This window comes from Pleurodeles waltl, chromosome 3_1 (assembly GCF_031143425.1).
Source record: "Pleurodeles waltl isolate 20211129_DDA chromosome 3_1, aPleWal1.hap1.20221129, whole genome shotgun sequence".
Lineage (NCBI taxonomy): Eukaryota > Metazoa > Chordata > Amphibia > Caudata > Salamandridae > Pleurodeles > Pleurodeles waltl.
In genome coordinates this window covers 70,784,111-71,072,468 of record NC_090440.1, presented here as the reverse complement: position 1 = coordinate 71,072,468, position 288,358 = coordinate 70,784,111, and the positions used below count along the sequence as shown (strand labels likewise).

The 288,358-nt window shown below is 44.4% G+C and overlaps 3 protein-coding genes across 3 annotated transcripts; 2 read left to right on the top strand and 1 right to left on the bottom strand.

Annotated features, from left to right (window-relative positions):
- Positions 1–20,351: 20,351 nt before the first annotated feature.
- RAG1 (recombination activating 1) lies at positions 20,352–33,461 on the top strand. The gene is made up of 2 exons (XM_069221819.1): positions 20,352–20,438; positions 26,792–33,461. Exon 2 carries the CDS (start codon positions 26,812–26,814, stop codon positions 30,049–30,051), a length of 3,240 nt encoding a protein of 1,079 aa, XP_069077920.1. The 5' UTR covers positions 20,352–20,438; positions 26,792–26,811; the 3' UTR covers positions 30,052–33,461.
- Positions 33,462–106,708: 73,247 nt separating this feature from the next.
- Positions 106,709–113,928, bottom strand: RAG2 (recombination activating 2). The gene has a single exon (XM_069221817.1). The coding sequence runs from the start codon at positions 113,913–113,915 to the stop codon at positions 112,356–112,358; it is 1,560 nt and encodes a 519-aa protein (XP_069077918.1). The 5' UTR covers positions 113,916–113,928; the 3' UTR covers positions 106,709–112,355.
- Positions 113,929–125,822: 11,894 nt separating this feature from the next.
- Positions 125,823–281,199, top strand: IFTAP (intraflagellar transport associated protein). The gene is made up of 7 exons (XM_069221818.1): positions 125,823–125,919; positions 168,787–168,931; positions 190,313–190,470; positions 193,664–193,735; positions 200,457–200,517; positions 224,660–224,787; positions 275,156–281,199. The coding sequence occupies exons 1-7, from the start codon at positions 125,911–125,913 to the stop codon at positions 275,282–275,284; spliced, it is 702 nt and encodes a 233-aa protein (XP_069077919.1). The 5' UTR covers positions 125,823–125,910; the 3' UTR covers positions 275,285–281,199.
- The last annotated feature ends 7,159 nt before the right edge of the window (positions 281,200–288,358 follow it).

Below are 288,358 nucleotides of genomic sequence, written 5' to 3'. Positions count from 1 at the left end.
TGATAAACGTGTGGGCTGACTCATGTTCACCTTATACCATAATTGACAAAGCAACGTGGAAAGCAGTGGAGGGTGGCGAATTGGCTAAAGCGGAAGTGGATTTGGTGGGTTGTGGAGGCAACAAAATTTCTGTGTTGGGATATTTTCAAGGGGAGGTGTTATTTAATCAAAGACAGGCAATATGTGATGTGTATGTGGTTGAAAATGGTCGATGTTTGTTAGGATGGAATGAACAAAGAACTCTGAAGATTGTGTTAGATCCAAATAGTGAAAGACAGGTTTTGTCAGTAGGGGAAGAGAGTTCAGAAAAATGGAGTAAGAAGTTTCCAAATCTTTTCAATAGCGAGTTAGGTTGTTTGCAGAAGTTCCAACATCACATTGTGCTGAAAAGTGGGGCTGTTCCCAGTGTACATAAGGTCAGGAGTGTGCCGGTTGTTCTGAGAGATGCATTAAAAATTGAATTATCTAGATTATTGAGTTTGGGTGTGATTGAGAGAATTGAAGCGTCGGAATGGTTGAGTCCAGTGGTTTTGGCCCGCAAACCTAATGGCAAGATTAGAATGTGTGTAGATTTGAGGGACCTTAACAGTAATATTTGGGTAGACAGACATCCTATTCCTAATATTAATGAACTATTGAGTGGTATTCAAGGGGGAAAGGTGTACTCAACCCTAGATTTATCCAGTGCGTACCACCAAATAATGTTGCACCCAGAGTCCAGGCATCTCACGTCGTTTATAACGCCTGAGGGAGCTTTCAGATTTGTGCGCATGCCGTTTGGGCTTGCGTCTGCCTCAGCTGTTTTCCAAAGGGTTATGCAAAATCTACTGGGTGGTGTAAAGGGTGTGAGGTTTTTTCAGGATGATGTGCTAGTATGGGCAAAGGATTTACAAGAGCATGATACCATTCTGGAGAAAGTATGCCATATTCTTGAGAATGCAGGTTTGACTGTTGAGGCTAGCAAATGTAAATTTGCATGTCACAGTGTTGAGTATTTGGGCCATACTATTTCATGGAAGGGTATAACGCCCAAGGTTAATCTTATGGAAGCAATTGAGCGGGCACCTAGTCCAGTTAACAAAGATCAACTGAGATCATTCCTTGGATTAGCGGAATATTATGCTAAGTTTGTGAGGAATTTTGCTGACATAGCATATCCTTTAAGAGTGTTAATGAAAAAAAATCAAAAATATATCTGGTCGGATGAGTGCCAACAAGCGTTTGATAAATTGAAGAAAAACATTATAGAAGCAGTTGAATTAAACCCTTTTGTGGCTCATTATCACACTATAATAACAACGGATGCAAGCATGTACGGGTTGGGTGCGGTACTAATGCAAGTGCATAATGGAAAGGAACGTGTGGTAGCGTTCGCTTCACGTACATTGAAGGGAGCGGAAACAACATACTCTGCTGTAGAAAAAGAAGCTCTTGCTTGTTGGTGGGGCATCACGTACTTTAAAAACTATGTGTGGGGTAGAAGTTTTGAATTACGTACAGACCACAAACCGCTTGTGGACATTTTCACTACTGCAGGTGCAAGTCGTGCTTCTTCTAGGATTGCCAAGTGGTTATATAGGTTACAGCAGGAATACACTTTCACAGTAAAATACTTGCCTGGTATAATGAATGTAAATGCGGACTGTTTGTCGAGGTTGCCATTAGAAAATGTATGTGGAGAAGAAGAGGAAGAATGGGTTGTGGCTGACCTGCAAGACATCAAGACAAAGGCTATCAGTGAGGAAGTTTGGAAGGCGGCGGTTCAGATACTGAACTTCAGGCAATAATAAGGAATTTGCATAAGTGTTGGTCTGAATTGGGTGATGAAACCAGTATGTTTTCAAATTTCAAAAGTGTGTGGTCTGAGTTGTCATTACAGAGTAATTTACTTAGGAGAGGTGATAGGTTGGTAGTGCCACATAAGTTGAGGCAGACTGTTTTAGAGATTCTACATGAGGGACATGGTGGTATGTCGGGTATGAAGAGGAAAGCCAGGGAAGATTTTTGGTGGCCAGGCATGGACAAAGAGGTTGAAAGATTTGTTAGGAATTGTGTAAGCTGTGCTTGTAGTGACAAAACACACGTGTGTGAGAGGACACCTGTCATTCCTGTACCTTTTCCTGTTAAACCATGGCAAAAGATAGCAATAGATGTGTGTGGCCCGTTTGATTTTGGTGATGGTGGAAAGTTTTATGCCATGGTTATGGTAGATTACCACTCCAAATGGCCAGAAGTTAGTATCGTCAAAGACACTAAAGCTGGAGTGGTGATTGAATTTTGTGAGGAAATTTGGAAAAGGGAAGGTTATCCCGAGGAGGTGGTGACTGACAATGGGACACAATTTACTTCGTTTGAGTTTGAGGACTATTTAACATTGTGTGGAGTAAACCATGTGAGGACAGCTGTGGCACATCCAAGAGAGAATGGGTTAGTAGAAAGGTTTAACAGAGTGTTGTGTGACAATATTCAACTGTCAATTCAGACTGGTTTGTGTTGGAGGACTGAAGTGAAAAACATGCTATGGAATTATCGGACGACTCCGCATTCGACGACGCGAGAAACCCCATTTGTTTTGTTGAAGGGAAGGAAACCGTGTACCAAAGCTGTTCCTGGTTGGATGGGGAAAGCTGGTAAAAAACGTGTAAGTGTAAGGAATCTTGCAGTTAGAGTGGAGGGGGTGCAAGAGAAGTATGACGAAAGTGTATTGGGAAAACCGAAGGAATGTGTGGTTGCAGTTGGGGACTGGGTGCGAACCAGAGTATGGCATGGTGGCAGGAAGGGTTTGTCAAAGTGGTCAGAACCAAAAATGGTTGGGGGAGTGAAGTGTTATAGTGTGGTTTTAAGCGACGGTAAAAGATGGAATATGGCTGATGTTGTCAGATGCAGTAAAATGGAAGTAGCTGAGTGGAAGAAGCAGGTTGGGTGTGGCCGTGGTGTCGAGGAGTCAAGAGGGGTGAGAAGATCACAGAGAGTATTCAAGAAACCAGAATATATGAAAGATTATTATACAGAGTAGTTGTGTTTATGTGTTTTCTTGTGTTAGTTTATGTTATTTATTGTTTTTTTCTTGTTGTTTTTAGATCATTTTGTTATTGTAAGAAGGGAGATATGTTGTATTCTATTCAAAGGAATCTTAGTGGGCTGCTTAGCAACTGGGAGGAAACTGGAATGTTATGATTAGATTGTAAGGCAGGCAGTTGTTGATAAGACCTGCCAGGGTTGGATGTGTATTTCTTATCTGAAGAATAAAGAAGAAAAAGAAGCATCTGTGGTGCAGCGATTTCTTTACAGTTTTGAAGCGCTGGTAAAGGCTGATTTTATTAATCCACTCAACTATCCACATAAAATACAGATGTTTCTGCAGCAGATGTATTAAGACTCTCACTTTATGGTGAGTCACAACTGCAACTAGAAAAAACTCTGATCTCTCTCCCTCTGTAGCAGGAGCATTAATCGCAAGAGTTATCTTGACATTTTTGTTGCTGCCTGAAAGCTGGACGCACAAGGAACTCTGCACAGGTGCTTCTAAATTGTAAGTTATTGATCAACAGAGCGCCCCCTCTCTGAGGTCAGTGCCCCCCTTCCAGGTCAGCGGCCAGTGCAGTTGCACTGGTCACACTGCCCTAAAACCGGACCTGCGTGGAGTGCACGGCAGATCCATTTCTACTTGTCCAGTCGAGACAGAGTAGGTTGAGGAGAATGTTCTTCCAGGCACCCCCTTTGTCAGTTTCTGGTACACGACTATGAGCCTGCATTGACCAAGTACCCAGCTGGTCAGCCACCCAGATAAAACCTTGCAGCTGTGGTGAGCCCTAGTGATTGGGACTTGCACATATTTAGCCAGACTGCACAAGTTTCAGTACTATAAACCATCCTGTCTCGTTCCATGAAACACGTACCCAAACCTTGTAAGAGTATCCTTTGTTGCTATCACAAATACTGTTGTCAATTAGCCATTGTTTGCTTCCTCAAATGTGTTGGCAGCTCACGCAAACTATTGTTTTGAACCTTAAATGCAACCAGTGCTTAATTTGTAAATAAAAACATGTCGGTGCCCACAGCTCTCTTTTGAAACACGCGGCTGCTGCAATTAAATGTGCAGCATGGAATATTGAGGCAGCGTAATCCTAAAGCCATCTCGGGCCTCTTTAATAATTTTACAGCCACTCCCTGCCCCTTCAGCTCACTGTTGCAGCTTTCTGCTTTCTCGCTTTGCGACGCTTTTCCATATTTATTTTCCTCCGTATTTCCCATGTGTCTCTTTTGCTCGTAGTAAATGCTTGGGAAGGAAAAATAAGAGCCGTTCCTCAAAAATAAGTGCTGGTGCCCCGCACCGGAACCCACCAGCTCAAATTAAGCACTGAACGCAACTGAAGTAACAAAGTAATGCATTTTGGCAGGTCAATTGCATCCTCTCCTTTTGTTACGGTATGCTTTGTGTTCCAATCATTGATTGAAAACAGCCTTTTGTGAACACTGTCGCATCATTATTATTCCATTTTCATATTGCATTGCACTGGTTCTGTGCAGGTCTTTTTATTCTGTATTTATTTGCAGTTCTATATCACGAGAACCAGGGCCACCAGGGTATCAGAGAGCTTTAAAGAACTTAATCAAAGGTATAATAGAATCATCATTTATCTCATTGCAGGTGTGACCCAGACTTTCTGAACATTATATAGAATATATAGTCATGGACCTTGGTTTCATTGATATGGTGCTTTTTTGCTGCACTTGTTGAGGATTGGATTTTATTTATACATTGTGAGTTATAAAATTGTTGCATGGTGTAATAACTCTGGCTGGACATTCATTTCCTATTCGTTACTGTAGCTGTGATAGATGGCTTGCACTATACCTAGGCTCACCCTACAGCACTTTAAGCTAGGCCTTCACAGCTCATCCACGTCTCAAGGAGACTTAGTGAGTCCACTTTTCCATTGACAAGAATAGTACCTGGCTCACTGGCTGCTAAGAACCCCCTTTTGTAGAGTTTGGTGGAACATGCAACATGTGTGCCCTCATATGGAGCAGGACAATGAGGCACATTGAGGGAACTCTTTGTAGAATAAGCTAGGAAGGCATCAAATCCCAGAATTAACTTGCTCTGCAGTGGTCACTTGCATAACCCCAATAACTCGTCATTGTTTTTTGCAATCACCATACAATTTTAACTCAATTAAAATCATCCAATAAACTATTAGAATGTGTGCCTCAAGATGCACCAGATGTCACACTTTTTAAAGAAAATTATTTGAAGGGGGGGAAAGATTATCATTTACCAAGTATGTTGCCTCCCTTCCGCTCGCCTCACCCCTCCCCCGCTGCTCAAACAAACTTATTAACCCCTCCTTAAAGCAGTGAGTCAATTCATGTATGTAATGCCTGTGGCAGGCTCGCAGGACTGGCCTTTAAAGATGGTCTCTGCCACCCAGAGATAGATTTGTACCTCGTTTCTGTAGAGCAGTTTTGTTTACAGAAACGGTTCTCTTCCAGCCCTCCGACTTTAAAGTTAGGGGCATATTTATCAGATTGTGATGCAGTGCAGGAATGCAAGTAACCTTGCTGCGCTGTGTGACGGAAAGGGTATATGTCGCATTTTTTACTTTCTCCCCTGCGGTGGCACACAATGGGCTGCCTAGCTCCAACGCAGGCAACCTGGCACCATGGTGCAAGAGTACCTGCGTTGCATGCAGGATTGTTACTGGGCAGGAGGGGACACCTTCCTGCCCAAAAACAATCCTGGGAGGGAAAATACAGATACTTCTCCTTGTCACGCCTCCCCTGGGGAGGCGTAATATTTTGGTGCATCCCTAGGTTTACAGGTTCTTGGGGATGCGTCAAAAACCATGGGAGGAGAGTGGGAACGCCCATGCAGCATCTATGGAACGCCTTCCCAGGGCAGAGTAAGGCAAAGCAGCGAATTGCGCTGTGTTGCCTTACTCCAGATTTTTTTAAGCCACTCCGAACAACGCAAAGTGGCTTTGCATGGCTTCAAAAATCTGACTTAAGGTTTGCGTCGCTGTTGCGTCACGTTGCATGGCCCAGGAGCAACTCAAATTGGGTCATAAATCTGGCCCTTAAATCTGGCCCTTACCCTTTAAGGATGCACAGAAGCCCAGCAAACCACAGTGTCTGCATCCCACCCCAAACACACCACGTGAATCACAGATTGTGTGTATGTGCCACCTAAAAGTGTCAGGCTTGTTATTGGAAGAAGGTGTTTGGCAGAGTGCCAGCTTTCCATGAAAACAAGGCCCGCCTGGGTCAGGTGCTGGCTTCTGATATCCAAGCAGTGAGAAGACAACGCTCTGCCCTCCTCACTCTCCATTACTGTTCACCCAGCGGCACATAAACAAAATTTTACACAATAACACGGCCACGGGTGAGGACACCCAGGCAGCGATCCGGAAAAAGAACTGTCAGTTTACATGGCAGAAAACTGTGTTAATTCCACAGCGTTTTTTAAATACACAATTGTGGCATCATTAATTAGGAAACTCTGCAGTCTTAAGGGGCATGATTATAAATAACGCATTTAAGGAAACCAGAGCATGATATGTGATAATAAAGTACATAAAACTGACCCACTTTTAAGACATCCTCCAGCAGCCTGTGCACTGTTGCTGTCCGGAGATGCACCCCACAGTATGAAACATTATTCGAACAATGACCCATTCGCCATTGTATTCTGTCAGGCCCATATTGGAAAAAGACATTGGGCACTTGTTAATTTAGGAATGCAAAGAAACACACAATTCATGCACTCTATGGAAAATAACCAGGTAAACCACAATGTCTCTGGCTTTACCAGGACTTTAGGGAGAGAAGAAAGGCAGGGGGGCTTGATGGGAGGTGGGAATGAGCAGGAATGAGATGAACAGAACAGCATCCATGTTAATGGCAATGGTGACTTCGTGAAAATGTGGCACAAATAATTTACACATTAATAAACACATTTCTAAATGTCATTTTAAACTTGTTTCAAGTGTAATGGTATTAATTCAGCATTTGCATCTAGTATTCTTAAGAAATGTTTTATTAATATCCAAAGTTAATTGCCAATCAAAATTGGGCTTTTAAAAACAACTTCTACAATGGTATGTTTGTACTGTCTTTATTTATAACGTGGTGACATGCTCAAAATCATTTTGATTTTTTTTTTTTTCTTTTGTAGTTATTTATTATTTCCCAAACATAAGTATTTACCCCTCCATCATACAGTAATGCAAGATCGCTACATAAAGTAATGCAAGATGCGTACATGAATTAACACAAGGTGGTTCAGATAGTAATGCAAGATGGGTACATACAGTAATGCAAGATCAGTGCATAAAGTAATGCAAGATGGGTACATAAAGTAACACAAGATTGGTTCAGATAGTAATGCAAGATGGGTAAATAATGTAATGCAATATGGGTACATAAAGTAATGCAAGATCGCTACATAAAGTAATGCAAGATGGGTACATAATGTAATGCAAGATGGGTACATGAAGTAAAGTAAGATCAGTGCATAAAGTAAAACAAGATGGATACATACAGTGATTCAAGATCGGTGCATAAAGAAAAACAAGATGGCCACATAAAGAAACACAAGATGGGTACATAAAGTAATACAAGATCAGTACATAGAGTAAAGTAAGATTGGTGCATAAAGTAAAGCAAAATCAGTACATACAGTAATGCAAGGTTTGTGCAAAAAGTAAAGCCAGATGAGTACATCAAGTAACATAGAATTGGTACTTTAAGTATCACAAGATTGGTATATAAAGTAATGCAAGACCAGTACATAAAGTAATGCAAGATCGGTACATATTGTAATGTAAGATTGGTGCATAAAGTAAAGCAAGATGGGTACATAAAGTAACACAAGATCGGTTCCTTTACCTAATGCAAGATCAAAACATAAAGTATGCAAGATCAATACATAAAGTAAAGCAAGATCAATAAAAAAAGTAATGCAAGATCGGTACATAAAGTAATGCAAGATCGGTACATAAAGTAATGCAAGATCGGTACATAATGTAATGCAAGATTGGTACATAAAGTAATGCAAGATCAATACATAAAGTAAAGCAAGATCAATAAAAAAAGTAATGCAAGATCGGTACATAAAGTAATGCAAGATCGGTACATAATGTAATGCAAGATTGGTACATAAAGTCATGGAAGATCAGTACATAAAATAAAGCAAGACTGATATATAAAGTAAATTAAGGTCAGTGCACAAAGTAATGCAAGATGGGTACATAACGTAACACAAGATCCGTACATAAAGTACTGGAAGAGCAGTGCATAAAGTAAAGAAGGAGCAGACCATAAAGGAATACAAGAGCTGTACATAAAGTGACCTATATGTGTAAGATGAACATAGCATTTCAGGTGAGGTGCAAGTCAGGTGAGATGGGCAGAGTACTTGGCATGTGAGAGAGGGGCATAGAGCACACGCCATGTCAGATAGGTATCCACAGTTCATTTGAGATGGAATAACTATATATCATAAAAGGCATACACATGCAGTACCTGGAATCTATGTAATGCGTATATGTGATATGTGCACATATGTACATACAGTACATACAGTGTATGGGAGGTCAGATAGGCATGTACAACATAAGACATATGCAATAGGTAGGTGTAGCGCATATCAAGTCAGATCTCTATATACAGTTCATGACAATAGATAGGTATCCAGCAAAGCAATGTGTCATAGATACATAGAGTAGATGGTATGTGGGATACATACTGTACCGTGTAAGGCTGATGGGGAAAGTACCACATTTTATTGCATGGGCAAATAGATATGTAGAATGATAGTTAGATACTACAGAGTGTGTGGCAGGTAAATATATACTGTACTATATATACGATGTATACAAATAGTACATAGTACATGTATACTGAGTAATACATAGAATGTGAGTGAGTAATATGCAATACATGAGTTTTGAAATAGTTCCATACAATATATGGCATTTTGATCGGTGCAGACAGTGCAATGCATTTAAGATGGGCACATACAGAACATGGCACGAGCGATGGATGATTCGGGTACAAGGCATGTCAGATATGTATTCGCAGTAAATTGCATATGTAATAGAATCACACAGTACAAGGCATGTGGAAAGGTTACATGCAGTATCTGCATTGTCACATAGTTGCACACAGTATATAGTATGCTTCATAGGGCCATATGTATGAACACATTTTCCCATAGACACAGAATGGGCAAAACTGTTTGGTACATCTGGCCCATAGTTACATACATAGTTACATGTTGATTTTTCACAAAGTACCTGGTTAGCATCACTAAACCTCAGATAAGTATTTGAATGGCATGTGAAGTAGTTAATGTGTACACACAGCAAGCCAGATCTCCTCATACAGTCTATGGCATGAGATAGAGTCACACAATACAAAACAGAGTACATTGTATACCAAATATGCACATGCACAACATGACAGGTGAGATAGATACGAACAGTACACACCATGTCAGATCGGACCATATAGTAAATAAGATGTCTGAGCGAAACATGCAGAACACGTGGTTTGAAACAGGTCTGTGACATATGATGGCTGTGTCATAGGTATAGACAGTACATGATTAATGGGAAAGACACTGCACAGTGTAGGGCGGTGTGGAGTTGTTTTCTGGTCGAAACAGGCTAATAAAATGTTGGAAAGTAATCTGATTTCACCACAGGGGAAAGTGGAAAATACTGTTTTTCTCTGTTTTCACAGGTTTTGTCAAAAGCATGAACAAAGGCACACTTTTTACCATTTCCAATTTACAATAGACATGTATGTGTTAGGGCAGTGGTTCCCAAACTTTTGATGACTGTGGACCCCTACTTTATCATTACCGGAACCCAGGACCCCCACTGAATCATAATCCGAATCCTGGGACCCCCCACTGGGGCATTGCTGAAAGCTGGGGACCTAATCTGTTAATATTATTTAATTTTCTAATCAGTCGTGGACCCCCTGAGGAGGCTTCGCAGACCCCCAGGGGTCCCCAGACCACAGGTAGGGAACCACTGTGTTAGGGAATTCAAAGGCTAAGAAAACTGCATGTGCCATGTATCTGGATAAGAACTCAGATACTGAATGCTACTTGACATGGGTAGATGGGTCTGCTTTGCCATCAGCCCACCTGCACAGCTGATGACTTGACTTTTGCGGTGGGTGTGAGGTGGTAAATCCAATCCATCAAAATCTGAGCTTCTTGGTGGTCAGTTTGAGGATGCAACAGGACAAATCCATCCTTGTGGGAGAGGTGGGGACATTTCTATCTACACCTTCCAGGCTTTGCTCAATGAAGTTTTAAAACCTCCTGAATAAAAACACTTTCAGTGGGAACAAAGACCAACCTCTGCCGGCTGCGGTCCTCAGTGGGCCAGCCACATATGACCAGCGCATGGTCAATCATATAGAGGACACATTGATTTTTCTCAACATGTTTTTGTATTTATCGTAGGAATGAACACTTCTCTATCAGTCGATTTTATTTTCCTGAATAACTGCTGAGCCCTGTAGCCTATGTTGTTATTTTTTGTGACTTTTTTCATATTACATTAGTCCTTTAATTTTGTTGGGTTGAACTTTTAAAGTTGATTTTTTTAAGTATTGTTTTGCTGCTTGGGCTAGTCTACCAAGGGTGAGCCGGTGGCTGCTCAAAGAATCCAGAGAATACTTTTGAGGCTCACATTTTTCTGGTTCAGCAGGAGCTCAGTCACAGATCACTACTTTATTTGAGAACAGTACCTACAATCAAACAGTGAGAGCAGACACAAATGGTTTAATACACCTTAGGGTGACTCTGCTCCACTAATATAAAATTACTAAGGATAAATAGGGCATCACTTGTTAACTTACACAAAAGTATACTATGCTGTTGAGGGTTTGTGTTTGCTTTTTTTTAGGTCAAGCGCACAAGCGCTCTGACGTGTTGGAATCTATCTGTGGGCTTTTAACGACGCCCGCCACACGCCCATCACTATCACTCATTCATGGGCTTGCCTTTCAAAAATTCTTTGTTATCATTGGTAAATGCTTTATGTTTGTCCCTCCTTGGGGCGGATTTGTTACCGCCTTGGCCATCGACCCTGTTATATGGATAATTGCACATTTGTAATATGTTTGACTGCGAGCAAACTTCTTTTTCCTTTCATGTCTCTCCTTCACACTCACGGTGACTGTGGTGCTTTGAATTGGCTCTCTTATGTCAACTGTTTTACTTTTCATTTTCAATTTATGTGGCAAGAAAAGTCCAGTTAGGAATTAACAACGCTAATAGCTCTAACACAAGCAAACTAGAGACCTATTGCATTGCAAATGCTTATTTATATTTGTTGCCACATGTGCTTCAGTGTAGAGTTCTTCAAATCTGCGCAGCTTTAAGAAAACCTTAATTAGTTCACTGACATGGGAAATGTAGAAGGACAGGTTACTTCAATTGGGGCATGTTAGAAATGGGGTCTTTAGTTGGCAGTCAGGTTACCCCATGTCCAAGCAAGGACCCTCACTCTAGTCAGGTTAAAGGAGAATCACACTCAGTTAACCCCCGCCTACCACCTTGGTAGCTTGACACGAGCAGGCAAGCTTAACTTCAGAAGCAATGTGTAAAGTATTAGTACCAACAGACACAGTAATACAGTGAAAACACTACAAAATGGCCACCACACCAGTTTAGAAAAATAGGTAATATTTATCTAAATCAAACAAGACCAAAACGACAAAAATCCAACATACACAAGTCAAAATATGAATTTTCAAATGAATACAAGTCTTGCTGCATAGAAAACAATGGAAATGTTGATTTTTCACAAAGTACCTGGTTAGCATAAAAAATAAAGCCACACAGGCGAGCGTGCGTCGGAAAAGTTGACGATGTGTCGATTCCTTACTCGCAAGTGAGACCATGCGTTGGATCCTTCTCCGGTCAGGTCGGCGATGCGTCGTTTTTCTCCCTCGCCAGAGAGCGATGCATCGATTTCCGGAGGGCGCACCTAAGATCTGAGCAGGTTCACAATGACTTTGACGCCCAGGGACGATGCATGAGAAATCCGATCACACGGTGTTCGAAAACCGCGCTGCACAGGGTTTGCGTCATATTCAGCAGCCACAAGCAGGAGTTGCGCGTCGTTTCTCCGACCACAATGCATCGATCTCCCAACCGAGATGCAGGTGGAGTGTCGATTTGTTTGTAGATTTCAACTCTTGTTCTGCCAGCTTCACCTTTCAAGGGCCCAGGAACTATATAGGGCACCACTTGGCAGGGCGGGAGTCTCAGCAGAGTCCAGGTTGCTGGCAGAGGAAGTCTTTGATGGCCCTGAGACTTCAAAACAGGAGGCAAGCTCAGTTGAAGCCCTTTGAGATTCTTCTCAAGCAGGAATGCACAACAAAGTCCAGTCTTTGTCCCCTTTCACAGGCAGAAGCAGCAACTGCAGGATAGCCCAACAAAGCACAGTCACAGGCAGGGGCAGCACTTCTTCTCAGCTCTTCGGCTCTTCTCCTTGGCAGAGGTTCCTCCTGGTTCCAGAAGTGATCTAAAGTCTGGGGTTTTGGGTCCACTACTTATACCCCTTTCTGCCTTTGAAGTAGGCAAACTTCAAAGGAAAGTCTCTGTTGTTTACAAGATCCTGCCTTGCCCAGGCCCCAGACACACAGCAGGGGGTTGGAGACTGCATTGTGTGAGGGCAGGCACAGCCCTTTCAGGAGTAAGTGACCACTCCTCCCTCCACTCTAGCACACATGGCTTATCAAGATATGCAGGCTACACCTCAACTCCCTTTGTGTTGCTGTCTAGAAGTGAGGTGCAAACAGCCTAACTGTCAAAATGACCCAGACAGGGAATCCACAAACAGGCAGAGTCACAGAATGGTTTAAGTAAGAAAATGCCTACTCTCTAATAGTGACATTCTCAAACTAACAATCTAAAAACCAAATGCACTAACAGATTTCTTTTAAATTGTGAGTTCAGAGACACCAAACTCCATATGTCTGTCTGCTCTCAAAGGGAATATGCACTTTAATAACATTTAAAGGCAGCCCCCATGTTAACCAATGAGAGAGATAGGCCTTGCATGGTGAAAACCGAATTTGGCAATATTTCAGTTAGGACATGTAAAACACATCAGTACATGTCCCACCTTTAACATACACTGCACCCTGCCCATGGGGCTACCTACGGCCTACCTAAAAAGGGATGGTTTAGGCCTGGCAAGTGAGTACACTTGCCAAGTCAAATTGGCAGTTTGAAACTGCACACACAGACACTGCAGTGGCAGGTCTGGGCCATGTTTACAGGGCTAATAATGTGGGTGGCACAACCAGTGCTGCAGGCCCACTAGTAGCATTTGATTTACAGGCCCTGTGCAGCTGAAGAGCACTTTACTAGGGACTTTCTAGTACATCAAATATGCCAATCATGGAAAAGTCAATTACACACACATTTTACACAGGAGCACTTGCACTTTAGCACTGGTTAGCAGTGGTAAAGGGCCCAGAGTATCAAAAACAGCAAAAACAGAGTCCAGCACACATCAACAACCTGGAAAGCAGAGGCAAAACGTTAGGGGAGACCACACCAAGGATGCCAAGTCTAACATAGCCACTATGTTCACATTTACTCCTAGATAGGAAAAACTATAAGGAACCTGGATGTTGGGATGTACCTAGTGAACCTGGCACAGAGTCATAAAAATGCCCCATGTGTGATCAAGCAGTTATTGTCCTGTGAGGCTGAACTGGGGTTGCGGGAGTGCAATGGATGACTGGAGCCTGACTGTCCCACTTATCCATCATATAGAACACAAGAAAGAGCTTTTCACTTGGCAGTTGTTTTGAGAATGTTTGCAAACTGTCTTTCGTATCCAATTTGAATTTAAAATTAAGAATGTAAAGTAACCAGGAACCCCTGGCCTTGGCTTTCAATCTCCGGAGGACTTTGTTGTAGAAAAGAATAAAGAATTTGGGCCAAACCTCGATGGATAATAATCATCGCTGGGGGGGGGGGTTGTGTTTGGATCTCGATTTTGCCCTTTCAAAGCTTTGCACAGATGTTTCACCACATCTGGTTCTATTGTCTGAGCCAACATTAAGAGGAGTTGAAGAGCCCATGAGAATTGAATGCTTCTCGCTAAAAGCGCTATGTTCGACCCCCCATTATAACGAGCAATGACAAATCAATGACAAATGATGCCTCTTTTTTAATAAGAAACGCAAAATCCAATTTACTCAAAGCAACTAAAAATGATGTATGCACCCCAGGAAATACCCAAAGTCACTTATTCAGGCAGAATCTAAGTAAGGATAAGATAATAGCTGGGAGGCTTAGTGATATCTCAGTGATAGGCTTAGCCTATCCCTTAGTGATAAAAAGACAAAATACAGAAACTATTGCAGTAAATCATGACTAATGATATGCAGTCCCAGAGCAGTTTAACAGAAAATAATATTGGTGAGAATTTGGACCTCCTCTATAGGATCTCTCTCTATAGACAGGGGAACGGTGAACATTTAAGCTGACAACCCCATTGCCAGAGAAAAGAATGTTCCCTTTTGAACTTATTTATGAGATGTGGGCCCTCTGGGCACTGAGACATGGCAGAAACAATGTGCGCCCCACGTCATGAAGACTGTGCTATATGACATGGGGCTAGGGTTTCCTCATTGTGGCTACGGGCCAATCGGCTCTGTACCTCTAGGAAAAGAGAATGCTGTGCCATGGGCAACTATCACCCTAGTTCCTTGACATAACCCATGGGCAATTATCATCCTATTTCCTTAGGATAGCCATTGGTCAATTACCACCCTATCCCCTTAGGATAGCCATTGGGCTATTATCATCTTAGTATCCTTAGGATAGTCCATGGGCTATTATCATCCTATTTCCTTAGAATAACCATTTGACAATGATCACCCTAGTTCTCTAGGCTAGCCCATGGGCAATTATCACCCTGTTCCCTTAGGATAGCCATTATCATTTGTCATCTTGATCCCTTAGGATAGCCCATGGCCAATTATCACCCTATTTCATTAGGATAGGTGATGGGCAATTAACACCCTGTTTCCTTAGGATAGCCATTAGGCAATTATCACCTTGTTCCCTTAGGATACCCCATGGACAATTAGCACCCTGTTTCCTTAGGATAGCCCATGGGCAACTATCACCCTATTTCCTTAGACTAGTCATTAGACAATTATTACCCTATTTCCTTAGGACAGCCTTTGGCCAATTATCACCCTATTTCCTTAGAATAGCCATTGGACAAATATCACCCTATTTCCTTGGGATAGTCCTTGGACAATGATCACCCTATTTCCTTGGGATAGCCATTGGGCAATTATTACCCTATTCCCTTAGGATAGCCCATGGACAATTACGATCCTATTTCCTTAGGGTAGCCCTTGGACAATTATTACCCTGTTTCCTTAGAATAACCAATGGACAATTATCACCCTATTCCCTTAGGCTAGCCCTTGGGCAATTATCATCCTATTTCCTTAGGATAGCCCATGGGCAATCATCACCCTATTTCCCTAAGCTATTGAATGACATCAACATCCTATTAATCACTGCTATTTCATACTGCTCATGGGTAGGGGAAAAAAGTACTATCCCATTTGCAAGCCTATTTTGGGAACGGTCGAGAGACAGTCATGCACTTGTACTAAATAATTTTCAAGCATACGCCGCAGAGGAATGGATCATTGCGGATAGCTTTTGCCAATCTCAATATGGCCTCTGATGACGTTGGCTGACAAAATGATGTGCAACACTGAGGCGTCTGCCACTTGATCACGGACTCCTTTGGGCTGCTGCGGGTATGTGCGCTAGTAACTGTGCCAATGTTAGGTTTGGGTTCAGTGCTGAAAGTACAGAAACTGTTTTTGAGTTCTCCAGATTTGGGTTATGGCTTCTACCCTTTACCACTGGTCTGCTACCCTGCCAGGTCACATCTACGTCAAGATAACTCATGGCATAGTCCCTCCTTTGCATCTCTCTTGTGGTGGCAGTAGGGGTCACCAGAGCCCTCTAAGCCCTTGGCATGTAACACATATGTAACCTCAAGCATATTTCTACTTTGAATCCTGAGGCAATAAGATCTCTGTAGCTACTTGGATTAATGTGCTGCCCCAGACCTCAGCATGTATGATCTTTGTAACAAGAGAGATAGTATTGTTGTTCTGGCCAAACACTGATCCTGTAAGGTGTTTGTAAATAGAGAGATATCCTTGTTGTCTTAAACCCAAGCTGGAGACAACTCTGCAGCTTGAAGAGTATTCTGCTCTTTGATGTTGAGGCTGAAAGATCTGATAATCAAGGGAATTGTTTGGGACCAGATCCCACTGCAACTCCCAGCCTGTGCCAGAAAGTCTTTGTAGCCTGGCGCAGAGCTTGGGTGTTTGAGGCAGACCTCAGATGTCTGAGGAAGAGCTTGGATGTCTGAGGCAGAGATGGGATGTCTGAGACAGACCTCAGATGTCTGAGGCAGAGCTTGGATGTCTGAGGCAGAGTTCGGATGTCTGAGGCAGACCTTGGATGTATGAGGCAGAGTTTAGATGTCTGAGGAAGAACTTGGATGTCTGAAACAGAGCTCGGATCTCTGAGGCAGAGTTCGGATGTCTGAGGCAGGGCTCGGATGTCTGAGGCAGGGCTCGGATGTGGGAGGCACAGCTTGGATGTGTAAGGCAGAGTTTGGATGTCTGAGGAAGACCTCGGATGTTTGGACAGAGCTCGGATGTCTGAGGCAGGGCTCGGATGTCTGAGGCACAGCTTGGATGTGTGAGGCAGTTTGGATGTCTGATGAAGACTTCGGATATTTGGACAGAGCTCGGATGTCTGAGGCAGAGATCGGATGTCTGAGGTAGAGATCGGATGTCTGAGACAGAGCTCTGTTGTCTGAGGCATGAATGACCCTGCAACATCTTTTAAACAAAGGGCTGTTTTCTGAAGTCCTTCCCTGTGAGAGTCCTGTAGTCTGAGGGATGGCTCTGAGCTAGGATCATTTCTGTACCTTGTGTAGAGTCCTGCAGCTTGAGCCCATAATATCGCTGTAATTTGAGGAATTGACGGAATTGGGCATGCCAGATAAGTGGCATGAGAGGTGCATCTCTGCTGCACGGTATTCGTGCAGTGCACTTCTACAGTTTGTATGTCTCATTTACAACCTACTTCGTGGTTATTGACTGCAACATTGCATGGGTTTTACAAAAAACACCCCATCCTACGCGCTCTTCAAACAGCCCAGCTTTTCTGTTCGTCAGCTAATTTGTGGTGCTTGCTTCATCCCTACGTAGGACAGGCTGGTGGCCCCAGAGCCCCTGGTGCAAAGGCAGAGGTGAGGTCTAGGAGTTTGCAGCAGACAAGGTAACAGGGAGTGCAGAGCTGTCTGTTAGCCTCATCAATCAATCAATCAATCAAACATTTATATAGCGCTGCAAATCACCCGTGAGGGTCTCGAGGCGCTGACATGGGACCACTGATATCTAGCTTTACCACTATATGTAATGTAATCGTAGGATGAGCGTAGGCTGCACCAATCGGCTTGCAGATGGCTGACTGGGTGGGCCCAGTGGTCCATATATAAGTGTAATTGTAATATCAGGATCGCGAGACATTGCGCGTCTTCCTATAAGGTTTACGGTGGCATTGTGTGTACGTAACAGTAAATTTATAATGCTCTGGAGGTTTTAACATACTGTGCGCATCTTTCACATGTCCTTGTGCTTGTCCTTGTGCTTGTCCTATGTGCTTGTGATAGAGGATGTGAGTATCATTCGAGGTAATGATCTGCGAGAATCTCAAGAGCAGAAGACCTTTAGTGAGTACTGAAGGGTGGTTGGTTGACCAACATAACTTCAGGTGCTGTTAAAAAACCCTTTATTTTAAATACACAGAATAGTGTGTTTCTTAGGACTCACTTTGACAGTAACTTGTCCATTTGTGGGGATAGTCATAGGCAACAACAATTAATTTGGCACATAAGTGTAAGGAATTTATCAAAATTACTTTAATAAAAAAAAACATTTTCTCTCTTTTTTTATTCAACATCTGAAATCAGGCCATGAAACATGACCAGCGGAGCTTAAATTAATTCTTTGAGCCCAAAGTACCAGCTCGCGAGCCTAAAGTTAATGAAGCATAGAAGATACCATCAATGCACTGGGGATAACCTAAAGCTGGAGTACTATTGCCCTCACACTCTGCTCCCTGCATTCCTAATTACTAAAACAGGAGCTTTGATATGAGTTCATCTTTTGATCAAGTAGCACGTCCATCTAGGGCATCGGTGTCAATGTTTCGGCACTTCTACTGATTAGGAGAGGCCTTCAACAGGACACATTTGAATTCACCAAGCCCACTATTACTTCTTAAAGCTTTGATAATATATTGTATGCTTAGTTGAAATTTGTTGTCCTCTATCTAATCAATAAACAGAGAAAAATATTTTTTTAATACAGTAATGATGATGAATTTGTTAGGCTTTTGTAGGTCGCAAACGAATTGTTGCTGCCTATAAGCATCCACAGAGACAGAGATGCTGTTATCAACGTTAGTGAGAGAAAACATAATATGCTGTGTCATTCAGAAGAGGGCCAGAAAACACTCTTGTCTTTGACATTGACAAGCAATAGAAATATTATCCATTGTATTCTTTTTTTATAAGTTTTTAACTAATATATGTTATGAAGAACTGTGATGTGTGAGGCTACTGCCTATTGATGTTTTACAACTTTGAAGAAAATTATTGTTTCAAATGCAATGTGCCATAAGCATATGTGTATAAATTTATTGTACAGATATTAAAATCCATTACAATTCAAAAATCCAAGAGCAATCAAATTGTACAAATACAAAAAAGACACCCACGTCTTGGCACATACGCAAATTGAAATCCCCATGTTGCCAATAAAACACAATGCTAATATCAAACACTATAATCACAGTAAAATACTCAATTAATTTATATACATTAACATCAAAATGAGAACATTCCAATAATAGCAGGAGATCCAACTGTGCCATAAGTAGGGTGAGTATCTAAACAGCAATAAATAATGTTTAATTTTTTAGATGATACAGTAAGTTTGGATGTGAATGTGTGTTCTGTGATCAGTCAGGCTGTTTTCATACCAGAGCATTTCCATGGAGGACAAGCCCCCCCAACACTCCCCCCTACCCCTAAAAACAACTTTGAACTAAGATAATTATCTCTCTTTAATTGTATGAGTTTTGACTGACTGACTCCCCCAAACCCTCTATCATTTCCAGAAGCACCAGCCTGGCATGTAACTGAGTCACCTCCAACTCTGGTAGCTTTTCCGAGACTCGTGCATCGCATGTGACTGAGTGCCCAAGACTTACTGGCTTTTCAGGAGCATTGGCCTGATATGTGACTGACTCTTTCAGTGACTGGCTCTGTTGCTGCAGCTCTAACACTCTTTCAGGGCCACAGGTCTGGTAAGTGACTGACTCGTCCTCAGTTATAAAAGCTTTTCAGAGAGACCGCCTGACATTCTCTGCCCCAGCCCTACTGACTTGACAAAGGTGCCAGTCTGTTAGGAAATCTACCACGGCACGTCCAGATTTTCCGGGCGCCTATACCCGTGGAGCTATCTTTCTGTCTTAAGAAATTCATTCAAACAATACACCTCCTCCTAGAGTTCAAAGTGTAAACTGCCCCCTCTCCGACTAACGTGGTGGTTGGCTTCTCATTTCAGCCTCTATTCTCTCCACCTCGGGCACGTTTTAATCTTTAACCAGACAGCCACATGTGGAATAACCCAGACCCACGGGCAAAGCCGCATATTGCAGAATTCTGTTCAGTGCGCTGGTCACCGGCTTGAGTGCCAGGGAGTCCAGCTCCACCTTTCATCCGTGTAAAGTCGATAAGATGAGTACCGCGCACAAGCGTATGAGGCTTCAAGAAGCAGGTTCAGAATAAGTTATTCAGCAAATTGTTGTTATGCGCAAACAGGGCGCAGGTGAGGAGTGGGGAGCTGAGGGGAACTGAGAGGGGGCATTGGGGGGTTGTTGTGGTCTGCGGTTACCCTGCGATAACTTGTTGTGTTGGAGTCGCTGGTGCAGCGCGCAGCCAGTTGTGGTCATGGCGGTTGTGCATGCCCCAAAGGGCAGCAGTTACTGGGCACCGTAAACAACAACAAGAGCGGGGCCTTTGCAAGAGCAGGTGCAGTTGAGAAGGGGCTGGGGTGAGAAGGGGTGATATTCAGGGCTCCTGATTGGCTGCTGGCAATGGGGGCGCTGGCAGGAGAGGCTTCCAGGGCCAGGGAAGCTTGGATAAAAAGACACCCCGCAGCACCCCCTCAACACATGAGCGAGAAGGGCGACTGAGTTTTATCACTAACACTTGCTGGCCTCTCACTGGGAAGCGCCTTGAGTGCAGCAGGGACAGCGTGGGGACAAGGTGAGTGGATGGAAACTTTCACCTGCTCTGGGGGTCATGTGGGGGCTGCTATGGGCTCATGATGAAGTGTCCGTGCAACTAAGATTTAATCCCAACTAGGTCTGTAGCCAAAATGTGTGATCCTGGGCAAATTAGTGTATCCGGTATCTCAATTCATTTATAAGAGAAACTGAGAGCAAAGAGAAACGGGCAAATCTACAGATTAAGAAAAAAATATTTTTCTCTACATAGATTCCCTATATTATTCCCCACAGTTATTGTTAGTTATGCTCTGAAACATGATTTATGTTTTGCAAATATTATTATTATGCATATGCCTTCCAACTGTAAACTCTTTTCGGATAATATTGCAAGTAGGCAAATACTTAACTCAACCTGTACTTGAATCCAGCCTTCAGATGCATTGTTCAGCGCTCTTGAACCTGGATGGGTGGGAATCTTGCACAAAACAAATCTAGAATGACATATTAAAACGTGGACATTGGGACCCAGGGTTGTAATGTATGGAGCCAATGTCCTACAGATGCAAAAGCACACCTTAGGTATTGAGAGTAATCTGGGAAAGGTAAGTCTTACTTTCCAGATTATAAAGCAAGAGTGGGATGGTACTTGTCAAATAAAGACTTCAGGCGCTTGAATGTATTCAGTACTTTCTCGAAAATAGAGCATCATACACAAACTCTCTCTATATATGTTTATGTAAATAACATATATACATAAACATATGGATGTGTATATGTGTGCAGAGAGAGTTGCACAAGCCTCTTTACACACATTGTTAGTGTTATAACTGCATACTTGTACTTCATATATTAATTTCATTTAAACAAATCAAAGTGGTCCTGTTTGAACCTTGTGACCTGCTTCCTGCAGATAGTTTACAGCCCCTCAGCCAACTGAGCTGTAAAATTAAACCTCAAGTCCAGAGAGTTCTGTTACTAATAAGGGTGAGTTATCCATACAGGGAAATTGCACTCGCTTTTCAGAAATCCTAATCTTATTCACTTAACTGAATCAGTAAATGAGGATTGTTACACTCAAAAGAGAGGGAGAGTATTTATAAAAACACTCTGCGCTGGTGCAAATGTAGAAAAAGTTATTGACTTTCCTTAGTGGCCATATAGTAGACTGAAATATGTCGATACTGATGAGGGTGTAAGGGCATTACATCCTACCAACACCCATTGCACTGCTTTTATTGATACCAGCGACACCTGTTATTAAAGGGATATCTGGGTGTGCTCTAGGTATTTTTGAGACCCCAGTAGGACATTACCACAAATGCTCCCTTGATTATGGTGTTTAGGAACCAAGATGAGACTTGATGATGACGCATGCCACTAATAGAGCGGGTGTCAACAACAAGGAATGTTGCCTGGAGGTTACCTGCCCGTGATGATAATAGGCTGTAGGATACCCTTTGTTTTGTGTGAATGGCTGACAAAGAGAGCCAGATGAGTTCCATCAGTGTGAGGGTGGTGTGATCATCTCTCTTCCAGATGTGAGAGTACAAGTGCTTTAATTAAGTTCTAAAGATGCTTTCTGGGAGGATGGCTTCCCATTCTTCAGTAAAGAGCGCTAGTATCAGGCTTTCTTGGCTTTCTTCACAATGTGTGCATTCAGGAGGACTTTGGTGTCCAGGGTGAATCCAAGCAATTCAGCAGTTGGTGAAAGGTAGGGTTCACCTATGTCCAGTTTTGTATCATTGAGAAAGGTCTGGACAAGATGTTATTTGTTGCTCTGGGTTAGTAGTAGAAAGTCTGTCCTAGAGGGGTTAAGCTTAAGGTAGGTGGTAGATATTGAGGTCTACATAAGTGGAGACAGTGCTTGAAGAGCTGAACGTCTGGGGGGATGGTCTTTCAAGTAGACTTGTGTATTATCAGCATATTTGTTTATTTAAGAAGTTTTATAAAGTGCTTGCTTGTCTCCACATGGCTACTTCAAAGTACTTTGTGAAAGTAAGCAAATAAAAGGGGAGAACAAATACATTTAAGGATTGTGAGTGGTGATAAGATGTGATATCATGATGATAGGTGCAAAGGGAATGATTATATAATTCATTTGATGCTGTTGTTGGTGAGTAAAGTCTCAAGGGGCTTCATGTGGTGGTTGAATACGTGGTGATAAGAGATGGATCCCTTGGTGCTCCACGCATGACAGGGATCATCTGGGTTCTGGCGGTGACCAGACTGCGCAAGTTAGTGTTTTTTTTAGATGTGTTGTTTGTGTATTTATCATCTGTGGATATCCTCAGAATCTGACCTGGATCTGATCCTCCTGGATCTAAGTTGGACTCTACAGCACCGTCTAGTAAGGAGGTCTTTATCCATGCTAAAGGAGCCATTGCAGCTTCACCCAAGCCCTCCAAATGTCATAGGGTTGTGGAGGGAGCTCCAGGTGAGTGGTGGCCCTTGGTGAGACTCCAGTAAACTCAATGAGAAAGCAAGTGAGGGGAAGAGAGGGAGAGAAGAATAGAAAGAGACATAGCGGGAGAGGGGTGGCTGGAGAGGGAGAGGAACGGGTGGCTCTAAAGCTGTGTATGTGGGGAGGATGTATCGAAGGCAAGAGGACATGAAGGAGACATTTCCAGAGATGGAGGTACAGAAGTTGAGATGAGAGGACATCAGATGGAGGGCAGGAAAGGGGTACATCTGGTAAGAAGCTAGATACAGTGACAGATTGGGAATGATGATGTATTTCTTTATTTTCTTTCTTTTGCTTAGCACCAAAGGGCACCATCCAGCCAATCTGGAGGCACTCTCATGCCGCAGACTGCATCTAGAAGTAGAATAATAACATTGAGATCCCACACACAGTGGTAGCAGACAGGGTGACCACTGTGCACCTGGGGAGGGAGTGGCATTAGTGTTCAAGTAAGGACCATGCCTTACACTGTGCTCAGATTCACTCCTAATTTGCACCTGTGGCTGAAAATGTTCTGTCTGCTCAACTTCTGTCCTTTTGATGCATCAGAAAGGAAATACTTTCAGACTCCAGCTTTGCGAGTCTGACCCTAGTGGACTAGGGCCTGATTTAGATTTCTGCGGACGGGTTATTCATCACAAATGTGAGGGTTAGCCCGTCTGCCAAAATATAAATCCCATTATATCCTATGGGATTTATATTTCGGCGGTCGTGCTGTCCGTCACCCTTGTGACGGGGTAACCCTTAGTTTCTCCTCCTTTGCTGATCAATAGCTCCCACAGTACAAATATCTGTTTCAAGAGCATCAGTGTTCTGCATTGGAGCTTCTTCAGAGAGCTTTGGGACTCAGTGAACACACAGGTGGCTTCGGAGTTCCAGGTACTGTAAGTACATACAGATGCAACCAGATGCAGGACTCAAGGAAACACAAGCAGGGCACCAGGCAGAGGTGGAGAGTCATGGGGCGTTGGTTGAAGCAGTATGTCGGTGTCCATTATAAATCCAGACCTTTATTCACTGTCTCAAGTTCTCTCTGCAGAAGCATTGTATTTTGTTGTAGCATTTCTGTAGCTCTAACTACCCCTATCTGGGCACTCAAGTGCTTCTCCACATCAGTAGGGCACTACACAGTGTGGGTGTGGGTTGGAAGTGTGTTGTCTTGGCTTTGAGCCTATGCAGGAAGTGTTTCCATGCCATGCCCGATGACCACTGAGGCGCGTGTGGTGTTATGGGTGCCCAGCGGTTGTCAGTGTGATGGATAGCACCTTGACAGGTAGATGGATATTCTCTATAGCTTGTGGTATACTGCCAGCTTTGCCTCCAATCCAGTTGCCTCCATGGCTGTGTCAGGCGGGGGTCCACTCTGAGATCTTACGGGCCTGGAGAAGTAACAGGTGAAGTGGAGGGGTGAGAAGGAATTATTCCCTTGGACCCCGCCACCCTTTGTGTTACACCTCAGGCCATCTTTGAATATAAATCACACTTTACCCTTGCATCTTGTATCTCTCATTAAGGAGAATTCCTTTCTCAGATATCCAGGCATAAGCTAAGGCAGGAAGCAGGGGTGTTCAAACTGGGAGGTGCTCCCCCCCCCTCGCCCGGGGAGCCTCAAGGTACCGCAGGGGGAGCGCCAAGCTCTGCCCAAAAAAAGCATTATGCAGATAACAGTGCTTTGTTTTAAGCAGAAAACAATTTATTGCATTTTAAAAAAGGTAACAGAATTTAACTGCAATGTTTGAATAAGTCTAAACATTTTTAAACATTGTCAACTTAACAGAATTATTGTGAAAAATTCTAGGGGGGGCGATGATTTTTTTTTCCCACTGAGGGGCGCGGCATTAAAAAGTTTGAAAACCACTGAGCTAAGAAGAATTATAATTCATTTCAAACGCAAATATTGGCCAGCACAGTAGCGCACAGAAGCGAGGACCGGGGTCTCGTGGACACAGGGTGCGCGTTGCTTTGGCTTATTTACCTTACGTCCTCCTGCTCCTGCTGGCACCCCTGGATGTCACTTTGTCTCCCTCTAGCGGAGAACCCCCTCCAGCTCACCCCCCGCTGCCCAGGCCAGTAGTTTTGTAGAGTTTCTGACAGACCCCCCATTTTCTCCTCCCCCACTTTCCATGTCTTTATCTTTTTCTCTCCCTGCACCTTCTCTCTCTCACGCCCCATATCTTCCTGCCTCTCCTTTTTCACTCCTTTAGCTGCGCTTCAATTTCTCTTCTTTGCTTCTCTGGATCTCTCCCCTGCCTCCTGCTCTTTCATCCTTTATCTTTTCCTCTCTCTTTATGTCTCTCTCCTCTTTCTCTCTCCATCTCTCTCACTCACTTTCTTTCCCTTTCTGTCATTTGCTGCTTCTCTTTGATTTCGCTAACTCTATCTTTTCTTTCTTTAAAACTCACTTTCTCCCACCGCTCACTCTCTCTTCCTTCTCCGTCTGTTTCTCTCTCTCCTTTGTTCATCTCTTTTCTTTCACCCCCTCTTTATCAATTTATTTTTCCGTCTTTCCTCCCTTTTTCACTCCATCTCCCCCCTACTATTACCATCTTCCTTACATCTCTCTCTCTCCCTCCGTTTCCCTCCCCTGCTCTCCCTCTTCGTCTCTATCTCATTCTTCACACTCTCTTTTCCTGCCCTCACTCACTCGGTTCCCTTCTCGTTTCTTCAGAGTTCGCCCTCTCCCATCTTCCTCTCGCCTCTCGCTGTACAATATCATTACATTGTATCTCTCTATTTCTCTTTCACTCCGTGCCCTGCTCCCTTGATTCACTCTTTTCCGTCTTTCTCTGGCTCCTCATGTCCTTCACTCACATTTGCTCTCTCACCCATCTGTCGCTCTCTCCTTCTCTCCCTTTTCCCCTCTTTCTCGTCCTTTCCCTGTTTCTCCTCATGCATTGTGTCTTTTTTTGTCTCCTTTCTTCTCTCTCCAGTTCTCTCTCCCCATTTCTGTCTCCCCATTTCTCTCTCTTCCCACTTTTCTCCCTCCTGTTCCTTCGCCCTCTCCTTAGTTCCCGCGGGTGTTCCTTCTCCGTGTCGTTGGTGAGCACTGCTAGTTGTTAGCTCTGTGGTTAATGCACCTGCGGGCGGCTGCACAAGTCGTGTATGTTTCCTGCCGGTAACAGATTCCAATCTGGACACCGCTGGCTCAGCTTTTTTTTTCTAGGCTTCGACAATTAAAAAAAAAACCACACACCTCAGTTGGCTGATAACAATGTCTTGCTGTTAACGAGGTTCAGAGACGTAGCTCGGGGTGGGGGGCGGGGGAACGAGGGGTTTATGGGGTGTTATCCCCAGTGCTTAATTTGTGAATAAAAACGTGCCGGTGCCCATAGCTCTCCTCTAAAACGCGCGGCTGCTACAACTAAATGTGCGAGCACAGAATAGTGAGGCGGTGTCACCCTGAAGGCAACTCTGGCCTCTTTAATCCCTTTACAGCCACTCCCTGCCCCCCCCCAGCTCACTCTTGCAGTTTTCTGCTTTCTCCCTTCGTGCCCCTGTTTTGTTTTTCTCTTCCTCTGTCTTTCCCATATGTGTCTTTTGCTCGCAGTAATTGCTTGAGGCAGAAAAATAAGTGAATAAGTGCTGGCCCTCAAAAATAAGTGCCTGTGCCCCCCTCCCCCAGCACGGGAAACCACCGGCTCAAATTAAGCACCGGTTACATCCCCCTAATAAATGTATTTTGTAGTATGGAGTTGGGTACAAATGCTTTCAGTCAAGTAATAATGGGAACTGTCTGTCGGATTTCACCCGGATTTTTACAACATACTGACAAAAACACACTATGTTTGGAAGGCTTTATAAATGTTGATTAGTTTGAAAAATGTTGAAGAACTTTATTACAATCGCTCTATCACTGAATCCTAAAACATACGCAGATTCCCTACATTTTTGTGAATACAATAGTTAATAAATATTCTTTTTACTTTCAGGAAAGCGGGCTCCAGAGAAGATGGAGGTCTCTCTTTCCAGCGTTCCTCGGCAGACCATACCATCTGAGATCCAGCACCCCTACTCCAAATTCTCAGAATGGAAGTTCAAGCTCTTCCGGGTCCGCTCCTTTGAGAAGACGCCGTTGGAAAGCCTTCCTGATTCTGACCAAAGTGAGGCAGGCGACTCCGGAACTCCAGAACAAGAGCAAGTGGAGAAACCTGGCTCTCGGGAACAAGCTGTGGTGGAGCGCCCTGGAGCTCCGGAAGAAGCTGAAATGGAGGATCCAGGCTCTCTGGAACAAGCTCCTCCTCTTGGTTTGCATCTCTCCACAGCACAGGTGGAAGACGCGCAACCACTCACCAACATCAAGGCGGCACTGCAAGAATCCAACATCAACAACCACCGCTCACACCTGAGAGAGATGGAAGTCCACACTGACAAACTTCAGAAACTTTGCCGCATTTGTGGGACATCATTCAAGACCGGCCAAGACCACCGGAGACACCCAGTGCATGGGCCAGTGGACCAGGAGATGCAGGAGCTTCTGCGACGGAAAGAGAAGAAGGTCACATCTTGGCCAGAGCTGATCGCAAAGGTCTTCAAGATTGACGTCAGAGGGGACATGGACACTGTCCACCCCACAAGCTTCTGCCACAACTGCTGGGCCATCATCAAACAGAGGTTCAGCAGCACGCCCTGCGAGGTCTATTTCCCCAGGAACGGTGCAGTAGAATGGCAACCGCATTCGGCTAACTGCGGGGTCTGTCGCTCTGCCAAGCACAGCCTCAAAAGAAAGATGGTGCCGCAATCAAGCCTACAGTTCGCCAAGAGGCTAAAGATGAGCGCAGAACGGACCAGGAAAATAAAAGCCAAGAAGAGGAAACTTATTCAAAAAAATAAAGTCCTGATTCAGAAGATTGCCAACTGCCAGAAGATTCACCTAGGCACAGATCTCCTTGTTGTGGACTATCCGGAAGACTTTATAAAGTCCATTTCATGTGCAGTCTGTCAGCACATCCTGGCGGATCCCGTGCAGACTACCTGCAAGCACCTATTCTGCAGAATCTGCCTTCTCAAGTGCCTGAAGCTCATGGGCAGCTATTGCCCCTCCTGCAAATACCCCTGCTTCCCCACAGATCTTGCCACCCCAGTGAAATCCTTCCAGGCGGTTTTGAATACCCTGGTTTTGAGGTGCACGGTGGACAACTGCAGCGAGGAGGTCACCATGGCCAAGTACAATCAGCACATCTGCAGCCACAAAGAGATCAAAGGGAAAGAGGCCTATGCCCACATCAACAAAGGGGGACGCCCTAGGCAGCACCTGCTAACCCTCACCCGGAGAGCACAGAAACATCGACTCAGGGAGCTGAAGATGCTGGTCAAAGACTTTGCTGACAAGGAGGAGGGCGGCGACGTGAAGTCAGTGTGCCTGACACTGTTCCTTCTCGCCCTGAGAGCCAGAAATGAACACCGTCAGGCAGACGAACTGGAAGCCCTGATGGAGGGCCGGGGGGCAGGCCTTCACCCATCTGTGTGCTTGGCCATCCGAGTGAACACCTTCCTGAGCTGCAGTCAATACCACAAGATGTATCGGACCGTGAAAGCCATCACCGGGCGCCAGATTTTCCAGCCTCTGCATGCTCTCCGCACAGCCGAGAAAGCCCTCTTGCCAGGCTACCACCCATTTGAATGGCTGCCTCCTCTGAAAAATGTATCTTCTAACACAGAAGTGGGCATCATCAATGGGCTATCCGGTCTGGTGCAGTCTGTCGACGAATACCCTGTAGACACCATCTCAAAACGGTTTAGGTATGATGTTGCGCTAGTCTCCACTCTGAAGGACATGGAGGAGGACATTCTGGAAGGCCTGAAAGCTCATGAACTGGACGACTACTTGAGTGGTCCATTCACGGTGGTCGTCAAGGAGTCCTGTGACGGGATGGGTGATGTCAGTGAGAAGCATGGCTGTGGACCAGTGGTTCCGGAAAAGGCAGTTCGTTTCTCGTTCACAATCATGACCATTGGCGTCCATCACAACAAAGACAATGTGAGGATTTTTGAAGAAAGCAAGCCAAACTCAGAGCTGTGCTGCAAGCCCCTGTGCCTCATGCTCGCTGATGAATCTGACCATGAGACACTAACCGCCATCTTGAGCCCACTGATAGCAGAAAGAGAGGCCATGAAAGGCAGTGAACTGATGCTTGAACTTGGTGGCATCCTCAGAACATTTAAGTTTGTGTTCAGGGGTACAGGATATGATGAGAAGCTTGTGAGAGAGGTTGAAGGCCTCGAGGCCTCAGGCTCAGTCTATATCTGTACCCTTTGTGACTCGACGCGCCTTGAAGCCTCCCAGAACATTGTACTCCACTCCATCACTCGAAGTCACAAGGAGAACCTTGAGCGGTACGAGATGTGGCGGTCCAACCGACACCATGAGTCAGCCGACGAACTGCGGGACAGAGTGAAGGGGGTTTCAGCCAAGCCCTTCATCGAGACCCTCCCTTCCATCGACGCTTTGCACTGTGACATTGGAAATGCCGCTGAGTTTTACAAGATATTCCAGCTCGAAATAGGGGAGGTATTCAAGAACCCCAACGCCTCAAAAGAGGAGCGAAAAAGGTGGCAGTCGACTCTGGACAAGCATCTGAGGAAGAAGATGAACTTGAAGCCCATAATGAGAATGAACGGTAATTTCGCAAGGAAACTGATGTCCCAGGAGACTGTCGACGCGGTCTGTGAGCTGATCCACTCAGAGGAACGGCGGGTGGCTGTACGCGAACTCATGGACATGTACCTAAAAATGAAGCCAGTATGGCGGTCCTCTTGCCCAAGCAAGGAGTGCCCAGAACTCCTCTGCCAGTACAGCTACAACTCTCAACGCTTCGCTGAGCTTCTCTCAACCAAGTTCAAGTACCGGTATGAGGGCAAAATCACAAACTACTTCCACAAGACGCTGGCCCACGTGCCTGAGATAATTGAGCGAGACGGGTCTATCGGCGCCTGGGCAAGTGAAGGGAACGAATCAGGCAACAAGCTCTTCAGACGATTCAGGAAAATGAACGCCAGGCAGTCTAAGTTTTATGAAATGGAGGATGTCCTAAAGCACCACTGGCTCTACACCTCTAAGCACCTCCAGAAGTTCATGAATGCACACCTTGCACTGAAGAGCCAGGGGTTCACAATCGACCCAGAAGCCCTTTTGGATGATTCAGTGGGTGGGGATAATTCAGAGGAACTATTAGATTCAATAGAGTTCTGATCGTGGCGGCCATCTTAAGTTGGTTTTCTTGCCAATCAATGTACGGAACAGGGAACTGCAAGGTGAGCTCCTTGTAACAACCACCTGCAAGGCTTCCAGAAACAGGAGTTTGTGACACAGAGGAATCTAGATGGGCACTCCAAGAGTCTAGTTCAGGAGCAGTGTGATTTAAGCGCAGTTGAGAAAAAGGGGGAAACCCATTTTGTGGACAGACGTCTCAGAGTTTGTTTGGCAATGGACTCTGTGATTCACAAATCAAAAAGGCATGTAGGTGTCTAAAAGTATTTAAGTGATCCACTCACCTTTGAACGGCTAGCTGCCGAAGGGGGTCATGGAAACCCAGACTTCGAAGATTGAGGCTGTGTGCGACGCTTTGCCGCAAATTCTTCAATAGCAAAGACCCTGATTCGCCTCAGACTGTTGCCATGAAAGTGGGTACAACAAAAAAAGGACATTCTCGACAATTCTTGGCCTTTCAGTTTTAGCATTATTGAAATAGGTGACCAGCAGTGAGATCCAATGTTTGCCTTTTGCCAAGAAGGGAGTTCGAGATGGGACTTTGACAGATCAACAATGCAAAGACTGACCTAGGCCTATAGTGAACCTGGGCCTGGGTATCTCTTGAGAATCTTTACAAAGCCATAAGTTGGACGTTGTTTTCTATTATTTTGAAGAGTAATACTACTTTTGATGAACTATTGTAAAATACTAGCTCGAAGTTGTGTACATTTTACATCTAAGTCATAATGAAGATTGCAAAATATGAAGAGTTGCACACAATACGAAGTAATCATGAAGAATATGTATATTATAACGCGCCAATCAGAAATTAGAAATCAAAAGTACTCAATTTCAGTTTTCCCAATGTTTGATGAATTTTCTTGATTTTCCCATGCCTCCAGTTTTCTTCTCGTTTTAGTGAATTAACACAGCATGCCAGGCTAGATGGCATAACAGTGATGTCCTCCTATCTTGCATGTTACTCAAGATTATTTCCAGCACTTCGGTTTATCAAGTTGCCGTTATGCAAATTCATGCAGTGAGCAAATATGGTTTGTGTGATGCAAACTGTGATTTGCAAGTGTGAAGTAACAGAGTGCAGCCATTTTCAGGCTTGAGTGCAATGTACATTGAGGTAGAGCTCCTTCAGTTTATAAGAAGGAACATGCCATGTTGTTCTACACGTAGATATTTAACAATATATGCACACCATGTGATAGTCCTCTATCAAGAGTTTTCGGCACAGATGCAGGGTGCGAGCAGAAGACGTGAATATGCAAATCTACCCACAATCCTACTGCGCAGTCGGTGCATGAAGAAGGTATTCACTAACATTCCCACGTAGCTGCCAATAAACTTTTTAATCTCTGGCACCATCAGCTAGCCCTAACTGTTGCCCGATAAACACATTGCATGCTGGTTTTTTTTTGCCCCTAAGTATAACGGGGAAAAGTAAAGGTTAAGGGAATACAAATGCAATTGTCTAAATAGTTAGCTCTTATTGAAAGGTGTTGCATATGACTTGGAGCTATTGAGAAGCTGTGATATCCATATGCTGCGTTGAGTTCACACATGCCTTAAATGCAAAACTCACAGTCATCCAAGAAAGGATTTGAACCATTTATTCAAACATTCACACTAATCAATGAGTGTTTTTGCCCGGTATACACCTGAAAGTGGAAATCATCTGTGATTGTATTGTCACTACAACCTGGGACAGCACATCTTCTCACTGAGTGATCGGGAATCAGCGGGTGATTGCATTGGCCAATTTAAAGTATGCAAGTGTTTTTGTGGATTTTATAAGCGGAGACAAATTTTCCATAGATGATGGAGGTGACAAGTACCCCCTTTATTGTCATATTCAAGCATTGGGTTAGTGAATTCTTAAGGGTGCAGGCATTTTATATTGGTTGAAAACCACAGCTAAGCTGATCACTTTGATAGTCAGCCATATCGTAGCCAGGCCCTTGTGTTAAATAATTCATGGATTGCTATGGGTGCGTTACACTGTAAGAGGACATCATTTATTGGCCGAGAGTCACCTGGCAGGGTGGCCATATTATTTTTTGATTTGTCTTTCTTTGATGATTACTGTATTCATAGATTCAGGCCTTTTACACTGACTGACTCAAATAGTTGAGACTTAATTTTATTGTTCCTTCAGGTCAGTTTGAGATCTATGAGAAATAAGACATCTTTCATCATTTCTGTACACCAGAAAAAAATGCATTTGTATCTTAACCAGCAGTTTCTTAACTCTAAACACAATATATTTTTGAGTACAGTCTTTATTCTGCTAAGAATAATAAAAAACATACCTCTGGGATTTTGTGCATCAATTTTTAAGGTTTTAACTTGGGACTATCAAAGAACTAGCATATATAACTGTCCTAAAACACTGTTGGAAACTCTCACTTTTGCTTCAGCACATCTCATTTTATGCTAGTGATGTGATTTTATGGTGACAGATAGTCAGAAGTACTCTAAGGCTTCATTGTCATGCGAGTTTTGTAGATCATCATCTTGGAATAAATTCCAATTTCTTCTGCCGCCTTTCTGTGCAGAAGGCTGTGGTGCTTCGGTGCCAAAACATGTCACTGTCAGCTAACCAATTCTATATGTCCTGCATCATTAGCTTATCTTTGTCAGCTACCATGGGAGGTGAGCAAAGTGAAGCCTTTGGAAGTATCTCTCACGCATGTGTGCACGCGTACACACACACACACACACTCACATAAAAACACACACACCCAAACACACATACACACACACTCACACACTCACACAAAAACACACACACACACACACTCACATAAAAATACACACACCCAAATACACATACACACACACTTACACACACACACAAAAACACACACACACACACACAAACACACACACACACACTCACATAAAAACACACACACCCATACACACATACACACACACTCACACAAAAACACACACACACAAACACACACACTCACACAAAAATACACACAAACACACACACACACACACACACACACACACACACTCACATAAAAATACACACACCCAAACACACACACACACACACTTACACACACACACAAAAACACACACACACACACAAACACACACACTCACACACTCACACAAAAACACACCCACACACAAACACACCCACACACACTCACACAAAAAACACAAACACACACACACACACATACACAGGGCCATATTTATACTTTTTGACGCAAAACTGCGCTAACGCAGTTTTGCGCCAAACAAATTAGCGCCGGCTAACGCCATTCTGAAGCGCCATGCGGGCGCCGTATTTATTCAATGACGTTAGCCGGCGTTAGCCGGCTGCGCTGTCTGGTGTGCGTTGAAAAAAACGACGTACACCAGGCAGCGCCGGCGTAGGGGGAAAATGGCGTATGGGCGTCCACAAATGGTGCAAGTCAGGCTGAGGCAAAAAAATCGCCACAACCCGATTTGCGCCATTTTTTTATGACGCCCATCCCCCATTGAAATGACTCCTGTCTTAGCAAAGACAGGAGTCATGCCCCCTTGCCCAATGGCCATGCCCAGGGGACTTCTGTCCCCTAGGCATGGTCATTGGGCATAGTGGCATGTAGGGGGGCACAAATCAGGCCCCCCTATGCCACAAAAAAAAAAAAAAAAAAAATACTTACCTGGACTTACCTTAATGTCCCTGGGGTGGGTCCCTTCATCCTTGGGTGTCCTCCTGGGGTGGGCAAGGGTGGCAGGGGGTGTCCCTGGGGGCAGGGGAGGGCACCTCTGGGCTCATTCTGAGCCCACAGGTCCCTTAACGCCTGCCCTGACCCAGGCGCTAAAATCCGGCGCTAATGCGGGTTTTTTAGACCCGCCCACTCCCGGGCGTCATTTTTGCCTGGGAGAATAAATACGACGCATATGCATCGGAGTCATTTTTTAAGACGGGAACGCCTACCTTGCATATCATTAACGCAAGGAAGGTGTTCACGCAAAAAAATGACGCTAACTCCATGAACTTTGGCGCTAGACGCGTCTAACGCCAAAGTATAAATATGGAGTTAGTTTTGCGTCAAATTTGCGTCGAAAAAAACGAAGCAAATTCGCCGCAAACGGAGTATAAATATGCCCCACAGTCTCTCTGTTTGGCACTTCGCAACTGTCTTGTATTTGTTTCAACCCTCACATTTTCTTCCGTCCTTGTTAAAGTTTACACTACCCACCACATACCTCAAATCCTCACACAATAGGAATACTGTGTGTTGTTTTTCTGTTGTAGCATGGTTTTGTGATGAAAACCTTCCTTGAGCACTTTTAAAGTTTATTACCCCCCTCTAACGTTTATGTCATCACCTCCTGTGTGGGCTGCCTGACGAGGTGCATTCACAGCAGTCTCTGCATCTGAAAATGTTCTGGTTTTGTGGGGAGGCAGGGAGCCTTTTGTTCAGCATTGTTTAAATGGACTAGAATTTATATTTTACTTAATAAAAACTTGATAACATTTCTGCTTCCATTGTTATTTTTTGAAAATATGAGAAACTTTCTTCAGCAGCAGAAAGGCAATAATTTTCTTTCTCCTGTCATCCTTGGGAGAGGAAATTCAGTTACTTTTCCCAGCCCCTAGGGACACAGTCTTAGAAGCTTTTGGTAATTAAATTCTGGGCTGTGAAACTATAAGTAGTTAAAACTCTGCAGGTACAGAGACAAGGTATTAATGGAGCCACAGCTGATACCCAGGGTAGCTAAAAGTGAACCATTAGCAAAAAGAGTGGAACCAACGCCATAGCTATCGGTTCCCAAAATACTGGGGCTAACAGAAGGGGCCTCATTCACCCCATGCCCCCCCATCAATGGCCTCCTATTTTCTTCTCAGGGGCTAGGATAAGTGCAAGTAATAAAACCATAGAAATGAAAGAGTGCTTATAAATTCCTGTTTAATCCATGTTCCCAGTGCTTTATTTGTAAGATAGTGAGTGCCAGGGCCTAAGGTATTACTCAGGACGCCACTGCGGCTTGAACCACTCACTAGCCCCGCCAGCACTACCAAACGCCAGTAGCAACGCAACCTTTACTCCTACAAGTCGAACGGTTTGGACCCCCAAATCTGTCAGAATAGCCTAGACGCACTGGTAATATTCATATTTGGAGTTTATTTGTTAAACACTCTGCTGAAATGCTGACCTCAAAAGTAGGCAAACAGTGCCACCATATGGTGGACTGTCATAAGTGCTGCTTTTGAGAATTAAAAGCCAGTTCTGAGCACCAGCAAACACTGGCTCAAAAGAAGCACTGCCTGTTCCTTCCACTGTCTTCTTAAGCCCTAAGACTATGGGCAGAATAGGCAGTACCATCAAAAGCAAATGGCATGCTAGTTTTAACATCCCTAGTAATTACTTGCCTTCAACCGGCCAGAACAGACCTTGGACATGGACATCCTTGAGACGCAGCAGAAAATATATTTCCTTCTTCCACCTGCCCACCTCACTCCCATCACTCAGCGCGCATGCTGCAAAGGAGGCCACCCAATCTTAGCACTGACAACACCTCTCCACAAACCAGATTAGACCCTGATCTGTGATGGAAACATCATAAGTAGAAGCATTTTCAGAAACTCACCCCAGGTGTCTGAAAACCACTGCAATGCCATACTAACAGCAGACTGTGTGTAGCACAAACCTCAAAACACTAAAAATAACAGGAGGGAGAACATTTAGTCCTGTCTCCAGCTAAAGAAGTCAGCATAGTGTTTCAAACCGGAGCCAGTTTAAAGGTCAGTGGTGTAGCAAAGGCCCCCATAGTCCCTGCGGTGCGGGGGGCACCGAGCTCCAGGGGGCCCCCTCAGCACAGCACCCTGGCCTGAGAGCTTGTGAGTGAGACCAAAGGGGGGGTCCCTCCATGCACTTTGCAGCCCCCCCATGTTAGCTACGCCACTGTTAAAGGCACGTACTTTCCACAGCTGTATGTCAAAATAACTTTGGCAAAAATATTGTTTAAAAATGATGCCCAATTGGATGTGAGTTTTATATTATAACACTCCAATGGAATAATATTTTAGTTACACGTTTTTGTCTGGTGATATTTAGTTCACCATATTCTGGTATTACGCCCATTTCACACCAATGTATCCATTGCCCTGCACCCTTGACACTCTGATGGAGTTCACAATTATATTTACACTTCTTTTTACAATATTTTCTGAAGCTCAAACCTGCCTTAGAGGGCACCCTAGCACTGCCCAATACCGAAAAGTAAAATCAGATATTGACCTCCACATTAGAAACCTGCACATTTTAAAATAGCATTATCGACCTACCTGGTACAGACAGAACCACGATATTATTTCGTAAAGAGCAAGCTTTGTGAGAGAACTGGAGAAGAAACGGAAGACATTAATAATCTACAAACACGATGGAGCAGCCAGACCCAAACCTCTTTCCTTGTCACTTTGCTGCCAATCACAGTAGCGTAACAAAGACCCCTGCAGCCCCGGCGGTGTGGGGGCCCCCGAGCTCCAGGGGACCCCCTCGGCACAGTGCCCTGGCCTCGGAGCTCTTGAGTGAATCTGGAGAGGGGCCCTCCATGTACTTTGCAGGGGGGGAGGGCTCAAGATTAGAATAGCCCTGATAAAGCCAGTAGGTCTGGACACTTTCTAAGTTTGAAGTAGTGCGTGGTAGGTGTGTGCGTGGTTCTCTGGAGGGGTCAGTGCATGGAGGTATGCCTGACTACCTGAATGCATGCATGGGTGAATGCAACAGCAAGTGAATGGGTGGATGCAGACAGGTTGCAACAATATTGCAGGCTGAGGTCCCAGATACCAGCAATGATAAGTTATAAAAATACTTTAAATTAACAATATTATTCCAGTTGAAGTATTTCTCTTTGGCTAGGCACTGTCGCGGCAAAAAAATGCCCACCCTACATTATACAAAGAATTACCACCTTTGTGCCAGCATAAACATTAAACGGGGGCGGGCACCATCGTGGCTCGACACCATTCGAGACCACTTGTGTTCACTTCCTAATCTCTGCTAATCAAGATGAAGGTATCCATGCAGAACTCTAAGTTCCAGGCCAGGTCTATATTTTAAGATTTTAAGGTTACTGAGTGTGATGGAAATGTAAGTAAACAGTCCTATTTAGTTTCAACAATGAATCCCACAGGAGTTGCTTCAGAAACGAAACAACCAGTTTTTGGGAACTGTGCTCTGTGCAAGTGACATCAAGTAGGGTAAGGATGTTGCACGTTATGTGATAGAGAAGCTTCAGCTCCTCCGGCCAATCATTAATCACCTTAGGGTCCTTTTCACTCTCTCCCTCTTTCACTCCTACAGTAGTTGTACCATCATCATTGTGACTCCCCCAAACCTCTGTACACAGAGGCCCACTTCCAAGCCTTCACCCTTCTCCTCCAGCAGCCCTTAAACTCTCCGTTGGCATCACTGCCACGTTTCCCTACACTAGATGTGCACATTTTTTCTTTGAATTCTGGGGCTTGTAGTCTCATTTAGTTCATTATAAAACGGGGACTACAAGTCCCAGAATTCAGACATCCAAGGAAAAAAACTTGGAGTAGAGCAACTCTTCACGCATGGATCTGGGAAACTTGACAGCTATGCTGTGGGATGAATTAGGAGGCTGCCATTCAGGAAAGTTATAAAGTTTAATAAAATTCGGTGTCTGAGCTCAGAATCTACAGAAATACTGGATTGTGACGAGACTTGTTGGTGGGACGGGCGGCTAGTTTGGTTGGGGACAGATAGAAACACAAGGTAGAGGCATAGCTGCCAAGTTTCTCAGGTCTATGCGTGACTCGTTAGTCCAGTCCTGGGTTTTTTCTTAGAATTCTGGGACTTGTAGTTTTATTTACCTCAGTATAAAACCAGGACTGCAAGTCCTAGAATTCTGAGGACAAAACAGGATTGACCTAACTAATCAAGCATAGACCTGTGAACCTTGGCACCTATGTAGAGGTTGAAATGCATAAAAAGCAGTATGGGGACTGTGATCCTGGGTGCAACAGGGGTGTGAGTTAGTGAGTGTGGGGGCAGGGACATGGCTGAACAGAACAAATTATTCTATAACCGTTTTGTGGGTCTTTCACTGAAAGGTAACCCCATATAAAATAAAATTAACACAACTTAAATGAAAAATAAATGCAAGCTAAACGTATCTGTGGGAAATGCATTGTTCTGGTAGGAAAGCTCAGTGGGTTAATGCAGTCACTTCTGTGGGTCTAACCCAAGGGTTACTGATTTGAATCCTGGTTGGTACACTGAGTAATAGTGGCATGTGTATTTATAGAAATATGAGGTCCCAGACTGACAGAAAACACTGTGAATTTGTAACTCATTAGTTTAAAAATGTATTACACACAGAACACGACAGGGTATCACGGTTTAGAAAAGTCATTACACACATTGAAAAAGGCTTCTCACCTTATAAGATAGGCTGCTGTAAAATGTGTAAAAGGATTGAGCGGTTAAGTGTATGTAGAGCTTTCGAAAGCTATACTTTTAGCAGTACATAATCAGACTATAACTAATGCATTTCTATGGGGTTCAGGGGCGCCTCTTTTGAGGGGGATGTTTGGGGTGTTACACCCCCCAAATAAATATAGTTTTGGATAAATAGTTGGGGGCAGGTGGTTTCAGTCAGGTAAGGTGCCTGACAGATTTACCCAGAGAGTTTTATATGTAAACAGACAAAAATCACACCTGTTTTGAATGTGTTAAAAAATGTTGGTTATTTTTACAAAATCATGTGTTGTCCCTAATTTAGTAATCCGACCAGTCTCATTCCAGTGCCCTTTAAGCCTCTCTCATGCGTCTTCCTTGTTGTATAACATATTTTAACATTAAATGCCAGCGTTGATTTTCCTCCAGGTTGCGCGCCTCCTTTAAATACAGGAGAGTTTCCATTTCTGCCCAACTCTAAATCAGCTCCTAAACCTTCATCTAACCAATCATAGTATTTATGTTTCCTTTATCCCTAGCTCTTCCCTCTGTGGATGGTCCAAGTCTACAGGTAGGCCTAGCTACTGGCATGCAGTTGACTTTGACTCTGGAATCTGTTTTGACTTTAATACTTGTCTCTTTTACCGCTCCTTCCAGAAGTCTCCTAATCTGGCGATGATATCTGTTCCACCAGCTTCTTTCCATGCTGGCTTAGGTTCTCAGTGTCCCATCATTCCAAAGCTGGTGAAGAAGGTCATTTGTACTTTCATAATTCCTGCAGACTCATTAGTTTGTCTAAACATCTTTGATATCTATAGTCGCTTGGTGCACACCTGCCCAAGACCACCCGCCGGTAACCCCACTATCAAGCCATACCTGACCACTGAGAAAGTTGTGCCCGAGAAGAGTTTTGCCTCTATTTTCTCTCACTACCATGTCCCCTTCCTTCCAGTATTACCTCCTGCTCTGTGTATTGACCATAGTACAGGCAGCATCCTGTTGCGTGGGGACTGTCACCAGAGTCTGACAGTTAATACTTGCAAATCCTGATACTGCATTTGTGCACCTGCAAGACACATGGACCCTCCCGTAAAATCCACCCCCAAAGTTGAGACAAAACTCAAGATGGTCTCTCAACCCAAAAGTGACGAAACCCTTTCTTAAGCTTTTTTCTGCCCCCTGCATGGCTAAGGCTACATGTGTGAAACTCGTCCTGCCTGGCAAGACTTAGGAACTGTATTTTTTCTAATTTCCATATCCTTAGACACAAAGGGGCATATTTATACTCCGTTTGCGCCAAATTAGCGTCGTTTTTTTCGACGCAAATTCGGCGCAAAACTAACGCCATATTTATACTTTGGCGTTAGACGCGTCTAGCGCCAAAGTATGAGGAAAGAGCGTCGTTTTTTTGCGTGAACGCCTTCCTTGCGTTAATGAGATGCAAGGTAGGCGTTCCAGTCCAAAAAAATGACTGCGACACAAATGCGTCGTATTTATACTCCCGGGCAAAAATCACGCCCGGGAGTAGGCGGGGCAAAACCCCCCGCATTTGCGACTCTTTTTAACGCCTGGGTCAGGGCAGGCGTTAAGGGACCTGTGGGCTCAAAATGAGCCCACAGCTGCCCTCCCATGCCCCCAGGGACCCCCCCTGCCACCCTTGCCCACCCCAGGAGGACACCCAAGGATGGAGGCACCCATCCCAGGGACATTCAGGTAAGTTCAGGTAAGTATAATTATTATTATTTTTTATATTTTTTTTTGCCATGGGGGGCCTGATTTGTGCCCCCCTACATGCCTCAATGCCCAATGACCATGCCCAGGGGACATAAGTCCCCTGGGCATGGCCATTGGGCAAGGGGGCATGACTCCTGTCTTTACTAAGACAGGAGTCATGTAAATGGCGTCTGGGCGTCGTTAAAAATGGCGCAAATCGGGTGGAGGCGATTTTTTAGCGTCAACCTGACTTGCACCATTTTTAAGACGCCCTAACGCCATTTTCCCCAATGCCGGCGCTGCCTGGTGTACGTGGTTTTTTTCCACGCACACCAGGCAGCGCCGGTCTGCTAGCGCCGGCTAACGCCATTCAATAAATACGGCGCCCGAATGGCGCTTCAGAATGGCGTTAGCCGGCGCTAAACTTTTTGACGCTAAACTGCGTTAGCGCAGTTTAGCGTCAAAAAGTATAAATACGGGCCAAAGGCCCATATTTATACTTTGTTAGCGCCGCATTTGCGTCATTTTTTGACGCAAAAGCGGCGCAAACTTGCAAAATACAATTGTAGTTTGTAAATTTGCGCCGTTTTGCTTCAAAAAGCGGCGCATATGCAGCACTAACAAAGTATAAATATGGGCCTAATTGTCTCTAACACTTATTTCCTCAAAGCGTCCATCTTGTTGGTTTGCGGTTATCTTGATACTGTAGCCTCAGAATCAACACTTCTCCAAGAGCAGCTAGTCTGGGCACAATCTTTCTTCCTTCTGGTGTCAATCAGACATTCACTCAAAATGTTTTATAATGATCTCATACTCACATGGGCTATCTGCCATAGCCAATAGAAGACCTGGACCAGGAACTGGTGCTTTTGCTCTGACCTGAAATACTTCAAGCAAGGACTTGGCTTAAAAGGATAGCACTGCCTTTAAAAAACAAAAAATACTTATACAGCCATTGGGTCATTGTAAACATTGTCAAAGCTTCACCTTAAAAGAGCCACTCCCAAAACATTCAAATATAAAGCAACCAATCAATCAACACAAAATGATAATAAATGCATCCGTTGCAATCAATGGAACAAAATGTTCACAGTATAAATGACTTCAACTCCTTCTGATTTATTTCTCTTTATGTCTTTTAAAAATAAGCTAACTGCAAGCCAATATTTTCAGCAGGAAATAAAACATAGTCAAATCTCCATTAACCGTCCAGATGCCATCTTTTTTTTAACAGGGGCTTTAATTGTCTTTTCCTTTCTGCTAAGGCAACTGGACATGACAGGATTATTTAAAATAAATTATTCAGTGCACTCTGTGGGCAATTAAATGTAGTCAAAACAAAACCTAATTACCAGTCTGGACCTCAAGTGAAAACCAACGAGGAAATAACGCTTCCACCACTTGGATATGGTGCAGTGAATAAGTGTTATGCAGGGTCAGTTCTTCCTTCTTTTTCGTTTTAAAACATTTTCATTTAATTTAATATTAAAATTATTAAAAAAGACTGATTGCTGAATATCTGCCACAAATTTGTTGTCAGTCGCCATCTATTTTAACTGGGAAAGATAAGTCAGCCACAAACTTTTATGAATGGTTCTTAAAGAATTAAAACAACCTAACAAACAAGAAACCAGAGTATGTCTTGAAATCAAATGATTGCTTTAAAGCCAAAGGGAATTAAAGGACCAGGGGCCATATTTATACTTTTTGACGCAAAACTGCGCTAACGCAGTTTTGCATCAAAAAAATTAGCGCCGGCTAACTCCATTCTGAAGCGCCATGCGGGTGCCGTATTTATTCACTGACGTTAGCCGGCGTTAGCCGCCGGCGCTGCCTGGTGTGCGTGTAAAAAAACGACGTACACCAGGCAGCGCCGGCGTAGGGGGATATGGAGCTTGGGTGCCAAAAAATGGGGCAAGTCAGGCTGAGGCAAATTTTTCGCCTCAACCCGATTTGCGCCATTTTTTTCGACTCCCAACCCCCATTGAAATTACTCCTGTCTTAGCAAAGACAGGAGTCATGCCCCCTTGCCCAATGGCCATGCCCAGGGGACTTCTGTCCCCTGGGCATGGTCATTGGGCATAGTGGCATGTAGGGGGGCACAAATCAGGCCCCCCTATGCCACAAAAAAATAAAAAATAAAAACTTACCTGCACTTACCTTAATGTCCCTGGGATGGGTCCCTCCAGCCTTGGGTGTCCTCCTGGGGTGGGCAAGGGTGGCAGGGGGTGTCCCTGGGGGCATGGGAGGGCACCTCTGGGCTCCTTCCGAGCCCACAAGTCCCTTAACGCCTGCCCTGACCAGGCGCTAAAAAACGGCGCAAAAGCGGCCGGCCGTCATTTTTTTTGACCCGCCCGCTCCCGGGCGTGAATTTTGCCCGGGAGTGTAAATACGGCGCACATGCCTCGGAGTAAATTTTTTAGACGGGAACGCCTACCTTGCATATCATTAACGCAAAGTAGGTGTCCACGCTAAAAAATGACGCAAACTCCATGGACTTTGGCGCTAGTCGCGTCTAACGCCAAAGTATAAATATGGAGTTAGTTTTGCGTCGGAATTGCGTAAAAAAAAACGACGCAATTCTGGCGCAAACAGAGTATAAATATGCCCCCAGGTTTACAAAAGATTCGCTCTTAAAGGGTTTTTCTAAAGCAGTCAATCTGATACTGTGACCATTTACCAGCTGCGGTTTTACAGGACCTCTTAATTCCAACAGGGCAGTAACAGCAATTAATGGCCCTATTAGAATACGTTTTTACTTTCACACAAAAATTGTGGCTGCTGAAAATAGATGATTAGATGGAATCCCTGTATGAAAGTCTGGGGGGAAATTAGTGGTTGCCAGGGATACAGAACTCGGAATTATTGATTCCCCTTGTAATTCCTCACTTTTTGCTGGATCCTTGGGCCCAGCTCGTGATAGGCCAGATTTTCCCCACCCCAATTGCCAAACTGTGAACCATAGATTTGTTTTCACCAGCATAATTTTAGGAAATAATCTTTCAGCATTTGGACTAGTGATATGAACCATAAAAACCACAGCTGTCTTCGAGTGTCCTTCTCTGTATAAAGCAGAGAGCAGAAAAAGTTAAAGTGCTTGTGAGAAGCAGGAGCTGAGGAAAGGGATGATGTGAGCAGTGTGATGTGTGAGAAACGAAGATTTGAAAGGAGGAATGGAGTGTGTGCATGTGTCAGCATTTCATTGAGATGAGGGTGTGTGAGTATGTGAAAAGACGATTGTAAGAGGATTGTGTGGTACAGAAAAGAGAGTTTGAGAGAAAAGCGTGAGAAGGTGAAACTAGAAAACATGTGAAAGGAAGATGTGAAGGAGTGCATGAGATATAATGGTGAGATGCCTGCCAGGAAGAGTAGGATGTGTGGTGAAGAAAGTGAGAAGGATGGAGAGGAGACTATCTTAGAGGATTGCAAGAACAGATGATGGACGGAATGCAGAACAAATGCAAACATTCACCCCCAGTCACAGATCTGGGTTTAATCCATCAGTTTTTTTGCTCACCACGCCACCCCAGTTTGGACCCAGCCATATGCAAATCAGTCTTGACCCTGCTGCCCATGGGAATAGTCCAGCCCAGACTGCCAGGCCAGGTCCTCCCTGGACCGTAAACTAGCATCCTGGGACCGGTTTTGGGGTATCGCCCCTCTTCAGCCAGGCAGTTTGAATCTGGTGGCATAGAGAGAGGATGGGCAGAGAGGGCTGTGTGAATGAAAGGTGCAAAGTGTAAGAGAGGACAGTATGTGAGATAGAGCAAGAGAGACTAAAGGCTGGGAAGAAAAAATCTGAAGCTTGCGCATATAATAAAAGGAAAGGAATGGGCGATAAAGAAGCTGTTAAAAAAAGTAGCTGTGAGAGTATATAACAACGACACACGTGAGAGCAGGAGCAATATTTGGGCCAAAGAGTAGTAGATGGATGCCTGGGCTGCCACCATCAAAGGTGTAATTTTGCAGCCCAAACACCAAATGTGGCACAATTGCTAGAGTGGGAGGGACAGAAAAATGTACCTTGAGCTAGGGAAGGCAAAACTCCTTGTCCTAGCCATAGGTGGTGCAGATGGAGATAGAAGGAGCAGAGAGGAGTAAGAAAGAGAAGGAATATGTGAGAAACAGAGCAAGTCAGTAAGTGCGAAAAATTTGAAGAGTGGGACGGAGGCATGCATAATAGAATAAATTGGGACGGAAAAGGGCAAGAGAGGGCCTGGTGTGAATGAAGAGTGTGAGGGCACTGAGGGCAAGAGAAAAGGTGAAAAGACAAATGAAGGTGAAGCAAGAGAAAATGGGAAGAGACTGAGAAGACAGAAATGTAAGTGTAAGCGCGTCTGACCTTATTTGATCTTTTATAGTTTAATTGATAAGGGGACACGTGGAAGGTTTGATGGACCTTTTGACTATGCTTAGAGTGATTCCACCATAAGGCATAACTTCAACAACAATACAACAACACAATCAATAAACACCATCCATGCTTTTGGAGTCAATAATCTTTACGCACCATGACCCGTTTAGCCACGAATAACCACACCTTTTAGTAAAGTTAAAATGTTTATTTCCCTAGGTTAACAACGCTAATATCACGTAGATTAGTCTCAAAACCAAGTGATAATAGTTTATAAACAACACAGGCTGACCAAAGTGTCTAAAGAATCTCAATTTAGCTAAAGCATTTATAATTAAACACTCTAGAGTTACAGTACAAATCAATCACAGTAATAACCGGAAAACAGAGATAGTATACATCTACACTCGACAGATGAACAGAATCAATTCTTTGTTAATGACAATGGTCAACAGTTGAGCATCTTAACTAACCTTCCAATTAGAATAGCATGTTTGGACTTAATGCAAAAACAATTTAGTCAAAGTTAATTTGGAAAACATCTAACTAAGGTCCTATCAAAATAGCAGTTGGAGACCTAAAACAAAACACAAATACAGCACTATAAAATAGCATTTTGCTACACCTCTCCCCAATGAGTCAGCAAGAGGCGGTTTCTGCATCAAGTGGACATCCGTCTGGTCAGCATCAGCAATGGGCAGTGGAAGGGGATGGCTCAGCCACAGTTGGGCTATAAGTTAACTGAACCAGTTAGGGACATTCAGCTAAAGAATCAGTATTAACACAAATTAACAAAATACATGATGGAACTGCAGTGCTCCACGAACAAGACTCTAGCGAGGATAGAAAGAATGGGTCGAAAGATTATCAGAATAATGGACTCTTCTTTCTAAGTGCAAGCAGGCTAAGTCAAACTCCTAAAATGCTCTTCTCATGCCGTCATTGGTCAGGAAATCGTACGTTTACAATACGACCAATAAGCTATAATCTAGAAATCTAAAATATAACTCAGCAGTCTTTCACATGTCGATGATTGGCTCCTCTTCTCCTGTTCCCATCGTCAGGTTCGCCAGGTAACTGTTTTGTTGCAATCTTAGCTGTAGTCAGTGCATCCATTGTTGGCTTCCTGGGAATATCACTGTCACATGCATCAAGGATACTTTTGTAACATTTTCTAGTGCAAGACATTCTAACAGGCAGTTCTCATGAGACAGTTTAAGACATGTACAAATCGCTTGGTCAGCGTCATGTGAACAATAGACAATATTAATTCGCAGCTTTCACAAAACAAGTATATTTATTTAATTATTTCTGCCGTGCAGCTTAGCGTGAGGCTTGTCGACTAGGCCCAGACTACATGACTAATCAATGCCTGATATAAAATTTAAGCAAATACATAGCACTAATACGCTAATGCGTAACATTTGTCATCTGAAATGTGCTCTCCTTTTTCCTTTCCTTGTTTTATAAGCAGCAGGACGTTATTGGGGTACTTTGCTATAATTTCTGCAGGTTCTGGAGGGCGTTTTGGGGATTCAACCCACACCTTAGCACTCAGGTTTTTATCTGCTGCACCACAGCTTTCCTTTCCTTGCACTGCCAGAAGGGCTGGGGCAGACTCCTTCCTTACCAAACCTCATTCACTGCACTTATGACAAGTTGGGCAATTCTGTCTCTAATCTGTATGACTAAATCAGCATCTTTACTAGTTATCAGAATTACTTTGATTTCTCCTTGGTAATCTGACTCAATTTGCCAAATCTGTCATTGTAACATTCCTCTCCCCAATTGATCTTTGACTGTTTGTGGGACAGATCTCTGTTGTGTGTGCTGACAAATAGGACATTGCAAAATCACAGTTTTTATCAAATCTAGGGGACTGTGCATCTCTCTAATCTCTGCCCACCTGTAAGTGGCTTTTTCTCCCAGATGTCGACATTTCTGGTGCGCCCACTTAGGCATCCCCACCAAGTCAGAATTCTGGGTTGACACTTCTGTCTTTGCACTTTTGTCTGCAAGGGAATTGAACCAGCGTTCTAATGAGTCAATGGGACAATAAGCATCTGTGACTTTACTCTGTTTTAACATTTCCTAAACTTCCTGCCGCAACACTTTGCTACACATCTCCTTTGAAAAACTGAACCAGTTATGTACAAGCCATGTGGAAAACCAAACGGCTACTCCATTGGCAGTGAACCAAGAATCAGTGTAAAAATGACACGTCTCAAGCAGCTCTTGCTTTAAAGTCTGACACACATTGTACAACTCTGTATATTGGCTACTTTTTCCTTCTCCTGTGGTAGACAACAACTTTTCAGTAACTGCATTGTATGACACTGCTTTCCATTGTCTTTTAGTAGCCACGTATTTCAATGAATGATTAGTAAAACAAACACGCTTTCTTTCCTCAGGGGACAAGAATTCAAATGGTGCACTCAATTTCACTAGCGACTCTTTTACCTGTGGCACTCCCTGCACCCTCTCCTCATCCTGTAAAGGGGCTTGTGACACCTGTTCATGTAGGGCTGCAGTGACTCAAGCCCTGTTTTGTATGTACCAGATCCAGTGTATGATACTAGTCTCTTGTGCATGTCCTATACGGGGAGATTTAGGTGAATTCATCACCCACTGCATGATTGGTAGTTCAGGTTTCAGAATTACATTATCCTTTAGTGTGATTTGCTCAATATTCACTAGAGCCCAATAATAAGTCGAAAGCTGCTTTTCAAAAGGAGTACAGCGTTCCACAAAATCAGATAGTTTTCTAATCGAAAGCCCCAGGGGTGCCCTTGTCCTCCCCTGTCTCTGCCACATACTCAAGTTGGCATATTGTCCTCGATTTACATGTAAATCAGTGTTTCCCTCTTGCACTGCGCACAAATCTAAAGTCTGTTGAATTATTTCATTTGCCAAATCAAAAGCACACAGCAGCTCCTCACTCCATTCAAACTCATGTTTTTTCCTAGTTATTTTGTACCAAAGTGTTAAGATTTTGCTCGGATGAGGGCTATACTGTTTCCAAAAATCAAACAATCTTATGAAACTCTGTGTCTCTTGCTTAGTGCAAATAGTAAGAAACTCTAAAATCTTTTGTTTTACTGTAACAACATCTGTCTATGTTCTGGATTTCACTACATTCCCAGAAACTGCACATTTTGCGACAGTACCTCTGTCTTATCTGAATTAATTTTACACATCATACTCTGCAAAAGTGGTCTGAATATACCGGTAACATCGTCAACTTCTTGCTTTTCCGAGACTTCAGTCAGGAGTGGACGTCAACTTCCTGACCTCCCGTGAGGGTGTAAAAACTCTTTCTCGCAGTTGAACAGGGGTCATCAACTTCCTGGCATGAGAAAGATGGAGAGCAGTGATAGGCCCTACAGTGATGAATTTTGACTTTATTCTTTGCTTGGCAGTACTGCTATAATATAATCACATATATTTGCTGTGTACATTGCAGTTGAAAATCACATTGATATATTTTCCTTTCATTGCTGTGACTATTTTTAAACGTGTGCCTCCAACCTACTAATCTCCTCTCTCAGGAACCTCATGGTAAAGTAATAATAAATGTCTTCTTTAAACTAAGAAGTGCATTCCAGAGATTTTTGTCAGCTCGGTTATGAGTGAAAGCAAAACACCACATCAGTGGGCACATTTCCATGACACACAGTTTTCTCTATGCTATTCTAATTCATGTGAATTCTTAACAGTTAATCATTACAAATTTATTAGTAATTAATTCAGCTTTCACAATTCCTCCTCTGATGACTAAATGTGTCATCACACTTTACTTCATACATCACACATTTTTAGAAAAGTTTGTTTTGCTATAAGGTCTCACATTTCTTTTTCTTTTCAATTTCTCATTAAAGTAGTTAGACATCTTCAGCTCTAATTTAGTTTCTTCCCTTCTCTCATCATTTTTCAATTTTTTTTCTTTTGATCACCAAATACAATTTACAAGTTCCCCATATGCTAATGATACAAATTACAAAAATTAACATTATCTGAATTATTTTCACTATTATACCTTTCCCTAGGTTGCCCAGGCAATCCCACAGAAGCAAAACTTTTGCCAACTTTATCCCAAACTCCAGGTTCTTCCAAAACCTTTAAATCAGAGTTAACGTTAGTCAGATTGTTAATAAAGCTTCTATTCTCTTTACTATTGTTAGGGATAGATGTGCAACAATGTTGAGGTTTCAGCAATTTACAGACTCTGCCCTCCTTTGCTAAAAGGATGTCTAATGCAAGGCGATTCTGAAGAGTCATAGATCTTACCGCAGACATTTCAGTGTCCATCAGGACCATGGCTCCTGAAAAACTAGTCAGATGTTATCCACAATAGTAGATAACTTTCAAATCTTCAGGGAATTTAGAATAACCACTACTGAGGGAATTATAGCCCTGAATATATCCCCAAGTATGCCAGAATAAGACTCGCTCTATGGTCTAGCAAGGTGAAAGTCACTCAGTTTGGGTGTCTCATTTAAGTTTTCAAGTTGATAGATCTTTGGGAAGACTATCCCCAAATAACATGTGCCATACAATCCTCCTGGAAGACGGTAGTAAGCATTTTGTCCACATATGTAATAAACCCCTGGAATTGCTGGGCCTTGTCCATTTAACATGAACGTCCATTTACTCTGGAAAAGAAACACGTGTCTGCATTCACTCGTTTGCACAAACAATATATCTGTTCTAGATTGCAGTCTATATATATAAAGCTTCCCTATGTATTGTGCATCTAAAGATAACTTCCCTTGTGTCCTTTTCGCGATAAATGCATGATCATTCCTAAATGTCCTTTTCTCTAAGCCCTTTTCCAATTTCTCCTTTAATACCTTTCTCCTGTCATCAGTTTGATCTAAAAAGCTCTTTTCTATCGGTATAAGCAAACATGTTGGATTATTTCTACTTGTGTAAGCTGTGCCAAATGTCAATGTAGGTTCAAAGAAACATCTCACTAATTCAATATTATTTTTCTTAGCTAATCTACTCAGGTATTTGATTATAGGCTCAAACGAAAACAGCAAATCATGATTTGAGTAAAAATACTGGATGTATTCTTGGTTATATACTCTTGTTAGTAGAAGACTGCAACTTATTCCACGTGTCAGTGGCAAACTATGGTAAGTAATTCCTTCCTCTACTGATGAAGGAATTTGTGTGCAAACATAACAATCTTGCGCATTCATCGTCTCCACGTATTCCCGCAATAAGCGGTAGAAAACGTAAAAGGAAAGATCTTCTTGTGAACTATCTATGTGTAAATATTTATCATCTCCTCTAAACTTGTCTAACTCTGTTAGAGTGTAGTAGTAGTTTCCAAAGCAGCAGTATGGTTTGCTATGACCTTATCAAGAAAAGTCATACTCGCAATCAATATCAAGCATACTATCAAGCACAAAATTGCCAAACCAATACCTATGTATTTATAGCACCTATTCTTTTTAACCTGTTGGTTGTGGTAACTCGTGATCTGTAAAGTATCGGAAAGTAGAAGGAAAATATAACTATTCAGCAAAATGAGCAAAAACTAAAATCTTCAGTCTTCTAGGCAGTTATTTACAGCTTTCAGTCTCCTTTCCAGAACTTTTGTCAAAATCGTCAATTTGTCAAAATTGGTTTAGCAGTTTGCTAAATCAGGTTATTTCAAAAAGTCTCTTTCGGTTACTTTAAATGTCTCTTTTCTCTCTCAGTTGCTCAGAATCATTCTCAAAGTTCAGTTCATTGACCTATTTCATGTGCCAAAGTATTGACCTGGACTCTCTCGATCAAAACAAAAAGACAAGAGCTCTCTTTGCCAATTACTAGTTGTCACATATGCTCATTCAGGACCGGCGTACCTTCGATTTGCAATTCGCCTTCTCTTTAATCTTTGATCTCCACTTAATTTTCCATCACTCAAGCCTTCCTTTCTTGTGGTGTCTACTTCTTCTTCGATTATTGATAACATGCTTGAGTCTTTTCCCTTCTTTCGTGATTTAGGCCACTTGCCTCCTTTCCGTGTTCCTTTAGACAGTGCTCTTTTCTGTGCTGGACTTGTAATTTCTCCTTGTTCTGCAGGATTTTGACTTGATATACCTGCAACTGGCTCAGAAGGAGTCAGATTGTTTTGACTCTGATCTAACTCAACTCCTTGGTCAGTGGGATGTTCTTCTTGATTCTCAAGATCATCTGCTTCTGGGAGAGCCCTCCTCTAACTAGACTCTCCTGCTGTCTCAGTCGAGACTTGTCCACTGTTGACCTCCTGTATTTCCTCTGTTTCGTCTCTTACAGGGGTATCTGGATTTTCATCTGTCTGCTCAGAGTCTGTGTCTGAGTCTCCAGTTTCCCTTTCTGCTTCTGGAGTTTCCACCACCGAGGAAACCACCCGCGTCATGAACTCGATCCACTCGGGATCACCCTCCGACCCCTGTCCTCACCACATTTACAACAAGGCCGACAACATCATCGCACCCCACCTCCGAGACGTCATCAACGCCTCCCTCACCACTGCTACCTTCCCTGAAAGCTGGAAACATGCAGAACTCAACGCCCTCTTAAAGAAACCTACAGCAGACCCCACCGAACTCAAAAACTTCCGGCCTATCTCCCTCCTACCGTTCCCCGCCAAAGTGATTGAGAAAATCGTCAACGCTCAACTCACCGCCGCCCTGGACACCTCCGACTCCCTCGACTCCACTCAGTTCGGATTCAGGGCCAACCACAGCACCGAAACCGCCCTCATCGCAGCCACGGACGACATCCGAGCCCTGACCGACAAGGGTGAAACCGTGGCCCTCATTCTCCTGGATCTCTCTGCAGCCTTCGACACGGTCTGCCACCGCACCCTGATAGACCGCCTCTGCAGCGCCGGCATCAGAGGCAAGGCCCTGGAATGGGTCATCTCCTTCCTCTCCGGAAGGACCCAGAGAGTCCGCCTCCCCCCCTTCAGATCCGCAGCCACGGAGATCATCTGCGGCGTACCCCAAGGATCCTCCCTCAGCCCCACCCTATTCAACGTCTACATGACCCCCCTGGCAAACATCGCACGCAAACACGGACTCGACATCATATCCTACGCCGACGACACCCAGCTCATCTTATCCCTCACCAACAACCCCACATCAGCAAGGACCAGACTGCACGACGGCATGAAGGAAGTAGCGACCTGGATGACAGACAGCCGACTGAAACTGAACACAGATAAAACGGAGGTCCTCATCCTCGGCCCTACCCCCTCCGCATGGGACGACTCCTGGTGGCCCCCCGCCCTAGGCAGCACTCCCCAACCGACCAACCACGCACGCAACCTCGGCTTCATCCTGGACTCCTCCCTCTCGATGACCAGACAGGTCAACTCGGTGACCTCAGCGTGCTTCAACACCCTCCGCATGCTCCGCAAGATCTTCCGCTGGATCCCCATCGACACCAGGAAGACCGTCACCCACGCCCTCGTCACCAGCCGCCTGGACTACGGGAACACTCTGTACGCCGGCATCACCACCAAGCTGCAGAGGAAACTTCAACGGATCCAGAACGCCGCAGCACGACTCATCCTGGACATACCTCGCCACCACCACATCTCCGGACACCTGAGAAAACTCCACTGGCTCCCGGTCAACAAGAGGATCACCTTCAGACTCCTCACCCACGCACACAAAGCCCTCTACAACCTCGGACCCAAACTCATCAACTCCCGCGTCTCCTTCTACACCCCTCCGCGCACTCTGCGCTCCACCGGTCAGGCCTTGGCAGCCGTTCCCCGCATCCGCAAAACCACCGCCGGAGGAAAATCCTTCTCTTTTCTGGCAGCGAAGACCTGGAACTCCCTGCCCAGTCACCTTCGCGCCATACCCGAACACCTCCCCTTCAGAAGGCAGCTCAAGACCTGGCTCTTCGAGCACTGACCCCCTCCCCCCCCAGCGCCTTGAGACCCTTATGGGTGAGTAGCGCGCTTTATAAATGTGATTGATTGATTGATTGATTGAGTTTGTCTGGACGTTGTTGGTAGTCTCAACAACTCTTCTTCATTGTCCAACAGACAGAGTAACCTTTGAGTATGGCTGGCGTGAATCCAGTTCAGAACTCCAGCACACTTCACAGCTTTAGTAGTAACTAGTATTACTTGGTGGGGACCTTTCCACCTGGGTTCCAGACAAGTCTCCCTCACGTGTTTTCTGATCACAACCCAATCTCCAGCTCTCAGGTTCTGACTCTGATCTTGGGATGGCTGCACAGTGGTGGCCTCCACCTGATGAGAGAAAGAGCGAACCACATCAGACAGACCCTTGCAGTAATCCAACACCATATCATCTGTTATGTTCACAACAGCACTGGCAGGAACCGCGGGCAACCTCATCGCTCTGTCCACTCAGATTTCATGTGGCAACAGTCCAGTCTTCCTGTCTGGGGTGTTTCTCATACTCATCAGAACTAACGGTAGTGCGACTGGCCATTTCAGATTTGTGGACGCACACATCTTTGCAAGTCTTGACTTCAAGGAACCATTCATTTGCTTTACAAGTCCTGAGGCTTCAGGGTGGTAAGTACAGTGCAACTTCTGCTCAATGTATAAGGCTGAACATAGTAATTTAATTACTTCATTGTTGAAGTAACTTCCTCTATCTGATTCTAAAGAAAGCAGAAAACCAAAACGAGGTATCAGTTCTCTAAGCAATACCTTTTCTACTGTAAGGCTGTCATTTCTTCATGTGGGGTAGGCTTCAATCCAGTGGCTAAAAATGCAAACAATCACCAGCACATAATTCAATCCTCCACACACAGGCATCTCAATGAAATCCATCCGCATTCTGCTAAATGGACCTCCCGCTCTTCCGATGTGGCTCATATTAACCACAGTCCTTTTACCCATGTTCATCTGTTTGCAGATGATGCAACAATGGCAAATTGCTTCGGCAACATGTCTAAATTTAGGATTAAACCATGTCTGCTGGAAAGTGCGAATCAGGTCATCCCTTCCAACATGTGCTTGTCCAAGGTAGTATCTAGCCATTTGAGTTAGCAGGCAGTTTGGGAGAACTACTTGTCCTTCCCCGGACACCCAAACCTCATCCTTCCTCTGTCCACATTTCAGTTTAAGCCACTCTTTCTTTTCGTCTTTGTTAACACGTTCCTGTAAAACCTTCAATTCATCCCAAGTATCTATGACATGTAGCTCAAAATTTGTGCACATTTCTTCTTCAGGTAATAGTTCCCATTTGTCTTTGAAAGATATACAGTTCAATGCGCAAAACCTTGCAACTTCATCTGCATATCCATTTCCCATTGAAAAAAAATCTTGTAAACTCCGGTGTGCACTGCATTTGACCACAACAATCTTTTCGGCATTTGTAAAGCTTGTAACAAATCATGAATTTTGTCACCATTTCTAACTGGTGAACCAGAAGAGGTCAGGAAACCTCTCTGTGACCGTAACTGGCCAAAGTCATGGTCTATTCCATATCCATACTGGCTGTCTGTATAAATGGTAACTTTAAGCTGTGCAGAGACATGGCATGCTCTAGTAAGTACAACCAACTAAGCCACTTGTGCAGAATATACTCCCCAAAGCCAAGAAGTTTTAAGTATGCCAGAAATTGTGCACACTGCATATCCTGCTTTCAATGTTCACATGTTATCTTTTACACAGGAACCATCAACAAAAATAATTTGGTCATTTTCTTTAAATCAGGTATCAAGAATGTCAGTTCTAGGTTTTGTGCACAAATCAGTAACTTCAAGACAGTCATGTTCGACATCCTTCAATTTGTCAACTTCAATATTTTCTTTTGGAAGCAAAGTTGCTGGGTTAAGCACTGTACACCTTTTCAGAGGAACATTTGGCAAACCCATAATAATAGTTTCAGTCAGTCTTGCATTGATTAAGTGTTGGGTCTTGGTTCTAGTAAGCAAAACCTCAAAGGAGTGAGGGACCAAAACAGTTAAGGTATGTCCCATCACAATGCTTTCACTCTGAATGAGGCTCAAACCAACCGCTGCCACAGTTCACAAACAGCCAGGAAAAGCTGCTGCAACTGGGTCCAAAATAGCTGAAAAATATGCAACTGGGTGGTTTACACCACCATGTACCTGAGTCAAAATGAACAAGGAACATGCATCACGCTCATGACAAAACAACATAAAAGGTTTTGTGTAGTCAGGCATTCCCAAAGCCGGAGCTTTGCACAAACTTTCTCTCAGTTCAGTAAATGCTTTCATGCAGGCTTGATCTAACTCAAGGGGATCAGTAACTTTTTTGTGTGTCAACTTTTGTAGTGGTTTTGAAATGATTGAAACATTTTGAATGCACTGTCGACAATAGATCACCATTCCTAGAAACATTCTGACATCTCTTTGTGTAGCTGGGGGATTCATCTGTAATATGGCAGTGACCCTTTCTCTGGAAATATTTCTAGCTCCTTTTTCAATTAGGTGTCCCAAATATTTCATCTCTGTCTGACAACACCTACAATTGTACTGGGGACACTTTGTGTCCATTCCTTCCCAAATGATTTAATAAGGCAATAGCATCTTGCCTGCACTCTTCCTTTGTTTTTGAAGCAACCAACAAATCATCAATGTATTGGACTAACGTCGATTGGAAAGACATTTCCAATGACTCCAGGTTCTTTTTCAGTATCTGATTAAAAATGGACAGTGATTCTGAAAACCCTTGAGGAATTCTGCACCAACAATAGACTTGATGAATGAACTTAAAGCAAAAGAGAAATTGGCTATCCTCGTGAAGATGTACAGAAAAGATTGCTTGTGATAGGTACACTACGGTGAACCATTCAGCATCACATGGGATCTGAAACAATATCACTGCTGGATATGGTACCACAGGACAACATTTAATCATAATATCATTGTTTTTTGTCAAATCCTGAACTATCTGGAATTTCCTACGTGGCTTTTGCAATCCCATTATAGTTGAGTTACATGGGCTGCTCAATACTTCTTTTAAAACGCATTGCCTTACAAACTCTGCAATTATAGAGGCAATCTCTTCAATAGTATCCTGTGTCATGTGATACTGTGGAATCTGGGGGAAGATTGCACTTGGCTTGACTAGGACTTTAACTGGCTCAACTCCTTTGAATAGACAAATGTATTTTCCTGAAAAATCCCAAACCTTCATCTTAACCATTTCCTGTAAGTCAGAAGGAAGATCTCGTACTGTGAAAACAGGAAAGAGACTTATCAAGGGGTACTCTTCATTCACTAGGTTTCAGTCTGTTGTCTCAAGCTGGATAGCTTCATCATCACGATTTGTCTGAATGGCAATCCCATCATTTGAACAAGTAATATAACATCTTGTTTTGCTAGTCAGGAAACCAGACTTGAGTCACAAATTACAAATCTGTGTAGTCCTCTGAAAGTTCCAGTTTTAACTGAAAGTGGTTCTGTAATTGGGTTTGTCAAATATTGATTTGCAACTTCGACAATCTGTACTGTTTTTCCTGAAAGGGGTAAGTTGGGGGCTTTTGCACTTCTCACAGTAGAGCATGTAGCTCCTGTGTCAACTAGGATTGAAAGTTTGTGACCCATTACCTTTCCCTTCAAATAAGGACCCTTCTGATCAACTTCTAATGAAGCTGCCAACACACATTCTTCTTCATCTGAACTCTCACTAACCCAGTCATCATTCGCTGCTGTCTCACTGTGTAATGGGAATTGGTGTACTGTGTCATTACTGAAGTTAAACCTTTGACCTGTGCCCTGCTGAGGAAGCAACATTTGTTGCTGATCCACTGGGGCTTGAGGTGTCTGTATTTGTTGCCTAGGTACCATTTGAACTTGGGGTTGCACTTGCTGTGACTGTGGCATCTGCAAGTGTGGCAGTGGCATTTGTTACATGGGCTGAGGACCTTGCACCTGATTCACATTGTTTTGAAAAACCAAAATTGTGACCTCTCACTCTTGGTCCTCTCATGTTTGGGAAAGAATTGATTTCATTCATCTGCGGGGCAAGACCTTCTCGTACGAACGTCAGTCACTCCCGCTTCCAATGTCCGAGGTCTCTGCAAGCGTGACAAGGTAACAATCTTTTCATTCCCTGTTCGTCAATCTAATTGACTACAGTATTCAAATCGGGACCACAATTCATATTTCCATTTCCACTTCCACCACGACCTCTACATCTGGCCTGATTCTGAAACACCATTTTTCTCTGCTGTGGCTGCTGCAGAAAACTCCCTTGCATTCCTGATTGTGCCGCTTTAATCTCCATCACCATTGCTTTCTCTTTCAACGTTCTCTGTTTCAATTCAATATTGTCACTACAGTACTTAGCATACTGCAATACTTCATGAATCAGCTTTGCTTGCCAACAAATCAAATGACTCTTAATCATCTGGCCAATTTCAGGTCTCAATCCTTCAACAAATCTGAACACAAAATGAATCACGTTTTTTGGCTCAATTGTTTCTGTGCCACTGTAATGTTTAGATGCGTGCAACAATCTCTCATAGTATGCATGTACTTCCTGAGCTGTCCTGTCTATTATCTGCCAATCAATATTTTGGGAGAAATCATTTTTTTCAAGAATTCAATCACTTTGTAATAGTACTTCATTACGTCAGGAAATGGTGCACCTGTTGAATAGTCTCATTGGGGTACTCTTACTGCCCAATTTATACTTCTTTTGCATTCCACCCACAGATCTGCTGGAACCACTATTTGCAATCGTGTATTTAAATCTTCTCACAGTCATTTTGCAAGCTTCACAAACCTATCTGTTTGCTGGTACCATTCCACTGGTCACTCTCTCAATCTGGGGTAGTCATTTGCAAAGGACAAAATGTCACTTCTGCTCCAAGGGACATGGACAAAATCCCCTCCAGAAATTTCTCTCATTGGTAATATTTTTACTGGATCATCAGTCTGCTGCACGTTAACAGTTAGGTTCGCAGATTCCCTTTTCCTTTTGTCTTGTTTCTTTACCCATCTACCTTCCCATTTGTCTAATGCGCCACATGTTTGAATGTTCTGTACTAATTCCCTAATGTGAATTTTCATTCCCGAGATTCTCATGTTCTCAAAATCCTTTGAATCAAATTCTAGCCTGAAACTTTTCTCTGATGTTTTGTTTTCTAGATTTCTATGTCGCATTTATCATCTAAGTCTGCTAGTCTCTGATGTACCAATCCTGCTTTGTTTTTAATTAGTTTGCACAAAAAGCGCAACTCATCTTCTTGGTATGAGTCAAGTCCATACAAGCCAATGGTTTCCTCAATGAATTCGTCTATTTCTAATTTGAGTCTGGTCAAATTACACAAACTTCCTCCACTGGAATCTCCTTGTGAGCTACTCAACTTTCGTAGCCATTCAGTTAATTGCTGGGCTGTCAGACCTTGTAAAGAGACATTATCATTATATACACTGGGTATCTGCTGCACCGTTAAACATGGAGTCTCTGGTGTCATTGTAAATGGGTTCAGGACCTATTTCTGGTCACCCTGATTATTCGGTGGAGTCTGGGGTAACTCAAATTAATTAACGGACCTGTCCTTTCAAATGTCGAGTTTCATCGGAGTTATCATTCTTGTATGTTCATTAAACCTTTTGATTTCTACACTTGGACTGGAATTTTCTGCACACTGCTCTTATTGTTTCCCTGGGCAAATAAGGGTATGACTGGACCAATAGTAGCAGGTACTGACACAGCATCTGGACTTGGTCGGATGTTTTGATCTCTAGGGTACATTACTCCTGTATTCTGGCTTGCTAATGCAACCATCTCGGTTGGGACGGGGAACCTTCTAGGTGTACCCGAGAAATGCCGCCTTTGGAGTAAGTGTGACTACAAGGGGCAACTGCCCACCCTGTGTTCCCAGACCTGAGGCAAATTGCCTCTGCACCACAGGGCTTCCCACAGACACTTCAAACAGGTAGGCCCCGTGTGCATTTCAATGCATGTGCTCACAATCTAGCTTAGTTAGCTAAACCCATATACAGGAGGGATCCTAGGCCCTGACGAATGCCCCAGACCAGTTTGGCTATAGGAGAGGGCAGAAACATGTTGGCCATAGAATTCTGTAGGAGACCTTGAACCATTATGTTCAAGATTGTCTCACATTGTTTTTAATCTTACCAACAAATCCCACCATTAAAATATTGAACCAAATCAGTGGTTTGTGAGGTCATTTTAGTATTTATTTCCCTTCTACTGGATCCCTGCTTTATCAAGAAAGATACAATTTCAGCAATCCCTCAGAGTTCATTTAACAATGAGGTTGAGTCCACCCAGGTGGTACCATCTTACCTGGGTGGGGCTAGGTAAGAATGATGAAGCATGACACAATAATGTGTGTAAGACCACCTAGTCCGTGAAGGGAATTCCCCCACCCGTCCCTGAACACTCGAACGTCATTACCAAGTTACATGCCTACTATTTAAATCACTTAGCCGGTGACCTGCTCCCCTATGGAACAGGCCACAGGGGCCCGCTCCTGGCATTCCCCATACAAGGTGTGTTATAGTTTTATGTATAAGGGAGATTGAATGGGGTTGATACACTCCCAGTACTCTCTTTTCGTGTAATAGTATCTCAGTCTGTGACCCTGCTATGGGTATGTATCTGGGGATTGTCTGTGTTTGCATGTGAGACATTAAATCAGGGGTAGACTCCATCTGGATCAGAGTCAGCTTCTGATAAACCTTGTCCTGTAGGCACCATTAAGTTTGTTACAGTATCTGCAATAGGTACATCTGGGTAAATTCTTGATATCTCCATATGCGGTATGGGATTCTGAAATGTGGAAGTGCTAGAGACAATGTAGCTAACCTGTACTTGCCTTTGTGTAGTTTCAGTTGGTACCAGAGCTGTAGGGTCTGCACGAGTACTTGGACATGTCTCATGGGTGGCACATGGTGGGGGACGACTTCTCAGTAATTGCAAAATAAACACATCATCTGAGTCTTCATCATAAGTCAAAGATTTTCTAGACTGTCGATTTCTCTTCTCTGTCATGTGAAGGATACGAATCCCTCTTTTTGGTACTCTTTCTAGCCTTGTTCTTGTTTTCTTGTGTAATTGCGTGAAATATCCCAATTCCCTTTAGAACCTCCGCTCTCCATATTTTCTGCTCTCTCTCCCACCTCGCTTCAGCTAATGTCTTCTCAGCTTTTCTTATTCTCCTCTCAAATTTCTGTTGCTGTTGCTTTCAATCCACTAACTCCCAAATACCTAATGCTTCAAACTGTGCAGGTCTTGGAGGAAGTTTTGAATCATACAGTACTCTCCTTGAATCCTCTAGCATATTGAAATTAAATGTTCCATGGGTAGGAAATGCTAATCTCCCTTCTTTCTCTGTCTCTTTGCACAGTTGTTTTAACCAAAGACATGGAGCTGCACCTTGTTCCTCAAATACAATAAATGCGGGGTTACCTTCTGGCAGTGCAATTTCTCCTACTCTAACTGAAATGAACACATCTCCCCTTAGAGCACTTTTAAATGCTTTGAAAATTTAAATTTCTGTGTTTAAGCTACGCTTTCAATCGAATCAGGAAGTAAATTTCAATCCCAAAATACTTTTTGTCTACCTTCTCAACCAATTACGTTTCACAGTTGTCCACCAATCCATTTGCGGCTTTTCTCACTAACCGACCTATCCGACCGCAGACCTAGTGATGTCACATTCACACATACAGAGGCTGACAAAGCCTTCCGACTTGTCTTCCTTAACTCAGATTCACGCAAAACTAATGCGAATATTGCGAGCAATAAATAAAATCAATACACAAGCTAGTATGTTTACTACAGGTAGGTAACACAATCGCTTCAGAAACCTTACTGATTTTTCACTGCGGCTTTTAGCTCTGACAGATACTTCTTCTATCCCAGTTTACCTGTCTCGCAAGCAAAACTCGACCAGCAAATTTTACCCTCAACTGATCATTGGGTCCTCCTGGTGCACATATGATTCACCAAATCTGTTGAAAACTATCACTTACTTTAACCATGCACTCTGAGTTTGTCAACCACGCCCAATTGACCTATTAAACAGACAAATTACAACATCAAACCAAGTGTCTCATACACGTGTACAATACTCCGGAGGCTTAGACCACGCAGGGTCCGAATACCAAAAACCATGTGGGCAATTTTTTAGCACAAAGCGCCACAAAGATGTGAAGTTTGATGACTTCCCTAATCTCACACTTTGGAGTACTCAAACTCCTTGAACAACTTAATTGGAGTATGCAAACTCCTTAAACAACTTCATAGGAATATGCAAACTATTCACTCTCGACCATCACAATTCACCTGCGATTTGCGTAAGCTGTGCAAGCGTAAAATCTATTTCTCTCACAACCACACTAGGAACGCTGATAACATCTTCAAACAAGATTTGGCAAACTCCAAGTTTCTGGGAAAGTCATGGTAGACTCTTCAGGAGACATAACCTTTTGTTTGTACTACGGAATCTAGAAAATTATGGCTGTTATATCTGGGAAATCATAGTGGTCTCTTAAGGAGATGCATCACACTATTACTGTTACCAAAATCTGAGAAAACCTTATGGTGGCCTCTTAAGGAGACATACGATCCGTATATACTGCTAAATCTGAAAAATTAGAGTGGCCTCTTAAAGAGGCGTAACCATCCGACTCTGCTACCAAAACCTGTGAGCGCTTCTGACCTTATTTGATCTTTTATAGTTTAATAGATAAGGGGAGGCGTTAGAGGCTTGATGGACCTTTTGACTACATTTAGAGTGACTCTACCAAAGCCATAAATTGAACAACACAATAAATAACCACCATCAATGCTTTTGTAGTCAATAATCTTTATGCACCATGACCCATTTGGTCATGAACAACCACACCTTTTAGTAAAGTTAAAATGTTTATTTCCCTAGATTAACAAAGCCAACATCACATAGATTAGTATAAAAAACAAATGATAAACATATACAAACAAGACAGGCTGACCAAAGCGTCTAAAGAATCTCAATTTAGCTAAAGCATTTATAATTAAACACTCTAGGGCAGGGGTCTTCAAACTAGGGGGCAAGCCCCCCATAGGGGGGCCTCAAGTGATCCCAGGGGGGGCGCCAGGCTCTGGCCAAAATAAGCATTTCACAGATAACAGTGTTCTGTTTTAAGCAGAAACATGTTATTGGATTTTTAAAATGGCAACAGTACTTAACTGCAATGTTTAAATATATCTAGACATATTTAAACATCCCCATCTTTATAAAATATTTGTGAAAAATTCTGAAGGGGGGCCCAATGATTTTTATTTTTGAACTGGGGGGGGCGCAGCATTAAAACGTTTGGAGACCACTGCTCTAGGGGTACAGTGCAAATCAATAACAGAACTAACTGGAAAACAGAGATAGTATACATTTAGACTCGACAGATGAGCAGAATGAATTCTTTGTTAAAGATAATGGTCAACATTGGGCATCCTAACTAACCTTCCAATTAGAATAGCATTTGGACTTCTTGCAAAAACAATTTAGTCAAAGTTAATTTGGAAAACGTCTAAGGTCCTATCAAAATAGCGGTTGGAGACCTAAAAGAAAACACAAATACAGCACTATTAAGTAGCACTTCATTATACCTCTCATTAATGAGTCAGCAAGAGGCGGTTTCTTTGTCAGGTGGACATCCGTCTGGTCAGCATCAGCAATGGGCAGTGGAAGGGGATGGCTCAGCCACGGTTGGGCTCTAAGATAACTGAACCAGTTATGGACATTCAGCTAAAGAATCAGTGTTCACATAAATTAACAAAATACATGGATCTGCAGTGCTCCACCAACAAGACTCTAGCAAGGGTAGAAAGAATAGGTCGAAAGGAGATCAGAATAATGGGCTCCTCTTTCAAGTGCAAGCATGCTATGTCAAACTCCTAAAAGTCTCTTCTCACGCCGTCATTGGTCAGGAAATTATACGTTTACAGTAGGATCAAAAAGCTATAAACTATACATCTAAAATATAACTACACAGCCTTTCACATGTCGATGATTGGCTCCTCTTCGGCTGTTCCCATCGTCAGGTTCGTCAGGAAACTGTTTTGTTGCAATCTAAGCTGTAGTCAGTGCATCCATTGTTGGCTTCCCGGGAACATCGCTTTCACATGCATCAAGGATACTTTTGTAACATTTTCTAGTGCAAGACATTGTAACAGGCAGTTATCAGGAGAAAGTTTAAGACATTTACAAATTGCTTGGTCAGCGCCATGTGAACAATAGATAATATTAATTCTCGGCTTTCACAAAACATGTATATTTATTTAATTATTTCTGCTCTACAACTTAGCATGAGGCTTGTTGAGTAGGCCCCAACTACATGTCTGATCAATGCCTAATCTAAAATTTAAACAAATACATAGCACTTGCTGCTTTCTGTAAGAGAGGGAAGCTTGCTTTGTTACTGCCATGTCATACCTGTTCTTTCAGCAAGAAAAACTTCCACTGCTCCTGCCTGATATGAACGTGCTCTGTGATGGGGAAAGTTTGCACTGCTGCTCTAGCTGTACCTGTCCTCTGACGGATGGAAGCTTACCCTACGTCTGCCCAAGATGTGACTGTTCTATGAAAAGGGGTTGTTTCCATTGCTGTTACCTCATCTTATGAAGAAACAAAGGATACATTGAATGAACTTGTTTCACAATATTTGATGTGAGATACCAAGACCTGTAGCACTAAAGGAGCACTGCCCCATAAGGGCATTATTCAAATGTCGAAACATGGTGTTGGGAAAAAGAAGGTTCTGTTGCTCAACACTCTTCAATAAAAATATTCTTAGCCCACCCACGCACAATTAAGTATGACAGCTTGTGTGTTTATGTTTGTACAGTGAGAGCATACAACAGTCCTTTAACTCCTCCCACTCCCTCTTATTTGTGTTAACTTAATGCTCTGTATCTGTTTTGTATGTGTGAGATAGCCGTATGATGTTCCTCCTGCCTCTGAAACCTGCCTCCCACTTAGGGACATAACCTAGCGCCCCCTTGCTCTACCCTAGTGTCATTTCTTTACGCTAAGGCGGCGTTAAGGTGGCCTTTCTCCCGCGCCATATTTACAAAGTGGCGCAAAGCATGCATTGCGCCACTTTGTAAACCATTGTACCACATTTTGCCTGCGCCAGGCATAATATATGCAAGGGGATGCAGGAGGCCCGAAAACATGGAGCAGTGAAAGTTACATTTCACTGTGCCATTTTTTCCGTCATTTTTAACGCCTGCTCAGAGCAGGCATCAAAATGACGCACCCATTTTAATCAATGGGCCTCCCTGTCCTCTGCTGCACTAGCGTCAACATTTGTGACTCTAGTGCATCACAGCACCCCAATAGCATAAAAAATGTTGACGCTATTGTGCTAACAACCGTCGTGGTGCACTGTATTATAAATATGGGGCAACCATGGTGTTGTTAGGTGGGGCAGGGGAGACACAGGAAAAGTGGCGCGTCTGGACCAATGCACCACTTTCTTGTAAATGTGCCCCTAAATCGGTGTGACTTGTTCGAAGCAGTGCCCTTTTCAGGTACTCCACCTAGATTGCATCTCCCTCTAAGCTGAAGATCAACTCAGGGAGAGGGGTGCTAGCCCACTTTTTTTTCTCACTGTCTCTCCAGACACTTTGGCTGTTGCTACTTGCATTGTTCTGGTAAATATCTACATTAAAGCGAGGCTACGAGGGGGTGAAGCTGGATACAGAGAGGCTGCGGGACCTTGGAGAGAGAATTCAGCTTGCTGTAGGGGTTGAGACCAGAGTACAGGAGAGCAAAGCAATCTCCAGGTTGTTGCTTGCCTTTACTGTGAGATTTGCGAGCTCTGCGTGATGCTCAAGTTGAGGTCCAGGAGGGGCAGGGGCAGTGGTGGAACGCAAACGATAAGGCCCCCATGCAGAATGCAGTGCGATGCCCTGAGGACTCCCATATCTCAGCTTTTCACAGACCAGGGGCGGAATAGGAGGGTCCCTGAATGGAGGGGCCTCTGTACCTCAGGGGATGGCAGTACAACCCTAGGCAAGGGTGTGGAAAACCAGGTGGTCAGAGATCAGGGATACCAGGAGAAAGAGAGCAGAGGGTGTGCTTCTGGCCTTCTGCAGGAAAGTGCTCGAGTTATGCTTGTTGCTCAAGTTGCGGACCATGACGTAAAGATGAGACAGAGACCAAGGGTACCAGCGAGAGGGAGAAATCATAGGACCAGGGTGGACAAGCTAATGAGGAGGTGAACATGAGAATGGGTGTGTGTGGAATTTATTGTAAAGCACTGCCAATGGAAGATACTGTTCCTGCGAGCTGAATGATATAAACTAGAAACACTTCAATGTAGCCTAATTGCCTGCTGCTGAGGGCTATACCGGATGCTAAAGTCCCTGAACCATTGTTATAAGCCTGAGCCGCACATGAGGGCCTATAGCAAGAGAGAGGGTATTTAACATCCCATATAGCCTTAGGCAGAAGTCAGGAGCAGCTCGCGGGGCTCTGTTGGGGCAGGGTGGCGCAGCACAGGGCTGTGCGGGGGACGCGCAAATTAATTACAAAAAAATGTAAATCACTTACCTGCTTCTCCGCTGCCGCCGCAGCCATCTCGCCGCTCCTCTCCTGAACTGCAGGCACAGGCTCCCAGCCTGCCCTGCAGCCAATCCTGACGCTACTCAAAGCAGCATTCAGATTGGCTGGGAGCGCCCAGGGTGCTTCCAGGCAGACTGGGAGCCTGTGCAGGATCTCTCCAGCCCGGCAACTGTGTTGCTGGGCTGAAGAGAGCCTACGGCGCATGTATGTTTGGCCGGCCTGAGATGGCTGGCCAAACATAAATGCGCTCTGAGGGGGAGTGCTGTGCACTCTCCCTCAGTTCTCGTAATCCTTAATGCGCTGCCCCTTTTACTACAAAACGATAATAAACCTAGGGCCAGATGTATCATCACGACCCTTTGCGATTCGGAAATAGCGATTTTTAAGAAATCGCTATTTCCGACTCGCAAAGTGCCATGTGTCCCATTTGCGATTCGGTAATAGCGATTTCTTAAAAATCGCAAATGCTATTACAGAATCGCAAATTGCGATACCGGCCCCATTCGCGAATTTTTTGAATTTCCAAAATTGCGATTTCTGAACCAGAAATCGTAATTTTGGAAATGCAAATGCCTAGGGGGATGGGGGCCTATGGCCCCCTCTGCTGCACCCCAAAAATGTTTTGGGGGACATGTAAGGTGCACACATGCCAAAAGGGCATGTGTGCTTTACATGTTCAATTTAAAAATGCAATTTAAATGCATTTTTAAATTTTGCACCAGGTTACCACCTGGTTTCATTTCATGGTATTTTGCATGTGCAAAATGCCATTCTGCGAAAAATCGCAATTTGCGATTTTTTGCAACATCGCCTTGCGATGTGGATTTTGCGAATCGCAAATTGTGACCCGCAAAAACAGGTCGCAACGCAAGAAATCGCAATTTTTGCGATTTCTTATTTGTGGTCTGCGAATGCCTTTCATGCATCGCAGCCCACTTTTTTGCACTCGCAAACGGCCGAATTTTGCGATTCGCAACGTTTGCGAGTGCAAAAAATGTTCATACATCTGGCCCCTAGTTTATTATTGTTTTGTAGTAAATGTTTTGCAGCTGCTGCTGCTGGTGTGGGGGACGACGCTCCTCCGCCATAGCGGAGGAGCCGTGCCTGGCAGAAATTCTATTAGGCTGTTAGAAGACTCCACCCATTAAGCATAGAATGTTCTCAATTTAAAAGGGAGAAGTAGAAAGACAAACAGTGAAATGTTGGGGCAGAAGGGTTAACCCGGCCATTATTTGCCCCTGAGCCACTCCATTGTCTTCAGGGGAGCTCCCAACATTTTTATGTTCTACTTATTTACATTTCCAGTATGTGTAAGTTACATTGTTCCCACAAAAACACCCACAGTTAAGACTGCCTTTAATGGGTACAACCCCAGACCCCGCCTACTCGCACACACACCCACACCCATGCACATGCGCACGTGCACATCCACACCCATGCACATGCGCGCATACACACCCACACACACCCAAACACACATGTACGTGCACACAGACACACACCCACACACATACCCACATACACATGTGCGCATGCACACATATCTACTGATTGCTTTTGTGTGCCTGGCAGCACAAATCTCATGTTGTCAGTTTAGCCCACAGCAAGCAACGGGGCTCACATGTGCACCCCAGGGGGACAATTTCCATGTAAAGCTACACACACTGGACGGACTCCTATATATATGCAGTTATCAGGTTTTTGAGTGGTGTTAAGACATTTTGTATTCTGTCCTGTCTCATTCGGGTATTTCTGCGCCTTCCCTGGTGCTTTGGAACAGGGGGAGATGGTGCAACATATTTAACTGCTTTAGCCAAAGAGGTGTCCCTTGAAGTAAAATGATTTGCTGCCTTTCCCTCCATATTTCACCCACACAAATCAGCTCAGGAATGCTTTACAAACGATTTTCCTTCAAAGGCCTCTTTGTAAATGTCTTCAGAGAATGAAAGGAGCCCTAGCCAGACAGTTTTTGCATTATAATTTACAGCGCCTCGTCTTCAACATAGCTGGAGGCATTGAATAAACGCAGCTTTCTTCGCTGCGGATGCTCCCCTCTTAACGTTACTTAAAGAGCCTTTTTACATCATTCCCACGAGGCGCTTCACTCGAGGGTCCCAAGGCGCTAGAGATGCGACGGCTCCAGTGAAGGCTGTTCGCCCTACAGTGCGAATGTCCATTTAAATTCAGTGTTCCAAGTGGGGAGACCCACTTCCGTGTCCTATAAACACGTCCCTTGCACCCCTGGTGATGGTGCAAACACTGGAACCCCAAGACATTCATCGTGACTAGCATTTGTTCTGCTTATTTCTAGGCTCATTGTCGTTTGTATTTGTACTTTCTATTTTTTTTTCTGTTTAAAAAGTTTATTGATACATTTTATTTTCACACAAGGCATCATCTGTTATACACAATATTTACATTTTGTATCTTTATCAGGGTGTTCGGGTACGGTGCAAGGGCCTCGCGCTTCCCTCGTGCATAAATTACAGGTGGTGAGTCAGGGCTTTGAGTGGGCTGAACACATTGGGGGGAGAGAGGATCTTTAAACGGGGCATCAGGGGCGTGGCTTACATACCTGAACTAAATTTCTGTGACTCCCAAGGCTACCGCCTAACCAGTACTTTGATTCCTTTCTCATCTTTCTGGTATTGCATCACATACAGACTGACACCGACACCACATCCACACACATATCCACACATATAAACACATCCTTTATAGGGTATTCACACACATCGATGCACACACGCACACATGCCTTTTACACATTATTCACACACACATACACACCCGTTACAGAGTTTCACACTAACTCACACATTTTCCAGAATGATCTCTCACACACACTTTTAACAGATTATTCATACATGTACACCACGCCACACCTTACAGAGCAATCAAACAAAAACACAAGTGCGCACACACCGTTTGCAGAACGTTTTCATCCACATATGCCGGTGCACACATACCCATCATTATTGTCTATTACACACACACCATTTAGAGGGTATTATCTTACATACACACACTTTACAGAATGTTGTCACATGCCAACACAATTTAGAGTATTCCCATATATGCACAAATCTTTTACAGAATATTTTCACATACACACACCTTTCACAGAGCATTCACGTGCATTGACACACACCGTTTACTGGGTATTCTCACAAACACACACAAACAACAGATGTGCCAACTCGCATGGCGCCTCTGTGTGTCGCCTCACCACAGAGTTCGTTTGCAGCTCGTGTGTAGGTTTTCAGATTGTGTGCGACACCTGGTGAGCTAGAAACCCCTTCAAAGGGTTGGTTTCCTGCTTGTGAGTTTTTGGCGGAGGATGGAGTGCTAACCGCCCCGCCAATTCTCCCCTTCCAGTGTGAGATGACTTAAGGCCCCATCAATGTCTTTCTAAGGAAGTTGAGGGTGGGCTTTCAGGCAGTCATCCCTAGGCAGGTCTTCTGGAAAACACACACACACGCACACACCCCCTCACCCTCCCCCAAACCCTCCCATCTCCGTCCTTGTTTACCCCTCGTCCATGTTTACAGAGTGTTCCTAACATAACATAAGCCTCTGCAGCCCTTGCGGTGTAGGGGGCCCGAGCTCCATGGGACCCCATCAGCAAAAGTGGTAGCTGGTGGGCTGGGGAGGTGGGGGGCTCTCCATGTACTTTTGATGACGCAGAAAAAGAAGGACTAACGTATATTCATATATCATGTAACCAAAATCGTATAATGTAGTGTGATTTTAGTAAAGAAATAATGTACGAGGGAAATTGTGCCCTCGGAGTAGTTCGCCAATATTATAAACGGGCTTAATTAATCATGAAGAATTGAAAATTTTAGTAATCCGTCATAATTGCAAATGTGTGCTATGATTTCTTGTTGAAACTGTTGTATGCTTAGCTTAAATTTAGTAGAGGCTTTGGCCTAGTCGCTTGACCTCAAATTCAACTGCATGGTTTTTCACTTTTAAAAGAACATTATTCTGTATTTTTCCAGTAGAGATGACTAATACACTTATCTCCAAGGTTTCGTGCTAGGCCGGTTTCATCCCCTCTGATCCAAGGTTAGTCTGCAGGTGCGGACAATAAGAATACTGATATCGAAATAAATTGGCAAACTTTGTTACAAATTGTGTTCCAAGGCTCCAAGGACAATGTATGCATAAATGAGTACTAGGAGAAAGACACTATTCATTGGTCAAATTGAAGCCACCCTATGAACCCTCCAATGGAAGCCCCTGCTGAATTTGGAATATTCCTTACTTAAACCCACCGGACAAAGAGAAGTCAGCCATTTTCTACGATGCCATTTTGAAGTTTGATCCGAGACGCCATCTTGGACGACATCTTGATGCCCTTTTCTCTATTCCAGAGAAAGAGACTTTAAGAATTCTCACCCTAGAGACTTTAAATTTAATTGGCCCAGTCTTGCCCATGCAGTAACTTTGCCCCTTTCTCCTTGCTGCTGCAAGGAAACTTGCCCTTAATTTTGCCCCTTGAAATCTGCCCCATGCTGATCGAACCGGTACCTGAAGGACGAAGACTTTCTTGAATGCTGATTGTATTTGGTAATTATGAAAGGATAATTGTATTATGCATTGTGTTTTTTTTCCTTTTAGGTACCAACTGCTATTTTTATAGGGCCCAAGCTAGAAGTTTTCCAAATTTGTGTTGACTAAATTCGTTTTGCATGAAGCCCCACATGCCAATGCTAATTAGAGGCTAGTCGAGGTATTCATCAAATGCACCATGCTAAATTGAAATCTTGTTATGCTGACCGATGTATGAAATTAGTCAAATTCAGTTGCTTATATTAGTGATTTGTATTGCCATAACTGAATGCATTATAATTCAGATTTTGCGTAGATTACGTTTCTTCCGCCGCTATGGACAGCTAGTAATGTTCGTATACATATATCATTTGGTTTTGAGACTTATATACATTGTGCTAGCTTTGTTAATATAGGGAAATAAATTCACTAACTTTTAATAAACTGGAGTGGTTATTCATGACTGAAAGGTCATGGTGCGTCGAAATACCAACTGTTATTGATTCCTAATGTGTTATTTTGATCTATTAATTGAGTATTGGATACCGATTACAATAGTTATTGATTATTGATTCAAGTGATCCGACTATTCTAGGATGAGGAGAGCCCAACTCGGCTAAAAGGTTCACCGACCTCTATCCAGGTACAGGTAATTTATAAGGGCTGGACGCGTTATCAGTAGATGGTAGCAGAGATTGATGGTTTCGCCCTTTGGGACCCCATCCGAGCAATAGACGGAGTTAGGTTAGAAATTTTCTTTGATAAAACAAGTTGGAGAGATGATGATGCCCTAAGTCCCCAATGACTTTCCCGGGATCTCGGAGCTTGCGAATGGAGGACATGGAGGTGTGAGAATGTTTTCGGCGTTTCTAGTGACGGTATGAGTGAAGTTAGGGTTTTGCGCTTGCACAGCTTATTGCCGCAAATGAATTGAGAAGTTTGTGAGGAGTTTAGGGGGGGTTACGGACTCCAGTTGAAGTTTTAGAGGAGTGTGACTCCAAAGTGTGAGAGTAGAGAAGTCGTCGAACTTCACGTGTGTGTAGCGCTTTGTGCAGGAAAAATTGCCCACGTGGTTGTTGATGTTGAGACGGGCCCTGCGAGGTCAAGAGACTCCGGAGTATGTTGAAAAGTGTATGAGACACTTGATTGATGTTGTAATCTGTTCGGTTTAATAGGTTGATCGGGCGTGGTCAACGAGTCAGTATGAATATTGAGGAATGAACGAAAATTTTCGACTTTGAGATTTGACGAATTCTAAGGCGCGCTAGAATAGTTCATTGATCCGTTGAGAGTAAAGTTTGCGGGTCAAATTTTACTTGCGAAAGTGGGAGACCGAGAAAGATGGAATAACTGCCGAGGCTAGTGAAAAATCCCTAAGGTTTCTGAAGCGATTGTGTTACCTTTCCTGTAGAAAACCGACAGATTTGTTTTCTTCTTTTTGGTTAGTGCTCGCGAAATATTGCAGAAATTAGTTTTGAGTGAAGCTGAATGGAGGAGGACAAGCTGCAGGACTTTGTCAGCCGCAGTGTGTGGGTGTGACGTCGCTAGGAGCCGCGCTGGGATAGGTTGGTTGGTGAGAAGGGTTGCGCACGGATTGGACGCAGTCCGTGAAGCGCAATTGGTGGGGAAAGACAAGCGAAGAGTATTCCGGGAATTAAAGTCACTTATTGATTACATATTTTACAAAAATAAAAGACGAAAAGATGAAATTTTTCAAAGCATTTAAGAGTGCCATGAGGGGAGATGTATATATTAAAGCAAATGTAGGAGAGGAAACACCGCCTGAGGGTACACCAGCTTACATCGTGATCGAAGAAAAGGGTGTCGCACCATGTCTTTGGTTAAAGCAATGGTGTAAATTAACAGAAAAGCATGGAAGTGTAGCGTTCCCTATCCATGGGTCGTTTAATCTAAGAGTCTTGGAGAATTTAAGATTCGCGCTATACGACATGAAAGTACCTCCAAGGCCAGCACAGTTTGAGGCACTAGCAATTTGGGAGCTAATAGCTAGAAACCAACAACAAAAGAAATTTGAGACAAGAATAAGAATAAGAAAAGTAGAAAAGACACTAGCGGATGCTAGATGGGATAGCACACAAAAGGTTTGGAGATCAGATGTATTGCAGGGAATTAAATTGTTCCCAGCAATTACTGATGAAGCAGAGACGGAAGGAAGGAAAGCTACCTATAAAACAAACAGGAGTCAGTCCAGGGATAGAGAGAACAACAGAAACTCGAAAAGGTCAGACGAGTCAGACGATGAGGAGTTCATTATACAATTGCTGAATGATCGCCCGCCACCATATGTGGAAAGCGAAAAAGGCTCAAGCATTAGTACTGCCCCTCCAGAACCAACACAGGGTAATGTAACACCGAATTTGAGAATATCGCAAAGGCAGAGCGGTTCCGATATGCCTTTTTCACCGCAGATACCACAAATTCAGAGAATATATCCTGACATGCCTAAATTGAAACCTGTCGATAATTATCAGCCGCAGGTTCAAAGGCACTGATGTGATGAGCATAACTTGGGAATGACTTCTGATTTAATGGCCCAGGGAGGACAGAGTTATCAAAGACCAACATTGATTCAAGCCGAATCAACACAATTTTTGATGCCTCAAAAGCAGGCACAAGAAGTGCCGAGGTACACTCGAGTAACAGAAAGCCAGTTAAGCATGCCAGCAATGATGAACCATAATGTGGGGGTTAACATGCCACAGAATTCAGGGAACAGACAGAATCCAGACGCAATATCTCTGCCTATTACTGTAGGTCCGCCAGTACCATTGTATATACAGACAAAACCGAATGTGTGTGACCAAGGGGTAATGACACAAAGTGAGACAGGGAGGAGATGCATAGAAAACACTCCAGAAACGACTCCGATAGCAACACTGCCAAATTGATCTGGGTCCTTCTCGGAATTTAGTCCAATTCCAATTTGTGCTCTGTCAACTGTGGTAAGGTCAAATCCACCACTATTAGTACCATTAACTTCAAAGACTGAAACGTTACAGCAACCATCAGTAGCAGTTGATGTAAGTGCTACACTGATGGGACTGAACGCACAACAGCTAACACAATGGTTCAACAGTCTGAACTCACCACAGAGTACATCCAGCGGGAAGGGAGAAGAATACCTGAATAAAATAAGATTGGGCATGGAAGCAGACGAACTAGTAGAGGGAACAATGGGTCTGAACATGTTAGAATCATACACAGAAGAAGAGCTGAGATACATGTGCCCTAGGATTACAAGAGAAGTGAGCAGCATACATAAGAAGTTACAAGAAATTGCAGACAGAAACAAGATCGATATAAGTAAAACTAAACACTTGAGCAGAAGTTACAGGTTGAGACAAAAGATTTTGAACACATGAGATCGGCAGGGATGAAAACGCACCTTAAGGAGATACTGCAGAGTGCGCAGGTCTGGAGATGTCTAGATAAATGGGAAAGTAGATGGGTTAAGAAAAAGGACAAAAAGAAAGAAAGTACCCCAGATCGGAATGAAAAGGCACAACAGAATGACGACCTGATAACCATGTTGCCAATGAGAGAAACAGAGGGGGAAAACTTGTACATGTACCCTGGCACAGGTGCGATATTCAATCCTTTACGGATGATTTCCCCAAGTTGAGAGAGAAACCGATTGAATGGTATCAACAGACAGATAGATTTGTGAAACTCGCAAAATGTCTCTGGGAAGACCTGAATACCTTATTTGAAATTGTGGTTCCGGCAGATTTATGGGAAGATTGTAAAAGGGCTGTAGGTTGGCCGACAAGTGAACCAGAAAGGGACAGGGACACAGGTGCACCATCACCTACGGTAATGAGCATATACCATAAGGTGATTGAGCATTTGAAAACAAAAGTTGCGTCGAAAAATGTGGATTGGCAGAGGATTGACAGGACAGCACAAGAGGTTAAAGAGTCGATACATGCGTACTATGAGAGATTGCTGAAAGCGTTTAAAAATTACAGTGGTATGGAAACAATTGAGGCAAAGGACATGCTCCATTTTGTGTTCAGATTTGTGGAAGGGTTGAGACCCGAGATCAGTCAGATGATCAAAATGCATTTGATTTATTGGCAGTCAAAATCGATCGACGAAGTGTTGAACTACGCAAAATACTGTAGTGATGAGATCGAGACAAAACAGAAGAGGTTGAAGGAAAAGGTGATGGTGATACAGCTTAGAGCAGCTCAGACAGGTTTGCAAGGTTTGCAAGGTTTTTAACAACAGATGCCGCAGCAGCAACAGCAGGGAAATGCTATGTTTCAGCCACAAATGAGAGGCAGAGGCCGAGGAGGTTTTGTGAATAATGGTCCTGATTTAAATACTGTTATGATTCCGAATGGTATACAGGCAATGAAGAAGGTGATGCCATGTCACACGTGCAGAATCGTCGGTCATTGGAAACGGGAGTGCCCAATGATGGTGCAGGAAGGTGTAGGTCAGCAAAACAATGATGTCAATGCATTTCAGAATATGAGAGGACCGAAATTGAGAGGTCCAAATCCAAATTTTCAGAATAATGTAAATCAGATGCAGGGTTTAAAACCCATACAACCGCAGCAGGTGCAAATGCCCCATGCACAAATGGCGCAGTTGCAGCCAATGCAACAGCAGTTTCCTATGGTACCTAATCAGCAAATGCAAATACCCTTAGCACCAATGAATCAGCAACAGGTGATTCTTCCTCAGCAGGTCATGGGTCAAGGAATGAACCAAATTGACACAGTACACCAATTCCCATTACACAGTGAGAATGGAATAAACGATGTATGGGAGAATGAAAGTTCAGATGAGGAGGGAAATTGAGTGCTTGCAGCATCTTTGGAAGTTGATCAAAAGGGTCCGTATGTGGAAGGAAGAGTTATGGGTCACTGTGTTTCGTTCTTGGTTGATACTGGAGCTACACGCTCTACTGTTAGGAGTATCGAAGTACCAAATTTGCCACTTTCAGGGAGAACAGTTCAAGTAGTGGGAGTAGCAAATAGGTACATGACAAACCCAATCACTGATCCAGTGCAAGGCAGAATTGGTAACTATCAAGGGTCACATAAATTTGTGGTGTGTGACTCGAGCCCGATATCTCTATTAGGGAGAGATTTATTGTGTAAATTGGGATGCTCGATTATGTGTTCAAATGATGGAATCAAAATTCAGACAGTGATGGGGAAGAAGAGGACGGCGCAGAAGGGGACGAAGTGGAAACTGTCGATGAAGAGTATCCTCTGATTACTCTTTATCCAATGCTCACTGAAGCAGATATTCCTGCTGAGTTACAGGAAACAGTTGGAAAGGAGGTGTGTAGGATTGGTCAAAGGAGTAGAACCAGTAAAAGTGACTGTAAAACCCAATGTAACCTTTCCCCAGACCCCACAATACCATATGGCGCAAGACACCCTCATGAAAGTCGCCCAACTCATTGATGAGTTTGTAAAACAAGGAGTACTAAAAGAAGTGTTAAGTACTCCATGTAATTCACCAATTATGGGACTGATAAAACTGAGTGGAAAGGTCCGGATTGTTCAGGATTTGAGGAAAATAAATGACATAATAGTCAAATGTTGTCCCGTGGTACCAAATCCAGCTGTGATAATGTTTCAAGTTCCCTGTGGTGCTGAGTGGTTCTCAGTCGTCGACTTGTCACAAGCATTCTTTTCTGTGCCTCTTCATGAGGACAGCCAATTTCTCTTTTGTTTCAAATTCCTAGGCAGGGTCTACAGTTGGTGTCGAATTCCTCAAGGATTTTCGGAGTCACCATCAATTTTCAATCAGATTCTAAAGAAAGATTTGGAATTGTTGGAATTACCATTTGAATCAACCTTGGTGCAGTACATTGACGATTTGCTAATCGCATCTAAGACAGAAAATGACTGTACAGCTGACACCATTGCCCTATTGAACCATTTGGGAAGGAACGGACACGAAATTACAGTTCTGTCAGAAGAAAGTGAAATATTTGGGTCACCAAATAGAGAAGGGGTCTAGAAGGATCATGAAAGAGAGAATAACAAGCGTACTTCAAATGAGTCCACCGAAGACGAGGAGAGAGGTGAGAACGTTTCTGGGAATGGTGAGCTACTGTCGCCAATGGATTCCCAATTGCTCAACTCTAGCAAAACCAATACTGAAACTGACTCAGAAAGATGCGCTGGATGAAATAGTGCTGAAAAGTGATGAGATGGATGCTTTTGTTGAATTAAAGGAATGCATGTGCAGGGCTCCAGCTTTAGGTATGCCTGATTACACAAAGCCTTTCACATTGTTTTGTCATGAACGTGATGCATGTTCCTTGTCTGTCTTGACTCAAGCCCATGGTGGCGTTAACAGACCAGTAGCATATTTTTCAGCTACTTTGGATCCGGTCGCAGTAGCACTGCCAGGGTGCTTGCGTGCAGTAGCAGCAGTTAGTATCAGCCTAAACCAGAGTGAAGGAATAGTGATGGGACACCCTTTAACAGTCATGGTCCCTCATTCAGTCGAGATACTTTTGACACGTTCCCGAACACAGTACATGACCGGTGCTAGGCTTACAAGGTAAGAGACAATAATTTTGGGTTCACCTAATGTGCAGCTGAAAAGGTGCACTACGCTGAATCCAGCAACCTTGTTTCCCAGTGAAAATGTAGAAATTGAGAACGCTGAAGACATCGAGCACGACTGTCTTCAGGTGACTGAATTTTGTACAAAACCAAGACCTGACATCAAAGACACCCGATTGGAAGACAACGATCAAGTTATTTTTGTTGATGGTTCATGTTTAAGGGATGCACTAGGAATATTGAAAGCAGGATATGCTGTGTGTACAATAACAGGTGTTCTGGAAGCATCTTGGCTTCAAGGAGTTTACTCTGCACAGGTAGCGGAACTGGTAGCCCTTACTAGAGCTTGCCAACTTTCCGCATTGATGAAAGTCACCATTTATACTGACAGTCAGTACGGATTTGGAATAGTGCATGACTTTGGACAGTTGTGGTCACAGAGAGGCTTCATGACCTCTTCAGGATCACCAGTGAAAAATGGTGAAAGAATAAGAGAACTGTTACATGCCATTCAGTTACCAGGAGAAGTTGCGGTGGTAAAATGCAGTGCGCACTCAAAATCACAAGACTATATTTCTTTGGGAAACGGGTATGCAGATCAAGTCACAAGGTTTTGCGCATTGAACTGTATATTGCTCAGGGACGAATGGAACTTGATAAATGAGCCAGAACTTGAACCAAGCGAAGCCTTTGCTCTAAAGGTTGTAGATACAATTAATTAATTGAAGTCTTTACAGAACGATGTTAGTGAGGAAGAATAACTCTCATGGAGCAAATTACAATGTGTAAAGAAACCAGATGATTTGTGGGTTTCAAATGAAGTGAGATTGATTCTGCCAAACAGTCTTTTGACACAGTTAGCCGGACTGTACCGTGGACAAGCCCATCTTGGAAGGGATGCCATGGTTAGACTATTCAAAATCGATTGGTTTAATCCCAAATTCCGTCAAGTTGCTGAAGCAGTTTGGCATTGTTGCGTCATTTGCCAACAAATGAACGCAGGGAAGGGGACAGTAGTAAATTTGAGCCACATTGGGAGAGCCAGAGGTCCCTTCAGCAGGATGCAAATGGATTTTATTGAAATGCCCGTGCATGGAGGTTTGAAGTATGTGTTGGTGATTGTGTGTATTTTTAGTCACTGGATTGAAGCATACCCCACACGTAGAAATGACAGTCTCACAGTCGCCAAACTACTCTTGAGGGAACTAATACCACGTTTCGGATTCCCGATCTCCTTAAAATCAGATAGGGGAAGTCACTTCAATAACGAAGTAATAAAATTACTGTGTGCAGCGCTGAACATTGAGCAAAAGTTGCATTGTAGCTACCGCCCTGAAGCATCAGGTCTAGTGGAGCAAATGAATCGCACATTGAAATCAAGGATGGCGAAAATATGTGCATCAACAAACCTGAAATGGCCTGACGCATTGCCCTTGGTGTTAATGTCAATGAGAAACACCCCTCATAGGAAAACTGGACTGCCCCCGCACAAGATCCTCATGGGTAGAGCCATGAGACTTCCAGCAGTTCCTGCAAATGCTCTTTTGAATATTACAGATGATATGGTATTGGACTACTGCAAAGGTCTAGCTGATGTGGTACGCTCTTTTTCTCACCAGGTGGAGGCAACCACCTTGCCACCGATCCAAGGTCCAGGACACGCCCTGAAAGCAGGTGACTGGGTCGTGATAAAGAAGCACGTGAGGAAGTCGTGCCTAGAACCCCGTTGGAAAGGACCTTTCCAAGTGATTCTGATGACTACTACCGCTGTGAAGTGTGCGGGAGTTCCCAACTGGATTCACGCCAGTCACACGAAAAGGGTGACATGCCCCACAGAAGAGGAAGTTGAAGCGCTGAAATCGCCAGTGACTGACAAGAGAGTACCAGGCACCGAAACAGAGCAACGAGAACCTGGAGGCGAACAAGCAGAGATAGAGGAGGGAGAAATATTCTCTGAAGAAGAAATAGCTGATCCATTTGAGGAGAACGGGGGAGAGACATCAGAAAGTGACGAAGATCCTGAGGGTGACAAAGAGCCTGCGACAGATGAAGAAGCAGGAGAGCCTGATCAGAGGAGGGCTTTTCCAGAAGCAGACGATACAGGAAAAGAAAAAGAGAACCTGATTTTTCTCCTAGGGGAAGAAAAGGAGGCGGGACAGAGTGAAATTGTTCAAACTCTTCCAGAACCGGTTGCAGGTCCCTCAGGTGAAAACAGTGCGAAACGGAGGCAAAGTATATCGCCCGTAAAACTAAGGACTAAAGAAATATCAAATGAAAATGAAGGGCCAAAGTTAAAAGAGAAAAGAAAAGAAGTGTCTGTCACAATAGCAACACCAAGTGAAGAGACAGACCTGGCCAAGGAAGAAAGTACCCGTAAAAGAGAATCAAAGGGAAATGCAAAATTGAAAAGGAAAAGAATACCGAGCATAAGGTATTCTGGTCCGGAGTGGGCATACATAGCCGCTAACGATTGGTCAGACGAATTCCTATCTCTCAGTCTTGAGAACGAAGAGGCAGAACTTCACTTTGGCACTTGAAAAGTGAAGCTCCATGAACTTCACCGGATAAGACATTGAAAACCTGATTGACTTTTAAACCGGCTAAGACATTGCTAAACTTGATTGACTTTGAAACCGATTTTGAGACAAAGCTGCTAAACCGATAAGAGACGAAGCTGCTAAAGAAAACCGTGTGAACATTGAACTCGTTCAGCTTTATATATATCTGCAAATCCGATTTGATAAAGTGTCTTCAACTTTCTGATTCTATATAGATCATGACAGGCTACACTACACAGGGGCATAAAATGAAGTGTTGTAAATACATGTGTATAGGTCTAATAACTGCATGCATACTAATAATTGTAGCAATAGTTCTTGGAATGCATGGGAAGAATGAGAAAGAGACGAATTATGCTTCTACTTCTAAACCTACTACTGAACTAACCCCTTTAAAGAAACTCGAACAAGACGAAAGACATCTGCATGATAAAAAGGAACTTTCGTCCAATGTTTTCTATCGCTTGTTGAGTGAGTATGTTGAGACCATGGATGCGAAAGATTGTTATGTATGCACACAAATACCTACCTCAGTAAAAGAAGGAGTGACATATCATAGCATGCCTCTTACGTATGGAATTTCCTGTAGTTTATTAATGACCAGAGTGTATGGCCAGGAGTATATTCACTACTTTTATTCTAATTATGACGTTACATTTGCATATATCCCCATAATAGAGCTCCTGAGTAAAACAGCAAGAGATTATTATATAAAGTTAGTTAGGGGTTTCTTTGAGCCATTATCACCTTTTCACACAGCTCACGCTCACAGAGAAAACCTTACATGCTTGCTCTCACCGGTAGGGAAAAGTTTCCTAGATCATACTGATGATAGGAGGAAAGAGGAAAAGGAGAGATTAGAAAGGGAATTACACAAGAGGACATCTGTAGATAATTATGCTTTTGCCGCGATAAAGACACAGGGGAAAATAGCTTTAGATACATTACACGTAGGGAGGCTCTGTGTACATAGACATAAATCATATTATGACACTGTTTTTGTGGGAACGAGTGAATGTAAACACACGTTTTTGTTTCAACCTAAATGGACGTTCATGCTGAATGGACAAGACCCAGTTATTCCAGGGATATATTATATTTGTGGACTTAACGCCTATTATCGTCTTCCTAAGGGATGGTATGGGAGATGTTATTTGGGAATAGTATTCCCCAAGGTTTATCAACTGGACGATTTAAAGAAATTCCCAAAGCTGTCTGAATCACATCATGTCCAGAAAAGGGAGACAGCTTCTGGTGTGGTAGGAGATATATATGGAGCCTTGATTCCTTCAGTGGGAGTCATATTGAATTCGATCAAAATACGAAAGTTGTCTACTATTGTGGATAACATGTTGACAAAATTCTCAGGAGCTATAATCCTGATGGATGCTGAACTTGCTGCAGAAAGAGCTATGACTCTTCAACATCGGCTTGCCTTAGACATTCTTTTAGCAAAGGATGGCGGCCTTTGCAAAATGCTTGGTACACGTCACTGTTGTACTTATATACCGGACAGCAGTGGGCAAATTAGAAAGATGCTTACAAACTTAACTAACAAAAGTACAGATTTGAAGGAATTGAAAGAACCAGGAGTATGGGAGAAGGTTGGACAAGGATTTGCTTCGGGGGGAAATTGGCTCAGCAACGTTTGGAACGGATTGCTACTGAAAATAGTAAAAGGAATATTAATAATATTAATTTGTTTATTAGGCATTTGGGGAATATGGAAAGCTATTAAAATATTGAAAACAAGAAACAAAAGGAGAAGAGAAGAGAAAGAACAAACCAAAATGGTAGAAATATACAGGGAAAAATCAAAAGGAATCAAAAGAAAGAGGGGATTGAATGAAGTGCCAAATTACTAAAACAGAATTTTAATGGGATAAAATTTGTGGGTAGATTTGATGTGATGACATAATTAGTCATCAGAGGAGGGACTGATGACGCAGAAAAAGAAGGACTAACATATATTCATATATCATGTAACCAAAATCGTATAATGTAGTGTGATTTTAGTAAAGGAAATAATGTACGAGGGAAATTGTGCCCTCTGAGTAGTTCGCCAATATTATAAACGGGCTTAATTAATCATGAAGAATTGAAAATTGTAGTAATCCGTCATAATTGCAAATGTGTGCTATGATTTCTTGTTGAAACTGTTGTATGCTTAGCTTAAATTTAGTAGAGGCTTTGGCCTAGTCGCTTGACCTCAAATTCAACTGCATGTTTTTTTACTTTTAAAAGAACATTATTCTGTATTTTTCCGGTAGAGATGACTAATACACTTATCTCCAAGGTTTCGTGCTAGGCCGGTTTCATCCCCTCTGATCCAAGGTTAGTCTGCAGGTGAGGACAATAAGAATACTGATATTGAAATAAATTGGCAAACCTTGTTACAACTTGTGTTCCAAGGCTCCAAGGACAATGTATGCATAAATGAGTACTAGGAGAAAGACACTATTCATTGGTCAAATTGAAGCCACCCTATCAACCCTCCAATGGAAGACCCTGCTGAATTTGGAATGTTCCTTACTTAAACCCACCGGACAAAGAGAAGTCAGCCATTTTCTACGATGCCATTTTGAAGTTTGACCCGAGACGCCATCTTGGACGACATCTTGATGCCCTTTTCTCTATTCCAGAGAAAGAGACTTTAAGAATTCTCACCCTAGAGACTTTAAATTTAATTTGCCCCGTCTTGCCCATGCAGTAACTTTGCCCCTTTCTCCTTGCTGCTGCAAGGAAACTTGCCCTTAACTTTGTCCCTTGAAATCTGCCCCATGCTGATCGAACCGGTACCTGAAGGACGAAGACTTTCTTGAATGCTGATTGTATTTGGTAATTATGAAAGGATAATTGTATTATGCATTGTGTTTTTTTTTTTCCTTTTAGGTACCAACTGCTATTTTTATAGGGCCCAAGCTAGAAGTTTTCCAAATTTGTGTTGACTAAAATCGTTTTGCATGAAGCCCCACATGCCAATGCTAATTAGAGGCTAGTCGAGGTATTCATCAAATGCACCATGCTAAATTGAAATCTTGTTATGCTGACCGATGTATGAAATTAGTCAAATTCAGTTGCTTATATTAGTGATTTGTATTGCCATAACTGAATGCATTATAATTCAGATTTTGCGTAGATTACATTTCTTCCGCCGCTATGGACAGCTAGTAATGTTCATATACATATATCATTTGGTTTTGAGACTTATATACATTGTGCTAGCTTTGTTAATATAGGGAAATAAATTCACTAACTTTTAATAAACTGGAGTGGTTATTCATGACTGAAAGGTCATGGTGCATTGAAATAACAACTGTTATTGATTCCTAATGTGTTATTTTGATCTATTAATTGAGTATTGGGTACCGATTACAATAGTTATTGATTATTGATTCAAGTGATCCGACTATTCTAGGATGAGGAGAGCCCAACTCGGCTAAAAGGTTCACCGACATCCAACGTGTGCAGGTACAGGTAATTTATAAGGGCTGGACGCGTTATCACTTTGCAGGATGATCCCCTCAAATTTTGTTCTGCCACTGAAATTACTATTTTGTCTTCTCAGGTCTACTTTCCAGCTTCTCTGATTCCCTGATTCGGTTCCACTTGGCCAAGCTGTCTGTACAGGTTGTACGACGGAACACCGATTTCCTAAACAACTAGTGCCTTAACAACGAGGTCGGAACACCGACCTCGTTGCTACTACTAATGATTTTACCACGAATGCCTTAACAACGATTTTCGTTTTAAAGGCATTCCTGATAAAAGCATTACTAATAGGCACCATTGACCCTACATCCCTCACCCCACCCTCCACCCCCTCCCCAAAACCAAAAACGCCCCACCCCCCAACCCCGCCCCAAAGCCTAAAACCCCCTGACCCCCCACCCCCTCCCCAAAACCAAAAACGCCCCACCCCCCAACCCCACCCCAAAACCTAAAACCCCCTGACCCCCCACCCCCTCCCCAAAACCAAAAACGCCCCACCACCCCAACCACACCCCAAAACCTAAAACCCCCTGACCCCCCACCCCTCCCCAAAACCCAAAACGCCCCACCCCCCAACCCCGCCCCAAAACCTAAAACCCCCTGACCCCCCACCCCTCCCCAAAACCAAAAACGGCCTACCCCCCAACCCCACCCCAAAACCTAAAACCCCCTGACCCCCCACCCCCACACCCTCCCCAAAACCTAAAACCCCCCACTTACCTTAGTCGACCCCTTGTAACCTGCGTCCTCCTCCTTCGCCAACTCCCTTCTTTGTACCTTAACCACGCATGTTCGTAGTTCAGAACATACGTAGTTAAGGCACAAAATAACAGAGTCGTGGTTAAAAAAAGCGTTGTGGCGCTTTCGTTAACCACGACTTCGTTAAAAAGACTTCGTAATAAAGGATGTTTCCCGTCTGTACACATTATCTTCACTTCCTTGGACGTTTGCTGTCCCCTCCTTCTTGCCCTGTTAGTGACAAGAAGGAGCCAGCTTCCCACGAACAATACTACCTCTTTGTTTTGCACCTATGATTTTCCTCTTGTGCCTTGTGTCTAAAATCCAGGTGCCTGCTAGAAACAGCCTGTAGGAGGCTGGACTGGCTTGTAGTGAGTACCTAGGGGTACTTACACCTTGCACCAGGCCCAGTTATCCCTTATTAGTGTATAGGGTGTCTAGCAGCATAGGCTGATAGATAATGGTAGCTTAGCAGAGCAGCTTAGGCTGAACTAGGAGACGAGTGAAGCTCCTACAGTACCACTAATGTCATATGCACAATATCATAAGAAAACACAATACACAGATATACTAAAAATAAAGGTGCTTTATTTTATGACAATATGCCAAAAGTATCTCAGTGAGTACCCTCAGTATGAGGATAGCAAATATACACAAGATATATGTACACAATACCAAAATATGCAGTAATAGTATTAGAAAACAGTGCAAACAATGTATAGTTACAATAGGATGCAATGGGGACACATAGGGATAGGGGCAACACAAACCATATACTCCAAAAGTGGAATGCGAACCACGAATGGACCCCAAACCTATGTGACCTTGTAGAGGGTCGCTGGGACTATTAGAAAATAGTAAGGGTTAGAAAAATAGCCCACCCCAAGATCCTGAAAAGTGAGTGCAAAGTGCACTAAAGTTCCCCAAAGGACATAGAAGTCGTGATAGGGGAATTCTGCAGGAAAGACACAAATCAGCAATGCAACAACAATGGATTTCCAGTCGAGGGTACCTGTGGAACAAGGGGACCAAGTCCAAAAGACACAAGCAAGTCGGAGATGGGCAGATGCCCAGGAAATGCCAGCTGCGGGTGCAAAGAAGCTGCTACTGGACAGTAGAAGCTGAAGATTCTGCAGGAACGACAAGGGCTAGGAACTTCCCCTTTGGAAGACGGATCCCCCATGCCGTGGAGAGTCGTGCAGAAGTGTTTTCCTGAAGAAAGACTGCCAACAAGCCTTGCTAGCTGCAAATCGTGCGGTTAGGATTTTTGGATGCTGCTGTGGCCCAGGAGGGACCAGGATGTTGCCAATTGCGTCTGGGGACAGAGGGGGCGTCGAGCAAGACAAGGAGCCCTCTCAGAAGCAGGCAGCACCCGCAGAAGTGCCAGAACAGGCACTACGAAGTGGAGAGAGACGGTGCTCACCCGAAGTCGCACAAAGGAGTCCCACATCGCCGGAGGACAACTTAGGAGGTCGTGCAATGCAGGTTAGAGTGCCGTGGACCCAGGCTGGACTGTGCACAAAGGATTTCCGCCGGAAGTGCACGGAGGCCGGAGTAGCTGCAAAAGTCGCGGTTCCCAGCAATGCAGTCTGGCGTGGGGAGGCAAGGACTTACCTCCACCAAACTTGGACTGAAGAGTCACTGGACTGTGGGAGTCACTTGGACAGAGTTGCTGGATTCAAGGGACCTCGCTTGTCGTGCTGAGAGGAGAACCAGGGTACCGGTGATGCAGTTCTTTGGTGCCTGCGGTTGCAGGGGGACGATTCCGTCGACCCACGGGAGATTTCTTCGGAGCTTCTAGTGCAGAGAGGAGGCAGACTACCCCCACAGCATGCACCACCAGGAAAACAGTCGAGAAGGCGGCAGGATCAGCGTTACAGAGTTGCAGTAGTTGTCTTCGCTACTTTGTTGCAGTTTTGCAGGCTTCCAGCGTGGTCAGCAGTTGATTCCTTGGCAGAAGGTGAAGAGAGAGATGCAGAGGAACTCGGATGAGCTCTTGCATTCGTTATCTAAGGAAATCCCCAAAGCAGAGACCCTAAATAGCCAGAAAAGAGGGTTTGGCTACTTAGGAGAGAAGATAGGCTACCAACACCTGAAGGAGCCTATCAGAAGGAGTCTCTGACGTCACCTGATGGCACTGGCCACTCAGAGCAGTCCAGTGTGCCAGCAGCACCTCTGTTTCCAAGATGGCAGAGGTCTGGAGCACACTGGAGGAGCTCTGGGCACCTCCCAGGGGAGGTACAGGTCAGGGAGTGGTCACTCCCCTTTCCTTTGTCCAGTTTTGCGCCAGAGCAGGGCTAAGGGGTCCCTGAACCGGTGTAGACTGGCTTATGCAGAAATGGGCACCATGTGTGCCCATGAAAGCATTTCCAGAGGCTGGGGGAGGCTACTCCTCCCCTGCCTTCACACCATTTTCCAAAGGGAGAGGGTGTAACACCCTCTCTCAGAGGAAGTCCTTTGTTCTGCCATCCTGGGCCAGGCCTGGCTGGACCCCAGGAGGGCAGAAGCCTGTCTGAGGGGCTGGCAGCAGCAGCAGCTGCAGTGAAACCCCGGGAAAGGCAGTTTGGCAGTACCAGGGTCTGTGCTACAGACCACTGGGATCATGGGATTGTGCCAACTATGCCAGGATGGCATAGAGGGGGCAATTCCATGATCATAGACATGTTACATGGCCATATTCGGAGTTACCATTGTGAAGCTACATATAGGTAGCGACCTATATGTAGTGCACGCGTGTAATGGTGTCCCCGCACTCACAAAGTCCGGGGAATTGGCCCTGAACAATGTGGGGGCACCTTGGCTAGTGCCAGGGTGCCCACACACTAAGTAACTTTGCACCTAACCTTTACCAGGTAAAGGTTAGACATATAGGTGACTTATAAGTTACTTAAGTGCAGTGTAAAATGGCTGTGAAATAACGTGGACGTTATTTCACTCAGGCTGCAGTGGCAGGCCTGTGTAAGAATTGTCAGAGCTCCCTATGGGTGGCAAAAGAAATGCTGCAGCCCATAGGAATCTCCTGGAACCCCAATACCCTGGGTACCTCAGTACCATATACTAGGGAATTATAATGGTGTTCCAGTAAGCCAATATAAATTGGTAAAATTGGTCACTAGCCTGTTAGTGACAATTTGAAAGAAATGAGAGAGCATAACCACTGAGGTTCTGATTAGCAGAGCCTCAGTGAGACAGTTAGTCATAACACAGGTAACACATTCAGGCACACTTATGAGCACTGGGACCCTGGCTGGCAGGGCCCCAGTGACACATACAACTAAAACAACATATATACAGTGAAAAATGGTGGTAACATGCCAGGCAAGATGGTACTTTCCTACACAACCCCCCCCCAAACGAAGGACAATAAGACTAGCCATGACCTGATGAGTCTTCATTGTCTAAGTGGAAATATCTGGAGAGTCCATCTGCATTGGAGTGGCTACTCCCAGGTCTATGTTCCACTGTATAGTCCATTCCCTGTAGGGATATGGACCACCTCAACAATTTAGGATTTTCACCTTTCATTTGTTTTAGCCAAAGTAGAGGTTTGTGGTCTGTCTGAACAATGAAGTGAGTGCCAAACAGGTATGGCCTCAACTTCTTCAGTGCCCAGACCACAGCAAAGGCCTCCCTCTCAATGGCAGACCAACGTTTTTCTCTAGGGGTCAACCTTCTACTAATAAAAGCAACAGGTTGATTCTGGCCCTCAGAATTAAGTTGTGATAGGACTGCCCCTACTCCTAATTCAGATGCATCAGTTTGGACATAGAATTTTTTAGAGTAACAAGGGCTTTTCAGGACAGGTGCAGAGCACATGGCCTGCTTCAGCTCCTCAAAAGCTTTCTGACAGTTTGCTGTCCATAATACCTTTTTATGCATTTTCTTGGATGTGAGGTCATTAAGAGGGGCTGCAATGGAGCCATAGTTCTTAATGAACCTCCTGTAATACCCAGTAAGGCCTAGGAAGGCTCTCACCTGAGTCTGAGTAGTAGGTGGAACCCAATCTATAATAGTCTGGATTTTCCCCTGAAGTGTTGCAATCTGTTCCCCACCAACAAGGTGTCCCAGATAAACCACCTTTCCCTGCCCTATCTGGCACTTTGAAGCCTTGATAGTGAGGCCTGCCTTTTGCAGGGCCTCTAAAACTTTCCATAGGTGGACCAGGTGATCATCCCAGCTGGAGCTAAAGACAGCTATATCGTCCAAATATGCTGCACTAAAAGCTTCCAGCCCTTGCAGGACTGTGTTCACCAACCTCTGAAAAGTGGCAGGTGCAGTTTTCAATCCAAAAGGCATTACTGTGAATTGGTAATGGCCTCCAATGGTTGAAAATGCAGTTTTAGGTTTAGCATCTTCTGATAATTTGATCTGCCAATACCCTGCAGTCAAATCAAAAGTGCTTAGATACTTGGCAGATGCCAGTGTATCTATGAGCTCATCTGCCCTGGGTATAGGGTGAGCATCAGTTTTGGTTACCTGGTTGAGACCTCTGTAGTCTACACAAAACCGCATTTCCTTCTTTCCATCCTTGGAATGAGGTTTTGGTACAAGTACCACAGGAGAAGCCCATGGACTTTCAGAGTGCTCAACCACTCCCAGTTCTAACATTTTCTGCACCTCTTGCTTTATGCAGTCTCTGACATGGTCAGGCTGCCTATAGATCTTACTTTTGACAGGCAAGCTGTCTCCAGTATCTATAGTGTGCTCACACCAAGAAGTGGTACCTGGCACAGTAGAGAAGAGTTCAGAAAACTGACCCAGGAGATTTATGCAATGGTCTTTCTGCTCAGCAGTAAGACAATCAGCCAAAACTACACCTTCCACTAGAGCATCTTGTTCTGTGGAAGAGAAGAGATCAGGTAGAGGATCACTGTCTTCTTCCTGTCCCTCATCAGTTGCCATGAGCAGAGTGAGATCAGCCCTGTCATAGTAGGGTTTCAGGCGATTGACATGGAGCACCCTGGGGACTCCTGGCAGTGCCTAAGTCAACTAAGTAGGTGACTTCACCCTTTTTCTCAACAATTGTGTGGGGTCCACTCTATTTATCTTGGAGTGCTCTTGGGGCACAGGCTCCAAGACCCACACTTTCTGCCCTGGTTTGTACTGAACCAAAACAGCCTTCTGGTCATGCCATTGCTTCTGGAGCTCTTGGCTGGCCTGAAGGTTTTTATTGGCCTTTTTCATGTACTCAGCCATCCTTGATCTGAGGCCAAGTACATAATCCACAATATCTTGCTTTGGAGCTTTTAAAGGTTGTTCCCAACACTCCTTGACAAGTGTTAGTGGACCCCTAACAGGGTGTCCAAAGAGGAGTTCAAAGGGGCTGAAGCCCACTCCTTTCTGGGGTACCTCCCTGTAGGCAAAAAGGAGGCATGGTAAAAGGATATCCCATCTCCTGCGGAGTTTTTCAGGGAGTCCCATAATCATGCCTTTGAGAGTTTTGTTAAATCTCTCCACCAGTCCATTTGTTTGTGGATGATAGGGTGTAGTGAACTTGTAAGTCACACCACACTCCTTCCACATGGCCTTTAAGTAAGCAGACATGAAATTGCTTCCCCTGTCTGATACCACCTCTTTTGGGAAGCCCACCCTGGAAAATATTCCCAGGAGGGCCTTTGCCACTGCAGGTGCTGTAGTGGTCCTTAGAGGAATTGCTTCAGGATATCTTGTGGCATGGTCCACTACCACCAAGATAAACCTATTGCCTGAAGCAGTAGGAGGGTCAAGGGGGCCAACTATGTCAACCCCTACCCTTTAAAAGGGAACCCCAACCACAGGCAGTGGGATAAGGGGTGCCTTTGGGGTGCCACCTGTCTTGCCACTGGCTTGACAGGTTTCACAGGACTTACAAAATTCCTTTGTGTCCTCTGACATTCTAGGCCAATGAAACAAGGGAACAAGTCTGTCCCAAGTTTTCATTTGCCCTAAATGCCCAGCTAGGGGAATGTCATGGGCTAGAGTTAGGAGGAACTTTCTGTACTCCTGAGGAATCACTAACCTCCTGGCAGTTCCAGGTTTAGGATCCCTTGCTTCAGTGTACAAGAGGTTGTCCTCCCAGTAAACTCTGTGAGAGTCACTGACATCCCCATTAGCTTGTTTGACAGCTTGCTGTCATAGACCCTCTAGTGTGGGACAGGTTTGCTGTGCCACACTCAGCTCCTCCCTGGCAGGCCCCCCTTCACCCAAAAGCTCAGCAGTGTCTGCTTCCAGCTCCTCTGGTGTAGGTTCTGCACAGGGTGGAAATTCTTCTTCCTCAGAATTAGAATCCACTGTAGAGGGAGGGATAGTAGGAAGTACTTTACTTCTACTAGCTTTAGGGAGCACTTGGTCCATTGTTCCAGGATCCAAGTCACCCTGTCCTTTTTGCTTTTTGGCCTGAGCCCTGGTTAAAGCACAAATATGCCCTGGGATGCCCAGCATTGCTGCATGGGCCTCCAACTCCACATCTGACCAAGCTGATGTCTCCAAATCATTTCCTAGTAGACAGGCTACAGGTAAATCTGTGGTTACCACAACTTTCTTTGGACCAGTAACCCCCCCCCAGTTGAGATTTACAACAGCCATGGGGTGGCTAAGTGTGTTGTTGTGAGCATCGGTTACTTGGTACTGGTGACCAAGTAGGTGTTGTTCAGGGTGGACCAGTTTCTCTATTACCATAGTAACACTGGCACCAGTGTCCCTGTAGGCCTGAACCTCAACACCATTTATTAGGGGTAGCTGGTTGTACTTATCAATATTAAGGGGACAAGCAACTAAGGTGGCTAAATCAATAGCCCCCTCAGAGACTAACACAGCCTCTGTGGTCTCCCTAACAAGACCAACCCCAACTAAGTTACCAAAAGTGAGCCCGGCTACTCCCTTGGATTGGTTATTAGTAGGTTTACTCCCACCACCACTGCTATTAGTAGGGACACTAGGTGTAGCAGTAGGGGTTGTAGTGGTAGGAGGCTTGGTACTTTTCTTTGGACAACTGGGATCTGTTGTCCAATGGCCTTTTATTTTACATAAATAGCACCATGGTTTCTTTTCTTTGTTTTGATTAGAAGAGAATTTGGGCCCACCACCCCCACCAGAGTGTTTTTGTGGGCCTGATGAAGACTCATTTTTAGATTTGTCCCCACCCTTGTCAGAAGACTTACCATCCTTCTTCTTGTTGCCATCTTTGTCACCCCCTGTATGAACTTTTCTGTTCACCCTTGTTCTGACCCATTTGTCTGCCTTCTTTCCCAATTCTTGGGGAGAGGTCAGATCAGAGTCCACCAGGTACTGGTGCAACAAATCAGACACACAGTTATTAAGTATATGCTCTCTCAGGATCAAGTTATACAGGCTGTCATAATCAGTAACTTTACTGCCATGTAACCACCCCTCCAAGGCCTTCACTGAATGGTCAATGAAATCAACCCAGTCTTGTGAAGACTCCTTTTTGGTCTCTCTGAACTTTATCCTGTACTGTTCAGTGGTTAAGCCATAACCATCCAGGAGTGCATTCTTAAGAACTGTAAAATTATTGGCATCACTTTCTTTCACAGTAAGGAGCCTATCCCTACCTTTTCCACTAAATGATAGCCATAGGATAGCAGCCCACTGCCTTTGAGGGACATTCTGTACAACACAGGCCCTCTCAAGTGCAGCAAACCACTTGTTAATGTCATCCCCCTCCTTATAAGGGGGAACTATCTTATGCAGATTCCTGGAATCATGCTCTTTTGCAGGATGACTATGGGGAATACTGCTGCTGCCACCATGGGTTTCTAAACCCAACTTCTGTCTTTCCTTCTCTAGTTCTAAGGACTGTCTATCCAAATCCAGCTGTTGCTTCTTAAGCTTCAGTCTGGTTTGTTCCACTCTCAACTTATTGAGTTCCCTTTCTAACATCCTGTCATCAGGGTTGGTGGGAGGGACATGTCTTGAAACAGAGGTATGATGAGAATTGACAGAAGGAGACCTATCCCTTACAGAAGGCACCCTAACAGCTTGGTTAACAGAAACATCACTTCTACTGTGGTGAGAAGGAATACTCTTGTTAAGATGTGAGACAACACTATCTGTATGGTGTGACTCAACCTCAGTACCAACTATGCTAGGCTGTCTAGTATTGGGCAGGCTAGGAAGTTTCTTTCCTGAATCTTTTCCTAGGGGAGTCCCTGGATCAGATTGGGAACCATTAGCTACTTTTTCAACAGATGGGGCCCTTCTGGCCTTATCTTGTTCTCTAAGCATGTTAAGCAATAATTCCAAAGAAGGATTCTTCCCTACACTCAAACCTCTCTCTATGCAGAGACTCCTTGCTCCTTTCCAGCTAAGGTGATCATATGCAAGTTTGGACCGATCAACATTTTGGCCTGTGCCAGACATTTTTTAGAAAGAGTTTAAGTGATAGAAAAAGAGAAAAAAACGTTTTTCAGAACTTTTAGAAAGACAGAAAAAAATACTTTTTAAACTGTTTAAGAACTTTTTGAAAGTTTAGAAGTACTTTTCAGCACTTTAGAAAATAAGTGAGAAAAGAAATGCAAAACTTTTTGGTTAGGTGTACATACACTGAACTTGTTTTGTATATTTTTCTCTTATGAAAAGTACAATGACAAAAGTGGCAAGTAGTCTCAAAGCACTTATCCCACCGCTGCACAACCAATGTAGGAGGCTGGACTGGCTTGTAGTGAGTACCTAGGGGTACTTACACCTTGCACCAGGCCCAGTTATCCCTTATTAGTGTATAGGGTGTCTAGCAGCATAGGCTGATAGATAATGGTAGCTTAGCAGAGCAGCTTAGGCTGAACTAGGAGACGAGTGAAGCTCCTACAGTACCACTAGTGTCATATGCACAATATCATAAGAAAACACAATACACAGATATACTAAAAATAAAGGTACTTTATTTTTATGACAATATGCCAAAAGTATCTCAGTGAGTACCCTCAGTATGAGGATAGCAAATATACACAAGATATATGTACACAATACCAAAATATGCAGTAATAGTTTTAGAAAACAGTGCAAACAATGTATAGTTACAATAGGATGCAATGGGGACACATAGGGTGGGGGCAACACAAACCATATACTCCAAAAGTGGAATGCGAACCACGAATGGACCCCAAACCTATGTGACCTTGTAGAGGGTCGCTGGGACTATTAGAAAATAGTAAGGGTTAGAAAAATAGCCCACCCCAAGACCCTGAAAAGTGAGTGCAAAGTGCACTAAAGTTCCCCAAAGGACATAGAAGTCGTGATAGGGGAATTCTGCAGGAAAGACACAAATCAGCAATGCAACAACGATGGATTTCCAGTCGAGGGTACCTGTGGAACAAGGGGACCAAGTCCAAAAGACACAAGCAAGTCGGAGATGGGCAGATGCCCAGGAAATGCCAGCTGTGGGTGCAAAGAAGCTGCTACTGGACAGTAGAAGCTGAAGATTCTGCAGGAACGACAAGGGCTAGGAACTTCCCCTTTGGAGGACGGATCCCCCACGCCGTGGAGAGTCGTGCAGAAGTGTTTTCCTGAAGAAAGACCGCTAACAAGCCTTGCTAGCTGCAAATCGTGCGGTTAGGGTTTTTGGATGCTGCTGTGGCCCAGGAGGGACCAGGATGTCGCCAATTGCGTCTGGGGACAGAGGGGGTGTCGAGCAAGACAAGGAGCCCTCTCAGAAGCAGGCAGCACCCGCAGAAGTGCTGGAACGGGCACTACAAAGTGGAGAGAGACGGTGCTCACCCGAAGTCGCACAAAGGAGTCCCACGTCGCCGGAGGACAACTTAGGAGGTCGTGCAATGCAGGTTAGAGTGCCGTGGACCCAGGCTGGACTGTGTACAAAGGATTTCCGCCGGAAGTGCACGGAGGCCGGAGTAGCTGCAAAAGTCGCGGTTCCCAGCAATGCAGTCTGGCGTGGGGAGGTAAGGACTTACCTCCACCAAACTTGGACTGAAGAGTCACTGGACTGTGGGAGTCACTTGGACAGAGTTGCTGGATTCAAGGGACCTCGCTCGTCGTGCTGAGAGGAGACCCAGGGTACTGGTGATGCAGTTCTTTGGTGCCTGTGGTTGCAGGAGAACGATTCCGTCGACCCATGGGAGATTTCTTTGGAGCTTCTAGTGCAGAGAGGAGGCAGACTACCCCCACAGCATGCACCACCAGGAAAACAGTCGAGAAGGCGGCAGGATCAGCGTTACAGAGTTGCAGTAGTCGTCTTCGCTACTTTGTTGCAGTTTTGCAGGCTTCCAGCGCGGTCAGCAGTTGATTCCTTGGCAGAAGGTGAAGAGAGAGATGCAGAGGAACTCGGATGAGCTCTTGCATTCGTTATCTAAGGAAATCCCCAAAGCAGAGACCCTAAATAGCCAGAAAAGAGGGTTTGGCTACTTAGGAGAGAAGATATGCTAGCAACACCTGAAGGAGCCTATCAGAAGGAGTCTCTGACGTCACCTGATGGCACTGGCCACTCAGAGCAGTCCAGTGTGCCAGCAGCACCTCTGTTTCCAAGATGGCAGAGGTCTGGAGCACACTGGAGGAGCTCTGGGCACCTCCCAGGGGAGGTACAGGTCAGGGGGGTGGTCACTCCCCTTTCCTATGTCCAGTTTCGCGCAAGAGCAGGGCTAAGGGGTCCCTGAACCGGTGTAGACTGGCTTATGCAGAAATGGGCACCATGTGTGCCCATGAAAGCATTTCCAGAGGCTGGGGGAGGCTACTCCTCCCCTGCCTTCACACCATTTTCCAAAGGGAGAGGGTGTAACACCCTCTCTCAGAGGAAGTCCTTTGTTCTGCCATCCTGGGCCAGGCCTGGCTGGACCCCAGGAGGGCAGAAGCCTGTCTGAGGGGCTGGCAGCAGCAGCAGCTGCAGTGAAACCCCGGTAAAGGCAGTTTGGCAGTACCAGGGTCTGTGCTACAGACCACTGGGATCATGGGATTGTGCCAACTATGCCAGGATGGCATAGAGGGGGCAATTCCATGATCATAGACATGTTACATGGCCATATTCGGAGTTACCATTGTGAAGCTACATATAGGTAGTGACCTATATGTAGTGCACTCGTGTAATGGTGTCCCCGCACTCACAAAGTCCGGGGAATTGGCCCTCAACAATGTGGGGGCACCTTGGCTAGTGCCAGGGTGCCCACACACTAAGTAACTTTGCACCTAACCTTTACCAGGTAAAGGTTAGACATATAGGTGACTTATAAGTTACTTAAGTGCAGTGTAAAATGGCTGTGAAATAACGTGGACGTTATTTCACTCAGGCTGCAGTGGCAGGCCTGTGTAAGAATTGTCAGAGCTCCCTATGGGTGGCAAAAGTAATGCTGCAGCCCATAGGGATCTCCTAGAACCCCAATACCCTGGGTACCTCAGTACCATATACTAGGGAATTATAAGGGTGTTCCAGTAAGCCAATATAAATTGGTAAAATTGGTCACTAGCCTGTTAGTGACAATTTGAAAGAAATGAGAGAGCATAACCACTGAGGTTCTGATTAGCAGAGCCTCAGTGAGACAGTTAGTCATAACACAGGTAACACATTCAGGCACACTTATGAGCACTGGGGCCCTGGCTGGCAGGGTCCCAGTGACACATACAACTAAAACAACATGGCTGGACCCCAGTGAAAAATGGGGGTAACATGCCAGGCAAGATGGTACTTTCCTACACAGCCCCGCTGACAGTAGCGGCTTGCGACAACGAGAAGGGGCGAGGCGGAGTGCGTGTGGGGGAGGTAGGGTGTAAATAAAAATTTAATCAAAAAAATTAAAACAAAAACACTTACCTCCTCCGCCGCGTGCTGCTCCTATGTCCGTCGTCGCTCCAGGCTGCAGGCACAGGCTCCCAGCTTGTCCTGTGGCCAATCCTGATGGTGCTCAATGCAGCGTCAGGATTGGCTGGAAGCCCCACCCAGGGCGCTCCTAGGCAGACTGGGAGCATGTGCAGGCTCTCTCCAGCCCGGCAACTGTGCTGCTGGGCTAGAGAGAGCCTACTGCGTATGTGTGTTTGGCCGGCCTAAGACGACCTACGTGGCCCCGCCCATTTAAAAGAAAAGGATAATACACAGAGTTTATTATCCTTTTCTTTTAAAGTTTTTGCAGCCGCTGCTGCTGGCGGGGTGGCAACGCTCCTCTGCCCTAATGGAGGTGCCGCCTCTGCCCGCCGAGGATACTGGATCACGGCAGTGAGGACATCATACCTGTTCTATGTGACCTTTTGAGGCAATCCTTTAGTTCAGGTCAGTTTACTGCTAAATGGAAACATGCCACGATTCTCCCTTTGCTGAAGAAGCCCACACTAGATCCGAGTAAACAAGAAATTTTCAGACTGATCTCCCTTCTTCCTTTCTTTGCTAAATTAGCAGAAAAGCATGTTAATCTACAGCTGAAGCACTTCATTGAAAATCAACAGCTCGTGCACAAGACCCAATCAGGCTTTCGCCCTCAGTTTAGTACAGAATCCGCTTTGTTACTCACCTCTGAGTCTATAAGACAGATTACGGACGAGGGAAAGATGGCTGCTTTGCTCATGCTTGACTTGAGTATGGCCTTTGATACCGTATCCCACAGCCTCCTTCTAGAGCAGCTCTGGACGTACGGTATCGGGCGGTTGGCCTGAGGGTGGTTGGCATGCTTTCTGCAGTTGGCATGCTTTCTGCAGGATCGGACTTTGCAGTGACACAACAGCCATGCTCCTCTGAGACTCCACCCCTGCAACAGGGGGTGCAAAGGGCTCTGCCTTAAATCTGACTCTCTTTAATCTTTATATGCACCCACTGGCCAACTTTATTGAAGTTTTTGGTGTTAAAATTGTATCATATGTGGATGATACCCAGTTGATCAATATCCTAACACAATAGGAGGGAATCTCTACTTCCAACTTTAGATCCTTTCTACTAGGGCTAATCAAGTGGATGGATCATAGTTGTCTTAAACTAAACACCAAAAAAACTGAGGTCTTCATTTTAGGAAAACAACCTTTTATTTGGTTGTCTGCCTGGTGGCCAGACACCCTGTGACCAACTCCCACCCCCAAAGAGAAAGTGAAAAATCTTGGCATCTGGTTTGACAAGACTCTTTCCTTTGATAGCCAGATTGCGAACCTGCTGTGGTCTGTTTCAGCATTTTAAAAACCCTTCACAAGATTTTCACCTTCCTTCCGGATGCGGCCAGGAGAACGGTATTCCAAGCTTTATTGGTATCTAGGCTAGATTACTGTAACATGCTTTATTTGGGCGCCACACGGGGCAGCATACTAAGGCTGCAAAGTGCCAAAAATGCGACAGCTCAACTGCTCTTGAACATTCCCCGACTCTCAACTTCATTGGCTCCCTATTAAGAAAAGAGTCTCATTTAAGGCCCTAGGCTTCTGCTATAAGATCCTGAATCAAAAAGGACCCTGCTACCTTCACGGCTTGCTCAAACCCTACCATCTCAATAGATGTCTTAGATCTTCAGGAGCGGCTCTCGCAGTAATTCCACGACTAGAAAGAGCACAAACAGGAGGTCACTCCTTCAGTTTTTTGGCCCCTAAATTGTGGAATTCCCTGCCCGTTTATCTAAGGTAGGAACAGTCAGAACTGACTTTTCAGAAAAAAACTGAAAACTTGGCTTTTTAAACAATCTTCTTAGAGCTGGGAGCGATCAAGACCACAACAGTTTAGGGAATCCTAGCGCGGGGACACACCGAGGGGAGTAACCATGTGCTCTGTAAGCTTATTAACATAACATAACATAATCCAACTCCATATTTATCTTACTCCTTCAGAGACCATGCCCTACTCTTCTAGATCATTAATCTCCTCGTTCTTCGAGGGCCCTTCTGTACAACATTCAACCAATGAATCAAATAAATTTCTTAAGCGCACTACTCACCCGCTAGGGCCTCAAGGCACTGGGAAGGGGTGGTGGGGGGCGGTTACTGCTCAAAAAGCCATGTTTTGTGGTGCTTTCTGAAGGTTAGGAGGTCCTGGGTCTTGCACAGGTTGGTGGGGAGGGATTTCCAGGTTTTGGTGGCGAGGTAGGAGAAGGATCTGCCGCCGGAGGTGGTGCGTTGGATGTGGGGGACTGTAGCGAGGGCGAGGTCGGCGGAGTGGAGCTGGCGAGTTGGTTTGTGGAAGTTGACTTGTTCGTTGAGGTAGGCCGGTCCACCGTCATGGACGGCTTTGTGAGCGTGGACAAGGATTTTGAAAATGATCCTTTCGTTGATGGGCAGCCAGTGTAGGGATCTGAGGTGGGTGGATATGTGTTTGTGGCGAGGGAGGTTGAGGATGAGACTTGCGGCTGCGTTCTGGATTTGCTGGAGTTTTCTTTGAAGCTTGGCAGTGGTCCCTGCGTAGAGGGCGTTGCCGTCGTCCAGTCTGCTGCTTATGAGAGCGTGGGTGACTGTTCTTCTTGTTTCTAAAGGAATCCATTTGAAAGTCTTGCGTAGCATGCGAAGAGTGTTGAAGCAGGAGGATGATATGGCGTTGATTTGCTGGGTCATGGAGAGAGACGAGTCCAGTATGATGCCAAGGTTGCATGCGTGGGTGGTGGGTGTTGGGGGTGGTCCGAGGGTGATGGGCCACCAAGAGTCGTTCCATGCTGCCTTGTTGGGGCCGAAGATGATAATCTCTGTTTTGTCTGAGTTTAATTTGAGGTGGCTTGCTGTCATCCAGTTGGCGATGTCGAGGAGTCCGGCGTGCAGGTTATTCTTGGCGGTAGCTGGGTTCCTAGTGAGGGAGATGATGAGCTGGGTGTCGTCAGCGTATGAAATTATGATGATGCCTTGGGGGCGGAGGATGTTGGCGAGAGGAGCCATGTAGATGTTGAAGAGGGTGGGACTGAGGGAGGATCCTTGGGGGACCCCACAGATGATCTTGGTGGCTGTAGACCGGAAAGGAGAGAGGCAAACTCTTTGGGTTCTTTCAGAGAGGAAGGAGGTGAGCCAGTCCAGGGCTTTGTGGCGAATTCCAGCGTCAAAAAGACGTGCGTGGAGGGTTTGGTGGCATACAGTGTCAAAAGCTGCAGAGAGGTCTAGGAGGATGAGGGTCACGGTCTCGCCCTTGTCCAATCTGGTCCTGATGTCATCTGTGCAGGTAATGAGGGCGGTCTCGGTGCTGTGGTTTTTGCGGAATCCAGAATGGGAGACGTCGAGTATGTTGTTGTCTTCTAGGAAGCGAGACAGTTGTATGTATACTATCTTCTCCACGGCCTTTGCAGGGAAGGGGAGAAGAGAAATGGGTTGGTAGTTTGTGAGGTCTTCAGGGTCTGCTCTGGGTTTTTTGAGAAGAGCGTTGACTTTGGCGTGTTTCCAAATATCTGGGAAGGTTGCGGTGTCGAAGGAACTGTTGATGACGGCCCGGAGCTGGCGAGCGATGATTTGGCTGGCCTTGTTGAAGATGTGGTGGGGGCAAGGGTCTGCTGGGGAGCCTGAGTGGATGGAGCTCATGGTTTTGCTCCACCCCTCTTATTGTTCATTTCTACTAAGCCCTGCCATATCCTTTCTGACCTCTAAGCCTCCCTCATTCCTCTTTGAACTCCCCATGCTCCATGCTTTCAGTCTCCCACAATGATCTATCAGATCCTGTGCACTCCCTGCCTACCTTCTGCTGGATCATCTGAGACTGAAGGCCCTAGGTAGGTGTTCCTTCTGTTGCTCAGGTGAGCTGCACTATGCATAACCCCAGTTGTTTAGGTCTGGCATTACCCAAGACCTTTTCATTTTACTGACATTATATATATAATATACTTACTTAAAGGGGCTTCATCCAGCTCATAGATTTGTCTGTTGTTGTGTCATTCACAATGTGCATCCACTACAGCATACAGCATAGGCCAATGGGCAAACCTACTTCAGCCATTGGCTAACTTCACTTTGAGTGACTGCATTTTGCTCATTCACAAGAAGCACATCTGCACACAAGGTAACTCCCTTCACTGTCAGTGTTTTGTCTTTAATATTACTTTAGTGTTGCCTTTGCGTTTTGGGCTGGACGTGAAAGTGCTTCATGCTGCTTTAATGTGAACACAGAGAACATCACACCTTTATCAGTTCCTGGCTCCTGCTAATGTTGTTACAAAATCCTTTTGGAGTGGCTTTTGATTATCTGACCCCTTTTATTTCACAGCATACCAGAGTGTGTCTATTTGATTTGGTTCTTTAGATATTAATACTCATTTTGGTCTACACACAATGAAGTGTGTTTAGAACTGCTGTCCTGTTTGTCATAGGTATTTTAATTCAGAGCTACAGATAATTTTCATAAACCAGTTTAGTCTGTATGTCCTGCTAATATGACTTTCTAGTTTGTTTTCAGTACTCTTGTATGTCGTGCTTAAATAGACAATTAACTGTTATATTAAAAATTGAAGCAGTGCCTTTTAATCTATCTATCTATCTATCTATCTATCTATCTATCTATCTATCTATCTATCTATCTATCTATCTATCTATCTATTCAATGCTCTCTGTCTATGTCTTTGCAAGTCTTTCTACTTACTGATCTTCTCAACCCTCTCTACTTGTAATGAAGATTTAGAAAAACATTACAAAAAACATTAGCATCAAATCAGGGTTTAGAAAGTGCAACAACTCACCTGTAAAGGTCTCAAGGCACTAAGGGGGTTTGAACTATGAGCTTCAGTTGAAGTGCCAGGTTTTAAGGTCCTTCCTGAATTGAGGTAGCGATGGTGACTGCCTGCGGTGCAGAGCCAGGGTGTTCTAGCTCTTTGCTGCAAGATAGACATAGGATCTTCCACCAGCCGAGGTCTTCTGTATGCAGGGTAAGGTGGCTAGTGGTTGTTGAGCGAAGCGGAGAGGTCTGGTGGGGGAGTAGAAGGTGATGCAGTGTTTGAGGTAGGCGGGTCCTAGGTCGTGGAGGGCCCTGTAAGCCTGGACAAGGAGCCTGAAGTTAATTTATTTCTTGATAGGAAGCCAGTGGAGGTGATTGGAGATATGTTTGTGGCAGGGAATGTCCAGGATGTGTCTGGCGGAGGCATTTTGGATGTGCTGTAATTTCTTCAGGTTCTTCTGGGTGGTACTGGCATAGAGGGTTTTTCCATTGTCGAGTCTTCTGGTAACCAGGGCATGCGTTATGGTTTTGCGGTATTCCTTTGGGATCCATTTGTAGATCTTCCGGAGAAGTCGGAGTGTGTGAAAGCAGTAGGGTGCGACTGAGTTGTCTTGGTGGGTCATGGTGAGTGATGAGTCCAGGATGAAGCCGAGGTTTTGTGCATGGTTCGTTGGGGTGTGGAGGGGTGCCAATGGTCGATGGCCACCAGAAGTCGTCCCAGGCTGATACGGATGGTCCCAGGATGAGGATCTCAGTCTTGTCAGAGTTGAGCTTGAGGTAGCTGTCCATCATACAGGCGGCGACAGCGTCCACCTCGTTGTGGAAATTCTTCTTGGCAGTAGTGGGGTTTTCGGTCAGTGAGATGATCAGCTATGTATCATCGGCATGGGAGATGATGTTCAGTCCATGGTCCCTGATGATGGATGCGAGCGTGGCCATGTATACGTTGAAGAGTGTGGGGCTCAGGGAGGAGTCCGGTGGAACTCTGCAGGTGATCTCCGTAGGTTATGACAGGTAAGGCAGGAGTCTGACTTTGTGTTCTGCCAGACAGGAAGGAGCGTATCCATTGTAAGACCTTTCCACGGCTGCGTGGATCCTGGAGCAGAGGCTGCAGTGTGAAAGCAGGAGGGTGCGACTGAGTTGTCTTGGTGGGTCATGGTGAGTGATGAGTCCAGGATGAAGCCGAGGTTTTGTGCGTGGTTCGTTGGGGTGTGGAGGGGTGCCAATGGTCGATGGCCACCAGAAGTCGTCCCAGGCTGATATGGATGGTCCCAGGATGAGGATCTCAGTCTTGTCAGAGTTGAGCTTGAGGTAGCTGTCCATCATACAGGCGGCGACAGCTTCCACCTCGTTGTGGAAATTCTTCTTGGCAGTAGTGGGGTTTTCGGTCAGTGAGATGATCAGCTATGTATCATCGGCATGGGAGATGATGTTCAGTCCATGGTCCCTGATGATGGATGCGAGCGTGGCCATGTATACGTTGAAGAGTGTGGGGCTCAGGGAGGAGTCCGGTGGAACTCTGCAGCTGATCTCCGTAGGTTATGACAGGTAAGGCAGGAGTCTGACTTTGTGTTCTGCCAGACAGGAAGGAGCGTATCCATTGTAAGACCTTTCCTCGGCTGCGTGGATCCTGGAGCAGAGGGTGCAGTGTGAGACCGTGTCGAGGGTGGCCAATAGGACCAGCAGTATGAGGGCTGCTGTATGGCCGCGGTCGAGGAGCAAGCGGATTCCATCTGTGGCAGCGAGGAGAGTGGTCTCCATGCTGTGATTGCTTCTGAAGCCTGATTGGGAGATGTCCAGGATGTTGTTGTCCTCGATGTGCTTATGGAGCTAAGAGCTGATGGCCTTTTTGATGACCTTGGCTGGGAAAGGCAGCAGAGAGATGGGACGGTATTTCTTGGGGTCCAGTGGGTAGGCCATGGGTTTCTTCAAGAGCTTGCAGATCTCGGCATGCTTCCAGTCCTCTGGGAAGGTGGCTGTCTCTAATGAACAGTTGAGGGAGTGTTGGAGCTCGGGTGCGATGAATCTGTTGGCCTTGTTGAAAATGTGGTGAGGACAGGGGCCCGTAGGGGCTCCGGAGTGGATGCTGCTCATGATGGTGCAGGTCTTTTCTGTGGTGAGGGTTGTCCAGGGGTACAGGGTCTGTGGTGGTTTGATGGGATGGATCTAGGGGGGTGTTGGAGGGCTCAGAGGGTCTTGGGGTCTGAAGCTGTTGTATATGTCTTTGATTTTCCGGTGGAAGAAGTTGGCTAGCCTGTTGCAGAGGTCTTGAGATGGAGGGATGCTTGCCGTTTTTGATTAGGGTTTGGCAAACTCTTTGACCACAGCGTAGAGCTCTTTGGTGTTGTGAGCGGTGAAGTTGATACGGTCCTGCAGGGCGGCTTTCTTGGTGACTCTGATGCAGTGGTGGCGGGATTAGGTGGCAGCTTCGAAAGCTTCAAAGACTTCCAGGGACTTGCTGTTCCTTTGTCTTTTCTCTAGCTGTCTGCAGTTGCGCCTGGAGTCCTAGAGTGCCGGGAAAGAACCAGCTGGTCTTCTTGAGGTGGTGTTTAGCTGAAGTGTTACGGAGAGGTGCTAGGCTGTTGGTGCATTCGGAGATCCATTGGTGGAAGTTCCGAGCTGAGATGTTAGCCTCTGTGCTGAGGGGTAGTGGGGACTTGCTAAGGGTGTTGGAGAGCTGTTCCTCGGTGATTCAGCTCTATTTTCTGCTTGAGACTTGGAGTTTGTGGAGGTGGATGGTCGGCAAAGTGATGGTGAAATGGATGTAGTGGTGGTCAGTCCAGTGAAGTGTGGAAGAGCAAAGTCAAGCAGTTTGCAGCCATAGCCAGACCATTTTTTTTTTAGGTCTAGTGTTAGCCAAGACCTTCTGATTTTAGTAATATTATGTGTATTGCATAGTTTTAGGGGCTGTCAGCCAGACTCCATCCGTTAGCTTGCTATTGTGTCATTCACATATTTTGTCCACCCACTACAGCATGCATCATGGTGTAATGGGTCCGCCCACTTTAGCCATTGGCTGATTTCACTGTGTGTTATGGTATGCTGACCTTTCAGAAGGAGCACATCCACATACAACGTAGTTCTTTTCAGTGCTAGGGACTATTTTAGTAATTTGTGCTTTTGAGAGACTAAAACATGTTTTGCTTTAGCCATTTTTTAATTGTTGAAGGTCCAGCAGTTTCCTCAAGAGCGAAGTTTGAAAAAAACATGAAACCATAGAACCATTAAAGATCAAAATTAGAATTAGACCAAACGTCTGGTGCCCAATGCAAGACCTGCTGGCTTTGCCAATGCTTGTTGAAACTGGGAAGGCAGCATCTTGCCAAGCACCCCTGTGTACTTTCTCTTTCTGATAGTGCTCAGGTACGACAGAGGGAGAGCATCCTGTGAGGTGGAGCTCATAGGCTACTTTCAAGGGTAGATGAAATAAGTGACGCCAAGTTCAGTCGATGTAAGCACTACTTTGGCCTATCCAGCTTCTGCTCGGCGGGGGCATCTCACAGCCATCATTAACTCAAGGAGAAGAGGAGACACGGGCCCCTAACGTAGCGCTATTTGACAGGTAGCTTACTATCATGTTCGGGGATAACAAGCTCCCTGTGAAGTAGTGCTGCTTCCTAGGCAAAGCATTGCAGACAAGCACCATTTAATCAGTATCAGTGGATGCAGAAAATGAAAGCATCGCTCACGACTTGGAACTCAGCCTCGAGTACCAGCCCTTTTGATGAGATCTGGAACCCTCCCTGCACGATGCAGCTGCAAGGAACTGCATCGACCTGTTGTCTCTGCACAGCCAGTGAGCCGCAGGTTGGTTGGAGGATGTGGGGTCTCGAGCTGGCCTAGCAAAGGCACATTTTGCCTACTGGGGCAATGTGTCAACTGGCATGTGTGTTACAAACTGGTGCAGTCTGGAAAGTGCAATTTCAGTGTGAAATCAAAGCTCTTGTATCTTCATACTCGTTGGCCTTCTGATGTCTCGAAAAAAATATACTCTGATTAAATGGATCCACGTGCCAGGTTAGTCTGCTCCAAACGTGCTTGTGTGTTACTTTCAATATCCCACAGATGCAGAATAATGGCAATTCAGCATGCTAAAATAGGGTTATCTGGTGCACTGGTGCGTGCCATTTGGAATGCTCTCTGCTTAAATGAAAACCTATGTGGGTGTTAATTTCTTGATTTTCAAATTGCAAATGTCCTTTGCAGTTCAAAATTGTGGCAATGTGGAATATGGCTTCTGGCTTGGCAATGATGCTTTTAATACCAGGGCAGTCTGGAAACCGCAATAGCATTTATGCTTTCATTGCAATGATGCATTACAATGAGGAATATAGCACTGCAGTGAACCCACACATAGCAGGGCAATATTTAAACTAATAAGACAATGGTGTTATTACTACAACAATGTGAAAAATGGCGCTTCAGTGATGTTTCATGTACCAGGGAAACGAGAAGACAGCCATGGAAATGTGTGTTTTACTTACTCTGGAAAAGTGGAATTGGGCAGGATGGCACTCACTTGAAGGAAAGCTAATCTGTCTGAGGCCTGCACCTTTAAAGCTAAAAAGAAGGTAATAGATAACTGTCAGGGTGGCACAATGAGAATCATAGCATTAGTAGCACCCTCTAGTACAGGGGTTCTTAACTTTTTGGCTTCTGGAGATCCGCACTGAATCGATACTGGGATCCAGGGATCCCTGCCTAAGCAAGTTATAGCATTTCATCCAAAAAAACAAATACAAAAAACATATATACAGCAAACCACTGCACACATTATTAAATATTTAAAAAAAAAGTATGCAAAAATTGGAAATTTTGATTTGAAAGTTGGAGCTTTCCAAAATGTCGTTTTATTGCTAAAAGACAAAGGGGGTCATTATGTGCCGATAATGTGGTGGTATGACAGCCAACCCGCTACTTCTTCACTCATACCGCCATGGCGATATGAGCCACTGGGCCGGAGATGTCTATCTCCAGCCTGGCGGCTGACATAGTACCGCCCATGGCATTATGAGCCAGTCTACCACCTTGGTTTTTGTGGCATTAGTAACGCCACAAAAACCATGGAGGTAGGCCATACCGGTGACAGGGAGTTCCTTCCCTGTCACCAGTAGATGGCTCTCCCACACCCCCAACATTCACCTGACATCCCCCACCCCCATCCAAACTCACCCCCCACCCACCCGGTACACATACTAACCCCCAACCCCCTTCTGATCCACTACCTCACCCCCCCCATACACGCACACACCACACAACTGACCTCACCCCCCACAGCAAACACGCACACATCAACCCCCTGCCCCACCCCCACTACAGTCACAGCACTCCTCACCTCACACCCCCCGCAATACACGCACACAAACACCCACACACACCAGGCATACACCCATTCACTTACACTGACATACCTGCATTTATTCACGCATACTTCCAGACATGCTCACACACATTCTTACACACAATCACACTGACATGTAGACACACACTCACTTCACCATTCTTACATGCATTCATTCACACGCATACACCCACGCAAACAACACATACAGACGCATCACACACACTCAGACATTCAAGCACACACTCAGACACACACAAACACCTCCCACCCTCCCACCTCCCTGCCCTGTCAGAAGCCCGACTTACCTTGGGTGAGACGGTCTTCCGGCAGGGAATGGGAAGGGGCACTGCTACTGCCAGCAGCGCCCACCAGCAGAACATCGCCAGGCCGTATTACTGGTCATAATAAGGCTGGCGGCGTTCTACTGGCGTGGTGGTGCTGGTGGTAGCAGCGCCAAGCTACCACCGTCCATCACCATGAGCACTGCGAATGGTAGCCGCGGTGGCGGTATGTTGGTGGCCGTCACCGCAGCGGTAGGCGGTATGTACCGCCGATGTTATAATGAGGGCCAAGGTGATATGCTAGGCTCTAGCCTAGCAATTTGAACCAATTATCTTGACTTGGCTTTTAGGGTTTGTCCGTGTTTGTATAGTTAACACTTATTATTAAATTATAACATTTTAATAACATATTTTCAATGAAAAAAAATAATTAATGTTTTTCTAATAACATTTATTGTTACATTATTTTTTAAATTCAAAATAAAGACGGTACTATAACAACATGTATCGTTACATTATTTTTTTATTGAAAATAGGTTATTAAATATTTTATTAAATAATAACGTTATTAAAATAACATTTACTGTTACACTATTTTTTAAAATTAAAAATAGGCCTTTATAATTTTTCTAAGTAAATAATAAATATATATTTTTAACTATTTTAAATCATTTGATTTAGTATCATTTTCTATGTGGGTTTATTTCAGAACCCTTCCTCCGCTATATTCTATGGGCGAGTTTTTCAGTACCAGTGGTTAGCCATGTGTGGTGCCGGACTTTCTACAAAGGTATAAGTAACTACAAAAGTGCAGGTTAGAAAAGGTGCAGTTTGTGAGGACCAAAAAGCAGTAAACCTACTCAAAAATGTAAATGTACTCAAAATTGTAAGTTACCTTTGTAATCAGGTCCTTGGTGATTTTCCCAGAATCAGATGAAGTCGAGCCAAGCGTCAAGGTGGGAATTCAAATCTGGGACCTCAGGCTCCAAAATCAGCAGCTCCAGCCACAAAGCCACATTCTCACCAATATTTTAAGATTTACTGTTTAAGCCGAAGAATCATGATGCTTTGTATTATGTTTTAAGAACATACAGTATTTGTGTTGGGACAATGTACATGAACCTTGCAGAGCAAGTATAATGAATGTGTTATACTATATTTAGGACCTAGACTTGAATACTCAACTAATGTACCACAGACAGTCTTCGCGGCTTTGCAGGATAAGATTTCTTTGTAGGCAAAGTGATTAGCATCATGTTTAGTGAAGAACACTTGCACCTTTTGCTAATTGTCCCTGCAGCTGCGAGGATCAAAGAACAAACCTGTCCTTGTGAGGCAACAAAATGCACAAAGAGGAGACAGGAACAGCTAGTGTGTCTAAAACCATCCCTGCTAAAGAAGAGTTGGTCAACCACTGAGTCTAATAACCAAATCATTAAATCGTTTCCTTTTAAGATATTTCTGTATGCCTAATGCAAATCAATAAAAATGGAAAAATAGCAAGAAAAGTAAAAAAAAGTCAATAAATCATCCAAAATCAATACCTTTATTTGTCAACTCATTTAATCAACGTTTTGTCATAACACAAACAATTCATTGAAATAACAGATATAGATCAAAACCTGGTTAACAACAGAACACCATGACCACCTTTGGACACATAAAATCACAATTGCTAAAGACCTGATGATTACATGTACTTTGGAACAAAGTGACAGGGAAATTTTGCTTTGTAACCAGAAGTGGCCTAATGGTTATACAGCTGAAAGCATTGTTGAATTAATGTGTTAACAAGTGTCAAGACCATACATTTTTCTAACCCAAAACCCCAGGGAAACTTCCCAGAGATTTTCAGTTATTTGATGATTCAGGCTGAATTGAGCATGGATTCTAGATTAATCCAGTGTGAACAATTCACAGTGGCAGAATATTCCCCAGGCTAAATACAACACCTGCTGATTTTTTTAGGTCTGACCTTTTAGACAGCTTTAGTTGTCTCGCCAGATGTTTTTTTCCCCCAAAATATCACACATACATTTCATACATAGAAGGGATGTTGGTCCTCCGACTTCATCCATTGATCTTTTAAATTTGTATTCACATTTTGCTTCCACCCACCACAGCATACAGCGTTGGGCAGTGGCTTAGTCCACTTTACCATTGGCTCCCTTTACTATAAGTCACAGCTGAAACCCTCCGCACATTTTTTATATCTGTCTAAAAACAACTAATTTCTCTTCCGTTGCAAAGCTGATTCAAACGGATACTTCTTATTTAATTTGCTTTTTATTTTCACTTTAAATATAAGCTGTTTATTTTGCCTGCACCCTTTTTACAATACTATGTTATAGAGTATTTAAGTAACATTGTATTTGCCTGCAATTTGCGTGTTTGGCTAGATGGTGATTTATTCTTGTCTTCAGCACAAATAATTAAATGTGTGATATAACTGAAAATATTGCAAGTATAAGACAGCCAGGCACAGATGATGGCATACTTTTTATTTTTGTGACATATAATCCCCATAAAGAATTTAAAAAACATTAACGACTGCACCCGAATTCCAAGGTTAGAGCTATTAACTTTGCCAATGATTTTTAGTTTGTGTATGTACAAATATCTCACCCATTACACTTCCCGCTCTACAGAACTTTTTGGTTTGCTCCTTCTACCGGTACCTTTTTAGGTCTAGCTTCAGATAGCTTTAACCATCTGACAGGCCTCACCTCAGCACAACACACAGCTCCTAACACAGCAAATAATTGCACTGGCTCACTGGCATGTTCTCATTGTTCTGGGACCAACCCTTGGCATTTTGCAGATTGTTTACATTTAGACTGCTTACAGTGGCATGTATGTATGCATGTATCTCTTATTTTTATGCCATAAACCTATCCCAAAAACAGCTGAGTGATATCCAGGGTCAAAGGCAAAGATACAATCAATCAATAACTGAAAAGGTACGAGGAGTCTGGGAGGAGAAGTTGACTGTCACTGCTTTGTGATGTATTGTTCTTTAAAAAGATCCATCTTCAGCTTTTAGCTAAATTATTTCAAGGCTGTAGGTTTCCAGATGGATTTATGGATTGTTTCAAGGTTCTGGGTGCAGAGATGGAGAAGGCCTGTTGCCCTATTTTATATTTTTACACTTCCTTGGTTCTAGTCTGATGGTGTCCTGCACAAGGGTGCCCTGAGAGCCAATGGTGATGGTGAGCTTCTCAGACAGAGAGGCAGGGCGTCGTAACTGCTATGTAACTGATGGAACTGGTTTTGAAGATAGTATAGGATAGAAGGGGGATCAGGTGAAGTTCTTTCAGGATGGGTTGATGTGGTTATATTTCTTCAGGCCACCTATAAAAAGTGCTGCAGCATATAAGATGACCTTGAGGGGCGGGGTAGACTCAATGTAGAGTCTGGGAGTCCAGGGAGCAAGACATCGCCACCATTCATTTGCAAGAGTACAGGGCTTGAACAGTGGTCACTTTCTGGGATGAACTTCTTCTCTTTTTTTTAGTAGAGAGAGCTGGTATGACATCTTTATTTTTTGGGGGTGAGGTGTGTGTCTGAAGTGAATCCAAGTGACTTGGCATTAGGTAAAAGCTATGGTTTCAAGCTGTCAAGGTGCATGTCATTGAGCTTGTCTGGGCTAGTAGATGCTTGGAGTTTTAGCATGCAACAAAAGTTCTGTCTTGATGGTGTTGAACTTGAGGTAGGGGTTGAACATGTAGGTCTGAATGAGGTGCAGGCTGTGTTGGAGGTGTTGGGAAGTATATATGAAGTTGAGGAGACTTTCAAGAAGAGTTGTGTATCATCAGCATGTTGGTGAATTTTGAGGCTATTATTGGTGTGTAGGCCCCTAAGGGCATTTATGTGGTCAAGAAGGTGTCATTTAGAGTGTGTAAAGTAGGTGCAGCAATAGCTGAAGACAGACTGGAAGTTGTGCAATAGATATTTGTGGTTAATGTCATCTTGGAGTTGAGTGTGGCTACTGTTTTGAACATCTTGGTGAGTGTGTGGCCAGCATTTGGACAAATCATCCCAGTCTGTTTCAGGTAACTTCAGTACTGAGAGAGACTGGCCTGTCTTGAGAGCTACTAAAAAGATACCCTGTATGAAGTAGGGGTGTGAAGGAGTGAGAGAGCTTCTCCAGAGAGACCTTTGATGAAGGAAGTGTGTAACACATCATCTTCTTTGGGGAAGTGGAGAATGCTAGTGATTTCTGCAAGAGATAGCCCTGTGAAGGAAGACGGCTGCAGGATGATAAAAGAATGGAACGATTTGTGTTGTTAATGTGCTGTAGGATATTTTGTAGTTTTTTACTGAAGATGCTCATGGCACTGCAAATGTCCACAGAAGAGGGTCAGGTGCGGGTTGGTGCAATCTTTGTCGTGAGGTGTGTTTTGCTTTTTGTTCGCAGCTTCATTGCTGGTTTTGCTATAGTACTTGACTTTGGTTGATGGGTTTCTACAGTAGTGTGGTGCCACGGGGAGTGCTGTTCTTCTTCCATTTTCATTCTTATCTGCTGTTGTCTGTGTTGTCGGTGAAGTCTTTGGAGTACAAGGGTACTGTAGGCTTTGCTTGCAATTGTGTTTTAGATGGAGCATGGGTGTCCACATGGTTTCCCAGAAGGTGTTGGTGATGCATGTTAATGTAGCCTGTTTTACGCATGCATTTAATAAGTCACGGCTCCTTCCTGAAGTGTCTTCATTCCGCAGGATGGTCCCCACCTCCAGGAAGCATGACCTAGTCAGCCGCATAGAGGGTACCCAATGTGGCTGCCAGTGGCAGGCTGTCTATCTTTAAGCCCCTCTGCTTGTCAGACCTTTCAGCCATAAAAGCTAGACTGCCATAGTTTAACACAGGCTAGCAAGTGAATGAATACCTTGAATTCTTAGGGAAATCACCTCGTATGAGATGGCTGCTATGTGAATGTAATGATGTAACAACTGTGTTACATAAGTGGATTTTCATCTTATTACAATGACAACGTTGAATAGTCTGTTTATGTTTGGCTGAAAAGGCTCCTGCCTGCCCTGCTCTCAGGGAAGAAGCTGCTGTTCTTAGCTGCTGGTACAGGCTCTATAGCCACAGAGAGGGGGTTATGTGCAGCACGTGCTACTCCTTGGCACTTCCTGTTTGCGATGCAGAAGTGTCACTTTGCAGCTGGTGCCACGCCAGGAACATTTGAGTCCACTGTGGCTGCATCCACCCTTACTAGAGATGGTGGCTCCTTTGCTGGATCTGTTTTTTTTTGTGACAGCAGGACAAACCTGCTTCTGTTTCCCCCTCCAAGTGGGTAGCCCCATGTGACCCATGGCAGGTCATTTGCAATCTACATGAAGGCCTCACCCACATGCTGCATCTGCTTATCTGAGCTAGTCTTTGGAAAAAGGAATGGATGTGTACAGGTTCCTGGGAGACTTCTCCAATTGTGGGATCTTCTTCTCAGCTTCAGGCAGTGCTTAATTTGTAAATAAAAACGTGCTGGTGCCCAAAGCCCTCCTCTTAAACAAGCAGCGGCTGCAATTAAATGTGGGAACGCGGAATACTACGGCAGTGTAATCCTGAAGGCATCTCGGGCCACTTCAATCCATTTAAAGCCACTCCCCACCCCTTCAGCTCATTCTAGCAGCTTCCTGCTTTCTCCCTTTGTGATGCTTTTTCGTTTTTCCCTTCCTCCGTCTTTCACATATGTGTCTTTTGCTCGCAGCAAATGCTTGAGGTAGAAGAATAAGCACCGGCCCTCAAAAATAAGTGCTGGTGCTCAGCACCGGCAACAACAAGCACAAATTAAGCACTGGCTTCAGGGAGGGGTTGAGTGCATTTTGATGCTGGTTTTTGTTATGGCTATAAGGTGTTGGCAATTTCATGGAGGCTTGTATGAGCCCACCACTATCCCAATATGCCACCCACACCCGTGAATGCTGTGCTGATTGACCACACCCTTTCCCTTATACAATAGTCCCTCTAGGTCACCAGTGAATGTCTAGATCTGCTGCCATGATTGTTTCGCCGTTGATCTCTTTTTCCAGGAGGCCAGTATGGATGCATATCTGTGTACCTCAGTCCTAGCTGTAAAGCAAGAGAATGATCCACACGACAGGGGTAGGATAGCACATGATGAACCACGTGCAACTAACTCATGTGAGGTGGGGTGTCTCTTTGTGTTTACTTATGGGCCAGTGGTGCTGATAGCTCAACTTAACTCTGGCCTTTCCGTTATCTTCTCTGTGTTAGGCCCTGGTTGTCAGTGGATGACTTTCACCAAAAGTGATTGTTCTGGGCGCTGAATTGTCTGGTTCTCAAACCCTAAACTCTATAATGTCTGATCCGGAGAAAACAGACCCTGTTACACAGCAAGGCGGAGGAGCAGACAATGCTGCTCCCACCTGCCCAACAGGCTCAAGCCTATTCTGACACTGCACCATCCCATCCTTACTCAAACCAGCTGTCCCAGTGGCACTTTTTTCTGAAATTGGGGAATCCCACCTGGAACAGTTCACAGACCTCTGGGTCTGTGGAGTTATTTCCCTTTGTGGGAAGAAAACCCATAATCAACAGTTTGTTGAGCAAGGATACAGACAGAATTGGGGATTCTGAACCTGGTATCCCACTCCAAAAACTGGCAACCTTGTAATGGGGACATTTGTAGGGAAGGCATTCATTTGTACTTGTATATGTTAAGGGATCTTTAACTTATTTACTGCTTGATGTTCCGATGCATTGGCTGAGAGGCTCTTCCAAACCTGCCGAACGGATCCCATGCCATGTGTGATCTCTGGGTCGGTCACAGCATTTTAATCAACAGAGCTTTGCATGCTGGCACTTGTTGGCCTCTACCTATGATAGAAAGCAGTCCTGCAAGATCAATGGCTGAACAAAGTATGTATAAGATGCATCCACTTGCTTGCACTGCTGGACCATGCAAGCACCACTGTTTAAATCCATGCACTTAAATCTCCTATTTTGAGCCCTTGACATTAGAAAGCTGGTTCTCCCTGGTTGTTGAAATCTTATCTCACCAACCTCTTCCTCAATCTAGAATCACAATACCAATGCAAAATGCTTACTTCATCTTCTGGCGTTTATTGCTTGAGATGCCCGTTATGTGGTACGTTCTGGGATATTATGCCCAAACATTTTCTAGCATGCAAAATAAATGCTTTCTATGTTTATGCAAAGCACTTAAAAAAACAGAAATATCATACTTCTATTGAAACAACCTTCTGATAAAAGATTTCTTGATGGGAGTTCGCACCTTGCTGGGTGTTTTTCGGTGAAGAGCCTTCATGGAGGTTGTTTTTACTGGAGGCACCTTTTTCGGCGTCTGCATGTCCCTTGCCACCTTGCTGTGATCGTTGCAGAAATATTTGGAGTTTTCTTGTGACAGATGCAGCAGCATGGTCTCTGACAAGCCCATGCACTGGGCATGGACCCAGTGACCGTCTCCGTTGGAGCAGAAGATCATAGCTGGTTTGTTGAGTTCAGTGGAGTAGTATGGCACCCAGGTGTTGATGTCAATGTCGCAGCCGGTGCTGCAGGTGATCCAGTAGCCTGTTTCTGACTCATCTTCGTCGTCGTCTGAATTATAAGTGTCATCGTCATCATAAAGACTGGTCTCAGCCGTGATATAAAACTCTTCTGAGTCTTCCAGAGGCATGGAGTCCTCTTGATCCTCTGTGCTCGCCATGTTGCAAGACTCTGTGACTTTCTCTTGCCCAAAGTTCAAGACATAGAAAAAGTTGGAGTCAGTTGCCTGCTGCTTGTTGTCTCCAGGTAAGCCAAAAAGCACAGCACCATTGCCCATGTTGCTGCCAAACCAGATCTTGCCATGCTTGATCTCTGATGTCCATTCTGGGCTATCTTTCCTTGAGATCTCAATGCTGTCATCTTCTAGGGTGATGGCATGGCACACCATCCTCTTCTGGGTGTCAGATTCATAACCGCCAACAATAACAAAGTCTTTGCTGCCAATCTGAGTGACAATGGCACTTGACAATGACAAACCACCGGGAAGCAGTGTGCAGCTTATGGATGGGCTACCAAGAGGCAAATCAATTTTTAGTTTGTACAATGTTGGTGGGCGGCTATTGCTTTTGAGGCAATGGCCACCCAAAATGTAAACTGTGTTGTTTCTGGCCAAAGAAACATGGAAGGAGAATCCATGTTGAAGCTGTGGTAGGGCATACGAGGTGGAACATCCAAACTCAAGGTCAATCAAAAAAACACAGGGCTCACAGTCCTCAACACTGTTCCAGTTCTCTGAATTCCTCAGCCCCTGGGGAATATAAGATCTTCCTCCAAATATCACACACATCTTTTTGCCCCTGCTATAAACAACATTAATAGAATGGCCGTATCGTCCCACAGGGATGTCTCCTTCCAGTTCTTTCTCTGTGCAGCAGAAGGTGGTCTTCTTGTTTGTGCGATAGATGGTGGACATGACATACATCTTGTTGGAGAGTTCATTGTTGGGTGTTTTCCCGCCGTGGATGAGATACTGACTCTCTTCCACCTCAGAGTTCCCTGCTAGGTTGCAAATAGCTGGATACCGCAGTGGTGGGAGGTAGCAAGAGTCATTAGAAAAGGTGGTGGGTCTAAGTTTGAGCTCATCATTTTTTAAATCGAGAAGAAAAATTCCAGTTGGGCAGGATCGTTTCGGCCATCCCTTTTGCCCGAAAAGGAAAACCTCATCCTTAATTCTTAAGAGAGAAAACCCTGGTTGGATCAATGATGAGTTGTTGGTGACTGATATCATCTGAAGGGACATCTTAATTCACAGCAGTGCTGCACCTGCAACAGCCAAAGAGAGTTCCATTAGACATGCACAAATGAGACAAAATAGAGATATTTTAAATAGGTAATTCTTACTCTCTAACAAGGACCAATGAGAACATTTTACTGTACCACTACTTTTGATTTTAATAGGATTCTCTGTCATCTCTTCTTACTTGTAAAAAAGTTAATTTTGTGGTTACCATTTAAATATTTAGTAGACTTTGCTTACTCTTGGGTTTTGGCTTTTCTCTGACTCTAGTTTCAGCTGCTAGTAGTCATGCCACAGTGATAAAGACACCAAAAAATAAGATGACTGGCATGCTTGAATTTATTTCAGCCACTCATAATTATTTTTGACCAAAATGCAACCTCATACATGAAACGACCATATCCAAATCAGCCTTAGTCCTGCTCCAATAAAAACAGTCTAGCCCAAAATATACTCTATGACAGAAGCAATCTCAGGCCAGTTATGACCCAGTTATGCATCATCAGTGAAATATGACTTGGTTCCTGCTGTAGCAGAATGTGCAAAGAACCCTCATCTAGTCATACTCATTGCACTTCAGACATTACACTGAGGATGTCACAAAGTGATGGGTGAAAGGTGTGAATTAATTCACTGTTAATTACTTGGACCGCATTTGAGTCCATCTTTTTTGCCGACCATGCTACCTCAGACAGGAACCAGAGATTTGCGAATTGGTCTTGTGCCTGCTCTGTAGGTCCTGTGCTCGATGTTCCACAGTACTCAAGCTATAGTTCACCCTAAAGGCCAAATAGGCTGAAACAGACATGGGGGTCTTTGTTTTCCTGTTAAGATGGGACCTGGCACTGCAGAGTAGCCTGTTCGTATAGAAATAGGACCATCGAGGAGGCCACCACCAAGGGAGAAGACTGCAAGAAGGAAGTCTGTATCAGCAGACAAACAGCTGCCTGGTAGTTGGCATTCTGCTGATGTCGGTGCACTGCAGCTCTCCATCATTGTTCTGCCCTCTCCCGCCCTAGTAGCAGGCATTACAGGGCTGCGGACTGGCCTGCTCCAGAAGCAGCATGACTACTCTAGGTATTGGTACTTTACACAAAAAGTCTTTGTCAATAGAAAGAAAAAAGCTGTCTCTAAGCGAAACCTAAAAAATCAAGGAAGCTAGGTTTTAAATTTAAAACTTTCTGCCTCAAGTAAAGATCTATCAATTTAAAGAAATCACCTAAACTAGCCAAACTGCTTACCATCGCCCACAGCTAAAAATGACATTTTTTTCAATTTTACAAAAAAAGCCTTTACATTTAGAAACAATGAAATTCAAGATCACCTCAAAGGTTAAAAAAATGATTAACGGAGTTGTAAGTAACATATGAAATGTCTGTCTATCCTGCAAGCCTAAGAACTCAGCCCACACCCCTTTTATTAGGTCAGTTACTCAAAACACATCATCTCCATCTTTGCTTATGTTGAATTGGACTCTCCTATTATTATATTATAGTTTTGGACCACTCTTTTTATTTTCATTGTGTTGTTAAAGATTTTCCATGTAAAGCAAGCCAATACCAACTTGCAGCTGTTGACCTATAGAAAACCTTCAAACAAATATAAAGCCGTGACTTACTTATCTGTTATTCCCTTCTTCATTGCACCTTGTGCTTGCACTCTATCTGATTGTGAGCTTGGAGGATAGATAGCATAGCTTTATGCCTCGTCCCCTCTCCTTGGGCTCCTTCCACTCCTTGTGCATAGACACCATCTTGTGTCTTGTATCCTGTGCTCACCCAGTTTCCTAATTTCTCTTGTGCCTGGGTGACTGATCTTCAACATAATTGGGAAGTCAAGTAAAAAATATATGTAAGAGCATACTTGCATACCGGTGTCCAACAATTTTGTTGTACAACAATATCGAGGACAGGATAGTAAAAGAAGTGCATTTAGGGAAGCATGAATTTACTATTCCTAACTCTACATCTATCTACCTTGAAGATATATGTATCACGTACAGTGCTTAATTTGTGCTTATTGTTTCATGTGCTGAGCACCAGCACTTATTTTTGAGACACAATGGGAAAGACGGAGGAAGGGAAAAACGAAAAAGCGTCACAAAGGGAGAAAGCAGAAAGCTGCAAGAGTGAGCTTAAGGGGCAGGGAGTGGCTGTAATGGATAAAGAGGTCCAAGATGGCTTTAGGATTACGATGCCTCAGTATCCTGTGCTCGCACATATAAATGCAGCAGCTGCGTGTTTAAGAGGAGGGCTTTGGGCACCGGCACCGGCACCTTTTAATTTACAAATTAAGCACTGATCACGTAGGTACATATATGTTGAGTTAGGTAAAGTAAAATCTAGACTTACTTACCTCTCAATATGTTTTTCGAATATTCTGTCCTTGATATTGTGTACCATCGATATTTTGGTTTTGATGTTCAGAGGGTACACCTTGCATACCCAACAATAAAAAAAACATTTCAGAATGTAGAGACTTTAACCAAGTGCTAATATGGTGGGCACGAAGGAGCACACACTGGATAAGATGGAAGCCATGGTTGGTTTGGTCACTAACGGGGGGGTGGGAGGCAACAGCTGCAACTTTAATTACATTTTCAAAGCTTTATATAAACAGAGGTTGTGTTTTGCCTATTTAGCTACTGTTGCTACTGAGATATGTTCCCGTCAAAACTATGTTGTGCTTTGAAAGCAGTAAATTAGAAAAAAACATATGTCCAGTTTCTGAATTTAATTTTGTGAAAGTCGCAGCTGAAATGGAAAATAAGAACAGGAGTTTAAATATCAGAATTAATTCAACTTGCAAGACTCTCCAAAAGTAACCATTAATCAGTCACACGTGAAGATATTCCAACACCTGAAGCATCATGAAAGAATATCCAAGGGGAAGCAGTGATTCCTTCAGTACTGCAAATAATCCATAGCAATGACAACCCTGAAGAATAAACACATATGGCCTGATGTAAAAATACACATTGTGCTTGCAGAGCTTGCAATTCGCAAAATCACAGGGTTTATGACCGCAGAATGGCTTTTTGGTATATTCTAATAACGCAAAATGGATTTAGAAACCCAGAACAAAAGGGTGTGTTTACGGCACCCCTTCCAAACTGCGATTCAATAACGTATGGTTTGGAATTCAAACCCATTCGCAAAACATTGTCATTTTGAGACAACTCAATTGTTGGGGAGTAGGCAGTGGTCTATGGGACCACTGCTGACTCTCAAAACCAAAAAATCTCCTTTTTCTTTCAAAATGAAGCCGTTTTCGTTAAGGTAAATGGAATGCACTTAACAAAAGTACATGTTATTTGAAATGAGATCACAGACATGGAGATATAATGGTGTTTGGAATTTTGTGAACCAGCTCTTCAGTACATAGGTTGTTTTGCAAAATTATTTTCCATTTGCAAAAAGTTGGTGTGCAATTTGCGACCACTTTTTGCGAATGGAAATTATGTACATCATTCCCCTGGTGCTGTGTGCGAAAAGGGGAAATAGGGTCACAAAAAACAATGTCAATATGAATCAGTTAATAGATGTTCATCCATCAAGTAGACAATCAGTAGCAAATCTTCTTCTGATCAGACTCTGCTGGGAACTTAGGCGCTACTTTTTGCCTTTTTTCCTAATAAAATAGTGGGAAATCAGCAAGCTGGAGGCATGCACCAATTTTACTGATGCTTTAAAGATGCTAAAGCCTTTGAAGCAGACTTTCCATGGGGAGTTAGAATAACAGCATGTACTAGGAGGAGAAAGATTCTGGAGAATGAGCAACCTGAGTAGAAGCCAAATGTCCACCTTGCTGATCTCTCTGTTTTAGTCTTGAGAAGCAATACCACTGCTGATTCAGGATCACCAGGTGGTGATATTTAGCCTGTCACACTAATGACCAGTCCTGCTCCTGATAACCTAGATCAGGGTTCTGCAAAGTTATTCCTGGAGAGCCGGGTCCATGCCAGATTTTTAGCAAATCCACATTTAGAAACAAGATGTTTCAGAAATCTACATTTTTCTAAATGTGTATATGCTACAAAATCTGCCATGGACCCTGCTCTCCGGGACCGACTTTGCAGAACCCTGACCTAGACCAAGATGCCACGAAAAACCTTTTTGGCCCAGGTGGAAATAAAAAGTTAAATGTGAAATGTGACACAGTGTAAAGAAATATGGTTGGGGGCACTGCATTGAGAGTAAAAAACTGTGAAGAGCCGTTGAAAGGTCCCAAAAGGAAACTTCATTTTTGATTCCCTTCTGTTATTAGTCTCACCGAGTATCTCACATTTTGAAATTTGGCCCAACGAAGGATGGCTATCAGTTATTTATGTCACATAAGACTCGATTCACAGGAACTGTTCAGTGACACCTAGCTCACTCACTGGAAAAAACACCAACAACTCTCTGGCTGTGGTGTAAGTTCCGAAATGCGTCTCTAAAAGAAGTAGGCAAGCCACTTAAAGCTCGAGCTGGGCTTCAGCCTGATGCCTGGCTCTAGCTGAGGTCAAGGTCGTCTTGGAACATCGAGGCCAAAATGAGCCGAGCTTTCACAGGAGGTGATGTGACCTCATGCCTACAGCTGCACTGCAACTATGGTCCATATAATATTGGAACCAGGTGCAAACCGGACTTCGGCTCGGCATCCTAAAATCCCAGAAGATGTTTCTGCGTGCTATGTAAAACTACCTAAAATTAAATGTTGATTTTGCCTGTCACCCACACTGTAATCTTATCCTCCGAGAATTAAGTACAAAGCATTAATCTCTGATTAATGTAGAGATAGCCATCATGTTAGGTGAATTGCACAGAGTGAAACTTGAAAGGCTGGGATCAGTCCTGCCTTCCCTACTTGACATAATTGTGTGATCCTAGTCAAATACTTTATTTTACAGACCCTACTTTTGGTTTATCGTCACATATAAGAGCATCTTCAATTATGTGACTTCAGGATGCACGCTGAACAAAAACCTATTTTTTTTTATAGCCTTTAATGTGACTACATCTATAATAAGAATCTAGGCTACATATAGGGTATACATGACAACTGACATCTGGGACACATGCTGCATGGTTCCTTTCTTAGATCAAGTTCTCAAAGAATTTAATATAATTTCTTTGAAGTAATCAACAGGCTAGAAGTCATAGGCTATCATTAAACTAATTAATTAGGGTGGCCAGAATCAGAAAACCAAAAAGGGCCAGTCCACAAACATAGAAGTAGGACTACTACTACAAAAAGCACTCTGCCTCTTTTTCGACAAACATCGTCGTCAAATTATGTGTGGGTTTGGGGGTCATCCTTTATGCCAAAAGACTCATGATTTTTGAAGCCACAAATGGCTTTATTTTAGCTGTCTTGCGCCTGAAATCACCTATGCTTCAACAGAGCTACTACATACATGCCAATAGAACCGATTCAGGCGGGATGCTCCCGGTTTTTGAAGCAATAAATGGCTTCATTTGGGCTGTCTCCCACCTGATATTCCCTCTCCTTCATTAGAAGTCAATGGGAGAAATAAATTCTCCTGATTATGTTTTTTTTTTTATCTCCCCCTTTGCTCTTCTAAAATGTTAAGGTGTCAAAGTGCTTTAGATCACACATAGAAGCACAACAAATCATACAAGTGTGAAAATAAACGCACAGGATATGGTACTTAAGACAGTGAGGGTAATAAGGTGTAGCAATCACATATCTTCCATCTTTGTGTCCGTGCCAAGTGCCACGCATTCGGGGTCAGACTAACTCATTTCAGTGATTTTATGCATTAGTCACGCAATAAGACCTCTTTCATTGCTCGAGGTGCTCTCCCCGGGATGTGTATTTAAAATGAATGCAAGCTTATCTCACAATGCTGCATGTGCTCAGCAGTCAGAGAGGTGAGATTAGCATGGATATACTCTGGGTTTGTTCTGATAATGTGTGTCAGGAGCCTTGGGCAAGGCCCCTGTAGCTTGGAGTTTTGTGATAGGGCTGCACAGCACTTAAGGAAAAAAACTCAGACAATATTTGACGTAGAAGCAGGCTACCCCTTCTAGGCCTGGATCATGGTGAGTGGCAACTTTAATTGATTAATGAGACACGAGTGAGAGAGAGCGAGAGAGAGAGAGAGAGAGAGAGAGAGATTGGACTTCACCTCCCCTCCTTCTTCGCATCAAATAGCAGCCTGCTTGGAGAGGGAAGAGGGCATTGGAGCTCAGTTCTAGATACTAGGTAGCATGTACATTTCAGCTACACATATAGAGAAGTGACGGTATTGAATCAAACAGAAAACTTTGAGGCTTGAATAAGAGGTTCTATAGATGGATATCTTCAAATGATTGCTAAACTTGTGTGAGAAATACTGCGCCATTAAAAAAGCCTTCTATCAAAACAAGTTTTGTTTTCCAAGCTCTAATATTTTGAGACCCAGAATTGTGCAGCTGCCAACTTGATGAAGCCTAAGAGACTATTACAATTTCTAAGGGGGAAACAGTCAATCAAAGGATTGTAGTTATCAATAATGCAGCAGGTGCAGTGCACCTGGGGCAACGGCCCACTGCACAATATCATTGTCTTTTTCCCAAATGAGGCCTAATGCAAGCAAGCAAAATGAGACCCCCCTGTCCCTTTGGTGGGTTATAAAAGGCAATAAGGGGTGGACTCTTACATCCCCTCTGCCCAAGTGGCACATTTTTGCCTTTAAGATTCATAACCGTAAGTCAAATAAAGCCGTAATAAAATGAAAGTATGACATTAATAAAGCCCCACTATATTGCCAGTATAACATTAAACATCAGATATCTTCCAGACTTCTTAAATAATCACAGAGAAGGTTTTCACTATTTTCTTCAATAGAATATAGTAAACGTGATGGTTTAGCAGGCTAGTACCCAGTTTAGCATTTCTGTCCATATGAGCATGCCACCTTCTTTGTCGCCGCCTCGAGAAAATCTGGAGAAGCACCAAATCCCCAGAAGCCCACAGCAACTTCAGAGCGGCCACCACCGCACACCACCAACTCATCAGAAACTCCAGAAAGAAGGCTATACAAGACAGAATCTCCTCACAAGCACACAACAGCAAGGAACTCTTCAGCATCATCAAGGAGTTCGCCCAACCCAACAGTGAAACAACAGACATTCTACCCTCACAGGACCTCTGTGACAGACTCAACACCTACTTCCACCACAAAATCAAGACCATCTACCACTGCTTCAACAAGGACAACCTACGCACAGAACCCCCTCTACCAAACCCCGACACCAACAAACCAACAATCTCCACCTGGACACCCCTCTCCACCGAAGATATGCTGAAAACAATGAAGTCAATACACTCCGGGGCCCCCATGGACTCATGCCTCCATCACATCTTCAACAAAGCTGCAGACACCATCGCCCCCAAGCTCCGCCTCACCATCAACCGCTCACTAGCTGCCGCCACCTTACCCGATGACTGGAAACACGCCTAGATCAACCCCCTCCTCATGAAACCCTCAACAGACCCACCGACCTCAAAAACATCAGGCCCATCTCCCTACTTGCATTTCCTGCGAAAGTAATTGAAAAAGCAGTCAACAGCCAACTCACCATGTTTATAGAAGACCAAAACCTCCTTGACATCTCCCAATCTGGATTTAGGTCAAACCACAGCACCAAAACAGCCCTCTTGGCCACAACAGATGACATGCGCTCCCTACTAGACAAGGGAGAGATGGCGGCACTCATCCTACTAGACCTCCCAACACAGTCTCCCAACACACCCTGATAAGAAGACTCCACGAAGCTGGCATCAGAGACAAGGCCCTCGACTGGATCCAATCTTTCCTCTCCGGCAGAACGCAACGAGTGAGACTCGCCCCTTTCCTCGCAGACCCCACACCCATCCTCCCTCAGCCCCGCGCTGTTCAACGTCTACATGGCTCCGCTAGCCACCCCCGTCAGAAGCTACAGAATAAACGTCATCTCCTACGCTGACGACACCCAACTCACCCTCTCCCTCTCCAACGAACCTGACAAGGCCAGACACAACTTCCACGAAGGCATGGAAGCAGTCGCCAACTGATGAGAAACAGGTGCCTTCAACTCAACACAAACAAGACAGAAGTACTCATCATGAGCCCTCAACCCAACGCATGGAGCGACTTCTGGTGGCCACCCACCCTCGGAAACCCGCCCAACCCCACCAGCCAAGCCAGCAACCTCAGAATCATCCTGGACCCCGACCTCCGCATGAACCATCAAATCAACTCAGTCACCTCCACCTGCTTCCGCACCCTCTGCCTCCTATGCAAGACCTTCAAATGAATCCCCCTTGAACATAGAAAGACCGTCACACACGCCCTCATCATCAGCAGACTGGACTACGGCAACGCACTCCATGCCGGAATCAACAAAAAACTCACCCGCAAATTGCAAAACATCCAGAACGCCGCCGCCAGACTGGTCCTCGACCTACTCCGACACTGCAACATCTCGCAACACCTACGTACACCTCACTGGCTCCCCATAGTGCAAAGAATCACTTTCAAGATCCTCACCCACGCACACAAAGCCCTCCACAACACCGGACCAGCCTACCTGAACCAGCGACTCAACTTCCACGTACCCCGCAGGGCCCCACGCTCAGCCTAGCGCTCTTTCGCAGAAGTACCCCGCATCAGGAAAACCAGAACAGGAAGACTCTCCTTCTCCTACCTCGCAGCCACCACCTGGAACGCCCTACCCATCTACATCAGACAAACCACCTCCCTCATCAGCTTCATGAAGGAATTGAAGACATGACTTTTTTAAACCTTCTCACCTGTATACGCTACACTCTCCCCTCCCCCTAGCGCCTTGAGATCCTTACGGGTGAGTAGCTGCGCTTTACAAGCACTGATTGATTGATTGATTTATAACTGACCTTTCCTTTAATTGTCTGCTGCATTCCAGGAACTGCAGTCCAGGTTACTATATAAATAAAAAAATAACACACCTCATGCCGGTTTATCAAACATCAGGAAGGGGTTCATGGTGTCCTAGGAAAAGGCAAACTTAAGCATGCTTTATCTGAACTTCTAATTAACTACATTTCTAACAAAGAATAGTGGTCAACAACCATTTTCACAAGTTTAGTACCATTAAATTGGGTATCTCTCTACTTTTCTGCTTTTAAATGTACTGGTCAGTAGAGTTTAAAAAAAAGATTCAACTCCCCCCTGCCCCATCAGTAACTGTCTCAATAAGTGCCAGAGATCTGTTGCTATATGTCTATATTTGGGTCTCACAGTGTAAAATAAGCCTCTTGAAGATGTTCCCAGCTTCTAATAATGACAAATGGCTCTTAATGATTGAGTAGGCCGAAATTGTTTGTAGCTCATCCCTGCTGCCCTCAGATAAGGATATCTAATGGGCTACGGAGAGCACACGATTACCCACTTGCATATGCATTTTAAGAACATATGTGCTGTTTTAAGGATATTTTTAAAATAATACACTGCAAAAATGTAGGGTCATTTCTGAAATGTTATCATTACATCTTGCTCTACTTGTGATAGTGTCACACATAATCCATTGAAATGTCACTCATAAAAACATTAAACATGCAAATGTCACTTGTCACATGTGCTCCCCAAAAACTTGGAAGCTATCTATAACTTGTATGCATTATAATTACCTCAAAATTGCTGGGCACAAAAAGATCTTGGCAGGAGGTGTTGTAGCCCTGTTAGATAGTTTAAAATAAAGCATATTTGTGACCAGTTTAAACTAGAACAGATTGAACAGATTTACTGTCACATTTGTCCTTGTTGCCAATTTCTTTGAGAATGTTTTTTTTTTTAAATAAATGCATAAGTTGACTGTCAGATTGCTTTTTAAGTGCTGCACCTCATTTCTTCACCCATTTCCCCTGCCACAGCTTAAACCCAATTTATTGGTTCTAGGAGTATGTCCAATTCTGGAACTGCTGGTAACTTAAGAAATGGCTCTACTGTAAACATCAAAAAGCTATACTAATTTCTGTATAAGACAGTCAACCCCCAAAATAATGCAGGCGCTACTTAAAATGAAGTGCTGAAAATTCAGCAAGCTGATGTTCTTGTTTATGGATATGCCATTGAGACCAATGCATATAGACTTCCAGAACTCAATGATTCATATGTAAAATTTGCTTGCGGGACTGATAGAGCAGCAGACTGCCACCCTCAGTACTAGTAATTTTCATTGTAAAGCTGCATACATGTGAATACACTAGATTAAAAAGGGAGGCTCCCACATTTTTATGCCAAAAATGATATTCATGCTAACCCTTCTGATTCAGACGATGACACTGCCAATTTCAAGGCTAGTCTCCTGCCTCCAGATTCCTGCACGTAAAAACCTGATTCCTCTGCTGACTTCAGCTGACAGGGCCTGGTCTTGTGTAACTCGGAGTATGCACTGCCATTAACCTGCTCCTGCAGGCCATTGAGCAGCACTTGCATTACACACCATATCTGCCAAGGTTTCAGATTGCTATGTGTGACATTTTCATAATTTCAGTGTAATTATGAGTGACATTTCAACGACTACAAGTGACATTTTCGTGCTAAAAAAATCAACCAATGAAGACAAGGGAAACATATAAATATAAGAAATTACTCCCATTTGAGCAACCAGAAACTCTAAGAAGATCTTAAAACAGCTGTAAAGCACCAGAAGTGGAAGGACACTAACCTAGTGCCTTTGTAGCGGGAAAAGCATTGCGCTTCCCCACACTTTCTCTTCATTCCTGCAGGGATGGCCAACCTCCTGGGGGTCGGCACATCGTTATTTGATTAATGGTCTATGGGGTGGAGGCAAGCGTGAGACCCTCAAGCACCAGTTCTTCATTGGGTGCCCCCATCTACCCGAGGACCAGTGCTTGGACTGTGGGATCCCGGAACTGAGGAGGGTTGGTGAGGAAGAAATGTTGTCCCTGGGATCTTGTGCCCTGGGACCCAACGAGAGCCAGGGAGAGGTGGAGGGTCTGCGGTGTGCTCACCCACCACCTGTGCCCATGTGTGGGGTTGACAGGCGCACCCTGCTCTGCATGTTCCCACCTGCTGTTTGCATGGTGGGAGGAATATGGCAATACCTCCCGTTGTATACCAGTGCCACCTTGTGGCCTTTGATAAACAGTACTCAAAGCTTAGCTAGCAAAGTGAGAAACTGGAACTATGTGGTTTTAGCGCACCTCAAGACACGGTTCTTTAGGGTAACAATCTCAGGCATTACAGAAATGAGGGAAAATAACCAAAAATCCGTTATTCAACGCAAGATGCATGGTACTTGGAAGGGCTGACACTCTCTCTGCCTGCATAGCGATTTCTTAGCGCTCCTGACAGGTAAGGGGAAAAAACGTACATTTGCGTATCTAATATCTGATCCTGTGGCAGCAGACTTGCAAATTCTTATACATAACAGTAACCCAATTCAGGTCCCAATAGAAGTCAAGGGGGAAAATACATTCTCCCAACTTTTTTCTAGAAATCTCACATTTTTCTCTTCTAAAATGTTGGTATGTAGGATGTGCCTCTATTTTAACGGTCTACTGCCTGTGTCTCAATGTACATCAATGGGGATAGTAAACTCCTCAGATTTAAATTATTTTTCAAAATAACTCTCTTTGTAGTGTCGAAACGTTGGCATGAGTGCAGCCTGCAGCAGTATTCCGACTTAATTTGATGTAGTAAAATGAGACAGAAAACCACGACACAACAGCTATCCCTCGTCCCGCCCAGGCAGATGCGAGCGGGGAACGTTAAGGACGCGGCCACATCACGTTGCGTGTAGGGTTCCTGGGTATTGTAGTCTTATATTGGTCAGCGTGTGCTTTCCCTCTTCCGCGAAACTAGAAACAAAAAAACTACAACCCCCGAGAGACACGCTTTCGAAGGTCGAGCGGTTGCTAGGAGACTGGTGTTCGGACGCCGGAAGTGTGTGTCACTGTAACACCAGGAGCTGCGGGCCACAAGCGCAGGGTCAGGGGGTACCTGGAAAGGAGAGAGAGCCCGGGCATGCCTGAGGTGAGCCATTGTTATTAACAATCATATTGTTGACCTGGCAGCGGCGGGGGTCCTGGTGCTAATGTCGTCATTCACTGCCCCTGTGCAAAAACACCTATTAGCATTGCAGCAAGTAAATGCAAAATGGTAATAGTAATAAGTGCCATCCTGGTGAAGCTGGGCGTGCTCGCCTTGGAGTTTCGTCGCAAAATTGCTGACAGCCTTGACATTCCAGGAATACTTGATACACACATTTTTAAATGCCCAGAGAAGGTTTGCAGAGTGAAATACTGGGAGCCAGTCCTTTAAATACTTGAAAAAACAAGGTTGGACTGGAATACAAAATAGGCGTAGGCACCAACATAAAAGTGTCCCCAATTAGAGAATTTGGTAGCTAAATAAACGTGGCCCACGTCTGTCAATCGGGGATGGTTTTAACTTGTAAAGACACGCTGTAGAGGTGTTTGGCAAAGTATATGAGACTGCACGCATTTCTGCCTGTTAGGGGGAATTAATGTTTGTGGTAGGATCAGCAAAATCAATAGAAAACAGACTGCCCGCTAATCTATAACACAGGCCACAAACCGCCAAAACACTGGTCCTTTAGGGCACAGCCTGATTAGCCTCTAAATACGCCAGTTCGACCCTGCACACCAAGCTTGGCTCTGAGCATAGCAGTACCTGTGCGCAGATTTCAAAAACATATTCCTGCGTTCCCTTTAGGAGTTTCGTCTTGCTAGGTATGTTGGCTGAATGCAAGTAAAACATTTTGCCACACGCCTTTAGCCACGTCTTTCTGACTATAATCCTTAGTTGGCTTAAAGAGCAATACAATTAAAATAAACAAATCTGAGTGGAAAAGGGTAATAGCTGCTTTCTGGTCGTTAGTGTTTTTGAAACGTGTTAAAATCCCCCGTTTGTCACAGAATTTTAGCAAGTATGTGTTATCCCTTGTAAGTGTGGGTTGAGGCCACTGATTTTGTAAAAAGTACCTCAAAAGTAAGTTATGTTGCTATTGAACCCTAACATCTGCTTTTGCATAAGAGTGACACCTTCTTTAAAACTCAGCCCCCATGTTAATTTTAGCGCTGAAGATTCAGTACATGGACTTGTCACTGAAATCAATGTAGTCATACTAATATAACTGTAACGAATCCTGGGTAATATTGGGGTGACGGCATCTAAGAGGATAATTAAAGCATATCCTCTCAATTTCTCTCGGGGGCTGTAATTCACAACATGTCCTTTCACTCAGGTTGTATGCCAATGGAGAGATTGTATGCTTGGACCTTCTAGTTTTTATTCTCGGCATGCTGCTGTCCCAGTTACTCGACATCAAAAGGCAGTGAACTACTCTCGCAGGATCCATGCTTATTGTAGTATTGGACAATGCAAACAAAAAAAACATTGCTCTAAGTGGGACGGAGAAGGGGAGGGAGTCTTTAAATGTGTGGCTAAAGAAGTATAACTAGGAATAGTTACCAAGAGGTTTAGGTGCCTTGATCAGTTTTCTGTCATTACTTACTTTTTGCCTGTTATGCCTGCTGGCATGTAGGACAGCAACAAAGGACCTCCACTTCTGTCTGTGTCGGGCAAGTTTCTGTTATATCATCCACCTGGTTTGTGCCCAGAAAATGAGCAAGATTCTTCTCAGTTTACTGGTGTGGAGGCTGACAGTCGGATGATGTCGCTCTTCGTCATCCATCAGCATTCTGATCCATACATGAGTGTGGACAGAATGTAGCTCTGGTAAAGCCTCATCTTTGTGCTGGTGCTGTACTGAGATGACACGATATTTAGCATCCTGAAGGCATTCCTGCCTTGTTCAGTCTACTCTTGATGTCACTGCTTGCTTCTCCATCATGCATGATAGCACTGCCGAGGTAGGTAAACACTTTAGTCATGGCTTGGTCCTATCCATCCATCTTGATTGGTGAGGGGTTTGGAAAGTGGAGTAACTGCTGATTTCTTCGTGTTGATCCTCAGGCCCAGTTGCTGTGCATGGATGTTGAGTTGAGATAGCCTTTCTTGCAGTGTGTGTGTGTGTGTGTCTGTCTGTCTGTCTGTCTGTCTGTGTCATCTTTATAGTCAGAATCCACCAGTGTACAGAATGAGGTCCAAATAATTCCTCTGGCTTGGTCTTCTGTTGTGTGTTACATCACCCAGTTGATGACTAGGTTGAAGAGCAACGCTGACATCACACATCTCAGTCTCACACCAGTCCTGACTTCAAAGCTATACTCACTATCTCCCACCTTGCAAAATTATCATAAAAGCTATTGATGAGGAAAAATGTCTGCTGCAGTATGCCATAGGCTCTCAGTATACACCAGAGGCTGTCATGGTGGATATTGCCAAAGGGTTTCTTAATGGCAATGAAGTTGATGTATTGTTGTCTGTGCCACTCTGTAGACTGCTTTATGATGTTGTGTAGAGTAAGGATTTGATCAATACACCTTCGGCCTCGTATTTTCTTAACTTCTTCACAGCATCAGAAACACGCGGTGTAAGAATTTTCGCCAGGATTGTACTCAGGGTTGACAGAAGGGTGATTCCACTCCAGTTGTAGCAGTTGGTTAATTCTCCCTTCTTTGGAATCTTGACGCTGATGCCTTGGTTCCAATCAATTAGTCTTTTCTTTCCCTCCCAAATCAGTGTAAAGTAGTTGGAGGATCTCAGCTAAAGTTTCGGAGTCTGCCTTGAACATTTCTGCATTCAGGTTGCCTTGGCCAGGAGCTTTTTGTTCTTGAGAGATCGGATGGCAGTAATTATTTCTTCCTTCTATGGTGGAGCGGTGTTCACATCCAAGTCTGTCTCTGCATCTTGAATGTTGTGTTCTGCTTGTTGATACTGGTCTGTTCAAGACCAATGCAATGAAATATTATTTCATTGAACATATTTTAGCTGACCCAACACATATACCAAAAAGAAGGTAACCCTATTGCTTTGCAAATTCTTGTTAAATGTGTCAGATATGTAAATAATTCAACCATTTTTTGCAAATAATTGGAAATCATACTCTTTTAGTTCTGAAAATCAGAGAATGTGAATTAAACATTACAAAGGTCCATGGAAGGAATAGTGGCTTTCGAAGGATCTCAGACACTCCTGTTTCCCCTTTCACTCCACTTTCTTCTGCAGTGTCGCTCTCTGTTAGGTACATGTGCCCCTTTTCTCCCAACATCCTTCTAAAATCGTCCATCCATATCTCTTACACTTTTACACAGCTACTGTTGGCACACATGCAACGATCATTCTGTGCGCTGTGCAGTGAGGACAAGGTTGAGCTACAACTCCAGAGCTTTCCATTGTGTGCCATTTAAAAACTCATGCACAACCTGAATTTGCTTTGACTCCTGAAGGTGACTCAGTTCAAAGTATGCATATCCAAGCGTCATATGTTGTGTGAAAAAGACTATAGAAACACACCTTGAAAAAGCAAATACTCTTAGGGAATCCAAGTTGAATTAAATAGTGAAACATAAACGGTGATTGAATAGCAACATTAAATACTTAAATGCGCATTACAATCACTGTTCAGGCATGATCACAAGGACATCTTAAGAATTTGTGGGGCCATGGGCAAGATATATATTTTGGCCCATTATTTGGAACAGCTTTGCAATTATTACCCCTTTTTTAGCTCATTCAAGCCCTTGTGAGCCAAACAATATCAAATTATATGTTAAACCCTCAGAGACGGGGACACGTAAAAACAGCTGAAAGCTCCAGCTGCCTGGCGTCCACCAACCAAATAGTACCAAGGCTAGACAGGTACTTGTGGCCCTACCGAGTACAAGAAGTGAGAAAGAAGACAGTATAGCTAGGGACATAAAATAGAGAGGAAAAAAGGGAAGAGATACAGAGATGATGTAGAAGGATACGCAAGGTAGGGAGATAATTAAAGTAAACAAAGAAGGGTAAGATAGCCAGCAGTAAATATAACGAGAGTGGACAGAGGAAGAAGCAGATGGACAAAGGAAAGTAATTTTATAGAGTGTGGTAGAAAGAAATAGAGATGGGGGATGGGAATGTATAGAGAGACAAATGAGTACAGTAGTCCAAGGGGTGAGGTAAATGGCGGACTAATGTAGAAAAATAGTTGAATTAGATAAAAGTAAATGCAGGGAGAGGTAGAGAATTGAAGGAAAACAAAGAGAAGCAGGACAGAGAGTAAAAAGAGAAGATACAAAAATAGCATAGAGTAGTGGGGAAGAAACAGGGAGAGCATTGGGATGAAGAGTAGAAAGAGAAATGTGGTCTCGAGCCAAAAGAGGAAGGTAAAAGACATATGTGAAATGGAAAAGAAAGGTGAAGTTTATACAAAACTAGAGAGTTGGGAGAGGAAAAGATGAGAGAGACAGCTCAGATGTAGGGGTGAGCTGAAATGGGAAAAAAGATCTGCAGACAGATATGTGTTTTGTGCTTGAGAGAGAAAGAAAGGATTTCTTGAGATAAGCATAGGGTTGGAGAAATAGAGAGAGCCAGACAGAGGTAAATATTTAAGAACTCGAAGAAGAGGGGGAATGAGAAAGGGAAGGTGGAGAAGTGAGATAGTGAACTAGTGATGAGGTAATTTAGGTGCTTAAGTGATGAAAGAGCGGCAAGGTGCAGAGAGTTGTGATAGTGAGAAAGATGTGAGGTAGAGAGAGAAATGAGATAGGTCAGTTGGAGCGGTGAGGAAGAGAAAGGGTTGAGAGAGGTAGAGAGAGGTAAGTTGTAGTAAGCAAAGTTACTGTGCTGCATTGTGCAAGGTGGAAAAAGCATAATTAGGCCTTAATTGGTCATAAAAATGGCCTCCTGCTCACAACTCCCGCAATGATGTGCAAACAGGCTACCTAGTGTCACACACAATATTTGCACCATAGTGCAGCCAAATAATTTGTGCTGGATGCATATCATTCTTGGACAGAATCCTTCCAGGACAAATTCCTTCCAGAACAAAATCCATTGGCTAGGCAAATTGTTAAACGTTCCACACATTGTATGTGTGCTGTACAGTTCAGCACACATAAAATATGTGTAGAAATTAAAACACTTCTCCATGTTAGCACCTGCTTCAGCGAGTAAGGCCCCCTTGATGCAAAGTGCTGCAGAGGATTGCAATGCGCTGTTTATGTTGAGAGAAGGGCCCCTTTCCAATGCAAAATACCTTTGGCACTGGGAAGTAAATACTTGGCAAAAGTTTGTACTACTTTTCTTCACTTCGCGCTGGCACAAACCCTTAGGCCCTAAGTTCCTGTTAAGCATGCTGTGCTTTTCTGATAAAAGCAAAAAGAACAGACGATGGATGGAATGCTGAACCCTGCTCACCAAGGGAATACTCGGCCCTGACTGTTCACATGGGAAGCAATATATGATATATGATTTGCATATGGTTGGGTCAAAACTGAGGTGGCAGGTCAGCAAAAAAAGATGGTTTAAACCCAAATCTATGACTGAAGGTTTGGATTGTTCTGCATTCCATCCTTCATCTGTTATTGTTGCTTTTCTCACCCTAAGTGGGAACGGTATGCCCAGACGTGGGCCCCGTGCTCACTGTGCCACTGGATTCAAGATAGGCTGGTCGATAAGGTGTAATACCTCGAACAATGGTGAGCAAAAAAAACAATGTACTAAGCTCAGATCTGTGGCTGGGGTGACTGTTTGCATGGTTCATCATTTAGTCCATGTAAGGAAATGCCTCCTTGGCATGGTTACCCCCTGACTTTTTGACTTTGCTGATGCTAAGTTTTGATTTGAAAGTGTGCTGAGGCCTGCTAACCAGGTCCCAGCACCAGTGTTCTTTCCCTAACTTGTACTTTTGTTTTCACAATTGGCACACCCTGGCATCCAGGTAAGTCCCTTGTAACTGGTACCCCTGGTACCAAGGGCCCTGATGCCTGGGAATGTCTCTAAGGGCTGCAGCGTATCTTATGCCACCCTGGGGACCCCTCACTCAGCACAGACACACTGCTTGCCAGCTTGTGTGTGCTGGTGAGGACAAAACGAGTAAGTCGACATGGCACTCCCCTCAGGGTGCCATGCTAACCTCACACTGCCTATGCAGTATAGATAAGTCACCCCTCTAGCAGGCCTTACAGCCCTAAGGCAGGGTGCACTATACCATAGGTGAGGGCACAAGTGCATGAGCACTGTGCCCCTACAGTGTCTAAGCCAAACCTTAGACATTGTAAGTGCAGGGTAGCCATAAGAGTATATGGTCTGGGAGTCTGTCATACACGAACTCCACAGCACCATAATGGCTACACTGAAAACTGGGAAGTTTGGTATCAAACTTCTCAGCACAATAAATGCACACTGATGCCAGTGTACATTATATTGTAACATACACCCCAGAGGGTACCTTAGAGGTGCCCCCTGAAACCTTAACCAACTACCCGTGTAGGCTGACTGGTTTTAGCAGCCTGCCACACTCGAGACATGTTGCTGGCCACATGGGGAGAGTGCCTTTGTCACTCTGTGGCTAATAACAAAGCCTGTACTGGGTGGAGATGCTTATCACCTCCCCCTTGCAGGACTGTAACACCGGGCGGTGAGCCTCAAAGGCTCTCCCCCTTTGTTACAGCACCACAGGGCACTCCAGCTAGTGGAGTTGCCCGCCCCCTCCAGCCACGTCCCCACTTTTGGCGGCAAGGCCGGAGGAGATAATGAGAAGAACAAGGAGGAGTCACTGGCCAGTCAGGACAGCCCCTAAGGTGTCCTGAGCTGAGGTGACTCTGACTTTTAGAAATCCTCCATCTTGCAGATGGAGGATTCTCCGAATAGGAATGTGACCCCCTCCCCTTGGGAGGAGGCACAAAGAGGGGGTACCCACCCTCAGGGCTAGTAGCCATTGTCTACTAACCCCCCAGACCTAAACACGCCCTTAAATTTAGTATTTAAGGGCTCCCCTGAACCTAGGAACTCAGATTCCTGCAACCTAAGAAAAAGAGGACTGCTGAGCTGAAAAACCCTGCAGAGAAGACGGAGACACCAACTGCTTTGGCCCCAGGTCTACCGGCCTATCTCCCCGCTTCTAAAGACACTGCTCCAGCGACGCTTTCCCCAGGACCAGCGACCTCTGAATCCTCAGAGGACTGCCCTGCTCTAGAAGGACCAAGAAACTCCCGAGGACAGCGGCACTGTTCACCCAAGACTGCAACTTTGTTTCAAAGGAGCAACTTTAAAACAACTGCGTTTCCCGCCGGAAGCGTGAGACTTGCTACTCTGCACCCGACGCCCCCGGCTCGACTTGTGGAGAAACAACACTTCAGGGAGGACTCCCCGGCGACTACGAGACCGTGAGTAGCCAGAGTTGCCCCCCCTGAGCCCCCACAGCGACACCTGCAGAGGGAATCCCAAGGCTCCCCCTGACCGCGACTGCCTGACTCCTAGATCCCGACGCCTGGTAAAGACTCTGCACCCGCAGCCCCCAGGACCTGAAAGATCGGAACTCCAGTGCAGGAGTGACCCCCAGGAGGCCCTCTCCCTTGCCCAGGTGGTGGCTACCCCGAGGAGCCCCCCCTTGCCTGCCTGCATTCCTGAAGAGACCCCTTGGTCTCCCATTGATTTACTTCGGAAACCCGATGTGTGTTTGCACACTGCACCCGGCCGCCCCCGTGCTGCTGAGGGTGTACTTTCTGTGCTAACTTGTGTCCCCCCCGGTGCCCTACAAAACCCCCCTGGTCTGCCCTCCGAAGACGCGGGTACTTACCTGCTGGCAGACTGGAACCGGGGCACCCCCTTCTCCATTGAAGCCTATGCGTTTTGGGCACCACTTTGACCTCTGCACCTGACCGGCCCTGAGCTGCTGGTGTGGTAACTTTGGGGTTGCTCTGAACCCCCAACGGTGGGCTACCTTGGACCCAAACTTGAACCCCGTAGGTGGTTTACTTACCTGCAAGAACTAACAAACTCTTACTCTCCCTAGGAACTGTGAAAATTGCACTAAGTGGCTAGTTTTATAATAGCTATATGTGATTTATTTGAAGACTGTGTATGCTATTTTGATTATTCAAAGTTCCTAAAGTACCTACCTGCAATACCTTTCATTTTACATGTAAAATTTGAACCTGTGGTTCCTAAAATAAACTAAGAAAATATATTTTTCTATACAAAAACCTATTGGCCTGGAATTGTCTCTGAGTGTGTGTTCCTTATTTATTGCTTGTGTATGTACAACAAATGCTTAACACTACTCCTTTGATAAGCCTACTGCTCAACCACACTACCACAAAATAGAGCATTAGTATTATCTCTTTTTGCCACTATCTTACCTCTAAGGGGAACCCTTGGACTCTGTGCATACTATTCCTTACTTTGAAATAGTGCATACAGAGCCAACTTCCTACATTGATGGATCAGCGGTGGGGTACAAGACTTTGCATTTGCTGGACTACTCAGCCAATACCTGATCACACGACAAATTCCAAAAATTGTCATTAGAAATTGATTTTTGCAATTTGAGCTATTTTTCTAAATTCTTAAAAGTCCTGCTAGGGCCTTGTGTTAGTCCCTGTTAGCATTTCTTTTAGAGTTTAAACGTTTTGTGAAAGTTTGAATTAAGTTCTAGAGATGGTTTTAGATTCTTAAAAAGTATTCCAACTTTTAGAAACATAATGCCTGGTGCAGATGAGAATGTGGTGGAACTCGACCTCACACCTTACCTCCATCTTAAGATGAGGGAGCCAAGGTCTCTCTGCAAAATACAAAAAATCCCAGTTGGCTTAAGACCCTCCAAACAACAGCTCCAGGAGCTTTTGGCAGAGTTTGAAATAGCCAACCCCTCTGAGGATGACAACCCAGAGGATGATGATAGTGACTTGGAGGAGAATTCCCACCTTCCAGTCCTAATTAGGGAGATCAGGAACCCGCAATCCCTGATTCCAACTGTGACAGTCCGAGATGCTGCTTCCCTCACAGGAGGGGCCAGCACCTCTGAAATCACTGAGGATAACCTCAGTGAAGATGACCTCCTGTTAGCCAGGATGGCCAAAAGATTGGCTTTGGAGAGACAGCTCCTAGCCATAGAAAGGGAATGACAAGAGATGGGTTTTGGTCCCATCCATGGTGGCAGCAACTTAAATAGGGTCAGAGATTCTCCTGACATGTTGAAAATCCCTAAAGGGATTGTAACTAAATATGAAGATGGTGATGACATCACCAAATGGTTCACAGCTTTTGAGAGGGCTTGTGCAACCAGAAAAGCAAACAGATCTCACTGGGGTGCTCTCCTTTGGGAAATGTTCACTGGAAAGTGTAGGGATAGACTCCTCACACTCTCTGGAAAAGATGCAGAATCTTATGACCTCATGAAGGGTACCCTGATTGAGGGCTTTGGATTCTCCACTGAGGAGTATAGAATTAGATTCAGGGGGGCTCAAAAATCCTCGAGCCAGACCTGGGTTGATTTTGTGGACTACTCAGTAAAAACACTGGATGATTGGATTCAAGGCAGTGGTGTAAATGATTATGATGGGTTGTACAATTTATTTGTGAAAGAACACCTATTAAGTAATTGTTCAAATGATAAACTGCATCAGCAACTGGTAGACCTAGGACCAATTTCTCCCCAAGAATTGGGAAAGAAGGCAGACCATTGGGTCAAGACTAGGGTGACCAAGACTTCCACAGGGGGTGACCAAAAGAAAGGGGTCACAAAGCCTCCCCAGGGGAAGAGTGTTGAGACATCCAAAAACAAAAATAGTAAAGAGTCTTCTTCAGGCCCCCAAAAACCTGCACAGGAGGGTGGGCCCAGAGCCTCTTCACAAAATAATTTTGGGTACAAGGGTAAAAACTTTGATCCCAAAAAGGCCTGGTGTCGTAGCTGTAATCAGCCTGGACACCAAACTGGAGACAAGGCCTGTCCCAAGAAAAGTACCACTTCTAACTCCACTCCAGCTAACACTGGAATGGCTAGTCTCCAAGTGGGATTAACAGTGTGCCCAGAGCAAATCAGGTGTCACACTGAAGCTACATTAGTCTCTGAGGGTGGGGTGGATTTAGCCACACTGGCTGCCTGGCCTCCTAACATGCAAAAATACAGGCCGCAGCTCTTAATTAATGGGACACGTGTAGAAGGCCTGAGGGATACAGGTGCCAGTGTCACCATTGTGACAGAGAAACTGGTTTCCCCTGGTCAATACCTGGCTGGACAAACTTATCCAGTCACCAACGCTGACAATCAGACTAAAGTACATCCCATGGCTATGGTAACTTTAGGGTGGGGAGGGGTCAATGGCCTGAAACAGGTGGTGGTCTCCTCAAATATCCCAGTAGACTGTTTGCTTGGAAATGACCTGGAGTTCTCAGCATGGGCTGAGGTAGAATTGAAAACCCATGCAGCCATGTGTGTCAAGACAAGGGCACAGTGCAAGGCTCAGGGTGAAAAAGTAGAGTTGGAGCCTGGAAAAGGGGCCCAGCCCACCAAGAGAAAAGGAAAGACAACTGGGAAACCAGCTGCAACACAACAACAAAAAGAGAACCTCTCTTCCCAGGAAGAAGTTCTGCCCTCTGAGGGAACTGAGCCTCTGGAGTTAGAACCTTATCAGGTTGAGCTCCTAGGCCCAGGGGGACCCTCAAGGGAGCAGTTGTGTAAGGGGCAAGAAACCTGTCCCTCTCTTGAAGGCCTTAGGCAGCAAGCTGCTGAAGAGTCCAATGGCAAGAAAACTGGAACACATAGGGTCTATTGGGAAGATGGACTCCTTTACACTGAGGCAAGAGATCCCAAACCTGGTGCCACTAGGAGAGTGGTAGTGCCTCAGGAGTTTAGGGAGTTCATACTGACCTTAGCCCATGATATTCCTCTTGCTGGGCATTTGTGACAAACCAAGACGTGGGAGAGACTAGTCAACCACTTCTACTGGCCCAACATGTCCCAGAAAGTCAAGGAGTTTTGTGTCTCCTGTACCACCTGTCAAGCCAGTGGTAAGACAGGTGGACACCCAAAGGCCCCCCTCATTCCACTTCCAGTGGTGGGGGTCCCCTTTGAAAGAGTGGGTGTGGACATAGTGGGTCCACTTGAACCTCCCACAGCCTCAGGGAACATGTACATACTAGTAGTAGTGGATCATGCTACTAGATACCCTGAAGCTATTCCCCTTAGGTCGACTACTGCCCCTGCAGTAGCCAAGGCCCTCATTGGTATTTTTACCAGAGTGGGTTTCCCTAAGGAGGTGGTGTCTGACAGAGGTACCAACTTCATGTCAGCATACCTGAAACACATGTGGAATGAGTGTGGAGTGACTTATAAATTCACTACACCATACCATCCACAAACTAATGGCCTTGTTGAGAGATTCAGCAAGACATTAAAAGGCATGATCATGGGGCTCCCTGAAAAACTCAAAAGGAGATGGGATGTCCTCTTGCCATGTCTGCTTTTCGCTTACAGAGAGGTGCCTCAGAAGGGAGTAGGGTTCTCACCCTTTGAACTTCTGTTTGGCCACCCTGTAAGGGGACCACTAGCTCTTGTGAAAGAAGGCTGGGAGAGACCTCTTCATGAGCCTAAACAAGACATAGTGGACTATGTACTTGGCCTACGTTCAAGGATGGCAGAGTACATGGAAAAGGCAAGTAAAAACCTTGAGGCCAGCCAACAGCTCCAGAAGTTTTGGTATGACCAAAAGGCTGCAATGGTTGAATTTCAACCAGGGCAGAAAGACTGGGTTCTGGAGCCTGTGGCTCCCAGGGCACTTCAGGACAAATGGAGTGGCCCTTACCCAGTGCTAGAGAAGAAGAGTCAGGTCACCTACCTGGTGGACCTAGGCACTAGCAGGAGCCTTAAGAGGGTGATCCATGTGAACTGCCTTAAGCTCTTCCATGATAGGGCTGATGTGAATCTGTTGATGGTAACAGATGAGGACCAGGAAGATGAGAGTGAACCTCTCCCTGATCTCCTCTCATCAAACCCTAAAGATGGCTCAGTTGATGGAGTGATCTACTCAGACACCCTCTCTAGCCAACAGCAATCTGATTGTAGGAAGGTCTTGTAACAGTTTGTTGAGCTCTTTTCCCTAACTCCTGGTCAGACACACCTGTGTACCCATGATGTGAACACAGGAGACAGCATGCCTGTCAAAACCAAAATATTCAGACAGTCTGACCAAGTTAAGGAAAGCATCAAGGTGGAAGTCCACAAGATGCTGGAATTGGGAGACATTGAGCACTCTGACAGCCCCTGGGCTAGCCCAGTGGTCTTAGTCCCCAAACCTCACACCAAAGATGGAAAGAGAGAGATGAGGTTTTGTGTGGACTACAGAGGACTTAATTCTGTCACCAAGACAGATGCCCATCCCATTCCAAGGGCTGATGAACTGATTGATAAATTAGGTGCTGCCAAATTCTTAAGTACCTTTGACTTAACAGCAGGGTACTGGCAAATCAAAATGGCACCTGGAGCAAAAGAAAAGACAGCATTCTCCACAACTGATGGGCAGTATCAGTTTACTGTTATGCCCTTTGGTTTAAAGAATGCCCCTGCCACCTTCCAAAGGTTGGTGAATCAAGTCCTTGCTGGCTTGGAGTCCTTTAGTGCAGCTTATCTTGACAATATTGCTGTCTTCAGCTCCAACTGGCAGGATCACCTGGTCCACCTGAAGAAGGTTTTGAAGGCTCTGCAATCATCAGGCCTCTCTATCAAGGCATCCAAATGCCAGATAGGGCAGGGAACTGTGGTTTACTTGGGACACCTTGTAGGTGGAGGCCAAGTTCAGCCACTCCAGCCTAAGATCCAGACTATTCTGGACTGGGCAGCTCCAAAAACCCAGACTCAAGTCAGGGCATTCCTTGGCTTGACTGGGTATTACAGGAGGTTTGTGAAGGGATATGGATCCATAGTGACAGCCCTCACAGAACTCACCTCCAAGAAAATGCCCAAGAAGGTAAACTGGACTGTAGAATGCCAACAGGCCTTTGACACCCTGAAACAAGCAATGTGCACAGCACCAGTTCTAAAAGCTCCAGATTACTCCAAGCAGTTCATTGTGCAGACAGATGCCTCTGAACATGGGATAGGGGCAGTTTTGTCCCAAACAAATGATGATGGCCTTGACCAGCCTGTTGCTTTCATTAGCAGGAGGTTACTCCCCAGGGAGCAGCGTTGGAGTGACATTGAGAGGGAGGCCTTTGCTGTGGTCTGGTCCCTGAAGAAGCTGAGACCATACCTCTTTGGTACTCACTTTGTAGTTCAAACTGACCACAGACCTCTCAGATGGCTGATGCAAATGAAAGGTGAAAATCCAAAACTGTTGAGGTGGTCCATCTCCCTACAGGGAATGGACTTTATAGTGGAACACAGACCTGGGACTGCCCATGCCAATGCAGATGGCCTTTCCAGGTTCTTCCACTTAGAAAATGAAGACTCTCTTGGGAAAGGTTAGTCTCATCCTCTTTCGTTTTGGGGGGGGGGGGGTTGTGTAAGGAAATGCCTCCTTGGCATGGTTACCCCCTGACTTTTTGCCTTTGCTGATGCTAAGTTTTGATTTGAAAGTGTGCTGAGGCCTGCTAACCAGGCCCCAGCACCAGTGTTCTTTCCCTAACCTGTACTTTTGTTTTCACAATTGGCACACCCTGGCATCCAGGTAAGTCCCTTGTAACTGGTACCAAGGGCCCTGATGCCAGGGAAGGTCTCTAAGGGCTGCAGCATATCTTATGCCACCCTGGGGACCCCTCACTCAGCACAGACACACTGCTTGCCAGTTTGTGTGTGCTGGTAAGGACAAAACGAGTAAGTCGACATGGCACTCCCCTCAGGGTGCCATGCCAACCTCACACTGCCTATGCAGTATAGATAAGTCACCCCTCTAGCAGGCCTTACAGCTCTAAGGCAAGGTGCACTATACCATAGGTGAGGGCACAAGTGCATGAGCACTGTGCCCCTACAGTGTCTAAGCCAAACCTTATACATTGTAAGTGCAGGGTAGCCATAAGAGTATATGGTCTGGGAGTCTGTCATACACGAACTCCACAGCACCATAATGGCTACACTGAAAACTGGGAAGTTTGGTATCAAACTTCTCAGCACAATAAATGCACACTGATGCCAGCGTACATTTTAATGTAACATACACCCCAGAGGGCACCTTAGAGGTGCCCCCTGAAACCTTAACCAACTACCCGTGTAGGCTGACTGGTTTTAGCAGCCTGCCACACTCGAGACATGTTGCTGGCCACATGGGGAGAGTGCCTTTGTCACTCTGTGGCTAGTAACAAAGCCTGTACTGGGTGGAGATGCTTATCACCTCCCCCTTGCAGGACTGTAACACCTGGTGGTGAGCCTCAAAGGCTCACCCCCTTTGTTACAGCACCACAGGGCACTCCAGCTAGTGGAGTTGCCCGCCCCCTCCGGCCACGACCCCACTTTTGGCAGCAAGGCCGGAGGAGATAATGAGAAAAAAAAGGAGGAGTCACTGGCCAGTCAGGACTGCCCCTAAGGTGTCCTGAGCTGAGGTGACTCTGACTTTTAGAAATCCTCCATCTTGCAGATGGAGGATTCCCCCAATAGGGATAGGAATGTGACCCATCCCCTTGGGAGGAGACACAAAGAGGGTGTACCCACCCTCAGGGCTAGTAGCCATTGGCTATTAACCCCCCAGACCTAAACACGCCCTTAAATTTAGTATTTAACGGCTCCCCTGAACCTAGGAACTCAGATTCCTGCAACCTAAGAAGAAGAGGACTGCTGAGCTGAAAAACCCTGCAGAGAAGACGGAGACACCAACTGCTTTGGCCCCAGCTCTACCGGCCTGTCTCCCCACTTCTAAAAGACACTGCTCCAGCGACGCTTTCCCCAGGACCAGCGACCTCTGAATCCTCAGAGGACTGCCCTGCTCTAGAAGGACCAAGAAACTCCAGAGGACAGCGGCCCTGTTCACCCAAGACTGCAACTTTGTTTCAAAGGAGCAACTTTAAAACAACTGCGTTTCCCGCCGGAACCGTGAGACTTGCTACTCTGCACCCGACGCCCCAGCTCGACTTGTGGAGAAACAACACTTCAGGGAGGACTCCCCGGCGACTACGAGAACGTGAGTAGCCAGAGTTGCCCCCACAGCGACGCCTGCAGAGGGAATCCAGAGGCTCCCCCTGACCGCGACTGCCTGACTCCCAGATCCCGACGCCTGGTAAAGACTCTGCACCCGCAGCCCCCAGGACCTGAAAGATTGGAACTCCAGTGCAGGAGTGACCCCTAGGAGGCCCTCTCCCTTGCCCAGGTGGTGGCTACCCCGAGGAGCCTCCCCCTTGCCTGCCTGCATCGCTGAAGAGACCCCTTGGTCTCCCATTGATTTACATTGGAAACCCGACGTGTGTTTGCACACTGCACCCGGCCGCCCCCGTGCTGCTGAGGGTGTACTTTCTGTGCTATCTTGTGTCCCGTCCCCCCCGGTGCCCTACAAAACCCCCCTGGTCTGCCCTCCGAAGACGCGGGTACTTACCTGCTGGCAGACTGAAACCGGGGCACCCCCTTCTCCATTGAAGCCTATGCGTTTTGGGCACCACTTTGACCTCTGCACCTGACCGGCCCTGAGCTGCTGGTGTGGTAACTTTGGGGTTGCTCTGAACCCCCAATGGTGGGCTACCTTGGACCCAAACTTGAACCCCGAAGGTAGTTTACTTACCAGCAAGAACTAACAAACTCTTACTCCCCCTAGGAACTGTGAAAATTGCACTAAGTGTCTAGTTTTAAAATAGCTATATGTGATTTATTTAAAGACTGTGTATGCTATTTTGATTATACAAAGTTCCTAAAGTACCTACCTGCAATACCTTTCATTTGAAGTATTACATGTAAATATTGAACCTGTGGTTCCTAAAATAAACTAAGAAAATATATTTTTCTATACAAAAACCTATTGGCCTGGAATTGTCTCTGAGTGTGTGTTCCTCATTTATTGCTTGTGTATGTACAACAAATGCTTAACACTACTCCTTTGATAAGCCTACTGCTCGACCACACTACCACAAAATAGAGCATTAGTATTATCTCTTTTTGCCACTATCTTACCTCTAAGGGGAACCCTTGGACTCTGTGCATACTATTCCTTACTTTGAAATAGTGCACACAGAGCCAACTTCCTACAGTCCATCATCTTTCTTTATAATCATATGTCTTATATAATCTTATCCAAAGAACCAGTGCTTACCACATGGCCCATCATCACACCAGAAGAAACCGCTGCCACCATGAAGTCCATCCACCCAGTTGCCCCATCGGATCCCTGCTACCACCACACCTACTCCAGAGGACTGCAAACTATCAGCTCTATGCTCATACCCATTCTGAATGCCTCCACATCCTCCTCAACCTCTCATATGCTTGGAAATATGCAACTGTCTGTTATTTGCTAAATAAACCCTCTGTGGACCCCGCAACACTTGTAAACTACGGACCAATCTTCCTGCTACTATTCCCAGCGAAGGTCTTAGAGAAAATCATCAATAGACAACTTGCAGAATACTTCACCGACCACCAACTCTTCAACACCACTCAGTCTAGTTTTAGACCCAAACAAAGCACGGGAATTGCCCTTAACATGACCATAGATGACATCCATATGACTCTGGACAGAAGAGAACCAGCGGCTTTCCTGGACCTCTCAGAAGAATTTGACACAGTCTTTCCAGCCAATCCTCAAACAAAGCTTAATCGCCAACCGAATCCAAGGCATGCACTTCAATGAACTTAATGCTCCTTGACATGATCCCTCTATCCAGCATGATCTGCTTTCATGACATGAACATCCTCTTCTACATTGACACACAAATCATTCTCTCCCACATGGACTAGACGCTTAGTACCAAGATCAAGTTCAATGCCTGTTTGACTGAATCACCCACTGGATGAAGACAGACTGTCTAAAGATGAAGACTGACAAGACTGAAATTGTGATCTTTGGGAAGAGCACATCACCCTGGGACCACACCTCATGGCCAACAGAACTAGGACTGGCACACACCTCCACCACCCACACCAAAAACCTCAAGAACCCAAGAAACTCAATATGTCAGTCCAAGTCAAATTTGCCACAGCCACATGCTTTCATACCCTGAAGACTCAGAGGAAGATTTTCAAATGGCTCCCAGTCAACGCCCGGAAAACCACCACACAAGCCCGGTCACAAGCAAGTCGGATTATGGGAGCACTTCCAATTCCGGGATCAACAAAAAACTCAGCAGAAGACTGCAGACCATTCAGAACTTGGTGGCTAGAATCCCCCTCCACCTTCCACGCAGCACTCACATCGCAGCACACCTTAAGGATCTCTACTTGCTATAGTTCACAAACAAGCTCATTTCAAACTCCTCACCCACACTTTCAAAGCACTACATATCACTGGTTCAGCATACCTCAAGAATCACATCTGCTTTAACAAACCTTTGAGACACTCCACTCATCCAGACTCCTGCTTGCACACGTCCTAGGCATATGGATAACCAGAACCGGAGATCGATCCATCTTCTGCATCACTCCAAAAGCTTTGAATGACCTGCTGCTACACAAGCCTCTTCTTCACTTATTGAATTCTGCATGGAGATGAAGACCTGCCTTTTTGAGTAGTCCCACTAAGTCCTAGGTGTGGCTAGACTTCTACCTGCTCAGCAACAGGATACCCTCCCGAGTGATACTGCGTTCTACAAACCTACATAACATAAGCAACATTAGTATGACAGTAATTTTGAGTGTCCCACAAGTGGGCCCTGTTAGACTTGACAGCTGTAGTGTGGTCTTCCCCCAAACATTTTGCTTTTTGCTTTTTCCCCTCCTGTTAGCTGAAATTTGTTTTTTGTTGGCTTTAGGACTCTGTACACTCTACCACTGCTAATCAGTGCTAACGTGCTTTTGATCACGTCTTAAAAATGGTAAAATTGGCTAACACGCAGTTGACACATTTCATTTACTTGTAAATCCCTAGTAAAGTGGTATTACTTGTATCCAGGGCATGTAAACAAATGCTTGTAGTGGGCCTGTAGCATGTATAGTGCAGTCCATATAAATAATCCCTTGAAGCATGCTTCAGGTCTGAAATTGCAGCCTGTGTGCATTTTTAAACTGCCAATTTGAATTGGTAAAATAAACCTTTTGCCAGGTCTAAACTTCTCTTTATAACAAAGGTGCATCACACTAAGGCAGGGAACATTGTATTTAAAAAGCTGAACATGAACTTTTAAGTTTACATTTCCTGGTAGTCAAAAACTCCTACATTTATTTTTCACCACTGTGAGGCCTACCTCTCTGATAGGATAACATTGAGTTACCGTATTACATTTATTAAGTGCTAATTTTTGTTTGGGAACAGAGAGAAATGTCATATTTGGTCTCAAAAGAATTTGAAGTCACAATTCTGAAAATGCCACTTTTTGAAAGGGAATCTTGTTTGTGATTAAAGTTGCATACCACCCTGTCGCTTGTTGGCTTTTTAAGGGTGACTCTCCTCTTATTGAAGTGTTTTTACTTTATAACCACTTGAGTACTGCTTAAATACCTTACAGATTACCTCCAAGTTAAGCCTGACTGCTTTTGTTACATGTTACCAGTGGGTTAAGCAGAGGTTAATTTAGTGGCTTTTTTGGTTCACCCTGACTGGGACTGTAGGTTGTTGCATGAGAAGGCAACTCCCCCCCCCCCTTCAATCATAAGCCCAGTTTACTACAGGCCCTATAAAAACTGGGGCCTTTGGCATTTGTCCACTTTCCCCATGCCTTAAAACGTTTCTGCATGATCATTGTTTATGCCAGATAAGAATATGAATATAGAGCCCAGTAAGGACAGCTTTCAAAATCAGTTTTTGATTGCTCCAGGCCTCAGAGCCCACTCCACTTAAAGCCATGAAAACCCCCCATTATGAATGGGAATCTTGAACGGAGAGTGCTGTTTGTTTTTGTGCGCCAATATAGCAAGATAGCTCACTTTATTAAGGCATCCATTGTAGAGCAGTGTTCAATCTAATTGGCAGGACTACTCAGGTTTTCTTCCCTATGAGGTCGAAAAAAATGAGTACTAATGAGTTCAGTAATAATTGACACCAGTTAGCAGTACCTAGATACCAGGCAAATGGTACACTGTGCTAGATAGGAGTAGCATTTATTATCATTTTTATTTTATGTACTATTATAATAATAATAATGATTACTTTCATTACAGTGTTTGCTATGTCATTTGGATTGCAAGTAAAATCTGTTTATGTAAAGGTTGGTGAAATTGTTCAGAGAGGTATGGAGCAGGCAGAGTCAGCCTTTTTTCACCTCTGGTGGTCAACAGTGGCAAAAACACATGTGGTTTGTAAGCAGACTATAGGAAATAAGCAAATCCTGCCTTAAAAATCACAGAAAACACTTGTTTTCAGGTGGGCCACTACTCCTTGACTACAAACACAATCAGGGGATGCGCAGTCCGCCCATTTGTTATGATTGGGCTGCCATCAATCATGCAGATAGTTCTAAAAACAGAGCTAAATCAGCCTATGAGAATCTCTGAAAGAGCCTGGTGTTTTGCAGTTGTGATTGACTGCAATCAGCCAGTCAGAACTGGTCTTCCTGATTAGACCATTATGATTGATTGATGGCAGCTCATTCCGCAAATTTCCTGCTCATCCATCCTGTCATGAACTAGTCATTGTTTGATGAGCAAGTCAGTTATCTCATGATGGTTCACAATATGTTGCACAATAACCTCTGTCTTTGCCTTGTTTTTATATGTGTTGAACAGACATACATCACAGAATTTGTGATCTGGTTACTGCAGAATTGATTTTCTTGTGGAAATCCCTTATTGCTATTACTGAAATCAATGGTAGAAAGTGTATCCTGTATCAAAGGATGAGTTGCTACTGGAAGCATGCATACCTCTCACCTGTATGTCTTACACAGTTCTAAAAAAAATGCACCAAACTAGTTAGCTATACTATCCTATCCTAACCTGTAGCCAGAAATAGTCTGAAGTTGCCCACCTGCATAATATAGAGTTTTAGATCCTGTTCTACAGGGGCAATATGGCAGGCAGAGGCTGCTGGGCCTCACCCATGGTGGTTTAGGTAATTTGCCACTGGTGTCCTGGGCTCTACAAACTGGCCATGTACAGAACCTTTCTGCACTTGACTCTCAGGGTAGTGAAGGTGAGTAATCACAGGCTTCAAAGGGCCGTACTGTGGGTGACAAGAGTTCTGAACTCAATAGTTAACCAACAGACACAATAACGTTGTCCAGTCTAGTGCTTATCTTTCAAGTAACAAAAAGTACTTTAATCTTACAGCAGAACTAAATGCTACACAATTTGAGTGGGACCTAATACAGGATTATATTCTAAGTCATGCTTATCAGTGAGGCACTGCCCCCCCCCCCCATCTTCCTGGTATCTCCTCTCTTCCCTATAGCCTGGAGCCCATAACTGCAATTCCCAGCAAACTACAGGTTCACACTTGAATAAAAGTCTTATGCAAACATGGCAGACTCCTCTGTGCATGCTGGTCTCCTGTCTCAGGTCCAGGCTAATCCTTGAGTGGGCCTGCTGGTCATCACTGCAGTTCTAGTGGTGCAGCACATGTGGTTTGCGATCCCAACCACCCCGTGGCAGCTCCTCTTCTGTGGAGGGTGTGCCATCAGCCTCACTTCAGGGCAGTGACCACAAGATGAAATAGCTGAGGCAGATCTGCATGGAAACATTTATCTTCAGCAGTATTGGCTCTCCTGACAAGGAGGAATTCTAGAAACGTCAGCCAATCACTCAGCTCCTCTACAAAAACTTCAGGTGATGTCTTCTTACCTCTGGGGAAACTTGCTGTCAGACAGACACCAGTGCTGATTTCAGGAACACTGCCTTTCTTGGATAAGAAGAATTGGAGACTGGATTTTGAGTTGTTTAAAAACTCAATTGGATTTTGAGTTGTTTAAAAAGAAATAGATTAGTAGCTGATAGAGCACAGGTGGGAATACAGAGCATTCCAAGTTAAGCATCGAGGAAGTGAAGGTCTACTGCCACTGTGAGTTTCCCTCACCTGCTTGTCGCTTATTCTCTTGACCCTGTCTTTCCAGTTTCCCCTGCCTTTACCTCGCTCATCCTGTCAGGGCTTTCAATCTTTGACGTATATCTCATAATGTCCCGTCTACTGCCACCTTTTTTATTCGCTGTTCTTCGTCTCTGTTTTCCTTTGACATCAACACCGTCGGGAATCCTAAGGCATAATGTATTTCTCAGTTTACATCCGCTTCCAAAAGTTTGTATTTACTCCTTTTACTTTTCATCCCCTTTCTTTCTATGCTTTGCAATCATCTTCCAACCACACCTGTCTCACTTTTCAGTCCTGTTTTTGTTCTTCTGTCCCCCTCTCTCGCCTGTCTCACCCCCCACATTCAATCTTTTTCCCATTCTTTCTCTAATGAATACAATTATAGAAGACAATTAAATAATAAATTATACATTCATAACATCTTTAGGTGCAGGACACCCATACTGCCTGCATCAGAGAATGGGATTCATGAAAAACCGGTCAATAAAAATAGATGGGACTTGATAGATCTGAGCTTAGAAAATAAGGGCAAGATTTAAAGTTTGCCACATGAGATACTCTGTCACAAATGTTTTTTTCTGTTTTTCCTCTCCCTGGTAATCTTTGTTTAACACTCTTTCAGTCTACTTCTTTTATTCGATTGATTGTTAATTGCCCTTTTTATTTTTCCTTTCTTTTACCCACCCTGTTTTTCTTAGTACCATATTGCATATGCCATAGGCTATAATGCACTTGTATTGTGGCGGGTTAGCTGTCACGTTTTTGATGGAATGCCACATTCCCCAAATTCTAAATCAAGTCCTAAATTTCCAACCTAATGGACTCTGGGAGTATGTTTCAAAACCAAACTTGCACTGTAATGCCTCTCTTGCCTCCCATAGTAAAGTTTCCTCTCTCCATCTTTTTTGCTATTCTCCTTTCACATGATGTTTTCCTCTTTCCTAATAACTTTCTTTCTCTTTCATTTCCTCTTAACCTCTTTGTTTTGTACTTATATCCCTTTATCCGTTTACTCATTTTGCTCCCTTCTCTCATTTCTCGTTGTAATTCTTTCTTAATCTTCCATACTGTCTAATTTCTTTGTTCCATTCCCAACCTCCGATCATCTTTGTGCCCCGGCACACTAGTCTCTTCCTTATTTTATGTGTGATCCTGTTTCTGGGGTAGATCAGAGTTGAGGGTCCCATTGGCAGCACCTTAGCGGTGTTTCACACAAGCGTTTACAGACACGAATTCTTGGAGGGTTTCAGCTCTGCCTGCTCTTCATTAGTCGCATTAATAACAGGATTTGTGTAACTATCTTCATAATAGGCTGTGACTCCTCCAGAAAATGTATTATTAATAGTGATGTCATTGTTAAAGTCTGCTGCATGCCTCAGTTGCAGCATTATTAGGATTAATAATCACATTGTGATCAACAGAGCCTGCCCTTTTCAATGGTTTGTGTCTGTTGTTATTAATAATATACAGGTTATTAGCATTAGACCCTCCATATGCCAGGAGTGAAACATTAATTGCATCAGTATTGATGGCTTACCATGGGCATGCCTGAAGAGGTAATTATTAGAATTAATGTGATCATTGTTACTAACATGCGACACACTTAGGGTCTGCATTATTATTAAGACTAGTTTAACTGGAGCTTGTGACAGTCCTTAGATGCCATTTATTAATAATCCCAATACTGTAAGAAGAGTTTGGGAAATGTTCATGGTGCAGTATTTTTAATATGCATATTATTATCATCACTGAGGCTGAAGACTAAGCAAATAGAATAATATTGGCTATGCCTCTGATTTTGCTTCAAAGAAACTTTCTACGCCTTAATAGAGACTTCCGGCTCATCATACCGTTCACCCGTGTATTGATACTGTTTAGTTACCCTTCCACCACTTACTCATAGGTACTTGACCCAGTCAGTACAAGATAATGCCTTCACCCCAGCAGAACTAGATTTACGTTTAAAATGCCCCTAACTTTGCACATAGGTTACCAAGCTCAGTGACCATAAATAGAAAATGCGCCCCTGCTCTTGATTTGAAAATATAGCTGCCCTGTGCGGATTATGGAGGCCGATGTTTGTCCACTGGCTGGGCAGGGGTGTCGGAGGTTTTCACAGCGAGTGGCTGGAGGGTGGCCTATTCATTAACCCAAGTCAGGGCCTTTGAGTCTTAATGACTCCTGCACCATTGTATCCGAGAGCATCAGATTGTTGAAAGCTGAACTTAGGTCAGGTTGTTAAACCATATAAAGCATCGCCAGCTTCATAACCCGCCACTCTCGGTTACCCTTCTACACCTTCTGCCTCGTGGTAGAGCATAGTTTTTGGGGTTGTCTTCTGGCAGAATTTAAACCAAACTGTGCAAGGTCTGAGATAGTGTGTTTGAGCCGTAGGTGTCACCTACTTCTAATGGATCTACATTGTATATGGGTTTAGATATAGATTGCATTGCGGCTTGACTTGAATAAAAGGGGGACTCAATACAGTGTTTACATGACATCATAATCTCGTTATTCATTCCATTTCTCCCATGGCCTCCATACCTCCTTTGCTAGCTGTTACTTTCAACTCTCCCATACTCCGAGCATGCTGATTAGCCTATGCTTTGCTGTACTCTTGGCTTCTTGTTCTGATAACGTTATACTCCAGGACCTGTCATACTCATCCACAGCAGCGTTTTTCATTGTTTGTTTCTGTATAGAAGGGTCTCTTCCCGTAAGGGTTAGATTATAAGACCAAGATGAGTGCTGTAGACTTCATCCCTGAACATTAAGCCTCCTGGTTCCTGGATGGGAGTAGCCATTATCCAGATTCATACCACATTCAATGGTGGTTATAGCTCCCACTAAGAATGAAGAAGTGAAAGAATCATTCTACCCAAATCAATTAGTGTTTAGTCCTGTTCATGAGTGCAATAGGACACAGTCTGCTAGCATGCACTGAATTAAGAATGAATGTACACAAAATGTAACCCACTTGTACTTACCAACAGTAGAAGAACAGCTTAGAGGAACTTGGAAAGTTTTGATTTGTAGAAATAACCTGTCACCTACATTGGAGCCATAAATTCAGGCATGCCCAACAGGATAACCACTGACTATAAAAAAGATTTCCAATTGGAGTCAATGGTTCTAAATTTGTGGATATCCTGAAAATATGGCATGGCTCTGATCTTCCTGGACTAATTTAAAAGGAAAAACAACTTGGAGGAGTAGATGCATCCCAACTTGGTGACGCTATTCCTGAAAACCATAATCTAGCAAAATTTTAAGACCGTGTCCTGGTAGATAAAATGTTCCTACCCTGGAGACACTTGCTTAAAGAAGCATGCTGCAGTCAGTGAATACCTGCCCTTGCAATCTCACTAGTTGGCTAACTGAAGGAGTGGATGGAATTGTTAAACATTCCTACACATTCAACTTACTGTTAGTGATGTATAACTAGGCTCACCATTAGCAGTCTCCCAGCAGCCTTTGATATAGTCATCCACAACGTGGATTCATAATCTACTGCTCATCACTGTGATTCTTTCTACCTGAGCATTCACTTTGCTGAGTTCCCTAGGCCTCGCCTCCTTCTGGACACCTTTTCAACATTTACATGGTGCCTTTCATGGGACAGTGAGACCTGCCCCTCTGAAGCGTAAAATGAAGGCCTTTAGTGGACCCAACTGCTGCTAGTAGGCTTCGTCGTTGTCCTGTTTTTTCTCAAATAAGATCACTTTCAGTGCAATAAGGTTCCAGGTGACACTGGCCTGCCTTATGGCTATCAGGTGGACTCCAATGACTGATTCAGAACTGTTTTTTTTTTTTTAAATAAAAGTTGAGTAATTAATATATGCAATACATGCATATACATAACATTGGAAATGGGATGAAGTTACATTTCCTGAATGTTTCTAGTTTTCTTCACTAAGAAACCCATGTATTTGTATAGCATTAGGATCCATTTTGTATCAGTGTGTGTTAGAATTTGAAAATAGCCAGGTACTAATGCCACAGATTGACAATTTTCCTTTGGTTTCAGAATATGCCTTATAACATGTCTTTCCTTGCCACATAAACTAGTCAACCTTACCGCACAATTTGGTTCTCCATTGATGCATGGTTCTAGTGGCCCATACTGTACCTGAGAAGCAAAGGCACCAGCTAGGACGCTGGAAAGATAAATTGTGACTTTTGTTTTCGAGAAATAAACCTTTTGATCTAAAATAATAAATCACCTTAAACCACTAATCCCAAGAGAAAACATGATAGTTTGTATACAATAATCTGAGCTGCAACCCTTAACCCAGTTTGGAAATACTATCTTTGGAAGGTTGGATAGAATCCACGTTGGAGACAGAGACCTTGATAGGAAAGATAAATCTAATTTTGAGACACTGTGGACGAGAGAAAAGACACCACAAATTGGACACACTAATCCAAGATGTAAGTGTACGCATCTTTTGCATCCTGACACTGAAGGGTAAAACTCACTCCAATACAGAGGTACTGAAAGACAATGGAAAAGCCACAAAAATAATATGTGACACTATGCTCAAGAAGCTAATCATATCCCAACTTCAAGACACTGCACTGAGAGAAACATTAACCGTAATTGAATACCTCCCATTACACGTTCCATAGTGAATTTAAAGGAATTTATAAAACGGCCATGGTTTTCAACTATTATTTCACTTATTACCTTACACTTCTGTGATGGACATCTACACACTTCGTTCTCGACCTGCATGGCATGGAATGATTCTTAGAGTTTGAATCCTATGTACCCCTGCCCTGTCTGAGAGCTTCACAGTTACACCGAGGAAAGTCCCAGGGCTCACCTCTCTTGCTCCTCCAATTCACTTTTTACATAGGCTGTCTCATGTAGACAATAAATCTGGTATCATCTTCCGTTGATGTGTTAATGAAATGCAGCTCTGCCTGTATTGCAAAGGGCCCCAAGGGGACATCTCATAAGTGACCATCGGAGCAGACCTTTGTTTAAAAACCTTATGGGCACAAACAGCTGTATGTTCAATCATGGAGTGGCCTCACTCTGCACTCCCAAACATTTTGCCTTCTCTCCTTCCAGTTTTCTAAATTTCGTTTTTGTTGGCATTGATTCTCTGTGCACTTTACCACTTCCCACTCTAAGGCTCTCTTCTTTAAACATTGTACAATTAGCTTACAACCAATAAGCACATTTAATTTACTTATAAGTCCTTAGTAAGATTATACTACATGTATCCAGGCTACTACTGTGCCTGTAACGTTTATTGTGCCACTCAGTTAAGTAGCCCTTTAAAACATGTCTCAAGCTTGCCAATGCAGCCTATGTGAATTACATTGAGGTCTGATATGTTTTTGGGACCATTAGGAAATAACAGATAAACTGTAATTGTGTGATGGCACCTTTCGGATCCTGCCATTCCTGTGCTTGCAGTGAACACAAAATAAACAAGTTGGATTAATTAAAAGCTAATATTTGATTTCTGTGCACACAGGAAAGGAATATAAATGGTGAGTTTTAATAACATTTCATTTAGTGGTGTGTGTGTGTGTATACAAATATATATAGGTAGTTACAGATAGGACCTAGTTTCCATTGAAAAAGCTTTTTTGACTTGACTATATCTTTGGCACCGTTTGACAAATCTTCACGAAATTTCCCAAAAAGCATGTATCGTAGAATCTTGTTGTGCATGGAAACTTTTGAGGCGATCAGTCAAGTGGGGCTGAGGAAACAAATGGGGGGTAGGGGGAATAAAAAAAAGTGCATTTCCAATGTTAATTCCTATAGGAGTTTTGAACATGACTACAGCCCTAACCACTCGACGAAATTACACCAGATTCGACAGAAAGGTAGCTTTCGGTATGCAGATAACAATTTTTGTTATGTGGTTTATATCCGTTTAGTAGTGTAACAGAAAGTTTAAAGGAAAAACAAATTTGTATATCTAGAGTCGCAAAGGCTTTGCGAATCCTCCCGATCTCAAGCAGAGATCTGATTGGCTGTCAACACTTCAACCTGCTTTTCATTTTGCAGTGTGGCTAATATTCTAATCAGCTGCAAAATCCATATTCACAGAAGTTTTGATATCTACTGCCTCATTAATATGTATGAGTAGGGAGGCACTTTGTGACCCCCCCTCCAAGTGGCATAACAAATGCCCTTGCACCCCTACAGTGTGGGGGTGGAGGAGCCAAAGCTCCAAGGGGCCCCTCAGCACAGTACCTGGAACTGAGAGCTCCTGAGTAAGTCCGGAGGGGGGCCCTCCATGTACTTTGCAAGGGATCCCCCTCAAGTTTAGTTACGCCACTGCCCCACCCTACGAGTATGTGGAAATTAAGGTCTGGAGGCCCAACCAGGAACAGCAGACACCCAATCCTGCAGTCTCATTTACTGCATGTGGATTTTGTGTTAAATTCCGCCTTCTGTCTCTTAAATGGGCAGGGCAGGGGCAGTTTCTTTTTAAGGCGTGAGGGCTATGCCACCCATATTTCTTGCCTCTTTCATTTTTGTTAATTAAATGAATCCTACTTGCAATAAATGTTGATTGCTCAGCAATCGGCATAACTTCTGACCCTCGCTCTGTGCGAGGGTCAGGCAGTCACAGCAGACAGGCCCATGCACTGCGCATGTGCCATGTTGCAGGATTTTCAGGGCTTGTCTAATTTAGGCCCTTGATGATGTGGTGGAGCGTGCACCTCTTGCACATTAAAGCTCCTTTCGCCAGACCATGCCCATGAAGTGGCACTGGTCGCAGGACAATAGGCAGGGCTGTCAAGAGAGCACACCAAAGATAAGTGTATACTTGAGGCCCTTGGGCCTGGTGGTTTGGCAGCATCTATTGACTCTTGCTCAGCAGCTCCTGGGGGCTCTCGCAGGGGCGGTGCAGCTCCTGTGTGTCTTTCTTTAGGTAAGGAAACAGTTGTTTTTTTGTTGTAATTCCTGCTCGTCCATCTTGCTGCCCTAAGGGCTCCAATTAGAAGTGGGCAAGCCTAAAAATGAACAGGGAAAGCCAAGAGACTTCTCTGGCTCTTACAGCCCTTGCACGATCTCAGCCTTGGCAACATTTGGCTTGTAAATCATGCAGAAAACACGTTAGAACAGGATAAGGTACCTTCAAAATTTGAAAAAGGGTACTTTAAAATGTCAAAGCTTTTCACTCTAGTATATCAGATTATATCTCTCTACCGAGAGGTGAGAGTTTTTAGATGTGAATAGAGAAATATTCCTGCCCTTCCCAGATGAAAGTGCTTAGAGAACTAGGAGGCAGCCTTCCACAACAAACAGAACTGACTTTTTTTTTTACAGTGCACATTGTGAAGGCGGGTATTTGAAACTGCTCTAATATGCGATATTGAACAAAAAGGAGGCTTGGTGAAATAAAGTGTTTGCTTAGGATCACACACTTTGATCCAGCAGGGTAGCCAGGATTGATCCCGGATGTTCCAATTTCATTCTATGCAGTTGCCACTAGAGTGCATCTCTTTTTGACATTTAAGATGAATGCTTTGTCCTTAACTATTAAAGGATGTGATTAGAGTGTGAGGAACGGGTACCTGTTATTTTCTTGTTCATTATGTTATTTGATACTTTTCACTTCATGGGGTATGGTGTATAAATGTCCCTATTCCCGATTAATTTAATCAGATGTGTTTGTCTGACTTTGTTTTTCATGCAACATACAAGTCTTCCGTGGTGCATACTGCAGGGCATGATTGAAAGTGCTATAGTTGGGGGTGAAAGTCGTGGGAATTTATAACAATGCTGGTCAATATCATAAAGGTGTTCAGAATACTTGCTCTTCCAGTACTTGCATACTTTATCAAATCAACAGAAAGGCAGTCTCTTTCTCACAGTGGTACAGTTGAGGTGAGTGTGTTTACAAGTGTAAAAAAAGAAAGGCTATGTTACATGATTGTTTTCCGGCACACGGAGATTTGCCATGAGTGACACAATGCTGAACCCAGACCAGGGATATTAACATGGGTCTCCATGTTATATGGTCAACAGCTGTAGCCATTAGGCCCGATCACCTCCTGTGAGAGCTCAGCTGGTTTTGGTTTGGAGGTTCCAGAAGGACCTCAAGATGAGCCAAAGCCAACGCTCTCGCTCGAGCATTCAGTTTCTTGCCCTTCTCTGTTCCAATCCCTTCCTTTCTGACAACATTAGACCTTCACACCGCGTCTGCTGGTTTTCCACCTCATTTAATAAAAAGCGATTTTTAAGTTTCCATTCTACTGAACTTTTAGACTCGGGCTGTCTTCTAGGAGATGATGAGTTGTGAGTTTGTCACCAATGAGGGAGGTGGGGCATGGGTGTTGAGCCCAGTCTTTACTCTCCCTGGGAAGTGTAATTATGCATAAAATTAAGTGTTGGTTAGTGAGCTTCAAGAACCTACATGTTGCATGTTTATATACTAGTGAGGCTACCTTATGCCTCGATTACGAGTGCCTGGGGGAGGTGATATTTAACACACCTGTTGAAAACTGATACACCAGTGTAGAGAATTTAAAATGTGCAATAGATTTCACTTACTACAAATTTGAGCCCTTTAAGATGGAGCATAGCTTGTAGTGTTGGTCTTACGCCCCACCACCTTCAAAATTCACCAGCCACCACTGGGGATGGGGCTACTTTAAAAAAAAAAGTTGCATTGAAGGGATGACTTTGAAGGAGCAAGCAGCGGTCCTGTAGAGCACTGTCTGCTTCTCACAAGGCTGCCTTCCACCAATCACAGGATGGAAGCTGGGCTACACAGACAGCACGGCTTCCTCCTTACAGATGGGTGACTTCTTAATGTCGGCTTGCAAGCTCAATTTCGGTGGCAAGCATTGATATCTTTCATTGGGACTTACAGTGGTGAGGAGGATACCCACAGAAAGTCTTCTCTGTGTGATTTGGAATTAATCTCCGAAGGTACTTGTGACTTTAAAATACCGTAAGTACTTTGCGAATTGTACTATTGTGGTCACAAGGCCTGTGTATTTCGGGAGAGGCTTTGTTTTCTAGGTGACACACTTTACCCATTGACTCCATGTTATGTGTCCCTCTGATTGACAGGTGGTCTTTGATTGACAGGGGGGGTCCATACCATTGCCACTCGGTCTTGACAATATAATGTCGCATGATAAAGTTGTACTTGTGCTTACGTCATGCCATCAGTAAACTCTGTGTGACTTTTGATATGACGCAGTGGCGAACCCCCACCAGACATGGTGGAGGGGTCCCCACACTCGCATCAAAGAGGTTAGAGGGCTTCCACCTGTATGGGTAAGCCATCACCCTCCCCCACCCTTCTCTTCCCCCCCAAACACCCTTGCCCCCCGCCCCCACTTCACACCAAGGGGTCTTTGTTACGTCCCTGGTATGACATATACGCATTTGGGCTCCATAGTGGTGCACAACGTTGGAAGTGTACATGTGTTTGTTTAGTTGCATGTGCCATCCCTTATGTAAACTGCTGAATTCCTAAAGATGTGTAATACGTATTCATACTCTAATCAGGCATTGCTTATGACATTTACAATGATTTAAATATTCAAGTGCATAGCAAGCCTAACCTTTACACTAATTTAGGGAATAATTTAGTATATTTAGCAAGCCAATATCTGTACATTCTCACTTCTCTTACAGGCTATTTTAAAAGTATGCATAGATATTAGAAACATTCCTGAAGGCTGCTGGCATAATTTTCTCCTTGTATGACAAACGTTTCTACTGAAATAATAAACAACTGTTTGTATGTATTTTCTTGCTTTTTAAAGGACTGCCAATGACATATAAGTATATGTAACAATATAAAGCAATGCTTCATATATGTAATGTATATGATGACATGGCCTGGTCTTGTAAATGTATCGTTTGATCATATGTAGAGTTTGTATGTTATTACTTACAGGGGGCAAGGCAAATCCTTGTTGGGTTTGTGTAATGGTAGAAATGATTCAGTATAATATGCAGGGGCGGCTCCTCCATTAGGGTGGAGGAGCGTCGCCCCCCACCAGTAGCAGCAGCTGCAACCTTTAACCACAAAGGGATAATAAACTATGTACTCGTAGTGAAAGGGGCGGGGCATTGGGGATGACAGCTACGGAGGGGAGTGCAATGTGCACTCCCCTCAGAGCGCATGTGTGTTTGGTCGGCCGTCTAACTATCCCAATCTACTTCATGCCCCTGTTTCACAGGTTCACTGAATTTAGGATGTAAACAAAATAATTCAAACCAGCATTTTAAGGATTCTGATCACTTATACAGATTTTACCAAGCCTGCTTGGTCATCATTCCATAATTCATTCATTCATTCATTCATCATTCCATAATATCGGCACTTTAATTAATCTCTATTAGTTTCTCTAGTCTCATCAAGTTTTATGGCCTCATTACAAGTTTGGTGGTCATGAGAGCACCAAACCCGCGGTCGGATCGCCGCAGCTTTGGCGGTCTGACCACCTAATTTCGACTTTTGCGGTCTGACCGCCAAAGGACTGCAGTGCCCACCAGGAACATGGTTCCTGACGGCATGACGGCAGTCAGGCTTGCAACCAGCCATGGTGGCGCTGAACTCTGAGCCGCCTGGCTGATTACAACCCCTCTTTCTGCCAGCCTTTTCATAGCGGGGAGCCCGCCATGAAAAGGCTGGCGGAAAGAAAATGCTGGGGGCCACAGGGGAGCCCCTGCACTGCCCGTGGCATGGGCAGTGCAGGGGCTCCCCTTCCCAGCACTGTCGTAATCGCACTGTCTGCTTTGCAGGCAGTACACATTCCGAGGGTGCTGGAGTGTTAAAGGAGCCGAGGCCAATATCCTAACAATGTTCCCACCGATCAGCGCAGCAGGAACATAGTAATACACACGGTGGGGACATCACTGACAACATCCACCTACAGCACTGGTTACAAATCTAGATATGGTTTGTATTCAGTAGTGCCCACATATTTGAATTGAAACAGGACTTACAAAGCCTCTTATCCTTCTGAGGTCGATCAAGCAAGCACCCGTTGAGTTGGGTACCTATGTAGAGAATTGGTTTGGAGGCAAATGTTATTTTAGGTGGATTTTTGACATCTGCCGACCCGACCTGCTCTCAGGAGTTCCTAAATTATTCCAGTTGCTTCTTGTAACAAGTTGTAGATATTTAATAATTTATTTTGTTCGTTTCAATTTTGTGTTTTTGTTTCACCAGTGGAATTTACTTGTTTTTCTTTCTGTTGCACTTATATCGTCCACTGCCCACATACCAAGACGCCACAGATAGAACCAGTGCCAACCATTCGTAACTGGTCAGCTGGAATTTCCTCCAGGGAAAAGCAAGAAAAGCATTACAAAACTCGTACATTGTATGCAACTGTATACATTACTATTTCTCCTTTTAGTTCGTGGATGCACAGTTATTTGTTTACACAGAATATATTTCCAAAGTGGTTTTATTTAAGGCATGTGCGAAATCCTGATAATTTACAATGACAAAATTATGCAGATTTCCCGAAAAAGTACATTACATTATTCGAAAATATGGAAAAATGCCGATCCAGAATTTGGCGCTATTTTTTAGTGTGAAAGAGTCATTGTGTTCATTTAGATCCTGACATCTCAATTAACGGTAAAAGAAAAATAAAAGTGCAAATTAAAACGTCAGCTTCTCCTGATCGGGTCATTCACGTTGTTTCAGTCATCCTGTTTAGGATTTTTACCCGAAAATTATTTTAACTACGCGGCATAATGGTCTAATCTCGCCCATGTCGGGTATTATTCTTGCCTCAAAATGCCAGAAATGACGCAAGATTATGGCACCGTTTTTTTGTTTTGCCTGGGCCTAGTTTTTTTCGCACACAAACTAAAGCGGCAGATTTTGATCAAATTTCACCCATTATGATCAAATAGTTGTATCCAAAAGAAGCATTTAAAAACATCGTTTTTTTTAATTTTATTTTTCGACCACACAAATGAAATCAAGAAAAGTTCTATTGCTTATAAAGTCAGATGTTTAAAAAATCAACTCGTATCGGCGGATCACAATGCTGCTCAACACAACCACTCGTGGTTTGAAAGGCTGGAGGAGTGTGGAATGTGTTTGAATTAAAGTGAAGCAGCGTAGAGTATTGACCCCCCCCCTTCCCCCCCACACACACACAACCCCATGAGTTCTTCCCCACAGTTCTGAAGCAGACCTGTGGTGAGGGACCTACCTGCTGGCGGGGGCCGTGGGGGGGTCTTGCGTACCTGGGTGTGGATGGCAGAGGTGATGGCGGGGCCTGCCTCCCAGTTGCTGCTTCCAGCACGCTGTGTTGTTGTTGCCTGCTGGTGCTGTGTGTGCCCAGAAGAGGCAGTGAGTGAGTGAGTGTGCCCCCACAGGTGTTACACTGAGCCCTGCTCTCATGTGGGCAACCGTCTGTGACCGTTCAACTGGCAGCCTCAGCTGCTGAAAGTGCCGAACGCCTGCCTGTCTCTCTGTTTAAAAAAAATAATAAATACAAACTGACAGTTAACCCTTTAGTGTGGGGTCTGGTGTAGATGTGAAAGTGTCAATGCATGTGATGTTGGCTGGCTTCGGAGTGGGTTCTGCTCTGTATACACTGAGTGGAGGCACGTATGTCACTCACCCAGCAGCAAACAAGCTGTGGCCTGTCCATAACATGGAAGCGTGGAAACTACAATAGTAACATTTGATTTATAATGTCTATTCTTCTATCTCTAATTCTTTTCGGCCTCTAAAACCCTTTAGATATACCTTTCTGTTGCAACCTGCCGGTCTTCAGCGCCGGGATGCCCAGTCTCGAGCGGCTGCTTGCACGGTACAAACTATGCATTCATTCATTCATTGCTGTGTTTTGAAATAATTATGGAAAAAGGTTGATGACAGTTTGTGAGGACTTTTCACCTGGTCCTGGGGTTAATATCTTTGGTAGGTGTTGACATTCATCGCTTCATACCTCTCAACTCGCCCACTTTCGAATTTTTGTCGCCAGCCATTGGCATCTTCCCATCTGCTCACTCACAAGCGTATGCCTTTCCCTTTCAGAGGGGATCAAGATCTGAGCTCCCGCTGATGCAGTAAGTCTTTCTTCCCTGTTTCATGAACATTGCTTTACTGTTGTCATTCATCATTCCAGCTGGCAAGGAGCTGGCCCGAAGAGTTAGCCACCGTTTTCACTGCATGCACATTGACTGCTGTTACTCCCCATTTCAGCTGGCTCCCATCTGGAAAGGAGCTTGCTTGTGGCGATATTCCCATTTCCCCTCCCACTCACTACCCAATCTGAGCTGCCTTTCAATCATTCCTACCTTTCCTGGACAGAAAACACAAGTCTGGATCGTCTGTGATGTTTCACAGGGTGGCTGGTTGTTGCGGCAACTGGAAATCTGCCAAACCGGCTGTGGCTTTTGTGGATCTATATGCCCACAGGAACCTAGCTGTGTGCTTGGGGATATCTCTTCTATGATTTTTGTAGCATCAGATATGTCATTTTGTGTGACCTCTTCGAAGACAAATGCCCTGTGACGTCCCTTCTTGGGATGCCATTGTGTTGAGGGGCATGAAGTCGTGGCTGCTGTGAAAAGTTGTGGGGCATGCCACTGGTGTCTCTAGAAATCAGGTTCTATAAGGACAGCCAAGAACCTCCCTTCAGAAAGCCCACAGAGCTATCAAAGGAGAGCGCAACAATCAGTCCTCTCTCTGGGCTTGATTCCCAAGGGTATTTGTCCAACCCAGGTGCTCATCTATCTAATTATGGTTGTAAACGTAACATTTACAGGCCAGGGGGTGGCATCGCCATCCTACACAGGGACACCATCAAAGTCACCACCAGCTCCCAAGACACGACTGACAACACAGAACACATGCACTAACTAATCCACATTAACAACAACTCCACCCTCAGAGGTACACTAATCTACAGACCACCAGGACCACGCCCCGCCTTCTGCGACACCAACGCCGACACCATCAGCTCGCACGCCCTCACCTCCACAGACTACATCCTCCTCAGTGATTTCAACTTTCACCTGGAGAACCTACAAGACCACAACTCATCATCCCTCCTAGACAACCTCACCAACCTCGGACTCAAACAACTAGTCACTGCACCCACCCACTCAGCAGGACACACGCTCGACGCAATTTTCACCTCAAGCCAACACATAGCCTACACCCACACCACCGAACTCCTCTGGACTGACCACCACTGCGTCCACTTCTCTTACGCTAAACCCCCCACACGCCACCATCAACACACCACACCCTACCGCATGTGGGACAAGATCCCCACAGAACACCTGACCTCCCAACTGGCTCACAACCCCACCCCCCCACACCAACGACCCCAATGCAGGAGCCCACAGCCTCTCAAAATGGATCACCACCTGCGCAGACACACTAGCCCCCCTCAGAAAACACATCGCCACCCACAACATCAAGAACGCCCCATGGTTCACCCCCGAACTCCAAGACTCCAAGCGCAATTGCCGCCAAGCGGAGAAAATATGGAGACAAGAACCCTCCACAACCAACTTCTCCACCCTCAAAGCCACCATTCGCACCCATCACCAACTCATACGCACCGCCAAAAGAGACCACTACAAGACACGCCTTGACAACAACTCTCAATACAGCAAAGAACTCTTCACCATCATTAATGAACTAGCCAAACCCAAAGCCAGCAACATAGACCGTTCACACACACAGCCCCTATGCGACGCCCTCTCCAACCACTTCCACCACAAAATCCTGGACATCCACAACAGCTTCATACCACACACACCCACCACACCCACCCCTCACTCACCCAACGCAACCCCCACTCATGATCCCCCACCACACTCACCACCTGGGCCCCCACCACACACGAAGAAACCAAAAAAAACATGAACTCCATCCGCTCCGGATCCCCCTCAGACCCCTGCCCACATCGCATCTACAACAAAGCCAGCCCAACCATCGCCCCCATACTCCGCGACATAATCAACTCCTCCTTTGACACTGCCACCTACCCAGACCCCTCGAAGCACGCGGAAATCACAGCTCTCCTAAAAAAACAAAAACAAAGCCGACCCGGAGATCCTCTCCAACTATCGTCCCATCTCCCTCCTCCCCTTCCCCGCCAAGGTCGCCTAGAAACTTGTCAATACCCACCTATCCCAGTACCTCGAAGAAAACAACACTCTTGACCCCTCACAATCCGGGTTCCACAAGAACCACAGCACGGAAATCGCCCTCATCGCATGCACTGACGACATTAGGACCAAAGTCGACAAAGGCGAGACCGTTGCACTCATCCTTCTAGACCTCTCCGCAGCCTTTGACACTGTCTGCCACCACACACTCTGCACACGCCTCCACAACATAGGAATTCGCCACAAAGCCTTAGACTGGCTCACCTCCTTCCTCACTGACCGGACCCAGAGAGTCCGCCTCCCACATTTCCACTCCACCACCACCAAGATCATCTGCAGAGTCCCCCAAGGGTCCTCTCTCAGCCCCACACTCTTCAACATTTACATGATCCCCCTAGCCAACATCCTCTGACCTCACGGAATCACTATCCTCTCCTACACAGATGACACCCAACTCATCCTCTCCCTCACCCGCAACCCCACCACCGCCAAAACCAACCTACACACAGCTCTCCTCGACACCGCCAACTGGATGACAACTAACCACCTCAAGCTTAACTCCAACAAAACCAAGATCATCATCTTCGGCCCCAACAAAACCATATGGGACGACTCCTGGTGGCCCACCACCCTAGGACCCGCACCCACCCCCGCAAACCACGCACACAACCTCGGCATCATCCTGGACCCCTCCCTCTCCATGACACAGCAAATCAATGCTCTTACCCCCTCCTACTTCCTCACACTCCGCACTCTAAAAAAAAATCCTTCAAATGGATTCCCCCAGAGACCAGGAAGACAGTCACCCATGCACTCATCAGCAGCAGACAAGACTACGGTAACGCCCTCTGCGCCGGCACCACACTCAAACTCACACGCAGACTCCAGAGAATCCAGAACACAGCCGCGCGCCTCGTCCTTGGCCTCCCCCACCACGAACAAATCTCACCACACCTCAAAACCCTTCACTGGCTCCCCATAAACAAGAGAATCACATTTAAGATCCTCATCCACGCACTCAAATCCCTCCACAACACCGGCCCAACATACCTCAACGAAAGAGTGAACTTTCACACTCCCACTGCAACCTCCGATCAGCCAACCTCGCCCTGGCCACAGTCCCCCGCATCCAACGCACTACCACAGGAGGCAGGTCCTTCTCCTACCTCGCCCCCAAAACCTGGAACTCCCTCCCCACCAACCTCCGTAAAACCAAAGGCCTCCTGCTCTTCAGAAAGGGCCTCAAGACATGGCTGTTCGAACAGTGACCCTCCTGCCCCCCACCCCCCAAACGCCTTGAGACCCTCACGGGTGAGTAGCGCGCTATATAAATTTTTTTGATTGATTGATTGATTGGTTTTGTATTCAAAATGGATCACAAGGGATTTACTCATTCATCATATTACATTAGTATTGTGCAAAGTTGGGATGTCTGTCTACGTATGTAAACACCAACTAGCATGTAAGTTTGTGGGTATTCCTAAACTTCAGCTTCTTGCAGGCCCACTCCCACCATGGATGTATATGATCAAAGATCCTGTGAAGGGCAGGAAAGAAATCTGTATCCACAGTGGGAGTGGGGCAGGAACAGCCTGAAAGCCGGTATGGGTTTAGTGGAAGGGGGTTCTCCACAGGGAAAAGGATGGAAAATGTGAAATATGTATGTATGCATTTCTAGAAGTTCCCACATGCATCACTTAAACAAGCAGGATTAATTTCACACAAACTTAGCTTGGAATAAACAAAGGAATTCCAGATCTAACCCATACCAATTGAACTCTGAGACAGTGGCAACTTCCCAGGAGTGCTCCTCAAATCCTCTGTGAGTTTTCAAAATAGCTAAAATGTACTGTAAACGTGATTACTGATTGGCTCCTTGAAGATAAAGGGAAGAAATCAACATCCAGACTTGGACTCTGATGTCAGTGTTGACCGGTGCTCAAGCTGTACCGAATGTGTAATGGAGTTTAATGATGCACCACCGAGGCCAATGTCTATCCTCATTAAATTACTAAGGTTTCATCTCAACATCCACAGGTGCGATTATATTTCAGTATCATGAATATAATTTCAGCTGATAAATATTTCCCTTATTTGAAACTTTATTATGTTTATTTTCACTTTTTTTTTTTTACCAGGCTCAATGCATGTGTCCCCCCCCCAACCTCGAGAATAGTCCAGAATTGGTGAAATTAGAAAGATCAGTTCTGAGTGAAACACCTTTCCACTCTCAACTGCAACAAAGCAAATAATGTTTCACTTTGCAAAGGTTTTCTTTTAAACACCAGAAGAAACAAGAATGAAAAACCAATAGCCCAAAGATGGGCTTAGACCTATGTTTACCGATTAAAATATCTGCCTAACATTAAGATGCTGCCCATAGAATGAGTCGAGCAATATCTGTAGAAAGAGATTGTTTAGTGAAAACAATTTTGTTTAATAAAATGATAACTACAGCTCAACTACAATGGGTATTACAGGACTTACTGATGGCAAAAAGATTCTATCACAAGCAAACACGTTTTCTGTGAATACCATTTCCACAGTTCAAGAAGTGCACAGGCTCTCAGTCCAGTAGTCAGAAAAATTGACAAGAATCATGGACCCAAAAACTCCTTAAAAAACTGAACGTAATGAAGACTAAAGAATCAGTGCAATATTATACTAAAGCTTTGGACGAAAAAAAGTAGAATCTGTGATCTGCAAAGTACTCAAGATGCAACATTTCTTCCCTTCTAAATGTATCTAAATAAAGGAATCCTAGAGAATCTACAGACAACCGATGTATAAAGATCAGTCTATCTTTATCTAAAAGGGGAAATTAACGAAGCAAAAGCTTTTCGGGACAGTAAAGAATTACTCATTCCCTTCTCTAGCCGTGAATGCAGAAAATGTGAAGTTCTGTTTCTTTGAGAATAAGGTGACGGGTGGATGATCCAACAGAGCCTCAGCAGTTCGCGGCCATCTTGGCCCTGCATCTTGGCCATGCCTATCTCCTCCCCTTAAGGGCCACGTGTACTAATCCCCCAGCCTAGCAAGCCCATCACCTCCAATTTGTACCGCATTTTCCTAATGGGGTCCCTTTTTACTGTATTCAAAAAGACCATCTCTACCTGTGGTACCAGTGGTGTGACTTTGGAATTGTCCATCCCGAGCCTCCCCCCAAAGAAAATAAATGAATCCCACTTATATGCGCTGCAGTAAGAGTGGTGATGAGCTGGGATGCAGGCGTAGAGAACATTCTGTGCTGTCAGTTTCAGCAGGGAAGTTGGATCCTTTGCGTTTTCTGGAAAATTGAACCTTTGTAATGTTCGAAGTCATGCCCTTGGTGGATATCTGCCATTCGTAGTTGTTGTTCCATAACTTATGTAATTAATTTTGATATGATTCTCTACCTCCTCCACCTACCCACAGCGGATTCAAGGCTCATCTTGAAAACAAGCACAAAAAGTTCGAGGAATTCAAACAGCAAATTTACAAATAGCATGAAAACAAAGCTTTGCTTCCTGTTGCTCACCACAAGACTGTGCATCCAAACCACCAGGAGGGTGCGGGAAATCATGTTCTGCTGAGTCACAGCCTAGAGGAGTTACTTATGGCGGTGTTTGCTCATAACTGTTTCTGTATTTAAGGACATGTTGTTTCCAGCCCAGAAATTACCACCGGTGGCCATCCGCCGTGTGTCTCACACATGGTCCCAACCGCCACCCCCAAGGGAGAGCGGCTGTCTGCTGCCACCTCCTTGTGGTGCCATGTTCCAGTAACCAGTAGCATGTGTGCAATAACGCACCCCATAACAAGCACTCTGGTTGCATAACTAAGCAATCATTCTACTTAGATCACAACTGAAATAAATACATTGCACTGAGTGTGAAGGATCTGCATATTGAACCAATCATTTCTGCAAAGGTGCTGGTATGTAAAAGTCCCAGACTGCAGAAAAGCAAAACTTAATCCAGTTGAACAATGAAAGTAGGATTTTTTTTAGTTCAAATTAGCAAGGTCCCATTTTGGCCGCCGATGTGGAAGAAGTTGTTTCGCTGAATTCTACAGTGAAATAAACAGTAGTTTTGTTGCTGTCCATTTACTAACTCGTAAAATTCACCCATCTCAGTGCCCTGCAGACTCATCACGTAGCCCAATGTCAATATATTTCTCTTTTGAAAAATGCTCTCCGTGAATGCGTTGGGTACCACCTTCGAAGACGGCGAGAGCCCTAGTCCAGGGTACACAAAATGGTTTCAATTTTATTTCCCAACTGTTTCATCCCCTTCCCCCACCCCCCGGCAGTTATGAGGTTGAATGGAGAAACTGTATACCACAACACCCGGAGCTTTTTATAGACATTGAGCCATGGCGCACTAGCGCCTATACTGTGCTTCCTTCGACTTTTAAAACTTGTAGTGTTGTGTAACAACAGCAACTTTCACTGTTTGTCAGTGCTTAATTTGTAAATACCAACGTGCCGGTGCTCAGAGCTCTCCTCTGAATCACGGAGCTGCTGCAATTAAATATGCGAGCACGGAATACTGAGGCAGCGCAATCCTGAAGCCATCTCGGCCTCTAATCCACTTACAGCCACTCCCTGCCCCTTCATCTTACTCCTGTAGCGTTCTGCTTACTCCCATAGTGACGCTTTTTCGTTTTTCTCTTCCTCCGTCTTTCCCAAATGTGTCGCTGGTAACTTGTTCCCATTAAACCTTATTATTGTTGGGGATCGTATCTTGCACTCTGCAACACCCATCATATAGTATTTTGGTGGTTTTCGTTTGCTCTGAGTAGCTGTGATAGATCGTTTAAAATGTGTAAAATCCGAGGTTTAACGTGTCAATAGTGCTTCTTTTAAAACCTTCAAATTTAATAAGTGTAATTTTAAGGCAACTAGCGTTTAACGCACACAACTTTCACTGTGAAAAGTTTCTTCTGTCCATTTTACACCTTTCCACTTAATACTAATAGTTTTGAATATTTACTATAGCCTTATAGCCTGCCATTCCAGTGTTCTGATATGGTTTATTGCTGTAAAAGTTCGACAGTAATTGGTGTGCGTACCCCTGCGTTAACTGTTGAACATTCACAGCAACAGATGTGAAGCAGGTTTTTGCACAGCAGGGGAGGGATGAGAGAGGTTCAACCCCCTCCGCCTACTGGAGGTCTTTGTTTTTTTAAATTAGAACATTCTGCCTTCATGGGGTGGTATACTCTTAATAGCTTAATAGCCACCTGTACTGGCCATTAACTTCACTCGGGCATTTAACGGCCTGTATAGCCTGCTACGTCGGGCTATAGGGCTATATTAGAACATTGGAATGTTGAGAGCTCCATTGAAGACAATTGAGCAGCCGCAGGCCCGCTGCTCTCAACATTACAATGTCCCGATTCGTGACCTCTGAGCCTCTGCCTCTCTCTTTCCACTGCCTCTTCATAATTATATGCATTGGGCAGGGGGAAGTGAAACGCAGCAGGGTGCCCAGGAGCCTCCCCCCCTCTCTCTTCTCACAGCTCCCAGTGTCACTGGATCCTCCCAAGGTGGGATGGGGGAATTGTGCTCATCTCCTGGGTCTGCCTGGCTCGGCGGAAGGAGGAAACGCAGTTGAGCTGAACCCAAGGAGAACCAGGGGTTGACTTCATCCTCCTTTCACGCCTATTGCTGTGAATATGCAACGGGTAACAGCCGTAGCCCCGCAGCGGCTGTTAACTGTTGAACATTTGCCGCGACAACAGTAAAACCAAGGCTTTGGTGGCGTGGTGGGCTGTGCTAGTTATTGTATTGATTGTGATCACGGACTAGTAGCGAGATGAGCCTAATAAACCGAGAAAGTCCCAAAAAGGGTATTTATTTTGACTGGATGGGTTTTTCAGGATAAATCCTTTGATTGGGTATCTGCCTTCAGGGGGAAAGTAGTATTATTACCTTGTTCAGGTAGTTGGAAACAACAGCAAAAATAGGATGGGAGCAGCATGCCTGCGTATACAAGGGTTTCCTGTGCCTTGTGCTTCTGGTGCATGGGTGTTAATTGTGTTCCGCCATGTCTCATTCAATTCTATGTGTCTTCCGTCTCCTGTTATGTTGTCTAGTTTAATATTGGCGAGATTTCAGGACATTTTCTATTGTAACTTGACTAGCATCCACCCCACCTCCATTTATCTCTTATCGCCAAGCTTCTTTCCTGGAATACAGTTACATAACATTACAAAGCCCCATCCCACCAGTGCTCAGTGACAGGCACCTACATACACTGTAGATCAGGACATACATATTGAAATCTTGTAGAACTGACCAGGGTAACCCTTTTTTAGGACTTAAATCCTGGGGCCTATCACGTCCTAAAATTTCACTAATTATCTGATAATTACATGACAAGGATCAACTTCAGTAGTAAATGTTCCTTGTTGATTTGTATAACTCCAGAAATGATATCCATCCGTTCATGAAATACCTTCCCCCCAGCAACTGATAAAACAACAGTGACTATTAGGATGTTGAAAGAAGACCTTAGGGACATTCTGTGTTTAAAATGTCTTTGCTGCTGTGCTCATGCAAGGTGTATACTTTCATAGAGCCTAACAGCAACCCATGAGGACTTGCTATGATTAACTTTCACCGCGAATGAAGTCCAACACGATGGATTGCTGATTTGAAGGTGGACTGGTTATGTCAAATGAATTTCTTTGCGAGTTGAAATTGACACGTCCATCCTCTTCTCCTGAAGTCAGTCAAAACTGAAAGCCTTACCTAAAGACCTTCCTATGCATGTAGTAACATCCCAAAACCTTACCTTGTTTGTTTCTTTTCCTTTGATATAGGGTAGTACAGAGGGATACCTTGCTTGCCACCAGAATGCTATCATGGAAGAGGACAAGAAGATTCAGGAAGTGCTTGATCAGTTTTTGAGCAGCCATGAACAGACCTATAAGGAGTTTCTTAATGGCTTCACTCACCTTTCGACAGGTAAACTCAAGATAAATAACTATAATATATCACAGCTTTTTACACTAGGAATCGTTATGGATGAAATGATAAATCAGCTTATAATGATTAAAAACAAGCCCTCATGCAGGAAGACTTTATTAACAACCTACTCAGGTGACGCTGTAGTTAGCTTAATCTTTCACTAATGCATGAGTGTATTTTGGTCAAGGCCACCATTCAGCAACAGCATCACAATGGGCATTTCAATTCTAGTCCAGCAACGTTTTTTGATATCCTTTATTTGAATTATACATCAAAGCCTGCAATCCCTGTGTGGGAACCTTTCTCTAATTTCGTATTACATTCTACTTGTTACTTCAGTAGTCACCTGTAATAAGACAAGCATTGGAAATGCACTAAATAGCTCATTATAAATGCACTCTATCACTCAAACTTGCACTCATGCATCCATTCATCCACCCACTGGCTCATTCTCGCATTCACCTATTTACATATCCACAATAAAAGATGCATAGACACTCAACAAACTTATGTATGATAAATAAAAAATGCAGAAAGGGAAAAAAAATTGCCACCTAAATGTGACAGGCATATGTTTGCGGTAAAAAGTTAATTACAAAGAAAACAAAACATAGCAGTGGACGGCTACCTTGGAATGGTATACAGTGTAGTGTGCCATTGTATCGCTCCAAAATGGCTGACATCTTTCTTATAAACACTGCAGCCACTATGGAATGTTAAAACCATGATACACTATGGACCATTCGAACATGGTTATCTGATTTAAAAAAACAGTGGCTGTAAGGGATGCGGAACATTGCAGATGTCGTCTGTTGCAAGCGAGCAACTTCATAGCACACTCTGGAAGCTGCTTTGTGCTTGGGACAATGTGCACACATGATCATTCAAAATGCCATTACTCACAGAGCAAAAGAGCCAATGGCTGAAGTGGGCAGACCCTTCCTCATACTGTTTGCTGTCATGGGTGGAAACACAATGTGAATGACACCTAAACAGAGCAGTGACTTAATGGCGCTAAGCCAATGCCCCTCTATGTATTTGTATGTGTGCATGCATAATTGGTGATTGTTTTATTACAGAAGCCCGGAAGACAGCTGAAGCTGCTAGGTCAGCCCTAAAAAGTACTTTGATACACACACACTTGGCTGTGTGTGTGTGCTTGGCTGCACTATGCATAAAGTTACAATGATGTACAAAATTGCAATAGACAAAATAATGTGCAACCCATTTTAAGAGGGTCTAGTATGGATTATCCCAGTTCAAATCTCCTACCCCGGGATTTGTTATATGGGGTAACCAACTTTAAAACCCTTGCTTATGACGGTAACCTGTGACATTCCATGTAACAAAATACCTATCTTCATGCTTTAACACTGTTTAATAGCAATCCATCTATAAAGGCCTATTGCCTTTATCATACCCATTAACAATAAATAAATAAGGTGTCCTTCCTTTGTGGTAACTTTTCAGGATAAGCAGATGAGACCCTTGACATCTGATGTTACGTTTTCCACTGCGTAAGTCCGGTTTATAGTCTTTATCATTGGTTTGTCACACTAATCAACCCAGGCCTATTTGGGTTGTATTTCAGAGTATCAAGTGCAAACATAAAATCCAATATAAATATATCAATATGCAATGATGGGGAATTCCTGTCAGGGCATGCTGTTTGGGGTAAATGACAACAAGTCTTTACATTTATTTTGTCCTCCTGACAAGAAGGTCCAGCCCCCTACAGCAAATTAATATATCCAGAGCCTTGCTAGGATCCAAACCTTGACATAAAATGAGCTCTGCCCTAGTCAGAGAAGCTATTATCAGAACTGTGATATAATGAGAATGCTGAAACAACATGGTGATGGATGGAATGCTCAAATGAAACTAGAGCCACTGGCAATCCCTCGGGCCACATCCCACTCCATTGTTTTTAACCACCATGCCACTTCAGTTTGGACCTAGCCATATGCAAATCGGTCTTCGCCCTGCTCCTCATGGGAACAGTCCAGCCCAAACTGCCAGGCCAGGTCCCTCTGGAACTGTAACGCAAGGAATCTAGGACCGGTTTTGCCCTAGTTAGAGCACTTCAGCCAGATACAACTTGGTTCCAGTGGCACACTGAGCCCGGGACCTATTTCTGTCATTAAGAATAGTGAATCAGTACTCACTTATACATACCTACCTTCAGAATATTGTGGTAATCAATAGTCTGGCTGTAATATGTTTGTAGGATGAGTTTAAACCAATGTGTTCTGGTAGAATACTGTACCTTTTTTTTAGGATAAACCTTTCCATAAAGCAAATATAGACACAAAATGACTACAAAGTTCAAAATAATAGTTGACAAAACAATATATAACCCACCCTAAGTGGGCCCAGCAGGGATTATCAAAGTGCAGATCTTCTACCCTAAGTGTTTGTCAGATGTGGTAATCAACACCAAAACTGCTGCCTACTGTGATATGTATTAAAGAACAAAATACCTGATTACAGTCTTTAACACAGTGTAAATGTAATCCTCCCTTAAGCCCTTTTGGATTTAACATGTGCTTTTCACAAAAACTTAGGCAGACTTATTGCTTTTGTCCTATATTTTCATAATTACCACTCAGACTTGACATAACACTGCCTATGAACCAATTAGGCCTATAGCTTCTCACCATAACCAAGTAATGTCTATTGTTTGATCTTATGCTTTCCCAAAAGACAAATGGTGCAATGCAAGCACCAGTTTTCACCACAAGCACACCTCTTCTGCCCAATCAAAAGCTTGTATAGAAGAGCAATATATGGACTCAGCCCAAGTCTGTCTGTCAGTACTGCTTATTACAATTTTATGACAAGACCAGAGGATACTATTATGCATTTATCTTTTAATTCCACTGCACGCAGCACTTGAAAGTACATTACACCCTTAAACCAAAGGCAATCTAGAATAGAACATTAGAAACATATAAATAGTCCATGTGCAGAATGTTCCTCCTCTCTTAAATGCTGCTCCTCAATCAGATAAGTAGCACTTGACTCTTTTTAACCTTTTTACTGTTTCTAGGTTTATTATATTTTGCTTTAACTGCTTTCGTAAAGTATGGTTTATTTTGTTGGGTTCCAATTTATAGAAACGCTTCTCTGTTTAGTTTCTTTTTTGGGGGGCATACCTCTTAGTATAGCGTTCCAAGCGGCTTGTCTCTGTGCAGCCCTTTGTGGCTGCCTTTGTGGCAGTTCACTGGATGGCTGACACCCCCTTGGCATTTCCGGCAGGTTCCCAGACCTGCGCAAGGCCCCTGCTGAGCTTGCAGGAACTCTTACCTTGGTCTCCTCACGTTGTGCACGGCAGCGGCAATAGACCGGTGCTTGCAGGCAGAGGCGTTGTATTTTCCCACTGCAGCAAACCCGAAGGACCGCACGTTCAACTCCAGACGTGTGCAGTGGCTAATTAAAGGAAAGCGCTTGGCAATGGTATTTCACTGACCCAACGCAATACTTCAACACCGTTTGGATTGGGCTGAGTCCCTTTGACTTTTCATGGTTTTACGCTGCCGCCCAGAAAAACTGTAATGCATCACACTGCCATTTCACAGTTACAGTATCTCCGGCAACAGCCAATCGCCGGCAGCATATGTGCAATTCTGATGATCTAATATTATAGAGCCCTGCTTAAAAAAACTGGTTTCGGACAATTTAATATTTGTATAGTCCTGCTTGCAAACTCTGTTTTTTGTGGACAATTTAATATTTATAGAGCCCTGCTTGCAAATTTGTTTTTTCCTTATTGAGTACATTAATAAAGCTTACTTAAAATACACCATGTCTGAAAAAGAGAGGGGGTCTCCTGTGATCCCAGATGGGAAAATTAATGAGGAACTCATTAAAAATTAATACAATTTGAAATGCGTAGCTGTGGACGTGAGACAATTGATCAGGTCATGAGTAGAAAAAGAGACAGCAGGGGCTTGGATATGGATAGTTGGTCTATTTCGGAGGATGGTAGGAGGTAAGAAAAAAAGTAAGACCAAACGTATTGAAAACGGTTGTTTACCCTTGAAGAGAGAGGTCTAAGAACCTCAAAAAAGAGTGGAGGGCTCAGCATCTCAAAAAGGATTGGTGTCCAATGCGGCATAAAGGAGACAGGTGTCCAATACAGCACAATAGATTTGAGTTTCCCTAGTGGTACACAGGTCTTGGAAGCTCAAGAGATTGAGTTTATGGAGGAGAATGATGATGAGGAAATGTATGATGAATATGTACTGGCTCTCAACCAAGGATATACTGTAGATGATGACCTTGACTCTGAGGATGTGACTCCTTCTACCTCTAAAGACCTAATTAAGAATCCTCTAGGAGAGGAGAGGTTTTCGCCCCACCATATGAAGCATCTTAGGAGTTCCAAATATGGCCCCTTGAACATGTTGACAATTTTGTCATTAAAAGATGGATCAGGAATTCTCTGGAGAAAGAAGCGAGAAATGTCTATAAGGCTGGATGTTCAAGGCCGGTCATCCATGAGAGTGTGCCTTACTCCAAACTCGAATCCAGAACTTATTACATTCCTCTTCATGATGAACAGAAACCCCAGGAAAGGGCTCCAGAGGTCCCTCAAACTTTGACAGGATCGTCTACTTGACATTGTTGGCCCTCTTGCTAGAATTGTTGACATGTCTGAGGAGACATACCTCAAGGGGCTTCCCAAAGACCTGGATCTTTTGAGAGGCAGGAGCCTACATGCAATGGTTCTTCTTGGAAACGTGAATGCCAGATTGAATGCTGAAAGACGCAAGGTAGTCCTAATGAAAATAAATAAAGTTGGGGGATCTGGAAGAAAAGGAAGCCTCAGAAACCCCAAAGGGTCTACTTTTCAGTGAAGATATGGTGAAAAGTTTGGGCAAATATGTGCAAATTTTACTGCCCTTGACCAAGCCCTGAACAACCTGCGCAAGGTTTTCAGCGCAGGTGTTTTTGGCCTACCTGGCAGAAGGGGACTTTCTGCCGGCCACTGCCTTCAAAGGTCCCAGTACGTTAACTGTAGACAAAGAGGCTACCAATCCGGTGTGTCTTCAACTTTCTACCCCAAAAGTGGGTGTTATCAATGCGTAAGTGGAAATACGCCTCTTGTACAAGGCTCCTCAGGATACCAGGGTGAGTACAGACATTTCTCATTCTTCTTTCTCCCAGAAAAGATTTGAGGGCGTCTCAAATATTTTAGCCCTTTATCCCTTGGTTTTAGAAACCGTCCAGGGCTTCAGAATAGATTTTATGGAAACACCAATTCAGAATGTCCCTCAAAGAAGCTGGCATGGAAGGCAGATAAACAGAAAGTAGTAGACGGAGAGGTGAATTCTATGCTTGTAAAAGGGGCTATTGTAGAAGTAAATACAGAAAGTAGAGTCTTCGTAAGTACTCTGTCCTGGTGGAGAAGAAAGACAAGGGGCCTGTCATACATCTAAGGAACTTAAACAGGTTCCTAGTGTACAGACACTTCAAGGTGAAAGGGATCCATCTGTTAAGAGACCTGTTACTAAAAATTGACTGGTTGGTGAAGCTGGATCTGAAGGATACCTACTTTACAATTCCCATGCCCAAGGAGTGCCAACCTTACCTTCAATTTACTTAGTTTAGTTGTCTTTACCAGTTTTGTTCCCTCCCCCTTGGCCTTTCTTGAGCACCATGGTGCTTCACCAAGATGATGAGGGTGGCAGCATCCTACCTAAAAGTGAGAGGCGTCCGTGTGATCATTTAGGTGGACGATATCCTATCATGTCCCAGTGTCAACCTCCACTTTTCGAGAGACTTGGCCATGGTTATGGCACTACTGGTAAGTTTGGGTTTCATAGTGAACATAACAAAGTCCATTCTTATTTCTTCTCAGCCTCTGGAGTTTTTGGGGTTCACAATAGATACAATCAATGTGGTTCTGCTCCCTCCATTAATGAAGATAACCAAGATATGGAAAGAAATAAGGTATGTCCTCAAATAGGATTCTTTAACTTTGAGAGAGCTAGCAAGACTTAACAGTATTAACCAATTACTGATTTCGTTTGTCAAACCCTTTAAAGCGGTTACCACTGTAACCATCGCAAGGTGGGTGAAATGTACTATGCAGCAGGCTGGTATTGATTTCTTAAAATGTGGTGCTTATTCTGTAAGAGATGCCATTGGTAGTCAAGCCTCTTGGAAAGGTGAAAGATTGGTAGACATCATGAGAGCAGCTGATTGGTCTAGTGTTTCCACGTTTGCAAAGCGTTATTGTAGACCAGTTGAGCACATGTCTGATGTGGTCCTGGGGGCTACCAACATGCATAATGGTAGCCTCCGGCCTTGTAATGAAATACTGATTCTCCAAATTTAATGCGAAGAGAATCTGAATTTCATTAAAGACATGTTGGCTAACATTATCCCACCCTTCCTTCCCAGTTGATGGAATTTCTGTTACCTTTAAAAATAAACAATAAAAATGGAATGTAATATGAGATTAATAGTTACATTATTTAGTATTATAGGGAAATTGGAATGTAATGTGGTATTTATTTGATGTAAGTGTATTTCCTTTTTATTCATGGCCTATGGAACAGAATCTCTAATAATACAGTTTCTTTTCAGATAATAACCAGTAGGTCAGCTTCTCTGAAGTGTTTAGTCTGAAGCGTTCTTCTTGGATATTTCTTACTCCTCTGCTGAAGAAAAAAGGAGCAAGTTTGGGAGAACATCTTGCACATTTAAAAGAGAAGGAACATTCTGTGCATGGACTATTTATATGTTACTAATGTTCTATTCTAGACTGCCTTTGGTTTTATGATGTAATGTCATTTGCTAAGTGCTGCGTGGAGTGGCATTAAAGGATAAATGCATAATGCTAGCCTCCATGTCTTTAACGAAATTCAGATTCAAGAATCGCTAGTCTTGTTTTATGATCAGAGAAGTCTGGTGAAAGCTGCTCTGTCAAACCAGACCTAAGATGACATGGATTTTCCTTTGATGTCAGAATGCCTGCTGCAACAGCTAGTAGACAGTGTGAAAGCAAATTATGGCACACAATTATAACTGAACTCTAAGCAATCAAAACGAGAACCAGCTGTTCATCTGATCTGTTTCTCTGAAATGAACTCCCATTAGAAGATAGTATACATTTATGGCAATATGTTTGTATTTTTCACAGCTATAGTTCATTACACAAAGGTGAGAATATCTCTACATATTACAACATATTAGGAGTTGCAGCTATTTTTGAAAGTGGCTTATATTACTCTCGTGTAGTATGTTCTTGCAAAAGGCTCCTGGCTGCATGTTAAAGTGTTAAATTTCGTGCCACAGATTCCACATTTAGCCTACATATCTGCTACCATACCCTTTCATATGAAGGACCAAGATACTAAGGACTTAAGCTTTGTGTGGGAAGGATAATGGAGCAACCACGTATCTTAATAAAGAAATATGTAGGGCAGGGCTGTGGTGTGTAGAAGACTGCTACCTTCTACAGCACTCTGTGCAGGCCTTCTAACAAATAATTTTGCATGGCTGTTATAGTCCTCAACAAGCAAACAGACTGTAGCAGTTTTGTTTGTTTCTATTCAGTGGGCCAGTGTGGGAAGATGTCCTGGATATTTCTGTCTGGCACATCCCATGGCACACTCTTCCCAAAGTTCTCAACTTCAGGATGTTAGACCTGACAGCCTTAGGGTGATCTCCCCTAACTTTTTGCTCGCCTCCGTCCACTTTCTGGACACTGTTTTTGCTAGTTTTAGGACTCTGCACACTTTACCACTGCAAACCAGTGCTGAAGTGCATATGCTCTCTCCCTTAAAACATGATGACATTGGATCATACCCAGTTGGCTTATTTAATTTACTTATAAGTCCATGGGACAGTGCACTATATGTGCCCAGGGCATGTAGATTAAATGCTACTAGTGGGCCTGCAGCACTGCTTGTGCCACCCACTTAAGTAGCCCCTTAACCGTGTCTCAGGCCTGCCACTGCAAGGCCTGTGTGTGCAGTTTCCCTGCCAATTCAACTTGGTATTTAAAAGTACTTGCCAAGCCTAAATCTCCCTAAGTCACCCCTAAAGTAGGCCCTAGGTAACCCATAGGGCAGGGTGCTGTGTAGGTAAAAGGCAGGACACGTACCTGTGTAGTTTACATGTCCGGGTAGTGTAAAACTCCTTGATTAGTTTTGCACTGCTGTGAGGCCTGCTCCTTTCATAGGCCAACATTAGGGCTGCACTCATATACTTTTTGAGTGATAGGTTCTGATCTGAAGGAGTAACCAGGTCATATTTAGTATGGCCAGAGTAGTAATACAAAATCCTGCTGACTGGTGAAGTTGGATTTAATATTACTATTTTAGAAATGCCACTTTTAGAAAGTGAGCATTTCTCTGCACTTAAATCCTTCTGTGCCTTACAATCCACGTCTACCTAGGTTCAGTTGACAGCTCCCTTGTGCATTCACTCAGACAAACCCTAAACACAGGATGCTCAGCCTCACTTGCATACATCTGCATATTGAATGGGTCTTCCTGGGCTGAGAGGGTGGAGAGCCTGCCTTCACTCAAAGGACTGCCACACCCCCTACTGGGACCCTGGCAGACAGGATTGAAGCAGATATTAGCAGTGTGGCTTTAGGTGATTTAGATGGATGCTGATAGCCACTGGGTTATAGTGACAGATTGATCTAAAAAAAAAAAGAACTTGTTTTCTGGCTCTTGTATTGGTTGAATCTGTAGCTGTTCCCCCGTGAATAATGTGCTGTTATGAAGCTCAGCCTTATGTGAGTGAGTTATTGTGTTGTTTGGGGATATGTCAATATCCGTCTCGGGGCAGATGACTTTAGTGGATGTGCCTTGGGTAAGGCCACAAAGTTGGTTGCAGTCTAATGTCTTTACTGCTGTCAGACTTAGAATCATTCAATGAGAGTATGGATTCTCATTGTTTACTGCACTGCCATCTCAAGGTATATCATTTTGTGGAGTGGCATAGTGCTGTTGAATAGAAGTGTTTTTCTACCTACACGATCAAGCCTGAGAATGTTTAGTTACCATTGAGATGATTACCTGTGTTTGGAATGTGCTTTTCGGTGGGGGGGTGTTAGCATCTTCTGTGACTTCCACATTGCTGTGTTTTAGGTGTCCGGGGAGGAGGTTTTAAGGACAGTAGGGTATGCAGAGCTGGAGTTTTTGCTGGCAGTAGTTATAAGCATAAACTCCCTTTTCATCAGATTTAGTTAGTTAGGTCTTGGACATCCAAGCTTGGATACTGCAAAAGAGGATTTCAGAAGGATAAAACGTTTGGCATGTCGATTAAGAGTCCTGCAAAAAGGCTTTGGACTTTATCTTGCCTTGAAGGTAGGTGGCTTGTTTTTGTTTGTACAATAAGTGCTGACTAATTAAGGGCCTTTATTTCCTGCCGGAGAATGTCTTGTAATTGGCAGGCAGCACTCTTCCTGACTGGCTATAAATACTAAGCTCAAAATGTGGCCGCCCGCTTGGATTTGTTACTCCCGCCAGCACCAGTCATGGTTTCCGAGCCCTACCACCTGCGACAAGAACAACCCGGATGGCCTTGACAGTCATTTTCTTACTGCTGGTCAGTTCTCTAGCTACTGTGCCGAATTACACAGACCTAAGGTTAATGCACAAACCGGGCACTGCTTGTTTAAGGTTTCTCCTTTTCTAAACTGTATCCTATAGCATGAATTTAAACGAGGACGTTTTAACAGAAGAAAAAGAAACAAGCATTTTCAATGCAACGGGTCTCGCATTTGTTCGAGTTAGAGCTATTAGCGTTGTAAAGCAAAAAAAACAAAAAAATGCAGCGCGATCACGCTGGGTGGAAAATAAACAAATAGGGTAGTCCGGACTCCAGGCTGAAAACATCGAACCTCGTATGTTTTTGGTACTTTACTGGTGCTGTGTAGGTGGGCTTAACACAGGAAAAGGCATGACATATGCATGCCTTTCACAAATGAAAGCAAGCGGATTTTAAAAGGCAAGCCCATGAACCAATGTAAGTGACTGATGTGGCATGGGCGTGGTTTCAAGCCCAAAGAGAGATTACAGAATGGACGGAGCACTTTGTGCTCGCCCATAAAAAGGACAAAGTAACACAACATAAAAAAAGTTAATAGGATCGTTATCATCAGTGAAGAAACTAAAAACATACACTTAAGATTTAGCTCAGGGATCATTGTTCAAAGGAACCCCAAATTGACTCCGATTTCTTTCAGTAATTCTTGTTTGATATTTTCTGAAAGGCTTGCTGCCGAAAATCTCTCTAAATTAATCTTTTTTGAGAAAGAGCAGTTTTTCACCTAAGTCTAATTTTACCTTACAGAGAGTAGAAGGCTAAATTCAATGGTGGTCTCTGCAAGTGTGTTTAGGGATTGTGGGAATAAACCACAAATAACTGAAGAGGGCAAGAAAGCAAGAAAAGCACACTTAAGCTGTCTGTAAAGCATTCAGGTGTAGTTGCCTAAAGTGATGGTGTTCTTTTGTCACAGAGTAGCTCTCCCGTCAGAAGGAGTGTGCCTTACCACTAGAACATGAAGGGTCTTGTCCAGAAGTATCAACACAGACCCATCATTCTTTCCACAGGAGCTCCAGGTACACCAAAACCATTGCTTTCTCTTTCCCTCTCCCTCCTCCACTTCCCCCCTAGTCAGTCATCTCTTCTGATACTAAGCATTAACCTCAGGGGGAAATGGTGGAAGATCTTGGAATTCAGGTGAGCGGCCCATGGTGTGACACCCCAGGTGGCATCTCTTACCTAGCTGGCATCATCTCTACCCAAGCTGGCATTACGATATTAGGCACAGCTGTCATCGCCTGGTGCCTGGTGAACAACGTAATGAGAATGACCGTTTTTAATTTAAGTCCTTATTTATTATTAACAATTTGTAATATACTTTACACATGAATGACATTGACATTGAATTTAAAATTGACATAAAGCAATCCTGGGAATTATATCTGGGCAAACAAAACACATGGACATATTACATATAAACCACATAGCATTAGTACATGGAAAGCACAGAGAATTACAGAGGGCTGGACTGGTTCTTTAAAGGAAAACAATTATACAATCTATGCATTTGAAATACGTTTCCAAATGAACTTGGGATGCAAAGAATTGGTTTTCTCATCTCGTGCGCTGGATCACTGTGAGGAGACCTCTAATGATGAGAGAAACAGAAATATACATATTTTAATTACAGTACATTACAGTAGCTGCCCGGTTCAGTAGGCTTGTGTCCATCCCTGGAGAAATTTACACTTTGGCACATTCTTCAGTAATCATTTCTAATAGTAATAACTGAAGATGCCTAACAGAGCAAATTAAGTGAATCGGTCACCACATGGGGTCGGTCAGTCGGCAGTGTAGAAAACCTATGGAATACTTTTTTAATATTGTTAAATTGGGGATTTATTTCAGTTCTAAAACCTGCAAACCGAAGTAAGGCAGAAATGTTTATGAAAGTTTGTTGTTCGGAACAGTTTTCAACACTTTGATATGCTGGATGTCTAAAATAGTACAAATAGGTCACCCATTTTTATTAATTATAATTGTAAAAAAGACAGCAACATCTGGGATGCCTTGGACAGCAATTTTCACAATTAGGAAAATATTCCTGTAATTTACGTTCCAAAATATTGACATTCTAAAATATAACATAGTAATAGAAAAAAGGTTTTTCAGTCATGTTAGGGGACTAGTGCTGAAAGCATTTCATGTCAGTAAACCGGACTATTGCAGCATCTGTAAAGAGCTTTCCCTGGTCACTCCCATAGCGCCAACATGATGAGACTTTGACCTCCCTCTTACTCTAACCTTCCCCTCCTGCCCAACTCCGAGTCATCAACACAGTTGTAACCATTTGCGGTGATTGACGGTATGATTTCAGGGTTATCTCGGGGTAACAGTGTCCATCCTTGTAGTGAATTGCAGTCAAAGTTCATGAAGATTGTTGATCATACAGCAAGACTTCCTTCAGTTAAAGGAAACCTGGATTGTGTGAACATGCTTGCAAACTATGGGGCTCATTATGAGTTAGGCCGACGGATTTCACCGTCCACCGAACGTCCGACGGGGAGGTTGCCGCCACACAAGCTAACTTCCCGCCGGCCCCATTAAGAGTTTCCCACTAGGTCAGGGGGCAGAAACCTGAGTTTCTGCCCGCTGGCCTAGCAAGAAACAGTCTACAGCATTGTCTCTGGCTCGTAATCGAGCCGGCACCAATGCTGTAGCACAAGGTGCGTCAGCACCCTCGCAATGTGCAGACAGGGAATGTTGCGAGGGTGCTGGCTAGGGGGCCCCTGCATTGCCCATGCCAGGTACATAGGCAGTGCACCGGTTGTTTGCCAGCCTTTTCATGGTGGTGGTACCGCCATGAAACCTCTGGCGGCGAAAAGGGTCGCAATCCCAGGGCAGTGCTGCTTGCAGCGCTGACCTGGTAGATTAGGACCGCCACCACCGGGATCTCCGATCCTGATAGAGCTGGTGGTTCCCTGGCAGCCCGACCACCAGGGATCTGACCGCCATCCGTGAATCTGCCAGTCTAGTGACCACCAGATTCGTAATAAGGCCCTAAGTCTGAAGTTTGTTATTTCTTTTTACCAGGGATCTCTTCACAGAATAATATATTATGTGCATCTAAAAAGATAAAGTACTGAATTTTGGGAAAATTCTAAAAGTTTTGTTGAGTCCTGCAGAAAAAAAAGGACGGCATTCTAGGATTAGAGTTATGATTGGCTATCCGTCACCCATTTAAAACTGTATATTTATGAGGCGCCATTGTGTATGCATCGAAGGTTCCATCTTACAGTGCAGTGGCTGAGGGTCATCTTCAAGAAGAGAGTGCTTTGCTGACACAAAGAGCGTTAGTCCATTTGGTCTTGAATTTATGGGGGTCATTCTGACCCTGGCGGTCTTTGACCGCCAGGGTGCAGAATGACGGAAGCACCGCCAACAGGCTGGCGGTGCTTCCAAGCAACCGGGGCCGGCGGTTTCCCGCCGTTTTTGCCCCGGCTGGGCGAATCCGCCAGGGCAGCGCTGCAAGCAGCGCTGCCCTGGGGATTCTGACCCCCTTACCGCCAGCCTGTTTCTGGCGGTTTTCACTGCCAGGAAGAGGCTGGGGGTAAGGGGTGTCCTGGGGCCCCTTCACTGCCCATGCCCCTGGCATGGGCAGTGCAGGGGCCCCCTAAAAGGGCCCCATGAAGCTTTTCACTGCACCCGTCGCACCGCCGCAACACCGCCGGCTCCATTCGGAGCCGGCTCCTGTGTTGCGGCCCCCATACCCGCTGGGCCGGCGGGCGCTAACATGGCTAGCGCCCGCCGGCCCAGTGGGAATGTTGGAATGCCGGCAGCGGTCTTTTGACCGCATGGCGGCCGATTGGCGGTTCCCGCTTGGCGGGCGGCTACCGCCGCCCACCAAAGTCGGAATCAGGCCCTATATTTTTGAAGCCGTTGGCAACCACTTAAATTTTTCAAGTGTTGGAGTTGTGCATGGTCATCGGCTAACTCCCACCACAAGCTTCTCTGTGGCTTTTAGCTCTCCTGCACCCAGCTCATTGGCTTCTTCGGTAGGTAAATCTATAAACATGATGTAATGATATACAGTTTTGGCTCCGGTGTTGCAGAAACAATGTTAGCTGGTTTTTGCTCATGTATTCATGTGTGTGATTTCATATTATTCTCCTGCAGAGGCAGATTCAAAACATTTGCTGTTTTAACATGATAGCAACAAACAAGCTTGTTAATTTGATGTTATAGTTCTGGGACCTCTTGTCCAGTCATTATGCACGTAAGCTATATGTTCTCCTCCCCATGGATATTTACAAACGCCTCTGCTCTCCTGCTCGTTACACAGAACATTCCCATTCTGCTGTGAGTCAGATAGCCATAGTAAAATCTCTTCTCTGGGGCGGGGGGGGGGGGGGGGTCATGCTTGAGCCCACATGGATTGAAGAGGTCTGAAATCAAGCATAGCCGAACCGGAAGTCCTGGTGTTTTGGCACCGACAGATGCTGCCCTTGCCTTGTGAATTCTGCCCCATTGTGCGATTGGTGCCCTTGAATTCTTGAGCTGTCTGCCCCAGTGAGTGATCAGAGCACACGAATCCCAAATATTCGTGCCTCTGCCCTGCATACACAGTGTATGATGTTCCTTGGTATAAAAAGCCTCAGGTCCAGCACTGAGCAATGATTACACCCTGCACATCACACTGGAAACTCCAGCCATAGCCGCCTCCTCCTCCCCCCACCCCTTCCCCAGGGCCAGTGATCACTTAGCACACAGTTCTTTCACCCCAACCCATCTCAGCAACCCTTGTAATCATGTCACTGTTTCCACATCCATTGTCCGCATATCGCTCAACTTGTGCCCAAAACCTGCCTCTCTTTACTCTCCTGGCTCTACTTCACTGCTGTCAACTAAAGATAGATTAAAGAGCCAATCACTGCAGCGCCAGCTGCTGACCACACTGATGATGTCACATTCACCCACATCCTCACCTTACGCATAGAAGTAGCAAAGTCAGCCACTTCTCAATTAAACCCTCGTAATCATTTCTAATCTGCCCTCTGACCCTTCTCCCCATTATGGGAACACATTGTACTCAGAGTCATTGACGCCACAAAGCTGACTTTGTCCTGCTCTCTCAGGCTGTTCTCACCTCCACTTCCTACAGCATCTCAGTAGTCCTCTTCTGTTTGGCACTTAATCCATCTGTCATTTCTCAGTCCCCTCTGCCGTGCTTTTTCCCCAGCTCTCTATTACCCCCTCTTCTTGAAGATGAAATGGATGATATCTCTAAGCCTCTTGTGTCTCAACACTTACAGGATGGGGCCCACTGTCTTCACAAGAACAAACACCTTTTGATAGCATAACCTCGTCACCCCCTTTTATCAACTACGTTACATAATCAGCTTTCAGTAGATCACAACAGAAGTTGTAGTAAGGGGTGTACTGGTATCTTAGTTAGTGAAATTTCACAGGAGTCCAATCAATATGCTGGAACAATTACAGACAGTTGTCCTTGGTTATCTTAACAGGTTTTTTTTTTGGGGGGGGGGGGCAATTCCTTCAGGTGTTGTGTTGATATTAAGTTTTCCTACTGGTTCTGCTGTCCATTAATGCTTAGTCTTATGTTTTATTCTGAAGGTAAAATATTAATATGCTGCTTTATTGTGAACAAGACTTAAGAGAGGATGACACAAACTGCCTAGACTCTTGCACTTGGAGGAAAGATGACAGCATTACTGACTCGGTCGCTCTGTGTAGGGTGCTGACATTTCCAATTTTTACCCATATCACTGCTTTAGTCTGTAACCATGAATATGTTGTAGTAATAGAGCTATAGATTGGATGGACCCGTGTTTTAAAAATTCTCCAAATTTCAAATTAGGAAAATTATTGGAGTCCAAAGGGTGTCATTTGCTTGTAAAATTATTTATTAATTCATCTTGTTCTCCTGGATGGTTTTGAAACTCAAATAATTATTACATGGTGTCACAAATAATTCCCAGCAGGCTGGACTGGAAGAATTTAAAAATGTACCACGTTTTGCCAATATTTATGATGTGTTTGAATATGCTTCAAGGCAATAAAAAAAAAAGGTAGAGCAAGAAATTCATGGAGGGACAGGAATGCCATGGAGAGAGAGAAATTCTATTCTAGAGTACAAATAGACTATGAAATAATTGAAGATTATGTGCCTGCACTTCGAACTTTGGCAGCACTATGCGAGTGTGAAACCATAACCTTCAATCAAGTACTCAGGGATCAAGTTATAATGAGAACCAAAAGTAAAAAAAAAAAAAAAAAAAAAAAGTCCGGAAGAGGTGATGGTAGGCACCGAAATGACATTGAATGCAACTGTGAACATTGCAAACGACATTCAACAGAATTTGTTCAGGAGATTAAAGGGCCTAGTGAAATGAATGCAAATACATGTATAAATGCTGAAACTATCTTTTTAATTAATGCCATGAAGGGGACATGTTACCAGTAAAGCAAGAAAGGAGAATGATGAAATGCAATTTGAAAGCTTCAATTTCATGTTGGTAAGGATGTGGAAATGATGGCTAATTTGTGTGCCTGGGATAGCATCATCAGTAAAAATCTAACAGAAAAAACAGGGGGATTAAAAGCTTTGTCTCCTCATACTGTACAGCCTAGAGGATATACAGGAGTTAAGATTGACTTCCTGGGATATTGTCTGCCAAATTTGGAATTTTCAGGCACAGTAAAGGAATGGAAAATGTATGTGGCCAAAAAAGGTGTTCCCATTTCGGGGTGACCCCATCAGCAGGAATTAAGCATCCATTTTGATGCAAATGTGGTACCACTATTATATTCAGTAAAATCTGAGGGAACTAATGATAGGTATGTTTTGCTTTTAAGAAAATGGATTTCCAAAACTTAAGGGTTTAAACACAGGATTATAACGAACACCAGTTCCACACTCATCTCTCACAGAGTTTGTAAAGTTCCCTTAAATCACAAGGGATAACTTAGAACAGTCCTTCAGGATTTGTGTTCTAAGCAGATCATTGAACCACTTGAATCTTCTGCACAAATTCAGAGATGTAGAAATAACCGCTGCTTCTAAACTTTATATTTTGGGCCCATTTCAGAAACACGTAAGTTTCCTTGATACACATTTTTCACTGCCTATTTCGGTATAAGAGTTGGTCTATACTTTGTACTCGATGCAAAATAATTGTATGGTGCAGCACAGTTGTTTGTTCTGCATAACTTGGGTTCTTAGAAAACCTACAAACCCTATATATCACCGCTATCAGAAAGGTCTAGTGGACGGAATGGTATATTGTTTTTGTCAATCTGCCTTTGTGATCAAAAGTTACAGATGAAAATGTTGTCACAAATGTCAGTTTTTTCCTACTCTTAATATTTCGTTTTTACAACAGTTATGTTCCTCGGGAAAACCTTGAGGGATCTACAAATAAGACCCCTTGCTGAATTTGGAATTTTGTCTACTTTTCAGAAATCTATAGCTGTTCTGGATCATCCATGGGGTTCATATTGGTTTCCACCACCAACTGGAAGTAGGTTGAGAGCACAAAAATAGGGAGATTAGGCAACCTCTTAGACAAATGCTAAAACCGTGGTACCAAATTAGTTTTTTTGATTCAGCTCTGCATGTTTCTGAAATATATATATATATATATATATATTCAATTCGTTCGTGAATGCCATTTTTAAGGAAAAAAACAGACACTTTTAACTGGAGCACTTTTTCCCTACTTTTCTCAAATCTCAAAATGTTGCTTTATTTTGCCTATTTTCTCAGTCCCCTCCATGAGAATCCACAAACCATGGGCACCTTTAGAATCTCCAGGATGTTGGGGAAAAAGGTCGCAAATTTGGCATGGATAGCTTATGTGCACAAAACTTTAGGGAGGTCTCAGCGCGAACTACCCCAAATAACAAAAAAAAAAGGGCTCAGCCCTGGGAGGGAGTAGGCTTAGGAGTGAAAGGGATAAAGGGACCGTCTGGTGAATGACATCACTGTAGATTGTCAAAACCCCCCAGCTGACATCATCAAATAAGCTTTTCTTGATGAATGTTAACATACAGGGCTGGGCGAAGAGAACCGTGGTTTTGTTTCTTTACACTGGATGACCCCTTTAAGTTTGGGCAGCTGCTGAAAATACACTGATTTAACTGGCGGCAATAGAGTGACAACAGTGCATGCATATGCTACATCATCATACCTGATAAGTCGCATAAACTCTTGGTAATCATGCAGTTCAGTGACATTTTATATCCCTTAAAAAAGGGATAAGATATAAGGTAATAGGTGACACTGGGAAATTGAGAGAGCTCTATTATTTCATAAATAATGGACCCCCTTTGGTATAAAACAATTTGTCTTAAAAAATGAATGGAACAAATGCCGTGCAGTGCTTTAGCTGTGAGCGCAAAGACTTATGTAGCGGGGGACATATATTGATGCTGACATACATGACTCCCCCGATGCTGCAGATGCACCGTGTTCCTCAAGTCAGCAATACATGCTAAAGACCTACATAGCTTCATGTATCTAATGTTAAGTACAGTAAGTCCTATATATATGTGTGTTTCTACATTATTACTCCTGAGTGGTCTTTGGATGGATTAATGTTGTTAACAATGCTATTTTTCAGGAAATGCCACTATGTGGTCTTGACGCGCAAGTCCCAGGTGACACTTAGATATGGGAGCAGCATTTGCAAGGGTGACTTTACTTCGCTTGCTGCACAGCCTTTCCATGATGCCCACAGTTGTTTGCAGCATATTTGCCTGCACAGGCTGTTGAATCTGCCAGGGGGGCCCAGGCTTGTGTTCTGGCTGAGTGGGCGAGCAGTCACATGTGGCAGCAGGTTGTGATGTGGGCACCGCTCATCCACGGAGGAGCAATATTTTGTTTTGAGTGGTCAGCTGGGCAGAAAGAGTGCACAAACAGGAAGCCCAGCCTCTCGCCCGGCCATTGCGAAACTGCCTGCATTGACTCTGCAAAGAGAAAAACATGCAACGGCCGAAAGGACCAGTGACCCGTTTCAGCAACAATTGTTTCCAAGGGCTGGTGGCCCAAGAAAACAGGAGAGCAGACGCTTTTGCACTTGTTCAAAGTCAAAATACCCTGTTACGTTGGCCACCACCTAGACTGTGATCTTGTTTGGGAGACCTATGTTCACTGAGTGAGACTTACTGTGGCTTATGCTTGTCTCTAGTAGATGAATCTTACTTGATTACCAGTCGAGTTATCCATCGAGTAATTCAAAATAAACATACATACTAGATTGAAGGACTTAATGATATCTGTTTTCAAGTGTTGTGGTCGCTGCCAAAGCCTCTGAGCTTCGGTCATGTGCAAATACCAAGGCATTGCCACTTAATGTTTTTGAAACTAGAATGCAGCGTAATAAGTCCTGCAGTACAATTAATTGTGTCATTCTTGCCTTCATAATCAAATTCCTCTGGGTGCAAAGATGATATGTATTTAGATAAATACAGGTCAGATAGTAGTGTGGTCATTTTTTTTCAAGCTAAACTTGACTCCCCTGACCAACTACTTTTTCGTTGTACTTTAAAAATAGCAGGTTTAGAAAAATCTGAGTTGAATAATGGGTCATTTAACCATTCCCTCACCACCAACCAGTGGAAAGGTTATCCAAAGAATTAGTTCTATATGTCTTCCCCTAATGTCAAATCCTTTGGGAACTTCCCATTGCTCCATAGTGAGTAATGAAAAAAGTGACCTCTAAAGGTTTAATGTATTCACCACGGGACGTATGCTGAACCTTTTTATGAGTGTGGTCCTTAGTTCTGAGTGAGCAGTTTCTGACAGGAAATTCAGTTTAGAAAACTGTTTAAAATATGTTTGCTAAGTATGTTTTTGTTCTGTGTGAACTGCATTTTTGGAATGCAATTATTTACTTCCCATACTACCCAGGCTAATTAAAATTATATGCGCAGTACCTTACATCATGGGTATTTTCTAGAAGGGAGATCGTTTAGTGGTTGACTGAGGACAAGATACATATTCTGTATTTGTCCGGTCTGTAGCGCCTTTCTATAGCTCCGCCTACTTCCAGGCAGTAGATATTACCACTACACAATGTGTTGTGGTGACAGGCCGAGTCCCTTCCTTGCCGAATTTCCTGTCAAGTGTGAGCCGCCTCTCGCCATCACACAGAAGCATTCAGGCTCACATTTTCACTGTCGTACTCCCCATTGAGATGCACCCCTGCCCTCTTCCAAGACCAGGAAGGCAGATCAATATTACAGATCCTGTTATGGAAAGATGCATGTAGCACAGCTGTGGGCAGAACTTTATTGGTTTAAATCTGGATTACGTGCCCAAGACGGACCTTGCCTCTGCCTAAGACCCCCTAGCATGTGGGAGATGTGGCCTGAGGAGATCCCACACCTGTAGCGGGGTAGTTTCAGAGGCCCTCACCGTGTAGCAGAACACAATACCGAGTTCCCTACGACCAATGCGTAAATTTCTGCTGGCCGATCTGCTCTGCCTGTATTAATGCCGGAGCGACTTCTTTTTCCCAACAAATATGGAAGACTACTAACTTTCTGCCCGGACATTCACATACACAGCCCTGACGAAGCAGCAGTGTGGCTCAGCGGCCCTCGTGAGAAACTTCTTTGCCAAATGCTAATAGCCTGCTTCTGGGAACCCAGCCTTCTTCATGCAGCATCAGACACCAAGGAGCCTTCTTCTCTTCGGCCATCATAGTGAATTCGAATGCCTTCCCTGTACCCCCTCCTGACAGGGAAACAAAGTGCAATGAAATGTATAGCAAGGGGGCTTTCTCTTCCACCAGCTTAGCTTTGGTGTGCTGGCCAAGCCGGGCATCATAAACTGTGTTAGCTGCTCTATGGGCCCCATTGTGGTGATTGGGTGTCATGCTTGGACGTGCGCCACATGCGTTTCTGGAGACATGTTGGTTGGTACTAATTCCTCTCTCTTCTGTGCCTCTTTCCCCTGCTGGCATAAACCCTGGAGAGCCGGAGACAGGGGTTGAATCCATGGTCCACCTAAAACCGGCCTCCAGTTGTTCCAGCCCAGTGAAATAAATGTGCATTTCTACCCTGGTTGTAGGCTTGCCATGGACAGTTTAGTCTCAGGTTCTTCTTGAAGTACATTCTAACCTCATGATTTGGGTGAGGACATTGCATCGTCTCTGGCTCTGTATTTAACCAGTTTGAATGTTCCTTGTGTGATCAGATTTGCACTTTCTGCGCACAAGGGCTCTCTTCGGCCCCTCATAGGGAGCTAGAGTTTGCATTGTGGGAGGCCTAGACCCCATTAGGCCTTGTAAATGTGACACTTGCATCTCCCCAGAGGCAGTACAGAGCTTCCAGGGCTGGTTTTACATGGTCACACCTACTCGGATTTAGGCAAATTCTGGCTGCTTTGTTCTCACACATTTGTTTATTTGTAGCCTGCTTATCATAAATAATCATGAGATAGTTCCATACTATGGATCCGAATAGGGTTTTATTAATTGTTTGTAGTGTAAACCTGATGTAGTGTTATCCTCAATGACCATAGCTATGGTCCAGATCAAGCACATAGAGGCACAACCTTCTTACGTAGAGCTGTTTTCAAAGAGAACCTTATTGTCAGAGTGCGTATGACCGCTCCGTTTGGCAATCATGGAAAAATTGATGGCAGACTCTCACCGCCCAAGTCCTTACTAGTTCCAACTGATAACTCTTTATACTTTTCAGGATTATGCCAGTGTGGTACTCGCATTTTAATACATTTTTAATCGCTTTGTTGTCTGTTTCAGTGGTTTATCTTTTCACATTTTCTGATTAAAAAAAATACACAATTTCTACATCTTCTCTTGTTTTTCTGTCCTCAAGATACAGAGAACTTGTCCGGGTGGACATCTGATAGCTTCTTGCTAGAAAACAGTGGTTCTTCTGCCCCACAGTCTTGCACAAGTAAAGTTTCTGAGATGAAGAAGGGATTGAGTGATTCTACGACTATGACCACGCTGCAGCCCACAGATGAAGAACAGGTAATTGGGTTGGGCCAATAGCAAATCTCCTTTCAGTGATGTCCCCTGCTATCTTGCCAAAAGAGCTAATTATCCAAGTGTTAATTACTTTCAGATAGGTATGAATGACCAAGCCATAAAATTACTCAGTAATGTGCTACTGACTTCCTGAAGTATTTTGTGCATACATGATCACTTTGAGCTCACCTTTTCGTGCAATTGGGGCAAGTTATTGGCATTGTGGTGCAATAGTTATTGTCACAAGTCATTTAATCGAATAGTATTTTGGCAAAACTAATGTAAAATTAACTAAAACGAAATCATTACTTTTCCAGTTAAATTTAGAACCTTAACAAAACAGTAATTCCCTAACTATTTGACTGTTGACTTCAAGACAAAGGGTATTTTAATTTTGGCCTGCCTAAATCTGGTGGCATGGCAGCTCAGTTGGCATTTGTCTTGCAAAAACAAACCCGCAAAGCGTGGACTTTGATATATATTTTTTTTTTTGTAAAGTCCCTCAGCATTTTGAGGACAGTGTTTAGTTTTTCCTGTCGGCTAAGAAAATCATGGTGGGCATGGCATCTGAAGTACTACCATAAATAAGGTAGTCATACGATGGCGTTTCCACTGGCACTCACTGTGTACCTGAATGCAGAGCTGGTGTTGGCTCCCTTGACAAGATGGCAGCAGTTGTAGCGCCTATAACCGAGGCAAGAGAGCCTAGAGGAGGGTGCATGGGACATTTGCTGATTTATTTTTTCTTCATTATGTTTTTTTTGGAGGGGGGGGCTCTTTTACCACCCATTTCTTAACGAGGCCCAAAGATACCAACAGGTTGTAGTTACTTTACCCATCACCGTCTCATGATAGCATTGATTATTGTTTTATGTAAAGGAAGAGAGATTTTTTTTAGTGTAAAAAATGTATGCATTTTTAATTTTACATAATTTCCTTAACTTGTGTCACGAGAAGTATTGACAGTGCTGGTCTTGTTCATCAAGCCAGTACAGGTATTTGAAAACTGGGGTGATTGATCATGCAGGCCCTTTCATAACGAGGCTTTAGGGCTATCGATCAGATTCAGTGTAATTCAGAAGTGCATGCTTGTGTAAGCACTGCAAAGCTAGCAGGGGGAAATAGATCACTAAACTGAAGTACCGGAGTGCAAAAACTGCTAGAGTTAATAGTTTGAGAACATGTTGGGGGGGGAGGGGGTGGAAGGGAAATGAGTCAATCCCTGAGTTGATGGGGACGGCCCTTATCTGTTGGCTAAATACCATAACATGTGTATTTGTAAAGTGCAGGTGCACACAGTAGGGTATCTTGGTGCTGAATAACAGATGTTTATTGTTACCCAACTCAGTAGTACTGATTTCATTGACCTCCGAAGATGAAAGGCTGGGTGGACCTGCCGGGCTTTGAACCTGTGACCATGAGGTCGAACACAAGCCCCTACAGTGGGAGCATTAGTCCACTAAGCCACCTGACTACGTAGAGATGTTCCTTTAGATCTTCACTGAACTTAAGGAGCCAGGGGACCTGTCTAATTTCCTGGGGAGTGTTGGTCCACAGATGTGAAAACGAGATTCAGATTTTTGTTTTTTACTCTTTATCATCCACAGAGATGTACAATTTTGCTGTCTGCTGAGGGAATACCCAAAAGGAGGAAATATGAGAAAATGAACATCAATTTAATCAGCTTTTTGATACTATGCGTTTTTTATCACTGTATCATTTCAGCTGTCAGGGACACTTCCCCACCACACAAAACACCACTATAACAGTATCCACGCATTAAGGAGATTCAGATTTCAGGTCTGTCTTGGAGGACCTTGGCAACCTGTTTAATCAGTTCAGGTGATGTGGAGATTCCATTTGATACTATGACTAGAGAAGCGGATGTCAACACACACTCTGACCTCTGAAGGTTGTTTCAGTTTGCCCACAATGGTGATAGGAGAGGGTCAGGTGGTGGGTTAGTTGAGCTGTTTGAAGATGTCAGCATCCACACATTTTACTAAAACATAGTTTTTTGGGAGGTGGCTATTGTGTGCATCAGAGCATGTAGAGTTTTATTGACTGCCCTTTCCTGCATGCAACCACTTGAAATAGTGTTTGGAATTCTTCAAGCATGTTGCTAGATTCATAGGTTTCCACACACAGTGAAATGAATGAGGTGCAGAGATTAGGCAGGGCGGTAGCTCATTTAATGCTCTTGTTGCTTTCTTTATTAAGTTGCCCGCCCCCACAGTATCCCGAAATGGCCTTACGTTTGTCTCGTAAATGTTTTATATTTTTATGCTTTTAATGTTCTCTTCTTCATCCTCGGAAGCCTAAATCCAGTAGGCACTATAGCTGGTCAGCAAGGCATTGGATTCTCCTTCCTTCAACAACCACTTGCTGTGTAACCAAGTGAGGCTCATTTGGTGCAAATCACTGGTGATTGTGAGGTTGGGCAGGGTCAGAAGGTACTGGGCGAGCAGCTCCAATCTTGAGGACCGAAGGCAAGTAGGAGCAGAGCAGTATGTCTACCAAGTGTGTGCTAGGGCAGACAGCATCCATCATGCAGGACTGGACCAACAGGGCTTGGTGGTCAGTGCGGCCCCTGTGGCAGTAATAAGGTGCAGGAGCTTCTCGTGATATATTGATATCATATTTTCTATGATGTTGTGAAATGGATCATCGCTTGGTGTAAACCAGAGGAGTATGATGTAGAATGAGAGATGGATGAGGTTGAGGAGACTGGTGTTTGATGACACGGCAGTCAGTCAATGGGGAACTGGCTGGTTGGACAAGGTTCTTCTCAGCCAACATTTGAATAGTGTTCTCCACTTTTTATTTTTTTCTTTCTGTGGGTTGCAATCATGATGCTTGTTGGTGCCACTTAAAAATTCAAGAGCTCCCCAAATGTGTTAACTAATACTTTGAGTACAAATGTTTAAGATTGCTTTTTTCCTAACTGGATAATCTTGAAACTGCGTTATATTCAAATAGTTCCATGTATTACTTAATAACTGCTTTGTAAATGTCCTGTCCACCTCTTTGCACTTGTTGAGGCAGTTCTTGATTGATTTTATTTCTTGTCTATATTTCATTTGTTCCATGGATTAGTACCTATTTTGAGAATTCCACTGCTTTGTACTTGTGGGGGCAGTTCTTAGCTGCGTTCATGTCTGATTTCATTTCCTGTCTGATTTCTCTTTTGTTTTAGATTCTGATAGATGCGGACCGGAGAGTTGGCGGCTGTAACCTGGATGACCTATCTCTGGCGGGCAGGCTAAAGGTAAGATTGGTTTTAATTTTCCTTCCTGTGTGACTACAGGTCCATGAACTGTGGTTAAAGCGTTTGGAGTCAAAAACAGTATCTAGTAAGTACTGCGCATGCCCCCCCGCTCAGTTCAGATGTTTAACTCTTTCCTGTGTGCACAATACTTATCTGTTCCCGAGTTCTTCCCTAGAGTTGTAGACTGGAAACTGCTTGTTATGCATTTAGTGATTTGAATGAAGAACCAATTTGGAGTACATTAGTTTGGCATTTGTCGTCTGTGGTGCTGATACACTTCTTTGCGATTTGAATCCACCAAATGTGTGAATCTGAAAAAGTGCTTTGATGGTGTTGCAATACCACCTCATGCCGAGTCTCCAACCCCAGAGTTTATAGGTCCTGTGTATGTGTTCCATGTGCTTAGGGAACTCTTCAGACTCCAGTGTTGCATCCTGCACCAAACATGCAGTTGTAGTGAAAGTCATTTTGGAGCCCCCGGCAAAATGAAATGATTTTTCCATTTGACTGCTCCCGTTCTCCTTGCAACAATTTCATTTTGAGACCATTTTATTGTAATCTAGCATCCTCTTGTGGCTTTTTGTGGTGGTGACCTAAGGCAGTGGCCTAAACAGCTTTAATGTACCACCAGTCAATGTTCAAACAGGCAGCCCTTCTATAACATAGACCATCTTTGCTACATGCGATCTTGACAATTTTTACCTCTACGTATTACAAATACTTTTTTTTAAATGTTTTTTTATTTTTTATTTTCGTTTTCAAGGTATAACAAGAATAACAGTGTGTAATGCCATACAGGAGATTGAAAGTTCAACTCTATTACCAATGAGGCAATCTCAAACAGCCACAAACCCTCCCCCCCCACCAGCCCCTCTCCAGGCACAGGTTGGCTCATACAATTGCATATGAAACATGAGTGCAGAATTCTATACAGCATGGCACCTAGTCACCATGGATAAGCATACACAATTAGTGTGTCCTTCCCCCACATCCGGTACATCCAAAGGCATATTACAAATACCTAAACAATTTAAATTTGACAGCCGCATTTTATACCTGGCATTTAGGAAATACATTTGTGTGGTGGTGGGTGGCGATAAAACCTCCGCCTCTCTGAAGCCCAAAGATTGAGCAGTTTCCAGCATTTGTTGCTTAGCCAGAAAAAGGCAAACAAAACAGAGCTAAACATGACTGATTTCCATTATATGTTCCTGATCCTCTAATATTAATATGAAATCACTTTCCTCGTACAAATCTGCTCTGGAGTGAAATGCCAGGGTAGTCCCTAGTGGCCTGGCATTTTAAAAGCATTTCACAAGTTATAAATAACACACATGCTGTGTATCTGTATTTTGTACAGCTGTGCATGCTACAGGATGGACTGAAACTACTTTGCTGCTGCAAAATGTCTGCCATCTTTGATTCTATTTCCAGACATTTGCACACCTGGTTGTTGCTTGAGGCCTACCATAGAAATCCTTGGACGGTCTGATGCAAGTAGACGAAGTATTCAGTGTGTGAGATGGCTTTCACTGTGGGGTCCTTGAATTGTTTCCAGTAGGGGGTGGGCTGTTGGGTTCAGTAGAGCTCCATTCTGCTTTCAGAAAGGGTTCTATTGAATATGCTTCCCATAGTGCTGGATGCATTTTCCTATTTGTCTTAATGTGAAACCTGACCAAAAAAGACTCTAAGCAGCAGCTGATAATATAACTTAAATGTAACCTATGGCTGAGATCGTAGAGTTTCTTCTGCCAATAAGATGACTCCGGTTTGATTCATTGGTGTATCTGCTGCATGGATTTCCATTGGTTGGACACTAACATTCTGGAAGATTACATGAAAATTCCCTCATGGGCGGTTTTAGATAGATAATTTCTAAATGGCTACATAGGATTCCGTGTGCTTTGACATGTCCAAAAGGGTTTCCTTCACTCCTAGTAGGGCACGCCTGAATTACTTCTGTAAAAGCACAGGTGCAGTTAAGACTGTCTCAGGTCATTAAATGCGACCACAGCATCACTTTAAATCCATCAAAAGCGCATGTGGTCAATAATATTTGTTTCAGGGAAATTCCTTATTCTGTGAGATTAATTCAGCTTTGGCTAGAGTCCTACAAATTACAAGCCTAGGTGAGTGGGGATAAGGGTGTTAGGTTCTTTGACCTGCTCCCGGCAGTAAATGTCCAAGGGTTGATTGATAGGAGGCCTCACAGCTAGAGAGAGACACCTCCAAGGTGCGTCCTGGGTGTGGAGTGTGGGAAGTGTGTACCCTCTGCACCTGGTCTGCTTGCCATAGCATCACTCTTGACATTTGGCTGACTCTGCCCCAAGCCTTCTGACCTCTGAGATGCTCCCGCCTTCTTGTAAATCTATCTCATTGAGGCCAGTCAATGCTGAATAGGTTGGTGCACAGAAGTTGTTTCCTTTGGGGCAGAACGGAGCGAGCTGAGTTCATGTTGTTCCTCTTTCCCACACAGGGCTCCTGCCTCCTCTCCTGAGCTTATCAGTATACAAATTACCGATATTGTAAAACCACAGACAAATCCGAGTATGTCTCTATTCAATGGCATCTTCACATTATTCTTACTTTCTGGGCCTCTAACAGCAAGTGCTTTATTTTACATGTTGCATTCTTCCTGCAACTACTAGAGTATGGCAATTAATGAGGAACCTGCAACAGATTCTCCAATTACATGCTGCATGTACGAAATACATGCTGCATGTACGAACTTTTTTTATTTTTTTTAAGTTGGGGTTAAGAGGTCCTAATTTATTTGGCCTTTCGCATCGCACTTAAAAATGCTTAAATTCAAAGTTGCTTGACTAGTGTAGAGTGTGAAACAGTCCATCTTAATGCTTGCCTATTTGCGTTTGCAGGGTGCCTCTAGAGATGGCCACAGATGTGGTCTGAGGCCAGTAGGCCGCCCCTAGATATGGCCATAGATGTGGTCTGAGGCCAGAAGGCCTCAGGGTGTCCCTAGATATGGCCATATATGGACTGGCCTCTGGGTGCCTCTAGATATGGCCATATATGGACTGGCCTCTGGGTGCCTCTAGATATGGCCATATATGGACTGGCCTCTGGGTGCCTCTAGATATGGCCACAGATGTGGTCTGAGGCCAGTAGGCCTCAAGGTGTCTCTAAATATAGCCACAGATGTGGGCCAGGCTGAAGCCACATGTGCCCTATTAAAACGACGACCCTTCTGCTTCTCTGTGCACCCGTTCTTGCAGTGGGGCAGTCCTGGCATTGCTTCTGGCCTGTCGGCTGCCACTGAGAGGTGTCGGAGAGTTATAATACATTCTATTTAACTAGAGTAGTGTTGGCCAACCCAAAACCAGTTACTTATGTGTATGTTATGTTGGTGCAGAGTAGGATGATTCCCGCCACCATCAAAATATGTCTCATGCCCCTGGGCCCCTCAGAAAGCGGACAAGCAAGTCTCTCCACTGATATAGCCTGAATTAATTTGACCTTTTAGTCCTAAAATAGTCTGGCTGTCTGCAAGTATTCTTATCTTTTGATATGAAATCTTAAAATCTAACAATAGAATACTGTTTCCTTGCCATTTTGAAATGAGCAGTGGGAAGTTTATTTGAAGTTTGTGGGCCCTTCTGTCTAGAGCAGTGGTCCGGGGGCACCTCGGGGTCCGCGAAGCCTCCTTAGGGGGTCCGTGACTTCTTAGAAAACTAACTAACAATAACAGATTAATAAGTGTATATAATAAAAGTGGCAAAATGTACAGTTGAAAATCTTAAAACATGCTGTAATTGCCAAGGAGTTTGAAACTGGAGGCTAAAAATTAAATTAGTATTCTCAGATGGATTTGTGGGGTGTACTAAACAGAATATATTATGGGTGATGTGTGGCTTCAATTGAATTTAGAAAAGCGCCAACCTTTCTATTAAAATTATTTATTTTAGTTTGTTTGTAAATTAAATAAAATGGGTTATCATTTCTGGATGTGTTTGAAGGAAAGCTTGTTTTTGTATTTTTTGTGTATTGTTTTGCGGTTTAAATCATTGACAATGTTTTGGCCTTGGTCCCCAGCTTCCAGTAATGACTTATTGGGGGGGGTTCCCAGGTTCTAATAATGATTTAGAGGGGGTCCCCAGGTTCCAATAATGATTCAGAGAAGGTCCACAGAAGTCGAAAGGTTGGGAATGACTGGTCTAGAGAATGTTGGAGCTCAGGCAAAACTCGCATCAGCTTTATGACGTTTCTTTCTTGTGCCCTCTCTTCCTAGTGGCCTGCAGTCCAGTTAGGTATGGGGAGTTAATGGAGTCTTTGTCAAAATAATGAAATGCAGTCTCTGACCAGGATTGCTGTAACCCCCTTCTGACAGATTCAATCAAACTAGAAGGCAGCATGTCGTATCACATACCTAGACTGTACAGTAACCTATATTGCTTAGTTAATAAAACCATAACAATGAACATATGATATACAATTTATAAAATTCAGTAAAATTCCATAAAATCATTACTAAAATTCAGACAAAAATATATTTATAAACATATTTATAAGGCTAAAGTGCAGCGTGCCGACTTTAACAGCTTTCAATTCTAAGGCAGTAGAGAGACGAGACTAACCATTGAACATTCGTTAAGACACATAGGGCCTCATAATGAACATGGTGGTTCAGATTGCCATGCCTGCGGTCACTGCCTAATTTACGGGCATTGATCTGCGTGACAGGTGCTGCTGCACCCGCTGCACAGCGGCATTGACGGGGGCTCCATGTAGAGCCGTCAGCAATGTCCCGGCTCGCATTCTGCTGGGCCGGCGGGCGGAAACATTGTTTCCGCCCGCCGGCCCAGCAGAATGTGCATTATACAGCCGCGGGGTCTCAAGAGGGCTGGCGGTCTATGAAAAGACTGCCAGCATGAACACGGTGGGGTTTCCCGCCGTGTTCATAATGACCCCCATAATGTACAAGACCCAATTTGTACTTCAGAATAGAAAAATACTAATATCAACTCTTCATAACAAGCTAAGATTGAACAAAAAGTGGCTGCAATACATTTTTCATATGGTATCTTATCTGGCTGGCCTTAGTTAGATTTATGGGTATTTAAAATTTGTCCTGCTAAAATGCCGGTGCATAGACCAAAACGTGTTTACTTGTGTGCTGGTCTAGCCAACACCACAATAGTAAAGCTTGTCTAGAATAAGATACCAGGTCAATACAAGCCAGAGTCCTGCTATTTTACCAAGGCGGCTATTCTACTAGACTTGAATTGTACATGTGTTTAAATAGGGATTGGCTAGGTCATCTTATAATTGTCCTTTACACTCTATAAACGAGAAAACCTTATACATCGGATCTGTAAGACATACCTCAAATCATAATAGAGACTTAGATACGGATCTATATGTGCAAAGCCCTTGTTTTGAAAAGCAAAATAAATGTATTTCATTATATCTAAGAATTTGTTGAATGCAGCTCTGCCTGGAGTCATTAGGCAAAAGAATGCTATTCTTTCAAGAGATATAGGATAGGAAAAACAAAATTTACACAGTCGCTTTTGGCTTCACAACTTTATCCTCGCTACCTTGCTGGCAGCAGAGGTATTTAAATGTAGAATATTAAAGGTCCCATTGGTATCACAGTTTTGTGATAGTTGTGTTATACCCATACCAGTATTGGGTACTTCGTGTTCTGGGATGAAAGGTGTGATCAGCTTATAGAACAGTGTCAGGGACAGTAAGGGGCGCATGTTGAAGGAGTTCACAGCAGCCTACCCAATTGTCCCTGGTAGATCATCATGACTGTGGACTGCCTAGGGGATATTTCTCCCAAAATGGAAGTGCCTTTGACTGGAGATCCCTGCATCACTTCTGTCAGTGTCTGGTGTCAGCTCCATCCCCTAGTAGATTTAAATAACTGAGGGCCACTTGCAGAAAACTGTGTAAATCCTAATTCTTTGTCTCAAGACTAGGAATTAAGATCACAAATTCCACTACTTTATTTTCGATCATATGGTACGCTTATGCTCTCAAAAGGTTTTGTGAATTAGTCTCTTAAGCCCTTTTCATGGGTGTCCTGGTAAATGGGATGAATTTTCACACACTTGGAGTTGCTGATTCCGAAGGTAGCAGATGAGGCGCACAGGCTTTCACGGTTGTGGCAGCAAGGCTGTGGAGCTCCCTTCCTATTTATATTAGGTGTTTGAGTTCTCATCTCCCATTTTGTGAACAGGCTAAAACATGGCTTTTCTCATCTGAATTGCGGGAAAGTATGGGCTCCCACTTTACCAGTCCTTTAGTTCACCTCTCCTGCCCATTTTTAGAGGCCTCCTCCCACGGCTTTGATACCTTTTTGGTCTAACGCGCTCTATACATTTCAAATACAAATACAAATCCCAGTAGCTCCAGGTATGTGGAAAATCTGGGTCCCTTACAAATTGAATCCTGACGGTCTGCTAAAAAAAATGAGGAATTACTAATAGGATCAGAAATTCCAGGTCTGATTCCCCTGGTAATTGCTCATTTTCTCTTGAACATGCAGATTAATCTCCAGGCTAAAGTAAAAAGATCTGTACTGTTCCAGTGGATCTCATAATTCCAAAGGAGCTGGTAAAGGCTGTTACCAGGCTCATTATGGCCCCATCGGACGTAAGAAGCCACTCTGAATGACTTACTCCCCGGCTTATGTATTCTTTAGCACAACTACAGTAGATAGTATCATTCACGTTTCTCTTTTTAACCCTGTTTTAAGGTGGACAACTTTTTTACTGTTGACACGGATGAAGCAGACGAGGAGATGGCCCAGATGATCGGTAATGATAATGTTCTTACTTCATTGTATTCTCCCTGTTCTATTTTATATAGAAGGTATAATAAAAATTTACAAAATAAGTCTGTGAATGTAACGCATGGCCAAAAGTAGAATGCTATCATCTCTGGGGTGAAACTTTGCCACAAATTCTTGACTATTGTCCTTTCGGCCCACCCACACTATGTAACTATACCCTCTGTTAAAAAAACAAATGGTTGGCACAGTAATTTATTTGGTTATTGTGCCATTTGTAGAGATTTATGGACATCTTGAATGACCTGTTCAAATCCCAAGATGGCCGACACAGGCTTTCGCCAGCTGCTGTTGTTGACACTAATTGAATAACCAAATGAGGTTTTAATATTGTTCTAATTACTCATAAGGAGAACAGAAATATTGTTTCCACAGCATCCATTTCTCATATTTGAGTCACTGAAGTGATGGGGAAGAATTTAGAGGTATGATGGGTTGGGAGATATGAAATGCAGGATTAGGGTCTTTAAGTTCTATATGCAGACCTACATAAGTCTCAGAACTTTAAATACTTGTGATGCTGTGGCCCTGACTTTTTCATTTTTTAGAGAGTAGTGGTCCCAATTCATAAAACACTTTGATACTCCCAGATTCAACTTGATTGCATGACATATACAGTCTATGTACACAAATTGGCTGAGTCACAGAAGCCGGTTTGACAGACAGGATTGTAATCTATAATAAGTATGGCAGATCTTCTGTGATCATTGATCTAGAGATGAGAACATGGTTACTTCCAGGTGAGGGGGCTAAGGCTGCGCTTTGAAAATGGTACAAAAATGCACAAAGTTGTAACTTTGTAGACTGTCATCATGGTTCTCAATGATTTCATGCACAATAAGCACACCGTATTTTACTGCCAAAAAGTGCCATTTTGTCAATGGAAAATCTTCTCTTTTAGGGATGAGGTACACTCATGAAAGAGCAATAATTTCAAAGAAATGAGCACGTTTGCAATTTTAGTGAATGCCTTAAAAGCAGCAGCTCTGTGAGCATCTTAAGCAGAAGTCAATGAATCATGAAATTATTTTTTTATGCACCTGTCCTTAATTTGCTTGTGATTCGCAGGATATTATCCACAAACTGTGCCCCTGGTTTCCAAAATTTGCAGAGTATGGAGTCTTGAGTACTGTGTGTTATATTTGTTCCTGCAGTCTGGTAAAATGTATTAATAGTTGTGGGAAGCTGGCTATCTATGTAGTTTACCAATTGTAAGGAGACACTATGTAGCCAGTTCAGGTAACCCTTACTGGTTTACAGGGTTAAAAATGACAACCCCAAAAGCTGTCTTTTGTGGTAGTGTGGGCAAGCAGTTAGGCTTATCAAAAGGTAGTGCTAAGCATTTGCTGAACAACTCAAAGAGGCAATAAATGAGACACACACTGAAAAAGGAACTCAAGGCCAATGTTAGAAAAATGTTATTTTTGTTTGTTTCAACACCAGAATACTGTTAAGAGAATAAATACTGATGCACTTTTGAAGAACACAGGCAATGTACTTGGGCTGTCCCTAATGCGGTAATGCAATCCTATCGAGAAAAACACATATATTGCATACGGGTACTCAACAGTGACTTACAGGACCAAACCTCTGGAGTTAAGGTAAGTACGGGGCAAGGTCAAAGGCAACACCAACAGACCACCTCGGGAGGCTCAGGGGCGTCCAGGTGCAGAGGTGATTTTTGGCATGGGGTGCCCCGTTGGCTTCAAATGGAAAACTGTACTTGGAAAAAGAGGCTGCGCATAGGTACTGGGGAGGCCAGTCAAGCTGAACCAACAGGGGGCTCAGGTCTCACGATGCTCGGAATGTAGGGACACCTTTTGTCCTCTTCTCGGGTCAGGGCGACCAGATGCAGAGGTGTTGCAAGGTGGACTTCGATTCTGGAGAGTCTAGGGACAATGCTGGCACCGTTGGCCCATTTTAACTCGGGCTACGAGTGGTGCTGTCCGGTGTCTGATTTGGCAGTCTGGAGTCCTTGTTAGTCTTGGGTGCCTGCAGGGAAGCAGTGCTGCTACTCCACGAGAGAGCCTAGTTAAGCCTTCTCAAAGTGCTGGCAGTCCTCCCATGCTTTCCGAGGCAGAACAGCTGCAGGATGAGTCGTCTTTGGCACAATTGTCAAGGACAGCAGGCAGGCCAGCAGATTGGAGGCCAAGTCAGTTGCTGCTCATCAGTTGTTGCTTGTTGCGGCTCTTCGGGTCCTTCTTCTTTAGTCCAGCAAATCTTTTCTTCTGGTGTTAGGGTACCACGCAAATACTCAATTTATGAGCCTTTAGGGTAGCGTATGGTAGACAATGGGCTACTGGCCCTAGGGGTGCCTACACCCCCTATATGACCGCTTCCTGTGGAGAGGGGGCATATCCCTATCCTAGAAGACTTAGTTCCAACCAAAAACAAGATGATGGAACCCTTCCTTGAGTGTCCACTTCAGGTAGCCCACCATAGGGGTATGGCTCGGCCAAAGGTGGTACACCCCTACTGACTAATTTTCCACCCTGTCCTGGTGCTAAATGTGCCTCGGGCAGGGAGTGGCTACACCCTCGCCTGGAGGAGCGGGGGTTTGTGTACCACGGGCTGCAGTGCCTTTGAGGTCCCTGGCCTTGGTATGCCGATTGGTTAGTCATCCTGATGTAGTAGGTGACAACACCCCTCTCCAGAGCAGGCTTTGTTTCTGACCTCTGAGAGCATGGGCTCTCACCTCCAGGGGATCCAAAACCTGTCTGTGGTGGCAGGCTGGTCAAGACCGGTCAGCCAGTAAAAAGAGACTAGTGGGATCCAGGGGGCACCTCTAAGGTGCCCCTTGGGTGCATGTAATTATAAATCTGAGGCTGGCATCAGCCTCGATTTATTAGAACGAGGTATTTGATACCAAACACCATAAGGTTCAGTGAAGCCAATATGTGATTGGGTCACTTGTGAAGACGAATGTCCTCACATACCTTAAAATGGCTTCCCTGTGCACTTGCAATGCTCAGCAATAGGGCTGGGCATCACAAGGTCATATCTGCTTGTGCAGATAGGACCATACATCAAATATAATGCACCCTGCCTTAGGGCTCCAAGGGCTGCTGTAGGGGTGACTTACATATATTTAGATGCAATGCTGGTTACGTGGCACACAATGGATGTGTCATGTTGTGATGTCGCCTGGCTTACGCCTGGACATGCAGACTGCAATGGCAACTGTGCGCAACTCGTTTTTAGCGGGGTCCCTGAGGGTGCACAATACGTGCTTCAGGTCTTAGGGACCCTCTCCCCTACCCATGCCCTTGGTACTGGGGAGTACCACTTACTAGGGACTTGCAAAGGTAGAGGAATGTGCCAACTGTACACATGGTTAATTGTCTTTAGGGAAAGAGCACTAGCACTGGGGATCTGTTTAGCAGGGACACAGCACACCTCTGTTGAATAAGCTCAGTACCAGTCAGCAAGAAGAGGGGGTAACCATGTCAAAAAGGGCACTTTCCTACAATAATAATCATAGCTTTGCATGAAAATCACAAGTTAGAATTGTTTTGTATTTGTTCGGTAAAAAAAGAAACAACCTAGTTTCTGAAAGTCCACAATTTTCTCAACGTATGCTTGTCCGGTACAGGTGACATGGTTCACCTACTGCCATATGAAATCTTCTCCATAACTATTTTGTAATTTAGACATAACTGCTATAAGACCGCCAGTATGTAGTGAACACATTTTGGATTTTTAACAAAACTTTGTTATGTTTTTTTGTACTTGATCAACAAATATAATAATGTATCTGACCAGTGCAGTTCTGCTTGTGGAAAAGACAATAATGTTCTGGTACGAATTGTTATGAGATGTGTGTGTAGTGTTGCCATAGTAAGGATGGTGTGGTAGAAGAGCGCATAGCAATGTTTGCATGCCAATGTCCCTTTAACGGATGTGTGTTAAGAGTGCTGGTTGTATGTGAGGGCCTGTGTGTGTTACTTTGGATGGGTGTAAGGTGTGAGCTTCACAACAGTATTCTCACTATGTGGGAGGTGAGGTTGTAGTATACAGGGAGTGCAGAATTATTAGGCAAATGCTTATTTTGACCACATCATCCTCTTTATGCATGTTGTCTTACTCCAAGCTGTATAGGCTCGAAAGCCTACTACCAATTAAGCATATTAGGTGATGTGCATCTCTGTAATGAGAAGGGGTGTGGTCTAATGACATCAACACCCTATATCAGGTGTGCATAATTATTAGGCAACTTCCTTTCCTTTGGCAAAATGGGTCAAAAGAAGGACTTGACAGGCTCAGAAAAGTAAAAAATAGTGAGATATCATGCAGAGGGATGCAGCACTCTTAAAAGTGCAAAGCTTCTGAAGCGTGATCATCGAACAATCAAGCGTTTCATTCAAAATAGTCAACAGGGTCGCAAGAAGCGTGTGGAAAAACCAAGGCGCAAAATAACTGCCCATGAACTGAGAAAAGTCAAGCGTGCAGCTGCCACGATGCCACTTGCCACCAGTTTGGCCATATTTCAGAGCTGCAACATCACTGGAGTGCCCAAAAGCACAAGGTGTGCAATACTCAGAGACATGGCCAAGGTAAGAAAGGCTGAAAGACGACCACCACTGAACAAGACACACAAGCTGAAACGTCAAGACTGGGCCAAGAAATATCTCAAGACTGATTTTTCTAAGGTTTTATGGACTGATGAAATGAGAGTGAGTCTTGATAGGCCAGATGGATGGGCCCGTGGCTGGATTGGTAAAGGGCAGAGAGCTCCAGTCCGACTCAGACGCCAGCAAGGTGGAGGTGGAGTACTGATTTGGGCTGGTATCATCAAAGATGAGCTTGTGGGGCCTTTTCGGGTTGAGGATGGAGTCAAGCTCAACTCCCAGTCCTACTGCCAGTTCCTGGAAGACACCTTCTTCAAGCAGTGGTACAGGAAGAAGTCTGCATCCTTCAAGAAAAACATGATTTTCATGCAGGACAATGCTCCATCACACGCGTCCAAGTACTCCACAGCGTGGCTGGCAAGAAAGGGTACAAAAGAAGGAAATCTAATGACATGGCCTCCTTGTTCACCTGATCTGAACCCCATTGAGAACCTGTGGTCCATCATCAAATGTGAGATTTACAAGGAGGGAAAACAGTACACCTCTCTGAACAGTGTCTGGGAGGCTGTGGTTGCTGCTGCACGCAATGTTGATGGTGAACAGATCAAAACACTGACAGAATCCATGGATGGCAGGCTTTTGAGTGTCCTTGAAAAGAAAGGTGGCTATATTGGTCACTGATTTGTTTTTGTTTTGTTTTTGAATGTCAGAAATGTATATTTGTGAATGTTGAGATGTTATATTGGTTTCACTGGTAATAATAAATAATTGAAATGGGTATATATTTTTTTTTGTTAAGTTGCCTAATAATTATGCACAGTAATAGTCACCTGCACACACAGATATCCCCCTAACATAGCTAAAACTAAAAACAAACTAAAAACTACTTCCAAAAATATTCAGCTTTGATATTAATGAGTTTTTTGGGTTCATTGAGAACATGGTTGTTGTTCAATAATAAAATTAATCCTCAAAAATACAACTTGCCTAATAATTCTGCACTCCCTGTAGAGACAAGTCACTGCAGAGGTGATTCATATAATCTCAGCTAGAGAATGGCATGCAGTAAAAGAAGTGTGACAAGGAATGTATTCAGTGCTTCAACTCCTGTGTGTATGGTTCTGAATTCCACAAAATTGGCTGTGGTTCATTCGACCAGTAAGCTTTGAGATTCCCTACAGTGCTGGTCTTGGATTGCTGATCCGAATGTGTCCTTGTGTAATGTAACCGGTGCTGATGTACAGCACACCATCACAGTCGGGTCCAATTTGTGGTATATAAAACTGCAAAAAAAAAAAATAATCCGACCAAATATCAACCTTTTGAGTCCTGTGGGGAATGATCATTCCTTCACTGAGGATAAGGTTGGGTCGAGAGAATACATACGAGGCGCAGTCGACATCAAGCAAACACAGTCTAGGTTTCTCTGTGCATTCCAATAGTGTGATCCTAGGCAGTCTTTATTTTTTTTACTTCATCTTGCCTCCTTTTTTCTCAATGAACACATTTGAGAGCAACTTGAAATGTCAGCCTTGTATATGGTTTATTAGACTATGATGTTGCTCTATCTATAATAACCCTATAGGATGTCTATAGGGGACACATGATAATTGTCTTGCGCTTAGTTTACTAATGGTATTGTCAGTGGGACAGGGGAATCATGATAGTTTCTGAGTTCTTCCTTACAAATAATCACTTTTAATAAATACCATACAGTATAGTGATAGAATCAAATTCAAATGTTGTATACACTTTTTTGAATTTGAAAGCTTTTATCATATTTTACCCAATGTTTGTTGCACAATATACATTCCATTAGCTTAGTGACTCCGCTCTTACTCTGGTTCTTGGAGCCAAGCCAGACCCTTGACTTGCATCGGCTAGTCCTATGAATTTACTGGTTTGCCCACTTCTGTGACGGGGATCATCTGCTGTAACCTTCTCCCTGCTGTAGTGAACATTTTGAGCAAGAAATCCTCAGTAACATGCTAACCTAAACGCCAAGGTCTTCTTTTGAGTTGAAGGTTGCTTGCTGTTGCCACAGCATTTTTCATCTGGATGATGGGGCCTGATTAGGATAAAAAATACCATAGTAGAAGGCTACCCATAGCATGCATTGTTACTAATGGTGGTGCCAGCATTGAATTCTGCAACCTTATACACCACCTATCACTGCCCTTTGAAGGTGTTGGAATTATAGAAGGGATCAGATGAGACTTACATTGTGGACTTACACAATTTTTGGGAGACGTCCCTTACCACTCCCCTCCAAATTAGACCCTGGCAGTCATGAACTTGGAAAGAGCCTGTGTATACTTTGCTGGGACAGAATGCCCAGCATTCTGGACACTTTCTGGATTTACACTGTTAACTTTTTGCTTCTGTTTCCCAGGTTGTGGATGTATGCTGGACTCTGATTTAGCTGTTTTTGTTATTCTGGGCACTTTAGCACTGCTAACCAATGCTAAAGTGCAAGTGCTCCTTTACAAAATGTGTATGTAATTGGCTTATCCATGATTGGCATATTTGATTTACTAGTAAGTACCTAGTAAGGTGTACTAGAGGTGCTAAGGCCTGTAAATCAAATACTAATAGTGGGCCTGCAGCACTGGTTGTGCCACCCACATAAGTAGCTCTGTAATCATGTCTCAGACCTGCCACTGCAGTGTCTGTGTGTACAGTCTTAACTGTAAATTCGACTTGGCAAGCGTACCCACTTGCCAGGTCTAAGGTAGGCCCTAGGTAGCCCCAAGGGCAGGGTGCAGTGTATGGGTACGGTAGGACATATAGTAATGTGTTTTATATGTCCTGACAATGAAATATTGCTAAATTCTTTTTTCACTGTTGCAAGGCCTGTCCCTCTCATAGGTTAACATGGGGGCTACCTTTAAAACTGATTAAAGTGTAGATTCCCTTTGGGGGCAGATGGACATGTGGAGTTTGGGGTCTCTGAGCTCACAATTTAAAAATACATCTTTTAGTAAAGTTGATTTTGAGATTGTGTGTTTAAAAATACCACTTTTAGAAAGTGAGCATTTTCTTACTTATACCATTTCTGTGATTCTGCCTGTTTGTGGATTCCCTGTCTTGGTCAGTTTGACAGTTGGGCTGGTTGCACCTCACACTAGACAGTGACACAAAGGGAGCTGGGGTGTAGTCTGCATTTCCTGATGAGCCATCTGTGCTAGGAGGGAGTGGAGGAGTGGTCACTCACACCTGAAAGGGCTGCCCTCACACAATGCAGTCTCCAACCCCCTGGTGAGTGTCTGGGGCCTGGCCTGGTCAAGGCAGGATTTCACATTCAGGAGAGTTTTTGCTTTGAAGTAGGCCTACTTCAAAGGAGAAATTGGGTATAAGAAGGGCACCCAAAACCACAGACTTTAGAACACTTCTGGAAACCAAGAGGAACCTCTGCCTGGAGAAGAGCTGAAGAGCTGAGGAAGAAGAGCTGCCTTGCCTGTGACTGTGCTTTGTGGAGCTATCCTGCAGTTGCTGCTTCTGCCAGAGTAAGAGGGCAAAGACTGGACTTTGTGCACCTTCCATCTTGTGAAGATCTCCAAGGGCTTGATTTAGAGCTTGCCTCCTGTTTTTGAGGTCTCAGGGACAGCAAAGACTTCTCTCTGCCAGCACCTGGAGTCTCTGGAGAGACTCCTACTCCGCCCTGTGGTGCCCATCCAGTTCCTGGGACCCTGAAAGGAGAAGCTGGCAGCCTAAGAGGAAGAAATCCACGCACAGAATGCTGTGCAGGGAAAAGATCGACGCAACTCCGATCTGTGGCTGAAAAAAACCGACGCGCCACCAGCTTTGCGGCTGAAAATCGACACAGAGTTGGAGAAACGACATGCAGCATCGCTGACGGAGGCTGGGAGATCACAACCCGCACTGTGTGGTTTTCGGATCATCGTGCTGCTGGATTTCCGACGCAAGTACCGCTGGGCATGTAAAAACAACGCAAAGCCTGCCCGGGCCTGAGAGTGCTGACCGTATCGACGCATTGCTCTCCTGCAGAGAGAAGAAATGACGCGCCCGACCCGATGAAAGGAGAAACAACGCAAGGTCTCACTCGTGAGTGAAATTGACGCATCGCAAGCCCTTTTTGACGCACACTCGCCCATGCGGGGTTATTTTTGACGCACCCAACGTACATTTTCACGCTAACAGTTCTAGTGTGTGTTTAAAACTATATGAAGACTCTTTTTGCTTTTTAATTGATAAGTTGACTTGTGTATGGTGGATTTTTGTTGTTTCGATCTTGTTTTGTTTAGATAAATATTCTCTATTCTTCTAAGCCTGTGTTGTCATTTTGTAGTGTTTTCATTAAGTTACTCTGTGTGTTGGTACAAATACTTTACACCTAGCACTCTGAAGTTAAGCCTACTGCTCGTGCCAAGCTACCAAGGGGGTAAGCAGGGGTTAGCTGAGAGTGATTCTCTCTTACCCTGACTAGAGTGAGGGTCCTTTCTTGGACAGGGGGTAACCTCACTACCAACCAAAGACCCAATTTCTAACACTTCCCCTCTCCCGTGCCCCAGGGGGAACCTCAGCCTGTGACTGCTGTGGTGTCCATCTCACATCTGTACCTCCAGCCTCAAAACATGGTTATAAAACAAAATCTGACAAATCAGTTCTCTCTTGTTGCAAATCCTATTTAACTATTTGACATTGTTCTTGGTGATCTAGTGTGACACAGACTTGGAGACATAAATGTATGGCAAACACATACAGACACACATACAAAGACAAATCTGCTCTCCACCATCCTCTCCTCTCCTGTATCTTCTTTGTGTGTCTTACTCTCTGTACAGGTCCATGGCTTGTGCAGTGCTCTACTCTGATCAGCCCTGGAAACAAATTGTTTTGCGGTTTGGTGATTTGGTAGGATTGGTCCTGAAATGGGTTCAGTGACGTGAGCAGCAACATTTAACTGAATGTGATTTGTTGTCTTGTAAATGATATGACATGGATTTTTTTTTTTTTTTTACATCATGATCCCTCATTGTAAGTTGTTGTCTGCTGAAAATGATTATACATTGTGGTTTAATTGCTGTTCAGAATCACAAGTTGATTTGTTGTTAGGCATATTTTTGGATTTCACACTTTATTTGTTGATGCTGATTATACATAGTGATTTGTTGTCTGTGTCATCATAGGTGACAGCGATCTCATATCGGTATTTGCTGATTATCCACAGTGATTTGTTGTATGTAACACAATATAAATTGATAATCAAACGTGGTTTGCTGTTGGCTGATGGTGTGGTCTCGTTGTGATTTGTGACCTGATGATGATCACACCTGGTGGTTTTCTGTTAATGATCATGTCATATGCTTTTGTATGAGAAAACATTAAGAGTTTGGTTCATACATTGTTATTTCCTGCTGAAGCTGATCATATCATGAGATATGTTACTGCTGATCACAGTGTTTATTGGTTGTCTGCTTTTGAGTTTCAGTTTTGTGGTGCTGATGATAATACATTGTCAATCATCAGATCAAGTGATTTGTTATTGATGGCCAGTTTTGATACCTTGTCTTCTGATCAGTTTAACACGTACACGTTGGAGTCAGTTGTCTGTTGACAGTCACCACCCTCTTCCAGTCCAGCATCTCAGAAGGTAATTTGAATGAGTGCTAAATGCTGCACCTTTCAAATGATTCCGTGATGTCAATCCTCACTCAATTAGTGCTCTCTTTCTCTGTTTGTCTCTGCGTGGCCTCTGGCAGCATCAAGGAACTGCTGCTGCTAATTAATCATCTGCACTGAGAGCTTAATTAGCAGCTCATTTAGGATTATCATTTAGTTTGGTGCCGCTTTGCCCAGGGCCAGCTGATAGATGAGATATTGGCGAGACCTTAAGAAGCCTGCAGTCCTTCCTTATTTTAATGCTGGGACGGGGTTTGATGAACTGCCAGGATACACCGGCCCCCTCCCAAGCACCTTCTTGATGAGTATTAGGACCAGAGCAGATACAGTTCTGCTGTTATACCGCACACTATGAGATAGTTTCAGTTGAAAAATGGAGAAACAAATTCTAAAGGTTGATCTAAAATTTGATTTGCTCTAGTAGAAAAAAATACTGTATCATCAGTTGCTAATACCGTGGATTGGCATTGATGGTCCGAAAGTATGGTCAGTGTCATCTAGTTTACCAACACTTGATGTAACAGTGTAAATATTGCACAGGTCCTTGTTAGAGCTGACGGCCTTAGGGTGGCCACCCTCAACATTTTGCCTGGCTCCCTCCACTTTTTGACACTGTTTTTGCTAATTTTAGAACTCTGTGTACTTTACCACTGCTAACGAGTGCTAAAGTGCATATGCTCTGTCCCTGAAAACATGTTGACATTGGCTCATACCCAATTGGCTTATTTAATTTACTTGTAAGTCCCCAGTAAAGTGCACTACATGTGCCCAGGGCCTGTAGATTAAGTACTACTAATGGGCCTGCAGCACTGATTGTGCCACCCACATAAATAGCCCCTTAACCATGCCTCAGGCCTGCCATTGCAAGGCCTGCGTGTGCAGTTTCACTGTCACTTCGACTTGGCATTTAAAAGTACTTGCCAAGCTTTAAACTCCCCTTTTTTCTACATATAAGTCACCCCTAAGGTAGGCCCTAGGTAACCCATAGGGCAGGGGGCCATGTAGGTAAAAGACAGGACATGTAGCTGTGTAGTTTATATGTCCCGGTAGTGTAAAATTCCTAAATTCGTTTTACACTGCTTTCATAGGCTAGCATTAGCGCTGCACTCATATACTGTTTGAGTGATAGATTCTGATCTGAAAGGAGTAACAAGGTCATATTTAGTATGGCCAGAATGGTAATACAAAATCCTGCTCACTAGTGAAGTTGGATCTAATATTGCTATTTTAGAAATGCCACTTTTAGAAAGTGAGCATTTCTCTGCACTTAAATCCTTCTTTGCCTTACAGTCCACGTCTGGCTGGGTTAGTTGACAGCTCCCTTGTGCATTTCACTCAGACAACCCCAAACACAGGATGCTCCGTCACACCTGCACACAACTGCATTTTGAATGGGTCTTCCTAGGCTAGGAGGGTGGAGGGCCTGACACTTACATGTCAAAGGACAGTGGCCCGCCCTCACACAATGGACTGCCAAACCCCCTACTGGGACCCTGGCAGACAGGATTGAACTGAAAGGGGACCTTGTGCACATCCAAGCCACACTTTGAAGTCTCACCCCACTTCAAAGGCACATTTGGGTATATAAGTTGGGTCCCTGACCCTACCAACTCAGACACTTCTTGACAAGATACCTCCTGGAAAAGAAACTCTAAACCAGAACCTGCACCCTGCCAAGAGAAGCTTCCTGGCTGCCCAAAATACTCACCTGGACTGCTTTGCTGTAAAGGACTGCTGCTTTGCTGGCCTCAGGCTTTGCTGAGAAGTGCTCTCCAAGGGCTTGGATTGAGCTTGCCTCCTGTTGCTGAAGTGTCAGGGCCAAAAAGGCTTCACTTTCTGCAAAGAAATCCTTTTGCACCGAAAATTAGACGCACAGACTGTTGGAAACAATGCACTGCCTGCACCGTGACGAGAAAATCGCCGCACAGCCGAACCAAAATGACGCAGCCCGACTTCCCGAGTGAAGATCGACGAAGTGCCTACGTTGCGACGGGAAATTCGCCGCACAGCCCACTGGATCGACACATAGCAGAGTCGGAACGATGCAGCACGACTTCTCAGACGGAGAATATACGCAGCACCTGCCGTGTAACAGAAAATCCGATGCAACGCATTACTGGAACGACGCAACCCGCCCAGAATTTCCACGCATCGTCCCTGGGTGCAACAAAGATCCCCGCACCGCAGTGATGAACCCGGATCGAACGACGCAAGTCCCGTGTTGCTAGAAAAGAAACAACGCATCGTCTGTGGGTGCAGACAAATCTGAATCCCGCCTCTTTTTCCATGCAACCTCCTGCGATCCTTGTGCGTGTAATTCTTTACGCTCACCAGGTACTTTGAAAAATCAAGCATTGTCTGTTTTTTCATTCAGACTATTTTGCAACTCTTGAAAGTAATATTTCAATTTGTATTTATCAAATCTTGATCGTTTTGACCTTAATCTACTCAGGTAAATATTCTATATTTTTCTAAACCTGTGTGGTGTATTTTTGTGGTGTTAATATTGTGTTATTGCATGATTTATTGCACAAATACTTTACACTTTGCCTTCTAAGATAAGCCTGACTGCTCAGTGCCAAGCTACCAGAGGGTGGCCAGTGGACAATTTGGATTGTGTGTGACTTACCCTGACTAGAGTGAGGGTCCTTGCTTGGACAGGGGGTAACCAGACTGCCAACCAAAGACCACATTTCTAACAGTCCTTGTTTAATGTTGGACAACCTGGCCCTCTCAATCTCTTTTATATCAGAGGTACCACTGCTGCGGGTGAATGTCCAAATCTAGACTTACTCTCAACTTTTGTTTACCCTGGATAGCCACCCCCAGACATTGTGGAGCCACTGTTGATGCAGGCCAGCTGTGTTAGCTGCTCGTGTTATTCCTGTAGCCAGACTACGAAAGCCAGAGTTTTTCATCAAGGATAGCATAACTAATATCTTCCAGGCACAAGGGGTGTCACATTTCCTGTCTGAGACTGCTATGGTTTGCATGGCGGCTGTCTTCAGAGATGGCACCAGTATAAATGGCATTGGAGGGACCACTATGAACTGGATGCCTTTCCTATGCCATTTCCACCATCCTCTAAGAGACTGATGACAAGGCTGGTGGTGGCTTCCACTACACTGTAAATGAAGTGGGGGTACGAAGAGGTGAGTGGAAAGCACATCCACATTTTCTTTTTAGAGTGGGTCCCATTACCTTTTTTTCTTAAACAGAATTTTTTTTTTCTTAAATGGCACTTTGTCTCTGACTTTGTCTTTTCTTTCAGGCTACGTTTAGTCACCAGTGTTTGTCTGAGGCCACATCCTGAGAATGCTCACATTGTTTCTGCAAGGCTCATTCGTGTATTTATCATTGTTCTTTGTTAGTCCACCCACATTGCCCCTTGGCTAGTAGATACTGCTGCTTGAAATGTGTGAGATAATTGCTGTAGGTGGTAAGCCTTTTCCAAGCAGCACCCAAAGCTTGAGCTTTCCCCATTATTCAACCAGTGGGAAGACAATCAAGGCATTGGATGTGGTGAGTTCACAACATTTCGCTGTAAGGGATTGCTTCCTGTGTCTTGTTTTGGATCCAGCCATCCTTTCTGACCTCCCCATGCCTCACAATGTCGTTGAGTTCCAGCTGAGTTCTAGCACGGGCAATCACCTACTTACTGTGCTCCATTGACGCTGCAATGTCTGTGCTTCGCAGTGTCTTAAAGGCTAGACAGCTAGAGATGATGCAGTCATTGTGCCACTGTCACCCTGATTCCTGTGCTTTACAGTGGCCTGACGGCTGGGCAGCAGGAGATGATGTAGTCATTGTGCCAGTCCTGACCTCTTTCCCAGTTCCCTCCTGCTTTACTACACTAGTCCATGTCTCTGTTCAGCCCCTGTTCTACTCCCTTACTCAGGCCAGGCTTAAATAACAACATAATACACAAAAGATGTCTCTATTTTTGTCCTTTTGCTCAGTGATTCCCCATCTCTCTTTTTTCTTTACCTACTCCCCTCCATCACTTTGTAGTCAGTGCCTCTCACCCTTGAAGCAGGGCACCGGCAGAAGGTTTGGTCCTGCATATTTCCTGAGCACAGATGAGACTATGTACAAAGTTTATTTTCCCATGCAAGATGAACAAGACCAAGGTGTGAGACTCACACACAGGAAGTATTATGCGTTAAGGCATGAATCTCATACCCAAAGAGTGAGACTGTTTCATATGGGACCGCAAACACAAGAAGTATGGGGTTTATTTGTTAGACGGAACCGCTGGTAACAAATTTTCCTAGGGCTCTGCAGTCTCATAATATGAGCAACATATTGAGTGCTGCTTAAAGCTATGTGATGGGGGGAATTTCCTTTACGGACTAGGTGATCTCACACACTATATAGTGTCTTGCTTCATAATATGACCACCTAGCCCCATCTGGGTAGGACAGTGCCACCTGGATGGACTCAACCTCACCGTTAAAAGAACAGGAGGGAGTGCAGAAATTCAAATTATCTGGAAATATATGGGATTCAGCTATTCTAGGGAAAATATAAAAACACCTACTCAGTCACATGTGTAATAGTACACCTTTATCCATGGTGACCGCTGGTCAGATTAAGAACAAAAAATGGGACACCTATAGGAAAGTAAAGACTCACAGGGTCACCTATCTAGTAGTTACAAGCCAACATGTTTCTGCCCACTGCTAAGAGCCAAAGGAAGTCTGGAGGCATTCTTCAGGGCCTGGGATCCCTCAGTGTCATGCCTTACAGAAGCAAGAGAAAGAGGCTACTCCAGTAGTAGGAGTTCAGATTTTGTAGAAATAGAGGGCATACCTGTGGGAAGCTACCCTATGGAGGCCCTAATCCTGAAGGGCTAGTGGCCCCAGGTCTAAAAGAGGGGGAGTGTCCTCTTATAGTCACACATACTCCAAAGGAGGCGCTCGCTATGCATCTACTCCGTTCCCCTCCTAGACCATGGATCCATGGAGTGATACTAGGCACCAAGTTATGAGACTTGTGCTCTGTGAGAGCGACTGTGCACCACAGTGTGAGGCTTGCGTCAACATAGGTACACTGCTCCGAGAAGTGACCCTCCAACCCAATGAGTGATAGTCGCAAGACATGAATCTCAGTTCTCTCTGTCCCTGTTCCCCCTTCTATGGGTTACTCTCTGGTGCATGCTGTTGTACTCTGTGCTCATTTGTCTGGGTCTGCAAGCTCTTCACTGCCTGATCTTCTTCTTCAGGGATGAGGACTTCAGTGCACTTGAAGAAGCAGATGCAGCAGCACCACAGACTTTGTACAACATATGAAACAACATGTTCTTAATCCAAATCTCAGCTGAAGAATGCTCACCTTACCCCCCCTGCCATAGCTACTATAGGTGATGCTAAAATCCACTCTTTCTAAGTGATCATTGTTTGTTACATAAGCCTAACCAAGAAAAATAAAATAAAGTGGTTTGTCCAGGGTCACATGGTTTGTTGAAGTGTAGAGTCTAGGACTAGCGCTGCAGTCTCCTGAGTCCGCAACTAGATTACTGCTCCTATCTGTGCTTCCATCATATATGTAAGTCCTCTAGTATCTCTTACCACTTTTTTTGGTCTGGCCTTGCGACAGCTTTAGTATTAGCTAAAGCCTCTTGTAATTAAACACAAATCTAGTAATGGAAGATGTTTGATAGCATATGTGGCTGTAGATACACATGCTCAGCATACTTCTGCCATCTGGTGTTGGGTCTCGAAGGTTGCAAGTTGTTTTTCTTCAAAACGTATTTCAAATCACAAGGTGTAGTGACTACTCCTTTTTCCAGTAATGTACATGGGCGTCAACTCCACTGTTAGATTGTTTTCTACTGCCGTCAGGCCCAGTTATGTTTTCACCGAGCTTCAGTTCGAGGCCGTCTTTCAAACTCTTCCATTCTGGATACCTCCTCTACCTTCGGTATTGTCTCTTCGAATGCATACATTCCATTCTTTGCATTACGGGACAAGAAGAAATCGTCCATCAGATCGATGCGTTTCAGCAGAGGCCCTTCAGACCAGGCCAGAATAAACTTCTAATGGAACAGACTCCTTTCCGTTTCTACCTTAAGTGCTATGCAAAGTTCCCGTGGACAAACCAGCACCAGGTCTGCAACCTCAGTTTTTCCTTGGGACATAAGGAGAAGGACTGTGAGACTTATAAGTCTTTTTGATCAAAAAAGGCCCTGCAGGATCGAAGAGCCCGTTGCCGTGAGATGCCACAACACGAGATCGGACGATGACCCCAGACATCTTCGGACAACAAGATGTCGAGTCCGTGCCAGAGAGGGAGAAACAAGAGGCCTCAGCAGCTGAGGAGGAACCCTTTTCAGTTGACGACTTCGAGTCCGATGTGGACACAGTTCTTGAAATGCAAGCTATCCCTCTAGCCCAATGAACAGTGAGTTTTGGCTCCCCTGTTCAGCCCAAAAATAAATCAACATATCTCACCAAAGCAAAGACTACTAGGCCACCACTGCCGTCGGGCCATGGTCAGCACCACAAGAATCATTTGGACGACCCGCTATCCAGCTCAGCACCAACTAAGTCTAAACAGACCATCTCCGTGGCAAGCAGCACATCTCCCGCTTCGGCACAGATAGCTTCAGGCTCCCATATTGCACCGACCACCCCTGCGCTGAAAGCACCATTATCTGCCTCGGCAACGATCGTTTCTGCATTGCAACAGAAGAGGTGTTTTGGCACCAAAAAAAAAACTAAATGTTTCCATGTCTTCTGAGCAGAGTACTTTTATAGATCCCGTCCTCTATATGATGAAGCAGCAACTAGACACTAAGCAGACGCAGCTTCATATTCAACCACAGACTGGCCATGTCTTCGTCAAAGCTGTTGCTTCCAAAAGACAGCTATTGATATTCCTGCACCTCCTGCGAAACACAAGAGGATGGACAGAGGCTCGGGTGCCATGCACCCTCCTTTGCCTTCTTCTCCACCACCACCTACAGAACCACCCTCACCTCCAAATTCACAGGGTGAACCCCTTGACATCACCCATTAAGGTTCTCCCCACCCTTTCCAAGGTGATGAAGGAGCAGGAAGCGATAATCTCGCCTTCCCAAAAGGGACAGGCCCTTGGTCGCAGTATGATGTAGATTCCTACACAGACCCAGATGTCTTCCTGGCGAGACCATCTCCACCAGACGACACTACCTCCTTTCAGGAACACATTGGAAGGGTGGCTACTTATCACCAGTTGCCCTTAGATAAAAAGCCCATTGAGGATGATTTCCTCTGTGAAACTCACTCCGCCTTGCACAAGGCCACACAGTATCTCCCCATGTTAATAGGGAATGATGAGGCGTGTGGAGGACATGTTTAGAGATCCTGCCTTGGCACATATCATCACACCATGTGTAGAGAAGAAATATGAAGCCCCACCCCATACCCCATTTTATTAGCAGTCGTATTCCCCTGGATTTCCTGGTAGTTTCTAACGCTGGAAAAAGACTCCCAAGCTGCTAGAGGTGCTCCGTTTCCTAATGAAGAGAGCAAGCTGATTGACTCCTCTGGAAAGCAGGTTGTAGCCCAAAGCGCTAGTCATTGGCGTATCGCTAATACACAAGGCCACTTGCAAAGTATAACCGTGCCCACTGGAACTAAATGGAGGAATTACTCCAATACCTCTCAGAGGAGCACAGGAAGAGGGGCCAGGAAATTGTTAGTGGGGGCCTACTTATTTCTAGTAATTTGATCGCTGTGCTCTAGATTCTGCTGACACAGCCTCTAGGGGAATAAATACAAGCATCCTTTTACGCCTGCATGCGTGGCTACGCATTTCCAGATTTAAACCTGAGTTACAGCAAACTATTCTTAATGTACCATTTGACAGGGAGTACCTCTTCGGCCCACAAGTAAATCATGCGCTAGAAAAAAATGAAAAAAGACAATGAGGTGGCTAAGTCCATAGGTGCCTTGCCAACCCCTGCTACATGTGGCTCTTTTCGTTGGCTGTTGTATGAATCAGCCTCTAAATCCACGGACACGGACACCTCGTCATCTTACCATAAAAGCGAGGCACATACATCCTCCCATTGAGGGTTTTATAGAGGGTCCTACAGGGCAAACAATAAAGGAAGAAGCAAAACACCCTCCCTACGTGGCTCCTCCACAGCCACAAAGCAGCCCTTCTCCTTCCCCCCGAAAACCTGTTGTGGGACGTCTACCACAATTATTCCTGGCTTGGCAAAATAAAGAATCAGATAAATGGTTGTTGGATATTATCCAACATGGTTACTGTCTGGAGCTCATTTCCACACCTCCAAACATTCCACCTTGCCACCCACAAACTTTCTCCATAACACATCACTCTGCTCCAACAAGAAGTTCAGGCTCTCTTAAACAAAGGAGCCATAGAACCTGTTCCTCCACACTATCAAGGTACAGGAGTATACTCTCTGTACTTTCTGATTCCCAAAAAGGACAGGTCCTTCAGGCCTATTCTAGATCTCAGGCCAAAAAATTATTACATCCTGTCAGAGCATTTTCACATGGTAACACTCCAAAACGTGATTCCACTCCTTCAACAAAATGATTTCCTCTCATCATTAGACCTGAAGGATGCTTACTTTCACATTTCTATACACCCTGCTCCTTGCAAAAACCTCAGATACATTAACCCTCCCCGTCATCAAGTCACAGTCAGATGTGTCATGAGACTTCTAGGCATGATGGCCGCTTGCATTGCCATAGTGCCAAATTTCTGCCTGCGCATGCATCTGTTGCAGGAATGTCTAGTACATCAGTAGTCTTAGTCACAGGGTCGTCTGGAAGATCTAGTATTGGTAGAACAAAAACAACCTCTTAAACTCTCTTTAAACTTCTCTGCTTTCTAATTGAACTTCAGCTTCTGGTCGCTTGTTGTAGGAGCACTTTAAGGAGATCTAGAATACCTTTAGTGATTTCCTTTTGGATTTGCTGTTAGGACTGTCATTCAACTGCCATTCAACAGAAAGTTCTTATTATCTTGTTCTGCTGTTTTTATGTTTTATGGGTCTTGACCTTACAATGCTGGTGAGGTGTCTCCACTGTGTCCAAAGGCACCTTGAAAAAAAGATGCCTGTCTCAATCTTCCAGAAGCAGTGCTTAATTTGTGGCGGTGGTTTCAGGTACAGGGCTCAGGCACTTATTTTTGACAGCCGGCACTTAATTTTCTGCCTCAAGCATTTAACTGGGAGCAAAAGAGACATATGGAAAAGACAGAGGAAGAGAAAAACGAAAAATCGTCACAAAGGGAGAAAGCAGAAAGCTGCAAGAGTGAGCTGAAGGGGCAGGGAGTGGCTGTAAATGGATTGAAGAGGCGCGAGATGGCTTCAGGATTACGCCGCCTCAGTGTTCTGTGCTCGCACATTTAATTGCAGCAGCCGCGTGTTTCAGAGGAGAGCTCTTTCTTATTTACAAATTAAGCATTGTTCAGAAGTGTGCATCACTCCCAGACAGGGAGTGTACCTGGACCTCTTGAGTGTAAGACTTGGGCATTGCAGTACTGTGACTCTCTGTGGGTGCAGTGCTTTAATGGTAAATGTTGGCTTCAGGCCATCCCCGGTCTGTTTGTCTGAACAGCGGTAAATCTATCTGTCACCAGGACTGCTGTACTCTTATTTCAATGAGCAGAACCAACACTTGACAGTAGGATTCCTTGAATGAACAGTACTGCACTTTACAGTAGAAGTGCATTTCCTTTAACCAACACTACGAGCACTCCTGTATGGAAGGACGTGCTTCCTGTAATTAACAGTACTGGCACTTCACTGTGGGAGTGCTTCCTGTAATGAACAGTACTGCACTTTACAGTAGAAGTGCATTTCCTTTAACCAACACTACAAGCACTCCTGTATGGAAGGGAATGCTTCCTGTAATGAACAGTACTGGCTCTTCACAGTGGAAGTGCTTCCTGTACAGTACCGGCACGTCACAGTGGAAGTGCTTCCTGTAATGAACAGTACTGGCTCTTCACAGTGGAAGTGCTTCCTGTACAGTACCGGCACGTCACAGTGGAAGTGCTTCCTGTAATGAACAGTACCGGCACTTCACAGTGGGAGTGCTTCCTGTACAGTACCGGCACGTCACAGTGGAAGTGCTTCCTGTAATGAACAGTACCGGCTCTTCACAGTGGAAGTGCTTCCTGTACAGTACCGGCACGTCACAGTGGAAGTGCTTCCTGTAATGAACAGTACTGGCTCTTCACAGTGGAAGTGCTTCCTGTACAGTACCGGCACGTCACAGTGGGAGTGCTTCCTGTAATGAACAGTACCGGCACTTCACAGTGGGAGTGCTTCCTGTAATGAACAGTAATTAACAGTACTGGCACTTCACAGTGGAAGTGCTTCCTGTACAGTACCGGCACGTCACAGTGGAAGTGCTTCCTGTAATGAACAGTACTGGCACTTCACAGTGGAAGTGCTTCCTGTACAGTACTGGCACGTCACAGTGGAAGTGCTTCCTGTAATGAACAGTACTGGCTCTTCACAGTGGAAGTGCTTCCTGTACAGTACCGGCACGTCACAGTGGAAGTGCTTCCTGTAATGAACAGTAATGAACAGTACTGGCACTTCACAGTGGAAGTGCTTCCTGTACAGTACCGGCACGTCACAGTGGAAGTGCTTCCTGTAATGAACAGTACTGGCTCTTCACAGTGGAAGTGCTTTCTGTACAGTACCGGCACGTCACAGTGGAAGTGCTTCCTGTAATGAACAGTAATGAACAGTACTGGCACTTCACAGTGGAAGTGCTTCCTGTACAGTACCGGCACGTCACAGTGGAAGTGCTTCCTGTAATGAACAGTACTGGCTCTTCACAGTGGAAGTGCTTCCTGTACAGTACCGGCACGTCACAGTGGGAGTGCTTCCTGTAATGAACAGTACTGGCACTTCACAGTGGAAGTGCTTCCTGTACAGTACCGGCACGTCACAGTGGAAGTGCTTCCTGTAATGAACAGTAATGAACAGTACTGGCACTTCACAGTGGAAGTGCTTCCTGTACAGTACCGGCACGTCACAGTGGAAGTGCTTCCTGTAATGAACAGTACTGGCTCTTCACAGTGGAAGTGCTTCCTGTACAGTACCGGCACGTCACAGTGGGAGTGCTTCCTGTAATGAACAGTACCGGCACGTCACAGTGGGAGTGCTTCCTGTAATGAACAGTACCGGCACTTCACAGTAGGAGTGCTTCCTGTAATGAACAGTAATGAACAGTACTGGCACTTCACAGTGGAAGTGCTTCCTGTACAGTACCGGCACGTCACAGTGGAAGTGCTTCCTGTAATGAACAGTAATGAACAGTACTGGCACTTCACAGTGGAAGTGCTTCCTGTACAGTACCGGCACGTCACAGTGGAAGTGCTTCCTGTAATGAACAGTACTGGCTCTTCACAGTGGAAGTGCTTCCTGTACAGTACCGGCACGTCACAGTGGGAGTGCTTCCTGTAATGAACAGTACTGGCACGTCACAGTGGGAGTGCTTCCTGTAATGAACAGTAATGAACAGTACTGGCACTTCACAGTGGAAGTGCTTCCTGTACAGTACCGGCACTTCACAGTGGGAGTGCTTCCTGTACAGTACCGGCACGTCACAGTGGAAGTGCTTCCTGTAATGAACAGTAATGAACAGTACTGGCACTTCACAGTGGAAGTGCTTCCTGTACAGTACCGGCACTTCACAGTGGGAGTGCTTCCTGTAATGCACAGATCCATTCCACATTGGAGGGAGAACATTGCTTGAATGACAAAACCCATCCACCTCAGTGGGAATGCGTCGCTTTCAGTGGGCAGTGCTAGCTCCTCCCTGTATAAAGACCTCCTCTAAAGGGTAACACCAGCACTTATTACTGCCAGTGTCCTACTGTAATGGGCAAAACTATCACCGCCTTAAGGAAACGGGACTTCCCTGCAGGAGCACTAAGGAAACGGGCGGTAAAGGCACAGATCAATGGTGAGGTCCTAGCTCGACGAGCCACGTTTTTTGCGGCTGGTTTGAAGGTTGTGCAGTAGGGTGGGTGGGAAGAAGTGTTCTAGGTATTTCTGTCCAACAAAATAATAATTCCATGGGAGGAAACCTATTATTTCGGAATAGGAGAGCCCCACTGCGGTGACGTTCATACAGACGTCTCACAAGATCAGCCACAGTGTTTGGCAGTTTAACGGACATAACTGCTCTCATCCGAAGGTGGGGGTTTTTATTCGCTACCTCGTATTTGATTACTAATTAGATTCCATTTCCACACTTTCCAGTCCGTCTTCTTTCAAATTGCAATGTAAACCCACCACGAGACAAAATAAGCATTGGCAACGCCAAATCGAGTGACGTGCCTTTTAACTGGTGTCTGTTTGTGATGTTGTGGGTGAATGCTTGAGTGAGTCAGTGAGCTAGTGAATGAATATCCACGAGCAGAAGGGAGAGTGACAGGATGCATGCATGCATGATGAATGATTGAGTACCTAAAGTCACTAATTAATGAAGAGGGTTATTAGATATTGACTGGCAATACTTCGACGGGGTTTTTATTCAGCACTATGTGAAAACTCCTCAGATTGGGGTGAACGTGGTACCTGTCACTTTAATGAAGAAAACGACTCCGATTACTTCAGTGGCAGGTCAGGGAGACGGAGGCTGTTTTCATTTTTCTGCCACTGAAAGGAAGTTTTCTGAAAGGTGCATTAGGTAGAAGAGAGGCCTGTGAAAGGGGTGATGACACAGTTATCCATATATATATATATATATATATATATATAATTTTTTTTTTTTAAGACTTACCGGCCGCTGCCAGCCCTCCGTGTTCCTCGGCTCCAGCCGCCCAGGTTCCTCTCTTGTCACTCTTCTTCCCCCACCCAGTCCAGACGCTTCTCTCATGCTGTTACCCAGCATGAGAGAAGCGCTGGAATTGGCCTGAGCGGGCTGAAATGCAGCTCAGTTAAGGAGTGAGAGCCTCCGCTTCGTCTCCACGCGGCTGTGAAACAGAGCTCGGGTGGAGAGTTCTAAGTGTGCATATCAGTTTGGCAGGCCTAGGACGGCCGGCCAAACCGACACGTGCACCTAGCACTCCTCCCTCCCGTGCTGATGCGGTGGATGGCCAACGCCCCCACCCCACGCCCCCTCACTCCCCGCAAGGCAGGCTGGCTGCACGAGAAATTATGACAATAAAATACTTTTATTATTTTATTTTGCTGCTTTTTGCTGCCTTTCCATAGCGGAGAGGCCGACCCTGACCGGGAGAGACCCGGATCGGGTCATGGTGTGGCCACCCTAGCAGGAGCATGTACATTACACACTGCACCGGTAAGTCGGCCATAGGTACACCATGCTGAATGTATAGCATATGAGGGGGAGACGAGCAGACACAGGAGAGTGGGCCCAGGAAAAGAACCTCTGTAAGTGGTGTTTAACTAGCTGCCTTGGTTGGGAGCTCTTAAAGCAGATTTCATTTTGTCATCTGAACTTTTTTAAAGAGATGGGGTGCAGAATGTCTGAAAAACTGCCTTTACTTGTCACTGTGGTTTTGTGTTTGATAACATCATGCAACAGGTGATGAATCCTCTCTGAAACTCCAGCTCCCTGTCGTGGAAGAAGGCCTGCAATCTACCACATCCCAGCCTGTGGGTAGAGGACGACGCTCGTGTTTGTCCCAAATAGATGTCACTTATTAGAGCTGCTAACTGTGGGACACGGGCTGCAACGGAGCATCTCCCCTGCCTCTTCCACGTGCTCTAAAGCTCATGCTAAGTAAAAGGGAAGCAACTCTGTCAAAGCCAATAGGCCTGTAAGCCAAATCAGCACTGAAGCCCTCTCTCTGTGTCCCCTTTTTTGCCATGAGCCTGGCAGGCCCTTAAAGCTGCCTTTAAGCGAGACCTACAGAACCAGGCTCACTCAGTGTTGTATTTTGCAGGAGCTGAGCTGCTGCCAGGAGAAGCAGAGGATGAAGTGAAGTGCTATGTGCCATCAATCACCAGGCGGACTCAGCTGCAGCTAAGAACATTGCCAGAGACACATCGCTCAAACCAAAAGACAGAGGAGGTGACCACTTCATCCACTTCATTTAGAAGTATACTTGTATGTACCTGAAACTGTCACCCAGCTGTTTATGCGCTGGTTTCTGTAAAGAAGGCTCTCTCTTGTGACGCAGGGAGTTCACAATTAAAAATTTAACAATACTGACATTAAATGTACAGGACACAATGCTTTATCTGTCCCCTGTAGGTCTGCTGTTTATCTCTTGTTTAGCAGAATACCTCATGGATTGGTGTAAGAAAGACACATTTTTATTTGTGAGGAAGGATATCTCTAGATTTTCTTATTTTTACTTTAAATATAAACTTCGCACTTGTATAGCGCACTACTCACCCGTTAGGGTCTCAAGGCGCTGTACGCATACCGCTGGGGAACCCCTCCTGGCTTTTCCCTGTGAGGCACCCACTCCTGGGCAACCCCCAGGGTGAAGCCAGGCATTCAAGCGCTGTCAGGGCCGTTGACAGAGATTAAGCAAGCTATTGCCCAGAGTTACAGAGATTATGCAAGCTATTGCCCAGAGTTAGAGTGGGACCCATTAATTAGATTAGGCACCGAGGCAAGAATTATCTGGTCCAAGGGAATTGAACCCTGGTCCCGGGCCAGATCTCTGCATCAGGGTCTGCCGCTCTAACCATTGTGCCACACTTCTCTATATATTCATTGCATTGGAAAATCATTTTAAATAGGACAATACAACTTTGACAGTTTAATGATCAGATTGAAATTCATGTCTTCAAATCGTCTTTTTGTTCTATTTTCAATTTCAGCCCTAAAATCTTATAAAAATAGATCTAGTTCATTTTCTCCTCTTTCAGTCGAGCTTATTCCTCATTAATACTTAAATACACTATTCTGATTGAAGGCCTGACTTAGACTTAGGCGTAGAGGATACTCTGTCGCAGCAGCGATGATGTTCTCTCTCTCCTGGGCGAAATTCCGCTTGACTCTTCTAGAGTTGAGCAGAACCTCAGTATGTAGACACCGGAGACGACTCCATCTTCATCACCTACATACACCTCTGACAGACTGACGTAAGTGCTGTCAGAGGTTTGACCATGTGGTCGCCAACCCTATTTTCACTGTCCGTCATCGGCAGATAAAAGTTGGTGGTAATATCCACTGAAAACTGCAAAATGACCTCACGCCGTGAGTAGAATCTCCCATGGCGAGGGGGGCAATCATTGTTTTTTTTTTTTTTTTTTTTTCTTCAAAAAAATAATCCGTCTTTGGGATTTTCTTTTTGAAAAGAAAAAAAAAATGTTGACAGCTCTGTCATGTTGATGGAGCCGGCCATCAAACTTTTAATGCTTTTACAGGAACTGCTCTGAGGTCAGCTGCTGTAAATGCAAGTGATGTCCTCTGCGCCAATGAGCATCTCTGTATTTGGCGGGCAGGTACTTCTTCCCGGTGACGTAGTACTGTGTTCCGTCACCTTGACGCAGTAAATTCCCGTCCACCAAACTATAAATCAGGCCCTGAGGTTGGTCACTCCTTTGTAGTATTTAAACAGCATTAATGTTTTGATGGCACATTATTGGCAGAATCCATTAAATAAGCATTCTGGTTCTTGATCAGTTGTAATTAGTCTCTTGAAGAAGAGGTTGTTAAGGTAAGATCTAACCCATTCTTATATTTGGTGGTCGAAAGTTGTGCGTAAAATCACTCCCACTTCCTTGTCCATGCACATAATCATCCTACTTCTTGGTAATTTTTACTAGATAGTGCTATGTTCCTTCACTGGACACTGTCCAAAACAAAACCATGCAATGTGCTGTCTTTGTTCAAACCCTTCCAGACCTGATGGATACTTTTATGGTGTTGCAGTATCGAACTGTTTACACAGATCAACATAGTAAAGTTTGATATTGATCTGTCTTAAATCCCATCTTGTGACGAAATACTTATTTAGATGTTTAAGGTTCACTTGAAAGATGCTCTGGTGTTGTTCACATTGGTCAACATCTAGTTCATTTCCTTCTTTACTAGTTCTTGCTGGTTCACCTGTACTGCGCTATATGGATGTTTGTTAAATCCCATGCGCCAGCCTTCCTTCAAAATTTGGATTGAGAATGGCTTGGCAGATTTCAGCCCCAGCTTCAGCTTTATGATTTCTGCCGGTGTTGTGTTCCAGTAGTGGACTGTTGTAAGAGGCTGGCCTGGTTTGTAGTGAGTACCAAGGGGTACTTACACTCTGCACCAGGTCCAGGTATCCCTTATTAGTGTAGAAGAGGTGTTCTAGCAGATTAGGCTGATAGAAAAGGGTAACTTAGCAGAGCAGCTTAGGCTGAACTAGGAGACATGCAAAGCTCCCACTATACCACTGGTGTCATATGCACAATATCATAAGAAAACACAATACACAGATATACTAAAAATAAAGGTACTTTATTTTTATGACAATATGCCAAAAGTATCTCAGTGAGTACCCTCAGTATGAGGATAGCAAATATACACAAGATATATGTACACAATACCAAATATATGCAGTAATACCAATAGAAAGCAATGCAAGCAATGTACAGTCACAATAGATTGCAATGAGAGCACATAGGTATAGGGGCAACACAAACCATATACTCCAAAAGTGGAATGCGAACCACGAATGGACCCCAAACCTATGTGAGCTTGTAGAGGGTCGCTGGGACTGTAAGAAAACAGTGAGGGTTCGAAAAATAGCCCACCCCAAGAACCTGAAAAGTAGGTGTAAAGTGCACCTATTTTCTCCAGAGAGCACAGAAGTCGTGATAGGGGAATTCTGCAAGGAAGACCAACACCAGCAATGCAACAAAGGTGGATTTCCGGACAAGAGTACCTGTAGAATAAGGGGACCAAGTCCAAGAGTTGCGACAAAGTCGAGATTGGGCAGATGCCCAGGAAATGCCAGCTGAGGGTTCAAAGAAGCTGCCACCGGATGGTAGAAGCTGTGGATTCTGCAAGAACGAAGAGGGCTAGAAACTTCCCCTTTGGAGGATGGATGTCCCACGTCGTGAAGAAGCTTGCAGAGGTGTTCCCACGCAGAAAGACCGCAAACAAGCCTTGCTAGCTGCACGGGTCGCGGTTAGGGTTTTTGGATGCTGCTGTGGCCCAGGAGGGACCAGGATGTCACCAATTGCGTGAGGAGACAGAGGGGGCGCCCAGCAAGATAGGGAGCCCTCACAGAGCAGGCAGCACCCGCAGAAGTGCCGAAACAGGCACTACGAAGAGGAGTGAACCGGAGCTCACCCGAAGTCACAAAAGGAGATCCAACGACGCCGGAGGACAACTCCGGAGGTTGTGCACTGCAGGTTAGAGTGTCGGGGACCCAGGCTTGGCTGTGCACAAAGGAAATCCTGGAAGAGTGCACAGGAGCCGGAGCAGCTGCAAATCACGCGGTACCCAGCAATGCAGTCTAGCGTGGGGAGGCAAGGACTTACCTCCACCAAACTTGGACTGAAGAGTCACTGGACTGTGGGAGTCACTTGGACAGAGTTGCTGAGTTCCAGGGACCACGCTCGTCGTTCTGAGAGGGGACCCAGAGGACCGGTGATGCAGTTCTTTTGGTGCCTGCGGTTGCAGGGGGAGGATTCCGTCGTCCCACAGGAGATTTCTTCAGAGCTTCTGGTGCAGAGAGGAGGCAGACTACCCCCACAGCATGCACCACCAGGAAAACAGTCAAGAAGGCGGCAGGATCAGCGATACAAGGTTGCAGGAGTCGTCTTTGCTACTTTGTTGCGGTTTTGCAGGCTTCCTGAGCAGTCAGCTGTCGATTCCGTGGCAGAAGGTGAAGAGAGAGATGCAGAGGAACTCTGAGCTCTTGCATTCATTATCTAAAGAATTCCCCAAAGCAGAGACCCTAAATAGCCAGAAAAGGAGGTTTGGCTACCTAGGAAGGAGGATAGGCTAGCAAGACAGGTAAGAGCCTATCAGAAGGAGTCTCTGACGTCACCTGCTGGCACTGGCCACTCAGAGCAGTCCAGTGTGCCAGCAGCACCTCTGTTTCCAAGATGGCAGAGGTCTGGAGCACACTGGAGGAGCTCTGGGCACTCCCCTTTCCTTTGTCTAGTTTTGTGCCAGAGCAGGGCTGGGGGATCCCTGAACCGGTGTAGACTGGCTTTTGCAGAGATGGGCACCATCTGTGCCCATCAAAGCATTTCCAGAGGCTGGGGGAGGCTACTCCTCCCCAGCCCTGACACCTTTTTCCAAAGGGAGAGGGTGTAACACCCTCTCTCTGAGGAAGTCCTTTGTTCTGCCTTCCTGGGCCAGGCCTGGCTGGACCCCAGGAGGGCAGAAACCTGTCTGAGGGGTTGGCAGCAGCAGCAGCTGCAGTGAAACCCCGGGAAAGGTAGTTTGGCAGTACCCGGGTCTGTGCTAGAGACTCGGGGGATCATGGAATTGCCTCCTCAATGCCAGAATGGCATTGGGGTGACAGTTCCATGATCTTAGACATGTTACATGGCCATGTTCGGAGTTACCATTGTGACGCTGTACATAGGTAGTGACCTATGTACAGTGCACATGTGTAATGGTGTCCCCGCACTCACAAAGTCCGGGGAATTTGCCCTGAACGATGTGGGGGCACCTTGGCTAGTGCCAGGGTGCCCACACACTAAGTAACTTAGCACCCAACCTTTAGCAGGTAAAGGTTAGACATATAGGTGACTTATAAGTTACTTAAGTGCAGTGGTAAATGGCTGTGAAATAACGTGGACGTTATTTCACTCAGGCTGCAGTGGCAGGCCTGTGTAAGAATTGTCAGAGCTCCGTATGGGTGGCAAAAGAAATGCTGCAGCCCATAGGGATCTCCTGGGACCCCAATACCCTGGGTACCTCAGTACCATATACTAGGGAATTATAAGGGTGTTCCAGTATGCCAATGTGAATTGGTGAAATTGGTCACTACCCTGTTAGTGACAATTTGGAAAGCAAAGAGAGAGCATAACCACTGAGGTTCTGGTTAGCAGAGTCTCAGTGAGACAGTTAGTCATCAAACAGGGAACACATACAGGGCACACTTATGAGCACTGGGGCCCTGGCTGGCAGGGTCCCAGTGACACATACAACTAAAACAACATATATACAGTGAAATATGGGGGTAACATGCCAGGCAAGATGGTACTTTCCTACAACTGTGATAGTCTATGTCATTAGATCTGCGTATCTCTCTTTCTGGTGCTGTGTTGTATACTTTTATGTACTCTTCAAGCAGTCTCAAAAACTGTATACTTTCAAGATTATCCAGACAGACCTAGTAAAGATAAGATCAAGTGAGTGGAGTTGTCCTGCCAACAATAGAGAGCCAGGCTCTTGATGAGGCCAAACCTTTTGAATATTTTAGGTCCTCATGCAGACTTGCAAGTGTTTTTTACCCCTCAATGCACTGACCCACAAACTCAACTCAGTCGACATAATGATAACTCTCCCTTGATTTTGTGGCATTCAATCAATCAATCAGGGATTTGTAAAGCGCACTATTCACCCGTGAGGCGCATTATCCTTTCCTCCTTCACTACTCCAATTGTACACTATTGCACACTCCTTGAATACTTTTATAACAAGCACTGGCAAAGCCAATAGGTCTGGCATTGGCAACCAGCCTTTACAATTCTTGTTTAGTTTTTATCCTGATTTTTGCAAATCTTTTTTGTTTAGGAGTTTGCCAGGCCCTTGTCAATCTGAAAACATTTTCTAAAGGCAAAACTGTTGTTGTGGCCTCAAAAAGGCATACATTGCCATAATACTCCATGGCACTGAAGGGAGCCGTGTTGTGTGTGAATGTGCTCCTTGTGAAAGGGCAGTAAGTTCTAACTCATAGTGAAGTCAGTAAAGGGCTGAAGTAGACGGACACATTGACCCTTGATGAATGCTGGAATGGGTGAAAGAAAATGTGAGTGACAAATCCGCAGGCTAATGTATGAAATCTGGCTGCAAACCCTTATAAGTAACCATGTTACACACACAGTTTTTGTAAAATAAAAAATGTTTTGGCAAACACAAACTTAAAAAAAAATCAGTCTTTCATTGGCTACCAGTCTCTTGCCTCTCAGAATGAAAAAAATAAAGAAATGAAAGAAAAGGGGAGCTAAGCAAGAAAAAGAAAGAAAGGGGAACGCAAGAGAGAAAGAAGGCAAGTCTGAACCCAACAAATGAAAAGAGATAGGCAAGAAAGAAAGAGCAAAGACAGTGAAAGGCAAGAAAGAAAGGAAGGCAATAAAGAAGGTGATAGGGAGGCTAGAAGTAAAAGAAACAGGGATGCAAGACATGAAGAAGTAACAAAAGAAAGTTGAAAGAAACAAAAAGGAGGAAGGCAAAAAAGAGGAAGACAAAAAAGGAAGAATGTAAGAAAGAAGAAAGCTGCAAGAAGGAAGGAAAGAAAGAGAGACAAGACAGAAATGGAAAGGAAAAAGAAGCAGAGATGGAAAGAAAGGAAATAATGAGGAAAAGAAAGGGAAAAAATGAAGCAAAGAAAGGAATAAAGAAGGAAAGAATCAAGGAAGGAATGACGGACAGGGTTGTGCAAAAATAGTGCACCCTCATGCGCTTTCAGTCAGAATTAATGTGAGCTGCTTTTAGGGTGTGAAAAAGCAGCAGTCATATATGCAAAGGCCGCTTCAAAAGGAATTTACAACAGCATCAGCAGGAGACGAGAAATGATAAAACTGGAATGTGCCCTGGGCTCATATCTGGTAGAAAGCGTCCTGCTATCCCATTGGGCTGTACAAACTAAAGCAACACTAAACTAATAAAGTAAAAACAAAAATACTGTACTGAATGGAACTCCCTTGTGTGCAGGTTAATGCTGTCACTCCAAAGTGAAGTAAGCTGACCCATTGCTCCATGCTGTATACTGTAGTGGGTTGTAGCAAACTGTGAATGACACAACAACAGACCAGTGGATGAAGAGAGGTGACTGAAAGCCCCTTTAATTAAGTAAATCATACATATAATTTTAGTACAATCAGTAGATCTGGGCTAACGCCAGACCTAAAAATGAAGTACTTCATATCCCCTCCGACAAAATATCAGATGAGTCCAAAAGTGTCATTTTTCATGAAGTACATTTACAAATTGATAGTCTGAATTCAAGAGTAAATTTGACCCAGAACCCATAACCATATTAACTGTGATCCCATTCATACTTGAAAACAAACAACTTTTGACTCAGATTAAGCAGCAGTAATTTCAGTGGGTCATTATTATTTAACCTTTTATGTTTCCGGATTGAGTCTGTTCCTGGCAGAAATACAGACCCTCTCTTCCCCCCGCTTTGAACCCTTTTAGAAGGACAGAAGCCCACAGAGCTCATATGTAGCACGTGCTTCACTGCCCCATTCCTCTGAGCTTAGAGCAATGCCCTGATGACTGATAATCTGAAGTTCATTGTGCATGGCCTACCACACGAGCGAGTTCGTTTTGTTCCCCACCTGTTGCTGTCCAGAATCAATCTTTCATTTGTTTGGTTGGTAAATCATGCAACATTAAATAGGAGTATATTAACACCAGTTATTAGTTATGATTAAAATTGCAAAGACTGTAGTATGAAGTCCTGTACATATAAAAAAACAAGTTGAGAGACACCAATTACTTGGCTCAGTAGAATAAAAGAATAAGGAGAGTATGCATTCTGCAAAGGAATTCCACCTGAAAGTATTGAAAAAACATAATGGATACATAGGAACGCGCTCATAATACTCGGCCCTAAGGAGCATTGGAGACTCCAGGATGCTGAGACCTCTTACACATGTTCACTGCCCCTTTTCTAGTCCCACCTTAAAGTTGCCTTAAACAACTTTATTACAATTTATTACAATTATTATTTCAATATTTTGTATTATTACACTTTGAGAATGTCAATTATAACATTTAAAACAAAATCTCCTAACCACTGTGTGTTGCTTTTCCTATATTTTCCCAAAGAGCTGTAGCTTTTTCACATGATAATGTTAGTTTTTCAGTGTTAGATTCTGTCCAACACATTTTGTTTTTGAAACCAGCTACGTTGGTTTTATCAGTTTCATCACTTCCTTGTGTTTCCCAACACACGAGGGAAATAACACTACTGTAATTGAATATAAGCATGCGAAATACATACAACAGAGAGGTCTTTTCCCAGGAGGCATGCAGGCAAGTATACAGGGAAACGTTCTCTTGTCTATCTCCAGTGGTGCACCAATTCAACATTCTGTAATCCCAATGAAGTAGGGATATATATTTTCTTTCAGTAATTTAGGAGCAATGTATTTTCTTTGGACTGTTAAATGCATCCAATTTAGGATCCTCTTTTAACTGTGAGGAACCATTTAATACATAAATAAATGTTGATATCAACTAGGTCCAACTTAATTTTGTTTCACCACAGAGCACACTTAAACATGCATAACTCTGGGTAAGATCACAAAAAATGTATACGAATAAATAAAGTCAGCAGTCTCAAAAGCTGCTGCAAACCGAGATCCATTTCTGATCTATCAACAAGTTAAATTAATTGAGCTTTTAATAATGAATGAAAGTTTTGCAATGTTGAGCATAGTGTATTTAGATATTGAAACAGCAACTGGTGTGTGAGCTTCAACAATACCACATAATTTCAGTGAGCTTTGAAAAGTGGCTACTTTAGATGGCAATGTTGTAGACACATAAGTTTCCAGATTCTGGTTTCTCCACTTGCCAATACCAATTCTGCTAGTCTGGTAGTAATGGCATAAATCAATAAGAAATGGGATTAATATTTGGGGAGGGGTGACTTCCTATCTCAAGGAATAGTCTCAGGTCACACCTAGCAATAAATACCCCATTCTGAATGAGAAAAATAGAGTGAAAATAATAAAATGACACTAGAACGAAAACAAATCAATACAGGAAGCTGTAGGTTTTATTTTTGTAGTCTTAAATAGATATAGTGCCATAAAGTGCAAAGCTCCGATGGTAGACAATTGACGCAGTAAACACAGTCATGATTTCAGGTTCACATACACCAACTAGGTTCATCCCATCAAAGACTTTACCTTAGGAATTAGTCTTTTAAGTCTCAACATTTCAGAGTTTCTGGAACAGCTCCTCTTGGTCCCTTTTAAGTTTCCCTGAACACCAGGGACAGCATCCAGTGGCTGGGACCCGTTCCACCAGAAGCCACAAACATGGTCCCGTTCATGGTCAGCTGAACATTTCTGAAAAAGACCGCTTGCAGCTTGTGCTGCTGTAGTCACACAGTAGGTCAGATAACTGGTCCTTAGAATGCCCTTCGTAGTCCTAGGTGAAAGTGGGAGAAGGTCCAGCTCTTCAGATCTCCTCATAGGTCTCAAACAGCATACTCAGTCCTCTTCTGTTCTTCCACAAGTCCAGAGAGTAGTCTGATGAGCTGTGGTGAGACGCCACTTTTGTATGATTTACTGGCCATTGGGTGGCGGTGACTTTTAGACAATTCCTAGCCAATGAGTAAAAAGTATCCAAGGGCAAACCTTCCCTCTAGTTTGCAGCACATCCTGATTTCCTTATTGCAGACTATACTGCAGTGGCACTAATCAAAGTAAAATTCAAGATGGCTTAGTCTTTCTGCTCTTGGAGGTGACTTGAATGCCAGCCATAAGCATGTTTACAGAAATAAAAAGGCACTTCCCCCTCAGCTAAACAAAATTGGTTCTGGGTCCTGAGCTGGTGCCTCTTTGGCTACAGCAGCAACCCCATGGGACAAATGTTTCTTCTTCACCAGGCCTCCATTTGCACTTAACTTTGAATAGACAGGCCTCACCTTGGTCCCTTTAAGTTAATGAAGTTCCTGAAACTTCCCCAGTTACCCTTCCTGAGCTGGTATGTGTTGGATACCTCACACCCCTATATTTCTGCCAAAAGGTCTATGCCATTGTTTCTGCTCAGGAGTAGTTTCATATCACACTCAGAGGGAGCATTGGCAAGGCCATCTGCTAGCAGGCTAATACTTATTAGGCCACTGGCCATTTAGGGAGACACATTCTAAATTTTTAAAAGTCATTTATCCTAAAAAGTTGTTCAAAATCTGACATTATTACTATAGTGGCTTTTTCATAAATATTAAAAATAGTGTTTGAATTACCCCAGTAGTTTCTCCTAAACCAGAGATATCAGAGTTGTGATTTTATTCTGAACTTTGTTTTTTATCATAGGAGAGCTACATCACTTCACAGTGAAAATAGCTTTTGGTGGCTTGTCACTGTAGGTACATGCCAATGTTATTTTTTGTCTGTATTATTTTTAAATAATGGGAAATCTTCTAGGCTACAAGTCGTACTCAGAACTGTAGGAGACAGACGACACAGGTAAGTCGGAAGCCATGTTTCCTTCGTCAGCCTAGTCGATGGCACAACAGGTGCTGCAGCCCACAGGTGTTTTTTCACTTTTCCATGCCATTGATGTATGAACTTTCTTGGAAGTTCAATATACCAAATAGGTGTTAGCATACTGTACCATTTTTTAGGGTTGGAGCATACATGCTGGAGCCTGGGCAGCAGTGCCCCATTGAGCGGAATTCAGAAACCACCAATAACAGTCAGCCACTAATAAGGGTAGTGGTAAGGGAAGTAAATACTGTTTTGGACTGACAAATTGTTTGTGCTGAGATTCATTTTCGGAATCACTGACAGAGACATGTTAATAACCCATAAATTAAATATTATGAAGGGATCCTCATATTATAAAGCACAAATCATGGCAAATGAAAACTAAAATGAAGCCTGGGGGCAGTTATTTATGGCACAATCTCAAATTGGTTGAAAATAGAAAACCCTCCACTTTCAAGAGGACGTCCCAAATTAAGGAAATACTGGAAGCATCAGAATGCAAGATACATTTTTTATGTGCTAAGGCTCTAAGACATAGAGTGGGAAATTCAATAGATAGTAAATAATGTCCTACAATTCTGAATTTCCACACTTCCCAAAAATAACAGTACCTCATTTCTGTGAGTAGGCCTATTTTTTTTTCATGAATCTGTTTATTGATATTTTATCATTACATTGCTTCATGTTTTGATACTTGTTTCGTTGTAACATAGCATTGATGCACAGTGTTTACAACATTGAGTATTGTTTGGTAAATTGATAACATAATGATGCAGCTAATTGTACAGCATATACTTGCAGCTGTTCAAGTGTTTATCTCGATCGCTGTACTACTTGTGGTTTTCATCTTGCATTGTTTTTATTGTCTTATGTGCTATACATTTGTTACTCTGTTCCGTGGGTGCGGCCTGAGTGGTCATTAGTATATTTAGCGTCTGACAGCCAGCGCGTCGTTTAATAGCGCTTGCTGGCGTAACATTGTTTCAGTCACAACTGTTCAACTGAGGTGTCTTTGTTAAGGAGGCAGACATTATGAACTTTATATACAGGGAGTGCAGAATTATTAGGCAAATGAGTATTTTGACCACATCATCCTCTTTATGCATGTTGTCTTACTCCAAGCTGTATGGGCTCGAAAGCCTACTACCAATTAAGCATATTAGGTGATGTGCATCTCTGTAATGAGAAGGGGTGTGGTCTAATGACATCAACACCCTATATCAGGTGTGCATAATTATTAGGCAACTTAACAAAAAACAAATATATACCCATTTCAATTATTTATTATTACCAGTGAAACCAATATAACATCTCAACATTCACAAATATAAATTTCTGACATTCAAAAACAAAACAAAAACAAATCAGTGACCAATATAGCCACCTTTCTTTGCAAGGACACTCAAAAGCCTGCCATCCATGGATTCTGTCAGTGTTTTGATCTGTTCACCATCAACATTGCGTGCAGCAGCAACCACAGCCTCCCAGACACTGTTCAGAGAGGTGTACTGTTTTCCCTCCTTGTAAATCTCACATTTGATGATGGACCACAGGTTCTCAATGGGGTTCAGATCAGGTGAACAAGGAGGCCATGTCATTAGATTTCCTTCTTTTATACCCTTTCTTGCCAGCCACGCTGTGGAGTACTTGGACGCGTGTGATGGAGCATTGTCCTGCATGAAAATCATGTTTTTCTTGAAGGATGCAGACTTCTTCCTGTACCACTGCTTGAAGAAGGTGTCTTCCAGGAACTGGCAGTAGGACTGGGAGTTGAGCTTGACTCCATCCTCAACCCGAAAAGGCCCCACAAGCTCATCTTTGATGATACCAGCCCAAACCAGTACTCCACCTCCACCTTGCTGGCGTCTGAGTCGGACTGGAGCTCTCTGCCCTTTACCAATCCAGCCACGGGCCCATCCATCTGGCCCATCAAGACTCACTCTCATTTCATCAGTCCATAAAACCTTAGAAAAATCAGTCTTGAGATATTTCTTGGCCCAGTCTTGACGTTTCAGCTTGTGTGTCTTGTTCAGTGGTGGTCGTCTTTCAGCCTTTCTTACCTTGACCATGTCTCTGAGTATTGCACACCTTGTGCTTTTGGGCACTCCAGTGATGTTGCAGCTCTGAAATATGGCCAAACTGGTGGCAAGTGGCATCGTGGCAGCTGCACGCTTGACTTTTCTCAGTTCATGGGCAGTTATTTTGCGCCTTGGTTTTTCCACACGCTTCTTGCGACCCTGTTGACTATTTTGAATGAAACGCTTGATTGTTCGATGATCACGCTTCAGAAGCTTTGCAATTTTAAGAGTGCTGCATCTCTCTGCAAGATATCTCACTATTTTTGACTTTTCTGAGCCTGTCAAGTCCTTCTTTTGACCCATTTTGCCAAAGGAAAGGAAGTTGCCTAATAATTATGCACACCTGATATAGGGTGTTGATGTCATTAGACCACACCCCTTCTCATTACAGAGATGCACATAACCTAATATGCTTAATTGGTAGTAGGCTTTCGAGCCTATACAGCTTGGAGTAAGACAACATGCATAAAGAGGATGATGTGGTCAAAATACTCATTTGCCTAATAATTCTGCACTCCCTGTAGATTAACCTTTGAATAAAGAAGAGAAAAAAAAAAGCAACAGTAACATTTGCCGGTATCAGACACTTATACAATTATTTTGCATGTGATTGTTTCCAAGTCGGGGTGGGAATCATATTACAACAGATCGGTTTGCCGGTGGGAGGGCTGGGCCAGTTGTCAAGTCTGGTGTGTGCAGTTTTCCCCCCTCTCAGTGCCATAGTGTATCTCTCCAATTTTCACATTCAGTCCCCCCATACAGTGCATTTTCTAACCAACAGACACTCGTTCGTGTTAGTCTAATCCCTCCTCTACTGGGCACACTCCCATGTTACGCAGCTGCACCAACAGCCCTTCCCAGCAGTTGGAAATCGGGAACTGTTGCAGCCCCAGGACCTCCTCTCGCCTCTGTGCTGTGCACTCTGCTCCTGCCCACACCGCGAGAGAGCTCTGTGAGTAGGCCTATTGTGTAGGACAAGAAATTGCCAACACCGCAACTAACTTTGGCTAGGATATACTGTTGTGGTCACCCACTGCCCATGGCAACCTACCGGCCCCATACATTTTTGTCTAGGGTGATGTGGCTTTTCGAATACATTTCCTTTCCCAGAATGCTCCGCAAACATTAAACTTTGGGTGAGATCACAAACATTCTTTGCGTATCTATACGGAAAGTTCCAGAGTCTGTGGGGTATGACAGAAGTCCTGCCACCCAATGTTTCCATGCTTCTTTCAGCATAAATAGTACCCCACTACTGCTGGTTGGCATATCGGCCAAACAGAAAAGGACCGAAAACTCACTGTGGAAACTTTAAAAATGTCCACACTTATACTGATAAAAACAGTGCCCCAATTATATGGGTGATCTTATCACTGGTGACAGTTAAGGCCCAAAAGACACTGAGTTAAAAGATCAAATTTCTGCTGCGAGTTACATCGATTTGTGGTTCTGGGTAGCTGCTGTATTTGACCCTGGGGTCAGCTGGCAGCCAGGGACATTTAACAATCCCACACATTTAAAAAAAAGTAATACCTGGTGTGTCCCAGGATGGTATTACATAGATTACACACCTTTTTCATACCCAGAATGCCGGGAATGTTTTTGGCTGAAATTCCAGAATTAACTTAGATTTCTGCGAGGGAATGTTCTGTAATGTGTGGAGATCAACAAAAGTTCTGCTCCCAACCTTCCCACACTTCTGATAAAGTCAGTACCTTAATTGTGTAGGTGGGCACACCAAACAGGATAGGAAAGACACCAAAATACACCATGAAAATGCTAAGATGGTTGCTTTGAATTATAATCATTCTTGGAATGTGGATAGCTGCAGTATTTGTAGCTCGGAGCTTTTAAAAAAAAAATAGTAGAGGGCCAGGGAAAACCACAATGGTGAGGCTTTAATTAGTTGCAGTATGTTTTATCCGCAAAGTTGGGTAAACACTGAACTATGCTTAAAAATAATCAAAATTTACTTTCAGTTTGTTACTATATTCCACTGAAGTCGACCATGATATTGCCCGGCAGATGTCCGAGTATTGATTAGAGCACCTGAAAAATTCCCTGTCTTGACTGTGAGGAAGTGATCTGTGCATCCTTCTCAGTCCAGAGGTAGTGTGCAGTATGTGGAAGTCAAGTCCTTTGCACCCAAGAGGTAGAAAAAACTACCCATGCTACAAGCGATGGAAAAATTGACATGGGACAAAACAATCATACATACCATTTAGATTCGGTGTTAGGAAGGGATGCCCTGAACATGCCCCTTCCTAATACAGAATCGCAAAACCCAAAAAGCAATTTTCTAGTCGCAAACAGACCGACTCTGCAAAACTAGAAAAATGCTTTGTACATGTGGCCCAAAGTGACCACCCAAACAGCTCACAAGCACCACACTAGTGGCGACTTGGTGAAATGTCGAACACAACTTGGAGAAGTGTGGCACAATGGTAAGAGCGGCAGACCCTGATGCAGAGATCTGGTCCGGGACCAGGGTTCAATTCCCACCTCAGCAGGTCTTGGGCTCAATTCTCTTAGACCAGATAATTCTTGCCTCGGTGCCTAATCTAATTAATGGGTCCCACTCTGTAACTCTGGGCAATAGCTTGCTTAATCTCCACAACGGCCCTCACAGCGCTTGGATGCTTGGCTTCACCCTGGGCCTGTCCAGGAGTGGGTGCCTCACAGGGAAAAACCAGGAGGGGTCCCACAGCGGTATGTGTACAGCGCCTTGAGACCCTCACGGGTGAGTAGTGCGCTATACAAGTGCAAAGTTTACAGTTTTTTACAGTTTAACCCAAGTGAAGGGCTTCTTTGGATAGCCCTCTCTAAGGTCGTCCTCCTGCTGCCACAAGCAGTAACTCCATTGTTTCAGGGCATGACACAGAAACAAGACCACTTAACTTGTAATCAGGCACAGAATTTATATTTGGTGGAAAAAGGCGCACTTTTACTGAACAGCGGAAGTGCAATTTAGCATCCCTTTCGAGTTCAAACAACAGATCGGAGTTGGGGGTCTTGTCTGGATTTGGCTGCAAATACTGCAGACTCGACGTGATTTCAGCTACTGCACGTCTGTTTACAACTTTGGTGATTAGGTCAAAGAGGATTAAATGAAATAAAGAACATCTTTTGTCTTGCAACAGATTCACTGGAGGTGTTTAATTGAAAAGAAAAGATTAGCTGTCCTGCATAATTAATCTCGTTTGTGATTGTTTAACTGTTTGGAAACTGCCTTGCATATCGGAACAAACTTGCTGTGAATAATGCACGGTAGCCATTTTTTACCTGGATGGTGGAACATAAAATTGCAGGACAAAAACAAGTTTTAGAAAATTTTCGAAAACACTATTTTAATGCGAATTTCCAGATAATTCAGAAATAAGTATTTTTTTTGTGATGGATCTGGTGCAGGGAATCGCTGTATTCAGGTTTCCCCAGTTAAATGGTTTTGAGATACATTTGGGATAAGTACATGAGAATTGAGATAAGAACAGATGTGGTTGTTTCCTTATTGGTCCTCTCTGAATGGTACTCTTAACTAGTTGCTTCTGGACACTGTCCTGTGTTAACCTGCATAATGATGGTCCTTTCTGTTGAGTTGCATGGCTGGCTGGGCTCATCGTAGTTTGTGGTCTGATATTGTAGGTTGGAAACATAAGCCGCCTTTTACATAATGTTCTGTCCTACGTGTGCATAGGAGATTGTATTCAGAGAACAGCATCAAAACAGAAAATGTGGATTTTTTATTCACTGCTTTTTACACTCACCTTAGCAATTTTGTTAATGGATTGTTTTGAACAAGGATGCTGTGGCGCAGGGGTACAAAGTTCGTAGTTTTGGGGTGACAGATTTAGATCAATTAGAGAGAGAAGAAATAATGTTTATTTCGGGAACTAGCCCATAAAACATATCATACATCAAAGATAAAACTTAATCACGTATAAAAGTTTATTAAAATGGTTCTTAGAAAGAAAGATTTTTAACAATAAGATATTTAAAACAGCCACATAGTACAAGGCAAATCTAAAATGTGTTACAACATGGCATCTGAAGTCACAAATTGTTCCCTGGCCATGAAGTTCACAGACACACTTGATTGAGTAAAGTAAATGGGTGAATATAAAGGATATTATGACATAGCATCTTAAAGTCGCAATCTTCATTATACACGGTACAAGAGGTTGATAAGCTCCATTGATTGAATAAAGGCGGTGATGAATGCAGCGTATATAAACCCGTGTTAATTTAGGTTTGCTAACATAATAGTAAATTGGTTAATTTAAAGGAAGGTTTAAGAGAGTGCAGGTCCTTCGAGGGCCATAATAAAATGCCCAGCCTCTTCCTTACTAACCAAACTATATGTAAGTAGCAACTAAGTCCAAAAACTATAAGGGAGCCCTGTCTGATAGTAGAATTCGGTAAGTCACTTTAAAATTTCTCTCACCTAGAGCAAAGCAAATTGGCTTGATCCATGTTCGCCTCGCATATGCAGGGCAAAAAAATAAAACATGTTCGTCCTGGGTTGTATTGCTACAGAGTGCACACAATGGCAGTTTGATTTTATAGATTTGCAATTACAAGTCAACTTGTTAACTGGCAGTATGCCCAACCTAAATTTTACAAACAATGTGCGGACCTGAGGTGGTTGGATTGTATCCACATATGGTTCCAGAGCAGGAACAAGCCTGATGGATAACAATTCTCCCACAAGCTCTCCCAGGTTTAACATTAAAGTGATGGACATTGAGGCAACCTTTACTACGGCCATGACACTGTTATTAACTGATGAAGGATTGCTCCAATATGTACTTAAACCCAAATCATTAGGATGAGATTTGAGTCACGAAAACCATGGAATGAGATGCACTTTGCCCATATTCAATGCTTCTTCTGCAGCAAGCCTATAGTACTGTTGGGACCATAGCCTAGCCCGGTATAGAAGATGTTTCAGAAATGCTACTTTGCCAATCCTTTTAAGCCCTGTGTCTAAAAATAACGAAATCTTAGGTGTGCTCTGGAGCAAACTAGAGATCTTAAAAAACTATTTTCTTCAACAGTCATGGAGCTAATGTTATCAACCCCTCAAATTTCCATCCCCTAGAGAGCAGCTGCCTGTACCTCTGCCCTATATTTTTCAATTGCCGGGGAGACGGATTTGGGGGTCGTAGCTTTATTTCTCTTTATTTGGATCAGTTGAATGTCTAGAACAAAGAACTCAGGTGAACGCTGTAGAGGCTACTTAGGCTACAGAATGGCTAGCCCAATTATCACCTGGGAGAAAATGGGTGGGCCTTAGACTGAGAATGTACGTGTATCTTTGTATTTGAAACTAGTGTATGTTGGAAGAAGGATATCCCCTCTTAACAGTGGTACACGAAAAGCTCAAACATACGTGGGGAATAACAAAGGCTAGAACAGCGGGCGTGAACCCAGATCTATGATTCAAGATTGTTTATAATGAGACAGAAATTAAGTGAGCTCCTATCATTTAAGGTCATGAGCCCTTTTAAGAACCATGGCTTCAGTTTCTTTCTGAATTGCATGAGAGTTGATACGTTTTATGTAGTATGGAATACTGCTCCTTATCGTGAGGGTTTAGAAGGAGAAGCGCTGCCTTCTTGTTATTTCTTCTTGCATATCTTTGTCTTCAGTCTAGCTTGGTCCTAGCTCCTACTGTGGGACTGTTCACCATAGTTGGCTACTGTCTTGGCTAGGCATGCAGGGATATTATGTTTGATGATCTTGCCCGTGATGGAACTAGTCTTGTTGAAGAGGAAGGGTTAAAACGAGAGGCAATGTAGTTCTTTCACTGCTAGGGTGATGTAGTTGAATGTCTTCCGGCTCCTAATGAGGAGTACCATGGCATATAGTATGCCTTTTAGGTTTGATTGGGGTCTTGGGAAGTACACTGAGCAGCGCTTTGCATCCAAGTAGGTGGGAGAGGGCCAAGGCTTACATTGCAGTTCTGAAGTCAGTTTTGGGTAGGAAAAGGTTCTCTTTTTTCATCAGTGACAGCTGGTGCAATGGTATTTTGAAGTTTTGGCAAAAAATATATAACACAGACGAATCCAAGTGATTTTTTTATCGGCTGTCAAGACTGGAGAATTTGCCTAGGCTTGAGTTGGACAGCCATCTGTAATTTGGTGCTATTGGCCAACATAAATAACTCAGTTTTTATTGGATTGTACTTGGAATGGGTTGAACTTTAGACAGGAGCTGTAATGGATGAGTTTTAGCCAGGATTGTAGACACTGGATGTCATGAGCTGAAGAGGTTTAGTTGTAGAGTTGAGTTAAGAACGTCCATATAGAAATTGATTATGAAGGGGCAGTGGATAGATACCTGTGGTACATCACATGAGACAGGGAGTTTCCGGCAACTGAAGAACTGGTGGAGGTTGATAAGGTAAGAGGTAAACCATTGCATGATGGTGTAAGAGAATTCTATGCACGATTCCAGGGTGTGGATCAATGCTTGGTCGACTGTTACGTTGAGGAGTGCTGCGAGGTTGAGCAGGATGGGGGGGGGGGCACTAGATTTGAGATTAGCCGTTAGTTTACTACTTGAGGAGAAACTGTCTCCATGCTGCTGAGAAGTCTGACACAAGATTAGTAGAAGGTTATTTTTGTTGAGGTCTGGAAGTTGGATGGTGATTGCTATCGTGATGCTATTTCTGATAAAAGGTGGTAGGTAGGTGATGGGCACAGTTTCAAGGTTGTCTGTATGCAACATTGTCTCCTTAGGAGGATGGGAATGTATCCTGTTTTGAGGGTATCTAGGAAGGTTCCCTTGCTGAAGGAGGAGTTCACAATGTTGAGGTGGGCTGAATTCAACATAAAGAGCTTTCACAATTGAGCATGATAAGATGGTTTTGCATGAGGTGGCCTTGAGAGTACTAAAGATGACTTGGAGGCATAGTTGTTGTATTTGCTGTGGTTATGTGGATCTGATCTTGTTCATTTTTTCTGTAAATACGCCATTGATGTTGTTATGTTTGCACTCTGGTTTTAAAGGGTGTTGCATTCACTTGTCACACTGCTTCACTGATGGTAGTCTTATCAAAAAGGCTTTTGGTTTTCATATTGACAGATGAGCATGCAGAGAGTGCTTTGAGTTGGGTTAGGACATTGGGGACATTGGTCTGTTTCTGCTTTTCTTCTCTATGTATGATGTGCTTGTCTTCTGAGAATTCTTAGGATGTGACGATGGCTTTAGGTTTAGGGTTTAGGTTTAGAGGAAAGTGCTTGCATTGGTATGTTACATTTGACGTGGTGTTTCACGGCTGTGTTATATGTGTTAAAGGTTATGAAGAGAGGTTTGAAAGTTGATGTGTTCTTTCTGAAGTGCATCCACAATGTTTTTGAAGTAGCAGGTTTCCTATTTTTTCGCTTTTTGGTTGATCTTGGTGCAGTGGTAAGGTATGAGCCAACAAAAAGGAGGTGGGCTAAGTGATTCATTCGTCCTCTATCTTTGGGTCTATTAAAGAATACAGGGTGGGCTTATCAGAATGAAGTTGAGGGTCTTGTCTTTGGAATTGAGGGTTTAGGAGATGTGCTACTTGATGTCCAGAGTATGGTACACTGTGGAGAGTGACTTTGTTAGAGAGATAGTTCTTTGTCCTTGAGTCATCTGGGTGGTCTCTCAGGAATGTGGTGTTGGTGTGCTGAGTGGAAGCAGAGTTCATATGGCCTCTTCAATAAAATTATTGTTAACGCTGAGGAGGGCTCTAAATTACATTGTTAGGAGTCTGTTGACTGCGCTGTGAGGGGGAAGTAGCAGTTGAGGAGCTTGAATTTTGTAGGTGTTGCAAGGTCACTAAAAGTGTAGGGACAAACATACCTGTAGATCATGGTTAGTGTTTCTCCAATCTTGTTTGCCACTGACATGCCCCGGTAGGAGTTTGGTGGGGGGGAGTGGGGGTTAGGGGGGGGGGGGGGGGGTTGAAGCCAACCAGACACCAGGATTAAGAAGTAAATAAATAACACCAAACTGGGACGGCTCACAACGCACTGGGCCATGTCCCCACCCCAAAAAAAGTCTCTACAGACTTTCTGCCCTCCCCTTGGGTGCAGATTGGGGATTGGACCCAATCTGCCACAACATTGGTGGAGATAGGAGGGCAGAGGTAGAAAGTCCACAAGACACTAGGGATAGTTTAAAAAAAAAAAAAAAAAAGGTTGTGGCGGTCCACCATGCATATGGCCATGCCCCGTACGCAAACAAAGGCTCTAAAGTATTTCTGACCCTCCCCCACGCACAGTTTGGCCCAGATTTGGGGCTTTTGACCCCAATCTGCAACCCTGGGGGACAGAAACTAGGGATGAATAAACCAAAAAAGGGTACAACATCTTTCTGTCCTCCTTGGGGGCAGCTTTGGGGATTTGCCCCTAGAATGGGATAGAAAGCCCACTGGACACCAGGGAAAATAATAATAATAATAATAATAATAATAATAAAGAGGTGAGGGTGGATGGTAATACAAACTTTCTGTTCCACCGAGGAGACAGATGGGGGTAATTTACCCAAATCTGCCCCCTGGAGGGGGAGCAGAAAGCCCACTAGTCACCAGGGATTTTGCATTTGGGCAGGAAAATCAGGTGCACATGTCCCACCATGAAATTGGACCATACCACAACCACAAAATGGGGAAAAAACAGTCATTCTGCCCCCCACACCCCCGTAGGGGCCAGAGGTGTTTTTTTTGTCCAATTGCCCATGTTGGTAGAAAGTCCAGAGACTAATGATTTCAACATGACTCCAAAACAAACAAATGGATGGGGTGGCCTACCCTGGCATCGAGCCATGCCCCCACCCCAGGAGAGGAACTAGAGTTTGTTTTCAGCCACCACCTTCTCCTACCCCCTCACCCTCCACACACACACACCTCACCTCTTTCTTTCCAGAGTAGAACACTGTGTAGACACTAATGATTTTACATTTTGGAATCCTCAGGAGGGGTCTCTGATTTACCTAGCTTTGATCTGTTTGTGTTGCTGGTACTAGGCCCAGCCACACAAGTGGGGTAGGGTTTTCATATCAGGACTAGTAGGGGAAGGATGGGTGATAAAAATTTTGTGGATTCATTCTGGAAGTTTGTCACAGAAATGCAAGGAAAATGAGTGATTTTAGACAACGTTTGAGGTTTGCAGGGCACTGTGAGTAAGAATACTTTGTGAGATCCTCTTGAGTCACATCAACCTGGACTTCCTTGGGTCTGGTTTTCAGAAAAGTCTAGTTTTAATAGGTTTTATAGATGTCAGCTGAGTCTGCGTCCAATTACCACATCTACCCCTGTTGTTGATGTCTCCACATTGTGGTTTGGGGCCTTCTATGTAGTGGGTGCTAGACCCACCCATACAAGTGGAGTACCGCTTTTATGTGGTGGCATGTAAGAATACTTGGTGGTAGGAAATTTGTGGTTCCTTGCAGATTTTGTAACTTTCTCTCATGGAAATGTGAGGGAAGTTTGTTTTTAGGCAAAGTTTGAAGTTTGCAGGTGCTTCTGAGTAAGAAAACTGTGTGGGGTCCACCCAAGTCCACCCTGGATTCCCCACTGTGTTTAGTTTTGGGAGTTGTCCAGGTTTGGTAGGTTTCTATAGGTGCCCACTGAGCTAGGAGTCCACAGCTACCCACAGAGTAAAAAAAAAAAAAAAAAAAAAAAAAACGTTGTTTTTGCTGGGTGAAATAGGATATCTCCAGGACGTGTTTTGGGACATTTTTCTGTCTGAGGTGCTAGACCCAACCACACAAGTAGGTTTTGGTTTTTGGGGAGACATGTGGAAACAGATAAGGGTAAAACATGTTTTTAGCAATTGGATTTCTCTGCATATGTGGCTTCCAAATGTAAACCAGTCTACAAGTAAGAAGACATTTTGCAAACTGACTCTGAATTACTTGACAGTATGGGTTACTACAAGTTCAGAGGTGTACAAATAACCTACTGTTTATCAACTCAGTGTCCTGTGTACATTTCAGAAATACATTGATTTCCTACATGCACATTTTTGTAGTCTTTATATTCTACCATGATTTGCTGTATAGTTGGTACACAATGAAAATCATGCAACTCAGTGCAACTCAGTTGTTGACTCTGGGTATTTTGTGTTTTTGGAGAACCTACAAACCCTATACATCCCCTTGACTAGAAGAGTCTTACGGATGTAAATCGGCCATCATGACAACAAGTTACAGATTAAACTTTCCTACTCGTTTTCCTTATATTTTCATGTTAATACTTAGGGCCTCATTTAGATCTTGTTGGTATTACCAGCAATCCACTGTGGCAGCAGGCCAGAGTACTCCGTCAAGCCGACAGCAGTCTGCCTGCCGTATTTAGATGTATTGCAGTTGAGCCACTGCCCGCCACCGCGGAGTGCTCTTCCAAGCCATCAGGCTGAGAGGTTCCTGCTTACCATATTTAGATGTTACTGTTGTACAGGCGGTGTACTGCTGCCGGATTGCTGATGGAGGGAGGACATGGTGAGACCCAATGGACATCGGACAATGGCAGTGGATGTGGAATAGAGGTAAGTCAAACACACACACTACCGTAGCCATATGTGTCCCCCTATATTACACAGTACACAGCACACCACGTACACATTATTATCCATTGCCATTCCACCACAACACAACACGTACATGCTGAAAATACACATTGCCATACATCCCTGGCACAACATACACACACTATATAGACACTACACTTAACCATGACAACCAACACAACTACACACTCATCTGCACACACACTCACACAATATCACAACTGCACACATCACAACGAATACATACAACAACCACACTCATCTTAATGTCACACACAGCAACACAACCACACATGCACAACAACAGCAGACCCACATGCAAGTGGCACACAATCTGACATAACCACATCACCCGCTACACCTCCCTCCACCAGCCAATCCAGTTGCACACACACACACACACACACACTCTGACTCACATACACAACTGGTAGCACTTACACGTGCATGTCCCCTTTCAATGTGCACACGTGGACATAGTTGGCAAGTGTGATTGTGAAGTCATTGTGGTGCCAGCATTCATTTGGCAATGAATACTGGCACAATAATGACGTTTGTGTACGTGTGCGATATATGTTGTGTACCAGCATGTTCCCATCCATGTCTGACACAGTTGTGTTCCCGACATACGCATGTCACAGGAATTTTAAAAAAGTGTGTATGACTGCAGTGGTCCTGAGCCCATGTACAGAATCCCCACAACGTACACAGCTAATGCTACTAGCTATTTCCAATGGCACCCCTATTTCCAATGGCGCCAACGTGGCGTATGTGAATCCTTGGCTGGACTCGGGCAGTCTTTCGTCTATGGGACTGACAACATCAAAATAGGGCAGGTGGACCCCCGACAGACGGGTTTCCCATCGAAAAAGTGCCGGCTGGCCCGGTATCACCAACACCTAAATCAGGCCCATAGTTATTTCTGGGAGACGTTTGAGGGATCCACACAAATGGCCCCTTGCTGAATTCAGATATTTTTCTTTTCGGAAATGTATAGCTTTTCAGGATCACCCATGGCTTTCACATCTTGTTTCCAGTACCCAACTGCACGTTGACTCAAACCACAAAAATTAAGAAAAATGGACAAACTCTTGGGAAAATGAAAAAATTGTGAGAAATGTATTTACAACTGTTCGTGAAGATGGAAGGATCGGTGGGGATTTTCCACAGCAAACCTTTTGTTGATGCTCTTTTTAGAAAAAAATCGTCTTTCTTGGACAGGGCTTCTTTGCCACAAAAACCAAAATGTAGCTACATTTTGGTGATGTTCTCAGTTTCGTCCAGGGTGATCTGCAAACCTCTGGTACCTTTAAAATCCCGAGGATGTTGGAAAAACGGGACACAAATTTTGCAGGGATATACCTTTTGTTGTAAAAGAATTATGGAGATTTAAACACAAGCTAATGTTAACTTTCAAATAAGGTTTTAGCAATAGCGGACATAGCCCTAGGAATCAAGCGGTTAATTTTGCGGCGAATCCACCCGGACTGTGCTAACAAAGCGGGTGTTTTCCGTCAGGGGCATCTTCACCCACCACAATGTATTCGGTCTCTGGAAACCCACAGGCAGGCTGTTTGCATTTTACAGGTAAAATGGCGCGGGAAACCGCGCCGCCGCGAGACCTGCTAGATGGAGTGGTAGGGAAAGGTTAATAAATCCTCGCTGCACGTTTATTGCATAGTCTGCAGAGTGACCCCCGGTGCAGCGCGCAAATGAATACCTGATCCGCTTATTAATGGCCCCATTTTAAAGGGACGAATGTCCGCCGCGCTGGCCGGTTCATCTGCAGCATTCTGATGCAAAGCGCCCGCGGCTAAGTGCTCCCGTCGCCATTAATATGAGCATTAGTTCCTTTCGTCTTGTTATCTGCGTTTTGTGAGGAGGGAGCTGAACTCATTCTTTCTTTTTAAGTGGATTCCGTGAATAAACGACGCCGGGGAGATATATCACCGCTGCACTCGGCGCGCGCTATCCATGGGGCCTTAGGAGCAAAAAAGGATTTCACTTAGATGCTAAATTTGATTTCATTGCAAATGCATGCCTTTATTCTAATTTTGGAAACTAAATAACACTCGTTTATCCCTCGCTATCAGCGTCTACCACAGGGAGAAAATATTGCGATAAATGATCTTACTTATTTTTCCAATAAGGATATTGCAAGTCCGAGAAGAGCTATGTGTTTAGGACTCGAAGATAACTCTAGATCACAGAAAGCTTTGTTCCAAGCACAGGGGTTTAGTTAATAAATCGAAGCATTCATGGGGATTGGCTGCCGTCTTTTGCTCCATTGAAACAATTGGGCTCTACCACACAGCAACAAAGATTTGTAGCAAAGCCCAAGGCTTGTTGTCACTCCCATGTATCCAAAAATATGCAGAATATGCTTATGCATGTGCAAAATGGGCAATGAATATGCCGAAAGCAAATATTTTAAGAAGTTGATTTTTGTATGCACTGTCCTCACAGTAATTAATTGGTATTAAAAATAAGTGTTGAGGCCCAAGTTTTTTTCTTCCACTGCTGGCACCGTCCATACCACCACTGGTACCAGCTGATGCATGGGTACTTGCCAGGGCCTTCATTGCTGGGCTGCTAAGGGCAGACATTCTGGAGGGGAGCTTGCAGCGCCCAGGGAGCATGTAGGAACTGCGTTTCTATGTCCCTGCAAGAAGACAGCATGGAACCGTATCCTTGCCCTGCAAGGAGCCTGCACAGAACTGTGTTTCTATATCTCTGCAAGGAGCCTGCACGAACAGTTCTATATCCTTGAAAGGAGACTGCACAGAACTATGTTTCTATGATCCTCCCTCAGCCCCACCCTTTTCAATATCTACATGGCTGCGCTCGCCAGCATCATCCGCCCCCAAGGCCTCAACATCATTTCATACGCTGACGACTCCCAGCTCATCATCTCCCTCACGAGGAACCCATCTACCGCCAAGAATAACCTACACGCCGAACGCCTCGCCATCGCCAACTGGATGACAGCAAGCCACGTCAAACTGAACTCAGAAAAAAACGAGATCATCATCTTCGGTCCCAACAAGACAGCATGGAACGACTCATGGTGGCATACCATCCTAGGACTTCCATCAACACCCACCACACACGCACGCAATCTCGGCATCATACTGGACTCCTCTCTCTCCATGACTCAGCAAATCAACGCCATATCATCCTCCTCCTTCAACACTCTCCGCATGCTACGCAAGACTTTCAAATGGGTCCCCTAGAAACAAGAAGAACGGTCACCCACGCCCTCATAAGCAGCAGACTGGACTACGGCAATGCCCTCTACGCAGGGACCACAGCCAAACTTCAGAGAAAACTTCAACGCATCCAGAACGCAGCCGCACGTCTCACTCTCAACCTCCCTTGCCACAAACACTTCAGATGCCTACACTGGCTGCCCATCAACGAAAGGGTCATTTTCAAAATCCTAATCCACGCTCACAAAGCTCTCCACGTCACCGGACCGGCCTACCTCAACTTCCACAACCCAACTCGACAGCTCCACTTCGCCGACCTTGCCCTCGCTACAGTCCCCCGCATCCAACACACCACCTCCGCAGCAGATCCTTCTCCCACCTCGCCGCTAAGACCTGGAACTCCCTGCCCACCAACCTACGCAAGACCCAGGACCTCCTAACTTTCAGAAAGCACCTCAAAACTTGGCTTTTTGAGCAGTAAACCCTCTCACCCCCCCGCCTTGAGACCCTACCGGGTGAGTAGCGAACTTAATACATTTGATTGATATGTTTCTGTATCCTTGAAAGGAGTCTGCACGGAACTGTGTTTCTATGTCCCTGCAGGCAAGGAGCCTGCATGGAACAGTTTCTATATCCCTGGTAGGAGCATGCACGGAATTCTGTTTTGTCCCTGGATGGAGCCCGCACGAAACTGTTTCTGTATCCATGGAGGGAGCCTGTATGAACTTTGTTTCTCTGTCCCTGCAAGAAGCCTCCACAGAATTATGTTTCTAGGTTGTATGTTTGAACCATACATGCCTGAACAAAGCGGTCGGAACAACGACCACGTTGTTTCCACGCATGCCTTTAGAATGATTTGTCGTTGTAAAGGCATGCCTAGTAAAGGCATGTGTGGAAACGGCATGCATGGTTGTCGCATGCCATTCCCCCACCCTAAAAGCAGAAGTACCAAGACCCCCGCCCTTAAGAACTACCCCGATACCCCCACCCCCAAAAATAAAACAACCCAACCCCTAAATACAAAATTACCCTAACCCCCACCCGCCCCTAAAAACATAAGTACCCCAACCTGTCACCTTTAAAAACCACCCTGAGCCCTAAAACCGATCCCAACCTCCCAAAAATAACTACCCAACCCCTAAAAACATAATTACCCCGACTACCCCTAAAAACCCACCCCGCCTCCCTAGAATACAAAATTACCCCAACCCCCCCTAAAAACCTGACCCCCCCCCGCCCGTCCTAAATACAAAATTACTCCGGCCCCCCTCCCCTAAAAACCCACCCTAAATAAAAAATTACCCCGGCCCTCCCACCCCTAATAACCCATCCCCACCAGCCCTAAATACAAAACTACCCCAACCCTCCACCCCACCCCTAAAAACCTGATTCCCCCACCTGCCCTTAATACAAAATAAACCCAACCCCTCCCTCCTGCCCTGAATACAAAATTACCACAACCCCCCCACACCACCCCTAAAAATCCAACCCCCCACCTGCCCTAAATGCAAAATTACCCTGACCCCTCGCACCCCTGAAAACCCGCCCTAAATACAAAATTACACTGATCCCCCACCCCTAATAACCTGCCCCAACCCGCCCTAAATACAAAATTACCCCAACCCACACCTCTGCCCCTAAAAACCTGACCCCCCCACCCGCCCTAAAGTCAAAATTAGCCTGACCCCCACCCCTAAAAACCTGCTCCCTCACCCGCCCTAAATACATAATTACCCCAACCCCCAAACACAAAATGACCCTGAAGCCCCCCGCACCCCGCCCCTAAAAACACGACCCCCCACCCACCCTAAATACAAAATTACCTCGACCCCCACACCCCTAAAAACCCGACCACCCCACCTGGGATCCCGCAGTCGCTGTACAAATGCCTGTCTTTAATTTCCTTATAATAGGGAACATTTGACTCTTGGAGAGGCCTGTAACTAAAACGATCAGTTGTTGCTGTAATACCAATACAGTTGAGTTCTGAGTTGAATGCCTGCTGCCAGCAGCCGCAGTGAAAGGCAGGCCACAGAACATAGTTACTGCAGCAGTTTAAATAGCAAAAAGGGAGCACAAGTTTTCCTTCTTCTGCATATTTGTGATTTTTTTGCATTTCCTAAATAGCAAATTCCTCACTGGAATTCGCAATTTTGGAAATGCAAAACCCCAGGGTGCTGGGGGCCTAAGGCCCCCTCTGCTGCACCCCAAAAAGTTTTTGGGGACATGTAAGGTGCACACATGCCAAAGGGGCATGTGTGCGTTACATGTCAATTTTAAAAATCAATTTTTAATGCATTTTTAAAATTTGCACATGGTTACCACCAAGTTTTACTTGGTGGTAATTGCGATTCCTTAATGCCAAATTCGCATTAAGGAATTGCTTGATACATATGGTTTAGAAATCGCAAATAAGGATTCTTTATTTGCGATTTCTTATTTAGAGAATCACAATTTGCGATTCTCTAAACGGGCTCGCAAATTTAAGGAATCGCTATTTTAGTGATTCCTTAAATTTGCATTGCAAATGACTTTCATAAATACTGAAAGGCATTTTTGCATTCGCAAATGGGCATTTGCACCATTTGCGAATGCTTGATACATCTGGCCCAAAGTACCTTCTGACATAATTATAAAGAAGTTGCAAAAACTTTGTAATTTCATGACCTTGTAAATGAAGTTGGCCTTCGGGCTTGATCCTGGTGTTGTATGGAACTCCTTGGTGACTTGCAATATCCTTATAATGTTTTCAGAGAGTACTTTCTCCTGTTTGTAGTGTAAATGAATATTAATCAAATATTCAAGAAAAAGCCAAGTGCAAATGCAGATCACACAAGCCACAGTCAGAGATGTAAATGTATTGAATAGTGTATGTGGCAAGGATATCCTTTTTACGTTTTGCCTGCACTCGCACGCTTGTGCGCTGTGCTTGCGAAATCTTTTGTGGCAAATAAAAAAAAATCTTAAAAGGGACTTACAGCCCGCCCACCTCCTACACCTTTCTTACCATTGGTAGCTTCACTGGTCACTCTCATTTTCTTGCTTGTCACTGGCCAGCAGCAGCTTCTCGCGTCATCAGACTGCATTTCCTGGCTTCTTTCCTCTGCTTCGGTTTTTTCGTGGCGCTTGGAGGAAGTAGTGTTTCTGGCAGCGGCTGGACACTAATGTCCATCCACTGGACATGCGCTTTCAACAAACTTTTTTTTTTTTAACTTTCTTCTTTGCTGGTGGTGCGTCTGCATGCTTTTGGTTTCAACTAGGGCTACTGTGTGCAAGTTTTGGCCACACAAAAAACACCCGCAGTCATCTGCAGGTAACTTTATTTTATTTTATTTGAGCCAGCCATTCACTGAAACATCCTCCGCTTTCTTGTCTGCGCTCTCCAGTCATGAGGGTGAGCGCACTCATCTGGGTTCACCGTGGGGTGCTTGGAGCTGAGGTTAGAAAGTGTGGATTTTGCCAAGAGACTTTTGGTTTCAGTGGGGGAAAAGACTAAACAAAGGGCTGCTGTGTGCGAGTTTCAGGCTCTGACAAAATTCCCACAGCCCTGTTGTGGGGCCATGACAGTGTGTTTTAAGCAATTACAAGCCACCTGAGTGTGATACTTATCGGAAGACACTGCGCTAAAAAAACCTTAGTGTGTTTTTGTGCTGCGGGGGGACTTCCTGGTCTGCGGCAAAGGTCTTATTTAATAGTTGGGTGTATACCTAACTATCATAATTGTAGGCAAAATGCACCACGAAGGACTGGCAAAAATCATACATGCGTTTATGTACATGCACAAGAGAGCGTGTCGTGACAAGCAAGCATCTGCGGATTTATAGATGTGTGTGCACGCATGTACCACGTGTGTGGTTGTATCTTGCGCATCTGGGTGTGCATGTGGCAGTACAGGTCTGTATTTCAGATTGACAATGTATGTTTGTGTTTAAGGGCTTGGCTTACTGTGTAGTGGGAGTTTAACAGAAAAGATTTTCCATGTATGAGGAAAGTGGTAAATATGGGTGATATTCTTCTGCCACAATGATAAACTGGCAGAGGAAATTCCCCTGGCGGGTTTGCCGCTGAGGTAATCTCTTCCTCTTCCAACAAGAGGATTTCCTGTTTTCATTCAACTCAATGCAGTTGTTAGGCTTGTGTGTCATGTCTGTGATCTTGTGGTTTGAATGTGCATGGGCCAGGGTGCCTGTATCAGTCTGTGGATGTGTTTGCATGTTTGTGTGTTACTGAATGTAATATGTCTTTGTGTAATGTAACTGGTGCTCATGTAAAGTCCACCAATACCTTTGGGCGTGGTCGCGCTATATAAAACTGCGAAAGAAAAAAAAAGCGTTGGCAAAGCCAATAGGTTTCGCCTATGCAAATTCTGTTGACTTTGTGAATGTTTTTTACACATGGCAAAACAGTTGACAAAGCCAATAGATGTTCCATAGTCAAAACCTGTTGGCTTTGCCAATACTTGTTTAATTTATTTCAGAACAAAAACAGTAAAGGCTGCTAAAAAGATGTCTGTAACTCTGTAGTAGATCTTGACATTTTAGACACCCTGTATCTTTTTTTCAATTGAACTAGTTGTTGCACACTACACTACATTTATATGGTAATTTTTGCAGTTACTTTATCCCATGTGTGCAAAATATCTGTTTAACATATAGTTCACATTTGTGCAGTTTTAATGAATTCAAGACTGTAATTCATCCTACATGTTATTTGTACACAATGTGGTTGCCACTTTTCTTAATCTCATTTTTTAAATTTAATTTACATCTTTTTTGGTTAACCATCCAGCTCTCACTGGGCATACTGCTGGAAACTCCATATTAAATAGATGTCTCATGAACTCTCAAAAATACATAAACCTTCACGATATAGTCCTTCTTTGCTCTTAGCTATCAAATGCACAAACGATTTAACTTCTTCCTGCAAATTAAGATTAGCTTTCCTCTAAATTCTTCACTCATGATTTTATATAGTTATATAGACCCATTACTTTTAATTAGGATGAGTAGCTTTCAAGCTTGGCTAGAAGTGTTAAAGGCTAGGATAGACTGGATTAGCAGATTTTAATGCACAAATACACCCTGTTTTCCTAGTCTTTGATGGGGGCATTGTGCTGCTAAAACAGATGAGTGGACATGGGCACAGCATGGTTGTATGCATCACAAAATGACTCAACAGTTTGACTTCTAATTTCACAGCTTTTGGTTTGCATATTGCACAATTGTTTTCATTTATATATTCAAAGTGTGACCCAGGTTTTTCATCCTGTCACATATTGTGGGTTCTTTAGGGTTGCCAAATGGCATAGGACAGAATAAATCTGTGCTAACATCATCTTCGCTACTGAGACCAGAGTGGCAAGTCACCGGTCCCAGGCATTCTTCACCCTCATATTTTTAAGGGTGAATTAGCTTTAGTAAGGTAACGCCTGACTTGGTGCCTGTTGAACCTTTCTCTCTGGGGTCACCCCCAAACCTTTTACCTTTCTCCTCCTACTTTTTGCTATTTTTTTTGTTTGGCCTTAGGACTCTGTGCACTGTGCTATTGCTAATCATTGCTAAAGAGCTTGTGCTTTCCACTTAAAAAAAAAAAGCTTATCCCCAATTGGTATATTTAATTTACGTATAAATCACTAGTAAATTAGTACTACATGTAACCAAGGCCTGTAAATGAAATGTTACTGGTGGGCCTGCAGCACTGATTGTGATAGTGGGTGACACAAAGTAGCCCTTTAAACATGTCTCAGGGTTGCCACTGCAGAGCTTGTGTGTGCAGTTTTAAACTGCTATTTCGACCTGGCAGGGTACAATGTATTTAAATATTTGGGCATGTGCTTTTAAGTTTTACATGTACTGGTAGTGGAAAACTCTTTTTTTCCCCCTAACTGCAAGGCCTATCGCACTCATAGGATAACACTGGAGTTGCCTTATTACATTTTATGTGTAATTTTCAAATGGGAAGATATAAGTGGTTTATGTTTGGTGTCTGTGGAATCCTAATTTCAAATCCTAACCCATGGTGAAGTCGGATTTTAAATTACAAGTCTGAAAATGCCATTTTTAGAAAGTTGGCATTTTCTTGCATTAGCCATTTGTTGTCTGCATCCTGTCTCTGGTCACATGACTTGGTGTAGTTGGCAATGGGGCTTTTTGTATTCCTTCTAGCCACACACAATGGGAGCTTAGATGTGACTGATAGGGCCACCACTGGCAGGATGGGAGGGAGTAACTGGGCCCAGCCTCACTTACACCTGAATACGTTGTGTCCTGTCTCCACACAAAGGGCCTAACGACCCTGCATTGTCACTTCAGCCAGCTTGAGCCAGGACAGGGGAGGTAGGGAGTTCCATGCACTTCAAAGCCACGCCTAAGAGCTTCCCACACATTCCTGAACCAGGGTATAAAAGAGGGGCCTCAGACACTAACTCTTCAGTATACTTATGGGCCCACGGATACTCTTCCAGGACGGACTGCTGTGCTGTTGCAAGGACTACCATTCTGCTGGACTGCTGCTCTGAAGCAACTGCTTCCCTGCCGTACTGGCCTGCTGCTCTCATGCCTGGGAAAGAAAAGCTGGACCTGGAACTTCATCTTGAACTCAGGAACAAGAGTGACTCAAAGGGCTAGTCTGTGGGCCTCCTGATCTGGGTGTCAGGAACATAAGTCATCCCAACAGCTCTTGGACCCGTCTTCACCAAGATCCTGACCCCTAAGTGATGCCTGGACCCTTGGTGTGGCTCACGGGCTCTTGAAATCATGCTTTTGGGCTCATCACGATCGGTCGGGCCCATTCACACTGAAACCTTGCTGCTAGCACTGAAATTCAGTGCAAGACACTACCATCCTGTCTCTTCGCACAACACACATTGATTGCCCGCAAACGACCACCACCATGAAGCTCCACCCACCTGTCCGCAACGCCTGGCCTGCTGTTCACGCCACACCAACTGCCGCCTGCAATGCTGTCCTTGGTCCCTGTGACCCTCTCCAACAGGACTGTTGGTACCAAACTTGAGAAGGTAAACCATCAGCTGGACTAATCTGGGACTCTATCCGACCTGCGCTCCATCGCCGTTAGCCTGAACTTTTGACTTTGACTTCGTCCAGCATGACCAGATAGCTGCAGTTGGCACTTTATACTTTTAGGCGCTATGTTGCAGATTATTTTTTTTAAATTCATAACTCCGGTTCTCCTGATTGGACTTGCCTTTTTGATCGTGTGTTATTTACTACATTTTGCTCTGTTTTTCTAACCTGGTGTGGGATCTTTTTGTGTGTGTTTTCACTATTTTACTGTTTGAAGTGTTGCACAAATACTTTACACATTGCCTCTAATTTAAGTCTAACTGTTCTGTGCCAAGTTACCAGGGGTTGAGCACAGGTTAATTTGGGGTTTACTTGTGCCTTGCCTTGACTACGATGGTGGTTACTGCATGCCCAAGGCTCACACCCCAGCCAACCCGTAGCCCAATTTTAACAATGCCCTATCCACAATCATCAAGAGGATATACTGAAAGATGTCACCTGTACTGCTGCCTGTTGGGCAACAAAATTGAGTAGATTAAGGAGGACATATTGCTGACACCTGCTCCAAAGTTCAGTTCGCTATTAACAATACAGTGACTATTTTTGGCTGTTTATAGCTTCCTTTGCCCCCCTTTTTTTAAGATGAACAAGTCTGCGACAGGTTACTGTGAGAAAGTAGCCTCTTTCTAGCCTTGTTACCCCCACTTTTGGTCTGTTTGTGAGTATATGTCAGGGTGTTTTCGCTGTCTCACTGGGATCCAGCTAGCCAGGGCCCAGTGCTCATAGTGAAAACCCTATGTTGTCAGTATGTTTGTTATGTGTCACTGGGACCCTGCTAGCCAGGATCCCAGTGCTCATACGTTTGTGGCCTATATGTGTTCCCTGTGTGATGCCTAACTGTCTCACTAAGGCTCTGCTAACCAGAACCTTAGTGGTTATGCTCTCTCTTTCCAAATTTGTCACTAACAGGCTAGTGAATAAATTTACCAATTCACATTGGCATACTGGTACACCCATATAATTCCCTAGTATATGGTACTGAGGTACCCAGGGTATTGGGGTTCCAGGAGATCCCTATGGGCTGCAGCATTTCTTTTGCCACCCATAGGGAGCTCTGACAATTCTTACACAGGACTGCCACTGCAGCCTGATTGAAATAACGTCCACGTTATTTCACAGCCATTTACCACTGCACTTAATTAACTTATAAGTCACCTATATGTCTAACCTTCCCCTGGTGAAGGTTGGGTGCAGAGTTACTTAGTGTGTGGGCACCCTGGCACTAGCCAAGGTGCCCCCACATCGTTCAGGGCAAATTCCCCAAACTTTGTGAGTGCGGGGACACCATTACACGCGTGCACTGTACATAGGTCACTACCTATGTACAGCGTCACAATGGTAACTCCGAACATGGCCATGTAACATGTCTAAGATCATGGAATTGTCACCCCAATGCCATTCTGGCATTGGGGGGGACAATTCCATGATCCCCCGGGCTCTAGCATAGTACCCGGGTACTGCCAAACTGCCTTTCCGGGGTCTCCACTGCTGCTGCTGCCAACCCCTCAGACAGGTTTCTGCCCTCCTGGGGTCCAGGCATCCCTTTTGTGACTTCGGGTGGACTCTGGTTCACTTTTCTTCCAAGTGCCTGTTCAGGAACTTCTGTGGGTGCTGCCTGCTTCTGTGAGGGCTCCCTGAGTTGCTAGGCGCCCCCTCTGTCTCCTCCTCCAAGTGGCGACATCCTGGTCCCTCCTGGGCCACAGCAGCACCCAAAAACCTCTACCGCAACCCTTGCAGCTAGCAAGGCTTGTTTGCAGTCTTTCTGCGTGGGAACACCTCTGCAAGCTTCATCGCGACGTGGGCCATCCATCTTCCAAAGGAGAAGTCCCTAGCTCTCTTCTTTCTTGCAGAACTCCAAGCTTCTTCCAACCGGTGGTAGCTTCCTTGCACCCTCAGCTGGCATTTCCTGGGCTCCTGCCCACTCTCGACACTGTCGCGACTATTGGACTTGGTCCCCTTGTCTTACAGGTACTCAGGTCCGAAAATCCACTGTTGTTGCATTGCTAGTGTTTGTTCTTCCTGCAGAATCCCCCTATCACGACTTCTGTGCTCTCTGGGGGTAGTAGGTGCACTTTACACCTACCTTTCAGGGTCTTGGGGTGGGCTATTTTTCTAACCCTCACTGTTTTCTTACAGTCCCAGCGACACTCTACAATCTCACATAGGTTTGGGGTCCATTCGTGGTTCGCATTCCACTTTTAGAGTATATGGTTTGTGTTGCTCCTATACCTATGTGCTCCTATTGCAATCTGCTGTAATTTTACACTGCTTGCATTACGTTTCTTGCTATTACCTGCATAAATTTGGTTTGTGTACATATATCTTGTGTATATAACTTATCCTCATACTGAGGGTTCTCACTGAGATACTTTTGGCATATTGTCATAAAAATAAAGTACCTTTATTTTTAGTACTTCTGTGCATTGTGTTTTCCTATGATATTGTGCATATGACAGCAGTGGTATAGTAGGAGCTTTACATGTCTCCTAGTTCAGCCTAAGCTGCTTTGCTATAGCTACCTTCTATCAGCCTAAGCTGCTAGAAACACCTCTTCTACACTAATAAGGGATAACTGGACCTGGCACAAGGTGTAAGTACCTCTGGTACCCACTACAAGCCAGGCCAGCCTCCTACAGTGACTGCTTGCCCAGTTCTCTGTTTGCATTTGCAGATGGGACCCCCAGCCCTGGGATTCCATAGTCTGCAAATGAATGCGAGCCAAGGAGGAGAATTGCAGTTGACACCTCTCAGGTGCCCTGGTGCTGTTATGAAAAAGGTGCTGGAATAGTGTTGCATTGGTAGAAAGAAACCTTCTTCACTAGTGGTTAATTTGTAAATAAAAATGTGCCAGTGCTCAAAGCTCTCCTCCGAAACATGCGGCTGCTGCATTTAAATATGTGAGCACAGAACGCTGATGCAGTGTAATCCTAACACCATCCCAGGCCTCTTTAATCCATTTACAGCCACTCCCTGCTCCTTCATCTCACTCTCGCAGCTCTCTGCTTTCTCCCTTTGTGACGCTTTTCCATCTTTCTTTGCTCCATCTTTCCCATATGTGTCTTTTGCTCGCATTAATTGCCTGATGCAGGAAAATAAGTGCCAGCCCCCAAAAATAAGTGCCGGTGCTCTCTACTGGAAACCACCGGCTCAAATTAAGCACTGTTCTTTACTCACCCAGATACAACGCAGAGTGAGTTTATTTGTAGTTACAGGTTATACATAAGGCCAAGTACTCAAGCAACATTAAACTCCACCAGGAGCTATTGATGTTTCTAGCTCAGCCTCCAGGTCCTCTCGGACCCTTCCAACAGAGAGTAGTGGAATCAGGGAAAGGAAGCGTTCTACACACATACACAACATCCCATGTACCAGAAGACGTAACTTTGAGCAGGGAAAACTCAAGAGTCTGCACATATCTCTTATAGCTCCCGGCCTCCTTCAAATTCAACACGGGGCTTATTTTATTTCTTTGTAACCCAAGGTCACACCATCATCCTCCCGCACCCCCTTCATAAATCATTGGCCTCTTGCTCCCTGTGATGCAAAGGATCTTCGGGGTATAGCTATATATAATATAAATGTACAGTTTTTACTGCGGGAGCAAGCACATAATTAAGCACTTTCTAATTAGTTGCACATTTCGAGCAGTTTTATGCCTCTTTGACTCTGTTAAAGCCACCCTTTTTGATTTAAGAAAAAGCTGCGTTTTGCACACACTTCGTGATGTCTCTGGTAGCCGGCATTAGGCAGAGCTGAACAGTAATAAGTTATTACAGGAAAGTAGTGATGAGCCGAGTTGACCTTTTCTCGGACATCTATTGCTTTGACTTTGAGCGTTATTTCCCTAGCGGTAATCGATATTAGTTCATCTCACTCCGACAACAATTGTCCGTCTACACTTCACAGTTAGGCCAGACTGAAATCTTCCTCCAAACACTGGCAGTCCTGGGTTTCTTTTTGTAAAACTACTAAATCCGGGTTTACAAGCGGACTGTAATAAAGCAGTCCGTGCGTGCTCTTGACAAGGCTGCCCACAGCTGTTCCGATTACATGAAGAACAAAACTGTTTAAACTCAGTGGCTTTTCATTTACCTTAAAAAGCACCGCCCTGATGGCTGGGCTGCCATTTCGAATGACTCTGGCAGCCGAAACAAGCAGTTTGTGACACGCTGTGAAATACTGCCACTGTTGACTGCAAATTTATCAGCTGGTAAAATCGGAAATGGCAGGGGTACCCTGTCCCTTCACTTTTGTAACCTGCAGACATAGGTATCATTTGGCACATTTTTCGTAAGAAAGTTAAAGTAATTGCTCGATTGTTCGCCAAATTGATTCTTGTCAGCTCTGCACATCACGTAGACAGGCAGCATGTGTACAAATGTTACTGAATACCCATGGGACTTAACCCCTTCGCTGCCAGTCCCTTTCCCCTCCTGTGCCAGGCCTTTTTTATGTGGCTATTTGGGGCAGTTCGGCTTAGGCCCTCATAACCCTTTCTCCATATAAGCTACCCATGCCAAATTTGTGTCCTTTTTTCCCAACATCCTAGGGATTCTAGAGATACCCAAACTTTCTGGGTTCCCTTGAAGGAAACCAATAAATTAGCCAAAATACAGCGAAGATTTCGTTTAAAAAAAAAAAAAAAAAAAGAAAGGGCTGCAGAAGAAGGCTTGTGTTTTTTTTCCCCCTGAAAATGACATCAACAAAGGGTTTGCAGTGGTAAAATTACCATCTTCCCAGCTTTCAGGAACAGGCAGGCTTGAATTAGAGAACCTCATTTTTCATCACAATTTTGACATTTTACTGGGACATACCCCATTTTTACTATTTTGTGTGCTTTCAGCCTCCTTCCAGTTAGTGACAGAAAAGGGTGAGAAACCAATGCTGGATCCCAGAAAGCTAAACAGTTCTGAAAAGTAGACAACATTCTGAATTCAGCAAGGGGTCATTTGTGTAGATCCTACAAGTGTTTCCTACAGAAAATAACAGCTGAAATAAAACAATATTGACATTGAGGTGAAAAAACAGCCATTTCTCACCACGTTTTACTCTGTAACTTTTTCCTGCGATGTCAGATTTTTGAAAGCAATATACCTTTACATCTGCTGGACTATTCTGGTTGCGGGGGATATATATAGGGCTTGTGGGTTCACCAAGAACCCTAGGTACCCAGAGCCAATAAATGAGCTGCACCTTGCAATGGGTTTTCATTCTATACCGGGTATACAGCAATTAATTTGCTGAAATATAAAAAGTGAAAAATAGGTATCAAGAAAACCTTTATATTTCCAAAATGGGCACTAGATAAGGTGTTGGGAAGCAGTGGTTATTTACACATCTCTGAATTCTGGGGTGCCCATACTAGCATGTGAATTACAGGGCATTTCTCAAATAGACGTCTTTTTTACACACTGTCTTACATTTGGAAGGAAAAAATGTAGAGAAAGACAAGGGGCAATAACACTTGTTTTACTATTCTGTTTTCCCCCAAGTCTCCCAATAAAAATGGTACCTCATTTGCGTGGGTCGGCCTAATGCTCATGACAGGAAACACATCAGATTTTCACAAAGAAAACAGAGCTGTTTTTTGCAAAGTGCCTAGCTGTGGATTTTGGCCTCTAGCTCAGCCTTCACCTAGGGAAACGTAGCAAACCTGCGCAGTTTTGAAAAACAGACACCTAGAGGAATCCAAGATGGGGTGACTTGTGGGGCTCTGACCAGGTTCTGTTATCCAGAATCCTTTGCAAACCTCAAAATTTAGCCAAAAAAAACACTTTTTCCTCTCATTTCGGTGACAGAAAGTTCTGGAATCTGAGAGGAGCCACAAATCTCCTTCCACCCAGCCTTCCCCCAAGTCTCCCGATAAAATGGTACCTCACTTGTGTGGGTAGGCCCAGCGCCCGCGACAGGAAGTGCCCTAAAACACAATGTGGACACATCACATTTTCACAAAGAAAACAGAGCTGTTTTTTACAAAGTGCCTAGCTGTGGATTTTGGCCTATAGCTCAGCCGGCACCTGGGGAAACCCAGCAAACCTGCGCATTTTTGAAAACTAGACAGCTAGTGGAATCCAAGATGGGGTGACTTGTGGGGCTCTGACCAGGTTCTGTTATCTAGAATCCTTTGCAAACCTCTAAATGTGGCCAAAAAAACAATTTTTCGGTGACAAAAAGTTCTGGAATCTGAGAGGAGCCACACATTTCCTTTCACCCAGCGTTCCCCCAAGTCTCCCGATAAAAATGGTACCTCACTTGCGTAGGTAAGCCTAGCGCCCGCGAAAGGAAATTCCCCAAAACACAACAAGGACACATCACATTTTCATAAAGAAAATAGAGCTGTTTTTTACAAAGTGCCTAGCTTTGAATTTTGGCCTCTAGCTCAGCCGGCACCTGGGGAAACCTACCAAACCCATGCATTTTTTTAAACTAGACACCTAGGGGAAACCAAGATGTGGTGACTTCTGGGGCTCTGGCCAGGTTCTGTTACCCAGAATCCTTTGCAAACCTCAAAATCTGACCAAAAAAACACTCTGTCCTCTCATTTTGGTGACAGAAATTCTGGAATCTGAGAGGATCCAAAAATATCCTTCCACCCAGCGTTCCCCCAAGTCTCCCGATAAAAATGATACCTCACTTGTGTGGGTGTCCCAGGTGCCTGTAACAGAAAATTTCCTACAACCTGTAGAGATTGAAGGGATAGCACAGCGAGTTGATAAGCCCATATTTGTCTTTTATACTTCTTTTAGGCTGACTCTGCTTTGGGGACCCACACAAATGAGGTATCATTTTACTTGGGAGACTGAGGGGAACGCTGGGTGGAAGGAAATTTGTGCCGCAGCGGTGATCCTACAAAGAAGAGTGAGGAAAATATGCTTTTTTAAGCAAATGTTGAGGTTTGCAGAGGAATTGGGTAAGAAAATGTTGGGGGATCCAGGCAAGCCACGACTCCTTGGGGTGTCTATTTTTAAAACATGTCTGGGTTTAGTAGGTTTCCCTAGATGAAGGCCGCACCTGGGACCAAAAACATAGGTGCCCCCTACCCCCCTCCCAAACACAGGTGGTTTTGCAATAGATCATTTTGGTGTGTCCACATACTTATGTGATGTTCCGAACACTAAAATTGTGAAAAGAAACGCACTTGGGTTATGTTAAAAAGATCCCTCACCCACCAACCAAGTTGGTGGCATGCTTCATCATCGGGGTCCCACCCGAGACACCTAGCGTGTCACAGGTGTGCTGCGACGCCTGATTACAGCTGAACAAATTTTATTAACAAGAGATTTCACAAAAATGGAATGCACTGTTAATAACTTAAAAGCCAAAAAACAGAACCAATGACTCACAGCTCGTGAGTTGTAAAGCCACTACAAGGAACCAACCGCTTTACAGTCCATTCACACACCTTTCATACATGACATGCACAAGACTATTCACGCCGCCAGCCACGGGCCCAGCACATTACAACACTCGAATCGACAGACAGCGCCACTCAAGGGCCCATCACTTACATACGCCCACATGCCTGATACAGCAATCACACCAGCTGATGGGAGTGTGTGGACTGGCGTTTGGCTTTGAGTGTGTTGCAGTAGCCAACAGAAAGTCAATATGTACACCGTCAGCCAAGCACCACTCCACACACAATGGCATCACTTTATTTTGTTTTAAAAGCAAAGAAACCACTAACTAATTAGAAATAATTACACAACTACAAACACAAAAGCTCTAAGTACATGACAGAAATGCCAACCATGAAACTGAACACATGAAAATATAAAACAGGCAGTTTACACTCATGGTAGTTCCCAGTAATTCTTCTGGGTGTGGTAATTCTTGAAACAACCACCCACACACAGCACAGGGTTTGAAGGACAATCTGGGCAGTACATTCGAGTCTCCCTCCGGATAACTCTTCGAGCACAGACTCTACATTTCTTAGCTGGAAAGTCTTTTTTGGGTGTGGGAGGAATGTGCTCAGCAAAGTGGCGATCAATCTAGCCACATCCTCCACCACTGCTTCTCTAGGAACTCTTGCCTGTTCCACCACAATAAGGCTGTCTATCACTGACTCCTGAAATTTCACAAATGTCATCTTTGACTCTGGAGACCTATCCTTAAACACAATAAAAGCATTAAAAGTTGCCAAGTGGAAGAGTTGAATTGCTAACTTCTTATACCAAAAGTAAGACATACGAATAGCAGTATAAGGTTCCAACCTCTGATCAACTCTATCTACACCTCCCATGTGCTTATTATAATCTAAAATGCACACAGGTTTGCGCACTTCAGCAACCTGGCCCCAAACAGTCACAGGGGAAGTACTCTCATCATGGATGGTACTTAGCATGTAGACAGCAGCAGCTCATCATTCTGCAAGGAACAGCACTGTCCCCTCTCAAGTTTTTTTACAGAGAAGCTCCCTTTGATAGCCTTTCCGGTTACAACGAATTGTACCACAAGCAACAATGCTCACTCTAAACAATTCCCTGAACAACTGCACTCCAGTGTAGAAGTTATCTACATACAAATGGTGACCTTTGTTGAACAGTCGTCTACCAAGTTCCCACACAATTTTCTCAGTAACTCCAAAAGTGGGAGGACAACCAGGGGGGCCAATACTGGAATCCCTACCAGTGTAGACAACGAAACTATACACATAGCCTGTACTACTTTCAGACAGCATATACAATTTAATTCCATATCGTGCCATCTTGCTAGGAATGTATTGCCTAAAAACCAAACGACCCTTGAAGAGGACCAAAGCCTCGTCCACAGCTATTTCTTTGCCTGGAACGTAGACCTCTGAAAACAGATCTACAAAATTATCAAGTACAGGCCTAATCTTAAAAAGACGGTCAGAATCAGGGTGATCTCATGGCAAGGCTAATGCATTGTCAACAAAATGCAGCATCCTAAGAAGAAGCAAATACCGATTACGATTCATGGTTGCAGGAAATATAGCTGTTGCCATCAAGGGGCTAGTAGACCAATAAGAAGCCAGTGACGGCTTCCTTATCAACCCCATCAAAAGAATCAAACCCAAAAACCTTTTCATCTCTTCTAAATTTGTGAGAATCCACTGGGTAGCTGTATAGTGTGGCCTAAGTCTAGCAGTGTTGTCACTCAAATACTGCTCTGCATACAAATTAGTCTGCTCAACAATCTCTTCCAAAAACACATCATCCACAAATAACTCCGAGAAATTGACACGCAAAAAGTTATCTGTATTGACTCTACACCCCGGGAGACCAGTAAGCAGGCAACTCTGTCTGCTCCATGTTTGGGGCAACCCAGAGTTCAGGTCTTCTAATAGGAAACCTTTCAGCCCCACGTTGCTGCACTAATGGCACATCAGTGTCCTCCTCTAAAACAGGCCCTTCATCTGCACTGAGAGTGGCTTCCTCTCCAACAGAAACTTCACTCTCAGAATCTCTCACTTTCTCCTCTGCCTCAGATGCAGAGTCCGTCTCATAATCCTGATCAGACAATGACTCAAAAAGCATACCAACCACCTGCTGAGTGGTCATCCTGCGGCTAGCCATGATCTTTCCTACAAAAAGTAACTGGACAAATACACCACCAACAACCAGCACTGTGTAAGATAAGTAATAAAGTGTAGCCTTATCAGTAAGAGTTATAAACTCAAATACTATACCGCTCACCTGCCTGAAAAAGCTTGACTCCCCAGCAACTACTCTGCACAGACACAGCAATCACCAATGATATCCCGCTAAAAAGAAAGAAAGAAAAGCAAATTAGAAATAAGACAACACAAATATCATTGTGCACAAATCTAAAGACAATTTCACTCACAATCCTGCATTTAGTACACCACCTACAAACATGTCATTTATGCATGGCAACAATACTCCTTTGGAGTAAATTGTTTTTTCTTACCTAAAACATGCACCTATGCAAACCGCAGGTGAACCAGGTCAAAACCGCAAGGAGCCACAGCAAAGAAAGCAAAAGCTTTGACCTAGAACAAAAAGGAGATTATTTTTTATCACAAATGCAAATACTTTGCCAGTTGACAAACACTCCACCATCAAGCATTTAGAAATTGGTGCCTAAGTGGATTCTTCCCCCCATAGGGGCAGATGGGCCTACTAAAAAAAAATAGGCCTATCTGCCCCAAGGGGGGCAGAAAATACCTTTAGTAGTGTGTCCCCATGGGGAGCGACCCTTGCCCAAGGGGCACCCCCCAAAAATAAACCACACACACACTATCCCTGGTCTCTAAGTGGCTTCTGCCCCCCTTGGGGGCAATGGGCCTAAAGAAAATAGGCCGTTCTGTTCTATGCCCCCTTGCCCAAGGGGGCCCCCCACATAAATAAACAAATAAAAAAAAATCCCTGGCGTTCCAAGGGTTTCTGCCCCCCTTGGAGGCAGATCAGCCTAAAAATAAAAGGCAGATCTGCCCCCAAGGGCGGCAGAAATGGCCATAAAATACATGCTCCCCCCAAGGGGGGCCGAAATGGCCAACAGTTCTATGCTCCCACATAAATAAACATATAAATAAACTTCTGATGGATACACCTACCTGTGTATTCCTCACCAAAATAATTCTCCCCTCGCGCCAGCCTTCGACGGAAATTTCTTCTAGCTCTGCACGTCGACGATGACGTCACAATCGCCCGACTCCACGCGACGCCACATGACGTCATCTAGGCAATAAGAAGCCAACGTCGACGTGCAGACGTCAGTTCCCTTTTTTCCGTGCCCGAATAACGGTTAATTCTTTGAGGCTCACAGGGAGCTACTGTTTCCAACGGCGGTTACGATGTCGCAGCCTAGAAAATCCGGCTTTAAACCTTGTAGCCAGTGCGGGGGTCGGATGTCGGTTACCGACCCCCACGAAAACTGCCTTTGGTGCCTTAGTTCCGACCATGAGGTTCGTGCCAACGCATGAACCCTAAGGCACTTAAGGAGAGGGAGGCAAAGTTATTCATGGCCTGGTCCAGGAAGAAGGAGAAGCATCATAGGAGGGAGTCTTCGTCGAGATCCTCGAGGTCTCGTCACCACCATAGTGACTCTCGGCGCCGTCATGGATCTCGGCGCCGATCGAGCAAGGGGCGGTCCAGATCTAGATCGGCTTCTCCGTCGGCTCGGCCGACGTGGGAGATAAGCCCGACCGTCACCCCTCCACCTCCGACGACCCCGACATCACCTGGGTCGGTCTTTGAGGTCGAGCCTCCCCAGAGACCTGGGAGTTCTCCTGGCCAGGAGTTACCTGGGCCCTCTTCTGCAGCTTTGCCGGCGCCAGTGCAGCAGCAGCAGTAGCCGGCTTTCCCGACTCCGGGATCGGATCCTGCAGCGTTTTTAAACGCTATGTATAACATCTTTGCTTCCATAATGGCGGGTGGAAGTCGTGCAGGTCCGTCTGGTCCTTTGGCCTACGACTTGGGTGTTCCGGCGTCTTTCAAGTCGGCGCCGTTCACCCCGTTTATGTCTGCTGCATCTGAAGCGGCGCCGATGTCTACGACGTCCCTCAGGATGGCTACACCTGTTACGGCGCCGTCGGATTCGCCTCGGATCCGATCGATGTCCAAGAACGCTTTGGAGCCGGAGCCTCCGGCTTCGGACGAATCCGAGGTTCGGCGCCGACGGAGATCTTCGGCGTCGGCTGACGCCTTATCGACTCCAGGCTTGGAGTCCAGACTTAGATCAAGGTGCCTGGCCCTTCGTCTCTTGGAAGAGGAGGAGTACGCGAAGCAACACCTGGAGGAAGGAGGAGTTGTAGAGCCCTCAGGTGACTTCCAGGGTCTGGACTCGGCTAGTGGCCTTGACACTACCCCGGAACAGGATCTAGCTTCTCCTGGAGAGATCACAGAGGAAGCAGCTTCTTTCCATAAGGTCATTCGTGAGGCTGCAGACTTTTTGGATATTACTCTTCCTACAGCGGAGGTTAAGAGAAATTTATTGACAGAGGTCCTCCATCCGACATCCGACATCTGCTTCTGCTGAGCCTCTTCTTCCATTCAATGAGGCTCTGCTGGACCCTATTAAGGATATTTGGATGAAACCTGTATCCACCACTGCGGTCAACAGAGCGGTGGCTCGGCGTTACAGGACGGCGCCTGGGGATCCGGTGTTTCTTTCCAGGCAACCAACTCCGGAGAGCCTTGTGGTCCAAGCTTCATGTTCCTCCATATCCTCGCCTGGCTCGTTTCCTGGGGTTCCTGCTGATAGAGAGTCGAAAAAGATGGACCATACTGCTAAAAAGACATTTTCATCGTGCAGTATGGCCCTGAAATCTTCCAATGCCACATGCATACTGGGACGTTACATACATGCCCTTATGGAAGAGGCAAAGGGCCTTCCTAATGTGTCACAAGAGATGCTGCAACTCTTTTCGGATGCTCAAGCGGCTGCGACGCAAGTAATCCAGTCTGGTTTGGACACTTCGGACTCGGTGGCTAGGGCTATGGGCACGACCATAGTCTCTAGGAGGCAGTCTTGGCTTAGATCATCGGGCTTCTCGACGGACGTGCAGGCTACGCTCCTTGATCTTCCGTTTGATGGGGAAAAGCTCTTCGGTTCTAAGGCTGACTCAGCCTTAGAACGTTTTAAAGAGAGCAGAGCGACAGCTAGATCCTTGGGACTCCAGTCGTCGGCCTCATCCACCTTTAGAGGCTTTCGGAGATTTAAAGGATTTGGTCGTGGTTCCTTTCGAGGAAGACTGCAAGGACCACAACAAATTGCTTCTACCCTGCCTTACAGATCCTTCAGGGGCAGGGGCAGAGTCCGTACGAGAGGAGCCACCTTGCAGCACTCTGCCTCTTCCTCGGGAGGGGTGCAGCAAGGAAAGCAGCCGTAGTCCTCCACCATTCCCTGTCCATTCGTCTCCAGTAGGGGGGAGACTTACCCTTTTTCTTCCAATGTGGGAGGTCATAACATCAGACTCCTGGGTCATCGACATTGTGAAGAGGGGGTACGCTCTTCCCTTTCGGGAATTTCCTCCCACCCTCCCTCCCCGCCCATCCTTCTGTTCGGAAGACCATTTTCTCCTGTTACAGCAGGAGGTATTATCCCTATTACAAAAAGGTGCAATAGAGTTGGTTCCCGAGCAAGAGAGGGGTCAGGGGTGCTATTCAAGATACTTTCTGATTCCCAAGAAGGATGGTCGGCTGAGACCGATTTTGGACTTGAGGATTTTAAATTGGTTCCTCAAACAGGAAAAGTTCAAAATGCTGACCCTCTCACAGGTTCTTTTGGCGTTGAACGAAGGAGACTGGATGGTGTCGGTCGATTTGCAGGACGCGTATTTTCATATTCCGATCCTCAGATCGCACAGGAAGTATCTCCGTTTTGTGGTGGGATCACAACATTATCAGTTTGCGGTCCTCCTGTTTGGTCTTACTTCAGCACCTCGAGTCTTCACGAAGGTGATGGCGGTGGTAGCGGCAGAGTTCAGAAGAAAAGGGATCGCTGTTTTTCCCTATCTGGACGATTGGTTGATCAAAGCCAGTACTCCAGAGCTCGTGCGGTGCCATCTCCAGTCGACGACTCAATTGTTGTACGACCTGGGGTTTTCAGTCAATGTACCCAAATCTCACCTAGAGCCCTCTCAACGCCTCCTGTTCATAGGGGCAGTATTGGACACGACATTGAATCGGGCCTTTCCTCCGCCACAGCGGGTTCAGGACATACAGGCTTTGGTTCCAATGTTTTGAAATGGAGCGGTAGTTCCAAACCTCAAAGTCCTTCGTCTGCTCGGTCTGTTTGCTTCTTGCATACTGTTGGTCACTCATGCACGCTGGCACATGAGGGCTCTCCAGTGGTGCGTCCGCAGGCAGTGGTTTCAGCACAAAGGGGATCTCGAGGACTCAATAAAGATCTCCAGAGACACTGCAGTGGATCTTCAATGGTGGGCAGCGGTCGACAACCTGTCTCAAGGAAGGCCGTTCTCGCTACCACCACCAGTGGCCTCAGTGGTAACAGATGCTTCCACTCTAGGGTGGGGAGCTCATCTGGGGGACCTGGAGATCAAAGGCCTTTGGTCTCCAGTAGAACAGAAATTGCACATCAATCTGTTAGAATTGCGGGCAGTACGGCTGGCACTCAAGGCCTTCCTCCCTTCCATTCACGGTCAGTCAGTCCAGGTTCTAACGGACAACACGACCGCGATGTGGTATATAAACAAACAGGGAGGAGTGGGGTTGTATCTTCTCTGCAGAGAAGCTCTTCGACTCTGGTCCTGGCTTCAGGACCACAAGATCTGCTTGATTGCACATCATTTGGCCGGAGTCCTGAATGTGCGTGCAGACATTCTCAGTCGACGCATCTCGGTCGACCACGAGTGGCATCTTTATCCAGATCTAGTTCTGTATATCTTCCAGATGTGGGGATATCCACAAATAGATCTGTTTGCAACTCGAGAGAATGCGCAGTGCCCACTGTTTTGCAGCCTCCAGTATCCGGTGCAAGGAGCTCTGGGGGACGCGTTTCAGATGTCCTGGAAGGGTCAGTTGCTTTACGCGTTTCCCCCCATACGCTTAATTCCTCGAGTTCTCAGGAAAATCCGCCAGGACCGAGCTTAAGTCATCTTAATAGCTCCGGATTGGCCGAGAAGGGTGTGGTATTCGGACCTACTCCAACTCTCTCAGTGCCCTCCGCTCCGTCTCCCTTGCAGGGTGGACCTCCTCTCGCAGTCGCAGGGGCAGATTCTACACCCCCACCTCCAGAGCCTGCATCTTCATGCCTGGAGATTGAACGGGGCAATCTGAGTTCCTTTTCTCTCCATCCAGATGTGGTGGAAGTTATTCTATCGGCCAGGCGACACTCCACCAAGTCAATCTATGCAAATCGTTGGGCTAAGTTTACAAGCTGGTGTGGAGAGAATAGTTTAGATCCTTTAAGAGCTGGTTTATCTGACATTTTGTCATTTGCGCTCTATTTGGCACAGAAAGGTTTTTCAGTTGCCACTGTTAAGGGTTATCTGTCTGCACTATCTGCTTTTCTGTGCCTTCCTGATCAACCTTCCTTCTTTAAATCACCAATTGTTTTAAAGTTTCTAAAGGGACTCACTAATAAGTATCCGCCCACGCCATTCGTTATGCCTCAGTGGGACCTTAACTTGGTTTTAACTTTTCTTATGGGGGCCCCGTTTGAACCCATGCACTCTTGTTCTTTACGGTTTCTAGTATTTAAAACTGTTTTCCTGGTGGCAATAACATCTGCCAGAAGGGTTAGTGAGCTTCAGGCTCTAACTGTAGAAACCCCATTTCTTTCCTTCTTCAAGGACAAAGTGGTGTTGAGGACCAAGGCGGCTTTCCTACCGAAGGTTGTTACACCCTTTCACCTGGGGCAGTCAATTACTCTCTCTTCCTTTAACCCTCCACCTCACCCATCCAAGGAGGAAGAGAGGCTCCACCGGCTGGATCCGCGAAGAGCACTGAGCTTCTACGTCGCCAGGACGAAAGAGTTCAGACAGGATGAACAGCTCTTCGTTGGATACATGGGGAAGAGGAAAGGTAGAGCGGTCCACAAGAGAACGCTATCCAGGTGGGTCATTCTATGTATTAAGATCTGCTATTCTTTGGCGAAGAGAGATCCACCTGTGGGGCTTCGTGCCCATTCCACCAGGGCCAAAGCAGCTTCATCGGCTTTGGCTAGAGGTGTTCCTGTGGCTGACATCTGCAGGGCAGCGACCTGGGCATCCCTCCATACTTTTGCCAAGCATTACTGTTTGGACTCTGAGGTCAGGAGGGATGGCCATTTTGCTCGCTCGGTGCTGCAAGATTTCTTGGTTTGACCATTCGGGCACCCACCACCGGAGGTTATACTGCTTGGGGACTCTATTCTTTTGGTGAGGAATCCACAGGTAGGTGTATCCATCAGAAGAATAAGTTACTTACCTTCGGTAACGCTTTTTCTGGTGGATACAGTAACTACCTGTGGATTCCTCATGGTCCCACCCACCTCCCCGTTGCCTGACTGGTCAAACCAGGATCTCTTTGGGTGCGCATCCTTGCACTTGTATATATGTGTATATAGCTTTCACATGCATATGGTTGTATTCATTGTATATACTTTTCCTTTGCACTCTAAGGTAGTGAAAAGGACATTTTGGACTGGAATTGTACATATATATATATTTATTTATTTCTATCTCGAATTGAGCATTCATAACTGTGATATATATTTAATTATATTAAATGTTTTATTTTCGTCTATTCTGGATTAGTGTGTGCTCTTTAGGTTTAACCTGTTCGCCTCTATGGCACGTAAAAAAAATGGTGATAACTGACGTCTGCACGTCGACGTTGGCTTCTTATTGCCTAGATGACGTCATGTGGCGTCGCGTGGAGTCGGGCGATTGTGACGTCATCGTCGACGTGCAGAGCTAGAAGAAATTTCCGTCGAAGGCTGGTGCGAGGGGAGAATTCTTTTGGTGAGGAATCCACAGGTAGTTACTGTATCCACCAGAAAAAGCGTTACCGAAGGTAAGTAACTTATTCATCCCTGACGTTCTAGTAGTTTCTGCCCCCCTTGGGGGCAGATCAGCCTAAAAATAATAGGCCGATCTTCCCCCAAGGGGGGCAGAAATGGCCACAGCACACATGCCTCCCAAAGGGGAGCGACCCTTGCCCAAGGGGTCGCTTCCCGACACAGAAACATAAACCAAAAAAAAGAAAATCCCTGGCATCTAGTGGGCATTCCTGCTTCCCGATCGCAATGCGATTGGGAAGCAGGAATGCTCAAAGAGACAACGGGGGAAAGGAAAACCCTTTCCTTTCCCCGATGCCTCTTTGATTCAAACCCCCCACCCGCCGGAGGAGAAACTCACCTGTATCTCCTTCAATCGCACTGGAAGCAAATGGCTTCCAATGCGACCAGCACCCTGTAATGATGTCAGCGCACGATTGCGCGCTGATGTCATTAGGGTGGTGATGGAAGAGGAAGGGCTTCCCCTTCCATCCCTGCCTTGTGGGAGTGGGAGGGAAGCCTACAGAGGGAGCGCTAGCGCTCTCTCTGAGCTCCAGGCCGAGGACGTAATGGTGACGTCCTCTGCACAGGAGCACTGTGCCGGTGGACATAACCATTACGTCCCCGTTACAGAAGGGGTTAAATTACCTTTTCCGGTGATTCGTATCTGTCTGTGTAGAGCACCAGTGAATGCATTCAGTCTTTCTGTACTCACATTTGTCCTTTCTCTATTTCTAGAGCACGAGAGATGACGTGGAGCCCTTCTGCCTGGACCAGAACTTTGACTATGACAGTGTAGTACTAACCCCCAAATATACCAAAGCTGAAATGAAGACAATGGCGGAAGCACGCATGACTTCGGACTAACTGAATACCCAATGGGATGCAAGCTCTCATCTTTCAAAGACTATTGATGCAAGTACTTACAAAACAACCCAAGCACAAGGTTCTAAAGATATCATAAAAGGAATTTCAAAATGATTGAGCGATGAACCACCATCTATTTTGATTTTGTGTACCAGTGACTAATTGGTGAAAGTGGACACGTGAGCCCTCAGAATGTGCAGTGTGTCTGAACTTTCCACAAGTTCGGGAGACACGTTTTTTCTTTTTTTCTGCGTTGTGAGGTGAATGGACAGCTTGACACAAACTGCACTTTGTTTTTCATCGACTTTCACAGAGTAGCTACAGTTGGCGAATTTCTATAACACCTGAAATTATTTTTCTTCCCATGACATGAAAATTGTGGCTTTTTGAGTGTGGGCACTAGCTATTTTTTGGTAACTCTAGGCATTTCTGGATTCCATTGTGGAGATACAGATGGTGGCACAGACATAATATTCCTGTGGTGTGAATTAGAATATAAAAGTTTCTAGTATACGTGTCCAGAATTTTCAATTCTATTAAAGACGGTGGCGAGGATTATGCTTCTCTCTCTTTACTGATCATTAACAACAGCCAATCAAAAACTTTAAAAAAACAAACTACTTTTCTCAAGCGCCTCAGAAGTCCATACTGTCCACCAATCCCATGTCTGCCCCAAGTATGTCTGTCCTGGGGAGCACAGTCCTTCCTCTTTCTTTGCAAACAGTGGAAATCATATTACTTGATTCCTTAGAACTGGAATTCAACCACCGGACTGAATCGCAGACGCCCAAGACGTCGACTGCCAACTGGGCTGAAGACCTTGAAATGTAGCCTTGCTTCTTCTGATCCATTCAATCATTCAGGCACCGTCATTATCCGCACCTAAGGTCAAACAAAGAAATTACTAATACCCAATCCATACCAATTGCGGGTGGGCATCTAAATAAAATTCAACATATTGTGCATAACACATCAATAATTTTATAAATAACAATAGAAACAGATACATTGCTTTCCTGGTGGAATTATCCACGCCTCCGTGTCCTTAATAGAATTGAAAATTCTTGAAATGTTAGCTAGAATTTTTTTTTATTCTATGTCAGGACTGGAGGCTTGGGATTATGCTAGATCAAAGCTGTTCCACCACCGCAGACACCGCATCACAAATAGGTTTGTCATTAAAAAAAACGTTGAAAGTTGAGTCCAAAGACCAGTCTGCTGCTGTCATAATGTCCTCTAAACGAGAACCAGTAGCAAATGCCTTAGAGGCCATAGCTCCCCGAACAGAGTAAGCTCCAAACATAGAAACATCTATCCCAGCTTCCTCCAATAACCATCTGACCCATCTTGCCAGAGTTGCAGCAGAAATAGGTCCAAAGGGACTCTGTAATGAAATAAGCAATTGCCCATGAATATCTTTACGAATCTCACGAGTACGCTCCTCATAAGCTTTCAAACATTTGACCACATTTGACCACATAGTTTCTGATGTGGGGAAACACTGGGTAAGAAACACATTTAGCAGTCTTTGTACATCTAGAAATAGCAAAAGAAACTCCTGAAGGAGTAAATACTCTGCCTGCTAAATCCAACACATGAACGCCTGAGACACATCGGCAGTACACCAGACAAAGTAGGAGGGTATGTTTTGCTAACAGTTGTTTGCGTGAAAAAACTTAGTTACAAGGCCGGACCTTCAGAAAAAGTAAGACAACATTTACATCCCATAACGAAGAATACCTAGGTTGAGGAGGCTTAACCATACTGATACCGCGCAGCAGCTTGCATACTAGCGGATGCACACCCACAGGCTTACCTTCTAAATGAGGATGACCCGCTGAAACCGCCAACCTAAAATTAATAATGGTTCTGTAAGCTAGGCCCTGAGCTGCTAAGTACGAAAGAAAATTAACAATCATATTATAATGCTCGCTCCCATGGGATCAATGCATTGCTCACCATCTCCTCCAGGAAGATTCATGTCATTTGTGCGTGGAAGGAGCCCAAGATTGGGACAAGAAAAACATTGCATTATCCAAAACTCCTAGCACTTGCAGCGTCTCTAGAGGAAACCCAGATCTTACAGAAGCTGGACAGTCCACGACAGGTGCATCAATACTGATTCCTCGCTTTGAGCCATGATCATAATATTGCTGAGATACATAATCTTCTCTTAGGAACTGCACCGCTGGACGTAAAAGCTTGGTGAAGCACCAAGGAGCGGAAGAAATCTCGAAGGGGACGACAGTGAATTCATACCATTTCTCTTGCCAACGGAACTGAAGAGATCAACGGTGCGGCCTGAAAATAGGTACCGTAAAATACGTGCCTTTTAATCTAGACGTGCTAGATAATTTCCTTCTTGCAAAAGGTCTCTTAAGAGATGGATACCCTCCATCTTAAGGTGATAATAGACTATCTAGGAGTTGAACTCCTTGAGATTGAGCATTAGACGGGAACCCCGCCTTTTTTTCTGTACCAAAAATATTGAACTGACAAACCCGGAAGAGTGAGGGCTTGTTCTGACTATGGCCCGTTTGCGCAGAAGTCCATTGATCACCCTGTCCATGAAATTGCTCTCTACTTGGGAAAAATGAATGGGACAAAGATGGGCTCTGTTCTGAGGGGAAGCATAAAAAACTATTCTGTACCCTCGCACAGTCTGCAATATTCAAGGGTCTTGAGAAATGCGTTCCCAAGCCGGAATATGCTCTTTCAACCCTCCCCTGCCGAATAACCTCTGAATAGGAAATAATTCTCACCTGTTAGTGGCCCATCAGAGGCATTGAAACCACCTCGGCTATTGGTTCTGAAGCCGCGGCCCAACCTCCACAGGATGTGGTAGGGTAGAAAGCGGACGTAGAATAGGTGGTACTTCCACCCCACTTGTTGTAGCCTCCTGAGGCCTGGAAAAATCTGCAGCCTGGCGCTCGGCCCCTGCAGCATCTGGCCCTGACAAAAAGGCTCCCACTGAGCATCTTTTTCATAGAGGCCTTTTCCAACGCAGGGAAGGTAGCCACATATTTCCCCAAGTCTTTGACAAATTTGTTTCCAAATAACATACCATTCACGACGGAGCCTGCCACATTAGGGGATAATTCCTGCAGCTTCGGGTCAATGCTCATCAAAAAGTATGGTCTGCGCTCGGTGTACATCGCGCAATTGGCATTGCCCAATAGGCAGATAGGTCGCTGAGCCCATTCCAATACTGCCTGTGATCCAGGGGAGAATTGGCTCCTTTAGCCTGAACTGCAAGTTCCAAGAATTTTGTGATGGGGCCTGAAATGTACAGTAGTTTATCCTGGCAACCCTTCCATGCACGATCTAGGCCCTTTTAGGATTTTTACAGAATCTTTTAATGAATGTCGCCATATTCGGATCTAGTTCAGGCGTATCTGCCACCTTGCCTAAAAGGGAGGGGCGAGGACATTCAGAGCGCAGGGTGCTGCGCACATCGCGGTCAAAACCCTTCCTCAATCTGTCTTGCACGTAATGTGCCACCTCAACAAAGGGGTTCCACTCAGTGGAACGAGGGTGGACAATATTTTCAGGATCGAAAGACAAGGTACGAGGTATCCGGTCACCTTCCTGCAGATTGCGGGTCTTACGCTTTCGTTTGCCCGAAGGTTTAGGGTCGTCTTGCGCCTGGTCAGAGTCTGAAGATTAGGAAGAGGGGGGTGCTTCCGCCTGTGTAGAAGACCCCCTAAAGGAGTCCGGAACACCCAATGAAGCAACTGAGCTATACTCATGGTCTTTAATAACTGACGCAGCCATTTGCGCCAGAATTCTGGCTGACATGGCTGGTCCCATTGAGGCTCTCTGGGCAATGCCCATATCAGAAGTCTTTGGACACAGTCTAGGGGAGGGCTCGCCACCTTAATTCAGGCTGGCCAAACCTCATAAGGGGATGAATAAAAGGCTTCAGTGCTTTAATGAGAGCCTGATTTACCAAGTCCTGGACGTGGTGCCCCAGGGCCTCAACCAATCTCTCCTCTATGTGATGTTCGTCTGATATCTCAGGGAGTTCCTGATGATATTCGTCCTCCTTGGCGTAGTACGCCATGGTTTAGAGCAAGAGGAATGAAGGACGTCAGGGGGTTGTGCAGCCCCAGCAGGATATAAGCTCAAATATATTGAGATGGCCTGTAGGCAGTCAAAGACCCAATTTCAGGCAGCAAGATCAAATGTGGAGGGAGCTCCTGCAATGAAAACCCCTAAGGCAGAACCATGAAAGTTTATGCATCCCGTTGGGCGTTCTGGGGATAATAGAAATGATCTCCATGTAAGTGCAGCTCTCGGTCCGATCTCCTGACTAAAACGGAGAACAAAATGGCACTGAGCGCATGCACGATTCGCATAGAAAGCGGGCTACAGTCCTGCTAAGGTTAGTGGTCACGGTCTAGGCGTTCGGACCCTAAGCCTACATAAGAGGGCATTACCCTTAATGTAAAATCGCCCCATTGGGTGTTCTGATAAGCCAGAGGATGGGCTAAGTTAGAAACAAGGCCACAGGCCTCAAGTGCGAGCCGATCACGAAAGAGCTGATCGGGACGCGCAAGAGCACCGCAGTCTGAGAGCACTGCAACACACTGCAATATCCCCGCTCCCACTCCACACTGATAATATACTTGAAAAAGTCACTTGCAATAACGTAATGATAATCAGGGAAAAGCACCTATCTGATGGCTGCAAGAAGCAAAGAAAGAGGAAGGACTGTGTTTGCAGGGACAGATATACATGGGGCAGACGTGATTGGTGGTCAGTATGGACAACTGGGACGCTTTGGAAAAGTAGTTTGTGTTTTAAAAGTTTTTGATTGGCTGCTGTTAATGATCAGTAAAGAGAGAGAAGCATAATCTGAAGCCTCCAGTCCCGCCATAGAATTAGGTTGAAGAAGCATTGGTAGATCCAGGTGGAAGCTTTACCTTGTAACTAAAGTTCCTGTTGGATCTAAATTGGACAAATGGTATAAGGGCGAAGTTGCCATCTTTGTAATTAGTAGATTGATGTTTTAGACCCAAATCCCCCTCTTGAACATTTAATACTTAGAGTTCTTAGTGACCAAATTTAGACCATCCAAGAACCGTTCAATTATGGCCTTTTTGCATCCTAAACTATTCCCCTACTCTTCTCCATGACACGTGAAAATGTTTAATGCTCTTTGTAGCACAGCGAAGATCACCCAACTACCTGCAGTTACTTCTGGACACAGTCTCCTAAAGTCTCAATCCCAAGTTGATCGGATACTTTGGCCAGACTTTTGTAGTTCCCCACTAGTTTTTAGAAATTATGAGTTTTAGTTCTGGAAATGGGGATTAACTTCGTGGTTTGACAGAAAGTCTGGGTCAAAAACTGCAGTTTTTCCATGATTCTTACATTTGCCTCCTGCTCTGAGCAGGTGGTAAATATGAGCAGGGACCACAGCTGTCTACGTGGCAGGGTCCAGGGTTGTGGATGGGGCAGGTTGAGGAGTCACTAGGCAGAGCGTTTCATACTCCACCGTGTAGTGGCATAGGATCGATCATGGGTCAGTCTGAGCCTCTGCTCTCTGTCTCTGCCCTTGGTGACTGGTGGTGTTATGGGGTTCATTTCCACTCACAGAAAAACAGCCTAGTGCTTCCACACCCAGTTATATTTGATGCAGGAACACTATTCTTCATGGAATTATTCTGCTCAGTATCGCCCCAGTGGTGTTAGTTGACTCATAGTCAGTCCCTATAAAGAAGACTGGGAGAAAAGTCCATGGTCTGAAGTTTCCAGTGTTTAAATCACCTTGAGTCATTTAGACAACTCTTCATATGAAATGAATACAGGATACGTTATCAGAAGCAGCTTTTCTTATACACTTAAGGTTCATCTTGGAATCGCACGAGTTCAACCATGTTACAAGAATAAAGAGCAATAACACGTTTGAACTGTTTCAGTCTAAATGTGTCCCCAGATGTTGTGCTTAGTCTCAGTAAATCATACTGTACAGACATTGCTTGTTGTCATGTTTCTGCCGTCCATCTGTGATGGTGCTGTCTTTTATCAAAATCTTCATCACCATACGAAGGGTCCTAGAGTTCATCCACGTACTACTGAAAAGAGGAGAGGTGCTGATATTCCAGCCATGCCGTGTTATACATGTCAACATAACATGATGGTTCTCCATGGAGCTGTCCATGTGACTGCTCCATACAGATGTGAGCTGTGACTTTATGCGTTGAGATGTAGTTCCCAAGCTGAAGCTTTTCTTGTGGCCCCTCCTACAGCATAGACTAAAGTGTATAAGTAGAGCTGCCCACAGGGACCTAACGTAGTGTCTGAGTGTACAGCTTGGTGTGCAGTGCCGTAGTATTCTATGTTTCACTCCGAAGAGTCCACACATTATAAAGATTGATGCACAATGTTTCTTCATTTTATGCGCTCTTCAGGCTCCATGCTCAGGACACTCAGAAGATCTTAGTTAATGTGCGGGACTGGAAACATCCTTTATTCTGTATACTATCGCTCCATCCAATGGTTCGTTCTTGCAAATGCTGTTAGGTTAGTTATTGTGATGATTATTGTGGCTCTTCAACTAAAGGTCAGATGCCTAAGGGTGAGCAAGAAATCAAAACTCCTATCTTCACAACCGAAGAGAGAACTAAGGGCCAGATGTAGGTAAGTTACAAATTGCGACTTGCAATTTGCGAGTCAAAACGACTCGCAAATTGCAACTCACAATTCGCGATGCAGAAAGGTGTCTCAACACCTTCTGCGACTCGCTATGGGGTCGCAAAGACCCACCTTATAAATATTTGTGAGGTGGGTCGCAGTTTGCGACCCCATAGCGAGTCTAGGCACTCACGGGGATGGTGGCCTGCTGGAGACAGCAGACCACCATGTCCGTGACTGCTTTTCAATAAAGCAGTTTTTTTTTCCTCTTTGCAGCCCGTTTTCCTTAAAGGAAAACGAGCTGCAAATAGAAAAAATACCGAAACCTTTTTGTTTCGGTTTTTTTCAGAGCAGGCAGTGGTCCATAGGACCACTACCTGCTCTGAAAAAATATTTTTGTGAGCATTCACAAAGGGGAAGGGGTCCCATGGGGACCCCTTCCCGTTTGCGAATGAGTTACCATCCACTTCAAGTCAACACTGCGAATTGATTTGCGACCGCTTTCGCGGTCACAAATCAACTCTACATCGCGGTGCGAGTCGCAAATAGGAAGGGAACACCCCTTCCTATTTGCGAGTCGGAATCACATTTTGCGAGTCGGTACCAACTCGCAAAATGTGATTCTGCATCACGTGAGGCCTTTTGCGCCTCACAAATGGCGTTTTTCGCCATTTGCGAGGCGCAAAAGGCTACCTACATCTGGCCCTAAGTCTACTGCAAGCACCAGAGTTCAGTGTTTCGATAGTTGATCAAATGGAACTCCTCCCTGAGGAAGTGATGGGGTCAAGCTTTAAATAACAACACAACAAGTCTGTTTTTTATTTTTAGCATGCTTTGTCCTACAAAGAATAAAAAGGATAAATAATTAGACTAGATTATGCAACATGCATACAAATATGCATTAAAGGAGGGTGAAGGGGAACATACAACTTTCGAAATGGTCAGGAAAACCTAAAAATGTGAGAAAATTAAATCATCAAAAGAAAAGGAAAAGAATACGAGACAACAGTAGTACATCAAATTTAGCAAAAGGAAGGTGTATATGGGGGAATCATAAGATGTTTGCGATAGTGTGTAACAATGGCTGTATTTTTTGTCCGGAGACATGACTGCGTAAATTTGGTCAAAGGAGTTCTGTTACTGTAGAGGCAATCTTCAGCTTGTCGAATATACTGTCTTTATCATGCATCACAGAAAGGAATACTGGAATAACCTTCCTGAAGGTTCTAAATTAAAACCTTGAGGGAAGCTTTCTTAACAAATATACCTAGAAATCAAGATAACCCCATTTTAAGGTTAGTTTACTGTTCCTATTTAGACCAGGTATCTTGGTGTTGTTTGTGTGTCTTTAGGGAACAGTGGAAAGAACTTTTGAGCAGTACAACAGTGTGCTGATAGATGGTGCTGTGCGTCACCACAGAGACATAGTTTCATTCCCGAAATTACCTGCGGAGCTACTCCACACTCTGTCAGTTCCTTTCTTTTTTTTTTTTCTTTCTGAGTCACCAGACATGAGTTCGAACCCTACCTCTTCTTTGTTCAAGACACCTTTTTACCTCAAAAGTTTAAAGAAAAATGTCACCTTCCAAGATGACAAGATTTAAAATTTGCATGGACTTTTGCAAGCAAATGTCTGACAGATCCCCTTCAGGTTTGCCTGTGTTATCTGGAGATCAGCACACAACTTTAAAGCCTGTAGTGAGTGCACGTTGACGAATCCATATGAGATGAAACTCTACATTGCCAAATATTGAAAGAACACCTGTCTGGGTCGGTCAAAGACTAAGACTCAGTTTTGATCCCGTTTTTGGTCCAGAAGTCAATTCCAAAATTGTTCGTCATCGGGTAAGTCAAAGGAAAACATAAAAAATTGAAAGTGATAATTGACCCCTTTTTGACACTCTTATACACCGGACAAGATGTGACGCATTAACATGCCTCTCGATTTCGCTCCTGAAGTTGATCGACATCAGAGCCAATACCGCAACCTGTCCCAAAACAACCTGGCTTTCTGGGGCAGTCTACTACACTGAGGTAGATCAAAGAGTTTTACAAGGCCATGCTCTGACTCTTCAGATCCCATCCTACTTGCCCCTAGCATGTCTGCAGACCCCATAGAGCCAAGATGCTCTCAATCTGAAATACCGCCATAGGTTCCATTTGGACCCTCTGAGAGCCCCCACGTGGCCCCTACTGGCACCTTTGCCACCTCCAGCTTCCCATTCCATTCAGGTCCTGGCACGTTGATGAAGATGGAGACTCTCTCAATGCTAGAGTGCGAGGTGCTAACCAGTTGTTCTCTCCAACTCTCAGTTGTGCTCCCCTGAGATCGACCTAGGCCGTGCTTGGTGTCCATCGAACCACAGCCTTTGACCACTCCACTTTAGCCTCTTGGCATCCCAGTTATATAGGACACGTATCCAGGATACTTCTCCTGATACTGGCCTAGACCCATTTCCAGGCCCTGCCACTCACTGAGGAAAGCACCTCTTTCACAGTAGTTATGCTGCTCTGCTGCTCAGGTCCTCCTATGTGGTCTGGAACACCCACGCCCTGTGCTAACACAAGCCACCCAGGATGGACGTGACGCTGCCACGTTTACACTTTCCTGTGGCCTAGATACTACACATTCCACACTGTGAGCCACTGGCACAAGTGTTGCTATCTGGCACTATGCCTAGTTGAGATCTGTGGATTTCTCAGGTGATGTACAGTCATCCCTTATGGGCATGTCCTTTCACTGGACTCGCCTTTTTGGAGATAAAACGTAGTGTACTCAGTAGCACTTCAAAGAAAGCAGGGCCACACCATACTCCTTGGGCTTGTCTGCCCCTCCATGTCAACTGCATCAGTCTTTTTGACCGTTCCGCTGCTCAGGCAAGGGCTTCCTTAACAGATAACCACTTCTACCTTTGCAGGCTTCCCAGCCTTTTCGTCGATGCAGCCATGACAACCTCTACTCCTTTTTGTGAGGGACAGCACATTAGTGAGTCTGCCACCTCCCTCCTGGCCCCACAAGTCCAATCCTTTTAGTGTGCCCTTAGTGGACTACTGCCACCCAGTTGGAGGCAGTATCCAATGATTTTTACTGGGCTGGTGGTCCATAATATTGGACAGGTGGATCCTGCAGATTGTACAGGAATTGTACTCTTCCTGGCCACTCCGTTGCATCTTCCACCATCCTTGGAACGACTGACGGAGGACCATCTGTTCACCTTACAAGATGAAGTGCAAGCCATTTTGGATAATTGGGCAATTTACCGGTTGCCTACATCAGAAGTGGGTCATGGTTGTTATTCCTTCTACTTATTGGTGCCGAAGATGGACGTGAGCTTTTGTTGTACTTTAGACCTTTTGTCCTCTCAAAACCTTCCTTTGAAAGGACAAGTTCAAAATGCTCACCATGGCCCAGGCCTTGTCTGCCTTTGACACTTGAAACTGGATGGTGGATATGAACCTGCCGGATGTATATTTCCCCATCTTGTGTCCCACCGGCACTTCCTAGTTTGTGGCAGGGCATGAGCATTTTCAGTTCGCTGTGATCCCCTCACTAGCACCCTGTGGGTGTTCACAAAAGAGATAGCAGCTCATCTTTGGATGACAAGGGTTCTAGTCTTCCCCTACCTCGACGACTGGCTGCTGAAGATGAGCTCACACCAGTCAGTTGTCTCCTAACTCCAAATTATGGTGTACCTCCTAACATCCTAGAGGTTCACTATAAATGTGTCAAAGTCACACCTGACTGTTTCATATATGCCCACTTACATTGGAGCCATTCTGGATTCTGTCCGGTTTTGTGGCTTTCCCCCAGAATGGAGAGTCCAGGACATTCAGACTACAATCCTAATCTTTCAACCTCTGACCTGGATTTCTTATAGGTCGACTCAGAGGCTGCTGGGAATAATGGCCTCTTGCATCTGGCTGATCAAGAACACTAGTTGACATATGTAGGCTGTGCAGTGGGATCAGAAGTTTCAGTGGGCCCAACTTCAAGAGGATCTATCTGATCATGTCTTGTTCTTGGAAGAGAATGCAAAAAAGACGTACAGTGATGGTTGCCCAACTGTGAATGATTCAGTGGTAGACACCCTCTTCCTACCCAGAGTTGACAGTGGTCACCGATGCATTGCTTCTGAGTTAGTCGCCCCATGAGAGTGGTGAAGATCAGACGCCTCTGGTTTCTGACGGAGGCCCAACTCCACATTAACCTGGAGCTGAGAGCAATCCGCTTAGCATTGAAAGCCTCCCTGCCCTCTGTCTAGAGGAAGTTTAGTGCAGGTGCTCGCTGACAACACCACCACCGTTTGATATTGCAGCAAACAGGGCCTGGGGTTGTGGACCTTGTGTGCCAGTAGGTTGTGCACCTCTGGGAATTGCTGGATCATCAAGGAATCCTCCTGATGGTGAACCACCTAGTATGCTGAGAAGACAAAAGGTGATAGGAAAATGTTTGCAATAAGTATAACCACTGGCAATCACTCGGGTAGCATTCCAACCCATCGTTGTTTTGCCTACCATGCCAGCTCAGATAAATCAAATCAATCTTGAGTGTGCTCCAGTACTGCCGGTCTGCCCCTGAACTGCCAAACCAAATCCTCTATGAACTGGAACACAAGCAACCCAAGACCGGTTTTGCCCTGACTGGGGGCTCTTCAGTCAGGTGAAGCTTGGCACCAGTGGCACAGTGAGCAAGGGATCCACGTGGCTACTTAGGGCATTACATCAAACACACAAAAGGTGATGGAAGGATGCTCACAATAATAAGCCTAACAACTGACAATAGCATGAAGTAGCATTCCAGCCCATCCAATCATTATTTTGCCCACCATGCCACCTCAGATTAGACCCAGCTATATGCAAATCAGTTTTGACCCTACTCCAATAGGAGCAGTTCGGCCAGCACTGCCAAGCTAGGTGCTCTCTGAACGGAACACAAGCAAACCAGGTCCGGGTTCGCCCTGAATGAGGCTCTTCAGTCAGATGTAGTTTATTTCCAGTGGCACAGTGAGCAAGGGACCCTCCCTTGGCTGGGCATTCCCCTGGCAACGTAGGGCGTGACATCAGCCACACAAAAGATGATGGGAGGACAAACCCAGCCATCATCGCCTAGGAGTTTCTCTATTCTTCTTTGTCACATGTCCCCCAGGTCATAACTAACTTTTCCTGTGGTTAGGACACAATATCTCCTTCCACTAATTTCAAGCATGTCTTCAAAGTTTCATCCCATACAGTTAACTTCCTAAAGGGAGAGGTTTAATTAATTCTACTGTTCTTGAACCAGGAGTCTTGTTAAATCTGTAACACAATGGGCTATTGTTACCATTTACCTATTGAAAATTCTGTTAGAACTGCTCAAGAAATGAATAATCTATTCCCTTAATCAAACAAGTTCACTTTTTTGCAAGTGAATCAACCTGAAATACAGCAATTAAACCACTAATCAAGGTCCCTTTTAGATATTTTATTCATTTATAAAATTAGACCACAGCAAGGCAGTGAATTTATAGCGCAATTTTGAGATAAAACAGTGACTGTTGTAGAAAATATAGTTGTATATTTTCTGTCAGAAGGCGAAAAAGTTGATCTATTCATGAGGAAGAAATATATTTTGGTAGCCAAGGTGCTTAGAATGAGAGCCTACAATGCTTAAAATAAACATTTGGATATAAACAGTATTTCTGCCAAGTTTCTTGCCTTTATCTTAACAATGCACTATTTTCAACATTAGCTCTATACTACAATAATAAAGTGGTTGACTGACAAAAATGCTCTTGATGCTAAATACGGTCCAATGTTAAAGGTCCAATGTGTTCCTTCTAGTGGTTATTTCTACCAAAACAAGATGTTTGGTGATGTCCCAGGCAGAAGAGGCTCATAAATTCCATATATGTGGAGCAAGTTTGAAAAGTGTTTCCCTGATTGGGAAGCAGTGCAGGTGCTTGCATCTGTACAGTGGTTCTCCTCTTTGCCTTGTCATTATTGCAGCACCCTTGTATTCTTTTGAAGAAGTAACTTGACCCAGGGTTGAGTCCATCACTGTCTAGTTGGTCATTAACCATAAGCAGTGTGTGATCAGACCTTTGCACCCAGACACAAGATCACCTATTGTTTTAGATTGAGTTGTATTCCCTGCTTCTCTGTGGCCTTCTGGTACATCAGAAAGGGTCATTTGTTCAGATTCAATTCTCCACACTGATGTGGGGAGAAGAGGTAGCGGGCCAAGATGTGTAAGGAAATTACTCTTTTTGTATGGTCACCCCCAAAGTTTGAACTGATGGTGCTGTTTTTTTGACTCAGAGTGCAATGAGGGCTGCTAACCAGACCTCGGTGCTAGTGCCCTGATCCTTAAATGTATATGTTCAATTGGTGTATACCCAGTTGGCACAAACTAACTTACTTCTAAGCCACTAGTGTATGGTACCAAGGGTGCCTAGG

Bases quoted from the DNA above. Each gene is read 5' to 3' on its own strand.
- RAG1 (XM_069221819.1), top strand. From the start codon at position 26,812: ATGGAGGTCTCTCTTTCCAGCGTTCCTCGGCAGACCATACCATCTGAG.
- RAG2 (XM_069221817.1), bottom strand. From the start codon at position 113,915: ATGTCCCTTCAGATGATATCAGTCACCAACAACTCATCATTGATCCAA.
- IFTAP (XM_069221818.1), top strand. The intron at 168,932-190,312 runs GTAAACTCAAGA...TCTGTCCTCAAG, and splicing joins CTTCACTCACCTTTCGACAG to ATACAGAGAACTTGTCCGGG. The intron at 200,518-224,659 runs GTAATGATAATG...TGTATTTTGCAG, and splicing joins GGAGATGGCCCAGATGATCG to GAGCTGAGCTGCTGCCAGGA.